The following is a 288358-nucleotide window of genomic DNA, read 5'->3' as shown; positions in this document are numbered from 1 at the left end:
TCCCCGTGGCTTTTTTTAGATTCCATCTTCCCTTTTCTATTTTTAGAGGTGTTTAACACAAAGTCAGTATTAATTTTACTTGGATTAGGACTGGACATCAGATAAAATGTATCTTCACCTTGAATCCTTTGTTTTATTAGGTTTTCTGCATCTTTTCATACCTGTGTTACAGTAAGAGACTGTGACTAAAACATGCAAAGCACTCATTTAGTACAGCCTGAACATTGCAGCCTGCTGCTCACACAAGTTTTCTTTGATTGCCAGATATTGCCAAAGGGGTAAATGAAATTCAACCTTATAATAAAAGAAGAAAAAGGGCGATATAAGAAAAATTCAACATTCTGAATATTTACTATTTGTAATCCAGTCTTGAAGCAAATCAAGGAGGTTGGGTTTTTTTCCAGAGTACAGTAGTTCAATAGTTTTTCCTCACACTATGCTAATTGAAGCATACTTGTAATAGCTGGATGATGTTAGACACCAATTTCAGCCCCGCATGATCACTCTCAGAGAACAGACTGAAGTTTCATTAATGATTCCACATTGCCCTGGAGTCTGTTATGGAATTTATTAAGACTCACACCATTGGCCAAGCTATAATACAAAAAGGCAGGTGGAAAAATAAAATATGATTTTAATTTCCTGCCATAAACTAACCTTTTACTATACCCAAAGCAAGGAAGGATTATAAACAAGATTTCACTTTTTTCTGACATTTGATTGATGAGCTGTTTAAGTAATTCTCACTCAATGTATTTAAAACATATTTTTCCCCTTGCTGCAACACGTTCTTGAATTTCTTCTCTGGGAACTAATATTTACAGAGCTTTGCAAAGCATAACTTCCATAGCTGAGTTAGCAAAATTCCTTGGCTTGCTTGAGTAGGATTGGGCATATAGACAAAATACTAGAGTGACAAACAGTAAGCAGAATAGCACTGTTTGAGTTCCTGCCAGGAGATAGCAGTACTCACTGGAAGGCGATAATGAAATGACGAAATTATCAGTAAGAGAACTTTGTGCCTTACAGACTGTACTGGGGCCTGATAATTATTCCAGCTGGGAAGCATGGAACAGGGTAAATGTGTAACTACAGATGAATTAAGCCAAGCCATTTGGCACTGACTTGGAGAAACTGAACATTTAGATGGAGTTGGTAATTAATTAACTGAGGAGCAAATGCAACACTGAAGTAAATTGCAGTGAGTGAGCATAATGGACTTTCTAAGTTTCTGATTGCACAATACATCTCTATATTTATCTCTGGCCAAAATTCTGCAGTGCCTAATCTAGATAAGCAATACAGTAGTGGGCATTAAAAACAATACAATATATAAGCTGATGGCAGTTTCCAAATTATGAAATGTAAGGCCTTATCCACTATGCACAAGAGCATGCAATCTATACTCACGCTACAAAGTATCTTTGTGAGCAGTTCCACAGAAATCAGTGGAACTCCTTAGAGAGCAAAGGTCATGGATATGTGGATATTTTACCTAAAGTTAATTGATTGCCAATTAATTTAAGGTAGCTAATGCCTTTATAAAAGCCAGTTTGGAAAGACCCATGGACAGATCCAGGAAATGGGGCTATGGAGTAGAGTTGCATCCCACTTTGGCTGTGCAGCAAATGTGCAGTGAGCTCTCTGAGATCACCAAATTGAAAGTGAGCTTCCAGAACTCAGAGCATGAACACCACCACCACTCGCTATTCCACCTCCTTGCCCACCGACAAATTTGGCAGAAGGAGAAAAGCAGGGACCAGCGGCAATGCTATTCACTGCCTGGATTCTAGAGCCATGCTAAAGCAGGAGTTATGACAAGCTGCACTTACAAGCCAGTGAGCTCAGAAGCTCACTGCACATGTGCCCCAGCCAACAAGATGTGCAATTGTATGCCCACACTGCCCTGGGATCCACCCTGGACACACACCAAACATTTGTTCCAGGCTACAAACTTTTGTAGCTCAGCAGTCCCCCACAGATTATCATCCACGGGTGTATCGAATGCAATAAGCCTCTGCCCCTTGTAGTTTAGCTGCAGGATCTCTTGTGGGTCTTTCAGACTCACAGTTTGCTTTATATAATCGGAGGCATAGAAAGCACTGAGACCTGCTCCCTCAGGCTGCCAGTACTACAACTGAGAAAGCTTCATCATTAAAATTGACTTTAATCACTATTGTAGTGATCACTGGATTCAGTAAATAAAGGCATAAATGAATGAGAACTACAGGTTTCCCTTGCATTATGCAGGTTCTGTATGTGCAAATTTGCTCTAATGAGATGACCTTTTTTATACCAAAAATTCATTATATACAAGGTAAATTCACTCTTATGTGATCAGTGTGGTGGAAGCCTGCAGTCAGCTGCTTTGTGTGTTGCATTGTGGGAGTGACATGCACCAAAATAAAGTCTCCTGCGTGGATCTGTGCTCCTCGCTTGTTGTCTGTGACATGTGTTTCTGTAGTTACCATCTCCATTATGATAGTGTCCTATGCTTGCTTTTGTGTACTGTCTGCTGTTGGCGAGTACCAAAATTGTCTTGTTAAAGTGGTAGAAATGGGTCTGTGGGTCAGTACAGTTGAGGTCTTGGAACGTATCCTTATTTGTTACATTATAAAGTGAGGTCCCTTGATGTAAATTTGAGTGATGCACCCTTTTCCAGGAATGCATGTACAGCATAAAGTGAGGGAAACCTATACACAACAATATTTATTCTGAAGCAGTGTATAACTCCTACAGGTCCTGTGGCAGTCTCTGACTGACTAACTAATAACTCGGGGTGGGCAATAGGCCTGTGTGAAGCAGCAAGTATTTGCTTCAGATTTGGATTCAGCCGATCTGGGGGACAGTGATTCAATTCGGTGATTCAAATCACTGTGCTGAATCAATTTGGCCAAATCTGATTTGGAGATTTGGCCGCAGCTGAATTGGTTGAATCTCCAAATCAGCCCCATCCCCTGCCCACTCTCTCAGTCCCAGCAATGGCTGCCCTGACTGGCCCCAGCTCTTTGAAAATAAAGCCCAGTACTCACCGGCTGCTGCCAGGTGGGGGGTGATCCTCACTGCCCGCTATGGCCCCATGCTGTATGGGGGGCTCTGTCTGCCCGCTATGGCCCCATGCTGCATGGGGGGCTCCCCATCCCCCACCCGCTCTCCTGGCTCCAGCTTCCAGCTCTTTAAAAAAAAAAAAGCCCCACTCACAGGCTTCTGCCAGGTGGGGGGGGGGGGGCAATCCCTGCTGCACCCCACTACCCCTGCACTGTGGGCAGAGGTTGAGAGGCTCATGGCAGAGCCCCCATGCAGTGGGGGACAGCGCGGGGCAGCGGGAATCACCCCCACACCTAGCAGCAGCCCGTGAGTGGGAACTTATTTTTATAGAGCCGGGAGCTGGGCTGGGCAGGGCACCATGGTCCCCTCCCCCTTCCTTCAGCACCCACATCCCCTACTTACCAGCACAGACTCCAGGTCCAGCTCCCTGTGGCAGCATGCGAGGACTGCCCAAATCTCCAAAGATCTCCAAATCTTTTCCAAATTGATTCAGAGAGCTTTGAATTGATTTGGACCTTTTAGTTGGTCTCCTGATTTGATTCAGTTTTGGAGATTCGGACACTGAATCAAGCTGAATCTCCTTGGAATCGAATCAGCACCCAAAGCTTTGCACAGCCCTAGTGGGCAATTATTTTTGGGGGGGGGGGCACTTACCGAGTTGTGGCAAGCCATTGAGGTCTGCCTGGGTAGCCCTGCCCCTTGACAGGTGCCCCACCTCCTTGAGACCAGAAGTCCTACGTCTCTATCCCTGACTTTTGCCACTAGAAGTTCCTCCCCTTGCCCCCAGAAGTACTCCTTTCAGCAAGGTGTTTTGCTGAACCAGAAAAATACCAAATTATATTCAAAAAATCTTCATTAATTTCATTTCAAAAAATATTTTTGTCCTGATTTACATGTTTGTGTAGTGTACATAGAGGTGATAGTACAATAGCTTAAAAAGAGGTCTTACTCTTGTATATTGTGGGGACTGTGGGTGGGAGGGTGGGTATAGGATTGTGGGTATGTGGGACATGCGTGTGTGTGTGTGTGTATGTGTGTGTGTGTGTGTGTGATTTGTGGGGGGGGTGGATAGGTGTGGATGTGTGTGAGTGTGTGGGGTGTGGGTGGGTATGGGTTTTGTGGGGAGCTATGTGTGTGGGGGCAGTGTGGCTGGGGAGGGTTGTGGCTTGCATGGAGGGAGGGGTTTGCCCCCCCACAGCAGGCAGAGACCCTGTCAGTGCTCCTGCAAGCCTGGCCTCTGTGCTTCTGCTGCTCTTGGTCCCAGGGCACTGGCATGGGCCGCATGCTCCCACTCACTGCCACTTGCCCCCTGTCTATCACTGCTGCCCTTCTCCTGCCATTTCCCCATCCCCTTCCTCCCCTGCCCACTGCCGCTCCTGCACCACATCCCAGCTGCTCTTGTGGTCCCAGTGCTGCAGCTGGAAACCACATGGCGCCACAGTGCTGTGGACTGGGTGGGAGCAGGGTAATGGCTGTGGCAGGTGGGTGGAAGGGCCTGTGAGCGGGTATGCGGAGTGCAGCAAAAGCCGGGTGGGAGTTCAGGGCCCATGCCAGTGTGCCAGGGCCAGTGCCGGTGTGACCCAGAGTGGGGCAGCAGGAGCATGGGGCCTGGGCTTCCAGGAGCTCTATAGAGCTAGGCTGGTTCCCCCCTCTCTCTGCTTGAGCATTGCAGCCAGCTGCTAACTGAGGAGCCATATTCCAATTCCCAACACCTCAGTCTTCTGTCAGGGAGCATTACTCTAGGGGTGTAACTTCTAGGGGCACTTGTACACGTGATGCCATTACCATGTATATATGACAAAAATTTAACTTTGTATGGCTTAATGGCATTACACTGTACACATGCAAGAGTTTTGGAGGTTTCAAATGGGTTTACATCATTGCAAAGTAAACTACATCCCAATAGCAATTGCAGCTATTAGTCAGCTTGCCCCTCTGGCTGCAGGATAGGTGGGCAGGCTCCAAAGAAAAAAAATAATCGGGCTCCTTACCATTTCTGCCTTCAGCAGATGTCTGATCCAGGCAGAGTAGTCCCTGATTAAACTGTTGCAGCCAAGTGCCTGGCCAACCGGCTCTTGAAAATTTGGAGGGATAAAGATTCCACAACTTCTCTAGGTAACCTGTTCAAATGCTCAACCACCCTCATAGTCAACAAGTTTCTCCTTGTCCCCAAACTACATTTCCTCAGCTGCAGCTTGAGGCCATTGTTCCTAACCCTGTCCCACATGGCCACAGAGAAAAGATAATCTCTATCTTCTGTATAATCTCCATTTGGGTATTTGAAAACTATTATCAAATCCCCACTCAGTTTTCTTTTTTCCAGTTTAAATAACCTTATTTCTTTCAATCTTTCCTCATAATTTATGCTTTCCAGGCCCGTAATCATTTTTGTCACTCTGTGCTTGTCTCTTTTCAAACTGTCCACATCCTTCTAGATGTGTGAGGTCCAAAACTGGACACAGTATTCCAGGGGAAGCCTCACCAGTGCTGAATAGAGCAGAAAAATCATGTGTCTTGATTTGCAACTGATATTCCTGTTAATACAACCTTGTATGCTGTTGGCCTTCCTTGCAACAAGATCATACTGTTGCCTTATATTCAATCATGGTTTCCTGTAGCACCCAGGTCGTTCTCTGCACTACTGCAGCCTAGCCACTCATTCTCCATTCAGTATTTGTTCATGTAATTATTCCTTCCGAAGTGCAAGACTTTGTACTTGTCTATGGTGAAATCATCTGGTTGATTGTGGATCTTTTTTCCACTTGGTCCAGATCATTCTGGATCTTAGCTCTGCCCTCCAGAGCATTTACAGCTTTGCCCAACTTTGTTTCATTCACAGATTTGCTAAACATGATCTCAAGCCCAATCATTAATGACAATATTAAACACTACCAGACCCAGGATAGACCTTTGGGGAACCCCGCTTGACACCTCCTCCAAACTAGACATTAAGCTAGTAATTCCCAACCTTTTCATGGTCAGGTCACTCCACCATCACTATTTGGAATGTGGTGACACCCCTGACTGAGGGACTTGGCTTACCAGAGTGCTTCTCAAGAAGTCCTTCTTTAGGTATGTAGGGAACAGAAGGAAAACAAATGAAAGCATGGGGCCATTGTTCAGGACAGCTGGTTACCAACACTCAAGAGAAAAATAAACTCCTGAATGACTACTTTGCTTCGGTATTTCACTGGACTAAGGGGAAAATCATACTAGGTACGGTTCAGAACAGGCATGGTGGGAATGACTACCTTCCTACTGTTGACATTGAGCTGGTGCATGATCAGTTAGAAAAGTTAGACATTTAGAAGTCAGCAGGACTGAATGAACTTCATCCAAGAGTGCTGAAAAAGCTGGCCGAAGTCATTGCAGGACCTCTGGCAAAACGCTTTCAAAACTCGTGGTACTTGAGGAGGGTCCTGGAATGCTGGAAGAGGGCCATTGTTGTTCCTATCTTCAAGGAGGGAAGGATAGAGGACCTGGGCAACTATATACCAAGTAGCCTAATTTCTATCCCAGGGAAAATCCTGGAAAAATGTACAAAGGAGTCTATACACAATACGCTTACAGAAGGTAGGATTCTGCATGACAGCCAGTATGGCTTCATTGTGGGCAGGTCTCGTCTTACCAATCTCATCTCCTTCTATGACCAGGTAACTCACCACATGAATAAGATAGAGGAGGTCAACATTGCATACCTAGACTTCCAAAAGGCCTTTGATCTGGTATCCCATAATGTTCTCACAGCAAAATTGGAGGATTGCAGGCTTAAATGCTTGACAGTTAGGTGGGTAGGAAGTTGGCTGTGTAATAGAACCCAGAAGCCCCAGTAGAGGCGCCGCAGCTCCTTGGCCCTTGTCCACACACGCAGGCATGTGCACTTGCAGCAGCTCAAATAGGAGCAGCACAAATTTGAGGTGGAATTTTTGCCTCGGTGCAGGTGCCTGCACATGCACTTTGGTCTGGAGCAAGTTGTGTCACTTGGGGCAAAATAACCCTGCCCAGCTCCTCCTGGATCTGCAGCCAGAGGGAGCTAGAGCCCAGGGCCAGCACCTGTGCTGGCCCCAGCAATATAAAAAGCTACCTGGCAAGCAGCTCAGGGCTACTGGCTCTCAGGAGCTTCTAGGGGAGGAGCCTCTGGGAGGAAATTGGCCATGCCTCTTCCTGTCCCAGGCTGCTGATGCTGGTTGCTGTAAGCTTGGTCTCAGGAGCTTCTGGGGAGAAGATGACCAGGCCCTTTCCTGCCTGTGGCTACTGTTAGCTGCTGGGTTAGTCTCAGAGCTTTTGGAGTAAGATGGCCACACCCCTTCCTGCCTTGGGCTGCTGCTGTTGCTGCCTCCCCGACAAGGCGGGGGTCATCTGCACGCTGCTGCCCCACCTCAGCGAGGGGCCCACTTCACCACACCACACCCCAGCAGTGCACCCCAACTTCTACACCCCTGTTCCAGCCTGCTGCGCAGCCCACTACCAAGCCACAGTCGGGGGACAGCCTGGGGAGGAAGCCTGCGCTGCCTGTGGGCCTCTCCCCACCATCACTGCCAGAACCTAAAGGTACCTTGCCTGCCCCAGGCCACCCCCACCTTCACCTCCATTTTCTCCAGAAGTACACCCTGAGTGGCTGAACTGGATGGATCCTACCATTACTACTGGTGTCGCTACTGCTGCCCCCTCTCAGAAGAGAGGGATATTCCCTGATGCACCACCTGACACCACACCTGCACTGGATTACTTCCTAACTGACTGACTGTTCCTACCCTCCGCCACAGCTACCTCACTGCATCTGATCCTGATTTATCTTGCTGCCTACTGCTCTGTTGCTGAGCACCTAGCTGGAGGCCAGAGGGGCTTCTGGACAGATCTTCCACAAACAAAGCCCCTCCACTGCTCCAGCTATCTCTTACATCTGCCTCAGTAGCCTTCCCTGTGTGTTTTTGCCCTTGTGTGGTAAGACCTGTGGTCCACTCCCCCTGCCCTGGTGTTTGTTCTGTGGCTGAGTAAGCCAGCTCGAGTTTCCCCAGTGTGTGTGTGTGTGTGTGTGTGTGTGTGTGTTCCCACTCCACCACATTCTCGAAGCATAGCCCTCATGGGTTTTTTCCCGTGGGGCTGTAGCTCAGTGAGCTTCAGCCCCCTTCCTCCCTATCCCCCTTCTCCCCCACAACACCAGCCTGCCCCTACTAGATTCCCCAACCCCACAGGATATTTTGTTTTTCTTTATTGTCTTCCCTGCCCTCATGTGAAACAATGGCAGGGCAGGAGCTTTCTGGAGGGGCAGATGCCCCCACAGAGTTTCCTGCAGCCCCCACTATGGGGTTGGATCCCAACCAAGCCCCACGGGGATGCATACCCCTGCAGCCTCCGCCCCGGAGGCAGAGTCCAACCAACCTCCTCTGGGGGTGGAGAAGACTGCAACCTCCACAGCAGGGGCAGGTGGGACTTTGGTAGGGATCCAACAGGGCCAGGGGGTCTCCCCTAGCCAGGCCACCCCTGGAGGGATTCCCAAGCCCCCTCTCCCATCATTGGGAACCAAGGGCAAAGCCAGTGAGAAGGACTCCTCTTCAGCCTCCTCCACAGCTGGAGGTGGGAAGGGCAAGGGCCCTGCCCCCAAGCCTAGACCACCAGTGCCTGAGGGGACCAGGTGCACTACACCAGTGAGCACACCCACTCAGCCTGTCCCTGGCCCTAGCCCCAGCCCCACCAACATGGCCCCCCCAGTGGGGGGGGGGAACCACAGCTATGTACAGACAGCTGCAGGGAGACCTGAAATCAGGGGGCCTGGACCCTCCACTGCTGGCCCTTCCAGCTTGGGCAGCAGAACCTCCTTTCCGGCACTCACCCGCAGACACAGGGTGAAGTGCCAACTGCCCAAGTGGGAGAACCTGTATTTTGAGACCTGGGTGCAGGCCCTGTCTTGGGTAGTGGGGGAACCCCCAGATTGTGGTGGCCTCTCGCTTTTATGGCAAGGGGGTCTTTTTCCTTGCCTCAGAGGCTGCTGCACAACAGGTGGTGGAGAGTGGGCTTGTGGAGGAGGGCGAATATGTCCCCCTCGAGCCTCTAGAAGAGCTGGGGACCAGGCTGTTTCTCAGCTCCATCCCTCCCTATATCCCCAGTTGGGCCCTTCTCCCCCAGATCCAAACTCTGGGGAGAGTTATCTCCCTGGTGGTGGCCCTCCCACTGGGGGCCAAGACCCTGCCCTCCACCATGTGCGCTCTTTCTGTCACCAGGTTATGATCCAGCTGGTGGAGAGAGCACAGCTGGAGGCTGAGGGGTGCCTGGCAATTCCTTATTGGAAGGCCCTGGTAAAGATTTTCTATCCACTGGGGGACCTGCAGTGCTTCTGGTGCCATGCGGTGCTTCCGGTACCACTTGCATCATGAGTGCCCCATGGGCCAGGTGGAGAGGGCATCTGCGGGTCCCGCTGGAAAAAGGGGTGCTCCTACCACCAATGCCCCACCCCCTTCAGGCCCCCCTGCCTGCCCAGCCGCAACTCTGAGCCCTCCCCCGTAAGCTCAAGGGACCCTACCCCCCAACCAAGTTCAACGGAGTCCCAGGGAAGGCAGCATCAACTGGGTGGAGAGAGGAAGCAGAGCCCTCCTGCCCCTAGTCATACTCTCATCATGGCTGCCCCACCCCCCCAAACCCTCACTTTCTCTTGCTAGAGCCTGTCCACCTGAGGACCACCCCATGGTTGAGTGGGTGCAGGTCCCCTCTGGGTTTAAAGGAAAGAGAAAGGCCCAGGCACAGCTAGAGCCCTCTGATGTGGAAGACTCCTCTCCTCCTCCCAAGACCACCACATGGGGGGAAGGAGTGGCCTAGCCTCCAGGGGCCTCCCCAGCTGTGCCTGAAACCCACCCCCGCCATGGAAGATCAAATGGGTGATTCCCCATGGAGGTGGTTTTGAGGCTGCTAGATAGTCCCAAATAGGAGCCCATGGAGGAAGCCCCTCATTCTGCTGACCAGGGCCTACACCCTGAAACCACGGGCACCAACGCTGAGGCCTCAGCCTACCCAAAGGAAAGTCTGGCAGCAGAGCCTCCTCCCTCTGATCTGGGGGATACAGAGGCCCTGGGGATCACCCCAATGAGTCCTGAGGGAGGAGGTCCCCTTTCCCAGTACCCTGAAGCAGATGCTCGAGCCACCCCAGTGCCTGGCAGGTCTCTTCCCTCTCCCTCCCAGGAAATGCTCATCTTGAGCCTGCACCAGAGGGGATTGTGGTGGGGTCCCCTAATCAATGGGCCAATCTCACTGGGGACCCTGTACAGACCCCCTAGGGCTCCAGCTCTATCCCACCATTTTGTGAGGGGTGGGGGTACAGGTGGAGGCTCCAGAGGCCCCCACCCTTACCCCCACCTCTGTCCCAGGGGGCTGCAGAGCTCTCCCAATCCCAACCAGAGTCCAGGGTCTTAGTGGACCAGGGAGTTAAGATGGTATCTAAGGAGTCCTCTGAGCCCCAGGACCAGGAGGAGGACACCTGAGAACAGGCAGGCTCCGTGAAGCCTGCAGACCTCTCAGTTCCAGGGGTCCCCAGGGATGAGCTACTTGCATTTCTTGACTGTGACTATACCTGCTGGTCCACCAGCAACGTACAGGTAGCCTTGGACTCCTGGGGAGATTTTGACAGCATCCTTGCCACTGCGAGGGTGCTGGCAGGGGAAGGCAAGGAGCCCAAAAGCTGCAATGCCTGGATCTATAGGCGGGCCCGCAGTTTCATAGGTGCCCTCTATGCATATGGGAGAGCACCACACAAACCAGTGGCCCCCACACCTGGGTCTTAAGATGAGCGAGGTCCCTGCTGAACCATCTACTCCACCCCCCCAACCATGAGGTCATTTAAGATCATGACCTTCAACATCCATGGCTGCAGGAAGGGTCTCAGGAGATGCCGGGTGCTCTCCTTCCTTCAGGAGGGACAGTACCCCATGGTATTCTTGCAGGAGACCCTGATGACTCCAGCCAATAAGCCTAATTGGTGGCTGGAGTGGGGAGGCAGGGTCTTTTTTAGTCACCTCTCAGCCATCTCTTGCAGGGTGGCCACTCTGTTGTCCCACGGCCTACAGCCATAGGTTCTTCAGGACATTGAGGTGGTGCCAGGCTGCCTGCTGCACCTCCGGGTCCAGGTGCAGGGGCTGGTTCTGAACCTTCTGAATGAGTACCCCTGTGAGGGACCCAGAGTTGGCAGATTTGTTCCACCAGGTTTCTACATACATTGGTACCCTCAACCCTTTGAGTGCCTGGTCAAGCTCAAATGGACCCTGATGGGGCCCATCCTGTTCAAGAGAGGGGTGTGTCAAGGCTGCCTGCTGTCAGGCCAGCTGTATTCCTTGGCCCTGGAGCCCTCCCTTGTCTTCCTGTGGAGGCGAGTGGCGGGGTTGATGATCCAGGAGCCAGTGGTGCCACTGATCCTGTCAGCATATGCTGATAATATACAGCACTGGGCCGCTCCAGAGGTCCTGAGCCTCCCCTTGCAGGACAGCAGTCAGGGCCTGGTTTGCCTCTACAGCCAGGTCCTGATGTTCCACCTTCAGGCCCTGCAGCAACTCCTATACGGTATCAGTAGCCAAGCGGCATGGGGCCACCTGAAGCGTGCCTTCCTCTGTGACTTCTGGGGGCTCTGATTATTACTGACAGCTCCTTGGCCTGTGGGAATTCTCCCTGAAGGACCTGTGAAGGTTGCCAGGGTTCTACCATGTCCTCCTCTGGGCCTGGACACTGGTCTCTGCCTCCAGGTCCCCTGCAACACTCACCCAGAGCACCGACATGTTTGCCAAGCTCCTTCTGTGGAGCCCCCAGCTGGCAGTGCTGACAGCAGAGGTGCCCTGGTTGCGACAAAGGTAGATCCTGGCTGGTGTCATCCATGTCGGAGACCTCCTGGATGACAGGAGTGGGTACACCCTGCTGCACTGGCTCAGCACATGGGTCTACTCACAACACATGCAACCTGTCTTGTCCATGAGATGAAATCTGCCCTACCCCACAACACCCTTGCCCTTGTCAACCAGGTCCTGCCTGGTAGCAGTCCCCATTCCCCCTGTGTCTTCCAGCCCACCAGAGTTTGTCATGGGGCCAGCGCCTCACCTGGCCTCACGGCACTCCCCACTCCACCACCTGAGCTGGCTGAGGGACACCAGAGCAGTCCACTTTTTCACTGTCCATCGCTGCCATCTCTACATGCTCATGCACCACACAGTGCATCATGCTGCCCTCACGTTCCCCCCAGACACCAAGTGGTGGGACCTGCTCAGCAATGGTGTGGCTGAGTCACCCCAGTAGCTGAGTCTGTACTCTAACCTCATCCCACAAGCCACTGGGGACCTCAGCTGGTGGCTCCTCCATGGACCCATTGCCATGGGCATGTATGTGGCAAGCTTCACAGACACCCCAGTCTCCTGCCCCTTCTGTGGGCAGAGGGAGACCCTGGTGCACATTGTGCGGGCCAGGAGCAGTCCGAGGCTTTCGGGGGTGCGCAGCGGGCTGTGGCCAGCAGCCCTGGCATGTGGGTCGGGGAATTTGGCACGGCGGACTAGAATTAGGCACGGACGCGTAGAGGTTGATTAAAGATTATTTTACTTACACCGTAGATGGTCGCGGTTCAGGCAGGAAAACTTGCTTGCGTTACAGTTACAGATAGAAAAGAAGAAGAGTGGACAAGAGTTCTAACCACGAACTCTGGTCCAAGGCCAGCTGAGAACTCTAGAACCACGAGCCCATTGAATCAACCAGACGAAATAACCTGAGAAGAGCTCTGGATACCACGATGAGAGTCCAAAAGGTGACTCTCCATGAAAGCGCGCAGGGAAGGGTACGTCGAGGGATCAGGCAGTGACAGGGAGAGGCTAGAGGTTGATCAGGCCCCTGTATCCTTCTTAAGGCACACGCTGGGTTTGTTAAGCTCCACAGTGTGCTTAGAGTTCTTCACGAGATGTGAAGTCCTCCTTCTCCTCCTCCAACTTGGGCGGAAACCGCTCAAGCCTCTTATACGGCTAGCAAGCCAATCGCTAGCTACCACGTGGGAATAATTTAGAAACAGCCAATAGTGGGACACAAATTTACATACGGGTGGCGGGAACTCCTTTGCACCAGGGTTTTCTCTATGCAACTGAGAATTGCACCGTGCAAAGAAAGCTCCTCATGGCAGGAAATAATTCTGCAGTGCCGAAGCACACACAAAATCATACCCTTTGGGTCATGACACACATGACCCTCGAGTGCATCACCTCACCCTTCAGAACCTCCTCCTGAGGTTCTGGTTGAATTTCACCCTTCACCTTTTTGTTTTTGGTCACCCCAGCTGTGGCCCCACCAAGTCCCAGGACCTCCTTGTCAACCTCCCCCTGGCCAAGTGGGCCCTCTACATGACCAGGAAGGAGGATCTGACAGAGAAGGTGCCCAGGAACTGGGGAGCCATGTTCCTCTCACTGGTCCACACACATTTGCATGTGGAGCACCACTGGGCAATGTCCACCACCTCCTTAGACGTCTTTGAGGACTGGTAGGCATAGCCTGGAAGGTTCTGCTCAGTGTCTCCCTCAGGAGCACTCATTTTCATGTTTTGACCCTTTAATCCTCATGTCACTCCTGTCCTGTTTTTTTGCTTTTGTTGCCCCAGGAGTTTTGTTGTGTCATTCATCCATTAGCCGCATACAGTAGGGACTACTAGTTAGCCAGGTGGACCTTAGGGCCCACAGTACTTGGGTGACACAAATAGACAGGAGCTTCTGAGGCCCAGCCATTTGATATCTGGTGGCAGTAGTCCCCTGTGCCAGCTAGACTGCTGAAGCTGCCCTGACTTACAGTGGCCCCTGCGCCCTCTACCCACTGCAGCAGTCTGGCAGCAACCCTGGCTGTGACCTGCTGCCACCTGTGACAGTGTCTGCCACCTTGGACCTGCAGCCTCATGGCTGCACACCTGCCAGATGCCAACAGGGACCACAGGGCCACCTGGGCTCTGGTATGGGCACTGCAGCAGAGCTACCTGAACTTCTAGGCCAGCTGCCAGTGGGCTGTGGCTGCACAACAGTATCACTACATCCAGACAGTCTGGTTTGGACCAGAGTCTGCCATCTAGCTAGGGGCTGTGAGTACCATCTGGCCCTGCAGTGGAGGACCATACCCATGTTGCTAGCCCTTGCTGCTGCCCTCTCCCCACTGCTGCCAGGCTGGACCCAACAGAGGGAAAGTATTGCAATGAAGACCATGTCATCACTCCCTGCATCTGCTGCCATACCTGGGCCTGGGCTACCAGTAAACACTGGTGGAATTGCATAGTCGGCAGTGGGACGATGGATGCTGGGTACAGACCTTCAGGATGTCAAGGGGTGCATTTATGCACCTGATGGCCCAGGTGGCCCCTAACATTGAGCATCAAGAAACTGATGCATCCGGCCCTCACCCTGAAGACACGTGTGGCCATAGCCATCATGAGGCTGGCCACACCTGCCAGCCTCAGGTACGTGGCCCATTCCTTTGGGGAGGGAAAGTTCACTGCTGGCCAGGCTGTTCTGGAAGTATGTGGGGCCATCGGGATATCCTAGCCAACCAGGTTATCTGACTAGCTGACTCTGGAGAGGTGATGGCAGGGTTTGGGGCCCTTGGGTTTGGGGTGTTCGATGGGACCCACATCACCATCTTCTGCTCCCCAGGGGGAGGGTGGCAGTATATCAACTGCCACAGTGCCCACTTGGTGGTGCTTGAAGCAGTTAAAGATCATCATGGCCGCTTCACTGACATTTACACTGGGTGGGCTGGGGGTGCCCATGATGCCCATGTGCTGCACCATTCACCACTCCCAGGACTGAGGGAGGCATGGACCTTCACCCCAGGGATCCAAGACCTGATCATTGAGGACATCAGCATACCACCAGTGATCATGGCAGGTGCTGTATACCGTCTCCTCCCCTGGCTGATGCGCCCTTTCCCAGGACCCCTGGATGCTCAGCAGAAGAGCTACAATGAGGCCCTCACCTGCTGCCAGTGCACTGTTGAGCAGGCATTTGCTTGGCTTAAGGGGCTGATGGAGCCTCACCACCTGCCTGTAGTCAGCGTCACAACACATACCCCTCATTATCACCATAGCAAGTATCCTACACAATGTGTGTGAGTCCGAGGGAGAGATGTTTGAGCCCCAAAGGATGGAGGAGGCCTGCCATGTATCATGGTGCATCCAGCAGCAGCTGCAGCAGAGCCAGCTAGCCAAGCACAGTGCTGCAGATGAGGACCCCCTCCCCTCCAGCAGTGACACATGGGAGCCAGAGTGTGGGACACCATCTCCTCCCACCTACTGGCCCACCCCTCTAAGTTGGGTACCATGCTTCTCATCACCAGCACCAAGCCATCTGCCCAGGAGCCTCCATCCCTGCCCACTACCAGGATGTCAACAGCACAGACAGTGTAGCCATGTTGAAAACAAAGCAGTTTTATTCTCCTTATCTCTCCTCAAAAACTTCTCAAATACCACCATTGCATCAACCCCAACACTAGTCACCCAGGCCTCTCTGTCTCCACTGCATAAACCCAGCCCAACTCTGAAAGCTATTACAACAGTGTAGTTGTGACCCAGGAGAATGAGAGGAACCAGTGGCACAGGGAGGAGGAGCTCAGGGGTTAGCTGCCCTACAACACCACCTGGGCCTCAGGACCTGATCCGACCACCACGTGTGTGAAGGCCATGAGAACATGGCCTAGGGCCCAGCTGCTCTGGGGAGGAGGATGGACACCCCTCCTGAGGGGCAGCTGTTGCAGGCTGGTCTGGGCCTGGGAGAAGGGGCGGCAGGACCCATGCCCCTTGATGGCCATAGTGGGCCTGTGGGGCCTGCTGTGGCACCATACAGCCAACCTGCCCTCAGCTGGGCCCTGTCTCTGGTACCAGGGGCACAGGCTGGCCAGGGGGCCAGATGGCTGTGGTGGGGCTGGTGGAGCCTGGGGGAAAGCAACAGCAGTAGCTGAAGCAGGGATGGAGGCTATGAGCTGCTCAATGACCCTGTGCTTGTGTGCTACTACCACATCAGTGGAGGCCCAGAGTCACTGCATCTCCTCCAAGCTCTCTATGACCAGCTGCCAATCCCCCTCAATCTGGGTAACCAGGTGGTCCAGGGCCACCCTCCCAGCCCAGAACTCCCCAGTGGACACAGCATGGTCAAGGCAAAAGTGGCAAAACTCCTGTAGGACTTAGTTGTGGAACTCCTGAGCCTCCTGGTGGCATGGCAACTCCATCCAAAGTGTCTACTTCTGCCAGCTCTCTCAATGAAACTTCTTCCAGCTCTCATTTTAAATCTGAGGTGGTGGAGGCTGAGAAGCAACATCAGAGGCAGCAGCAGCTGATCCCCCAAAGGTAAGTGGGGCAGGAGCCGGTTCAGCTGCAGATGATCCAGAGGGGAAGCCCCCGGATCCCTCTTTGCTGAGCCAGGCAGGAAACGGTGCTCCTGAGCCGCACACGAACAGAGCGCGCAAACAGGTGCGCTCTGTAAGGGTGCGCCAACATTTGCACCGACGTTCGCACAGGTGGAAGCACGCAGGGCAGCAAGTGAGTCTTCCTCAGGAGGGAGGAGGCTCCACCAGCAAGGAGAGAGGTAAGAACTATCTGTGAGCCATGGTGACAACTTGCAGTGCTGCCAGAGGCCCTGCCCCAGTGCACCCTTCTGGGGCTTCTCTGAGGCTTCCACCCAGATGGAGCCCTTGGGGTGCCTGGTGACCACCTGCCCCCTGAGCTGTGGGGGTGGCTGGGTGGGATCCCCAGGGGAGGGACTGTGGTCTGGTGACTCCCCCACTTGCCCCTCTTGTGAGCGTCTTCAGGCTCTGGAGGGGCAGGTGGCAGAGCTCCAGGCTGAGGTGAGCATGCTGCGGGGGATCTGGGTGGTGGAAGATGAAATTGATATGTATTTCCATTCTCTGCAGGAACAGGAATCCACCAGAGAGACCCCGCGTGCACAACGCCCAACTAATCAGTGGCAGCAGGTTCCTGTCAAGGCCAGGGCAGCTCATACAACTGCTGTGCCTGCTCCCCAGATACCCCTCAGGAACAGGTATGAGGCCCTAGCCCCCCTGGAGGAGGAGGCAGAAGAACAGGTCCCCAGTGAAATTGAAGCCGCTTGACCTACATCACTGGCTCAGAAGAGGCACACCCCGAGAAGAAGGAGACGCAATGTTCTGGTCACTGGGGACTCCATCCTGAGTGGAACCGATGGTCCAATTTGTCGCTCAGATCCCTGGTCATGGCAGGTCTGCTGCATGCCCAGAGCAAAGATTCACAACACCACAGAGACCATCCCTAAAATCATCAAGCCCTCTGACTACTACCCACTTCTTGTGGTCCATGTGGGTACAAATGATGAATGCAAGGGCAAGCTGGATAACATCATGGAGGACTACAAGGCCTTGGGACACCAACTGAAGAAGACGGGAGCCCAGGTGGTATTTTCCTCCATTCTCCCAGTAAGTGGATGGGGTAGGTGTCATGAGGCCTGTATTGATGTGGTTAACCAGTGGCTTCGGAGCTGGTGCCATGAGGCAGGCTTCAGGTTTTTTGACAATGACCCATTTTTTTTATGGAGGGCATGCTGGGGTGGGATGGGCTTCATCTCTCCCCTAAGGGCAGATGTATCATTTCCTCTAGGTTGGCTGATCTCGTACAGCGGGCTTTAAAATAGCTTCACCGGGGAAAGGGGCCACTTTGAGTGGAGAGGATGCTTCACCAGCATGCAGGGTGACAAGAGGAAGGGAATCCCAGGTAAGCATCAACGTCCTGGAAGTAGGAGGCCACAACTGTTCTGGGAGTGGGAGGGAGGCACGGGAACCCTCAGGAGGCCTCAGGTGCCTCTACACTAATGCTCGTAGTATGGGGAGTAAGCAGAAGGAACTGTGCCTCCTGATTGTGAGTAAGAACCCAAACTTAGTAGGGCTCACAGAAACCTGGTGGGACCCCACCTATGACTGGGCAGCGGGCATTCGGGGATACACCCTATATAGAAGAGACAGGACAGAGAGGAAAGGTGGGGGGGTTGTGCTCTATGTCAAAGAGCACCTCACATCATCAAGGATTAGCTTTGGGTTAGAGGAGGGTCAGGCAGAGACACTATGGGTCAAACTACAAGGGGGGCGTGGCAAAAGGGACCTTATGGTGGGTGTCTACTACAGACCACCCAACCAGGGGGAAGAGCTGGACCAGGACTTCTCCAGTCAGCTTATGGAGGTGGTTAGGTCAAGGGATGTTATTGTCATGGGTGACCTAAACTACCCAGACATTTGCTGGGAGGAGCAGACAGCCAGGTCTGACTGCTCTTGTAGGTTCCTGGCTGTATTACAGGACCTTCACCTTATCCAGGAAATGCACAGCCCCACTAGGGGTAACACCTTGCTAGACCTGGTCCTGGCCATGGGGGATGACCTGGTGAGGGGACTGCAGGTCCTTGACCACCTGGGCAATAGCGATCATCACTTGCTGGATTTCACTATCCAACACAGGGTGTCAAGGGCTTACACCAAGGCTAAAGCCCTTGACTTCAGAAGGGCCAACTTCAATGAGCTTAGGAGACTAGTGGGGGAGGCACTGAGGGTCCAGAAGGTAGAGGAGATGGGAGTCCATGAGGGATGGTCATACCTTAAGGGGGTGATCCTCCAGGCCCAAAGGATAACAGTTCCTGACAGAAGCAAGGGGGTTAACAGTGCTCAGAAACTCCCTTGGCTCAGCAAGGGCTTTCAGGAATGCCTGAGGACTAAAAGTGGGGTGTACAACCAGTGGAAGGGAGGAGCTATCACCAAATAGGAGTACTCCTTCTTGGCCCGTGAGTGTAGGAGGGCTATTAGGAAGGCCAAGGCAGAGATGGAACTCAGGCTAGCGTCCAGGATTAAGGACAACAAAAAGTCCTTTTTCAAGTACATTGGGAGCAAGAAGAGGGCACCAGGCAATGTAGGGCCCTTGCAAGATGCAAATGGTAATTTTGTGGCTACACCAGACAAGAAAGCTGATATTTTTAACAGTTTCTTTGCCTCTGTTTTCTTGAACAGGGACCGGGATATCCCACCTACCAGAGGTAGGGATAATCTTGGGGATAGCTCTGTCAGGCCTTCAGTCAGTGCAGATGTAGTTAGGGATCTTCTGGAAGGGCTAGACATTTTTAAATCTGCAGGTCCAGATGCCCTCCACCCAAGGGTGTTGAGGGAGCTGGCAGGGGTCATCGCGGAGCCCTTGGCCCAGCTGTATGAGCATTCATGGTCATCTGGCCAGGTGCTGGGGGATTGGAAACTGGCTAATGTGGTCCCAATTTTCAAGAAAGGGAGGAAAGAGGACCCTAAGTAACTATAGGCCTGTAAGCCTCACCTCGGTGCTTGGGAAGATCTTGGAGAGAATCATCAAGGAGCACGTCTGTGGGGGGCCTGCAGGGGAGATCATGCTCAGGGGCAATTAGCATGAGTTCATCAAAGGCAGGTCCTGCCAGACCAACCTGATTGCCTTTTATGACCAAGTAACTAAATCCTTGGATGATAGTGTCGCCGTGGACCTAGTCTTTCTAGACTTTAAGAAGGCCTTTGACACTGTCTCTCACCCCATCCTCATCAATAAATTAAGTGACTGTGGCATTGATGCCTGCACAGTTGGATGGGTAAAAAATTGGCTGATGGGGCGCACCCAGAGAGCAGTGGTGGATGGGTTGTACTCAACCTGGTGAGATGTGAGCAGTGGGGTACCCCAGGGCTCGGTCCTCAGGCCTGCACTGTTTAACATCTTCATCAACAACTTGGATGAGGGGGTGGAAAGCACATTGTCCAAGTTTGCTGATGACACTAAGATGTGGGGCGAGGTGGACACACTTGAAGGGAGAGAGAGGCTGCAAATAGATTTAGACAGACTACAAACGTAGGCAGATGAGAATAGGATGGGGTCCAACGTAGACAAATGCAGGGTGCTGCACCTTGGGAGAAGGAATCCACAGCATACATACAAGCTGGGGAGTTCCCTTCTTGAAAGCACAGAGGTAGAAAGGGATCTTCGAGTCATTATTGACTCCAAGATGAACATGAGCCGCCAATGCCAGACCGCAGCCAGCAAGGCCAGCCATACCTTGTCATGCACCCAAAGGTGCATCTCAAGCCGGTCCAGAGAGGTGATACTCCCCCTCTATGTGACTTTTGGTCAGGCTGCAGTTGGAGTACTGCATCCAGTTCTGGGCACCACACTTCAAAAGGGATGTGGCCAGTCTGGAGAGGGTTCAGAGGAAGGCCACCCACTTGGTAAGAAGGCAGCAGGACAGGACCTGATCATTGAGGACTGAGGGACCTGGACCTGTTCAGCAAGAGGAGGCTGAGTGGGGACCTGGTGGCTGCCTACAAAATCATACCCCTTGTCTCAGGGGAGATCAACAGAAAATAAGTAGAGCCCTTTTCTCCCCAGCACCACCTGGGCTGACAAGGAAAAATAGTAATAAGCTGATGGAGAATAGGTTTAAGTTAGAGATCAGAAGGCAATTTTTTACAGTTAGGGTGGCCAAAACCTGGAACCAACTTCCCAGGGAAGTGGTCCTCGCCCCTACCTTGGACAAATTCAAGAGGAGGCTGGATGATCACCTGTCTGGGGTCTTGTGAACCCGGCATTCATTCCTGCCTGTGGCAGGGGGTCAGGCTAGATGATCTGTTCAGGTCCCTCCTGACCCTAGCTACTATGATACTATGAATGGGTGCACTGCTTCTGCTGCAGGCAGCACAGCTAGATGGCCCGGGGTGTCTGGGAGACTTGGCAGGCAGCTCCTGGGTGCAGGGCAGCAGCCTCTCCTCTGGCAGATGGGCTGTCTGGAGAAAGAGCAAATGGATGGCCATCTTCAGCTACACCAACATGGCATGGGTCAAGAACAGCCTCACGAGGTTCCCCAAGGATTAGCCTTGCTCTTGGGCACATGGCCAGGCAGGGAGTCTAGGCCAAACCCATGTAGACCCATCCCTCTGACAAGGGATATGGACATCCTGGGATCTGGCCATCCCCTCCCAGTGTGCCTGGGTAGCCTTCTGCCCATGGCCTTCACAGGGCCCTGCCTGGAAGGATCCTCCTGGGGACAAACATCACAGCTAGCTAAGGCTACAGTGCCCAGCTTCTCCCTCTACCAGGGAAGATCAGCGTTCCAAGATGGCCAGACCCTCAGGTAGTGGCCCCAGTGCTGCCCCAGATCTGGGGCCACATGGGCTCTTTGGGTAAGGCCTACACCTCCCCCTACCCTAATAGCCAGGGTGAGCTCCATCCAGCAGGGAGTGCTGGCAAGGTGGGGAGACTGTCCTGGCCCTCCTGGGAAGCAGGCCTCAGTATGGCTGATGAGTGGGGGGTCAGCAGATGAAGAAGGGAGGGAGGTGACAAGGATGCACTTGGGGCACAGGCAGTAGGGGTGTGGGAAGCTTCGGTTGTCGATTCGATTTGGAGAATATTTAGCCCAATTCAGAGGCCAAATCATCAAATTTGAATTGAATCAGGAAGGGAAAAAAAATCTGCAAACCAATTCAGAGCCTCTGAATCAAATGGGGAAAGATTCAGAAAAGATTCAGAGATTTGGAAGGCAGTCTTTCAGGGGAAGAGAAACTGAGAAGAGGGAGGGAGAGCAGGGGGGGATGACTGACATCTGTAGCTGGCCAGTGACTGTGATCTTTCCCTGAGTCCCCTTCTAAACACAGTGCTTTAGGGGAGAGATGTAGAAACAGCATATAAGCCTTTGTCTGCAGACTGTATGTGCCTTTTGTGAGCTGTTTCTGCCTGAGCAACAGCATCTGAAAGGTACTGGACTGGCTTGGCTTCCTACTTAGTCAGTCTCCTGCTAGTTTCTGTTCTTGGAAAGGATTGGATACAGCTTACCAGCTAGAATCCATCTACTTATCCCTATCCAATCCATTTCTTTCAACTTACTCTTCCCCCAAAAACCTCTTATCTGTTTTTGTTTGTTTTTTCCCCACACTGTTAAAAAAGAAATCTGTATTTTCCCTGGCAGTGTGATCCATCACTGTGCAGTAAAGCACATGCATTACACACACATACACAGAGAAGAAGAAGAAGAAGAGATATTATATAGTTACACACAGATACAGACTAAACACAACACAGGAGAAGTCAGACACAGTCATACATTAAAGAAGAAGAGAGATTGTATATAATTATTAGTTACACACACATACAGACTAAACACAACACAGAAGAAGTCAGACACACATACATCATAGAAGAAGAGGTATTATTAAGCACAACACAGAAGTCAGACATCAGAGAAGAAAATATATTACAGCTGCACACACAGAGAGAAACATTTTCCAGCAGAGGAAAGATTAATATGAAGTGTGCTGGAAAGGCAGGTGCCAGGTCTTCTGGCAGAGGAGGGAGAGGGGCTAAAGAGGCTAAAGGGATAACTAGAGCTGCAAGTTCCACCCCCCGCCACACATAGACACATCCTCTTTCCTGGTAGTCATGAGTCTTCTACTGCCATTGGGAGCAAGGTGGTGGGAGCAGTACATGTCCCTGCATCTTCACCACCTCCTTTAACACCAGAAATAGCCACCAGCAGCAGAATGACACCCCCGCTCCCCAATTTCATCTCCCAATGTAAGACTCACAATGCCAGAGGAGGAGCTGGATCTGGAACCAGGGGACCTGAGCATCCTAGCTAAAGAAATTCTGGGAACCAAGGAGGAATCTAAGTTTGTTTCCCACACCACCCAAAGTTCCCCTAGAGCCAGGTCTCCTTTTCAGGAAGCCACATCAGAGAAGCTTGTAGGGCAGGTTGTTCAGCTTCCCCTATTGTTGTGCTTTTGCCTGCTGAGGAGGGGGATAAGGCAGGATCCCCACCATCAACCCAGAAGCAGGGGAGTAGTGTAGTGTGGGATCATTTTGAGGTGGCAGATGATCCCACGTATGCTATCTGCCATCACTGCCAAAGGCAGATCAGCTGGGGCAAGGAGGTGAAACACTTAACCACCACAGTGATGCTGCTGTATCTCAGGAGGCATAACCCTCTTGCCCTTTTTCCTCCTCATCCTGGCACCAGTGGGAGTGTGCCCAAAGGGAAGTCCCCCTCTCACTCCAAAATCCCCATCCCCATGAAGCAGAGGCAGGTCACCTTGGAGAGGTCGGGGACAGCCACAGACAAAGTGGGGCACATTCTGAAGGTGAACAAGGTCACCCAGGGCACTGTGGAGATGCTTGCCATGGATGGTCAGCCCTTCTCCTTAGTTGAGTGGCCAGGATTCAGGTGGCTCATGGCAGTCATGGCCCTATCCTACCAAGTGCCTACATGCACCACCTTTAGCAGGACAGTGGTGCTCTCCCTGTATGTGGCATGCAGAGAGTGCTTGAGGGAGGAGCTGCACAAGGCAGGGTTGCAGGTACCTTTGCACTTCACATTGGACATCTGCAGCAGCTGTGGTGGAAATCACGCCTACCTCTCCTTCACAAGGCACTTGTGCAATCGGTCAGGCTCTCCTTCAAGCTGAAGTGATGGATGAGTCCCACACAGCAAGGGAGATCATGGTGGCCATGAACTGCATGGTGCAGAGGGTGGCTCGTTGGTCAAGGCGAGCTCACCCACGGGTTCAGGGTCACCGACAGTGGGGCCAATATGGTCAAGGTGGTCTATGATGCCAACTTTGTTGGCTTCCACCGTGTGGCAGACAAGTTCCACCTCATAGTCAGGAATGCCTTGGAGGGGGACAGGGCTGCCAGTGATGGCACCGTCACTACCACCCAGCTGATTTCAAAATGCAGGAAGGTGGTGGGCTACTTCCTCCACAGCATCAAGGGGGGGCAAGATGCTATGGGAGAAACAGACAGAGCTGAGCATCCTGAAGCACAAAATCATGCAGGATGTGGAGACTCTGTGAAACTCCACCTACCTGATGCTGGAAAGAGTGGTGGAGCAACAGAAGGCCATCCATGAGATCTCCTTGCTCAGGGAGATTGGGATCAGTGGCCCCCTTAACAAAGTGGTGTGGGACACCATCTCCCACATCTTGGTGGTCCTCAAGCTGTTCCTTGAGGCCACCAAGACCCTCAGCACTGATGATGCCCTCCTTAGCCAGGTGATCCCCATAGTGGGGGAGCTTGAGAACAAACTGGAGAAGTTCCAGGGGATCAGTGTTCCTGGCTGGGGCAGGCCGCTGTCACTAGACAAGCAGGAACTGGTGAAACAGCTAAAGGAGGGCATCAGGAAACGGCTGGATCCATTGCGGTCCAGTATGGTCCATATGCTGGCAGGTATGTGCAACCTGAGGGTGAAGGGGAGCATGTGCACTGGCAGCATCAAAACCCTCGATCACTGGATGGAGGTGCTGGTGAACGAAGTCAGGGAGGCAGAAGGGCAGAGGTGAGGGGATGTGGAAAAGGGGGATCCACTTTCCTGTGCCAGCACTCCCAGCACCAGCCAGTCCCCTCCACACCAGCTGCTGCCAATGTGGGCCAAGGGCCTGGCTTCAATGTTAGGGGCCGGACACACCAGACCCCAGCCTCAGGCACATAGCGCCAAGGCTTCGGTGGCTACCTATCTCACTAAGGATGTGGAGCCACTGGACTGTGACCCCTTGGCCTCTTGGGCAACCTACAGCCAGATGTGGCAAGATTTGGCCACAGTTGCCCGGCAACACCTGTCTTGTCCACCGACCAGTGTTCCAAGCAAGATGGTGCTCAGCATTGCTGGGGATGTTGTGACGCCTCACAGCACCTCCTTGGATCCTGGTTTGGTGGAGCAGCTGGTATTCCTCAAGGTGAACCTCCCGCTGCTGGGGTTCCCCAAGCTTCACCTGTAGATGGAGTGAGTGCCACCCTCCTCACTCTGTGCCTATTTCCATGGTTTTTTTTAAACCAGTTAATGCCTGCTTTCTGAGGCAGGGCATCACCAACCGTCTCACTCACTGCATCACCAGCCATCAGGGGGAGAACATGTCCCTGTTGAGCTCCCATGCTAGGATGAACTTGGAGGTATAGGCTGGGGTTATGGGGAAGGAGGAGGCCCCAGATCCTGGGCATGGCCACTAAGACAGCACTCTTCCAGGGTCAGGAGTCCTGGTGTGACTGCCAGTGGCATGACAACCCCAGGAAATGCCGGTTCCAAGGATCCCCTGGATGAAACATGGGTAAGAGGTGCCATAAACTCCAACCATCACATGCATGCACACAGCCATGGCTGGGAGAAGCCCAGATCTGTCACATCTTTGACAGACGTGAGACTTGCTGGTTGCAGCGGAATTGTAAGGCTCCAGGTGAGCTCAGCTTAGCTGCCTGTGATGCCAGCTTTCAGGTTGAAAAACCCTTTGTCAGGCTGAGGAAGCACCTGCAGTTGGTATGTGTGAGCTCTTCCTGGATGGAAGGAATAATAAAGAAGCCAGAGGCTGGCATGCAATGCAGGCAAAAAAGCCAGTCAGTGAAAATGGAAATGAAAATGAAAATTGAAGTGAAGTTCATAGGCCCATCTGTGAAAAGTGGTTTGTAAATTCAAACAAGCACCGAACCTTGCTAACCTCATCACCAGAAACCAACTTCCTACAACCCAAAACACAAAACCTGCCAGCATATCTCCAGTACCCCCATAAACTGTGCACCAGAATCTATCAAAAACAAGAATACTCAACTACCTGTGGGGGCACATTTCTCACAAAAAAAACCCCACTCTGTCTCCAGTATCTCAGGTCTGATCCTCAAAGGGAATTTACAAAACACTTTTCACAGATGGGCCTATGAACTTCACTTAATCAACTTCTTAGGTACAGGAACTCATGGACTCAATAGACATTGGATTTATGATACATTACAACCTGCTGGACATCTGACTCCCCATGTACCTCTCCACTTTTATCTGTTACATCCCTCTTTCCCCCTACCCCAGCCTCTCTCTCTCACCCCTTGACTCCTCCATTTCCGTTTTCACTTACTGGCTTTCTTGCCTGCATTGCATGCCAGCCTCTGACTTCTTTACTATTCCTTCCATCCAGGAACAACACACACACCAACTGCAGGCGCTTCCTTAGCCTGATGAAGAGTTTTTTCAACCTGAAAGCTGGAATCCCAGGCAGCTAAGCTGAGCTTACCTGGAGCCTCACAACTCCACTACAACCAGCAAGCCTCAGGCCTGTCAAAGATATGACCTTGCTAAGATATATTTCTCTAACTATTCAGTTGGTCCACTAAAAGATACCAGATTGACCTAAAGAACCTTGTCTGCCAGTGCCATATCCTTAGACCAACACCCCTAGCACCTGTCCCCAGTCAGCTGACAGGAAGGACACAGGGCCCTGGGCACACCTGAGCCCTAGGGATGGGACTGGCAGGGATAGTTTTCTGACAGCTGCTGGAGAAGAAGCTCCTGCAGGAAAGGAAAGAAAGGCTCTGTAACAGTTTGGCTGCCTTAGATGCTAGTGTTACTGTGCTGCTTACTTACCTGTTGTTATTTAAAGTGGTGGACGAGGATGAGGCTGTAGGGGAGAAGAAGACCTCATTGGTCACACTACCGTGTTGTGTAGAGTCTGCATCACCAGTATGGGAGCGTCTTAACACATACACAGTCACACGTCATGAGTTTTGCTTGTCACATCCAAATCTGCCTTAACACACACACAACATGAGTTTATCTTTCAGCAGTTTAAGGTGCAGTTTCCCAGAAACCCCTGCACCTATCTCCTTGAAGCTTGGATAGCTTCATGCCCTGAGAAGGGGCAATCATCTCTGCAATTTGTATCCAAATCATCCAAAAAATGACCAAGTTATAGGTATTTCAGTGATTCCCCATTATAGTCTATGGTCGAATCTCCGAATCTCTCCGAATCAGTGCTGAATCTTCTGAAGCCAATCTGGCCAAATAGATTTGGAACGGTGATCCAAATCTCAGAAAAATCACTGTCCTCTGAATTGGCTGAATCTGAATCCTAATCAAATACTTCCCTATTTGCACAAGCCTAACAGGCAGGCCTTGAGGAGGAGTGGGCCAGGAAAGAAGCTTCCAATTCCCCATGCCATGTGTAGGACTTACCAGATCTTGGTGACAGGTGGCTGGTTTGAGTGGCAGAGCTGGACCAAGCCTCTGGTGGGGATGAGGCCTGGTGACAAGGCTGCCAGGGTATGCCTTCCACCAATCTAGGTGACACTCCGGGCCACTCCTCCCCACTCCTACTGTCCTGGAAAAGGCAGGGGTCCTCTAGCTCAGGGCCTCTCTTAGGTGTGGTGGTGGCACTGGCTGAGGCCTGCAGTGTCTGCCCCTCAACGCTGTTGCTCTCGACACTCACAGATGGTAGGAGGCCAAAAGGCCTAGCAGATAGCCATGCCTCTGGGGACTCCAGCTGGGTCCCCGAGCTGGCTGTCCCTGCCTCCGCTCCTACCCCAATGGCAAAGGAGTAGTAGGGGGGCTCAGCGGGACTGGCTGTGGGACCCAGGATGTGGCCCAGCTCCTCGTAGTGGGGCATGCTGGTGTGCTCTGCCTCTGATTGCCAGTTAGCACCATGGAGAGCAGTAAATTGCCACTACAGCACCTTAGCCTTTGTGCAGTACTGCTGCCACGTCTTCCAGTGCCCCTGCTCTGCCATCTGGGCAGCTATTGCCCAGTAGATATGTTCATTGTGGGGACCCACTCTGAATTGTTGAAGTTTGTCCTCCTGGCCCCAAATGGCCAGGAGGTCAGCCACCTCATCTGCCCTCTAGCTGAGTCCCTGTTGCCGGCCCTGGTCAAGCTCCTGTGCCAAGGTCCCACCACTTGCCTCACTGGCAGGGATGTTCCATGCTTGTCAGGGATGTTCCTGATGTTCCATATTTACAAATTTCAGAATCTCTGATAAAAAATCCCAAATGCACACATTTAAAGCAAAACCCCAAGTATATGTGTACTTACATAGTTAAAATGAAATACCACTATATACTTGTACAAGTATGAATATCAATATGAATGTGTGTGTGTGTGTGTGTGTGTGTGTGTGTGTGTGTGTGTGTGTGTGTGAAAGAGATAAGGAGAGGAAGAAGAGAAAAGAAAGAGAGAGAAGAGATAGGAAGAGAGAAATAAAGGGAAAGAAAAAGAGAGAGAGCTGGGCAATGCTGTATTGATATAGCTACCTTTCTAAATGGTTCTTGGGTGTCTGTATGGGTGTGTGTGTGTGGTGGGGGACAACCACATGCATGCCCCTGCCCCATCCCTCTCCCCAACCCCTGCGGCTGCTGGCATCAGGCAGCAGTGGGACCATGAGCGAGACATTGTCCAGCTGCAGACAGAAACACCCAGCAGCTCATGGTGCTGCTTGATCTGCATGTGGTGCAAGGCACCAGGGCCCAGCCTCCACTACGTGTGAGGTCTGGGGGTGTTCCTGGGTGGGTGTTGGGGGGCGCCACACTGACTAGCACCATGACTGAAAGGGACCTAGGGGTAATAATAGACCACAATCTGAACATGAGCTAGCAGTGCGATTCTGTAGCCAGCAGGGCAAACAATACTCTGGCATGCAATAAACTGATGCATCTCAAACAAAATCAAGGAAGCGATTCTTCCACTTCCACTCGGCATTGGTGAGACTGCAGTTGGAGTACTGCATACAGTTATGGGGATCACGCTTCAACAATGACATGGAAAAGCTTGAGAGAGTCCAGAGAAGAGCCACCTGTATGATCAGAGACTTGCAAAGCAAGCCATATGAGGAAAGCCTGATGGACTTGGGACTCTTCAGCCTAAGAAAAAGAAGGCTGAGAGGGGACTTGGTAGCAGCTTCCAGCTACATCAGGGGAATACATCAAGGGCTTGGTGAACAATTGTTCACCAGGGCACCCTTGGGAAAACCAGGAGTAATGGTCACAAACTCCTGGAAGACGATTTCAGACTTAACACTAGGAAAAACTCCTTCAGGGTGTCCAGACTGGGAAATAAACTCCCTCCAGAGGTGATGCAATCACCTACCATGGAAATTTTCAAAAGAAGACTGGAAGGTCACCTCGCTAGGGTCACCTGATCTTTCCTGCCTAGTGCAGGGGGGGCTGGACCCAATGATCTTGCAAGGTCCCTTCCACCCCTTTACAATCTATGAATCTATGGTCCCGAGGCTCAGAGAGGCCAGGGGCCTTGGGCTCTTTTTTTTTTAATCCCTGAAGCCATTCTGTCCAATCAGGGGGATGGACCAAGGTGGTCAAGGGCCCTAAGGACCACTGCACCAAGGCCTCTGCCCCACCAGAGCTTAGCAACAGGTACAAACCTCTTGCAGCCCCAGCAGAGGCTGCTGTGTTGCCAGCTCCCGCAGGCAACATAGGCTCAACTGCAGCTACCGCCCCCGCTCTCTCCAAGACAAAAGGTCAAGTGTTTGTTGTGGGAGACTCCATCCTGAGGGGGACTGAGGGGGTAATCTAACGCCCCAACCCCTTAGCCCGGGAAGTCTGCTGCTTCCCAGGGGCCTGCATCTTGCGATATTGCAGAGAAGATCCCTAAGCTCCTCCAGCCCACAAACCACTATCCCATGCTCCTTATTCATGTGGGCACCAATGACATGGCTCAGAGTGCTCCCAGCCAGGTCATGAGGCACTACAGGGATTTGGGAGCAGGGCTCAAGGGTCTAGGGGCACAGGTGGTGTTTTCTTTGATCCTTCCAGTCTCAGGGTATGGGCTGAGGAGGGAGAGGAGGATCCAGGTAGTTAACCAAAGACTGTGGCACTGGTGTCATCAGGAAGGCTTTGGCTTCCATGACCACAGCCCACTCTTTGGTGAGAGAGGCAGTGAGCTGCTGGGAAGAGATGGCCTCCACCTCTCTCCACTGGGGAGGTGGCTCTTCTCAGCCAGACTGGCTGACCTGCTCCACCGGGCTTTAAACTAAGTCCGCTAGGGGACGGGGGGACCACCAACACTGCTGGCCCACTGAGCAACCCTGGCAAAGCCAGCAGGCCAAGGCACTTAAGGGAACCCACCCCTGCCCCAGCCCTGGTACAATCTGTGGGCAAGGCAAGAGCACCCAAGGGGACACTTGCCTGCCTGTACACAAATGCCAGGATCTTGGGGAATAAGCAGGAGGAACTTGTCCTCCTGCATAACACAAACAATGATGACGTCATAGAGATAATGGAGACCTGGTGGGACTCCACCCATGACTGGACCATGGTATAGATGGCTATACCCTGTACAGGAGAGATCAAGTAGATAAAAGGGGCAGGGGTGTAGCTCTCTATGTTAAGGAAAACTGTGTGTCCCTGCAAGCTGATGTTGACAACCAGGGTGGATGACTGGAGACCTTCTGGGTTAAACTCAGTGGGGAACACGGCACAGGGGACACAACAGTGGGAGTCTACTACAGCCCTCCCACCCAAAGTCAAGAGCTTGACCAGGAGTTCACCCGGGAACTGCCTGAGGCTGCATGCTCCAGGACCATGGTTGTCATGGGTGATTTCAACAACCCAGACATCTCGTGGGAGGATCACTCAACAAAATATTTGAACACTCATGGTGCATGGGCCAGGTCCCCGAGGAGTGGAAAAGGGCCAATATGGTCCCCATTTTCAAGAAGGGGAGGAAGGAGGACCCGGGCAACTATAGGCCAGTCAGTCTCACCTCCATCCTTGGCAAAGTCTTTGAAAAAATTATCAAGGCTCACATTTGCAAGACCGTGGCAGGAAAAATTATGCTGAGGGGAAACCAGCACGGGTTCATAGCAGGTAGATCATGCCTGACTAATCTAGACTCTTTTTATGACCAGGTTACAAAACACCTGGACGCAGGAGAAGGGGTTGACATCGTTTACTTAGACTTCAGGAAGGCCTTCGATACGGTATCCCACACCATACCAGTGAACAAGTTAAGAGGCTGTGACATGGATGACTACACAGTCCGGTGGGTGGCGAATTGGGTAGAGGGTCATACCCAGAGAGTCGTAGTGGATGGGTCGGTATCGACCTGGAAGGGTGTGGGCAGTGGGGTCCCGCAGGGCTCGGTCCTTCGACCAATACTCTTCAATGTCTTCATCAGCGACTTGGACGAGGGAGTGAAGTGTACTCTGTCCAAGTTTGCAGATGACACAAAACTGTGGGGAGAAGTGGACACGTCGGAGGGCAGGGAACAACTACAAGCAGACCTGGACAGTTTGGACATATGGGCAGAAAACAACAGAATGCAATTCAACAAGGAGAAATGCAAAGTGCTGCACCTAGGGAGGAGAAATGTCCAGCATACCTACTGCCTAGGAAATGACCTGCTTGGAGGCACGGAAGTGGAAAGGGATCTTGGAGTCCATTAGGACTCCAAGTTGAACATGAGTCGGCAGTGTGACAAAGTCATCAGAAAAGCTAATGGCACTTTATCATGCATCAGCAGATGTATGACAAACAGAACCAAGGAGGTGATACTTCCCCTCTATCGGGCGCTGGTCAGACCGCAGTTGGAATACTGTGTGCAATTTTGGGCACCGCACTTCAAGAGGGATGTGGATAACCTGGAGGGGATCCAGAGAAGGGCCACTCGTATGGTTAAGGGCTTGCAGGCCAAGCCCTATGAGGAGAGACTAGGGCACCTGGACCTCTTCAGCCTCCTCAAGAGAAGGTTGAGAGGCGACCTTGTGGCTGCCTATAAATTCATCACGGGGGCACAGAAGGGAATTGGTGAGGCTTTATTCACCAAGGCGCCCCTGGGGGTTACAAGAAATAATGGTCATAAGCTAGCAGAGAGTAGATTTAGACTAGACGTTAGGAAGAATTTCTTCACAGTTAGAGTGGCCAAGATTGTCTTCAAGAGGAGGTTAGATAGGCATCTAGCTGGGGTCATCTAAACCCAGCACTCTTTCCTGCCTATGCAGGGGGTCGGACTCGATGATCTATTGAGATCCCTTCCGACCCTAACATCTATGAATCTATGAAAAATCCGAATGGTTGCAAAGCTTCCTATCATGCATGGATGACCTCTACCTGACTCAAGAAGTCAATGGGCCAACGAGTGGCAAAGCGCTGCTCGACCTGGTACTGGCTACTGGGGATGACCTAATCGGTGACCTAGTGATTGATGGGAAGCTGGGTGACAGTGACCACAAGCTGATCACCTTCACCATCCACCGTAAATCTGGCAAGTCAGTCAGCAACACTGAAGTCCTTGACTTCAGGAAAGCCAACTTTGACAAGCTCAGGAGGCTTCTCAGTGAGGCCCTAAGGGACCACAACTCCAGGGGGACTGGAGTTCAGGAAGAGTTGTTGCTCCTCAAGGGAGCGATCCTCAATGCACAAGCTAATTCTATTCCATCTCAGAGAAAAGGCAGCAAGAGGGCACAGCAGCCCCCTTGGCTCTCCAGGGATCTAGCAGACCTCCTGAGGCTAAAAAGAAAGGCCTACAAAGGATGGAGGATGGGATTCACCTCCATAGAGGAATATTCTGCACTGGTCCGGTCCTGTAGGGAGCAAACCAGCAAAGCCAAGGCTGCAACTGAACTCCAACTAGCTTCGAGTATCAAGGACAATAAAAAGTCCTTTTTCAGATATGTGGGGAGCAGGAGAAAAAGCAAAGGTGACATTGGACCCCTGCTAAACCAGATGGGACAATGGACAACTGACACCCAGGAAAAAACCAATCTATTAAATGGGTACTTTGCGTCAGTCTTCCATCAGTCCCATGGGACGCCCATGCCCACTACAGGAGAGGGAGGTCTGGGTGAGTGAGATCCCCTGCCCTCCATCTATGCTGACCTCATAAAGGAACACCTTGGGAGGCTGGATACCTTCAAATCAGCTGGCCCTGACAATCTACAACCCAGGGTACTCAAGGTGCTGGTGAGCATCATAGCCCAGCCTCTGGCATGGAGCTTTGAGAACTCCTGGCACTCTGGTGTAGTGCCCGAAGACTGGAAGAAGGCCACTGTGGTGCCTATCTTCAGGAAAGGGAGGAAAGTGGATCCAGCAAACTACAGGCCCATCAGCCTGACTTCTATCCCAGGGAAGGTCTTAGAAAAGTTTATTAAAGAGGCCATCCTTAATGGACTGGCCGATGGCAACATCCTAAGGGATAGCCAGAATGGGTTTGTTGCGGGTAGGTCTTGCTTGACCAATCTCATTTCCTTCTATGACCAAGTGACCTATCACTTGGACAAGGGAGATGAGATTGATGTCATATATCTTGACTTCAAAAAAGCCTTCGATCTGGTATCCCATGATCACCTCTTGGCAAAACTGACCAATTGTGGCCTTGGGTCCACCACAATCTGCTGGCTGGGGAATTGGCTCTGTGGTCAGACCCAGAGGGTGGTAATTGATGGAAGTCAATCATAGTGCCCTGTGACCAGTGGAGTCTCCCAAGGCTCTGTCCTTGGACCCATGCTGTTCAACATCTTCATTAATGATGTGGACATTGGAGTCAGAAGCAGACTGGCCAAGTTTGCCGATGACACCAAACTTTGGGGCAAATCATCCACACCTGAAGACAGGAGGGTAGTCCAGGCTGACCTGGACAGGCTCATGAAATGAGCAGACAAGAACCTGATGGTGTTTAACACTGAAAAATGCAAGGTTTCTACCTTGGGAGGAAAAACCTGCAATATCCTTATAGGCTCAGCAGTGCTACACTAACTAGCACTATGGAAGAAAGAGACTTTGGGGTCATCATTGACCACAAGATGAACATGAGCCTTCAATGCGATGCTGCAGCTAGTAAAGTGACCAAAACACTGGCTTGCATCCATAGATGCTTCTCAAGCAAATCCCGGGACATCATTCTCCCCTTGTACTCGGCCTTGGTGAGGCCACAGCTGGAGTACTGCATCCAGTTTTGGGCTCCACAATTCAAAAAGGATGTGGAGGAGCTTGAGAGAGTCCAGAGAAGAGCCACACACATGATCAGAGGTCAGGAAAACAGACCTTACATTGACAGGCTGAGAGCTATGGGACTCTTCAGCCTGGAAAAGCTCAGGCTCAGGGTTGATCTGATGGCCACCTATAAGTTTATCAGGGGTGATCACTAGGATCTGGGGGAACGTTTGTTCACCAGAACGCCCCAAGAGATGACAAGGTTGAACGATTATAAACTACTGCAAGACCGTTTCAGACTGGACATAAGGAAGAATTTCTTTACTGTCTGAGCTCTCAAGGTCTGGAATAGCCTGTCATCGGAGGTGGTTCAAGCACCTACATTGAACACCTTCAAGAGTAAATTGGATGCTTATCTTGCCAGGATCCTATGACCCCAGCTGACTTCCTGCCTTCAGGTGGGGGGCTGGACTCAATGATCTTCCAAGGTCCCTTCCAGCCCTAATGTCTATGAAATTAGGTTAGTCAGGTATGACTTGCTCTTGGTGAATCCATGCTGAGTGTTCCTGATCACCTTGGTCTCCTCTAGGTGCTTAACACTAGATTCTTTAAGGACCTATTCCATGCTCATCTGACCCCAGCACTCTTTCCTGCCCAGGGCAGGGTGTCAGACTCAATGACCTACTGAGGTCCCTTCCAACCCTAACATCTATGAATCTATGATCTTCTCGGGTATTGAGATCAGACTGACTGATCCTTAATTCCCCAGATCCTCCTTCTTCCCCTTCTTAAAGATGGACACTGTACTGGGGACTGTATTTCCCCAATCATCTGGTACCTCACACAACCTCCACATGTTCTCAAAGAGCATAGCTAATGGCCCTGAAATTATCTCAGGCAATTCCTTCGTTACCCTAGGACGTGTCCCATCTGGCCCTGCCAACATGGAAGCATCTAGTTTCTCTAAATAATCCCTAACCTGTTCTGCTACTGTTTTAGGCTGTTTTGACTCCTTCCTAATATTTGTTGCCCTATTTGTGAAGCCTGAAGTAAAAAAGCATTAAATACTTCAGCCTTCTCTGCATCATCTGTAACTAGATTGTCTTCCCTATTCTGTAAGAAATCTATGGTTTCTTCAGTCTTCCTCTTACTCTTGATGTACTTGTAGCATCTTTTTATTGCCTTTTACGGTCCTTGCCAATTGCATCTCAAACTATGCCTTGGCTTTCCTAATTTTCTCCCAGCATGCCCATGCAATATTCTTGTACTTTGCCCCAGTACTATGACCAAGTTTCCACTTTTTGTAGGATTCCTTTGTGAGTACCAACTTCTTGAAGAGATTGCTGTCTAGCCAGACTGGTCTCGTGTACTTCTCATTCTTCCATCACATTGGGCTAACTTCTGCACCTTTAAAAGGGCCTCCTTAAAGTACAGCCAGCTATCCTGGACTCCTTTTCCCCTCAGACTTGCCACCCAAGGGATCCTGATCACCAGTTTCCTGAGTTTGTTAAAGTCTGATTTTCTGAAGTCCAGGGACTTTATTTTGTTGCCGTCCTTCCTTTCTCCCTTAAAAATTTTGAATGCTATCATTCTGTGGTCACTGAGCACATCTCATGAGATGCACTACTGCACAGTAGCTTAGTTTACTGCACAGTAAGCACATGCATCTACATATGCACGTGCTGACCACACAGTAAAAACCCTTAATCATGCTTAAATTTGCTACCTGCAAATACAAATGCAGGTAGAAAATTTAAGCATGAATAGTTACTGCACAGTAACATATGTTTTCTCCCAAGTCTTCCCAGCCACTAGGGGCCTGACCTGAGGCCAGCCCCAGGGCTGAAGGCTAGCAGCCTCTCCTGTTCCAGGGCTGGGATACCTCTATGGCAGCCCCTGTTTGCAGGCTATAAAAGCCTGCAGACATTTTGTGCCTTGGGGCACACAAACCAGAGAGCCAGAGGTCACTACAGGCCTTGTGTGTCCCCCTATACAAACCACAGAAAACTTGTGCCTGCCTGGCAGCACCCCAGTGGTGCTGCTAGCCACTGATCCACCACACAGCAGTCAGAACAGTGCCATCAGGCCAGCAGCCTACTGAAGGCTGCTGCAGCCTGCTGCAACCTCTGCCCAGGCCTGCCAACCCCCTAGGCTCACCTGCAGGGAGTTTTTGTGCACCAGGTCCAGGGCCACCTGCCTGCTCCACACCCACAGATGCCTGCCCTGAGCCTGCATGTGCCACAGGGCATATCCCCTGCCATGCAGCTGCCAGTCCCATTCTGTGCCCCTGTGCTGGGCACTGCTGGCAGCTGCCCAGGGCTGGCAACAACTGGACAGTCACATAGAGACCCAGAGATCTGGCGCAGGATCCAGCATGGCCTTGCTTTCCCCATCCAGGGCCAGGACCAGATGTGTGAGCACACCCATGCCCTCCACCCAGGGCCCCAACTGGAGCCAGGAGGAGACTGGTGACCTCGTGGCACTCTGGGGTGACATGGAGGTGCTACGCCAGTTTGAGCAGGGTAGGTACTGCAATGCCCACATCTATGAGGTCCTGGTGGGATGCAGGAACGAAGACATGAGCAGTTGGCACTGCAGTGACACGTAAAGTTCAAGGCCTTGTGGGCACAATAGATCACCATGACTGACCACAGTTGTTGGTCCAGCTGTGCCTGGAAGACCATGCCCTTTATGCAGCTGCTTACCAGTATTCTGGTGTCCTTGGATCCAGGCCACAACTGAGTGGCCACAATCTCCCTCACCTGGGCATCCCTGACCCACACTGGGAAGGGGTGTCTCATGGGATTGGTGAAAAACTGACACAAAGTACCCATTTAGCAAGTTAGCTTTTTCATGGGCATCAGTTGTCAGTTATCCCATCTGGTTTAGCAGGGGTCCAGTGTTGCCCTTGCTTTTCCTTCAGCTCACCACTTATCTAAAAAAGGACTTTTTATTGTCCTTGATATTTGTAGCTAGCTAGAGTTCCATCACAGCCTTGGCTTTCCTGGTTTGCTCCCTGCAGGTCCGGGCTAGTGCAGAGTATTCTTCCTTGGAGTGGATCCAGTCCTCCATCCTTTGTAGGTCTTTCTTTTAAGACACAGGAGGTTCACTAGTTCCCTGCAGAGCCAAGGGGGCTGCTGTGCCCTTTTCCTGCCTTTCCTCCGAGATGGGATAGACTTTGCTTGTGCATCCAGGACTGCTCCCTTGAGGAGCAACCACCGATCCTGAACTCCCCTCCCCTTTAGGTTGTGGCCCTTTAGGGCCTCACTGACAAGCATCCTTAGCTTGTGAAAGTCAACTTTCCTGAAGTCAAGGACTTCTGTATTACTGACTGACTTGCCAGCTTTACGGTGGATGGTGAAGATGATCAGCTCATGGTCACTGTCATCCAGCTTCCTTTCGATCATTAGGTCGCTGATTAGGTTGTCCCCAGTTGCCAGTACCAGGTTGAGCAGTGCTTTACCTCGCATTAGCCCATAAACTTCCTGCATCAGATAGAGGTCATCCATGCATGAGAGAAAGGTTTGCAACCACTCAGATTTGGCTGAGCATTCCTCCCGTGAGATGTCTGGGTAGTTAAAGTCTCCCATGACAACCATACACCAGGAGCACGTGGCCTCAGCCAATTCCCTGGCAAACTCCTGATCAAGATCTTGACCCTGGATAGGGTGTGTGTAGGAGACTCCCACCATAGTATCCCCTGTGCCATGTTCCCCATGGATTTTAACCCAGAGGGTCTCAAGTCTTCCACTGTGGGTGCCAATGTCAGCTTGCAGGGATGTGTAGCTTTCCTTGACATAGAGAGCTACACCCCAGACCCTTTTGTCTGCTCAATCCCCCCTATATGGCGTATAGACATCTATACCTGTGGCCCAGTCATGGGTGGAGTCCCATCAGATCTCTGTTATCCCTATGACATCATATTTATTTGCATTTAGCAGGAGAACAAGTTCCTCCTGTTTATTCCCCAAGCTCCTTACATTTTTGTATAGGCAGGCAAGTGTCATCTTGGGGGCCCTGGTCTTCCCTACAGTTCATTCCAGGGCTGGGGCAGGGTGGGTTCCCTTAAGTTCCTTGGCCTGCTGGCTTTGCAAGGGTTGCTGAGTGGGCCAGCAGTGGCAGTAGTCCCCCCATCCTCCGGCGGGCTTAGTTTAAAGCCCGGTGGAGCAGGTCATCCAGTCTGGCTGAGAAGAGCCTCCTCCCCAGCGGAGAAAGGTGGAGGCCATCCCTTCCCTGATGAGCAGGGACGGGACCACAGCGGCACCCAGCTACATGTCCGGCACCCCTGGTGTGAAGCAGCCACTCTCCATGAGTCCCACCAGGCCAGAGTTGCAAAACACACAGGCATCATGATGTTCAATACCAAAAAACGCAAGGTACTCCATCCACCTCAGGGAAAAAAACCCCGCAGCACGCTTATAGGCTTGGCTGTGCTATGCTCGCTAGCACCACGGCTGAAAGAGACTTGGGGGTCATGATTGACTGCAAGATGAACATGAGCCACCAGTGTGATGTCACAGCTGGTAAAGCAAACAAAACTCTCACTTGCATCCATAGATGCTTCTCAAGTAAATCTCAGGTCATCCTCCCACTGTACTCAGCCTTGGTGAGGCTGCAGCTGGAGTACTGCATCCAATTCTGGGCTCCACAATTCAAGAAGGATGTCAAGAAGCTTGAAAGAGTCCAGAGGAGATCCACATGAATGATCAGAGGGCAAGAGAATAGGCCTTATGATGAGAGGCTGAGAGCCATGTGACTCTTCAACCTGGAAAAGCACAGGCTCAGGGGTGACCTGGTGGCTGCCTATAAGTATGTAAGTGGTGTGCATCAGGATCTGGGGGAATGTCTGTTCACCAGAGCACCCCAAGGGATAACAAGGACCAACGGTCATAAACTCCTCCATGACTGTTTTAGGCTGGAGATAAGGAAAAAACTTCTTTACTGTCTGAGCCCCCCAGGCCTGGAATAGACTCCCTCCAGAAGTGGTGCAGGCACCTACTTTGGACTCATTCAAGAAACATTTGGATGCTTATCTTGCTGGGATCCTTTGACCCTAGCTGACTCTTGCCCCTGGGGCAGGGGACTGGACTTGATGATCTTCAAGGTCCCTTCCAGCCCTAATGTCTAGGAAATCTATGAATCATGGGCACTGCTCACCCAGCCAGCACTCACATAGGTGAAGGCCCCATGGTGGTCCACAACAGCCTACATGACCATGGAGTGAAATCTCCTGCGGCTGTAATAGGGATTGTCTGCATGGGGTGGGCAGATGATGGAGATGTGGGTCCTGTTCAGGGCCCCGATGCACTGGGGGAACCCTGTAACCACCACTAGGGGGTCATGGATATGGAGCATGGTGTGCTCCAGCACATCCTGGAGGACTCCACACACTTCCAGGACAGTCTTCCTGGCAGTGGCCTTGCCCACACTGAACAGGTGCTTGATGTACCAGAGGCTGGCAGGCATGGCCAGCTGCACCAGTGGGAGGGCCAGTCAAGTGTTGGCAGGGAGAGCCAGGTGTATGCCAGTGTCCTGCTGCTCCAGGTGGGGCTGGAGCTGCTGGAGCAGGTCCCAGAAGGTGGCCTGGGTCATGCAGAAGCCATCCAGCCACTGCTTATTGTCCCAGGTTTGCTAGATGACATGCAGCCACAGGTGTTGGCTGGCACGGTGGGCCCAGAGGTGGTGGGTCTAGAGGCCCAGGAGGGTGATGGTGGCTCCAGCGGTGGCATCATAGAGCCCCTCATCAGTGTCCTTGGTGCTGCACTGCAGTGGCAGCAGCCCAGAAACAGTACACTGTGGCCAGGCATACAGTCACTGGTCATGAGGGAGCCAGGCAGGGTGAGACAGCCATGGGCCAGGTGGCAGTTGGCACAGCAGGCCAGCAGGGCAATTGTGGTGGCCAGCAGGAGTGCAAGGCACTGGTCATCGCTTCCAGGGCCAGGGGTTGGTGCAACCATAGCATGGGGAGGCAGTGGCCAAGGAGAAAGATGCCACATGCTGCCTTAAGAAAGGGGCTGGCCAGAAAGCAGAGAACAGGGCTGGCTTTTAAAGAGGGCTGACTGGTGCTGGCAACTGCAGCCAGAGCCTAGAGCTCCCCCAAGTGGCTTCAGGGGTGCACTGCAGGGCTGCAGGGAACTGGGAGCAAATCTGCTCCCTAATCCTGCATGTGTAGACACCTATGCAAAAATCCTTACTGTGCAATAGCTTACTCCACAGTAAATATAGTCTGGAGTAAATGCATGCGTAGATGCATCCACTGTCACTCAAGTTACCTTTCACCTTCATATTCTTGACCAATTCCTCTCTGTTTGTGAACAGAAAGTCAATAAGAGCTTTCCCCCTACTTGGCCTCCTTACCATCTGTACCAAAAAGTTATCCCCAATACACTCCAAGAATTTGCTGGACTGCTTGTGTTTCCCTCCCAGCAGATGTCCTGATAATTAAAGTCCCCCATGAGAACCAGGTCCTGTGATTTGGAAGCTTCTATCATTCCTTTTCTGAGTTTCATCCAAATTCCCTGGTTGTGACTGGTCACAAGTCCTATGGTGTTTTTTCTGCCTCTCAGTGGCTTCAGCTTTTAGCAGAAGCCATTTTGACTTGCTTATAGTGACTAAATATTAAGTATTCTGTCTCTAAACAAGTCAGAAGGGAAAATTGCTGTCAGAAGCAAGATCCTGCCTGTTCCCACTGTGTTGTATGGGTAGGAGGTATTTTTCACACCTTGTTTCTTTACACATCAATCATTCATTACTTTTATGGGGCTGGAGTCCTGTTTGATTGCTCTCTGAATACAATAAAGGAAAGAGCTGTCTGCCATTAGAGGAGGGGTACTAGGCAAATAGTGCACATCTGAAGGGTGATATACCAACTGTCAGTGGGAGCTGGTTGGGAAGAGCAATAATGTTGGTCCAGAAGAGCCAACTCTCTGAAAGACAGGGCTGCTAAGTGAGGGACACTGCTATCTTTTCGTTTCTGTACTCCTGGCAAGTCAGGACTAGAGACTTTTAAAAATAGAGTGTAAATGGTAGATGCATACAAATATTGGTCTCTATGAGGGCTTGGTGTATTGATCTAGCCTTCTTTATGACAATGTTTTATGGCTGTATCAGATTGCGATGTGCCTCTCCAGCTAGTAAAAACTGAGTACAGTTGATCTACTGGCTTCTACAACACTGTTGCTGGAAATTAACACTGTAACTCATTTCAGGAAATATTTGCTACCTTCCCCCATGTAGCAAAGTCCTCATTCATTTGGCACTGTTCATGTGATCCCTGGCCACTTCAAGACAGAAGCCTTTCCCATGACTGCTGCTCAGTCATTAGGTATGGTGGTTCAGTGACCTTAGAAACCCTCCCCTCAACCGTTGACCTTTTCATTTAGCCACCTATTGGTGAGCTCATGACTATCTCTCACTGCAGCCGAGGCATCAGAATGTATTTTCAGTATGGTCTACTGGGAAAATTTTGTATAAATCCCAGTAAAATAGTTAGGGACTGTACTCCTCAGTCCCTGTACTATATACAGAAAGTGAACGTCTTCTGCAAAGTAACATCTCTGGGTATCTAATGAATGGGCTTCATTATAGTCTCTGAATGCATGGCCTCACAATCATGCAATAATTCAGGATATTAAACAAGTCAAATGTTGTTTATAATATTTTTACATAAAATGTAAGTATGAACAATGTCCCATGTAATCTTTTTTCTTCTAGCACATTCTTCCACAGGTAATATCTGAAAAAAACCCCTGTCATCCTGCTAAGGTTTTGTTTTCTTTAGTGTTGATCAAAGGAGTCATGTCTGGAGGCTGGTGCCTGTTTGGCTGTAGGGTATGTACCATTTTTCCAGCCAGACTGCATGTTTCAGTCTAGAAAATCACCAATAACCCCTACCCCTCCACTTCTAGGGGTGGGTAAAAATGTAGTGCCATTCAGTCATGATTACTCTGCTGAGACCTTTAGTAGGGGGTTCTGCTTAGTGCCTCTTGTGAGCTGGACTAAAGCAGGACAGAGACCAATATATTCCTTGTAGGCCACTGGACATTGATAAGGGCCTCCACTTAACTGCCTTGGGGCTATTGAGTTATCTTGTCAATGTATGCAGAGGTTTGCTGTGCCCTGTTAAATATAAAGTATTTTTCAAGATTATATTACACTTGTGTAATACAAAAACATAAATAATGCCAGATTCATGAGGCAGTGTTCAGTAGGGTTGGTTCAACAGTGTTTTGTTTTGCAGATTAAAATTGTTCTTGAAATATTGTGATTTAGCACAGGGCAATTTGATGGATCAAATTCAGCTTTGGGGTAAAAAGCACAACTGCTATTGATTTGAATTTGCCCATCAGACTGTGATGGATTTTGTACCTATTTGTGCTAAGTCTACATTTTGCCTCTGTAGTTATGTGTAATAGAAGCCATGGGTAGTAACAGCAATTAGCATGTAAACTGGAGTTGACCTCAGGTAATTAGATATTATGCCAGTTATTTTTCTGGAAATGTTCAATATTTCACAAGAAGAGAAATGGAATAATTTGCTTGTTTGAGCAAACAGCTATTGGTATGCAGCTGTCTGAAGGGCAGTTTTGCAGCCAAGTGAAGTAGCTTGAACCCAATCTGAGATATGTAGCAATGTGTGTTGATGGCAGAGCACTAATTTCATAAAAAATAATTGAGAAACCTAAATAATAAGTCTCTATCATTTACCTTTCACCCAGAGATTTTAAGTAGAACAGACTATGATAGGGAAGACATAATTCCTGCTAAAAGACGTATACTGGATGCTGACCCCAACATCATGCTGGGTTTATAATCTCTCATATGTAATTGAAAATGGCAATAAGAAAGTCTTTGAAAAGCATTGCTGTGTGTCAAACCTGTATTATGGAACTGGCTAATTCTGCTAAAAATGAGAAGAGACTTGCCACCATGTTGATGGTGCTGCATAATGTCATCTTGTGTCATTCATAAACAGAAAATGAATGAGAACGGATTTGAGAGGAGTTGATGTCCATAAGAAGCCCCATTTTCTGTCAAGGCTAAAGTGTTTGTCTGTAAAGAGGTTGTAGAGGAACCATCCTGGTTCTTTCAATACCTTTTCTCTCAGTGTCCTCAATTAGTCTTCACTAGCAGTAGCATAACTAGGGGTGTGGAGAGCAGAGCACAAGCCGCAGGCACTGACTATGAAGGGGCACCAGAATCCCTACCCCAGTCTGCATCTGGGGTGCACAATGATGCTCCCCTGGCTGTCTTTCCCAAATCAGGTACAGGCCTACGTATGTGGGGAAACAGAGCACCAGGTGCGGCTTCCATGGAGCCAGGCCACAGGGCTGCTGCTATTGAAGCCAACCCTCCTACAGCAGTAGCAGTAGCACCAATAGCCACTGCTTTCAGTGTGCAGAGTCCTGGCAGATCAGGCTTCTCTTCCCCTAGCTCCCACCCCTCCCTCATCTACAGTGCTCAGCATACCATCACCCCCTGCCACCCCAGGCACTGAATGAGCTCACTATGCCTCTGTTCACTAGGAAGGAAAATCTCATACTGATGCAAAGATGAATAAAAAATGGGAGTTTCAGAGTGGTTATCCCTAGAAAATTCAGAAATCCTAATGACATTTTAGAAGACTGTGATTGAAGGGAGTTTGCGTGAATGCACACCTTATGTAGTACTTATTTCTCTTTCTTCTGAGTGGCAAGAAGGAGTAGGGGTATCCTTCCTGTGCCCCCTGGAAGGAGTGAGGAAGCTGGAGAGGAACAGAGAATTGTTGCAGAGGAGAGGAGGTGAATAGGTTACTCCTGGTTGGCATGGTTCTCCAGGTTCTCCAGGCAGAAGCAGCTCCAGAAAGCTAAGTTCCAGCTTCTCCGCTGTTTCAACTTCACAGCCTCATTCTTGATGAGTCACAATCTCATCAGCTAAAAGGAGGATGCTCCCAGGATATACCCAGGCTACAGAGAGGTTTGTGCCAGTTTGTGACTGTAGTTTAATCCCTGATTTACAGGATGCATGGGCTGTTCATGACCATGAAGAAACCCCTAATACATACACATCTCTTCACGAGAATTACATTATTCCCACAGTGATCAGCTTGTCATATAACTTACATATACACTACAAAGTCATGAAGGATTAATAATAGCTACTGGAATATAATACTTACCCACATTCCCACCCATCCACAGTCCACAAATCCCACTGGTAATTAAAATATGAAGATTATGGGTTGTTTTCTTGAGGTCAGTAGAAAGCTGGAGACAGATGTTTCAGACCCTCTTGCTGCTAACAGTGCTCCTGCCCTTTTAGACCCAGACAAAAAAAATATAAGCTATGGGCCAAGTTGTTTTTATTATTTATTTTATTATGTTTTGAAACTTAATGTTGAGGCAATATGACCTTGAAGTGCTGCAACAGGGCTGAAATTGAAAATGTCAACAGAAGTCTAACCTCATCTCGTTGCCAGACCAGCCATACAGAGCTCATTGATAACAGATTGGCAAAATTCCAATCAGGGGTTACCTGCTTGTAGGGTAATTGCCCTAGATATCCCAGAAGTTGCTTTCCAGAAATAGGGAGTGAAGTAGGATTGCTAGGTAGATCAGAAAAAGGTGTTTATTCTTGATGACTCTGCTGAGTAAAGGACATAATTTATAGATTTTTGGAAGTATAGGGACTAATATTAGGAAAGGGAAAAAATGGTTAAAACCAGGGAAGACTGAAAGGTTGTGGCCCATGACTAAGTAAAGTCTCATTTGAAACTTTTCTGAAGTTACATTTTAAAAATACATAGAAAGCCTATTGTGGGGAACAGTTCTTCATATATTAGATTAGATATTAGATGTTCCTCGTGGTCTTTTCCAACTCATTCTACAAGCCTAAGAACCGTGCACTGTGCTGCCAGCTCTTGGGTTAGATGTAAAACAGAAGCTCTGGCCATTCTTCGGAAAGAACTCCTGGCACTATTTACAAGAATAGGGGCGTTGACCCAGTGCATCAACTAAGTTCAGGGTGTAATGATATTCAGCATACTTAAATATTCTATTTCAACTGGTGAAACTACGCTTCCCTTTACCCTGGAAAATTTGTTGTGTAGGGCTGTACTGTGTATTGATTGATAGAGAAAGATACCCTGCCAAAAACTGACTGCAAATTAAATAGTGAATTACAGATCACATTGACTTCCCTGAAGTTACATAGGAATAAATGGGGAAATAATTTGACTATATAATTATATTACCATAATATGATAAATCACAGTAACTGACATTGTATCCTTTTGTTCAATGGCATAGGGCAGATAGCAGTGGAAAGAACTAGTGCTTGGACATCCCCTCTATTTTGGCTATGAAGTGATAAGATATAGCAGACTGCTGCTTTTCTTACAATATATGTCTGCATCCATTACCTCCTTTCTTTTATGGAACATCTAAATGAAAATGCTAAGTCTCATAAAAATGCAAGACAGGTCAAAAGTCCCTATAATCACATTTAGCTTTTTGAATTGTAGGTGTCAGGTAGTACAAATAGTGAGTTATTGTGCATCTCAGGGTATGTACATTTAAATCAGTTAACATTGGTATAACAAGACAAAGACTAAACAATTGAGCTTGCCTTGAATTTGAGAGATACAGAATAAACACTGGTGAGATTATCAAAATGGATATTCTAGGCAGGAGTCTAAATTACTGTGATTAGCTCTGGATTCCTCCAGTTCATGAAGCTCACCTTGAAAACATGGCATGAGAATAAGTGATAAGAAATCTGTTTCACAAGTGTCACTTTCAAGCAGCTTTCATCATATTTGTATATAAGTGGTGATCCTGAAAACCTCCTTAAAGCAGTGATTCTTGACCAGTGTGTCACAGTACCCTGTGTGGTATAAGGTGCCACAGACACATCTGCAATGCCACATACCGCACATTCAGATGTTCTCTGCACTAGAGGGGAGTGCTGCCCGTGCGTGCAGGGTCAAAAAAAAAATGTGCATAAAAAAAAGCAGAGCAGCACATGCACAGGCAGTGCATGCCACTCAAAAGCAGAGCAAGGCCACCCTGAGCAGCACTGTGACTGCTGACCAGGCTCTACATGACAGAATCACTGCTGGTGTAGCCCCAGGAGGCCCCTAGGCATAGGCAGAAGGAGAAAAAATTTGGGGGCGGGGCTGAGCATGCGTGTGCATGCATGTGCACGCCCCTTCAGGTGGGAAAGTCTGCAGGGGAAGGGGCGGAGGAAGGGGGAAGGGCTGGGTGCAGGAGGAGAGGGAGTGGGGCTGGGGCTGGGATTGGACACAGATTGGGAGGGAGAGGAGCAAAGATGGGTCCAGGATTGGGATTGGGGCCAGGGTCTGCTGTGGCCATGTGGCCATCCCTTCCCCTATGCCTGGAGTCATTGCACAGCAACGGCACCCTCTGCGCCAAGGAAGCTGCCTCCCCCCAGCCCCACACTGGCCCCAGCCCTACACAGCCCAGGGTGGTCTGGAGTCAGAGGCCAGAGTAGGGTCAGCCTTGGCTGCACTGCAAGACCAGAGGAGACAGAGTCCCCAGGACTTCTGCACCCACCCCACCAGGCCCTGCACAGCCAGGAGGGGTGGGGTGGGGTGGGGTGGGGCATGGGATGAAGCCCTGGCTCATCCAGGGGGTGTAGGGAGGGGTGGCAGCTCCCACTGCTGCACATGTCCCAGAAGGCATGGGGGCCGGGTGCGCCCACAGATCTGTGCGGGGCAAGGTGGGCTGCCACTGTGGGCTGGGGCCGAGGCAGCACCTGGTTGTTCCTGGCAGTGGGGAGCTGGGCTGTGCTTGGGGTGGATGGTGGCAGCACTGGGACTGGCCCACCTTGCTGCCTGGCCCGCCCAGAGGCAAGAAGCACATAGCACCGCGCCGCACCACTTTTGAACCAATGGCAGTGAGGCACAAAGCCAGGGAGCAGATCCTGGCTCACAGCTGCAGCCTGCCCTTGCCCCGTGCACAGATCAGGGGACCACATGCCCCCCCCCCCCCCTTGGCTCCCTCACACTGCACCTCCGGACAAGCCGCCAGACATGATTGTCCCATGACCTGGCCTAGCCAGACCCTTTCACAGTGAATGGGCCTGGGCTGGGTCATGTACAGAAAGGACAGGGTGGGGAAGATTGTACAGAAAGGACAGGGTGGGGAAGAAAGGGGGGGGGGTTGCACTTTATGTCAGTGAGCAATGTACATCAACCCTCATCAAGACGGAATCCAAGGATGAGGAAGTAGAAGGATTGTGGGTTAGGCTACATGGGGGGCAAGGAGAAAGGGATTTGGTGGTAGGGGTCTGCTACAGACCCCCACACCAAGGAGAAGAAAGAGATTCGGGGCTCCTGAGGCAACTCTCGGAGACCATAAAAGCTAAAGAGGAGGTAGTCATGGGGGACCTAAACTACCCGGACATCTGCTGGGAGTCACAGACAGCAAAGTCCCACCGCTCACGCAGGTTTCTAACCTGTGTACAGGACCTCCACCTGACTCAGGAGGTACACGGTCCCACTAGGGGGAATGCCATACTGGATCTGGTATTGGCAATGGGAGATGACGTGGTAGCGGACCTCCAGATCGGTAGCCATCTGGGGGACAGTGATCACCTAATAATAGAATTCACCATAAGACGGCAAGTGGGTAAGGTAACTAGTAGGGTGAAAGTGCTAGACTTTAGGAAAGCTGATTTCAATGCACTCAGGTGATTAGTCAAGGAAGCACTGCAGAGTAGGAGATCTGAAGAGATGGAAGCCCAAGAAGGGTGGCTGTGCCTTAAGGAAACAATCCTTCGGGCACAAAGCAAGACGATCCCCGAGTGAGGGAAAAAAGGGAAAGGGGCCAGGAGGCTTCCCTGGCTGACCAGAGAAATCCAGGGCAGCCTAAGGGACAAAAGGGGAGCACATAAAAAGTGGAAACAGGGAGAGATCACCAAAGATGAATATACCTCCTCTGCCTGTGCTTGTAGGGAGGCAGTTAGACGGGCCAAAGCTACCATGGAGCTGAGGATGGCAACCCAAGTAAAAGACAACAAGAAATTGTTTTTCAGATATATAGGGAGTAAAAGGAAGGCCCAGGGAGGAATAGGACCCCTGCTAAATGGGCAGAAACAATTGGTGACGGACAGGGGGGACAAGGCTGAACTCCTCAATGAGTTCTTTGCCTCAATGTTCCTAAGTGAGGGGCACGACAAGTCTCTCACTGGGGTTGTAGAGAAGCAGCAGCAAGGTGCCAGACTTCCATGCGTAGACCCTGTAATGGTGCAGAGTCATTTGGAAGAACTGGATGACTTTAAGTCAGCAGGCCCGGATGAGCTCCATCCAAGGGTGCTGAAGGCACTGGCCGACATCATTGCAGAGCCACTGGCGGGAATATTTGAAAGCTCGTGGCACACGGGCCAAGTCCCGGAGGACTGGAAAAGGGGCAACGTGGTCCCCATTTTCAAAAAGGGGAGGAAGGAGGACCCGGGCAACTATAGACCTGTCAGTCTCACCTCCATCCTTGGTAAAGTCTTTGAAAAAATTATCAAGGCTCACATTTGTGAGAGCCTGGCAGGACAAATTATGCTGAGGGGAAATCAGCACGGGTTCGTGGCAGGCAGATTGTGCCTGACCAATCTAGTTTCTTTTTATGACCAGGTTACGAAACGCCTGGACACAGGAGGAGGGGTGGATGTCGTATACTTAGACTTCAGGAAGGCCTTCGATACGATATCCCACCCCCTACTGGTGAACAAGTTAAGAGGCTGTGACTTGGATGACTACACAGTCCGGTGGGTGGTGAATTGGCTAGAGGGTCACACCCAGAGAGTCGTGGTGGATGGGTCGGTTTCGACCTGGAAGGGTGTGGGCAGTGGGGTCCCGCAGGGCTCGGTCCTTGGACCGATACTCTTTAATGTCTTCATCAGTGACTTGGACGAGGGAGTCAAATGTACTCTGTCCAAGTCTGCAGATGACACAAAGCTATGGGGAGAAGTGGACACACCGGAGGGCAGGGAAAAGCTTCAGGCAGATCTGGACAGGTTAGACAAGTGGGCAGAAAACAACAGAATGCAGTTCAACAAAGAGAAATGCAAAGTGCTGCACCTAGGGAGGAAGAATGTCCAGCACACCTACAGCCTAGGGAATGACCTGCTGAGTAGCACGGAAGTGGAAAGGGATCTTGGAGTCCTAGTGGACTCCAAGATGAACATGGGTTGGCAGTGTGACGAAGCCATCAAAAAAGCCAATGGCACTTTATCGTGCATCACTAGATGCATGACGAATAAGTCCAAGGAGGTGATACTTCCCCTCTATCGGGCGCTGGTCAGACCACAGTTGGAGTACTGCGTGCAATTCTGGGCGCCGCAATTCAAGAGGGATGCGGATAACCTGAAGAGGGTCCAGAGAAGGGCCACTCGTATGGTTAAGGGCCTGCAGGAGAGACTAGAGAAACTGGACCTTTTCAGCCTCCGCAAGAGAAGGTTGAGAGGCGACCTTGTGGCTGCCTATAAGTTCATCACGGGGGCACAGAAGAGAATTGGTGATTATTTATTCACCAAGGCGCCCCTGGGGGTTACAAGAAATAATGGCCATAAGCTAGCAGAGAGCAGATTTAGACTGGACATTAGGAAAAACTTCTTCACAGTTCGAGTGGCCAAGGTCTGGAACGGGCTCCCAAGGGAGGTGGTGCTCTCCCCTACCCTGGGGGTCTTCAAGAGGAGGTTAGATGAGCATCTAGCTGGGGTCATCTAGACCCAGCACTTTTTCCTGCTTATGCAGGGGGTCGGACTCGATGATCTGTTGAGGTCCCTTCCGACCCTAACATCTATGAATCTATGAATCTATGGGACAATCCCCTCAGTGCAGGAGGGAGTGGGGCAGTTGTGAATGATTTGCCCCTGCCCCAGTCCTTCCTGCACTGTGGCGGGGGGGGGGGGTCCTCAATCTGCTCCTCCCCCTCCCAAGCCCAGGTAGTCATAAAGAAAGTAGAGTGAAAAAAACTTACCTGCCTGCTGGGCTAGCTGCAATCCTGGATGTGCAGGGTATCTGAGTGTGCACACCCCTCCCCCCTGCTGCAGCAGCCCATGGCTGGGCTGCCCTGGAGTGCCCAACCCAGTGCTGGCCTCAGCTTCCCCTACAGTAGCATGTGGCATGGGCATTCCCCAGGTACAAGTAGCAGTGGCACAAGGTCCCTGGGGAACCAAACGTCCATGTTCATCTGGAAGTGGCTCTGGAGTTTCCATGAGATCCTTTTAAGAGTGACACAATGTGCTGTGCAATATTAGCATTGTTGGGTGTGCAAACATCTACACATGATTCATAAGATAAATCCAGAGATTTCAAATAGGAATCCATAATATTAAAAACATTCTGAAGTGTTGTGGTCTTTCTGATCTCTTTGCAGCAGAAGAGTTCCTCTATTATTTTTCTGTAGTCAAAAACAAGTGAAAGATAAGAGCTGGCATTTTGTAAAGGGTGCCTTGAGTCTGAAAAGGTTGAGAACTACTGTTTTAAAGGCTGAGTGCATTTAACTGTGGGGAAGCAGAGGAGCAAGTTTGGGACTGATGGATTTATGACTGTAAATCCAGTGTACATCCTTCTTTACATGCAGGCAACACACTCACCTAAAGCTACTGCAGCACTGCAACAGAGGCTACAAAATAGGTCAAAGTGTAGAGATGCCTCTTGTGGATCTAATAGATATCCCAAACACACAGCCTTGCCACTCAAGCTGTGTGCTGTGATAAGGAGTAATTCCTTGAGAGTGAAATCCTAGGTCCCCTCTCAACACACACACATATTTTATCCTTTCACTAGTAGGACAGTTTTTGGAGCACCTTATGTTCTTATGCCTTCCCAAGAAGCAGCTGGGACTGGCTTCTGCAGAAGAGAAAGTGCTGAATTAGACAGATCCTAGGTCCAATGGAGTCTAATTTTATGCTTCATTTGCACATTGGTGGGTATTTACATTTTAATACAGCATGCATGGAATATAATTTACAGATTTTATGAGGAAAATGTTAATTGACAGAATGTCTGTGTCATTCATCTTTTCACTGATTTTAATGTGGCTCAATACCCATTCAGCATTTAAGGTCAGCCGCGTTGGCAAATAGAGGATAGAAGCAAGGGATTTATCTTGATTGAACACCTGGCATATTTTGGTTGCTATGATAATTATCCAGATGTGTAAACAAGCAAAGGTCAATAGACAATCTAGGGCTGATGTACAGTAGCAGATGTATTTGTATTCTTTTGACAAACACAAGGACCTTGTCTGATCATCTGTTGCAGGATACATTTTTCTACAGCTCAATATTCTTGCTGGTATAGGGTTGGGAAGGGGAGTGAACAATTAATTTCTACTCTTACAAACAGCTGTACTTTTACACTTCCTGCCTTTTTCAGTTTATTGTAACCTGCACCTTGAGGTATGAGTATGTTTTAAGAAATAAAAGAAAAATAAACTTTTACATACATTTCTAAAAGGCAAATAATTTACCAAAAAGACTACATCAGCTCTCTCATAGAGCTGTGAGCCAGGGAAGGTATAATTATAATTTTTTTTCACATTTCCATCATTTACCTATGAGACCAGAATATTCCTTATAGAATAAAAAGAGCCTTATGATCAGGGTTGCCAGCTGCCCATAAAGAAAAGACTAGAAAGGCCTGTCCATCAAAAATGAACTGTCCATCAAAATATTAATCAACAGCAAACTTGATTCATAGATTCATAGATGTAGGGGCAGAAGGGACCTAAGTAGATCATCAAGTTCGACCCCCTGCCCTGGGCAGGAGAGAATATTGGGCTCATATGACCCCAGCTAGGTAATTGTCAAGCCTCCTCTTAAAGACCCCCAAGGTAGGAGCCAGCACCACTTCCCTTGGAAGTTGATTCCAGATCCTAGCAGCCCTAACTATGAAATAGTGTCTTCTAATGTCCAGCCTGAACCTACTCTCAAACAACTTATGGCCATTATTCCTTGTTACTCCGGGAGGTGCTCAGGTGAACAGGGTCTCTCCCATTGCCTGTTGGATCCTCCTGGTAAGTTTATAGACGGCCACCAGGTCCCCGCTCAGCCTTCTGTTGAATCTGTGTCATCCAGAAGAGGCTGGAAACAAGTGTTGATGGACAGATGGAGCAGAGCAGTACCACCTGGTGTCTGAGAGAAGTGCAGCAAGTTGCAGGAAGTATTCTTTCAAGGCTTTGTACCACAGAGGAGCTTCCATAGCCCCTTTCCCCCTCCACCAGCCATGTGCTGCTTCTGCTGTGTCCTGTCACCTGCTTCACCTTGTAGATAGGCAGACAGTACTCTTTTGGGGGTTCATGACAAGATGAGGGAGCAGGGCCAGTGGGAGTCAGTTTGGGAAGGGGGGTGGGGGTCATTGGAATAATATAGCTATATCTATATCTATTTTTCAGATTCATAAAACAGAATCTAGTCTTCTTGAGGATCTTGACAGTGCATCTAGTGCTTCACTGAAAGTTATTTCCACATGTGAGTTAGTGTTTTTAGCTAGAGTTAAAACCAGTCTGCAGAGAGTAGATAACAAACAGAGAACTGCAGAAGGTACTTCCCTTGGATCTGCCTCTGGAAGGGTTACATTTATATTTTGTAAAATATGGACAGGTCTATACAAGACACTTTACTGCACAGTAAACTAAACTACTGCACAGTAAAGTGTCACTGTCTACGTGTGTGTAGTGTTTACTATGCAGTAAATTAATCTACTACCTATAGATACAGGTAGTAGATTTACTGCACAGTAGCACACGTGTAAACAGCTAACTAGGAGCAAATTTTTCCCAGTCAGTCCAGGAAGCAGGGGGTGGGGGAACAATCCCCTGCCTCGGGCAGCTGCCTGCCTTCCAGCCCCTGCCCCAGTCAGCAGATCAGGGCAGAGACTGGGAAACAGTCGCCTGCCCTGGGAAGCTCTGTCTCCCAACTCTGTGTCCCAATTTGCCAGGGCACGGGGCTGGAAAGCAGGCAGCTTCCTGGGGCAAGGGACAGTACATAGGTGCAGGGTTGGGAGGCATTGCCTGCACCAATCAAGGTGCAGGTCTGGGAGGCAGCTGCCCCAGAAGCAGGATGGCTTCCCACCCCCACCAAACCCCAGAGCCCAAGCCTGACCCCAGTGCCCACTGCCAGTCTGGCTGCTGTGGGTGCAGGGCAGGAGTAGCCCTGCACTGAATTACTCCTGTTGGGAGCAAATTTGTTCCCAATGGGCACACATGTAGATGCATTCTTGGGGAAAGTTTACTTTGCCTTATTTTACTGTTCTCAGTAAGCTTAAAGTATAGCTTAAAAATAGCACGTGTAGATGTGCCCTGTACGTCCATAAAAAACTTATTTCAGTTGTAACAAGGTGCTTAACCTGGGAGGTGATCTGCCCTTGCCTGGTTTATCCTACTTGGTCACTGTCCCCTTTGTTTACCCACCATACCTTCATTTTATAGTCCTTTAAAGAAACTGAGGCTGCCTCAGGGCTTCCCAAGCCCAGTCTCACTCTCTGGCTCCCAGAGCTAATCATGTGTTTTGGGGCACTTGGCCCAAACCTGAAACCAGGTCACCTCAGGTCTTTACATCCTTGTCGGGACTCAGTCTTCCAAGCCTTAGCCCCCTTTTCCTCTCATTGGTTTCCATAGCCTATGCCCACTGCACCAGACCTGGCTTCTAAGTCCAAGCCCTGTTCCAGCATGCCTTGGGTATTAAGCCTGCTTTGGCTCTTGTTAGGCCCATGGGCCTGGTCTCCTCCTATCTCTGGGCATCTTGGCCCCACTCACTGCCCTGCTCCATGTTTGGCCCTTTCTCAGCATGCCTTGAGCCTGTCCTCAGCAGGGCTCAAAGTGATCACATAACCCTAGGGCACTAATGGGACCTCCAACCCACTCCTCACAGTCTTGTCTGCAAACCATCACTTAAAATGCAAACTATAATGCCCACTGACTCCAACTTAACTCCCAAGTACACTGGCTGTCTGAAATTCCCCATCTGAGCTGAGTTTCCTTCTCCACCAGTTCTCGGCTCCTTACTGGTCTCTCCCCAGGATAGCAGGACCTCTCTCTGGCTTTCCTCAGCAGGCAGTCAGCTGTACAACTCCTTCCTCTTTGGCCTCCAGACCTCAGGGTCTTTTTTTCTGCCGTTCCCTGGCCCTGCACTCTGCTGGTCACCTGCCTCCCTCAGCTGTAGGTGCTTTTCTATTTGGCTTGCTGGAAGCCTCAGGGTGGTCCTTTGCTGCTTGGCTCTGTTTCTATGCAAGCCTCCAGCCCCTGCTGCTGCTGCTACCACTGGCTCTGTGGTAAGTGTTTACTCAAGTCTTTATCACCCTTAAGTCTATACCTGGGTGCTTGGGTGGCCAGTGGGCCCTGGGGTTTTCTCTCCCTTCTCAGTAACGGGGCAAGGGCCCCAATACATGGTAAAAAAAAAATGTGATTCTTAGTAAAAAATAAATTGCCTTGGCTTGGCAATCCTAATTATAATATGCATTATAAATATTTAACAAGCTAGTACTCTAAGGTACTTTTGCCTTTAGAAGGATTTTATTATTATTATTATAATACAAGTCCATCAAAGTTTTTAAAAACACATTACAAAATCATAATATTTAAATGACAGTGATTTTCCTCCAGTGATCCCTTTATGAAGAAGGGTAAGTAACTCTGTCCCCAATCTTATAAATACATGTTTTTTACTAAAGGTCAGACCGGCAGTGAATGGCAGAATCAGGACTAATACTCACGTGTTTTTATTCCCAGTCTAACACCTTGCCTCCTAGATCATGCTACCTATAAATAGTATGCTGGAAATGTGTGAGACATGTGGCATCTTTGTGAAAGTCCATGGGAGGAAAGGGTATTGACCTTGCACAACAGCCAATTGCTGCTTTACTTGCTCCAAGTATTCAAATATAACCACAACTGATTTTTAAGTTAACAGTGGTGACTCAAGGGAATAATATCCCCAGTGCAAGAACTGATGCAATTCTGTTACTATCTCACAATGGGATGAGTCAATAGCTTGTAATCTCAAGACTTTCCCCTAATATATATTACTGGCATCAAGCTATCGTGTGATAACCATGCCACTTATATGTGGGGTAACAGCTCATTCTAAAACTCTAAGATCTGTCAGTCAGGTACTGAGTAGTTTACAGTATGCTACCAAGCTACCAATTCCAATATTAAAACAGGAATGAATATTTCTTTTGGGTGGTATTTTCTTTTAGTCCCACATGATTTATAATATCTTTCTCAATGGTCTGTTACAGGGGTGCTCAACCTCTGGCCCATGGGCTAAATGCAGCCCACAGAGCCATTGCATCTGTCACGTGGGACTCTCCACAGGCCAGGACATTTGTTGGAGGGGAACTAGTGGCACTATATATGGCCACCCTCCACCCTGCCAAATTCCCAAACCTCAAACCCCAAGTGGCAAATAGGAACCCAGCTGTGTCCCCTTTCCCTGATGGGGCCAAGCCATGCCTCCACCCCTACCACAGATGGATTGGGGCCAGGCCATGCCCCACCGCCTCCCACTCTCCCTCCCCTTCTGGGGCTGGGTTGGGGCCAAGTCAAGACCCCCTACCCTGCAGCATCAGGTTGGGGCCAGGCTGCCCCCTGCTTCTGTCTTTGTGCCACTGGATAGGGCCCACTGTGCCTACCCCAGGTTCTAGATCAGGACCACCAGCCAGATTCTTCCCATTGTTGACCAGGCACTGCCCATTTGAAAAAAGTTGATTACCATTGATCTAGATCAATGGTTCTCAACATTTTTAAAACTCAAGGTGCTCCTTGATAGACTTGAAGTACCCCTTGAAAAATGCCAGCTCTTAGTTTTCACTCTTTGTTTGACTACAGAAAAATAATAGAGCAATTATTTTGTTGCAAAGAACTCAAAAGACCACAACAGGTCAGAATGGTTTTAATACAATAGATTTCTATTTGAAATCTCTGGGTTTATCTTGTGAATCATGTTTGCACATAGTATTAATGTTGCATGGCACCCCACAGCACCCTTGAAAGGATCTAAAGGCACCCCAAGATGTCACAGCACCCTGGTTGAGAATGTCTTGTCTATTTTGTTCAATAGTTAAATCATAATTTAATAAATTAATTTCAATACCTCAAGCTTAGAACACCTCAGTTTTCAGATCATACTTTTATTAACTGATCATAATTAGGAGGCATTCCTCTGCTCCAAAAAGTTCCTGAAATCTTTATATATATATGTATATATATATCTATATATAAATATTTTCTTTGGTGTCATCACCATTAGAAATTGTGTTCTCTAAAGACAGAATCCTATTTCACTTTACATGTCCAAATGGCACTTACGCAAAGTTTAAAATCCTACTCCATGAAGTTACTCCTATGTACTCCACAGCTATTGACCATATATGGCAGACTGTATCCTAACTAGCCCAGAACATGGCTTTTTTGTGTGTACCTGAATCTAAGTCCTGAAAATGTAGCCTAGCAACAAAAGGGAGAAAACTTAGCCTAGCAGTTAGGGCATTCACCACGTAAGCAGGAGATTTGGGTTGTAGACTCTCCCCACCCAGAGAGCATTTGAATCTGGATCTCCAGAAGCCTCTCCAGCTTTTTGATGAAGCTGAGCAACTTCACCTTACATGTAATAATCATGGATAAAATGAATAATGATGAGTCCAGAAGTTTTTGTCACATTGGAAAACAGGGTGCAGACAAGAATTGGGTCTGCTTCCTTCCAGAGGGACCTCCACCTGATTGAAACACAAAACTCATAGCTTCCTATCTTCTGCCTAGCTCCACATATCTTCCACTCTTGGCTACCCAGGGAGCCAGCTTCAAAAAGAAGGCTGGAGAAGGGGTTGAATAATGCCTAACCTGTGGCCTGCTAGCTAGAACACTGAACTGGGAAGTCAGAGATAGAGGTTCAGCTTTCCTCTGGGCTGGTGGGGGGCTAGAACCTGGGTTTCCTATTTCTTGAATGAGAGCAATAGCTTTTAGCCACAAGCATCTGTATCCACACTGTATGTATAATAGGATTGCAAACTGTGTAAGTGCCAAAAAGGACAGTTATATAGCTGAGTAACTGCCATTTGGGCATGTGAAGTAAAATAGGATCCTGCCCTAAAATTCTATGCCTAATGTGTTCACGTCATGAATAAAGCAACAGCAGTTACAAAGTACATTAATGAAGATATAGTCTGCAACTTCTTATGAAATAAACAACATATTGAATAGTAACATTTCTAGTTGGATGTACAACTCATTATTTGACCTAGCTACACCTTGATCTGCCTCATTGCCAGCCATATTTGGGGTGTTATAGCATCCATTTGAGAAAATCAAAGTTGTTCTTTTTATGGTCTTAATTATGTTTTAGTGGCATATATAATTTATACATTCCACTTATATTACCCTTTTTTATCCTTAAGCATATATCTGCCCAGTGACTGTTGCAGATTTTCTGTATTCAGCATATATCTCAAATTTTGAAGAACAGTATATAGTACTTCATAGACATCTCTTCTTTCTGCCTGTATTAGACTTTGTAGGAATTAAAGAATGAAAGTCTATAACTATGTATGCATAGTTTTAACATTTGCATTAAAAATGGGTGACTATTGAAAATATGAAACTGAAGCTTCCTTTCAGTTATTCTGGTACAGCACCACTACTGGGGCAAAATATGACCCAAAAGGAGAATTTGACCCAATGGCCACAGAAGGCTTGTACTAAATAAGATGCGTCACATCCTCTAGCTATGAATCTGGCCTTTTCTGTTTAAACAGAATTTTCTAAGGTAATTTAATCTTCCCAAATGAGGCATTTCAGCTCTTCCTGTATTTGCATACTGTCAAACAAGGTACAAACTGCTATTTAAGCATCAAAGCCTTGGTCCCTGATTTGATTTGGTGGAGATTTGGCCTGATTCGGTGGCTGAATCTCTGAATCTGAATCAAATCAAAGGACCCTTTAATGTCTCTGAATAGATTCAGCGAGATTCAGAAAGATTCAGCAATTCAGACATAGACACAGCTTTAAATGTTTTTTCTATATGCCTCTAGGTAGCAGGCAGCTTGTGAACACTGCAGTGCTGGGGTGCATGGAGTGTCCCACAGAAGTGCAGGGGACTCCCCAGCACGCTTTGCAGCAGACCTGGAAGTGGACCAGAAGCACTTCTGGTCCACTTCTGGGTCTGCCAGGGAGCGCACAGCCCCCGCCCCCCCTCCCCCAATACCCCCCGGCTCAACGACTGGTGCCTCCTGGATCTGGGGGGGCACCCAGGATCTCCCCATAGCCGATCACTAAGCCGGGGAGGTGTGGGGGGGCCCAAGCATGTGGAGGCCCCCCCCCCCACACTCCTGTGGGATGCTTCATGCACCCCAGCATCGCAGCGTTCACAAGTCGCACTGGTACCTCGAGGTATGTAGAAAAAACATTTAAAGCTGTCTCTATGTCTGAATCACTGATTCTCTGAATCACCATCAAATCTTCAGATTCGGATTTAGCCGAGTCGAATCAGGGACAGTGATCTGAATCAATGAATCAAATCACTGTCCCTGATTCGGGCTGAATCCAAATCCAAATCAAATATGGCCTGCTTTGCACACTTCGATTAAGCATGCATTTCACCTAATTTTGTTGTTTACCATAACGAAAAGAAAGAACATATGATATATGATATTTTTATAGATATTGACAATGCTGAGAGCCGAAGTGTAACGATGTAATGACATAGGCAATTTTATAAAGAAGAAATATGTAACAGGAATACTTAACTTTAACTCTTTGACACTGCACAAGAGTAAGTACTTAATAATTATGTTAATTCAAATATATTCTAACACACTTGTTCATGCTATTTCAGATTTCATAGAAATTACTTGCACTAAACCCTTGTACTTCACAGTTTGTTTTTGGCCATTAAACTATTTTCAGTAAAAGTCTGCAAGAGGATGTAAACAATAATCTCTAGATGCTGTGTATCCCTAAACATCAATGGATTGTCCACATAAGAATGAGTCAGTCTCCAAAATGTGTATGGCTGCACTTTACTTTAATTGTAATTAATTTGTACTTAGAAAAATGATTAAGTAAGACTGGCATCATAGAGGCTCCTGCCTCTTTTCTCTGAGGGCTGTCCATAGTGAGAGACTGACACTGCAAGCCTAATCATTCACAGCTCTGCACAGCAAACAGAGTGAAAAAACAACCTGTTGAGAAAAACTAGGTTGATATAGGTACATACTGGGATTTCAGAAAAAACTAGTCCTACCTAGGTTAGTACCAGGGAAGGGTAAGCCTTAAGTAAGGGAGACATGAATGCATGTGTTCATTGTTTTCAATTCCATTTTTTCCTCTTATGCTTAGTCCTTACAGTGCAAATAAAGAATACTTTGGTTTAAAGAAAATGTAGAGTCACCATACACACCTTTGGTTACAGACTCCCAAAGACAAGCTCTGGAGTTGCTGAACCCAGTCCCGTTTGCTGGGCAGGCACAGTTGATACTTATGGTGCCATACCTAGGGACCACTCTAAGACTGGAATAATTCCACCCAAAAAGAGGGGAGTAAAATCTGTACTCCCTAAGTTATCAAGCTTCACTGAGAGAGACCAACAAGTGAGCTTTGCAAGTAGCAATTAGGTTCATTTTGATGTACAAGTAAACTGAGTGAATGGGGAATTTTTCCCAAGGATTCAAAGCCAGTAGGAGGCACTCAGATTAGCAGGCAAACATCCTGCCTTTTTTTATCCTCCAATGTCTGCAAATACATTTATGACCACTATAACTAAACTAATGTACTGATTTTGGGGGTCTTGATTAAATCAAGACCCCCAAAATCAGTGCATTAGTTTGAAAAATAAAATTTTAGCTGCAGCTGTCCATAAGGCATGTAACCAGCAAACAAAAATCCCTTTAAATCCTCATTATATTTAGTCTTCTCTCCTGCGGAGCTATCTTATTTAAACCTTAGTTATTTGAGTCCCAGCAAATATGAACAGAAACAGCTTTAGAATAGCATAGGGCTGTCAAACAATTTAAATTTTATCACAATTAGTTGCATTATTTAAAAAATAGTCACAATTAATTGTGATTTCAAATGCACAGCTAAAAACTAAAAATTATGCACAAAAAATTCAAAATTATGCAAAATTATACAGGTACTTTGTATGGTTGGGGGTGTTGTGGGGGGGGGATTTGTGTAGGTGTGAGGGCTGTGGGTATGTGTGTGAGGTTTGGAGTCTGGGAAGGGGGGCCCTGGCAGGATGTGGGGTACTGTGGGTAAGAAGTGAGGGGCAGGGGTAGGGCATGGGCATATCACTGTCCCCCACCACAATCATGTTAACCTCTCCCACCCTCATAGGCAGAGCTGTCCCTGGGGAGAGGGGGTGGTGAATCAAGGTAACTGCCCTGGGCCTTGTGCTTTGGGGGGCCCTGCAGAGCTGGGCAGAGTGGCCATGGTGACTCCATGCTACTACTGGTTTCACATCCAGCTGCTCAGCATCCCCCCCCACTGATTCTGCCACCTCTGTCCGCTTGGCACCCTGCCCCCCACTGCCAAATCTGCCACTGGCTTCCTCGCATCCAGGGGCAGGGCCCCGCACAGCCTGATTTGGCCTGGTCCCCGCACCCTGCTTGGGTCACCTCTGGCCATGAGTGTCCTCTTTTTTTGAACAAAATATGGTAACCCTACAGAAATGCAGCCTGGCAGTATATAGAGCAATGCCTGGCAGGTAAGTCTGTGGAGGGGAAGGGGCAAGAGGAGAGGGAAGGGACAGGGGCAGTTCAAGGCCCCCACAGTGAGGGAGGGAGTGGGGCAGGAGCAGGGGCTGGGGCAAATAGGGCCCTGGGGCTAGGGTGGATTGTGGCAGGCAGCTCGTCCAGGGATGAAGGCGGGACGTTGCTCCCCACTGCTGTGCACACCCCTGAGGGAAGCATGGGGGCATGTGGCCCCATGGATTTGTGCACAGGGCAGAAATGGGCTGCCTGCTGCAGGCTAGGACTCTGTGCCTTGCTGCCTTTGCCCCAGGTGCACTGGCCATGCTGTGCATCCCCCTGTCTGCCTGGTGGCAGGAGGCACAACATGGCATTGCATGGCTCCCAGGGCAAAGACAGCAGGGTGCAGAGCCCCAGCCTGCAGCAGACAGCATGCCTCTTTCCTGCACACAAATCTGGGGGGCCCATGCCCCATGCCTCCCTCGGGCGTGTGTGCCTCGACAGGGAGCCTTTCCCCTGGACAAGCCACCTGCATCTCCATCCTACAACTTGTCCCAGCCCCAGGGTCTCATTCACTACAGCTCCTGCCTCTGTCCCTGCCCCACTCCCTCCCTCACCATGGGGGCCTTGATCTGCCCACTCCTACCCCTTCCCCTCCACAGACTTACCTGCTGGGTGCTGCCCTACAAGCTGCCAGGCTGTATTCCTCACTCTGTGTGTGTGTGTGTGCTTGCATTTATCTGTGTCTATGTATGCATGCCTCCCACTTTCCTGCTGCAGCAGCCTGGAGCCCATGCCTGGGCTGCCCTACAGTCCCTGTTGGGCAGTCTGGAGGTGGTGGTGATGGTGGCGGAGCAGAGCCCAAGTGCAGGCTCCAAAACCACATGCACGATTAACGTGTTAAAAAAATAATGCAAGAATCAATTAACGTGTTAATTGCTCACGTTAACAGTGATTAATTGACCACCCTAGAATAATATATACTCATATTTACTGTGTCACATCATGTATATAAAAACAAGTTTAACGTGTAACTATTTAACTCTTCTCAGCAAGGCAAATTCATAGTGACAGTGATATTTTGTAAATAAATTCTAATTTAGCATGAGAGTCAGAACAGATTATAAAAAAGGGCATGTGAAATAAACATTTTTAATTACAGTAGAGTATTCTAAACATGAGTAGATTTTAATTCCCCAAAGCTTTTCACTTTAATTTAGTTCTGAGTCTTCTACAGAAACAGATGACACATGCATGCCTTGTATTTCCGTAGGTGTTTGTGAGGTCATCAGTTGTCACATGGAGGAAATGAGTCAGCAAAGGAGTAAAGATTTCAACACTTTTGTTATATATTGCATAGATTTGTAACAGAAATCTACAATTGTACTGTTAATTTTGGATGCCTGATCGTTTCTACCATGTAGGTCCATCTTCTAATTAAGTGATATTTACACTGCTATGGTATTATTCATTATTTCCATTACAGTAATTGCCAAAGAATCAATCCAAGACTAATTTTGACACTGCACAGCCTTATCTAACCTACACTAAGGAATGAGGGCAACAGTAAGAAGACTTTTTGCCAATTTGCATATTTTAAGTGAAAATGGTTTTTTTAATATACAAGTAAACCAGAAATAGCTATTCCCATAAACCTTGCTGGTGACCTGCTTCACCTTGCATTGTTTACTTCAACTATCAAGTAAATAGGTTTTATTTGCCATGAACGAAGGAGCTAAGTATCCCATAGCATGAAGTCCTAGCTCTTAACTTCCCCCTCCCTCCTATTTCTAGTTTCCAAATGCAATGCTTCATGTGCTGCTCTTGTCGGGCAGAAGAGAAGAGCAGGAGCCTGCAAGACATTTGCCTGATGCCACTTCCATCTCCAGAAAAAATGCTGCCATGTTACTGCCAGGTTCCTATTTGATACTCAATATCCTTTTAGACTCATTACTCATCCCTCACCATTACCCTCTCTTTGTCATGATGTAGAAAAGTCCTCATATTGTGTCAAAACATCAGAAACTAAGTTTGCATTTTAAATAATCACTTTAGAATTTTAAAATGAATATTTCTGTTTTATATATGAATAGCCCAGTATTTAACAATGACTTTTTTTTTGTCTTTGTTTTGCCCTTATTTCCAGCCTTCCCTGCTCCTCCTGCTGATCCTCAGTGGCCCAGCCTAACAGTGTGCAAAATTTAAAAATGCTGAAAACTTACAAATGGTCAAGCTAGTCCAAGCAACTACTTAGTGAAATATGCTTAATTAGCTCTTTTCAAGGATCAAGTACGTAATGCTTCTTTTTCTTTGTTGGTCTTTGTTCATGTAGCCCCAGGTTTTTTTTACCTTACTTGTGTACTCTCCATCCACATACGCTCCCACCTGCTCTCTCCCTGAGTCTTTCCTGAGGCATGGTGGCTTTTTAGATTGAACCCACAGTTTTTTGGAGACGTCTTGATAAAACCAGCCAGTCCTGTTGATGTAGAAGTTCAAGCTGGGCAGCTTGTTGGCTGTGGTAAAATTCTGCCCTGCTGAGGCTTCTCGGGGGAAATACTCTTTTCACACACCTTCCCCCAATGTCTAGGGGGCTTCTCAGGCAAAATAGTCTTTCCACACCCCTTCCCTGCCCCATGGCTGGGGGGCTTCTGGTGCAAAATAGTCTTTCCCCCACCTTTCCTGCAAACAAGGGGCTTCAGGTTTTAGTATTACAACATTAATTATTTCATTTTTCATTGCGTCTAGAACATTTTCTGCCCTAATCAAAATATACTTAAGTCTTCCTCCTGCAAAATCTGAAAATACCTTTTTAAGGTTTCTTACTGTTTTTTATATCTAAAATAGTCCTTCCACACACCTTCCCCCATGTCTAGGGGGTGCTTCATGGGGAAAAAAGTCTTTCTACACACCTTCCCTGCCCCACAGCTGGTGCCTACTGCTCAAAAATACTATTCCTGTCCACAATCCTGTCCACAATCTTGGGAGAAGCCCCATTTCCTAGGAGGATGAGGACAGTCAGTCTCTGACCACAGCATTTCACTGGCAAGATGCAGAGGGGTTTTGCAAAATGTACAGGTCCTGGTGGGGTAGCAGTCATTTCTCTGAATTTCCTGCACTGCAGAAAATGCTTTCTTGCGCTGCAGAAAATGCCTCCTACCGCACACACGCACATGCACACACTTGCGCACGCGCGCACACACACACATACACACTCAATCACTTGGTGTGCTCTACTTCCTTCCATGCCCTCCTTTCTCACTCTTGCTACAGTGTAGTTTTTCCAAGAACTTGCTGTATAGCCACTCCCCCTCCCCCCCACACACACACGCTCAATCACCTGGGGTGCTCTGCTTCCCTCCATACCTCCTAGCACCCTGCTTGGTGTTGGGAAAAAATGGTTTCTAATAACCCTCACTTCTCTCAGTGCAGAGAGCAGGCTTTTTCGTGTGTGGTACATACAAAGAAAAAATTGTATAAAAAATTTAATTGTCACTGCTTGGACTTATGAAAATGTAACTCATTAATGTTTTATGAATGCATAAATTTGTATGTAAAACAGAATGAATCCTGTGTCATCTCTCATTTCTATCATGTCAAAAAAAAGGAAGGAAGTTTTGCAAAGCTGAGAACCAGCATGGGTGGATGGGATTGGTTAGGGGTTGTTATGAGGATCATCAAGATTCCTTGGGTACCGGGGATCCCCTTGCCCAGGACAGCTGCCCCCCAAAGCCATTACATGATCAACCTACTCCAAGTCCCCCTTCCCTAGCGATCACCAGTGTCCAGCCAGCATGAGCTAACACTCCTATCAAGGTGAAGAAAGCAAACTGCCCAGGCTTTATTTTCCCCCTCTCCCACCAATCACCACTTACAGCAGGCAGAAAATGACAGGCTTCACTGTGGGCAAAGTGGGGGTGATGTATGACAGACCAGGCTATTGTCTAATCAATTAGTCTATTTGCATGTGAATCTTACTACAGCTATCAGAGCACATTATTGCCTCCATTCACCTCACCAAACCAGTTTGGGACCCGCTTGTCTTCTCAGGTCACCTGCCACAACAAAAAACCAGAGAAGAATGACCCCTGCCCCCATGCAACACAGCCCCCTCCCCTCCATCCTACATCCTATATGCAGAGACCTCCCTGAGGCCCCATTACAAACCCATTATACAAGACAACTTTTTATAAGACAGACTTTATTCAATGACAAATTAATATGAAATGGAACATTACTGATAAAAAGGATCAATTCATACAATTACAGAGCACATTCCCCCTGCAAAGTGGCAGCAATGTGTGCAGTGAGACAATTTTTGGTCACAGCACCCCTCCCACTATATGCCTGTATCTGTAGCCCACCATGCTGAACTGGTTGAGTCAAGGTCGCAGCTTCTATCAATTCTCTTAACTGTTCTTTCCAAGAGTCACTGAAAACTTCCCCCCTAGTTTCACAGCTATTATGCAGGACTCATGCTGCCACTATGTAAGGGGTAATACCATCAGCATCAACTTCCGGCCTGTAGTTAAGTCATCTCCAATGGCCTTTCAAGTGCCCAAATACATGCGCTACACACATGCGGCACTTGCTTAGCTGCTTGTTGAACTGCAATTTCTGTGGGTCACTCACTTGCCTCACATAGGGCTTCATGAGCCAGGGCAGGAGTGGGTAAGCCGTGTCAGCTAATATTGAGGGGAGGGGCACCGAAACACCCCAGATGACAACTTACTGCATTTCTGTAGCATATTGGTCCTTGTCCATCATTTCAGGGAGCTGTAAGTTTCAAAACACAAGAGCATTAGAAGCGCTTCCTGCCCATCCCATGTAAATGTTTGTAAATCTGCCTTGGTGGTCCACAGCAGCTTGCAGAATCACAAAAGGAAACCATTTTCTATTTATGAATGAAAGGTTGTCCTGGGACCAGTTTAGGATGGAAATGTGCATGCTGTCAAGGGCTCCCATACAGTTAGGGAAGCGCATTTTATGGAACCCTTCCACCACCTCGCGGGGGTTACTTAGGCATATGAATTGGTTTGCTGCCAGCTTCTGCAGCAGTTGGCAAACCTTGCTGATGGCCCTCCCAACAGTGCAGGGAGCCATGCCAAACTGATTTGTCATGTGGTGCAGGCTGTTTGTTGTGATACGAGAACACCTTCGCCAATTCAATTGACAGCATCCTCTTCACGGCAACCTTGCGGAGTTGGGTTTTCAGGAGTTTTTAAAAAGCAGAGCAGAGGTACATCAAGTGGCTTAAGCCCATCAGTACAATCATACTTCTGTGATGTGAATGTTTGACGGTCTTCAGGATTAACCTCCACTTTCTCCTCAATCCCTCAGGATTCAAGGAAAACATTGTCTTTAGCAAGCAGGACTGTTATGTCTCAGCTCTGTGTTCTTGGGCAACCCTGGCACAGGATGCAGTCTGTCTGACTCACAAAGGACTCACCCCCCGCCCCCTCCCTCCCCTCCTCTACCTAAATGAAACTGATTAAGATGCAGTGAGAGACGCACCTAAGACCCTCACCAGATAAGGGTGATAAGAGTGAAACAACTGCTCTAGGTCTCATTTACATCCAAGATGGAACCAGATGACCATTCATTTACATGAGAGATGGAGAACAGAAAGCCTGAAGCAGAGACTGCAGTGAATTCTGGGACCAGAGAAGCAGGGGAGCACTGCATGATGGGGAATCTGTGCTTCAAATGTTAATCAACCCATGTTCACACACACCCAGCTCAGCATTTATCAGACCAGTTCTAATCTGGATTTGCTAAGGACTTTCCCCCCCCCAGACACACACACACAGCTCTAAGTTAATAGGCATCTCGGGCCGTACATTCCCCGGTCCCACTATGGGAGGCCTATTTAAACTTGACTAAAACTCGGTTGCTGGTTTAGGGAATGCTGAGGCAAGAGACCGAGTCAGAGGGGGTATGGGCAATATTTGAATAATGGTTAAGGGTTCATCACAGCATCCAGCCTGCTGGAGTCCTAATTCCAGGTGTTGTCATATCTTTCCTGAGACGACTGGTGGGAGTCCTCTCCACAAAAGGTTATGAGCACCCCAATAATTGCTTTAAATCTGGAAAAGTCATGCTAAGCTGAGGCTTGTGCACAACAAGTACAAATCCAAAATCCTGATGCTGCAAGCTATCTATTGTTCCTGAAGAAACCATGAGATATCCCATCAGTATATCTGCCATCCATAGGAATTTCAAGCTGGCTCCCAAGTATTTGGGTTACTCCCTAATCTTAAGTGTTTCCTGATTATCAATCAGTTTCCTGAGATGGTCCAAACCAGATAACCCCTTGTCAATAGAAAAGACAATGATTTACACTACTGAGGGTGCTTCAAAGCAGCTGAACTGAGGGTATAAAAATCTGTAAGTGTGTGTGCTGCAAAGAAAAGAAAAAGAAGTAGAAGCAGGAGGAAAGAAGGAGAAGAAGAAAGAAGAAAAAAACCCATGTGCTGACACCCACCATCCCCTGTCGTTCTTGGGACGCTGGAAGAACAGATAGTCTCTCTCTTCAAGGATTGTGCTATGGATTGTGCCTGTCAGTTTTGCAGCTTGAGTATCGTGGACTAGGTGAGACCCCAGCGCTCGCTCTCTCTCTCTCTCTCTCTCTCTCTCTCTCTCCCTCTCTTCTCTCCAGACATAGACTTCTGAACCTGAGCTGTATTAGTTAAGCTTGAGCTAAGTTTCCCCAAATACTTAGTGAAACCAGGGTAGTATTGTCATTGTTTGTGTTTGTTTTTCTTTTGCATGTCTATCACTACTAGTACTATTATATATTTCATATGCTTAGCAATAAATAACTTTTATAGGCAAACTGGTAGTAATTGGGTATATTTTTCCTTCTCTGCTTCTCTTTCCTCCCGTGCTCTGCAGCAAAGCTTCTTTTACCTAAGCTAAAGATCCCTGTGAAGCCCAAAAATACTGTGGGGTCTGCTCATCAAGAGGCCAAAGATTGGGACGTGCTGAGTTTGAAACACATAAGGGGATCAGCTTGTACAGGCTGATTGACCCAGTTTGACTCAGACGTGCCCTTATGAACTGAATGCTGGCCCATGAGGGTGTCAGCTGGACACCCAGCCGGATTCAGAGGGATTCTGTTTACCTGTGTGCTTATGTTTGACTGCATTTTATTGTTGCTCTGATGAACTGATTCTTGGCATATGAGGGTGTCAGCCTGTCCATGCTGATCAGCCCGGCCAGGTCAGGCGTGTCACGTTAATTTGTGTGTGTTTGTGTGTATGACTGATTTGGTGACTGGAGGAACCCAGTCCCATTGAGATTGAATCCTGCAAGATAGCTCCACTGGGGGTGAGGGCTTGCAGAAGAGAGAGATACAGCTCCATATAGTAACACAAGCAGCACATTGACAGAATCACCAAGACCCTAGAAACTATCCCTAATAAATGAGCACACGCCAAAGTAATGGGCAAATTTGGTAACAGGACACACAAAGATTTTGGCCTGTTGAGTTACCTCTTGCTCAAATCTCTGCAGAAATCACTCTCCTAGATTAACTTGAGAACACTCCCCTCATTTAAACGTCAATAGCTACTGAAACCAGGTGCTCCCTGCAACCACAGATTGCCTGTATTTTTTTAAAAGAGCTGAAAAGTTACCACAATCCAAAAATGGTAGTCTGTGTGCTTGAACACTCTAAACCAAACCATTCATGAAAGAGACCTTCTGACCCACCACCCCCATTCCACCCCAACCCTCAACCACTCCCTCCAGCAAAGTAAAGACCCTGCTCAGAAAGGATTTCTTTTTGCCCGCATATCTAAAAGAAATGAGTTTCATTGATCCATTCTAAAACAGTTTTGTGCTTTCTTGCCTGAAGTGATCACCCAACATTTTCAAGAATTTCCAGCACAACAGTTGTCTAAGTATGCTTCTGAATGCCATGGGTTAGACTATCAAAAGTCAAGAACGGTCTCAAATGTCTGGTGATTTCACAAATGGCACTTATTTTATGCCTCTCTTGATAAAAGGTTCACATGTCCCAGGTCCTCAGACAAATCCGAGAACAGGTCCTAGCACCAGGCTGTAGAGTGTATCATCTGCTCTGCGCTTTAGGTTCGGTTGGCCGTGGAGGGGAGCAAGAAAAGTCCCATTGTAGAAGATGTGATGGATCCTTTGCAAGGACAGGGACCAAACTGGACTTATGCAGAAGTTGAGGCACTGATTTAAATTTGGGGTGAAGGGAAGGTGTTGACACAACTGGGAAATGGTAGGAATAAGCCAGTTTACTGAAGAATTGTTGAACAATTAGAGCAATTTGGCATCAAACGTGACTGGGAACAGTGTCACAGTAAGATGAAGGCCTTATAGTGTGCCTTCAATCATGTAAAGGACAATAGTTCTCAGTCCAGTGCTGCATGTAGAACCATTCCATTTTACAACAAGCTGTCTATCATCTTTAAAAGAGATACTGCAGAGGCTTGCATGACCAAGTTTGGGACAAAAGGGTTACATCATGAGGAACCAGAAACTCCCCAGTGCCAAAGTACTTCCCAAGTCATAGCTAGTTTGCAAGTTCCATGCAATCAACCTCCTCCTCAAGACCAGAATCAATCACAGACCAGTGACCTCACTTGGGACTGCTCAAGGGACATTGAGCTCACCCTTTACTCTGGTTGACCCATGCTTTTTGGTACCAGAAACCCAGAAGGTTCAAGAGATGCTGGACAGAAATAACTCTACTGTTCATGATGATGAAGATGACTCAGACTCAACTGTCATGGTGTCGCAGGACTCGGCAGGTTGCAAAGGGAGTACTGTCTTGGGGAGCCAACAGCAGAGTCCTGAGATAGAGACCCAGCAACCCTCGCGACTGCTGACTTGTAAGTAACAGCAGTGGTGTTAGTAGTGTTCTGCATTTTCAATTTTTACAGTTACACTCACTGAAAAATTGGGGGGCGGGGAGCAGCTGGGAGAACGTAGTGCTGCTCCCTGCGGCACTCAGCATGGGCCTGTGGGGCTAGAGCCACTTCCCATGGGCGCCGAGCTCCAGGCTGTTACCCCCAGCAGGGGCTGCTGAAGCCAGCTGTGGAGGGAACTGAATTTTGGTGTGGGGCAGTTGCAATGTTCTTTAGCAAGAAATGTTTAATAGTAGCCAGAGATTTATTTTTATCTGTGGACAGGCGCTCCTTCATCTTCAAGAGCAGCTGCTAATGCTGAACATCAACGCAAATATCGAAAAAATCAATGAGAAGCTAAGGGAAATATTCTTCAGCTACTAACAGAAGCACCTGAAAACATAGCTATGTTGACTGCAGAATTGACATGCAAATTTAAAGTTGTGTCCAATTTATTAAAGCAAAGTGAGGAAGTCAATTTGGAGGTTATGAAAAACGGTACTAATGATATGGTAGAATGTTTTATGGAACTCAGTAAGAAGATTGATCTCATTTTGCGGGAGAATCAAATGTTCAGATAGGAGTTGGTAACTGAGTTTTCTGATTGCTGAGGTACTGTGAGCAGCACTGAGAATAGGCCACCCCAAAAAATCTGTCTAAACTCTTCCAAAGGAGAGCCATGCCTCCTCTACCTGCAAGAGGAGAGCCCTAAGGCACTTATGGGATGAGGAGGAGGAAGAGAAGGAGGAGGATGCAGATGTGACCAGAGAAGGGTGCAAGAGGGGGGCATCTCATGGGCGAGCAGATGCTCATGAATAAAGAAACAGTGTATACAAGAGGGGTGATGGGATGCTTTTTGACCCACTCCATATTGGTGTGCTTCTCCCTCATGTACTGTCCCCTCAGTATTCTCAAAGCAGATTGCATTATACAGTCTAACTGGTGGTGGGTGCGTGGGTGGGGGGGATGGGCGCTATGTGCTGTCTTTTCTCTGTATCTACTTTAGGAATTTTTTAGAAAACTGTGATAGAAATAAAGTATCACAAAAGGACTGTGGAAAGTATCCTGTAATTTTATTTTCCATACAATTAAAAGTTGAAATGTCTCTTTAAAATAAACTGTGTTCCAGGCTCCAATGAGCACAAAACTCACAGTAGTGGTCCAACTCCACTGCTTGAACACCAGAAATGCCTGTGTGTTCTCCCGCCAAGACAACCCCTACAAGTCCCCAAATTGGGCATGCCAGGGATAGGCAGCGTGACAGCTACACCATGACAGGGCAAGCCCAGCACAGTGTGCTTGACAAGGCTACCTGGTTAACGCCTGACCTACCATTATTGAAGAAAGAGAACCACAGATGGAGGAGGAAAGAGATTGTGTGAAAATCTTTTGTGATGCTGGGTAGGGTGATACAGGGAGGAACCCCATACTTTGAATCAAAAAGCTAGTGACAGCCAGTTTGGGGCCAGCATGACCAAGGCTAGTAGATCACTAGCCATTAGCACTTTACAAAGGCATTAGAGGAAACACCCTACATTATGTAGCATAAATTAGGTACGGGGCACACCGGGAAAACAGCTACAAGATGCCTTTGCACTGCTCGGTGTGCCAACAGACTCATCAGGCACGGGCTCCCACTTGGGGTCCTTCCCTACCCACTCCATGGGTAGTATGGATAATCTACCTGCAACCCCCCCAAATTGTGGCACACACTACTGTGTACATGCTGCAACAGAACCACCTTCCCAGCACGGCACTGGTGGGAATGCAGAGGAGACCTGTGCTTCGGGGAGTCCAGGGCAGTGATACATTGTTGGATGGTGGGGTAGCTTTCAGAAAAGTCCACAATTTTTTTAGGTGAATTTTTGAATGGGCTGACTCCTCATTGTCATATCCCTATTAGAAGGCCTGACAGCAGAGATGCAGGGACACAGACAGAGGAGAAATTGTATCAGTGGGAATACAGGTTCATTAATGAAGCATGTATGTAATTGAAAGACTTTTTAAAATAATACAGTTATGTCATATGAAAAGAAAGTCCAAGTACTTGGATTCTCACATTTACCAGCTGGAGACACTACACACTGTACACATTTTAATTTTTTTTTTGACAGGAGTGAAATCTGGTGGAGGAGCCTGATGAGGATGAAGAAAATTATGTTTGTTCATTTCCTCTTTGCTACTTTTTTTCCTTCCTTCGTTATTTATTCGTTTGTAAAAGTTAAAGTATTTGATTTAAAAAAAGTATCCTTTTTTAAAATTTAAAAGTTAACTTATGCTATTAAAACTGTTTTGGAGTCAATACTCCTTTCTGTGTGCTTGCTGGAACTGTAAAAATGTGAAGAGGGATGGAAGTGGACTCTAGGCAGTAGCAGTTTAAATGTTGGGGGGCCAGGTTGAGTGCCAGAGGCTGAGGATGCCTGGCCAGCTTTGATAAGCGGGAGCAGAAGCAGCAGGGGGGAAACCCAGGGGTGGGGGTCCCCACAACTCTGGGGAGTAGCAGCATAAAAGTTGCAGGGCTGGGATGAGTGTCCAGAGGCTGAGGCTGCATGGCAAGCTGTGATAAGTGGGGAAAAAGAGCCAGAAGAGAAGGCGGAACATTTTTTGGACATTTTGTTTTTCATTAATCTGAAATAACCAGTAAAATAACCTGTAAAAATTTACAAGATTAGCACCTGGCATCCAGCTGAATCATTGCAAGAGAAATTCGATGGATTTCCGTGGATTTCTGAGTGAACCCAAGTGGCACCTGGTGGGGAAATTGTTGCAAAGCAGGGAAAATCCCATTTTCAGGTGTAAGTCTAGTACACATTGAAAACTTTAAAAACCCACATGGAAGAAATTCTGAAGCTAAAAATAAAACATGTCAGAGATGAATTAAAGTACTACAAAAAACAAACAAACCCTAAAACGATAAAATGAGGTGACAACATGTATCTGCAGACGCAATTTCGCTAGCTTAATGGCCATTTCTGTAACATCCAAACAGGTAAAATGTAACATGTAAACAGGAAACCTGTAACATGTACAAGGGCCCTTTGTATCTAAGAAGTAGTTACCCTGCTTCTAGTTAGTATTAGATAGTGATTCAGCTCAGGGTGCAATATGGACATGGAAGCCTCCACAGACCCACTGAACATCCTCAGTAGGGCTGTGCATCCTCAGGCAGGTATGTGGCACTGTATGCTTGCCCAAGCCAGGCCAAAACTCAGGACTCAGATGTTTGATGCCACAGAAGGTGGCAATTGACCCTCCTATGTTTTAGCACAATAGTGTAATGGTTAGAGTACTCACTGAGGAAGCAGGAGACCCTGTGACCTAAAGGACCTACAGTTGCTGCTTTTTAGTACAGTACTCCAACCACCAGGTCACAAGTTACGCACTATTCTGTGGCTAGCTTTGAATCTGGGTAGCAAAGAGAAGGAGCTTGTGGCCAAGAGCAAAACAACAAGGTAATTTCAGGGAGCTGGATGGGAGGGAACCCTTACTCCCAGTGTGGTGGAACCTTCTCCACTCCTTTCCACTTTATCCAATGAATATTAAATGTAAGATACTGTAGCTCAGTTTGCTGGATGGGTCCCCTAACCAATAGGTTACTGAGCTACAACATGAGAAAAGTCTCTTCCTCCTGCACTTTGTTTCTGAGAAGGCAAACATGGTGATTCAGTTTCTTCAGAAGGCAGAACAGAATCCACAACTGTGTGAAAGTCCCCAAAATAGCATTTACATGCCTGGGTACCTGATATTTTATCACACAAAGTGACCTAGGATTCTGCCTTTAATGCCTGGTCAGTGGAGAAGGAGAAGTGGGGGCACTTGGGATTCCTTGGCTTCATTGGCAACGTGTAGGGGGTGCACGCGGGTGCGCATACAACACCTGAGATTGGTGGTGCACCCCCATGACAGAAGCACCGCTGATGCTGCTGGCAGCACCTACGGGTGGTTGTCACTCGCCACCGCGCCCCCCTCCCTCCCCCCCCGCTCGCCACTGACACCGGCTAGCTGCTGCCAACACTGTCAGCAACATCTGCAGGTGGTCACCAACTGCTGTTTGGCGCTTGCCACCCCACTCCCCTGCTGACACCAACAACGCTGCAGCTGCCTGTGGGAACTCCCCACTCACCACTGCCATGACCTCACCACCGCCACCCCAGCCTCCAGGGGCACGCATCGTTCATGACTGGCTTAGTTAGGTTTTGATTGAAATCAAGGTTGACAAGATGAGTATCAGGAAGGCCAAGGAGAGGGTTGATGGAAAGATCAAGACCACAGATGATACATGATTGCGATCCATTAATCCTCATGGAAACCCCCTACATGACAATGGAAGCTGGCTATTGGATCAAAATGATGCCCTAACACACATGCACAGGCACCTAAAAGTGAAATAAATATGCCCTGAAGACTCTGCCCAAAATTATTGATCTGCCGGGATACTGTCATCCCCATACTATTGATTAGGTTATGTGCAGAGCTAATGATGATTATGTGCTTCCAAAAACTGAGCATAGTTTGACAAAAGAGGAAATCTTAGACCATTGTTTCAGTTATTACAATATATTTGTCTGAAAAAGTATATCTGGAGTAAATTTAATGAGTGTAACTTGTTCCAGACCTTCACTGTAATAAACAGCATGTTAGTTAGACTCCTTAGAGGTAGCTTGAGGGAGCTACAAGTGATTCTACCAACATAAGATCCAAATACATAATCCAGTACACCAAGGCATTTTGGAGAGTTCTGTTCCTCCTTGCAGAACCTTGTATGCATGAATCAATGAATGGAGCATATTCATGAACAAAAGTGGTTCTTCCATCTATGATAGGTTGTGGGTAATAAACAATCCAAATATCCCTCATTTCACTTAAATGCTTAAGAACAGAATAGAAATTGGTTATACAAAATACGATAAATGTTGAAAAATAATACATTTTAAATCAATAAATTATCTGATCAGGGAAGGCTGCATGTAATTTTCACTTGGTACTGTCAGGGAAAGGTATGAGAAATGGGAAGGAGAACAAGTATTACATGCTATATGAATATGTATAATCTTGTAGGAATATGCTGAATATCCTGTTTGTATTTGATTTGCACATTTGTCTTTACTATTAGTTCTGAAAATCAGTACAAGTAACCAGCAGTCACGTGGCTGTTAATCACATCCTTTCTTTGTGTGTGACACCCAATCAGATCATTAAATCAGCACAGTACTTTTTATAACAGTGTTCCATGGTGACAAGTCTGTCAGCATTCAAATGCAGCCACCCATACTGTTTGGTTGCATGCCTCTGTTTTGAATTTATTCAAGAAGTTTCTGGGCAAGAAAATTTTAACTTGGTGTAAATTCTACCATGTGTGAGAATAACTTTGCAAACACTAAGAGCTTAACTTTGCTACTAAAAAAGCTGTACTTTTTACTTCACGGTAATTAATATGAGTAAGATACCCTGAGGTAAAAACTAGTGAAGACAAGGCACTTTAATTTTATCATAAGGTAAACTCCCTGAGATTGACCCCAGTAGCAGGTGCGGTGCTGATCTCAGGGAGTTTACCTAACAATAAGGCTAGGAACAGACATTCAAAAAGCCCGAGCCTGAATTGATTCAAACTTCGCAGGTTAGTCTAACCTGCAGAGATTGAACTGATGTGCAAGTGGTGTACCTGGAGGGGAAAGGGAAGGGGGAAGCAAGCTCCCCTCTTGCTGCTGAAGGAGCGTGAGTGTTGCCAGACCCTGGCTAGCACTCTGAGGCAAAGTGGGGGAGGTGAGGGGGAGGACTGCTTATTTGGAGGGCATGCATCTGTTGATGATACTGAGTTTTTCAATCTCCCTGTCCCTGCTTCTTCATACTGTCTGCAGCAAACTGATGGCACTCACAGGTCTCAGGCATTGCAAATCAGATCATTTTTCACACCTCTCTCTGTCCCCTCTTGAACACTCAGATTGTGGTCTTTGAAGCAAGCCAGAAGCCAGCAGGGAGCTTATCAGAACACAAAATTTATCAGCCTATCTAGAAAAGAAAAGCCTCTCTTATTAGTTCAAGCTCTTCTTAAATAGCTTTTTTCAAGACGTTTGTAAGGGGGGGGGGGCAGGGGGCAGAGAAGGGGGAAGCTAGGCAGATGCTACTGTGCCTGCAGTCTCCTTCTCAGCTAGCTAGAGCTCCGGCTAGGGAGGAAAACGGTGAGGCCAGCTCTGTTCTCTGGAGCAGACAGCCCAGCTCAGCCCATCCCAGGACTGAAAAGCAATCTGGGATGCTGGGGTACTCTGATTTCACTTAAACCAGGAAGGGGTCTGGGACACAATTTCCATAAACCAGTTTGACCCAAATCAGTTAAGTCTAAGACTACACTCAACCAGGTTCATCTTAAAGCAGTTTCAGACATTTTGAAACTGGTTTATGTGCACTGAACTTATGTTCTATTACAGGTTTAAACCAGTTTCTGATCACTTAAACCAGCTTATATATAACTTCTATCCCTATCCTAAAGCTAACGTGCCTGGTTTTTCCTTTGTTATTCCAGTGGAATACCAGTAGTTTGTCAAGATAAAAATGTGTTTCATTTTGAGTATTTAAGACTTGCCATCAAAATAACACATCCTTCAGGAATACAATAGGAATTCATCCATTTACATGTCCACTTTCATGGTCAATACATCCATCCAGTCAATGGTTAATATCTTGTCAAGTTGTTATTTCCAAATTTAAAAGCATTCTTTATTTTCTTAACTATCTTTGAACAGGTGTGTTGCTCAGAAAATCTGTGGATCGTAGATATACACAATGCCACCAGGCCCTTATCCTCTTTACAGACTATAGGACTGTACAGATTCTAGTGCAAGGGTCATTTCCATGGCCCCATAATGAGTGCAGGTTTTGCCCCATACTTCAGAGATAAGTATTTTCTTTTATGAGTTATTTGCTTATTTAAATTCAGAGCATGGAATCTAAATATTTCTACAGTCTACCCTGCACTACAGTGGGTGCATCTACAGGTGCATTTTAATGCACTGTAGCCTATTTTTACTGCACATTAAAGCGTCACATCAAAAACTGTGCTAATATGCTAATGCGCAGTAAAAATAGGCTACTGTACATTAAGAGTCACTAAAAAAGCATGCAGTTGCACTACTGTGCATTAGGGCATTTTAATGTGCATTTTAGTACCTTACATTAGAGGTACTGTACTAAATTTAATGTGCAGTAGCAAAAGCACATTAATGAATGTGTAGACACACCCAATTAAATAATATAGGAACTCAGATACCAACTAGTTGTGTCTGACATTTAAATAAGCCCTAATCATGCCAAGGGGGGCACGTTACTTAACATAATTTGGTCTGACCTAGAGGGGCAAAACATTCTTCTTTAATGTGATTAGGACAACACTGTGCCATAAATCGATCCTTTAAAGTGGCTGTAAGAACTATAAACTCCTTGAAAACTGCCTGCCTTTCTTCCTGCAGGCCCAGAGAACTAATACAGTTGACCAGAAAAGCTAGCCCCTCCTCCAAGTTTCACCACTCTACTCTTGCGACAAGGCCTTGTTACACCTTATGCTGTAAACTGCACAAATGTTGATTTGTGTAGTGCTAGATTGCAGTTTGGAATGGTCACACCTTCAATTTGAGCAGCACATCTGTAGGGAATGGCCACACCTTAATGGAAGAGAATGGGTTGTGCAAATCAAGAGATAATCCTGCCCTGGAGTGGCGTAACTTCAAGCTGCATAACAAGTGCTTTAAACCACTTCAAGGTGTTAATGTGTGGACAATCCAGGAGTTAAGAGCTGAAGGAGCCACCCAAAATTATAAAGTAACAAGGCCCTGACATTCAGCTTGGTGCCTTTTCCTCTATACCTATCAACTGACAGTTCCCATACATAGCAACATTTAACTTTCTGTCACATAGGGCAAAGCCACCAGGGGACGAAAGTGTCCAGCATGTAAAGGTGGAGGGGGGATACAAAAAGATATAAAACATCCAAATCTGAGTTTCAAAGTGACCAGATATAATGAACAAAACACAGGAAAAAGAGTGGTGGAGGAACCAGGAGGAACAATATAAAGGACTGCAGAGATTAGGAGACCCAGTCTATAATCCATGATAAGTGTACTTCCACTGCTTTATGAGCAGTTGTTTACTCATAAATGCATTTTAAAAAAGCAGAACATTTCCTAGTATAGGACATGGCATGGGTATTTTTTCCTGATAAAATAAAAAGACTCTAGGACTATTAAGCTGCTGACCCGTACAACTCAACAAAGGAGCTGCAAGCCTTTTCCTGTTATTACCATAAATAAATGGAATGTAAATATTAAAAATTGGGACATTTCATATAAGAGGATGTGGATTTTTTTTTATTTTAGGAAAAAAAGCAACATATTTTGGCAGGCAGCAAATTAATTTCTTTTCTTTATTTGAGTTAAAAAAATGTGATGATGAAGGGCTTTATCCTGATCTAATTATTCTGTCTTTGGTAGCTAGGACACTTCAACCTTGCACAGCATTTTGTAATAGCCTTAAGGCACATTTCAGACAATATATGAATCTCACTAGGATTTTTAAGTACTTAAAGTCAGGTACGTATTTAACTTGGTTCAACTAGGCTGTAATTAGGTATATTGAGTAATGCTTTTCATCCTGCATGGTGAAAAGGACCCAATTTTGTCCCAGAAGCTCAGTCTTACAATGCTTTTGTACACATCATTTTCTATTGTGTGTTCTACCTTTACATTTAATAAAATAGCAAATGCCTGGGAATAATGATGGAATATGGAGTTCTTCAATTCTAGATGATTCCTATCACTCCTGTCCAGGATGGATTATGATCTGAAATCATTCCTTCACTTCAGCCCTTTGGAACTGTCTGGTATTAAATTGTTGGTCTTGTCCGCTTCTTAATGAATAACAAAATCCCCACAGAGGGATTGGTACCCTTGTAGGCAGTGTCATCAGATGCTCCTAGGATTAAATAAACATATTATTACATTGTCAAACCAAAGTTGCTCTCTGGATTTTTGATGATGCAAATCACAAGGATGGTTCTGAATATGCATTACTGCCAGGGAGATAGCTGTTCTTCAAATAAATAGAAGATTTTTGGTCCTCAGGGTTTCAGTCTTGTACTCTGATGAGTACTAAATTTACTGTGTTGGCAGGAAAAGGGAACACACTTAAAAGGGAGGGTAAATGTTGTAGTTTATACTCACCATAAGCTCTCTTACACTGCCAGAACAATGAAAAGGGGCCTCAGCATAAATGAGTATCAGACTCAAAAGCATGTGTGCATGCAGGCCCAGTTTTTAGGGCTTGCATGAATACAAAAGTATGTGTGCTTAATTATCATGATTACATGCATGCAAGCATAATTGTGATCCCCATCACAAATCAGACAAACAAATGACCAGCCAACATGGTAAGACACGTTAGTAAGACACCAACATGAGAACATATAATAGAAGTGATGAGTGTAGTAACTGCTTAATAATAGTGCCTAGGCTACAGTTGTTAGAACTGACACTTAAAAAATGCAAACAGAACTGTACATAAACAAATTAGAAGCTAAACTAAAGTTGTTTTGAAAATTTACCATCAACACTTTAATTTACACCGTTAGAACTTTTTTCCCTGCTATTCTTTTCTTGACCTTAAATATGATTCCTCTATCCATTTGAAAGAGTAGCAATTGGCTAAGAAATACATTTATAACCACAGTTAGTAGTAAGTACTTGCAGAGCCTCTCAAGCAAAATAACTTTTCCATTGAGATTGTTTTACAACTTTAATTAAAATGGTGGTTTTGGTGGTTTCGTGGCCTATTTAATTCCACTTGATATCAAAAAGCCCAACAAACCTATTCATTAGTAAATACGTCAATTGCTAGATTTGGGTATGTTTACTTTTTTCAATGAACCACAGGATTTTTGCTTGTTACTTCTGCAACGTGTTTTTTGAAGACGATATGGCTGAAATTTGCTTAAATATGGACATCTAGTGGATGCAACTAATTATTACAGTTTCTCTTAATCATTGTTTTAGTAGAAATTTTAAAAAAATGATGGGTTCCCTTGGTAGGGACCTTGATTTGATTGCTGACCTTGATCGGTGAATCAGCAGCAAGCCTGATGAAGTGATGGTAACATAGTCAAAACTTGAGGAAAGAGAAGTTTCATGTTATTTAACAATAACTCTGTCCAGGTGATTAACAAACAAGAAATACTCATGATCTATAAAGAAATAAATATGCTCCTTAGTCAAAAAATGAGTACATCAGACACCCCAAGATAGTGAGTAGGTGCTAAATGCATATTTGTTAAGTAATGCCAATAGAAGCTAATGGTCCTTTAAGAGTTCTTCATTTATGTGCTTGAAATCTCCAGGAACACAAAGCTATTTCCCAAGTCCAAAGTACATTCTGATAACAGTATATATATTGTTGATATACCCACACTCATACTACTCATTTTACATTCCTTCATTTTTCTGCTCCCTATAATTTCTGATATTGTGGGATTTCTTACAGGGCTGACATTTGGCCAATATTTGACTGTTCTCATTTCTTTCTCCTGTGAAATCTAGTTGAAACTAATCAGAAACTAACTTTGATTTATTTCTTTAATAAACAAAATTAAGATACTGCAGATTAATAAAAGTGAAATGTATTCCCTAGATGTTTGTAAAGTTTCCGAAAACAGTCCCATATCTCAGTCAGAGTTAATGTAACCAGAATTTCCATGGGAATTTCTTTCAGTTCAGAGTACTCGGAACTGGCTAATATAAATAACAGCCGCCCAGCTTCCAACGTCTTACTATATTGCCTTCTTATAGAGAGTTGGGTTTGTTTCGAAGGCGTCTTCAAGGTATGACACTTTTGGTGTGGATTACAACTACTATATGCCAATTAGGCCAGGTACAGAAGTTACACTTATTGTGTGGTAGGTGTTCAGAAAGTGCTCTACAGCCATAACTGAACAGATGATCAGGGCACATAGAGCACTGTAAAAATGGCAGATCCCACTCTAGCATAGCCCTGGATGGATGTGGTATCAGACTCTAGTGCTGTAGGTTAGAGCGCCGTAATGAACATCTGTACCAGATCCCATCATGACACAGAGTAGGTCACATTCTGCTGACATCCCTTGGAGGATTGTAGCACCTGCTCACTCCCCATCATGGGGCGGCTGTCTAGCCTGGGTCAGAGCTCATCTCTTCTGCCCAAGTGCCAGGCCAGCCCCACCCAGAGAATGTCACTGGCAAGAGTCAGCAAAACCCCTGTTTCCAATCCCCCTGCCCCTTTGCTCCCTCCAGCCACTTTTGAGCCACTGTCTGGTATTATTGCTCAGTGTATAGATTCTACCTACCCTGTCTGGGCATTTGTAAAGACTGCAGTTTTGGGAGCAGACAGAGTGATAATGTTCACCTGGTCTGGCCACACAAAGTAGTTTATAGCTGTGACCAAACACAAACGCACAGCTGCAAAGAGCTTAAAATGGCTGATTGGATGAAAATCTCACCCCTCATTGCATGAGGTATTAGATAAAGATGTTTCAAACTGTAGCATATTTTGTAACTTGTGTCTGGGAGCTCCCAGCCTGTCCCTGTTTTCAGAATGTGAGGGAGGAAAAGAAGCAGAGGGAGTTCAGTTGAGGGGTTTTTGTGCCTCCCCCCACCCCCAGAAGGTGGGACAGGTGTATTGCAGCCCCTCCCTCTGCTGTCTTTCCCCCCTCCCATTCAGAAAATGGTGAGCACTGGCAGAGAGACCTAGCCATTGCTAAGGGAACCTGGCTGCAGCCTCCCAGCCAGCAGCTAGATTCCCCTCCCCCCCTGGAACCAAAAGTGAACTTTTGTTTGGTCTGGGGTAACATTGTAACTCAGAATGCTTTGCAAAAAATCGGTACAACTGAAAGTACAGCTGGCAGCTGCACTTCTTTCTGCATCCAAATGTGCTGTGCTGTTTCATAGATTCATAGATTCATAGATGTTAGGGTCGGAAGGGACCTCAATAGATCATCGAGTCTGACCCCCTGCACAGGTAGGAAAGAGTGCTGGGTCTAGATGACCCCAGCTAGATGCTCATCTAACCTCCTCTTGAAGACCCCCAGGGTAGGGGAGAGCACCACCTCCCTTAGGAGCCCATTCTAGACCTTGGCCACTCTAACTGTGAAGAAGTTCTTCCTAAAGTCCAATCTAAATCTGCTCTCTGCTAGCTTGTGGCCATTATTTCTTGTAACCCCCGGGGGCGCCTTGGTGAATAAAACCTCACCAATTCCCTTCTGTGCCCCCGTGATGAACTTATAGGCAGCCACAAGGTCGCCTCTCAACCTTCTCTTGCGGAGGCTGAAAAGGTAGTCTCTCCTCATAGGGCTTGGTCTGCAAGCCCTTAACCATACGAGTGGCCCTTCTCTGGACTCTCTCCAGGTTATCCGCATCCCTCTTGAAGTGCGGCGCCCAGAATTGCACGCAGTACTCCAACTGCGGTCTGACCAGCGCCTGATAGAGGGGAAGTATCACCTCCTTGGATCTATTCGTCATGCATCTGCTGATGCACGATAAAGTGCCATTGGCTTTTCTGATGGCTTCGTCACACTGCCGGCTCATGTTCATCTTGGACTCCAAGATCCCTTTCCACTTCCATGCCACCAAGCAGGTCATTCCCTAGGCTGTAGGTGTGCTGGACATTTTTTCTCCCTAGGTGCAGCACTTTGCATTTCTCCTTGTTGAATTGCATTCTGTTGTTTTCTGCCCACTTGTGCAACCTATCCAGGTCTGCTTGCAGCTGTTCCCTGCCCTCCGGCGCGTCCACTTCTCCCCATAGCTTTGTGTCATCCACAAACTTGGACAGAGTACATTTCACTCCCTCGTCCAAGTCGCTGATGAAGACATTAAAAAGTATCGGTCCAAGGACCAAGCCCTGTGGGACCCCACTGCCCACACCCTTCCAGGTCGAAACTGACCCATCCACCATGACTCTCTGTGTGCGACCCTCTAGCCAATTCGCCACCCACCGGACTGTGTAGTCATCCAAGTCACAGCCTCTTAACTTGTTCACCAGTATGGGGTGGGATACCGTATCGAAGGCCTTCCTGAAGTCTAAGTATATGACATCCACCCCTCCTCCTGTGTCCAGGCGTTTCGTAACCTGGTCATAAAAAGAGACTAGTCAGGCATGACTAACCCATGCTGATTTCCCCTCAGCATAATTTGTCCTGCCGGGCTCTCGCAAATGTGAGCCTTGATAATTTTTTCAAAGATTTTGCCAAGGATGGAAGTGAGACTGACTGGCCTATAGTTGCCTGGGTCCTCCTTCCTCCCCTTCTTGAAAATGGGGATCACGTTGGCCCTTTTCCAGTCCTTTTTCCAGTTTGCTAGATACCACTTTCACACAGCAGACTGTGGCAGGCCAGTAGGGGGTGCTCCTGCATTAAGCCACCCACCTCACTGCGCCCAACCACCTTCCAGGCTCTGAGTGCCTCTGTGGGGGGCACCTCACATTCAGCCAACCTCCTTCCTGGAGCACACCTGCAAGCCTGGGGGGTAACGCTGCCACCACCCAGAGTCTGGACTGATCTGGCACCTGTGCCCTCTGGGAAACACAGGACTAGTAGTCATTGAGGGTACTTGACCCACTGCAAGAATCTGGGGTGCTTCCCTCAGTCTGAAGCACAAATAGTGGTCTTCCTTAGTCAGCCAAACCAAGGGGACCTCAAGGCATAATCTAGACCTTCTCCCAATAAGTCTCCCATGCTAGGTACAATGGAGAACTTTATTGGTTACAAGGAGTAGGTTTGGAATAGGGTACAGGGTAGAGCAATATCAGAGAAATACCTTAGAACAAACAGTAGCATGGTAGCCTTTGATCACACATCTGAGTTACTGCAAGCTATATATCTAGTTAGATCTCAAGTAGCTTACTCACAAGTATCATCCAGAGGCAGGTGGAGTTTCTCTCTGAGGCAAGCAGTTCATTGATCATGAGTTTCAAGAGAGAGAGTGAGTTTTGGATGGTCCAGTTTCTCTCTGTGAGTTTTCATCATGGCTACTGCCCCTCCTCCTGGGCAGTCCTTCACTTATATAGCCCTTATGACCTGATTTACCTGATCCAATGAAGGCCAGCAACTGTTGGCTGCCAGTCAATCAATTTGAAATGCATCACTGGTTGCTGGGTAGACTGACAGGGTCTTTAGCCCCCTCCCAGTCATGTTGGCATTGCTTCGAACAATAGGGAGCTTAAGCCCCCCACCCAGATATGTGATGCCAGTCATGTAGACAGAGGGAGCAGGTTTCTCCCCCTCCCTCAGAAATGTATCCAGCTCAGGTTACAACTCAGGGTTACCACTAGCAAGGATATATGAGCACTCATGGTGCTTGGGTCAGGTCCCAAAGGATTGGAAGAGGGCCAATGTTGTCCCAATCTTTAAGAAGGGGGGAAAGAGGATCTGGGGAACTATAGACCGGTCAGTCTTATCCCAGGGAAAACCCTAGACAAAATTATCAAGGAACACATCTGTGTGAGCCCACTGGCTAATGTGATGTGGAGGGGCAACCAACATGGGTTTATAGTGGACAGGTCCTGCCTGAGTAACCTAGTTTCTTTTTACGACAAGGCCACCAAATGTTTAGATGCAGGAGTTGAGGTGGATGTTCAAGAAGGCCTTTGACATGGTATCCCATACCATCCTTATTAGTAAACTGAGGAGATTTGCCATGGATGATTATATGGTAGAATGGTTAGCAATGACCCCCTGGCTCAGGGGTCGCACTTAGAGGGTGGTGGTGGATGGGTCAGTGTCAACCTGGAAAGATGTGTGCAGTAGAGTCCCTCAGGGCTCAGTTCTGGGGCCGGTGCTCTTCAACATTTTCATCAGTGATCTGGACGAGGGGGTGGGAAGCACCCTGTCCAAATTCACGGATGACACTAAAATATTGGTGTGAAGCTAACAACGTGGAAAGGAGGAACCAGATCCAGGCTGACCTCGACAGGTTGGGGAAGTGGGAAGAGAACAACAGGTGGCAATTCAATAAGGACAAATGCAAGGTGCTGCACCTAGGGAGGAAAAACTGCCATCATACCTATAGGCTGTGGGGAGACCTTCTCAGCTCCACTGAGGCAGAAAGAGATCTTGGAGTCATTGTTGACTCCAGGATGAACATGAGTCATCAATGTGATGAAGTAATCAGCAGAGCCAATCGCACCTTGTCGTGCATCCATAGGTGCTTCACAAACAGGTCCAGGGAGGTGATTTTCCCTCTCTACGCAGCACTGGTCAGACTGCAGCTAGAGTACTGTGTCCAGTTCTGGATGCCGCAGTTCAAATGAGATGTGGACAACCTGGAGAGGGTCCAAAGAAGAGCCACTCGTCTGATTGGAGGCCTGCAGGGAAGGCCTTACAAGGAAAGGCTAAGAGACCTTAACCTTTTCAGCCTCTCCAGGAAAAGGTTAAGAGGGGACCTTGTGGCGGCATACAAATTCATAAGCGGGGAGCAGCACGAAGTAGGCGATGATCTGTTTACCAGGGCACCCCCTGGAATAACAAGGAACAATGACCATAAGCTATTGGAGAGTAGGTTTAGACTGGACATTAGAAAAAAGTTCTTTACGGTCAGGGTTGCCAAGTTCTGGAATGGGCTCCCAAGGGAGATGGTGCTCACCTCATTCTTGGGGGGCTTCAAGAGGAGACTGGACAGGCACCTGGCTGGGATCACATGATCCCAGGTTTGGTGACCCTTTTCTTGCCTGCCAGGGGCAGGGGGTCAGACTAGATGGCCCACTGAGGTCCCTTCTAACCCTGGAATCTATGAATCTATGAAGCAGATGGGACCAGAGCAGTCTGCCCTCTGCAGTGACCATGGTAACCAAATTGTCAGATAGCAGAGTTCGGGGAGAGACAGAGATGGTATTCTGCCACAGAAGCTATCCAAGATGTTCAGTTTATCCAGTGTTGTTTTGAAGCATCCATATCCAGATCTCAATCTATTTAGCTTGACCCAAACTTCCATCAGATCATGCCCAATGGGCGATTCATTTGTTGTTGATATAAAATGCTGTGGAAATAGATTTCAGACCAAATTACTTTGAACAATCATTTCATTTCCATCCACCCTACCCTTTACCTAAATGTAGTGCAACCCACAAGACCACAGTACCCAGCCTGCCAGGTTCTCCGCAGGCTCAGAAACCTGACAGCAGGGGAGTGGTTCGGGTTTGTCTCCTTGTGTCACTTGGTCTAATGCCTGAGAGTGCAGGGAATACATCTGTGTGTGTGCAAGTTGCATGGCCTGTTATGAGTCTGTGCACTGTTAAGTCCAGTGTTGAGCTTTTAGTGCGATAACTTCTGGAGATACAGGAGCACAGTAATCTGCTGGGGCGTATACCATTGCGAGAGCAGTGGTTCTGTTCACTTTGAAATTGGCACCCCATGTCATGCTGGCTAAACATCTTAAAGCAGATACCTGTGCAGAGACTTTACTGCTGATCTTCCGAATGTGATGTTTATAGGTGAGGGAATGGTTTAATGTGACTCCCTAGTAAATTGGGATATGCTCATGGGGAAGGCTGGGGTTGCCTACTCTGATATTTAGCATGCTCTTAGCTTGACAATTGTCCACGTGGAAGATTGATGATACTGATTTATTGATGCTCCCCACTGACCTTGTGCCTCTCAACCTCCTCCCCCCCAACCCCAGTGCCACTGGTGTGGAATGAAGCAGGGATGCCAGGATTGGTACCCCCTACTGTTGTTGGGTCTTATCAGTCTGCATTACACTGAGTGGGACCAGGAATCTGAGTAATTGACAACTGGCTGCCCCATCCCTCAAGGTTGCATTGCTTTCTTGAGAGAGGTCAGTGTGTTTATCTGGATCCAGAAGATACAAAACCTAACCCAAACAGACCCCAATATACACTGAAATCTTTTTTCAAGCCCCACAGCTGAGGTGGGGGTTTTTCAAGCCCCACACTGGAGCTGAGAGTTGCAGTGCCAGAATAAGTTTATGAACAGGGTCAAAGACCACTTGGGATTCAACTACAACACCCCTCAGTAATATCAGCACCACCTTCTGCAGCGAGACTCTTGCCCTTCCAGGCTGGAGTGGTGAGGCAGGCTACTGCCCACCCTCCCATTCTATGGAAAGCCTCACTCCAGGGACTCTTTCCTGGGATGACAGCCAAAGTGTCTCATGGCAGGGGGATGGATGGTGGCTGTGCAGGAACACTCCACACTGTGCATTGATTGGGAGATGCTGGAGGGCAGGGGCTGAGCCTGGAACAGCAGATATGGTGCATGGAAGCTGCTGACCTTTGGTCCAAGGAGCCAGGAAGGCATCTGATGAAGCCCGCTCCAGGGAGCAGCACTAGGGGAGAGAAGGGGAACCAGGCTGCCTGAGACCCAATGCTAGGGCAAGCATTGACTCAGCACACCTTCCAGGGCCAATTCACTATCCCTGGCTGCTGGTGGTTGCTGGTGTAGTCTAAGGGCCCCAAAGAGAAGGCTGCGGGGTGGAGGGGCACCAGGCCAGGGCCCCATCGTTGGGGAGGGACACAGCCTCTGCAAGGATAGACAGCCCCCTGGACTCTGGTTCAAGTTCTGGAGTGGGCAATATTCCACAGGTTTTCTTTATTATGCATATGAAAAGTTTGGTAGCTGCAACATTTAATTAAGCCGAGGGGTAGCAGTCCCACATGCAGCATTCCCCCTGTCGCGTCAAGGTTTTGTGTTTGTTGAGCCCCTACAGCTGCCCACTCCCGTCCTCCCCTCAACATCATAACTGCCCAGTGCAGCCAGGGTCTTTCCCCACTCTCTCAATGTTAACTGAGAAGAAGGTTCCAAGTTCCGGAATGGGCAAAGTTGCAGTTTGTGTTTAATAAATAAACTAAAAGTTTGGCAGCTTTAACATTTGATTAAAATGAGGCAAGTCTCTTCCTCCCATTGCATTCCCCCGGAAGAAGGGGGGTGGGGCTCGGGATAGAGAGGGGAAAGGGGACAGTGTGGGTTGTGGGCAGCAGTGCCCAGGACGCAGGGCTAGAGGAGCCTGGTGCCAGAAACCCATGGCCAGGTGCCAGGGCATGTGCAGCCAAAGACCTACAGCCCCAGTCCACGTGTGTGAGGAGAAGGATCCCAGTCCACATGTGTGAGGTGCTACTTGGCCAGGGCTTCATGGATCCAAAGAGCCTGCCACTGTGTGGGGCCTGGGCTACCAATATCGGTAGTCGGGGGGGGGGAGGGGGATGGGATACAGGCATCCAGGACATGTACACACACACAGAACCCAGCTGTCTCCCCCCCCCCCCCCCACACACACACACAAATTCACACATACCAACATACAGAACCCAGGTATCTGGGGGGGACACATACATATACACACTCACAGAACACAAATATTTGGACAGACACACATATACATGGCTGGCACAGGGTGCACTGGGTGAACATGCGTGGGACAGCCGGATCATGGCTCATGGCCATGACAAGCCACTGCTGCATCAGGTCCATGTGGATGGCCATGATGTTCAGTCAATCAGGGGTAGCTTGCTCTTTCAGCTCCACATGGTAATCTTTTGCAGCCTTGGGAGCCTGCGGGGCATGCTGGGAGGTGTGCGAGAGTCCCCACTGCCTGCCAGGCTCGGGTCAGGCAGGCAGGCTTTGAGGACTCCTCCCCCAAGTGCTAATGTGTTCTGCTTCCTCCCGACCTAGCCAAAGGCACTTAGAGTAAAGCTCAAAAGTTAGAGTGTTTCTGCCGTGGGCTTCTTGAACACCTGTATTTAGCCTTAAATTTTATGGGATGACTTTGTAGAAGTAATGGACAAAAAGCAAACTAGTAACAAATGATAATCTAAATTTTGTGGAATTTTAAACAAAGGCATTTTTTGTTTTGTCTTGTGTGAAATCCAATATCACTTGTTGGCTCCAATGGAATAATGTACTGTATTATCTTATCATTTTATCATTAATGTCCTTGAGAAAAAACAAAAACAAAAAATGCCATGCATACAAATAGTTCCACAGAACTGTATACAGACAGCTTTCATTTTTTGTAACAAGCCCTAAGAATTATAGAATAACAGAAGTATAGGCTTGAAAGGGACCTCTAGCTCAAGTCAGGAGTAAATTAACACTCCTCAGAAAAATATGTAAAGTAGATATTTCAAGAAGGAAGTAATTGTATAACAAATGTAATTGCTTGGGGGTTTTGCTTAGTCATTTTTACCAGTATTTTTTTTTTAATAAACAACTGGTCAATACATCCTTCATGAACTTTTAGAAAGCATGAAACACATTTTTTCCTTTCAGAAGAATGTGTTAGGTCAGAAATTGTGTTTCTGAATTTAAAAAAAAAATCAATTTTTTGATTCTCCGATTCTGTCCAGTCAAGGGGATGGACCAAGGTGGTCAAGGGCCCTAAAGCCCACTGCACCAAGGCCTCTGCCCCGCTGGAGCTCAGCAACAGGTACAAACCTCTTGCAGCCCAGCAGAGCCTGCTAAGTTGCCAGCTCCTGCAGGCAACACAGGCTCAACTGTAGCTACCGCCCCTGCTCTCCCCAAGATAAAACGCAAAGTGTTTGTCATGGGAAACTCCATCCTGAGGGGGACGGAGGGGGCAATCCAGGGGCCCGCATCTGAGACATTGCAAAGATACCTAAGCTTCTCCAGCCCACAGACCACTATCCCATGCTCCTTATTCATGTGGGCACCAATGACACAGCTCAGAGGCTCCCAGCCAGGTCATGAGGCGCTACATGGATTTGGGAGCGGGGCTCAAGGGTCTGGGGGCACAGGTGGTGTTTTCTTTGGTCCTCCTAGTCTCAGGGTATGGGCTGAGGAGGGAGAGGAGGATCCAGGTAGTTAACCAAAGACTATGGCACTGGTGTCATCGGGAAGGATTTGGCTTCCATGACCAGAGCCCACTCTTTGGTAAGAGGCAGCGAGCTGCTGGGAAAAGACGGCCTCTACCTCTCTCCGCTGGGGAGGTGGCTCTTCTCAGCCAGACTGGCTGACCTGCTCCACCGGGTTTTAAACTAAGCCTGCTGGGGGACAGGGGACTACCGCCACTGCTCAGCAACCCATGCAAAGCCAGCAGGCCAAGGCACTTAAGGGAGCCCACCCCTGCCCCAGCCCTGGTACAATTTGTGGGCAAGGCAAGAGCCCCCAAGGGGACACTTGCCTGCCTGTACACAAATGCCGGGATCTTGGGGAATAAGCAGGAGGAACTTGTCCTCCTGCTTAAACACAAATAATTATGATGTCATAGGGATAACAGAGACCTGGTGGGACTCCACCCATGACTGGACCACAGGTATAGATGGCTATACCCCCTACAGGAGAGACTGAGTAGATAGAGAGCTACATCCCCACCCCTTTTATGTTAAGGAAAGCTACACATCCCTGCAAGTTGATGTTGGCGACCAGGGTGGACGACTGGAGACCCTCTAGGTTAAACTCAGTGGGGAACATGGCACAGGGGACACAACAGCGGGAGTCTACTACAGACCTTCCACCCAAAGTCAAGAGCTTGACCAGGAGTTCACCCAGGAACTGGCTGAGGCCACATGCTCCGGGACCATTGTTGTCTTCAACTACTCAGACATCTGGTGCGAGGATCACTCAGTAAAATCCGAGCGGTTGCAAAGCTTCCTATCATGCGTGGATGACCTCTGCCTGACTCAAGAAGTCTACGGACCAAGAGGAAAAGTGCTGCTCGACCTAGTACTGGCAACGGGGGATGACATAATCATCGATGGGAAGCTGGGTGACAGCAACCATAAGCTGATCACCTTCATCATCCACCGTAAAGCTGGCAAGTCAGTCAGCAACACTGAAGTCCTTGACTTCTGGAAAGCCGACTCTGACAAGCTCAGGAGTCTTCTCAGTGAGACCCTAAGGGACCACAACCCCAGGGGGAGGGGAGTTCAGGAAGAGTGGTTGCTCCTCAAGGGAGCGATCCTCAATGCACAAGCTAATTCTATTCCATCTCGGAGGAAAGGCAGCAAGAGGGCACAGCAGTCCCCTTGGCTCTCCAGGGATCTAGCAGACCTCGTGAGGCTAAAAAGAAAGGCCTACAAAGAATGGAGGATAGGATTCACCTCCAAAGAGGAATATTCTACACTGGTCCGGTTCTGCAAGGAGCAAACCAGGAAAGCCAAGGCTACAACTGAACTCCAACTAGCTTCGAGTATCAAGGACAATAAAAAGTCCTTTTTCAGATATGTGGGGAGCCGAAGGAAAAGCAAGGGCAACATTGGACCCTTGCTAAACCAGATGGGACAACGGACAACTGACACCCAGGAAAAAGCCAATCTATTAAATGGGTACTTTGCGTCGGTCTTCCATCAGTCCCATAGGACGCCCATGCCCTCTACAGGAGAGGGAGGTCCGGGTGAGAGAGATTCCCTGCCCTCCATCAATGCTGACCTCGTGAAGGAACACCTTGAGAGGCTGGATACCTTCAAGTCAGCTGGCCCTGACAATCTATACCCCAGGGTATTCAAGGTGCTGGCGAGCATCATAGCCCAGCCCCTGGCACGAATCTTTGAGAACTCCTGGCTCTTTGGTGTAGTGCCCGAAGACTGGAAGAAGACCGTTGTGGCTCCTATTTTCAAGAAAGGGAGGAAAGTGATCCAGCAAACTACAGGCCCATCAGTCTGACCTCTAACCCAGGAAAGGTCTCAGAAAAAGAGGCCATCCTTAAAGGCCTGGCCGACACCAACATCCTGAGGGATAGCCAGCATGGCTTTTTGCAGGTAGGTCTTGCTTGACCAATCTCATTTCCTTTTATGACCAGGTGACCTACCACCTGGACAAGGGAGAAGAGATTGATGTCGTATATCTTGACTTCAGAAAAGTCTTCAATCTGGTATCCCATGATCACCTCTTGGCGAAACTGGCCAACTGTGGCCTTGGGTTCACCACGATTCGACGGCTGAGAAATTGGCTCCGTAGTCAGACCCAGAGGGTGGTAATTGACGGAAGTCAATTGTCATGTTGCCCTGTGACCAGTGGGGTCCCCCAAGGCTCTGTCCTTGGACCCATATTGTTCAACATCTTCATTAATGATGTGGACATTGGAGTCAGAAGCAGACTGGCTAAGTTCGCCAATGACACCAAACTTTGGGGCAAAGCATCCACACCAGAAGATAGGAGGGCGATCCAGGCTGACCTGGACAGGCTCAGCAAATGGGCAGATGAGAACCTGATGGTGTTTAACACCAAAAAATGCAAGGTTCTCCACCTTGGGAGGAAAAACCTGCAGCATCCTTATAGGTTCGGCAGTGCTACACTAGCTAGTGTCATAACCCAATGACTTTTAGTGCCTCGGCACATTGGAATTTTCCCGCCACATGGAGCTTTCTTTGCACGGTGGATTTCTCAGCTGCAGAGAGAAAACCCCAGTGCAAAAGAGTTCCTGCCACACGTATGCAAATTAGTGTCCCACTATTGGTCAATTCTAAATTATTCCTACGTGGCGGCTAGCAATTGGCTCGCTAGCCGTATAAAAGGTTAGAGCAGTTTCCGCCCAAGTTGGAGGACTCCACAACCATCTCGTGGGGAACTCTAAGCATGCCGTGGAGCCTAGCAAACTCCACGTGTGTCTTGGAGGAGGACATAGGGGCCTGATCAGCTTCTAGCCACTCCCCGTCATAGTGGAAAATTTGACGTATCCCCCGTGCTGAGCGTACAGAGTCGTACATCGACGACTCATCTCGGTTCGGTTCGGAAGAGATCTCACTTTTGTTTGTTTGTGTGCAACTGTAACTCAAGCAAGTTTCCTTCCTGCACTGTGACCATCGGTAGTGTAAGTAAAGCTTTCTTTGTACAACCAATACGCTTCCGTGCCTAACACTACTCCGTCGTGGAAAAACCCCACCTGACGGTCCGGGCTACTGGCCATAGCCTTAGACCGCCCTCGGCTCCGACAGCTAGCACTATGGAAGAAAGAGACTTGGGGTCATCACTGACCACAAGATGAACATGAGCCTTCAATGCGATGCTGCGACTAGTAAAGCAAGCACAACACTGGCTTGCATCCATAGATGCTTCTCAAGCAAATCCCAGGATGTCATTCTCCCCTTGTACTCGGCCTTGGTGTACTGGAGCTGGAGTACTGCATCCAGTTTTAGGCCCCACAATTCAAAAAGGATGTGGAGAAGCTTGTGAGAGTGCAGAGAAGAGCCATGCACATGATCAGAGGTCCGGAAAACAGACCTTATGATGAGAGGCTGAGAGCTATGGGACTCTTCAGCCTGGAAAAGCTCAGGCTCAGGGGTGATCTGGTGGCCACTTATAAGTTTATCAGGGATGTTCACCAGGATCTGGGGGAATGTCTGTTCACCACAGCAACCTAAGGGATGACAAGATCGAATGGTCACAAACTCTTCTATGACCGTTTCAGACTGTACATAAGGAAGAATTTCTTTACTGTCCGAGCCCCCAAGATCTGGATTAGCCTGCTATCGGAGGTGGTTCAAGCACCTACATTGAGCACCTTCAAGAGGAATTTGGATGCTTATCTTGCTGGGATCCTGTGACCCCACTTGACTTCCTGCCCCTTGGGTGGGGGGCTGGACTGGATGATCTTCCAAGGTCCCTTCCAGCCCGAATGTCTATGAAATCTATGAAATCAAAAAAGAAAATAATTTTTTGCTTCTGAAATGTGCTTATTTGACTGACTAATTCAGGGGTTGGCAACCCCCAGGACATGTGCCAGAGCATGACACACACGGACATTTTGCTTGGCACGCATGCCTCAAGGCTGATGGTAGGGAAGGGGTCGGGGCTGCACTGCCACAAGGAATCAGGCCCCTTACAGCTCCCCTGAGGCATATGTGCACCCACCCGCCACCAGCTACGAGCCAGGCCAGGGCTCCATAGACCAAGGTGCTGCTGCTTGCAGCTTCCCCACTGTCTGCTGTGAGCAGCCTGGGCTCCGTGGAGGGCAGCAGGGGCCTGGCCAGAGCCCAGGCGGGCTGTTGCAGGTAGCTGGGAGGTTGCAAGCTCCTGCACCGAGGTCTGCAGAGCCTTGACCCAGCCTGTTGCTGGCAGGAAAGTGCACATGAACCTCCAGGCCAATCATGGGGAAGGGACCAGGGCTGCACTGCCACCAGGGTGTGAGTTAAGGGGGAGTTTGGGGGATGGGCTGAGATGGTGGGTCTATTTAGGGCACTGACGTAGGCGTTAGGAAACTTTGTTTCAGTTCCCTGCTCTGGCATCAACTTCCTCTAAGAAGTTGACACATCATATGCAGAAGGCTTTGTCACTCATAACCCTACCAATAATATGGGGATGGTACTTGTGAACTGCTTAGATCAGTGGTTACCAGCCAGTTGATTGCAAGCCCCCCACATGGCCCCAGATGACCCGATCGGCTCAGCACTCAGCTCAGGAGTGGTCCAGTGCCACGTGTGCCCCGCCGCCAGGCAGGCAGGGGCATGAATGGCGCCAGGCTGCTCTCAGGCCGGGTGCTGGGACAATCTGCTCATCTGGGACTGCATGGCGGGGCTTCCACTGCTAGAACCTTCCCACCCTGCCGCACAGCCCTGGATGAGCTGATTGGCTCAGCACTGCATGCACCCCACCACTGGGAAGGCAGGGGATGAGGTGGGGGAGGAGAAGGGGGTGTGATAGATGGGGAAGGGGCAGTGATGGAGGGGCCTGTGCCCTGCCCCTGCCCCTCACGTGCAAGCCCTTGCCTGCCCCCCCAGCGCTGCCAGTGCCCCTCACTCTGGACTCGCAGCCCCTGCCCCCAGCCCTTCCCGTGTCTGCCCCACACTCCAGACCCACAGCCCCCTCCTGCCCCAGCCCTGCCAGTGGCCCATGCTCTTGACCCGCAGCTGCCTTCGCCCCGTGCACAAATAGGAGGGCGCATGACCTCCGCTGGGGTATGTGCAGCAGTGGGAGCCACCCTGCATGCCTGGGTGAGTTGTCTGGGCTCCAACCCTCCCACCAGCCCCACTCCCTCCCTCACCTAGGGGGCCCTTAATTGCCCCCTCCTGTCCCTTCCCTCTCCCACGAAGTGGCCTGCTGGGCAAGGGAGGGTGATAGATCCTGGATTGCCCCTTTACTTCAAAAAGTGATCTTCACCTTAAAAAGGTTGGAGACCACTGGCTTAGATACTACAATGAAGTGGGGAGGTGCTATAAAAGTACACAAGGCTGCAGTTTTCTAGAAACTCCTCCACCAATGCTGTCCAGGTGGTGTAAAAAGCAACTTTGTTTTTTAAATGTTCAGTTAGTGCCCTGACAAGACACTTGTTTCCTCCCATTTTTCATCTGTGGCATACTGCAGTTTCTATCCCTATGCATGATGGCGACAGTCAATTCTTCCAGCTCATGATGAGTGTCTGGGAGGTCACCCAGCCCCTTACGCACGCCTAAGCAGGAGTAAGGAGGAGCTGAGGCTGCCCAGACCTCCACCCCGCTTTATGCCACTGAGCCAGAACCCAAAGGCCAGACGGTCCCGCAGACACTCACTCGGTGCCTCCAGGCTACAGTTGCACAACCCCCGGGGACCAGCTCGGGGCTGTGCAGCGCGCACGGGTTCTACCGCAGGGGCCTTCTCCCCCGGGCATCTCCCGCCGCTCGGGCTACAGCGCCCCGCGCGTTTTGCCAAGGCCGCTCCTGCCCTCCCTGGGGACTTCGTCCCCCGCTGGCCGAGCGCGTGCGGTACAGGCCACTGCCCAGCCTCCGGGCCCAGCTCACGGCTGCGACAGGGAAGCCTGCAGCGCAGCCCAGGGGAGTTGCATGCCGCCTGATCGGGAAGGGGCAGGGCCTATCCCGGCTCCTGGGAGTCCCCTGCACAGGCGCACGCCCCTCCCCCCCCGACGCCACAGCGAAGCTACGGCACCACGCGCGCGCCCTCGCTGCTTTACGGCCCTGCGGTTGCTGTGGTCACGAGAGACGGCTGCGGGCCGGAGGGGGGCCATCGAGAGCGGGGCTGCAGTCAACCGTTCCTCCCCGGGCCCAGCGCGCTCCCGCTTCCCCCCGCCCCGGGAGCCCGGCTGGGCTGGCAGTGGCGCAGGCCGAGGGCGCAGCCGCAGGACCTGGGCTTTCCGGGAGCCGCGCTCGGACCGGATTTCTGCCTTCGGCCTCAGGGAGAGCCGAGATATGGCCGAAGCAGGTTTCCGGGCCCCGCGGAGGAAGAGGAGAGTGTACGAGCCGCACCGGCCGCCCTTTCCCCTGCCTGCTTCCCGGCACTTCGGGCCCTGCCGGGCGGAAATGCTGAACAACCACGTGCTGGTCCGGAGCCCGGAGGACATGGAGCAGCTGTACAGCCAGGTGCCGCCGCCGGGTCTGCCCGGGGAGCTGCTGTCTTAATGTTCCGAGTCAGACTGAAGCCCTGTTTTCTTCCTAGCTGAGCGGGGAGGCGCTGGGCACCTGCTCCTGCCCCTCCAACCACAGCCGGAGCAGGCTCCAGTCATTGATGAGACCGCTCGAGCGCTCGTCACTTTCGTGTGTATTCACCTTCCCGCCTTTCAGCCTCCCGCATATCAAAATCAAATTAGCTTCAGTTAAACGCCCTCGCGGCCATTTTGAAGCACTGGATGTTGAATACATTGATAGTGTGGCATTTTATTTAGAGCTGCTGTCCAGGAACTGCTCTAATTAATATGCTACCCCCTAAGCACATGTAGAGACACCCTAAATGTTTTAGTGCCATGGTGCTCAGCTGGTTTGCCCCCTGGGCAGAATGAGTGGTGTGGGGCCAGCTTCCTTCATGGGGTGAGTGTGTAGGGTTGGGTCCCACGCTGTCTGGATCAGGCTGAGCCTAATTTAACACACAGGACCATGCTGTCTGGCCTGCCATGTTCCCCATGGGTCCAGATACTTGGCAGCAGGGGAGCAGCATTAAGGCACCACCAGTCTCCTGCAGCCAAATTTCTAGACCCCTGGGGAGCCCAGTGGGCTGGATAACAAAGCTCCATTGGCTGGATCTGGCCTGTGGGCCAGGGGCTGAGGACCCCTGTTTTAGTGCAGATATCATACAGGTTGCAGGTATATTGTCTGGCCCACTGGGCTCCCAAAGGGGCTGGGATTTTGACAGCAGGGTGAGCAGAGGTGGCATTACATTCTGCAGTTCTTTGAGCTGAATAGTGACTCAGGCAACCTCAGGTGTTAACACTGCCACTGCTTGCCCCACCACTGGAGGTGGGTCCCAGTCTGGCCCATGAGGAACCCTGCAGCCCCGAGTCAGCTGGTGGGGCCAAATGAGCTGGTTACGTTTGTTTTAGTTTAAAATAGATCATGAGAAGGTATGAAATGTAATAGATAGCGTTTGGTTTTATGCTTAATGCTTAAGGATGCACTTGAGAAACAGTGAGTTCACAACATATAGCTCTGTCTCCTTCGGTTAAGAATATGCTGAATTTTGGAACGTCACTTAAAGCATCATAAATAAAAAGGGTAAAAATAACAGTCTAAAAATTGTATAAAATGTTAATAACACTTTGATTTAACAAAAATTAAATCATTAAAAAAGTGTGTTCATCCATTTGTCCTTTTTACATTTTATGTATGTATGTATGTATGTAACTAGCATCCTCTTATTTTTTATTAAGGTCAGAGACATACAGCATCTACCTGGCTAGGTTTTATGTACTTTAGGTACACACAGGCAGGTCCTTTCACTTCAGAAGGACTTTTTCTTGAGTGATATAGGCCCTCTTTAGGCCATTGTGGTTTTGGGTATTGTTTTATGATCTGTTCTCTTATTGGATGGCTCTATCCCTATATTTATTTCCAATACTGAGATCAAACAGGACTACTACTTAGTATTTGCTTTCATGGCAGTTCTAATTAAAATAGAATGCTACAAATGTTTATGGTTAATGAAGGAAGCAAGCCTAAATCTCTAAACCAGGGGTGGGCAGTATTTTGGTTGGAGGGCCATTTAATGGGGTTTGGAGACCTTTCATCCATCCCTCTCTCTCTTCTTGCACCTCCCCCCCCTTCCAGAACTAGGCCAGAGCTATAGTATGCCAGAAGCCCTGAAGCTCAGCTGTGGACCCAGATAGGGACTTTGGCAGTGGGCAGGCGGTAGCCTCAGCTGCGGGCTTAACCAGCAGGTTCTAAAGCCCCGATGTGGAACCTGCCAGTGGTGTCCACAGCTCATGCTGATGCCTGCCTGGCGCGGCAGAAGCTCCAGGTAGGACCTGGGTCCCTAGCTGATGCTGCTGGCAGGCTCTGGGCAGGACTGCCACGCTGTGAGGGTGGTGCTGTCTAGAAACCACCAGCAGGTTCTGCGCCTGGGCTCCTGACCTTGCCAGTGGCATCCACAGCTGATTCCACCACCTGCCTGGTGTGGCGGAAGCCCCATGTGGGTCCGCAGCTGATGCTGCTGCATCAAGGGCTGATGCTGCTGGGCACAAGCAGTCCTGCCTGGCACCATGTGGCTGCCATGCATGGGCTAGATCCAGTGAATTGGCAGCTGTCTACCTGTGGGCTAGATTTGGCTGACAGACTGTATTTTGCCCATCCCTCCTCTAAACTCCAACCAGTCTTATATTCCAGCTATCTATTGAATTTTGAATGGAATTCTGATTTTACTTTATTTAAGCTTTAATTCATTTGGGGCCCTGCTATAATTAACTTTCAGGGAGACACTAAAGCTGGCTTCCTCACTATATAGGAGAGAGGACTATTGTAGAAGAGCATTCATTGTTAGCAACCCTAACCTCTGGAATAGGCTTGCAATCCCTATTTAAAGTAGCCCAGAGCATTGTAAGATATGTCTGTATAGGTGGATTTTTATGAAGTTGAGGCTTTGTGAGAGTTCAGATATTTTGGATGATCTCCTTATAGTTTAGTTATATATGGGAGGGGTACCTAGCTCATGAATAACATTTGATCAGATAACCATTTTATTTCTTCCCATGTAGGGCTATTTTGGAAAAGGTATTCTTTCAAGAAGCCGACCAGAATACAGTATTTCAGACCCTTTACTGGTTGGTAAGTGGCGAGGTAAGTCACACCACTTTTTATTTTCTTGACTGTTTTTATAAGTGTTTGGTATTTTTCATAACAAAAAACCCATATAAATCTTTTTTTTTCTCTTAATGCAGATGCCCAGATAAATATGCCCATTCTAACATCAAAAAAGTAAGTACAACTGTAGTACTGTATCTTGTATTTGTGAAACAAGATTAAATTCTCCATTCTGTTCTTTTGCTCAGCCATTTCCAAACTGGGCCTTCAGATAGGTTGATGATTCACAGAATTTGGTTTTTCTTCCTTGTTTTAAGTTGCTAAAACACAGTAAAAACAGCTAAAAATAGGATAGGTAATAGGGCTGTGCAAAATTTTTCTGGCTGTTTCGTTTCAACACTGTTTCGACTCATTTTGAGGTCGAAACAGCAAAATCAAAGCAAAAAAAAAAAAAAAAGACGTTGAAATAGCCTTGAAACAAAACAAGGCTAGTTGAAACGTTTCAACCATAGCACTGGGGTTGGGAACTCAGCCCACCTGGGCTGAGTTCCTTTCCCTAGCCCTATGGTTGGGTGAAATGTCAAAACATTGTCAAAACGGTCTCACTGTTTCCACGAAGCGAAACAGTGAGGCTGTTTCAACTTGAAATTAAATTCAGTACAAAACACTGTTCTGTCCAGACCTTGAAACTGAAGTCAGAATGGAACAGTGCGATTTTGCACAGCCCTAAGGTAATTGTCCTTGGGGTTGTGAGGTTTTTTCCTCATGTGAGCAATTGACAGGATTTATTTTTAATTAAGCAGCTGGAGTGAGAGCAAAGAGGATTAGCTGTGCTGTACATAACTGATGATGTTATTGATTATAAAGCTTTTGCATTTCAGCAACAGGAGAGGTGGAATATTTTATGGCTTAGCTATTAAAATAAAAAGTCTTGTTTGTTTATTAGCATCATTCAGAATGGGCTAACATAGTCAGTGGTGTTTAGAAAATATTAACATTTTATTATAAGATTTACATTTTACATAATTTAATTATCTTTTTGTTTTTCCAGAGTATGCCTGCATGATGGCATAGCACTTAATATTCTGTAATAAGTAAGTTAGGGGCCTTTTTTTATATAGTTCAACTAACAAGTTTATGGAAAACCACTCCAGGCATTGTCATACTGTTTTTCATAACTATAAGACTGCAAAGTACAGTCGCTTAAAGTTAAGTGTATTTTTATTAAAGAGACATGTGCCAAATGACATTCGTATTACTGCTGGATGTAGTGTGATTCATAGTGTTCCATTTGGATGAATAGTGTACAAAATAGGTGTGGATCGTGAGTGTGTCTTGTATGGTACAATACAAATTTAAGTCTGTTTTGTTCCGTGATTAGGATAAGAAATGCATTATACAGTCTTATGATTTTTAAGGTAATGTTTTGAAGGTCCTGTTTATATACTGTTCTGTTCTTACAATACTTTGCTTTTACTTATAATTGCTGTCTCTAAACTTCATTGTGAGAAGTAAAAAATATTTTCCAATGATGTCACAGTTTAAATGATATAAAATTATAAAATATATCATTGCAATGGTCTTCATTATTATGGCAGAATTAAGACTTGCGTCTTAAATTAGGTACTGAAATTAGCTTCTAATAGGAAATGCCATTTGAGGGAATACTGACTGTGTACACATTTTCATATGATCTGGAAGAATTCTGATGGGTTTGTTTTTCTGGTAGAAAAAAAAAAAAACTGACAAGGAGATGCCTGAACAGACATTCAAATGCTGATCTCCTGAAGAGTAGAGAGCTTGCAGTGCTGACTGCATAGCCAAGGGTGCACAGATCTTAAGAGTGCTCTGTAGCCCTCTGTCTGCTTAAAGACAGAATGGCAGCAGTGAGGGGGAGGGAGGGAGGTAAAGGAGGAGGGCCTGCAAAGCACCCTGGGATGTTAGAGGACTGTGCTGTGACTTCTCTTTTAAAAAGGTAATGTGTACAGACCTTCACTTTGCCAGGAGAAACCCTCCCAGGAGTGATTTAACTCTGGTTGTTCCTGTTTGTTTGATTTTTTTTTTTTCCTACTGGAGTTGCCATTTTTGCTCTCAGAGAAAAATGCTGAATATATGTACACTTGTAGTTTCTCCTGGCAGAGCAAACACTCTCCCAGGAGAAACTCAATATCTTTACTTGGCCACAGTCAATTAAAAAAAGCCACACTTTTCTGAAAATTCGGTACCTAGTATTTTTATAAGTAATTCTTAGCATTTCAATAACTGAAAGTTAAGAGACTATTTTGAACATAGTTTTGACATTTGCCCTTTACAGTCAGTCATTTCCTTCCTGCTTTTATGAATGTTTCCAACAAAAGAGAAAACAGATGTGAAAAATAGAGAAATGTGATTTTTTTTTTTTTTTTTTTTTGCCATCACATCTTTAGCACAGAGACTTGGATGGCTGAAACCATCCTTTATATCTATATCCAAATAAGGTATCTTTTTAAAATAATAGTCCCACCTTCACTTCCTGTACCTTTGGTTCATATTTGTATTGACATCTGTGTAGAGGATATCATAAAGTTTAAATAGTCATCTTTAGCTAATGATGAACTGTATCCTCTGCAAAATCCAGGCTGCTAAGTGTTAAAGAGAAAGAAAGGAACAGAAATCGTTCCTAGAGTTGCCAAAAGCTTGGTAGGAAAGCTCCAATTCCTTTGCTCTTGGAGGATTTCTTGGCTGATTTTGGAATATGTACTCTAGGTTTCCTCACCCCTTTGTGAAGAACTGGGGAACGGCTTTTATCTAAAGTGGTCTGGCTTTTTGCAAATAATAATCTAAATAAAGTTTCCATGCGATATCTTTGATGTTATAGTCTTCTACCTTTTATTTTGAAATGATACAGGCTTCTAAGGCTCTTTTTATATCACAGAAGAGAGAGATGGTAAAAACAAGCCCAGTATTTTTGCTTGCTGCAGGAAATATTAAGATACACTACTTGGTGGCCTTTATAAAAGTACCTTCAAGCCTAAATTTTTTCAGTTTGAAATGTAAAGGCTGTATGCCACAGTCCTGTGGGATGTAAGTGTATAGAGTTAAAAACATTCCAGAAGGGATTAAGTACCTTGTCTATCATGATGTTAAAAAAGTCTAAAATGAACACATTTTTCTGAATGCTTTAACTTGGGAAGATGCATTTAGGTCTTCATCATGTGGTAAGTTACTTCTGAAAAAGTGTCAGTCACATTTACAAGACATCTCTTCAACTGAGACCCAGTTACAATAGTATTTTAATTATGTTAGAAGTGCCATTGGAAAGGTCATTCAAAATAAGATGTAATCATAGATGTTTACATATAAACATATCCAAGGCCCAGTGCCTTCAGATTTTCAAGGTTTAGATAGAAATGACATTTTTATCAATATCAAAGTGTACTGATACAAACTGTTACAATGCAGCTGTTATATTTGCATGATCCTGTAGGGATAAGTCTAGGAGGATCAAAGGTAGGGCAGTTTGGCTACTTTGTATAACTACAGGGTGTGCTGGTGGAACAGTTGCAGTGTAACAGCAGATGGGCATTCCCAGGAAGAATTTCGTCCTCCCTTTTTTAAGGTGGCTAAAATACAGATTTGTCCCACCCTCAGGGAATTATTTGATCTGGGGAATTCTGCAAAGATCCTGAGCCCTGTTTCTAGCTGAAAATCATTCTGGTCAGAATTTGACATTGGTGGTCTTTGTCTCATCATTCCCTGGCTGCTACTTAAATCAAGATCCTTAAATCCCATTTTCAGCTATTAGTATAAACTATAAATAACATGAATGCTGTTTCTAGAGGGCTTTCACAGGAGTAGCTGATAATCATGTAAAACTTAATCCTGAAGTCTTTTCATGACAATACTTATGTTATGCTAGTACTGTGCGTATTCACACTTTTACCCTGTCATAAATTAAAGCTGTGGTAATGGTAATTTACCCTTTAATAAAAGAGAGGTAGTGATATTGTAACGATGGCTGACTTCAATAAAACAGAAGTCAGCCATCACAGATCAGCTGTCATTTACTGTGGTGTAGAATTGTGCAAAGTTGCAATTCCCATGTAGCTGATATACTGTATATCACAGCCCTTCCTTACCTTGTTTATGTGTTCATGCCTGTCACGGCGGGGTCCTACAGGAGGGCCATGATCTCCTTAAGGCCCCCTCTGTCCGTGCCAAGTCGGCCCAAGGGCACCTTCTAATTCTCGCCCGCCACATCTTTGCTGTTTAAATAAGTTTGGGAGGCTGCCTTATGTCTTCTTGGACACAGTTCGTTGTGACTTCTGTCCTTGTGGACTCCTGGGCCCCTCATGGGTCCCACTGTATGATGGGTGCTTCCCGGGCACCCTAGCCTTATGGGCTGTGTGTGGCTCCAACCACCCCTTATACCATGCCCCAAGCCTCACAGATGGAATGGACGTTGGTCTGTCAAATACACTCGCCCTCTCTCTGGGGCCTCCTCTGCACTGCTGCTCTCTCTCTGGAGCCCTCCGTGGCCACGCTGGGCCTTCTCAGGAATGCCGCCCGTCTCTCAGGCCTTCTTGGTAAAGCTGCCCTGCCTCTCAGGCCTACCGCACTGCTACCCCCTTTCTCCGGGGCTCACCACACTGCCGTCCCCTTCGGGGTTCACCGCCGTGCTACGCCCTTCCTCACAGGGGCCTTCCGCAGTGCTACGCCCTTCCTCAAAGGCTCACCACGCCCGCACTGGGGCTTCTCAATAGTGCCCCCCTCTCTGGGGCTGAGGTCTATGCACCCCGTATGCAGTGCCCTTACTGGCGCTGGGGTCCCCACGCTGCTGTGGGTCCCCTATGAGGCCTCCTTCAACCCCTAATAGCCTCACCCAAACCACCGGTGATACAACAACAAAGCAAAACACAAGCCCCTAGGCTACAACATAACTTAAAGCTGCCTGGCTAAATCACATGGCTCAGACATCCTAGAGCTGCCATCCTTTACCTGGCTTGAGCTGTACCTGAGGTCAGGCTTCTCCTCACATCATTGTTCCAGGAGTTCCTTTCTCTCTGGCTGCTGGCAGAGAACTGCCCTGGCCTCAGCTCCTGGGCTTTAAGGGCCAGGCCCTGCCCCTTGCAATCAGCTGACTTCCTGGTTGCCCTGGCAACCCACAGATGGGCTCCTTATTCCCTGCTAGGGCTCTTTCCCTGGCAGTTTCCCCTCTCTAGGAGCAGGGCACCTCAGTGCTCTGCGACAGTGCCCTTAAAAGGTGGATTAGTTCAACCTGATTTTTTTTAGGCTTTGTATTTAAGTAAGTTTGTGTTATTGAGATGTATGTTAAAGGGGCTATCTGTTTTTCACTCTGTCCTCGGCATCCTCTTTTGGAGCCAATTGTGTACCTAGCAGTAAATATGCAGTTACTTATAACAGTCTTAAAAATGTAATGCCATGATAATTGTAGGTTGTTTTCTCTGTTCACTATCAGAGCATTATAACATAAGAGTCTAAAAACAAGGCAGACTCATTCAGAAACTAGAAAATGATCAATTAGTGTAAGAACATGTTTTAATGCCATAATTAATCTTTGCTTATTACCGAATAATTAACATTTATTTCTATGCTGTGTGTTGTCTTGTTTTTAAGACATCACATGAAGGATGTTGGATCCTAGAATCTTCCATTTGTATTTACGTTATCTAGGTACCATTGTCATGTAGAATGGGCTAAAAGCCTTATGCAAGAACAAGGACTTGATGACAACTTAGGTAAAATTCTTGAAAATTACATTAAGCCAGTTCCCCTGCCTTTTATGAAAGAGGAAGGAGAGGCTGACCAATGCAGCAAAAAAATGGCTCCAGAAATAGAAAATAAAGAAGACAAAGTGGAACTTTCAAAAGATTCTTCCATAATTAATGGAGATGTGGTAGCACCAAATGTTGAATGTCATAAGGAGAGTCTAGACTGCAGGAAACCCTATTTGGAAGGGGATCTACTTCACGATCCATTGGCTGAGTATGGCTCTAAGGAACTGGATACAATGGATTCTACAGCCATGCTTATAGAACATTGCCAAAAACACAATTACTTTACTGTATACTCTGGTTGCAAGGCAGAAGACAACACTGAACAACAAGTATCTTCCAAGTTGGCCAGTTCTACAGAATATGTTCAAGAATATGTTCTGGTACAAGAAGAAGAAAGTAGCTTTTGTCATGATGAAGCTGCAAATGAGCAATCAAATGTAAGCCAAATATGTCCCTTTCTCTTGGAGAATTTATTTAGCTAAACACAGATTATTTTCACCATAGTTTTTTTGCCTACTTTAATTGTTAATAATATCCAAGATGTTTAAAAAGTTTTGTTTGAACGAAAAATATGTGGATTACCTTTAACATTTGTTTGCTTCTTTATAATTTATTTTGATACTGCTTTTCTTTTAGTCCATCAAAAAGGAAAAATTAGTATGCAGAAGAAATCCATTTAGGATTTTTGAATATTTGCAACTTAGCCTGGAAGAGGTATGTATATGTTTTAAATACTTTGCAACTTTTTAACTTCAAAACATTAATGTATACTATAATGTATTCTAGTTCCTTTTCCCTAAATGAAGAGCAATCTTTTGTATTTACAATCTTATAAAGTTTTGTTAAGTTTACTTATTTTTAAATAATCCATAGATTGCATGGATATGGTGAAAGGAGTTAAAGAGCTTAATCCAATAGACTTTAGACATGTAAAAAGTCCCAGTGAATTCAGAGGGACTAATCACATGAGTAAATGACTGCAGATCTGGGCAAATAGCATTTCAGCCTGTTTCTCCAGAAATACATATCTTGTTTTAATTAGAACACGATGTCTTTGTCTGCTCCAGTCCTCAGTAAATTACAGTTTGGAAGGGGATCCAGTTTATGATCCATTAGCCAAGTAGAGCTCTAAAGAATTGGATACAAAGGATTCTAGCCAAAGTACATTGTCAGAAATATGATGATGGCAATGCAGTTTTAATGGTTAGATTTAAGACTACAGTGAAGTTTCAAAAGGTGATTATCTGGCAACTTGTTGCTCTGCTAGTGACTTTCATATTGTTCTTATGCTACATGCAAGATAATTTTATACCGAGAAATCTCCATGCAATATAAATACAGTAATGTAATTTGCTGTTCTTTTTCAGGCTTTTTTTTTGGTGTATGCCCTAGGATGTTTAAGTATTTATTATGGTGAGGTAAGATGCTATGTTTTGTCACATGACATGTGTCCGAACAATGTGTTGTTGATCTGGGTATAGTTCGCTGACTTAAACTGCCAACTACTGTGGTAACATCGTGTGCTACTAAGCCCAAGGCAGCAATTGGGCATGATGAGGGAAGTTTTTTCCCCTCAAATATTATGCATCTGGTAGTTGTGTGGATATAAGAATATTGTCGAGAAATTCTCATTCTTGTTATTAAGAACACCCAGGCAGATGAGTAGATTCATTCTAGAAAAGAAAAGTGTTGGTGGGGAAAAAAAGTAGAGAAAAATGGGTTTTAAAAGAGGTGTGTCACAGTGCTCCAGGGATGGCTGTGATGCCCCTAGGGCTCCATGACTGTGCCAAGTCTTGTTGATAAAAATAATAAGTAGGGAGACTGCCCACCAGTTTCTGTGCAGCCATGGTCCTGTTGAACCCCACTAGACCCTGCAGGTTCTTGGACCCCTTGCTGGGTCCTGCTCCAAGTTGGCATCTCATGGGACACCTTAAGCCTTATGGGATAGATGCATGGCTCCAAAACCTCCTTCTTACCACACCCCATGCCTTGCAGGTGTTATACGACTATTCCCTCTGTTGGGGTCTCAGCCAACTTGGCCTCTGCCCCTTTTATGCAGCTAGACTTTCTAGCCTAGACCCACTGTGTTGGGCCTGGCTTTGAGATTCTAGCTCTAAGAAACTTCCTCTTGTTGCTGGGCTCTCTGGCCCCTGTAGCTGCGCCCCTCTGGCACTGAGCTTTACACAATTGTGTGTGCTCCTCTGGGCACTAATGAGGCCTACACCTCCCTTTATAGCCTCATTCCAAAACCACTGGTGCCGATGACAATGCAAACATAAGCCCCTGGGCTATAAGATAATAATAACTGGAGGCCACACTCTGCTCCTTTAAGAAGACAGACTTCTCCCCTAGTATTGCGTACCTCCTAGTCCTGGGTACCTTGTGAGGTCCTGGAGCCCTAGTAGTCTTGCAGGCAGCAGATCAGAAACCAAACATCTCTGGGTAGCTCTTTCCTGCAGGATCTCTTTTTCCTGCTGGCTGCCAGAGAACCAACCCCTTCCAGCCTCAGCCCTGGGGCTTATATGTGCCCAGGGCCCTGCCTCCATTCAGTCAGCTGACTGTGCAGGTGCCAGCTAATTCCCTCATTAGCCTGCTGCCCAGGCAACCTGTAGCTGTGGAGTTCTACCTCACTCACAGGGCTCTGTGGCTAGGCTGCTTCTGCCCTTAAAGGAGCAGGTATGCCTTAGTGCCCTGTGACAAGGGGCACGTCCAGATGAGGGACCTCCTGAGGCTGGAGACAAGCAGGAGAAGGAGCAGGAGGCTGGAGGCAAGCCCCTGGAGATAAGCTGGAGACTTCCCCTGCTCCCTCCAGCTTTCTCCTTGTTCTCTGTTACTGCTGGTGAGTGTGGGGTGGGGGCTGGGAGAGCAAGCGGGCAGCTGGGGGAATGAACGGAGGGCGGGGGGAGCTAGGGAATGAATGGGGGATGGGGAAATGAATGGGGAGCTGGGTAATGAACCGGGGGGGGGGGGGGAAGGGGGAACGAGCCTCCTGCTCGTTCTCCTATTCCCTCCAGCCTCCTACTTGTTCTCCTGCTTTTCTCCAGCCTCTGGAGACCCACCCCTCCTAAGCAGCCTCCACACCCACAGTCCCCCCACACCTACCCACATACCCCTCCAGTCTTCCACAGTCCTCCACATACTCCTCCACAGTCCTCCACATACCCCTCCACAGTCACACACCCACCCACATTCTCCCTACTCCCCTTCCCACTTCCTCCTTCAAACCCCACATCCCCCCATCACACACCCACCATGTGATAAAGAAACCAAATCAAGCATTAAAACATATAGATATGTAGGATTTATTTTATTATGATTCTAAAGACACTGGTAGGCTTCCAAATTTCTTTAGCATTGTAAATATAGCAATAAAACATTGCCCATCTGACCAATCCCTCTCTCTCTCTTTTCTGTTTTAATTGTGGAAGAATGTGGATTTTGGGGTATTTTAAAAAGTGAATCTGGGATGCTGCTTCAGCAGTCTAGCTGACACAAGGGCCTAGTGTCCCCAGCTACTAAGTGGCTGGGCCTCAGAAGCTCCTGAGGGCAAGTAGCCCTGAGCTATTGGCCCGGGCAGGATTTTATACTGCTGGGGCCAGCACGGGTGCTGACCCCAGGCTCTACCTCCCCCTGGTTGCAGATCCGGGAGGAGATAGGCAGTTATTTTCCCCCAAGTGGCACAATTTGCTCCACAACAAAGTGCATGTCTGGGCACATGCGCTCAGGCAAAAAGCCCTGGCTCAAATTTGCTTGCATGTGTGAATGTGCCCAAGGTATTTAAAGGAATGTCCTTCCCTTTCGTCCCCACAAAAAATGTTTGAGTTTTAAGTGTTTTGTTTTCATGTAAAATATGTTTTTATTTCCTTTGATGTATGTGTTCTTATTCTTGAGTCCTAAGCTACCAGCCATAAAACTTAGCAAAACACTCCTACCTCAACAGTTAGTTTTTAAGTTTTTGTTGGGTTTTGGTTTTTTTTCTTTAAACCACACTTGCTTCCTCAAACTGTGTGGACTTCTGTAGCATTTGCCTCAGGCAAAGTCAGACTATAATGTTTGTTATTTGACTAGAATCATTCAGTAAACACGCTATTTTATGTGTAGTTTTCTAGGTCTTTCTCAGTTTGTAAGAGCAGCAGGCTGTTATGTTAGTGTAATAATAATATTAGCCATTGGTTAATAATATTTCTGGTTGTGATTTCAGGAGCCTTTAACTATCTTGGAACTATGGAAAATGTTTAGTGATGTGCAGCCCAGTTTTAGAACAACATACATGACCTATCACTACTTTCGCAGTAAGGGATGGGTCCCCAAAGTAGGACTGAAGTATGGAACTGACTTCTGTGAGTACGCTTTAAAAACAGAATAGTTACAACTGACTTTTAGGCGTGAAAGCCAGTGCAAGGTTTTTCACACCACTTAAACTTCCTGTTGGAGCTTCATGAGCAGAGCAGGCTTTCCCATCTCCTGTATATAGTAAAAGACATCTATGGGCTTGATTTTATGCTACCACAAATGACAGACCATGTTGCCCCTGTACAGATTGAGTGGTGCCAATACATCATTCAAGCAGTTGAAATACTTGCTTTTCTGGCTTGTAGGCATGATATTGGTGTGGGACTACACTGGAATTCACTTCCCAGACCCTTACATTGGACTCCCCTTCCTTTGCTCTTAAAACCGGATATAGCTCCCCCTGCTGTTTCTGCTGTTCTTTCCCCTAACTTCAGTAGAAGTTGGATTGGACCCTAGAGAACATACTGAAGTTGTAGTTAATATTAGGGGTGCATGATAAAGAAGTTGTGGGCCAATACTGATGGCCAGTTATTAATGAACCATACCAGTCTATACCGATCCGATTGCCAATAAGCAGCCCGGCATCTTGGAGAGTGGCATCCAGCTGGTATATCTGTTCATGGGGAAGGGGCATGGAGTGGGGGGCCCTGTGGTGAGGGAGTGGGGATGGGGCAGGACTGGGCACGGGACAGAGTCCTGAGATTCTTGTCTGGGGGGCATGGGGAGGGGGGAGGTGTGGATTCCACCCCTGCGCACACCCCTGGGGCAGGTATAGGGGGTGTGTGCCCTCAGATGTGTGCGAGGGGCGAGGGCAGGCTGCTGCTGCAGGGTGGGGCTGGGGGCAGTGCCAGGCTCTTCCCAGCAAGAGGTTGGGCTAGGACTAGACCTGGGGGAGGCAGCAGTGACACTTGGGTGAAGGAGGGTTACTGGGGCTACAGCCACCCCAAAATTCATCATAGTCCACCCCCCATAGACTCCCCTCCCAGTGCTGCTGCCACCTGCCCCGAGCATAGCCCCAGTGCCACCCCTGGCAGCTCACTCTCGCCCCACACACAGATCAAGGGGTACACGTCTCCCATGACTTCCCCAGGGGTGTGCATAGCAAAGTTCCCTCTAAGGTGTAGAGATCTATGAGTATGCCAGGAACGCGCCACTTCAGTCCATTCCCAGATTGGTCCTGCCTTCCCTGTCAGCGTGTGCTGCTTTGATCCAAAGCCTTCATCAGTTGCTCTAGTGTCTTGAGCCTCTTGGAGAAAAAAGTGTTTTCGCTCCCTTTATCTCAGTGGTAATGGGAAACATTTTACCTTCATTTTCCCATTTGTGCATGCCATTATCACCTGTGTGTCCATGGTCATTTCTTTCTTCCACTGTTTCCCAGCTGCTGTCAGGACCTTGGACTGGAAATCTGAGTCGCTCCATGCTGCCCGCTTTTAAATCACATGCTCTTCTCTGTGGTTTCAGCCACTGCCCCTCACAGAGCCCTGTGATAAGAAAGCCTCTGTTTGGGCTGTAGCAACTTGGATCTTTATTTTAAGTGCTGTGGGCTCAGTGCTGCTCTTCTCAACTGCTCAGTGTTGTTGCAAAGTTTCCCAAGCACCTGGCGTTTGCCGGTGTCACCTTCCAAATCATCCCTCCACCCAACCCTGCAACTCGTGTTCCAACCTGCAGAGAACCTGCAGGGTTGTTACACAAAGGAGCTACTGGGGGGAAGCCAGCACCAGGCTGCCTGTGCAGAAGGGTCTGATGGTAGCACCAAGTGGACTGCACCTTGATCCTGCCCGCCCTTGCCCCGTGCAAAGATTGGGGGCTGGACTGGGCCATGTGCCCTCACTTGGCTGCCTGCGCCACATGTGTGAAGAGGCTGCTTGTCTCTGGGCTGGGTTGTGGGGCAATCAGAGCCCAGCAGCTCATTCAGGGGCATGGTGTGGGGAGCCAGAGAGGGGTGGAATGTGCTCCCCCTATCCCGTGGTGCATGCAGCTGCGGGAGCTGCATCTGCCCGCCCACCCCCCTGGCCAAACTGCCAGGCTCCGTTTGCCCCAAACCGTCCAGGGCCCCATTCATGGTGAACTGGCCCCTGGCCAGGCCAGGTCGTGGGACAATCCCCACAGTGCAGGAGGGAGTGGGGCAGCACCCTGCCCCTTCCGCACTCCCTCCTCCCCTGTGGGGGTCTCAATCTGCTTCCCCCTGCCCCCCCAAGCCCAGTGAAACTTACCTGCCTGCATCTGCGATCCTGGCTGGGAGTGTGCGCCCCTCCCCTCTCCTGCAGCTGCCTGTGGTAGGGTTGGGGCAGGTGTGTGGCATTAAAAAGTTACTGCGCGCAAGATTTTTTCTTGCGCACAGCCGCGCATGCATGCAGCTTAGAGGGAACTTTTTCACGTAGCAGTGGGATCTGCCCCCCCTCCCCGCGGCCCCCCTACCCTGCCCCAGCTGGTCAGTGCCTGCCTCAGACCCAGCCCCAACCGTACTCCCTCTCCCTTTCTTACCACGGTGGCCTCAGTCTGCCCCTACCACACCCCTTCCCTCCCCCCAACAGACTTACCAGCTGCTAGGCTGGCTGTGTATACTGTGGCTGCGCAAATGTACATGGCATTTATCAGCAACATTATAGGCCACATCAGCCAAAATAAGCCAATTGCCAATAATGTCTATTTTCCTTTCATTGGTGCCGATATGATATGGACCAATGTATTGGTGCATCTCTAGTTAACATTACCTATTTTTGGTTTAGTTTAAGATAGCTTTTTATCTCTTACAAATTCCAATATTCAGTAGTATCCCCAGACGTGAGGCTGCGTAGCTCAGTTGGGTGTGGTGCTAATAACACCAAGATTGGAAGTTTGATCCCTGGTTGGACTAAATGATCTCTTGAAGTCCTTTCCAACCTTCTCCATGATTTCTGTGTTCCCATAGTAAATAACTTGACTATTATGTTAATTTTTAATTTCTTGGTTACAACATTTTTATGCAATCAGAAAGAACTGATGATATGATGATGCATGCTTTATGACAAAAAATAGAGAGGTCTGTATAAATAGCAAAAGCTTCTCTTCATGACATTACTGTATGACTCTTAAAGACATGGTTTGATTGCATGCTAAAAGTATACAGAATCTGTGACAGTACAGAAGCTGCCCCAGAATTCAGTTTCTTCACTAAAATATCCCAAGTAGTAGATGAGAGATTGGCATAGGATTTATCTACTGGTCTAAATGTTTCGGTTTTTGTGGCACTGAATCTTGATGTGTGCCGCCCAGTTAATATCATTAGCTGAATACTTGTTAGACCTGTTCATCCTTGCTCCTCTGTTTCTGAAGTAGCTTGTTTAAATAACAAGCTGGTATGTTTGTTAATTGTTTATGACTAATTTACAGGCCATTATTATAATGAGAGTGAGATTGTCTACTCTCTCCCAAAGGCTGGTTAAGCAGGTTGTACACAGAAGACTCCATAGTGGTTGGGGACCAGACATCTCTCACTCCCTTAAGCCTGTAGCCAGAATGGAGAGATACTGTGCAGTCAGCCTCTGGAATTTACCTCAACCCAGTTGTGGCTTTATTAAGTGGACCTTTTTTATCAGTGAAATGAAGAGAATGAGGCTGATAGAACCACCAGTCTCTGCTCTTTACCTTTGTCATTTGCCCTCCAGGGTGGAACTGCAGTAGTTCCATGGCATTTGGGCTTTCTAAGAAACAGAAAGTGTTTCCCTTACAGACAGGAAAAGTAAAGTAGTTAGACAACACTTGGTTAGTTCTGTGTGTAATACTCCAGTGGCTCAAACAATTTTGTCAATTACAGCAGTTTCCATCTGTTTTGCTGTTCTTGTCTTCCTCTTACTGTAATACCCTTTTTCTCTGCTCTGCCACCTTTAGGACAGCTTCGCTGTAAGTGGAGTTAAAAGTTTTGAAGTTTAGTAATGTGATCAAGATTTATGAAACGTTTCATTTATAAAAACGTGAACCCTGGTACTGAGACAGAATTGGGGACCCCATGATCCTTTGACTAATAATATATTTCTTTTTTTATTGCAGTGCTGTATCGAAAAGGCCCTCCCTTTTACCATGCAAGGTTTGGAGCTCCACAGTTTTTAATATAAAACATGTATCTCCCATTTCACTGATGTGCATTAATTTTTCTTTGTTCCAATGAATTAATCTTCCCTATTTCATGTTGATGTACTTACCCAGTGCAGATATTATTCTCCTGGCTTGCTTCTTCTAACCCCAGCTCTGTCGTCTCCCACTCTTCACCCCCACAAAAATCTTGCCAGGCATGTTTGCTTAGAATGCATGGTAAACATTTTTAATAAGCATGTCATTTTAATTTGAGTTCATAGAAAATTATATAGAATTTAAATGAAGGAAACAAATAACCATCATGTATACCAAATGCAATCAAGAGAAGTAATTTGATCTTGATAACATTGTCCCTTTTATTAGGGATTTTCCATGTGATTTGGGGAAGAAAGCCCACAGCTGATAAGTGGTCTCTCTAATACATCCTGCTTGTCTGATAGAAAGAGCCCATTGGTTTCATGACTTGTCTATGTCCCACTCATTTACTGTTGGTAAATGTAACCTATAACCACATATTAAAGTGATCATAATTTCCTTTAGTTAGCTATCCATTGGGTTTATTTTTCAGTTATTCTGTCATGGCTGAATTAGTTAATGATGACTTCAAAGGGTCACTGCGCAGACCATTTAGCTGGAAGTCTTTGTCTGGCTTGAATAGAACAACTACCAATGTGTCTAAGGTAACGTGGGATATTTATTCTGTTTCTGGCAATAGTTTTCAATGATAAATGTAATAATTTAAAATCTAGTATGGAAGAGTGGTATTAGATGAGTAGAGTTTGGATCTTCAGCATGAGTCTTCCGTAGGCTGAGAAGCAGAGGACAGTGCTGCTGTCAGGTGAACATACCCTTCCCTGTCAGGAATAATGTTGACACATTTTGGAAGGGGCTACTCCAAATTCATCTTGGAGGGATATTCCTAGTCACCATTCCCAAGCCTTATTCCAGCCCATGTGCCCAAAAAGAAAAATATTTTGGACACTCAGGCTTCCAGAAGTTCATGATTAGCTATGTAAGAAATGTTACTTTGCCAATCATCAACCAAATCTGAATCGAAAGGGAAGGCCCCAAAACATCGCCGAAATGAAACAAAGCATCCAAAACGTTTCGGAAATGTTTCAGAAAAATTTGGAGTTTTGGAACTGGGCTTGTAGGGAAACAGCTGTACGCTGCTGCCCTGCCACGTGACTTGGCTCTGCAGGGAGCAGAAATCCATGCTGAGGGTCTCCTCGTGGCTGCTGCCCACCCCATACTGCCCTGGAGATGCAGGGCTGCACAGGGCGGGCAGCGGCAGTGAGGAGACCCCCAGCACAGATCTCTGCTCCCTGTGGAGCCAGGTCACATGGCAGGGCAGTGCTGGTCCCTGCCACGTGACCTGGCTCCACAGGGAGCAGAGATCTGGGGCAGGCAGCAGCAGCGAGGAGACCTCCAGCATGGATCTGCTCCCTGCAGAGCCAGGTCGCACAGCAGGGCAGTGCTGGTTCCTGTTGCATGACTTGGCTCCACAGGGAGCAGAGATCCATGCTGGGGTCTCCTCGCCACTGCTGTCCACCCCACACAGCTCCATGTCACTGGGGCAGCATGGGGCGGGCAGTGGCAGCAAGGAGACCCCCAGCACGGATCTCTGCTCCCTGTGGAGCTGAGTCACGCGGCAAGGACCAGCAGGCTTGCTCGCTGCTCTGCACTGCTTCCCTGCCCCATGACCCGGCATGACAGGGATCAGAGATCCATGCCAGGGTCTCCTCGCCTGCACGGAGGGCAGCGACCCTCCCCCTCCTCCGAATGAGCCGCTCACAGCCCTATCCTGCTCCCTGCTGGGACCCTGCAGCCCCCAGCCCCAAGCCCTGCCTGGCTGAACAGTAGGGCTGTGCAAAACTTGCAGCCCATTCAAAATAGATTCGGAGGAGATTTGGCTGAAATGAAACGAGATGGTTATCCGAAACAAAAAAATGAATCACTGTCCTCCGAAATGGCCGAATCTGAAACCGAATCGAAACACTGCCATTTCACATAGCCCTAATGTCTACCTCATGGCAGCAAACTCCAGATATATTAGTGGATGTATTTTCTCTTCTTAAGCATATCTACTGTATTTCCTGAAATTTAAGATGAGGTATTTTTCCCCCATCAGCGTGGAGAAAAAAGCCCCTCATCTTAAATTTGCATAGCAAGCAGAAGGGGCAGGTGGCAGATAACTGCTTTGGCTCTGGCTGACCCTGAGCCCCAGTCAGGGTCAGAGTCAGACCCACAGTAGCTGCCTACCTTCTGCCCTCTGCAGCTTCCGTGCCTCCTCTGCCCCCATCTCCCTGCTTACTGTTAAGTGTGCTTTGGCTCTAGCTTGGGCTAGATCCCCTGTCAGGCATGGAGCACATGGAAACTCTGTCCCCTGCCTGGCCATTCAGCAGTGCTGATGCTGCTGTGTGGTCAGCATGGGCTGTTCTTCTATGTGCTGTGGTCCAGGAGGGAACAAACCCAAGCAATGTTTGACAGAAAGGGGAGGGGAGAGAGGCAGACACTGTGTGGAATGAGGTGAGGGGTAAGAGGCAGAGACTGCAGGCAGAAGTGGGGAGGGGCAGATTGTAGGGGGAGGGGCAGAGATTGTGGGGAATGGAAAGTGAGGGGCAGAGGTTATGGGAAGCTGAGGTTGTGGGAGTAGGGGTGGCAGGAAGGCTGCAGGGGAAAAAAAATTGGGGGGCTACCTGCCCCCCCCAACCACGTCATCCCCCTGCTCCACAGCCACTGCTTTTCCTACTATAGCAATGGGAGGAGCATAAATTTAAGACAGCCTTCTAGTAATTTGATTCTATAGCTGGCAAATTATGTTTATACATTTCCCATATATAGAATCTAATTGTTGGGGGGGGGGTCATCTTGAGTAAGTATGGTACTCCCTATCAACAAGGCTTATGCAGGCATATTTATCTCTTAAATTGACTAAGTTACCATCTCCTGTTCAAACTAATTAAATGATTTTCTAATTAACGTAGACTCTTTCTCAGAAAAATCATTTGAAACGTTTATATTTGTGTCTCAGAGATAGACATATTTATCTACCAACAGGAGCTTATATTATGCTATTTGATTAGACCATCTGATATGACTGAAAAAGAAATGTCATCACCAGAATGTATGAAAAGAATTAAAGTTCAGGTAAGTAAACTTTCTTCCAAATGTGATTATTTATTCATGTATGCTAACTGAGCTGTCCCCGACGGGGTGAGAGTGCCATCTCTCTATCATAACAGCACCCTTAAATTGTTGCTCATTCTCTGGCATGCTTTATGTTCTGGAGAGCACAAAACTGTGTTATGGATTTTGGAGCATTGTAGATTCTTTTGCACCCTGGGGTTTGCAGAAGTTCATGGGAGGTCACAGATGCAGCTGCTCCCAGAATTAACCTTTAGCGCTAGGTTGAAGGCATGAGGAGTAATAGTGGGCCTAAAGGAAGGTATGAGAACAGGGAGGCCAGAAAGCTAGTGGGTATAAATATGTGAAGAGAGAAAATTGGTTGCAAGTAAGTCCTCTGCAGTGCCAAAGATCCCTGCCTCAGTTCCCTCTGTAGGAGACAGTACATGTTTCCTTTAGATAGCGACCTGGCCACTGGGAGATGGCTTCAGTTGTTATCAATTGTTTTTGTAATAATGTATGTTGTTTTATTTCAGGAATTAATTGTAAATCGCTGGGTCTCTTCTCGAGAGCGCAATGAGCAAGACGAACTATAATGAAATAAGAAATAGTGTTAAAGGAACAAATTATTGTAATCAAATTAGAGTATAACCTTATCATGGTAGACCTGTTCCACAGAACAGTGACCTTTCCCTGCTAAAATGCGATGCATGCTTGTATCAATGCAATTTAAAATTATACTGAGCAAAGAGTATCTTGTGTACTATTACACATAATTGGTAATATTTTTTGTCCATGTGGAAAAAATTAAAGCTTCCTCCCCTCCAATTCACTGTGCACTACTATTGCTATAGTGCTTCAAAATACATTCTTCTTTCTAGTGGCTACACTTCATTCACTTCTTCAGTATAAAACTAAATATTGAGGCAGGGTAGATTTGCATCTTTATAAATTAAATCACAGATATATAGCATAAGCTTTTGTAAGCGGAGGGCTTACTTCATCAGATGCCGTCTAGCCTGCCTTCTGCCTGACTTCTAACTAGCACAGATAACCTCCCTCTATGGCATTGGATATCTTTGCTGTGAAAGCACGGGCCATTGCCACTTGTCTTACCAGTGTTATCCAAGAGAGGAAGAATTATGGCTGATTGTGGCACAGGCTTAGGAGTTGAAAGAATGGGTTCAGGTTCCTCTTCTGTCATCAGTTTTCTATGTAACCTTGTAGATCCAGATCAGGAAAGGGACTGGTGCACTAAAACACCTAATGCCTAGGTTCTTGGGCCCCAGAGTGGAATCCAGAGCCCTGACTTGGACATCTAGGTTCCCCATGCAGTGTATGGCAGGAGTTAGGTGCTTCAGGATGGGATCCACAAAGACCAGTGAACGGACTAGGAGCTGCTTAATGCTGGCTGGTAGGAAATGCTGAGGAGACGGATATTTTTAAATCCCATCTTTCTGTAGGACTTAAGTACCAAACTCTGCTTCAGATTCACAGCCAAGAACCCTCCCTTGAAAGTATATGCTTAAGCTATTTCTTGTGAAAATTGAGAAGGAACCACTCTTGAAATGTGGCTAAGGGTAGTTCCTGCCTCTTGTCATAAAAGAATTTGGTGATTAGAGCATCCATCCAGAAAGTGGGAGACCTGGATTCAGTTTCAAGTCCGTATCTCCCACCTCCAGCATGAAATGCTGAGCATCTGGGTATAGACTAAAGGGAGTTACTCTTCAGAACTCTTGTGAAGCTGTGCCACTGTGCAGAAAAGAATGAACGATTAGTAGGGCCAGAGAGATGGGGTGGAGGAGTCCTGAGTCCTGGAGCAAGGCTGGAACAGCTTTTGCACTTTAATGACAGTTAAAGTTAAAAAAGCAAACACATGTAAAATATATATATTTTATTTATATATAATGAAAATAACACTGATAACAGCACTACCCTACTTTATAAAGATGTGAGGATGAATACATGGAATACTGTGAGATGCTCCCTACTGCAATAACAGGCATTATATGTACCTTAGATTGTAGGAGCTTGTGATGCGTAGGTTGGTAGTTCTGGTTACTTGTGGCAGAGGAGGGTACGTTGTTCCCAAACTATATTAAATTCAGCCTCTTAAGGTTACTAGCCTAGGCACAGTGTTTCAGTAATGTGACTATACTAGTTTGAGTTCCAGAGCTGGCATGCAGTGTTAACTCAAAGGTCCTTGTACCTTGCTGCCTTGTACCATATAGCAATACCCTGATTGCTTTTAACTTATTCAAAATTATGGAAAGAAATTAACAAAGGAAATGTCCTTTCCCAGTTGTATAAATCATGGTGCGTTCAGTAAAGCTAAAAGAACGTGTGGAATTACTCATTCTTTATGGTTTTTACAATGACTTGCAATTAATATAATTTTTCCCAAAGGTATCAAGTTGTCCATGGTCAAGTTGTCCTTGGTGGCACTATGCATATTGTAAGCTGTGGACAATAAGTTGGCTAGGCAGTTTACCCTCGTTTTAGGGGATAATGCATTCTCTTTGCACTGTTTCTGCTCAGCATTGCAGAGGGGAAGTTCCTTGCTTTTATGGCTGGTTCTTCCATGTTGTTGGCAGATTTCTAAAACTGCTTTAAATTGTGCCAGTTGGTAACAGAGGCCTCCTTTGGAAACTGTCTGCTGGAAAGTGTTAGATGCAGTATGCTTCTACTATGTCTCCTCTTGGTTTAGCAGCTTTGCAGTAAAGGCACCATGTCATTACTGTAGATTATATTATACATGAAATTGCAAGAAAGGAAAAACATTCTATTGTTTGTGTTTTCTATCAGAAGTGTTTCTTATTAGAAGTGAAAATGTGGCTGGATAATGGTCTCTTCAAGCTGAATGTGAAGGTATTTATAGAAAATAGACATCAAAAGATTTATTTCCCTAGCGGCAAACTACACTTAATATTTTCACTACTTTGACTTCACATTTTTTCCTTCAGAAATGTATAACTAGGGACACCACATATTTACTCTTTTATTTATAAAGTGTACTCTGGTTCGTAGAAACACAGAAGGTTCTTGTGATCAAATCAGAAATATCTTGGGGTACAGTTCACCCATGCAGGGCTTTTGCTCCACTTACATTCTACTTATGCCTTCAGATAGGATATAAGTGGTACAGATGGTTTTTGCTGACTTGTAGCATACGATGAATTTCACTCTAGAGAGAACTGATCTTTCTGTATTGTGATGTCATAAATACCTCCCAAAATGATGATAGGAATGAAATGCATAGGCTAAACTATTAAAAGAAAGTTGTGTTTATGTAAATGGCATACCAAGTACAAAGGTACACATTAGAAGCATTTATCAGAACAGCTGAACCTTGGAAAAGCTAATCTTAGCTGAGTGTTTTTTATTTTTGGTTTTGTTTTGTTTGTTTGTTTGTTTGTTTTTAAACTGGGAAATAAAGCCAAATTCTGTTCTGTTATACTGTTGCATATCTGAATTAATACCGATGAAGTTTTACAGGATATAACACCAGAATAGTGACAGCAATTAGAAGTTGGCCCACAGTATATGTCAGTCTGTTTCTGCAGTAGTGCATATATTGGGATCATTTTTAATATTTTAACTTCTTGTTTGGGGGAAATTTTGATGAGTGTTTCTGGTTCTGGGCTGCAAAATCCTCTGGCTAACATACAGTACCCTAGCGTTTTAGCTAAAGCAGTATATCCTTCCAGATTCTTTAAGAAAGACAGAGAGAGATCCAGCAAGGAGCCTGGTTTCACTTCAGCCATTTATTTTTGCAACAATCAATTACAAACAACCTGAGTAACAACATATGTAGGTACAATAAAGTTATGAGACAGACCATATTTTCTTGCATACCACACCTTTTTCTTCAAAAAATCAGCCTCCCCAGATTGGTGTGCCTCTTAAGCAGGAAGCTAATTTTTCTGCTTAAGCTAGAACCATCCTGCTTTAGCACCTGTTCCAAATACAACTGCCCTGCAGCAGCAGTGGCTTTCTTTTCAGGCAGCTGAGGGAAATCAGTTGACTTAATGACCCATTGTTCTTCACTCTACAAGTATTAACAATAGTCTTTCATTTTTAATGGTCTAGATCAGGGGTTCCCAAAGTTTTTATGCCACAGCCCAGCAGTCACAGCTGACCACAGCCAGAATTTCTGGCGGAAAGACAGATAAGAATACTTCCACCCCCTGAGCAGGGGGGTGGACCAAACCCTGCACTGCCGCAGGCCATGCAAAAGGAGCCACGGCCTCTCTGTCCAGCTCGGGGGGGGGGCACAGTTTGCTGGTCTGCGGCCATTTCTGGTCTGGCAGCTGACTCACCACGGCCCAGTGCCAGGCCACAGATTGAGAACCCCTGATCTAGATGTTATACTGATCAAGTTAACCTTCCTTCTAGCAGTTTTGCTGTCTGGTAGCTATTGCCAGTCTCTTTCCTATTTCACAGCCTTGCAGACTCTTTAGCTCTGCCTCTGCTCTCTGCATACGTAACTCTGGAAAAATCTTTTTTTTCCCCTTACATTCTTCCTTCCCAACAACAAGTTATGTATCTTACTCGGGCTACACTGTATATGCAAGAAAATACAATGTTTTATCAAAAGGAAGTGAAGAAATACTGCTGCCTATTGGTAACTTCAAAACGTTCTTCATAATCTGGTATCCCATATGGTTCCATTTTTAAATGTTTTACCCTTGAGAAACTACATGTTGCAACCAATGTAGAAGATAATGAGCATGTGACCAGTAATCCCAGTGCTGTCTTAATGTTGTTTTTAATCACACATTAATGCACAAGTGCAACTGTAGTTATACTAGGGGTCAGCCATATTTTTGGGCAGAATGCCAAAAACACCCACAACCTTGACTTGTAAGATGTTGGCATGCCAGGGTAAGACAGCATGGGGGCTGTGAGGAGCCCAAGCCATGTTGTGGCAGCACAGCCCCGGTCCCCTCCCCATCATCCACCCCAAGGTGCACATGCCAAGCAAAATGCCTTTTCATACTGTGCCAGGGGCTACCATACTATAACATTTATTTTGAGTAAAGTTATAAGTTTAAATTTGCTACTTTAAGTTACTATACTTATGATCTTTTGCCTGAAAAAACAAAGTACTGTATGGTGAATGCACACAGGAATATATTTGCTTTTCCATGTGCTCCAGAAAATTAAGCAGTTGCAGAGTTTAAAATGTTGTGACACCCAGAGCATCTTCATTACACACCTTAGCATCATTAAAATAATACAAATTAATCTTTTTCATGCATGCAGCAGGACATAGCTGTTTTCAAGCATGCCATGAATATATATTTTGGCTTTGTTTGTATTTAAGGCTGTGGTGGTTTTTAATTTAACAGTTTGTCCTCCTCCCAAGCATTCTTTTCCTGATCAGAAATGTCAACAGTGTAGAAACAGTTTTCTGCTATCGCCTGGTAAAGAGTTATGTACTTGGAAGCTTTCCTTGTCTGTGGGATCACAAATCTTTCTGTGAATTCATTTTTGTCCATTTGTTGCTTTCCCTGTGCAGCCAATAGGCAGTTAATAAATGCCAGTGCATAGGTGTAACAATTGTGGTGATGTTCATCATACCTATGAAAAAGATACTGGGTTATTTAAATGATAATTGCATGTGTAAGGCAGGTAATCATTTATTAGCTGAGAGGAAGAAGCACATACCCTTCAAAAGCTGTAAAATTCCCTTCATGTTGGCACTTAAGTGTGTGATGCCTGAAATAATTAGCTTCCCTATCTACGCTGAGACATTGCACACTGTGGGTATCAAGATACAGGTACCAAAATGCCAAACCACACAATGACAAATTCTGATTTTAAAAAAGAATCAACTTTGTAAACCAATGTCTTCTTAATTTGATAACCGTCAAGGGTATCCTGTTCAGCCACAATGGTATCTCCTACAGCTGTGATGAAAAATTATGTGCCACCGACATATCTTGAATGCAGTGCTAATTCAACTGCTGAACTAAAAATCATATTTTTTTACCTGTGAAACTTCAGGTAATAAATTCTACATGTGGCCAACCAGCAGAAATGCTCTTATGTAAATAATAATATGGAGGTGGGGCACTATGCAGATTTCGTGTGTGTGTGTGTAATACAGCCCAAGCGGAAGTGAGCTACCTGTTTTCATCTTGTAAGGTTTTCCACATTCTCCTATGTTTCACAATAATTGTGCGTTTTAATAACTTACTCTTTCACACACAGCACCACCTAGCTTTTCCCATCCCGTCCCAGACTTCCACCATTTTGTCTTAATATATCACTGCACAGACCTCTATAACCACCTCCCACCATGTTACTTGTACAGAAATCTACTCATCCTAACCTTGTGGCTGCTCTCCTTCCCTATGCATAGCTGACAGCTCTATGTTGTATGCTGCTCTACCTATATCTTAGCAAAGAGATTTGTGAATGTGCAGGAGTTCCGTGTAAATGCTGGGGATTTACAAAATACTTTTGCAATGTCCAGTCTTCAGCAGACCAGTAACATGGAACACCAACTCTTGTTCAGTCTTCCACTATTCTCTTCAAAGCTCTTCTGCATTGATGCTCATTATGTTTATAATGACCTATGACTTTTGATTTGCTAAGCATGCTATTGCCAGAGTGTACTTCATTTATCACAGCTAACTGTTTTTATAAAGTGATTGTAAACATATGCCAGGGTAACTGTCGTCACTGCATTGCAAAACAACTGGAAAATCTCTTACAGTTTCTCACTGGAGACTTGCACCAATGCTAAAATGTTTGAATCGTCATGGTTCACGTGCCTAAGCACCAGTTCAGCAAAGCGTGCGCTTAAATGCTTTGGCAAATCAGGACCATCATAGAGCTAACAAGAATTAATTAAAAAAAAAGGATTTCCTTATTGCTTGAGCATAATTTTATAGACTTTAGTCTGCCGTTACTCTATTTAGTTACAGGGTCATCTGTATAATATCTCCTCATTATTATATGTTGTCAAATTACCTTCGCCAAGTATGAAGCATGGCTCGGTATTCAAGTGTATGGGTAAAAAGACAGAGCTGCCAATAATTTAAGGTGCCACTGCAAGGTCTCATTGATCCAACTCAGCTGCCACAGACTGTAGCTGCACTTATTTTTTTTTTTAATTTAGCAGGATGCATTTACTTAATCCATTGCATCTAATTTTACATTCTTCATAACTATGAAGATAAAATTCAGTGCACCCATGCACAAAACTTAATGTAGATTAAATAAAAATAGAGAATTAGAGTAAGTATTTTTACTTCTCTTCTACGTTCTCAGACAATAAAATAACTATATGGACTTTACTAAAACACTACACAAGAGATTCTCCACCACACTTTTATGGTCTTTAGATGCAGAGCTGAGAAATCATGGCTTATTTAAAAAAACTGGCTCAGAGCCAGTGGGTTGATTCTTAAATTAGTTAGTGGAAGACATTTTTCACTTTTCCCTTGCTGCCCAACTAACAATGAGGCCAGCAGCAATGATTCCTGGGACCTTTGTATCTGATTTTCAGTTTAGAAGTATAACTGATTTCATTTCAGGTCTTAGAAAAGGATGCCTGAAATCAGATTTTTTTTATGTTGAAGTCCAAGATCCTTTATGACTGATATCTTAACATACTGTAGCCCTTAAACTGGGCCTGTTTATGAAAGAGAACTAAGCTGTCAGGTTATAAAACATGGCTACAGAATGACATGCTGTCTTTGGAATCAGGAAGATAAATCACAAACATTATCTATCTTAAACAAAACCAGCTGCTTATAGTTATTGCAGCAGTCAGCACAGAATTTGGCTGAGCAGCAAAATACACATCACAGCTGATTCAAATAATGACAAGGTAGAACAACCATCAGAGCTACTTTCACAATCCACCCCAGATGTTACAGAGGTTTTACACACCAGTCTTAACAGCTTGAATTTGGCCAGGAACAATAACATTTGGGTCAGCAGATGAATATATCTGCTTCAACTCCAGGTAAGCCTTTGATTGTACACTTCTGAAAACTGGGCAGCAAAAGAAAGAACTAGAACAGACTTGGCCTGATCTCTTATGAGGATCAGAATGCAGAATTAAAACTGGTTCACTATATGCCTGGTTTTTTTTTCTTGGTTTTTTTTTTTTTAAATCTACAGAATCCAGCTAAATGATCCTGAATAGCTGAAAGGTTCCAACTGCTACTCTTAATTTGGATGTGCATTCACCGTAGGTGCAAACATGTTTTGGGCAAGCTGATTGCTTGCTTTCATTAATAGGGTATCTTGGAATTAAATATTCTTGAAGTATACAGGGAAAGCTATGAAGTAGTTTTCTGGGGGAAAAAATGTAAACACCTAACCCTCTTTCCTCCATTATTCTGTTTGACATCAAATTATTTTCTAGAAGTAAGGGTGGAAACTTAACAAGTTCCAAAGTTATTAAACATCAGTGGAAATTGTGCTCCTCAGGCAGGCACTTTCTGAGAATTCCATCATAAATCAAGTCCTTTTGGCTTCAGTCAAAACATGGGGAAAACTATGCATGTTGAAATACATGGCTATATCAGCCGGAAACAGTGATTCAAGTTGGGCTTAAAACTAACTCCCGTTCACTTCAGCACTCCACATGATTGGACCCAAGCAAGCCATTTCATAAATTCACTTTATACAAGGCATGTGTAAAGCACTGGTCTTCTCAGTGAGTTTGTTTATTAATAAACTTGGTGATGTGGTGGTGTATATTCCAGCCTGGCCACATCTCTTGTTATGTCTACATCTGACAGCCTCAATGGAAGCTAAAAAGAAATGACCCCACAATGATGACCATGCCAGATTTGCTCAAAATGTTTTAAGGCTTTCTGCATTTACCTGGCAGAAAAAAGTATGGCACTGCAAGCCAGCTGGAACTGGATACAAGTCACATTGAGCATTTTTTCCATTCCTCATCATTGACATGGAATAAATCATCAAGATGTATTCTGTATACAAAACTCTTAGATTTCAGCATGATCAGGATTTTAGCCTGTAGAGCCAGAAGTACCCAAGAGAAATGAATCCCACCAGCTGTAGATTTGCCTAAAATTGTGAAGAATCAGGGCTTCCACAGTTAACCACAGGTACCTCTAGAGCCCTGACTTAAGAGGATCTTATTGTTTCTGCACAAAAATTTTTCTGTTGTTGGAGCAACTGGCTCTAATATAAAGGCTCTGTGTTCCAGCAGGCATATCTATTACTTTGGCCACTCCCTCAAAACACATTACCATTTAACAAAGCTGTAGATTTTCAAGCTGCTAGTTGTCTGAAAGGACCTTACAAACTGTTGCTATGTGATTCAAGTATATGAAACCAGCGGTGAACCACAAACTTAGTACAATTCAATCCTGAATTAACTCTTTTCTGTTAAATTTATCTGCTGAACTTACATACCTGTGAGGAAGCCAGGCCTCTCCAGCAGAGAACTCTTCTAGGTACTTATCCCACTGTTGAAGCAGCCCATACATGCCTGGCTGTACTAGTGGGATACTAATGCATTGTTCCCACCCAAATTCAACTCTGTGAATGCCCGTTTCATTGTAATTGTATACGAGTCCTGGAAATACAAACAGCAACGTTATTAGCAAGAGCTGGAGAATTAGAAATAAAGTTACAGTTCTGCTAACAGGATGAAGCAGCTGCTTTCTATAATGGTACTCCTTGCTGCAATACAGCAGTTACCGAAGCCTGTAAAACTGTCCTCTCACTCCCTCCCCTACCAAAAACATCATATTCTGTCCCACAAGCAAAATTTATTTAAAAAAAAAAAAAACACAACTCCCACAGAACATGCTGAATAGTTTTTAATTTCAAAATAAACAATCCACTGTCATACCTGCAACACAAGTGTTGCCCCATTCTGTTAGTGCAAAATAATTCAGTGAAAATGGGTTGGAAAGTAAAACTGATAATCTACTTTCATTGAGAAAAATGCAAAAGATGAACACCACATTAAATTCCATTTTTAAAATTCTATCAGATATCAAAAAGGCTGTTATAATCTGACAACGTCCTGTTAAGGAAAATGTATTTAAAGTGGCAGTACAAATAACTGTAAAGCAAACATTTTCTAGTATGTCTTTCAAAGGCTGCCTACCTTGTTAGCATTTTGTCCTGAGAATAGATAAATAGGGCTGGGTTTGGTTTCCAACATGAGTTCCATTTTATAGGAATCTTAAAAGTTTGGGATTATAATGATAGGTGGTTTTCTTTTGGGGCTCTCTGGTCAGTGCTGAGATGTTAAAACAGAATCCCACATTTAAACTGTCAACCTCAATTTCCTTTGACATTAGCAGAGCCCAGATTTTACTGTAGCTCTCTAGTAGTAGAGCCAACAGGTTTGGAGATGTTTTTCAACAGCAAATCTCACTCACCATGCATGTATCCAATTAGTGAATGCAACTGGCTGGCTCTGAAATGAGTGCTATTCAATCCTAACCCCTAAAGCACTGGTTCTTATCCCATTTTGTACCAGGACCCATTTGTAAACATCGATGGCCAGTCCCAACCCAGTGCCCCTCACTCCCAACCTGCTGCCCCATCCGCAGCGTGAGAGGTGGAGGGGCCCAAGCAGCCCCTTGCAGGCTGGAGCTCTGCCAGCCTGCAAGGGAAAAGCCATGGTTTCTCATGTTTTTCTCCTTTAAAGGGAGAATCCATTTTTGAAGTATGTGGATCCATTTTTAGAGTTTGTTCACAACCCTTTCATATATTCTTGTGACCCACTTTTGGGTCATGACCCACGGGTTGAGAAATACTGTTCTCAAGGAAGATCAGGAAGATAGGAGTGAAATCAAACTTGTATATATAGTTTAAATCCCAGAAATGTACTGGAGATACACAAAGATGTTGCATATTTAAGAAGAGATTAATTACAAAGCTCTTGTTACCATTAGTACTGGTTATTCCAACATGAAGATCAGATTTCCCATCATACTCTCTGAAAGAAAAATGGTATAAAGTTTTTACGACTGAAAATAGCTTCATGCAGGGGCTGCTTGGTCACGTTAAAAATACTCTGAAAGGTCTCCTTCCCTAATTGCTGGTACTTTTGACTCCAGCTGAGACTAGAATGTGAGGGAGCATGGATGCAGACATCATTACACACCTCATGAAATTTTTCATTTCCAGAAATGGCTGTTTAGATTTTGTACAAGTGTCATTTTCTGTTCACCCCAAACACCCCCCTACTGGACCACAACAACAGCACAGCAGGGCACAGGGCAACAGTAGAGGGAGACCACAAAGGGCTCGGAAGGACAGGTCACGCTCCATGGGGGCTCCAAAGATGAAAAATGAAGGCCCAGATTTCCCCTTACCACAAACCCACAGGATAAGAACTTCAATGAAAACTCAGCTTTTAACAGCAGTCCGTGCACACACACAGTATGGGCTCGCACTTCTCGTCCACTAAGGAGACAAACGGGCCAGGTACACAGGTCGCTACACACCCCGCACCCATTCTGTCAGATCAGGGGCTTAGTGCCCAAGCAACATTTCGCACCAACTGTTTTGCAGACGACAAAGTGCAGCAAGACCCGAACTGGGGACGGGGCAGGACACGCGCGCCTACCCCCGCGTCTGAGAAAGGCCCGGGGCCGGAGCCGGCGGGGAAGGCCGAGCGGCGGACGGCGGCCGTACCCCAGGAAGGCGCCGGCCGTGGGCCGCAGCAGGAAGGCGCAGAGCCGCGCGTGCCCGTTGACGAAGGGGCTGGGGACGCTGACGGGCGCCTGCTCCAGCCCGCGGTAGAGGAGGCGGCGGCCGCAGGCGGGGCAGCGCGCGGGCACACGCGGGCCGAAGATGAACTTCCCGCAGTGGCGGAACCGGACGACGCCGCCCGCCGGCTCCCACGGCTGCATGGCGCCAGCCGTCTCGCGCTGGGATCCGGCTCGCAGAGGGGGCGGGTGACGTCACACAGGCTGGCAGCCCATCCGGCCAATAGCTCCGGGAACGCGCGGTGACGAGCACTGGTGTTCGGGTGCCAGCGCCCCGCTGCAGGCCAGGCGAGAGCAGCTGCTTGCAGCTTGCGAGTCCCCTGGGTCGCACGCCCCGCCCCCACCAAGAGCGGCGCTCTGCCCCCGGCCGCTTTGTCTCGATGGCTCCCGCCCGCTCTCCCTGGCCCCGCCCCCCGCGCGGGGCGGCTCCGGTCCGGCGGGGAATAGGGTCCCCCCGCGCCCATTCCCGCCGCGGCACCGTTCCGCACAGCTCTGTCCCTCCCCCCGCGCGCGGCGGAACCGAGGGCTCGGGCTGGGGCTCGGGCGGGTCGGAGAGCAGGAGCGAGGCCGGCCATGAGCACCAAGCAGGTGACCTGCAGGTGAGGCCGCGCCGCGAGGGCCGCGCCGGGGCCGGGGGTTGTGCGAGGGGCTCCCGCGGCCCAGGCTGGGGGCGGCCGGCGTGTGACGGCGCCCGTTTCCCGCCCGCAGGTACTACGTGCATGGCGTGTGCCGCCAGGGCAGCCGCTGCCTGTTCTCCCACGACCTGTCCGCGAGCCGCGCAGCCGCCGTCTGCCGCTTCTACCAGAAGGGACAGTGCGCCTACGGCGCGCGCTGCAGGTGAGCGCCCGCGGGTCCCGGCCCGGCCCGGCCCGGCCCGGCGGAGCTGGGCGGGAGCAGTCAGCGAGGGCTGGGCCGAGCCGAGCTGTGTTCCGCGCTGCAGGGATTTCCGGCCTTGCCGCCTGCCCCCTTGTGCCCTTTCTGCGCCGGGGGGGGCTAAGCCTCCCTCAGAGGCGCTGGTGTTAGCTGCAGCCCAGGCTCTGGTTTTTGGCAGGGCTGTGCCAGTACTCCTGCTGGGACCAAAGCCGGGGGTTCCTGGCCTTGAGCGGAGGGACAAGACCTGCTAGCCAGAGTGATGCCATATTTGGGATCAGGAAGGAATTTTACCCTGTGGTCGGATTGGCCAGAGCTGTGGGGGCTTTTGCCTTCCTCTGTAGCAGGGGCGCAGCCTCTGCCCAGGGCCTCTTGAGTATATATTCACAGTATTTCATAGTTGCAGGATGTTGGCTGCCATCGTTCCCCTGCTTTACCTACACCAAATCAGGGTGTTAGGTGTGTTGTGTCAGGATTGAGGGTAGTTTTACATAGAGTTTAGATTACGGTTTGTATGGGATGGTTTGGATAGGAATGATCCTGCCTCAAGTGGGGGTTGAACTAGGTGCCTCTGGAGGTCCCTTCAAGCCCTGCTTTTCTATGATTTGATGACTTGCCGTCTTAACTAATATTGACAGAAGCAAAGAGGAACTGGAGCAAATGATACACAGGTACATCACTGGGGGAATGCAGCCCCCATCTCGTCTGAGCAGGTGCTATGAGACGGGACCTCGTACAGGATGTTGGCAGGATTTTCGGTTCCCCTGCCTTGGGAGGAATGGTTTCCCTGACTACTGTCTAGACTAGTGTGGGGGACTGTTGCTACACCTGCGCTTAAAGCTTCATTGGCAGAATGTATGGGCAGGGGGATATGAGAGCGATCCAGTCTGGACTGTCTATGTGGAGTCCAGTAGTTTCCCAAGCAATCCCAATTATGCCTTCAACCAGAGTTTAGTCCTTGTAGCACAAACTTTTACTTTGCTTTTTCTTTTTAGATATGATCATACCAGGCTTCCTGCTCCGAGTGGTACAGTGGGCATTGCACCACCCAGCCTCTCTTTACCAGTGCTCCACAGCCCAAACCCTCCATCAGAGCATAGCACACCTGTAATCAAGAGCAAAACATGTGAACCTGGCAAGCGTGAAAAGAAAACACTAGTGCTGAGGGACAGAAGTGAGTTGGAACAGTTACCATGCTTATTGCTGCTGGTAGTTTTATTACTTCCCTTCTTCTCCTTGTCTCTTCCATTTACAGATGCCCAAGCAGATGCAGTTACCTTTGTAACATAATTCTGCAAATGCTTACACCTGTTAACTTTTCCAGGGGAAAGCTTTCCTTCTGCTCCATGCATTCCCCCAAATGATTCTTCTGTGTCTCCATGTGGTCCTTTCTTGCCATCTTCCAAGAGCAGGGCATGAGCAGAGATTTGTGTAGTGAAGGGGGATTTGGGGTGGTGCCAGGGGATTAGCACTTGGAGGACTGACCCAGTATACTTGAGCACAAGTACTGGGGGAGTCCTGCATTGCCTAATGCTGTAGAATGGGGGTCAAGCTCCCGCTCTCAGCAGTCCTCTATTTCTACGTGCATACCCACCATGGTCTCCCCAGGTCCACCATAAATAAACCCTTTCCTTCTCAATATTGCTTTCACTATCCTTTGTGAGGCTGCAATGCTGGGTTATCTTCCTTCTTCCTCTCTCAGCCCTGTACAATTGCCCTACCCTATCAGTGCCCCAGGCCCCTTGCTGCTCTTGGCAGGGTCTCTGGGCTGAACCTTGATGGATGCTGAAGAAGCTGGGTGGCAGCTTTGGAACAGTGTGTGAGACCAGAACATGATCTGTCCGTCTCCTTTTCCTTTCAGCAATAAAACTCCAGTAACATTCCTTTTGGGAGTTCATGGTGAAAGAGTGACATAATGGCTGCTGACAGACATGGAAAAAAACCCAAAAAACCAGCACTTGACCAGAAGAAGAAGTGCGTTAGTTGAACTCAGCTCCCCAGTGTCTGTATAGACTGCACACTTCAGTGGGACTTTTTGGCACTTTTATCTAATTAATGGCTGATTTAATCAGATATTAGATAAAAGCACCAAAAAGCCCTGCTGAAGCACACAATCTACACAGACATTGGGCAAGCTGGGTCAAATTAATGCAATGTTTCTTCTGGGCATGTACTGCCAAGCTGGGGGGGGGGGGGGGGAGGGGGGTTTCCATGTCTTAAACAGTCAATCTGTATGTACTGCATTTGAGATGTTATGCAAAATCAGAAGTTTCTAGTAATACCAGGTCTTTTATTTACAAAATGTTATTCAGAGGAGAAATTTCCAAACAGTGTCAGGGAAATCTGTTTTGGAGCAATTCTTTGTGGTCACATGAATGCAGTTGGCTCCTGAATTGCCAAGAGAGGGAATTGTGGAGAACAAATTTATTCATTCATTCATTTAGTTGAGAACCAGGAGGATTTTAGCCTTGCTTCAAGTGCAAATATGAAAGCAGTTCAAAATGTGTATGTACCTGGTATTTTCAGGCTTTGCAGTATATAATTTTGATTGTAAAATGCTGCTGAGTTTAGGTATAGAAGGAGCTATATATGTGGATTCAGCTGGTGAGAGGGCCGTGGTTAAACAACCCTTTAGTTCATCAGGTAGCCTTTGTATTCAAGACAGGTTCCTTTGTGGCTTTTATGCTTTCATGATCATTCAATATATATTGTGCTTTTTTTCTTTTAAGATTTACGTAGTTTGAATGAAGAAAAGACGAGACTCAGTGCAGCAAGTGACCTGGCTTGTTGCAGTGACAGAACTGATGATCTGGAAATGAAGCCTCATTCATATCTAGAAGCTATTTGCACTGGGCTGGAAGATCCAATGCCTGGAAGTTCCTCTGCTGATGGACAGCAGCTGTGTCCCTATGCAGCTGCTGGGGCGTGCCAGTTCGGTGACCAGTGCCCTTACCTCCATGGAGAGGTGTGTGAGATCTGTGGATTGCAAGTGCTTCATCCCTTCGACCAGGAGCAAAGGAAGGCTCATGAGACGGTAAAGGTTAACAGTATTTTAAAATGACTCTGAAACACCATAAAATTCTTGTTCTAAAAGCCACAACCATTCATGTATTTACAAGGAAACCATGGGGCATTTGAACTCAGGTTTCAAATTTGCTAAGGCAGTGCTAGAGTTACAGCTGTTATAGTCCTGCCACCTGTTCAGCTTTGCCTGTATTGTGTGGCTTCTGTCATATAAGTATAATCTTTCTGCACACTTTTTCCATGGCTTTAACTACTAAGTACAGTGTGAATTTTGAAAATTTAATTGAACAAGAATCATGAAACATAAGTTAAATTGTTTGTAGTCTTATTAAGAAAGTAAAACTGGTGATTTCCTGTTTATATTGTTAAATATATTTTGTTTTTACTGCATTTCAGCAGGGGGATTTCATTGCCATCATACTGGAAACCCTGAACATTGAAATCCCAATTGCAGCATGTACTAGCATAAATTTCTGTTGCTCTTTTAATTTAATTCTTTATAAAAGTTGGACTGTCTTTCCTGTTTGATGCTTACAGTCACCTCTGGAAGCTGCTAAATTATTTCTCCCAGATCATGCTCACCCGAGACAACCAGCTGTTTGCCCACAGCCACTGAAATGCTGCTGGATGGGTAACTTCCCATCATTGCCAGTCTTGACTGTATTTAAGGGATGTTGGTCCATTTTGCGGCTGCTTGTTTGAGCTATCCAGTCTTAATTTAGCTAAAACTGTAGGCTGTGGTCAGTTTACTTCTGTGTAGACCTCTGTAATTGCTGCTGTCTAATTATGGTGGCACAATAGGTTTTTATCCCCTTGGGTATATGTATTTACATCAGCGTTAAAGATGAGGACTGGGGTGTGGAATAGAGATGAAGGCAAGTAAGTGATGGGCACTGTGGGGGTGGGCAGGGGAAGAGGATAAAAAAGGAGGACACCTAGGACCGGCAAAGGCTGGAGGGAGAAGGGTTAAGAGTGTAAGCAGTGAAATACAGGCCTCTCTGGAACCTGGAATCAAACTTGAGGTTCTTGGGTCTCGTAATTGCTCTGCCGATCTCAAATATTGTCAAATGCATTAGCATCTTTCCCCCACTCTGCTGCTGGTCCATAACAGCCATCTTCTGTCAAGTTTTGGATGAACATATACTTGCAGCAGCTTCAAAAGGGAAGCATAAGGCATCAGGTGTTACTCTGCAACTGTTATGTATGCATGATCCTCTAGTGATACAAGTGGATGAATTGGGGTCAAAGCTGGAGCAGGTTTGCTACACTTGTATTGCCCCAGGTTAATACAGGGGTAACTGCTACAGGGTGCATCCACACAAGACGCTTACTGCAGATCTGACCAATTAGCTCCACACTAAAGCACACATGTGGTGCTATTAGGCTGGAGTAAACTAATTAACTCTGCCCTAGGATAGTACTGCCCAACACAAGTACTGTCTTACAGCGGAGTTATTTACTTCACCACAACGCATGTGTAGATGCTGATCGGGGTTGGCTGTGGCATGAGAGTGCTACAGCCTGGGGCTGCCTGCTGGCTAGCCATGCACTGTAGCACCCTTGTGCCCCAGCCAGCCCTTAGCTGCACTGGAGCAGTCCCAGGTTGGCAGGCTGCCCCCCACACCGGGCTCCCTGCCAGCCAGGGCTGCTCCACCGTTCCAACATGCTGTGATTTTGGGTGCACATGTAAACATTGTGCCTGAGAACAATAAACTCTGGTGTGAATTGTACCAGTTTGTGTCAAATTAATTTCATGTGTAAATGTGCTCACAGTGTAACAGCAGCTGCATCTCCCAAGTAGCTGGTCTTCCTTCCCTTTTTAAGTTGCTGTCAGTGTACACCCTACCCTCAGTTAACTTGGGTGGCGGAGGCTTGTGTGTTGCTCTGAAGGTTCTGTTCTGCTGGTGAATCATGGGTGTCATTTAGTAAGTGTTACGGAATTTAGGTTTATAGTGTTTGACTTAAAAAAAAGTTGAATCCCAAAACCACATTAAAATCCATGGTAAAATCCTGTGTTCTCTTGAGGGCTAGAATAGTTAACAAATGTTGTTTTCTGGCTATTACATAGAAGTGTATGGACTAAGCCCTCTACAGAAATAGATGTACTCATTTCTTTCTCCTCACAAGCCGGTTTCTAGTTCTCATTTGTACAGGGCTGGTATCTTGTAGAGTGATTTTTCTTTTTCTGTCCTGTTTTTGACAGATGTGCATGGCCGCTTTTGAACACGAGATGGAGAAGGCTTTTGCCTTCCAGGCAAGTCAGGATAAGGTATGCAGCATTTGCATGGAGGTGATATATGAGAAACCATCAGCCTCTGAACGGAGGTTTGGAATCCTTTCCAACTGCAGTCATACGTACTGTCTATCCTGCATTCGACAGTGGAGGTGTGCCAAACAGTTTGAGAATCCAATCATAAAGTAAGTGAATTTCTAACTGGTCACTCTGTTCACTTCTGCAAGTCACGTGGTCCCTTCAGTAATCCTTTGAGAGAATAAATTTTATGATCCTACATTTAAAGGTAGCCTTATTTAGATTTGATTCTAGAAAATTCATATTCCAAGGGCAGGGAATTACAGAACCTTAGATTCAGATGTTATTAGAGAAAATATGATTGGACTGAACTGGCTTTCTTCAGTGGAAACGATATACTTTATTTGCATTTGAAATGTGTACTGTTTTGGTCTGAAGTAGCTGTTTATGGCTAGGAAGTGAGCTATGTCAGTTGTTAATGTGGCACGTACTTTTGTTTCAATTCATTTAAGATCCTGCCCAGAGTGCCGAGTTATATCGGAGTTTGTAATTCCCAGTGTATACTGGGTAGAAGACCAGAATAAGAAAAATGAGCTGATTGAAGCATTTAAGCAAGGAATGGGGTAAGTTTGCAAAATATAAATTTTACATATTTCTTAGATTAAAATGCTGCTGTAAACCAGGATCTTTGATAGTCTCTCAACTATCTTTCTTGTATACTATACAGATAAAACTGGAAAAATATAAACCAATATTCATAGGTAATGAGAGTTGAGAGAACTTATATCTGACTCCAGTCCTCTCTGGGATAGTACCTATAATTTCAGTGGTAATTAGATAGACTCAATGAAAAAAAAATCTTCTTCAAGACTGCAGTCTAGACATTTCTCTAGCTTCCATTGGATCATTAATTCTTCAACTTTCAAAATGGGCTGTTGAGGCTATTTAGACTCAGTGGCTAAAACTGCACCCAACTGCCCTTTCCTATTGGATCGTTACTGCTGTCTGGAATATTGCAGTCTTCTGTCATGGGGGACATTGCATTGCTGATCTGAACTTCAGGTTTCTCCTTTCTATTCTCTCTTCTGTAAAATGGAGCAAAATGTTACAGGATGGTTATAATTAGTTATTGTGTCATGTTTTGAAAATGTAATGGTTTTTACTTATATTGTGATCTTGAACAATAAGACATGACTGGTGATCAAAACTACTGAGGTGTGTGATGAACAGGGATCTGGGTTTTCCATTTCCCATGAGAAAATGGAGTAAACGTCAGATTTTTGTCTTTTACCAGAGGCAAACGTGGATTTCTCATTTTACCAGAGAAAACCGTAGATTTTGCTGTGTTGCAATGAGCTCCCTGCAGGCTGGCAGAGTTCCAGGCTGCAGGGAGCTTGGAGGGAGCGGGAGGAAGGTGGAAAGACAGGGGGGGCACCATGTGCGTAGGCATGCATGAGGCCCCAAGCAGCCTGCAGAGCAGCTCCAGCAGGTAAGGGGGGGGGGGGGGGCAGAGGGCCCTGTAGGGAGGAAGCTGGGCAGGTCTGAGGTTGCTGCCCAGGTAGGTGGGGCTTGGGGCCCAGGGCTGCAATGTGTGACTGCAGGGCCCCAGCGGGGAGCAGGATGGGGCCGTGGGTCGCTCATCCAGGGGAGGGGGAAGGCCAGTTCCCTGCTGCTGTGCACACTCCCAGGGGGCAGGGGAGATCCACATCCCCCAGATCTGTACCTGTGGCAGGCACAGACTGCAGGCTTGAGCTCCTGTCCTGCTTCCTTCCCCTGGGGCCTCTGGAGCTGGTGGGCACAACTCAGTGCAGCTGGGGATAGCGGGGAGCACCCCCCTGCTGCCCCGGTGACATGCCTTCAGCACCTGCAGCTGCTTTGAGGGGGGAAGTGGGGGCAGGGGGCTGCGGATCCGGTTCCATACCCCTGGCGGCTGGGAGTCCCCTCTGGCAGGGCTGGGGGAGCCGGGGTTGTGGGTGGGGGGCAAGGGGCACCAGCAAGTCTGTGGGGACTATGGGTGGGGAGTGAGGAGCACCAGCAGGACCAGAGGGGGGCTGTGGAAGGGCCTTTAATTTTAATCCCGGTTTTGGGGGCTTTTAACAGAGAATTTGTGATTTCTTTATCTGGAGAAACCAGGATCCCTGGTGATAAAGGATAAATACTGTTACAGCGGTCTTCCAAAGCCCTCTTTGCCTGGGATGTGTTAATTTCTGCACCCCCCCTCAACTCCCAGTGGGAGAGTTGAAACATTGATGTTTTCATCATTTTCCTTGTAAAGGGCGAGGGTAGGGGGAGAGGGATTCGTTTGGTGGTGGGGGTGGAGTTTTTTTGTGTGTGAGCTGGCAAGTTCTCCTGGCCATTCTGGAAAGCTGTGCTGTTACTGCTTGAAATGCTTGAATTTCCTGGACTGGGTGAGCCCCATTAAGGAATGCATATGTTTACTTGGCACCATCAGCAAACCTATGACATCACTCAGCATTTTAGAAAGCACCTGGTCTCTGCAGCCATGTTATGTAGCAGAAAGGATAGCTAAAAATAGATACTGCTCCCTTGCTGTTAAGAGCTGAGTCATCCATTTGCGTTCTTCATATTTTGTTTTGTTTTCAGAGAAAAATCATTCAAATGGTTACAATTAAACATTTTAGAACTAAAATACTCTTGCTACTTTAATATAACTCTTATACCCTCTCTTTGTGTCCTCAGTGCCCTGCTGCTGTAAACCCTTTTGAGTTTAAGCTGACTTTGTGTTCCACATTGAAGCCATACAATTTTAAAATAGCCACAATCTAAACAAAAGGCTGAGGTTATTATGAAGACAATTGGGGAGGCTTAATTAGGATGGTGCAGCCAGGGGGCTCTCTTGGCATTCCACATTTAGAAATACCTTGCAGAGAAGAATTAGAAAACAAAAAGAGGCTTCTATTAAGCACTCGGCTCAAATTAATGTGCTGTATATAGAACTTGTGCCAAAAAGTTTTCTATGACTAGAACTACCATCAGTGTGTTGAATTTGCTGATGTGGCACTTCATAGAATGAAAGAACTCCTTCATGAAGTGTTCATTAAAGAACCAGAGTTTAAGAGAACCCAGTGTAACATGCTTGGACTACCTGTGCCAACTCTATGGGCTTCCTTTTTTCAAATGTATGTTTAAGGTGTCAGAATAAAAGGAAAGCAAAAACTGAACTGAGCTTCAGAATCCCAAAAATCTGATACAGGCATCCTGCATCTTACGCTCATTTAACTTGCGCGAATTCAACTATACGCGGGTGGGGAGGGGGGGCGGCGGCGCTTGAGTCTGCATGCGGCGCCGCCACTTACCTGGAGGCCCGACCACCACCACGCTGCCAGCGGTGACTGCCTCTGCCTCCAAAACCTCCCGCCACCACCATAGAGCCATGCCCGGAGCTGTGTGGCTGGCCGCCGGGCGTGGTGGTGGCCGGGTGGCACGCAGCCATCCCCCCACCACCCTGCGCTGCGCTGCTGCCACTGGCTGTACAGCTCTAAGCGCGGCTCCGCAGTGGCGGCGGGAGGTTTTGGAGGCAGAGGCAGTCACCACTGGTATGGTAATATGCGATTTCACTGTGCGCGATTTTTGCCTTTACGCGCTGCCTTTAGAACGTAACCCCCGCGTAAGATGCGGGATGCCTCTACTTACAAATGCCATAAAACTAAGATCAGAAAATGTAAGAGAATTCCTTAACAGAAAGCATTTGGATTTATCCTCTTAGAAACTATTTTCTACAAAAATATTTAGTTAAAGACTTGCAGTAAGCTTGGTATAGTAATAAAGGTTTGTTTTAGATTTGGATGAAAGCACCATTACTGCAACTCTGCCAACTTGATCTTGAATATCAGGCTGATATTCAACTTTGATATATTATATACAGATACTTGGGTATATGAAGTAATTGAAGCCTTAATTTAGGAAGCATTTTACATCCAGTGTTTGGTTTTAAAGCGCATGATTTTGTCATTCTTTTATTGAGTTCTAGATGGTAGCTCCTGTGTTTGCTTCAGCAAAATGCCTCACTTTGGATTCTGACTTGCATTTTCAAAGCACTGATCACCTTAGCACTGGAATATCAAACACACCAGTTGCCCATGGTATACAAACAACAGGTTGGCCACTACTGATATAAATGTTACATTGAACAGTTTGGAGTAAGAAATCTGTGCCATGGAAATCGCATTAGTAGACTTCCTATAGATGACCAGTAAGTTTCTGATTTTGACTCACAACCTTTTTTACAGGGAAGTAATTCTTTTTTCCAGAAAATACATTCAGTAAGCAAAAGTAGAAAGCTTTTTAGAACTTGAATCAGCAAAGCTGACAGAAATATTTCCTTTGACAAATATACGTGTAGTTTCACAGAACTGTCCAGAAAGGACAGACTGGAATCCCTCTCTCTGTCTATGGTGGAGCTGAGGGGGTGAGAATGGGCCTCCAGACAGGCAGAGTTAAGGCTGGGGCTGATTGTTCATGATGTGTGATTATTTTGCTGATTTGTTTCAAGGTGAGGGATGTCCTGTTGCTAGCCCTAGCAAAGGGGTGGGCAAAATAAGGCTTGTGGCGGGTCTTTGTCTGACCCATGGCAGGTCCCTTGGTTCCGCCTGGCCCAGGCACCATCGAGCCATGTTGCATCCTGGTGCCCTGTGGGCACACAGCAGGGCTGGGGCAGCTCTGCAGCTGGACTGCCTTTCTAGGCAGCCCAAGTGGCAGTGTCTCCTGGCTGCCACTGGTGGCCTCAGCCCCGCAGTACCAGTGGAGACCCAAGCTGCATAGCTCCCATCCCGCATGCCCTGCACCTGCTCCAGGCTCACCTGTCCAGGCTGAGCAGCGATGGCACAGTATAGAAGCTGTTACTCAGCATGGGGGGGAAAAGTGGCCCCAACCCCTCACTGTTGCTGGCCATTCCTTCTGTACTTGCCAGGAGCCTGCACCCAGGCTGTTCTGCACTGCCACCGCTGTACGACTGGGCAGCTCAGAGGTGGCAGTGACAGTGGCATAGATGCAGAGCAGTCCAATGCAGCATGGACTCCAAGCGGCTGTAGCAGGAACGGCAGGCATCAGCAAGGGGGAGGGGCCACTTTTCCTCCGCACTGAGCAACAGCATCTGTTCCATGCCGCTGCTGCTCAGCCTGGACAGGCGAGTCTGGAGCAGGAGCAGGGCCGGAGCTGCGCACCATGGGTTCCCGCTGGTTCCGTAGAGGTGGGGCCAGTGGTGTCGGCAGCTGGAAGGAGCTGCTGCCACCAGGGTTGCCTAGGAAGGCAGTCCAGCTGCAGAGCTGCCCAGCCCTGCTGTGTGGGTGGGCAGCACAAAGCAGCCACAGGGCAGGTCAGGTCGGGGCTGTGCCCAGGTTCCAGCTGATCCGCTCCAGTAGTGGTGGATCCAGAGTGAGCGGGGGGGGGGGGGGGGGGGGGGGGGGGCTGGGGTTGCATTCTGTTGGTGGTGACAAGGGGGTGCAGCAAGGCACATGGGCTCCAGGCTGTTGTGAAGAGGGGACAGGTGCTGACCTGCACAGGGGGCTCCCATGTACACCCCACTGTACCTGCAAACCACACCCTTCCCCACGTGCAATCACACACCCCACAAACACTACCCTCCACACACCCCCACATGCCCCCCCCTCCACACACCTGTGCACTTCTGGGGGGAGCCCCACTCACTGCTATGCATGCACATCCTGCCACACACACACACCCACCCCCCCACATCTCCACAAATCCACAGGCCCCCCCACAAACTCCATACCCACCCACCCATACCCGCTCCCCCTCAACACACACACACACCCTTCCCCACAATATAAAAGAGTAAGACTTCTTTTGAGCTATTATGTGATCACCTCTATAGACACCACACAAATCGGGATAAATTTTTTTTTAATAAAATTAAAATATGTTATTGTCAGTGTTTGATTTTTAGCATATAATTTGGTTTTTTTCTAGTTCCAAGTTGGCAAACCTCCTTTCCAAAAGGAGTACTTCTGGGGGCAAGGGGAGGGACTTCCAGTGGCAAAGGTCAGGGGTTAGAGGGTAGGACTTCCAGCCCCAAATTGGCAACCAGGGGCTGGGACACCTGTCAAGGGGCAGAACTACCCTTGCAGCCCTTGACAGCTCACCAAAAGAAATTAAGCAGCCCTTCATCTAAAATAATTGCCTGTCCCTGCCCTAGCACTTAATCTTTTTGGCTTTTTTTAGCCTACAGCATAGTATTAGCATCACAGTTAGGTATCCATTTAGTAACTTGTGGTATCTGTCCTTTTCATTAAATGGCTTTGCTTGGAGATCAGCATTAAGTTAGGGAAGAAGGCTGTAGTGAGATGTTTCTAAACTTGCAGACCTCCCAACTTGGGAAAATATCTTTTTCCATCTGTGCCTTGAAAGTTCTGACCTTGCAGTTTTCTGTACTCCTAGGAGCATAAAAAGACTATTCCTCACAAATGGCGTGCACCTTGCATTTAAGCAGGAAAGCATGATGTCCTAGAGCAGTGTGGAATGGTAGCTTTTGTTGTCTGGCATTTTTGTCAGTGTTGTTGTTTCTGTTGTCTTTGTCAAGTGTTATTGATTTGTTGTCAGTGTTGATGTCTCAGGAACTGTAGTGTCTACAAAGTCAGTCAGGAGATCCCAACACTAGTCTTGCTTTAAAGAACAGCCACACCAAAGACATGGTTTGGTGGCAGAGATTCAGCCAGGCTTATTGTCTACAAGCACAGCCTGTTACCTAGATTGCAGGTAACCTTGTGGGAAGGCTACTGATAAAAGAGGCAGAAACAACTTTTTATTTACTTGCACCTTAAAACACAAGAGCAAACATTTATCTTGAAGTCTCTCTGGCTACCTTTAACAGCACAACATAGATTCTCACCTATTCCAGCTGGAGAGATTTGCAAGGTGGGAGAAGGGTGACACACAGATTGGCAGCAGGTCTTCTTGGATTTGCTGAGTTCTCCAAATTTCCCTCCAGCCTATAGCCAATATTTATAGGTGGCAGGTTTTAATATTCTAATAAATGATTTCTGATTGGTTTTATTTAAATTTATCTGGTTCACTGAAACTTTTGGAACTGGACTGAACCAGATCTCTTATGGACTTGGATATCTTTGGGGGACAGGGAGGGTTTCTTATCTCCTTTCCTTTTCCATTGTAGAATGGTATTTCTGTTTCTTCTTTACCTTACTTTATGGTCTTCTCTAACAGGCTGCTTTTTACAAATTATCTAAGCATTTTAACAAAAAGATATCTATTATAGCAAAATAACACGTAATACATTTGGTTACATAAATCACTACTACTAGTAGTACTTTAAGATAAAGCTATGATATAGCGTATATGAATTATTTAATATATGGTCTTCCCTTATCGCCTTGTAGGCCTTGTGCGTTGTTTAATTTTTGTTTGATGGTTTCGTTTTACTTTCTGACCAAGGTATTTGTCACATCTTCAAAGGTTCACACTGTGGTTACTCAGAAACAGGTTCTGGACCTTCTGTTTAGCAGCCCTTCTGCAACTTGGCCTAGCCCCTTGAAAATGACCAAGGGTCACAACAAGCCCTAACGTGTTTTGGCCTAACAAGTACATTTGTGCTTGTGACAAGGCAGTTGGCACAACACCATACAGGTTCCCCTAGGCTGCTACAAAGTTCCCATGTTTTTTAGCCCTCCTTTTATACAATGGTCAAAACAAATTATGTATTGCATTCCATCTATATCTTAAATGTCTCAAACTGTCCTGCACCATGGGTTTGTTTCACATCTTGACCTGGGTGTTTCTGTTCTAGTCTGGTCTTATGCAGGCATAGGACTATCCTACAACTTGTACGGTCATCTTTCCCTCCCATCTTCTGGCAGGAGTGCTAGTCTGGCCCACATGACAAGTTTTGCTTGTGTAAGGAGCTCATGCGTCAATCAGGCTTGCTGGTGAGGACTGCTCTGGCCAATGCTTTAGCAAGCCTTTGTGTTAGCAGTATATGGATTGATCATTGCTCCAGCAAGGCCTATAGCTTCCATTCCAGCAGCATAGAAAGCAGCAATTTCATGACTGGAGAGTTATTTTAGAGCCAAATCTTCAGTTACTTTGTTGGATATCTGGGAAAGTCTCTGCTTCAAGTGTAAGTGCAGGAAAAGGAGGAGAGCTGTGTTTAAATCCACTGTAAGACTCACAAGGCCAGTAGTTTTACTTTTGTCTGAGCTGACTGTGAATCCATATTTGTCAGAAGTCACTAATCTAGTCCTATAACAAACACATGATCAAATACTAAAGTCTCTTGTTGATGTTTTGGTGATGATCAATCTTCACTTTTTGATTTAAACTTTTTGTTTCAGAGAATGCCACAGTCTCATTGTTTACAGTGCTTCCCTTATCAGTCACATTGGGGTCTGTTCTATTAAAATTACAGGAGCTGGAACATACAGCTGCTGATAGTTATAGCTAGCTCCATGTTTCTGCCCTACTCTGTATATTCAATCTGATTTTCTGCAGGCTTAATCGTTTCTTATTCGTGTGAAATATTGAAATGTGACAGTTAGGGCTGTCAATTAATCATCATTAACATGTGTGATTTAACGCATTAATTGGTTCTTGAGTTAGTTTTTTTGTGTTAATTGTGCACATGGTTTTGGAGCCCATGCCTGGGCTCTACTCTGCCACTGTTACCACCAGCTCTGAGGTGCCCAGCAGGGCAGTAGTGGCAGTGCAGAAGAGCTGCAGGGCAGTCCAGGTGTGGGCTCTGGACTCCTGCAGCAGGAAGGCTGGGTGGGAGTGGGGTGGGGGCAAGAAGGATGCGTGTGTGTGCGCGCGCGCGCGCGCACACACACACACACACACACACACACACTAGAGGTGTACTGATATATCAGGACGCTGCGTGCAGCCCTGCAGCATATAGAGCAGTACCCAGCAGGTAAGTCTATGGAGGGAAAGAGGCAGGGTGCAAATTGAGGCCCCTGTGGTGAAGGAGGGAGTGGGGCAGGGCAGGGGCTGGAGTGAATGGGACCCTGGGGCTGGGGCAGGTCATGGGATGGAGCTGCAGGTGGCTGGTCCAGGGGCACGGGGATGGGGACTGCTTTCTGGTGCTATGCACACTCCTGGTAGAGGCATGGGGAGCATGTGCCCCCTGGATTTGTGCATAGTACAGAGGCAGGCTGTCCACTGCAGGTTGGGGCTCTACACCCTGTTGCCTTTGCCCTGGGACCCACGCAACACCATGACATGCCTCCCACCACAGGGCGGGCAGGGGACACATAGCCAGCACACAGCTCTCAGGGAAGAGGCAGCAGCAGGGCACAGAGCCCCAGCCCTCAGCGGGCAGCCTGCCTCTGCTTTATGCACAAATTCAAGGGCACATGCCTCCTCTGGGGGTCTGCACAGCAGTGGGGAGCTGTACCCCCACCCATGCCCCTAAACAAAGCTCCTGCAGCTCTGTACCACAACTGGCCCCAGACATGGAGCTAGTTCACCCCAGCCCCTGCCCCACACCCTCCTTCACCATGAGGGCCTCCATCTGTGTGTCGTGTCTCCTTCCCCCCCCCACCCCCCCCAACCTACCTGCTGGGGGCTGCTCTACATGCCGCTAGGCTGTATTGCTGTAGGGTTACCATATTTCCAGTTTCAAAAAAGAGGACACCTGTGGCAGGAGGTAATATGATTTGATTGTGGGGTGGGGAGGGGCAGTGATATTCCTGTGCCCCTCACTCAAGCCACAGGCCCCCACTCTGACATACAGTACTCCATATCCTCCCAGGGTGTGTGGGGGGGGGCCCTGACTGGGCTTCAACCCCCACACACACACCCATAGCCCCCCACACCTTCACAAATTCCCCACACACATACACACATCCCCACATCCACCCCCCCAACCATACAAAGTACCTGCATAATTTTCAGTTTTTAGCTGTGTGATTAAAATCACAATAAATTACAACTAACTTTTTAAATCACGCAACTAATCGTGATCAAGTTTTTTAATCACTTGACAGTTCCAGTGACAATATGAGAATGTTGTTTGGGAAGTATAAGCAAAGGAGTAAGCCAGTTTGGCAACAGTCCTCCTAACCTCTGGTTCTGTGTAAGCATGGATGTTTGAAAAAATAAATGCTTCCAGGCGTGCATGTCTGCCCCACAAATTTCTGGATAAAGTCAAACTTGCATTTACCTTTCATACATGTTCCTTCATACAGCTCTGTGCTGAAAAGTGTCTTTTTTACTGTCTCAGGGTCAATTCCTGTTGAAATTTCATAGATTTCATCATAGACATTAGGGCTGGAAGGGACCTCGGAAGATCATCAAGTCCAGCCCCCTGCCCCAAGGGCAGGAAGTCAGCTGGGGTCATAGGATCCCAGCAAGAAATGGTTGGAGTCAAAGTGCTTAAGGGGCATGTAGTTCTGGAGGGATCACTTATTGTTCCATTAATGAAAATGTATTTTTGGACTGGATTATGGCAGGTTTTTGCTTTAGTCTCTGTGTTCCTGTTATCTGAGTTCTCATCTTCTCTTAGCTTTGAAATGATTGCTTCCATCCAGGCAGAAGGATCTCAGATAGGGGAGTAACGGAAGTGACGGCATCTTCTAATTTATATGGGGAAATGCTCATCTACAGAATGCTTCTGTAATCCAGATAGGAATTTATTGATTGCTACTTCTGCCCTGGAATAAAGTCTGTACCAGAAGGGGTTAGCTGAAAGCATCACTCTGCCAGGTTCTGCCTGGTTTCACTTGGCTAAAATCAAAACACAGGTGAAAGTTACTCCTGTGTGATACAGCAGTGACCTCTGAGTTAAGTGATGTGCCTGCATGTACTACATATATCCTAAGGACTTGTGATTACACTAACATGAGAAGTTAGAGGTTAGATTAGGAGGATTTTCCACTTGAAAATGTTTCCTCTTTGAGACAGTTCTCCCCTTCTTGACCATGCTCCTAAGAAGAGTGGAGCCACTCTCCCACTTCATTCTATCTTCTGTTGGAGGTCTGGATCTTCAAAGACAACACTATGCTGGTTTATGTTCCATTTGTTTGAGAACTGTTTGTCCTTGACACTTGTGAAAAAAAGCACTCTGATTGATAGTTTATGTTCCTGAACATAGTTCTCATTAGAAGAGGTGGTTGCTTCTCTCCATTTCCAAGACATAGAACAAAACTGCAGGTTTTTAGAATACCTGGTTATGTCCTTCTAGCTTACAGTGTGCTCAGGCAAAAAGAAAACGTCCTCCCTATCTAGCCCGTGTGGGATGAGTTCCCAAAGCAGGAAGCATTTAGTCATAAGCTGAGAGGGACCCATGGTTGGTTAGTACTCTTATTACCTAGGTTCCACACAACTTCTACACTTGATGTTAGCATGCATCTCACCTGAGGTTCACCCAGTCAGTCCTGCAATTAGAAGTCAAATGCCACATCTTTCTACAAAAGGAAGAAAAAATAATCAAAAGCTTGTCCTCAGTTGGGTGTTCTTGTTTTAATTTTAAGTGAAAGATTAAATAGTGCTTTGAATTCCTTCCTCCCCAAGGTGCTCACTAGGCCTGTGCGAGTCAGATCAGATTGCTGCTGGCTTCAGATCTGGCCGCTTTGGATGGCAGTGATCTGATCCAGAGCTCCGGACTGGGTTTCTGCTTCGATTTGGCCAAAGCAGCTTCGAAGCTTCAGAGCCGCCTCGGAGATCCGGCCATAGGGTATAATGGGGAATCAATGCAATATCTATAACTTTGTTGTTTTTTGTCTGATTTGGATGAAACTTGCAGGGGTGGGAGATTCTGCTGAGAGCATGAAGTCAGCCAAGTTTCAAGATTGGTTCAGGGGTTTGGGGGGAACTGTACCTCAAGCTGCGGACAAGCAAAACTTGTGACATGGGTGACCCTGTATGTGTTAAGGCACAGCAGGGTGAAAGCTGCAGGGATGGTAACCCCTGCTGCAGCCACAAAGCCTGCCAGCTGTCAAGGAGATAGATGTAGGGGGGTTCTGGGGCCGTGCACCACTAACTGCTGATGGACATAACTCATGACATGGGTGCTTGTGCAACTGACTGTCTCTGTCTTTCATAGATTCATAGATTGTAGAGTCGGAAGGGACCACAATAGATCATCGTGTCCGACCCCTGCCCCTGGCAGGAAAGAGGACCGAGGTCAGATGACCCCAGCCAGGTGACTATCTAGCCTCCTCTTGAAGACCTCCAAGCTAGGTGATAGCACCACCTCTCTTGGAAGCCCATTCCAGATCCTGGCCACCCTTACTGTGAAAAATTTCTTCCTAATATCTAACCTAAATCCACTCTCAACTAGTTTACACCTGTTATTCCTAGTCACTCCCTGGGGTGCCTTAGTAAACAGCACTTCCTCTCTTCCCCATTGACCTCCCCTAATAAATTTATAGGTGGCCACAAGAGCTCCCCTCAGCTGTCTCTTGTGAAGGCTGAAGAGATTCAGCTTTCTCAACCTCCCCCCGTAGCGTCTATCACGAAGGCCACTAATCATGCAAGTGGCCCTCCTCTGGACCCTCTCTCCAGATTCCCCACATCCCTCTTGAGTGCGGCGCCCAAAACTGGACACAATACTCCAACTGCGGCCTGACCAGTGCCGCATAGAGGGGGAGCATCACCTCCTTTGTTCTATTAGTCATGCACCTGCTAATGCACAACAAGGTGTGATTGGCCTTGTTGATGGCCTCGTTACACTGCTGGCTCATGTTCATCTTGGAGTCAGTTATGACTCCAAGATCCCTCTCTGCCTCCAAGCTGCTGAGAAGGACACTCCCAAACCTATAGGTGTGCTGGGGATTCCTCCTTCCCAGGTGGAGTACCTTACATTTATCTTTATTAAATTGTATCCTATTTCTCTCTGCCCATTGATCCAACCTGTCCAGGTCAGCCTGAATCTGCTCCCTGCCCTCCGGTGTACTAACTTTGCCCCACAACTTTGTATCATCAGCAAACTTGGAGAGGGTGCTCTCCATGCCCTCGTCCAAATCGCTGATGAAGATATTGAATAATATCGGTCCTAGGACCGAACCCTGCGGGACCCCGCTGCCCACCTCCCTCCAGGCCGAGAAGGAACCATCCACCACCACTCTCTGGGTGCGGTCCCTGAGCCAGTTGGCCACCCACCTGACCGTGTAGGCATCCACTCCACAGTCTGCTAGCTTCCCAATGAGGATAGGGTACGAAACTCTGTCGAAGGGGTAGTTGATTGTATTGATTGTTTCCTCTCCTTAGTCTCTGCTTTTGTAGGTGCTAATTGATGGTAATTAACTGGCTACATTAGCTAGGTACTGTGTATTGAGCTGGTCCCTGAGTGAATCATGATTGATTGGTAACTGGTAACACAGTAGCTTAGCAGCCAGGCCTGCAGTAGCCTCTCCCACACCCCAAGACAAGAGACAGTCAGTTGCACAAGCACCCATGTCACGAGTTTTGCCTGTCAGCAGCTAGAGGTGCAGGACCGCAGAACCCAGAAGCCCTGCACCAATCTCCATGACAGCTGGCAGGCTTGTGTCTGCAGCAGGGGCTACCATCCCTGCAGCACCTTAACACACACAGTCTCACCCATGTCATGAGTTTTGCCTGTCTGCAGTGTGAGGTACAGTTCCCCCCAAACCTCTACACCTATCTCCTTGAAACTTGGCAAGCTTTGTGACCCACCAGGGACCATCACCCCTGCAGTTTTCACCCCCCTGTGGTGTAACACGTAGACATGACATGAGTTTTGCTTTCAAGAACTTGGGGTGCAATTCTCCCTGAACCCCTGCACTGATCTTCTTGAAACGTGGCAGACTTCATGCTCTCAGCAGAGACTACAATCCCTGCAAATGTCATCCAAATCAGACAAAAACCGACCAAGTTAGATATTTCATTGTTTCCCCATTATACCCTATGGCCGGATCTCCGAAGCAACTCTAATCTATTTGAATTTAAAAGGCCATGGATCCAGCCCACTAAGAATTGGGGGCTGCCACTGGTTGGGCGGCCAGAGCCTTGAAAAATTCAACTGATTACAGGGGCCAAATAATAAGAAAACGGGGTGTGCACAGGCAGGGTTAAAGGGCCAAAACAAGTGCTCCCTGGGGGGACACTGAGCAGAGTGCACCAGACAGTGCCCACCAGCCCTCGAACTCAGCTAGAGTGCTGGTAGTGACCGCCCAGTGATGCTCCACTCGGAGTCGTTCACTCAGGACACCGAGGAAAAATGCTCCAAGCTCCCCAGGAGCCTTCCCAGCCAGAGCGTCCCCCCTGGATAGCAAAATAGTGAGCTTGGCCAGAGCCAGGAGGAGGTTGACCATGAGGTCCCAGGCCTTAGTGGGGTGACATATGGGGAGTGCGTAAACACAAAGGTGCGGGGAGTATTGCAGCCAGAACTTGAGGAGCAAGTTCTGGAGGAGGAGGTACAGGGGCTGCAGCCTGGCACACTCTAGGAACATGTGCGCCAGGGTCTCCTTCCGATGACAGAAGTGGTACCGGTCGGAGGCCGCTTTGAAGTGTGCCAGATGCACGCCCGTTGGGACAGCTCTGTGCAGGAGTCGCCAACCTAGGGCCCCGGTGGCTCTGGGGATGAGGGTGGAATACAGGCTCAGCCACCGGGGCCCGTCGGCATCATCCTTGCCTAAGATGTCCTGCCATTTGGTATCCTGGCAAGACAAGGGAGAAATGATGGACAATCGTGTGGACGAGCGCGTAGAGCTGGTGCTGGTGGGTGGTTGAGAAACGGACCAGACGTACGTCCCCCAGCAGACTGAGATGGTGTCGTGGGGAGTGCTCTGGAGCCCGCCGATTGGCTGCAGGCTCAATGAGCAGCTCCACCAGGCTGGGGGACTCGGGAGGGTGGGGACCACCCTCTTGCAGGATCTGCTCCAGGTAGGTGAGGGCTTCTGCGGGCAGTGCGGCTTTCACCTCCTGGATTAGGCACAAGTAGGTTGCGCGGCCTATGGTCAGGCCCGGGCACCAAGCCAGTGTCGTGGGGCCTAGCCATCCCTGCTTGTCATAGTCTAGGAGGTCTCTGAGCCAGGTGATTCCCACCTGGGCCATCCCCTGGCAAGCCTTGGATGATGCTGCCGCCAGGACCGCTAACTGTGGATTGTAGAATAGAGGCTCAGCCAGCAGGTCGCCATCCTTGGCCCCGGAACGGCTCTGAAGTGCTTCAGAAGCTCCAAACCGCTTCGGAAAGCCTAACAAAGGCAGCGCTTTGATCCAGACATGCTGCTTCGGATGCCGAAGCGTCCAAAGCTTCTCCGGATCTGAAGCTCTGTCTGAAGCCTCGCACAGCCCCAGTGCTCACACCTGGCAGCTCATGAATAGACAGCAAAGTAACATTTTGGGGAAGGCAAGCTTAACCCTTCCTGTGAAAGTTACACTAGAGAGCACAGCAGAGCTAAGTTACTGCCTCAGTTCAGTTCTGTACCTGTGTGTGTGCTGTCAGGAGTGCAGTTGAGGCTAGTAAAATCTAAGCAACAGAAGAGGTGGTGACAGATGGAGAACTGTTGCTTGTAGACAAGGTAGTGGCTGCATTCTCTGGCAACTGCCAACTAATGTGTGCTCTTTCTTGACTGAGATGAGTCAGTCCTGGTGCAGGGTTTTTCTGCAAGAATAAAAGAAAAATGTGGGTGGGTAGCACAAGAAAGGGGGGGGGGTGTATGCATGCACACAAGGACAGTGGGGGTTTTTTCTACTTTTATTGATGGTATTTACTTCTCTCTTAGGAAAAAAGCCTGCAAATACTTTGAACAAGGGAAAGGAACCTGCCCATTTGGAGGGAAATGCCTTTATCTTCATGCCTACCCAGATGGGACGAGAGCTGAACCTGAAAAACCACGGAAGCAGCTCAGCTCTGAGGGCACTGTGCGGGTGAGGGGACTCTTCTTTCTCTTCAGAGTCTTGCTTCTGAGTAAGCTGCTGCTTCAGAGCCAGGCACAGTTTCTCTGCTTGGAGGCATGTTTAGAACAGACCAAGATTAAAAACCGAGCAGAAAATGAGTCCTTGACATCTCAATCACATTTTAACTTTGCTGTATGGTAATGGGGCAGATTTGCATGTTGTGTGGGATGCAGCTCTCCCAGTTAGGAGCCCACAACATACAGCTAAATGGGAGTTCACACAAATAGTTGTGGGACCAGGGCTTTGATTAGTGCTGTGAAGTGACTTCAGCTCTCTAACGTCTCGCTACCAAAGCTGTTGTGCAGCTGACATTAAGACCAGCCCTTAGACAAGACTCAGCAGGATGAGCTGGCCAGAGAAGATTAGGGGAGTACACTGGCTCATAAGTTTTGATTTTTCTAGTGGGTTTACAGTTCATCTTAACTGGAGCCAATTAGCCCAAAGAATATCGGCTAACACTGAAACCTTCAGTGGTGGGGGCAAGAGACATTCTCTTAGCTCTCCCAGGGGGAATTGTTCCTTTAACACTTAAGAATGGTCCTGTTTGTCCTAGAAGCAGGACATCTGTAGTCTGTTACTCAAGTCACATGGATAACAGTGGCACTGTTTTGCTGTAGTCACACATTCCCTTCCAGAGTTGCTCTGTACTGTAGTAAGAAAGTGCCTTTTAGTTTCATACTTTTGCCTGGGGAAAAGTTGTTACCGTAGTGTCGAAGCTGCAAGAACATCATGCTTCTCCAGCAATCAGCAAGGTGTTCACTTGTGCTCTTTTCTCTTACAGTTCTTCAACTCTGTTCGGCTCTGGGATTTCATTGAAGATAGAGAAAGTCGGACTATGCCCAGTGCTGCTGATGATGTGGCAGAGCTTGGGGAGCTTTTCATGCACCTCTCAGGGGCAGATGAAGAGTCTGCTACTTCTCAATGAGAAGACCTGAAGATGTTTTTTCTGTACCCATCTAGCTATTTATTTAGCAGTTTTACTTTTTACTGTAAACAGAATGTGTGGCTTGCTGAGGTTCTAGCACGGTTTTAGTATAAGTCTTTGTACTACAACAAAAATACTTAAGGCTAATAAAGGAAATTAAGTGACATGCATGGAAAAAAACTTAGTGATCCATAAGTCCTGTAGGGGGAGGAGGTCACTTTGTAAGCACATCTTGCTTTTCTTTTCCATTTCAGAAGCCTGCCTACAACTAGCCAAATCATGGATTTAGGGCAGTCTTATCCAGCCCTCTAGGCTTCCTAAGGACCTGGAAATTTGGTGGTGAGGGAAGCTTTGGCAGCTTTAACTGCCTCTCCCTGATGCCAAACCTCTGGATCTGCAGGGAACCCTGCATGCCATATCTGGGCACGCATGGCTTCACCCATGGATCAAATCTGCACCACTTATCTATCCCACAGAAACAGACAGTGCCACACTCTTAGGAAGGCTAGCTCTTCATTTAGAGAGGGACTGCCTGGTAGATGTGTGTTGGAGCCACTGCTGTTGCAGGGGTGGTGTTAGTTTGCTGTGTAGGTAAAAATCTCACTACAGGTTAACCAATGAGGCATCTTAATACAAAGCACAACAATTCAGAACAAGTACAGGAATTGTATGTTACTGCATAATTCAAGCTGTAATATCATCCCTTCACTGTAGCTAAATACTGGGGATTTTGAACTGTGGAGCCAGTGTGACATTTCATGTAAAGATGCACCTCCTGTATCTGCTCTCCATCTTGGGGCACTAGCCAAGGGAATTCTAACTAGATGCCACTGGTCTTGGCCAGCTGTGCAAGGTGCTATGGTTGCATTGTGCGATTTATTGCTGTAATTCCTAACTGACAGTGCAGAATCATCTAGATTGCAAGGTGAAATGAGGGAAAGCAAATGGAGGAAAAGAACACTTTTGCACCTTAGACTCCGATTCAGAGCAGCGTACCTGCTGCAGCTGAAAAGTCTCAGCCTAGTTCCAAACTGCAGCAGTGAATGCCAAATTTATTCAGACTACTAGAGCATTAAGTTCAAGGTAAGTCTTTATCAAAACATTCTGAAGAACAAGCTTTGATTAACCCAGTACAGTATGTCTCTAGGCCTCTTGTTATTACCTGGTTCAGGTACCAATTGCAAGATCACAGTAATAGATGTTATACTTAAAATCAAGTGCAACTTCTACTTAATGCCTTTAAGACAAAAGTTAATGATAATGTAAAGCTCTCCCCACTTTACTTTCAGCATATTTAAGATGTAAAACATGTTGCCCCCACCCCCTTCCTGCAAAGGGAATGTGTTTCTCCACCCCAGCAACCTGGAGCCTGGGATAGTACACTGTACCTTGCTGATAAAGAGGGTAGAGAAACTGCCATGCTATAAATAATCTCCTTGGCATGGTTGTAACTGAGACCTTTGCTCCCACCACTGCACTTATTATACAACCTATCCCCCAGCAGTTCAGATCTGTTTCCTTGTTCGGTTTCAGATCATATTTCTAGCATTGGCATCTAGCTTTGCATAAAAGAACTTCTGAGTCTCTTAGGAGGACTTTTAATTACTTGCACAAAGCCTCTGGCCCCGTAGTACAGATTAAAGGCTTTCTGTAACATTCTCAGAGCTGTAGGAGGTATTAAAATGGAGTGCATTTCTTCCTCACTCCAGGTTACTAAATTGCTTCTCCATTAGTCATTGCTGTTGTGCTCCAGGTCTCTTAGTTTCCTTTTAAATCTTTGGCTTCTGTTCTAGCTTGAAAGGAAGGGTACCCATGCCTGGGTGCTGGGCTATTTGCTATCCCTTATTCCAACATACTCTCTTTCTCTCAACTTGGTTGTTTGGGGGGGGGGGGGGGTGTGTGTGTACAATTGAATGTAGGGGGGAGGCTATCAACAAAATGTATTACAGGATGAGGAAGATGCAGTGGTGCCTCTCCTTTTCTTTCCAGGATACTCTGGGTCACTGGAGATAGCCGTCTAGATTTAAGGCTTTCCTTACTAGAAAACTTGTCTTAAGTGTTAGATACTTGGAAGGTGTCTGGGCTGAATCTGTCTCCTTATACTAAGCATTATACATCCATAGAATAACATGATACCTGTGGTAATCACAATCTAAACTACAGAAAATAGGTGGACAATGGGAGAGAGGATGAAGGAAAGAGCTATACTACATTCAGCAAGATGGTCAAGAGTTTTTTAAAGTGTAAGGTTAACAATGTATTCAGAGACCCAGACAATTGCCAACCTTTTCAGCAGGCATGCCACAAGTTAGCACCACACCCTCCTCAAGTGCCACTCTGATCCCCTTCCCCTGCTTAGTCAGGTGTTGTTTTCTGTTCCCTGCCCTATCTGCCACTGTGCTGCCTGTCCCCTCCCCAACTGTGCCACTTGTGATATAAGCAACTAGACATCCGCTTTAAAACACAAGCAGCAACTGTATTACTAATTCTCCCTGTGGCTTATTTCCAACACTGCTGCACTGCATTTCTTTTGAGAAAGGACACTCATGTCACTTCCAAATATTAAAGAATAGAAGCACAGAACTAATAGCTGAGCTTCGGCATTGTCCTGCTTTTGTCTGCCTTTAATTTTGAACCCTCTCATGTAAGGCAATTTTACAGTTCCTATTGTCAGTAAGGAGCGAGTCCCCTTATCATACTGGTACTTTAAAAACAAGATGATTCCGGTTAAGATTTTTCAACATTCCCTTTTAGGGTAAAGATTTATTTAAGTTGCAAGTAAAACCAGGTCAATAGCTTACTCATTTTGGAAACAGGTCAAGCAGATAATACATGATTCTAGTCCTCTTACAAGCCAACTGAACAAAGAATTATTCTTAAATTCAAACATTTTATTAGCATATGAGTGATAGTTATAGTTAAAGTGATCAACCCGAGTTCAAAATGTGTGTTAATCACAAGTGTGAACAGTAAGTTCATTTCCCTGCTTATTCAGTTTTAATGCATAGACTTTATAGTAAAGCTGGATTCAAGGGTCATAAATTATATCAACCTTAAGATGGTGATGTTGCCGTGATGGTCCAGAGCTGAGAGGTAAAAATGCTTGTGGGTGATCTCTCTTATTGGACCAACTTTATGCCTTGAGGCCTGAGAGAGGATACAGGTAGTCCTTGATTTACAACATGTCGAGTTACAATGTTTTGCACTTACAATGTTTATAAATTGACATCCTGTTTCAACTTTCTGATGTTGGTTTTAACTTTACAATGCTTGATCGGATGTGAGGCCATGCTAGGGAACAAGTTCGCTGCGTCACCCATCTCCCTGGAGAACATCTGTCCAAACATCCTTGGACACTTTCATTAAGAAGGAAGACAAGATGTCAGAAAAGCCTGCAGCCAAGACTCCTGAGAAGACTCCAGCCAAAAACCCTTCAAGAAGTCCAACCAAGAGCCTTTCAAAAAGTCCAGCAAAGTCACCTCAAAGAAGTCCTTCCAAATCAATATGATAGCTATGTACAACATAAAAATATTAATTTAGCTATATTACTCCTCTATAATTGATCCGAGTACAAAATTCTGGGGTATTTTTGGTGAAAACAGGGTATCGGGCCTTGATTCAGGAACCAGTTCATTTATAACATTGTTTCTTATGAGAAATTTGGTTCAGAGTTACAACGTTTCAACTTAAGACATGGTTTTCAGGAACCTATTGTGTCGTAAGTCTGAGGACTGCCTGTACTGTGATACCCAAAGGCTTACTTATGTCTATGCCAACCATACAGTTGGTCTAATAAGAGATATCCTTTACAAGAATTCTTGCCTCTGGCACAACCACTTTAATGATCAGCTAATGTGTATTTTGTGGCGAAATATTTATTCTGAGGAAAAGAACTTTGCTGGTCTTTAATTTTTTTTTATTATTTAAATACCTTTTCTTCTGATAGGCTTCTTTGCTTTGTGCTTCAGTAAGTTCTTACCTGTAGCCTTTTCATAGGTAACAGAGGAAGGAGTCTTTGGGCAGAGACACAGACATACCAGCATCCTTTGGTACTATAAGCTCTTACAATTGTCACATCCTCCATGATTCTACGGTGATGCAAGTGTAGAAAAAAACATTTCAAATTTAACCTCATTTAATTCAGGTCAAAGTTAGAGCAATTTAGTCAAATTGTTCCAGTATAGGATCATGTGAATGCAATAGTTAAAGGGTAACGATGGATTCCAACACCCATAATACCCTAGGCCCTACACTTTTAGAAAAGCATTTTTTATGTATATTTACTCATAGTCTTTGTCTGTCAACAATTTGTTGAATACAGTTTTGAACAACTCACAGCAGTATAGCCACCACTTCAGCGCTTGCCAGGCTGAATAATTTTAGCTAAACTGTAGCACAGACATCCACTATCACACAAAGAACTGATCTGGTTTACTGTCTTCAAGTTAAATTATAGCTATTCCTCTGGACTGAATGAGGTAGTACATTTTGGAACAGCTGACAGTCAAGGTAGGAGAAAAGATGGGAGCTGTATAAAATACACACAGGCAGCTCCTGCCACTTTATTTCTATTCTTCCTTAACGAAAATGCTTAAACAGGAGAGAAATAACAAATGACCTATGGTTTGAGATTGGGTTCTTTTGCCATTCCTAATCGTTGCCATCTTGAGTTTACTGGCCACACTGTGCATCTGCTTTCCAAGAGAAGACAGACTGATGGAAGAGCAGAAATGGGCCAGCTGATGCTTCTTGAAAGTAGATGAGAAAGAGCAGGGTAAAATACATTCCATGGACTTATATTTTTAAGCAATGCTGTACTTATCATCAGAGGGATAGTATGGAAGTAGAAGTCAACAAGAGGGAACTTTTAGGCTATCTTGCCATCAAAGGTCAAAAGTACCGCTTTACAGGGAGCTCCACGTTGCTAAATGTTTAATGACAACACAGTATAATACAGACATGCATGATATATGAAGAACATGCAAATGTTTGGAAACTTATGGCAACTCTTGTTCGTGCTAGGTAAAGGGTATCTGATGTAATGGAGAATTGCTGTAGTGTCTTTATACCGCCTATATGGACAAGTGAACAATTTTCTTGGATGTATCCATCTAAATAGACTTCTTGGAACTGTAAGATGCTGCACTAAAGAACGACTCTGAACTTAAAAGCCTAAATTTAATTTATTTTATTAAAATAAGATAATCAGAGGAACCTGGACTTACAATAAATGCATTTTTGTGGAGCAATAAAAACAATTAAAACCCAAATCAGCAAGAAAAACTGTATACCCTCAGTTTCTGCCTTATAGTGCATCTCTCGGAAGACAGCTTCGGGTGGGTTGAAGACCATGCTTCTTTTGCAGAAATTCACTGATTTGTTACTTAGCCACTTCTCTTCAACAGAAGTCTGTCATCCTGCACTTGATACCTCACTGGGCTGCAAGAAGCAAGTCCATAGTACCAATATAAGCTGCTTAAGTTACTAAAGATGACCATAGCGAGACTGTGCTAGCTTCCTTCTCTGAGCAGCACTGTTCAGAATGCATTCCATCCCACTGCAGGAGTTTTTTTCTTCAACGTGCAAAATCAGATGACCAGACTTTTGATCGATTTCATCTGCTTGATGAAATGTTCTTCACAGGAATCAATTCCAGGCTTTTCTTTGTCTGCTTCCCTCAGGCCAGTTTGAAGATGCCCATTTTAGTCAAAATTTACTCACTGTGAAGTAGCACATGGCTTGGGACACTCAAAGAACAGCATCAAGTCGGCATTATTCCTCAAATGGTGAGCTATCCTTGCTATAAAATACCAATTTATTCAACAGAATCAAATCAAGACAGGAACACTTCCACAGAAATGTCCCTCTTCCGCTTATGAGAAAGTAAGGCTCAAGTGCATCTATTAAAAAAATAGTAATAGATTTTCTTGATTATAGTCTCAGTTAACTCTATCCCAGTAAAAGACATTGTAGAAAAAGGCAACATGGAGCCATGTCCCTGCAGGACTAGAACCGGAGCAATCCTTAAGCAGCTGGTTCTAAAACCTGGGATGCAGAGAATCCCACTTGCACTGCGATCCTGTACACTGAGGCATTAAAAAACACAACTGCTATGACTTTCTCATTATTGGGGAGAGCAAGGGCAGCAGTGTGGAAATCCTAAAACACAGGTAGCCTTGTGGATGTTAACGTGCATGAATTGATGTCCTCTGCGTGGGCTGCGCGATGCAGAGAAGGTTCAGAAGCACTCCGGTTAATTTTGGGTAAAGAATGCTGCAGCAATTCAATGGAAGACAGAATCTGGAAGGCAGAGCAGATATATGTTGAAATCAGACACTTACAACAGCCTACCTGCATTTTTTTTTAATGCTTAATTTCTGAATCAGAGCAGTTGCCTGACTTACTGCAGTGCTGGTTAGGAACCACCTTGTTCTAGTGAAATGCCAGAAAGGAAATCAGAATTGAGCATGAGGTTGCAAGGGCTGTACCTTTAAGGCAGACAGTTTTTATCTTAATTAAAGTGGAGAGCTGGAGAGGGCAGTGGGGTTCATCTTGGTTATGATCAGCCAGTTTTTCCAGAAGATGCCAAAAGGGCAGGACTGCACACTGCACCTGCAATCTTGTAAATAAGGAAGCTGCATTTAGAGAGGAAAGCTCTCTAAAACTTTTCTTCTGAGCAGAAAAATGGCCTGTTTCTAACAGACAAGGAAAGGATATGGAACTCCTCATGCCTCAGGCTGGACAGCATTTCTGTCAACATGTGGCTACATGAACAGTGCAGGCTTCCTCAGATGTTGGGGTTTTTTTTTGCTTTTTCATTTTGAATATCACCTCTAAAAAGTAAACTAGAAATGGAAGCAGTAGAGCCCATCAATTCTACATCAGCCAGTCATTAAAAAATGAGTAACTGTGTGAAGACAGGTTTTTATGTCATTCACAAAATGTTTGTGCAGCTCTAGCAATCAGTTCTCCAACATACAGGGAAACTGGCTTATGGCAGGACACCTGCCTCATGAATGTGTCGCTGAAAAAGGCAGATAAGCAGTATCTTCCTATCTCATTCACTTCTCCTTGGCTTACAGTGGACTTGTTTTCCGTCTTTCTTGACTACTAATTTGATATTTTTAATATTCCCTGGAAACTGAAGCACAGAATGCAAGAACTGTTTCTAGGATTTAATAACAAAAAGAACACTTACCTGTGGAAACAGAGGTCTTTCTTCCCTAACTTTCTTGACACAGTCTGCTACAAGCCTCTTCATAGCTTTGGGACAGCTCTTGTACAGTTTACTGAGGTCTGGAGATGCGTAACCTCGACCAACCATAAAAATGATCTAAGCAAAGAAGTACAAACAGTTTGAATACCAGCGTTAGATATTATTTCACTGGCTGACATTGCAGTCATCTTTAACATTGAAGTAATGAAGGCAAAGTATCTACTGTTCTTTCAAGATTTGACAAAAATCAGTAAGCTGGAACAGGCCCACTGTTCTGATCTGTGACACTATCTGTCCAACTGTTACGTGACACTGCAGTTATTCCATAATTTACTCATTTATTATCTTGCATATAATTTATCATAGCAACAAGCCCTCCAAGGCATTTCCTGACTGATAAACTTGCTGGAGTTACAGGATGCAAGTGCTAAAGAACCCTTAAAACAAGGTGATCGTTAGCAGCCAGAAGTGCTAAACCCATTTGACTGATGCTTAAGTTACCACCATATTGACTGACCAGTCCCAAATTGCACTTATATGGTTTGATCAAAATCCCTCACCAGAACACATGTCCATTTATCATCTGTGTGCATAAAGGGAAAGGCGGTTTCTTATGCCATTCAAGTGCATCTTTGAGTTTGCAGTTTCCTTATATTGCCAGCTAATGAGGAAAAAAACCTTGTAGACTGACTCCCCCCACCATCTCAGTTAAGAGAAAATGTACTACTAAGATTTTAGCAAACTACCACTATGGTTTGCTGAAGGCTTTCAGGAATATTACTGAAATAATTAAGATGGCTAATGGACTAGTGAGATCTTGACTATGCTTAAGCTAATGTTTTAATTACAAACTATGTCTGTATATGCATTAATAAAAATATTACAACTATGCTACATTTATTTTGTAACTTCTGAAAGCCCCACAGACAGCCAATTGCCTAACAGTAAATAAAGCTGCTGAAATAAATTGCCAACAGCACATATGGAAGTGTACCAACTCATCTCAGAAATATATATTTAGTTGACAGCCAGATTCCTTGTAAATCAATGTTTTGCCTTAACAGGAATGGCTGTTCAAAGCACAGGCTTCCAGCATTATGGAGAAGAATGCTGAGAATGTTATGCATTTTTTTTTTTTTTAAATCCACTTCCCAGTTCTCCGCTTTGAATCTTACCTAAAATGGCAAAATCATTTAAAAGAAACTAATAAAACTGGTTTGACTACAGACTATGAGGTATTATGGGTCTTTTGCCAATAAACTGACCAGCTTTTCCCACTGATCATTACTAAAAAAATGAGCAAACAGTGAAATTAAGTTAATGAACTGCCTTGGAGGTACAGCATAGAGGAAAACACGTTTAAGAAAAGTAATACTACACTTTATTGAAGAATTCAAGGAAAGAGGATTTCCCCCTTTTTAAATTTGTTCAACTAAAAATAGTTCCAAAAGTTGTAGGTGTTCATGTCAAAATTTTTAACTTGTGACAACTACAATTACTTTTAGTAAGATGCACCAAACAGATCCATATCAGACCAAAAGTCCCATATTTGATTTCTCTTATAATGTTGCTTTAAGTTCTTTAGACCACCACACTTGGCAGAGTGCTGTCATACTAAGAAACATTCTTTCTGCAGAAGAGATACTTGGTTGCTTCCAGGTGTTTATATTTGTCTCCAAAAATACACAAAGATGGCATCAAATACAGAACCAAGCAGTAACCTATTCAGGAAGAGTGATGCTCTTAATACGTATAATTTACAAGCATGCAATATAAACCACTTCTTTAGGAAAACCGAACGGATTTTTCTCAGAAGCCACGAATAACATGATACTGGAATTTGTGTTTCTCACCTGATCTCGGTCGTTAATGTGAGAGTATGGCAGCTCCCCTGTCATTAGTTCATATAACACTATTCCGTAGGAGTAAACATCTGATTGAAAGCTAAATGGGTTACTATCCTGCATCCGGATCACTTCTGGTGCCTTTAAAAATAAAAACAAAAGAAAAAATCCTACAGATTATGAACTAAATGATCTGTAAGGAGAGTAAAAGACATACAAGATAGATAAAATGATGTGCCTTTACAGCTATAACAAGTTTTGGTAACTTTGCCCTTTTCACCCAAACCCATTACATTGATAGCAACTAATACAGAAATAACATTTGTACTTTAGCCTTAGGTAAAATGTAATAATTCTTGCATACATCATTATACTATGACTAAGTGGTACAAAAGTGGTTTGGTTTCATCACTATGAATTGAAATTGTGCGGGCCGGGAGCGGTCCCAGGTTCTCGGGGGCGCGCAGCGCAGGCTGTGGCCAGCAGCCCTGGCACGCGGGTCGGGGAATGCAGGCCGGCGGGCTAGAATTAGACACGGACGCTTAGCGGTTGATTAAAGATTATTTTACTTACACCAAAGATGGTCGCAGTGCAGGTAGGAAAACGTGCTTCAGTTGTGGTTACAGACAGAAAAGAAGAGAGGCGGACAAGAGTTCCTTCCACGCGAACCTCTAGCCCAATCCGGGGGAAGGCTCTAAACACGCGAGCCCGTCGTGTCAACCGAAGAAAACAACTAAAAGCAGAGAGCTCTGGATACACTCACACGAAGTTTGCTAGGCTCCGTGGAACTTGCGCGCAGGGAAGGGGTTCGTCGAGGGATCGTTCGGTGATGGGGAGAGGCCAGAGGTTGATCAGACCCCTGTAGCCTTCTTAAGACATGCACTGGGTTCGATAGGCTCCGCAGCGCTTAGAGATCTTCACGAGATGTGAAGTTCTCCTCCTCCAGATGGTTGTGGAGTCCTCCCTTGCGGGGTTCTCCTCGGAGTTCTCCAACTTGGGCGGAAACCGCTCAAGCCTCTTATACGGCTAGCAAGCCAATCGCTAGCCGCCACGTGGGAATAATTTAGAACTGGCCAACAGTGGGACACAAATCTGCATGCGAATGGCGGGAACTCCTTTGCACCGTGCATTTCTCCTTTTGCAACTAAGAAATGCACCCTGCAAAGAAAGCTCCGAGTGGCGGGAAATAATTTAGCAGTGCCGAAGCGCGCACAAACAAAAATCACACCCTTGGGTTGTGACAGAAATAACCAGTAAAATAGAATAAATAATCTGCCTAGCTGAAAATAATGTGTTACAGCCTAGGACCAGGAAGATGTATGAGGCAAAGTAAATCTCTTATATTGGACCAATTTGCATAGGAAATGGGAGACAATCTTTTGGACTGCAGAAACACTCCATCAGCAGTCACAGTACAAACTAAGTACAAGTTGGAACTTTCCAAGAACTGACAAGGGCACTTGCAGCCTGAAAGCTTGTTCCTCTTCCTCAGTTATGCATGTTGGTCTAATGAAAGATATTCTCTCCCCTCACAAAACCTGTTCCTCATACTGCTGTGCCAGCATAACTACCACACTACTAAAGTCCAGACAGGCATGTGAACATGTATCAATTACATCCTTGTATAAATTACATCTTCGAAGCGTTTCTACCTTTTCCAATATCTCTCATCAATATTAAAACAATATACATGAATTGGGTAGACCTGGAATCAGAAAAGAATTTGCACACAGGTTCACATCAGAACCCTGCATGGGACTTGGGTGGCTAGATAAATATTACATACTGGCCAGGGGCCTAAACTCCACAGGCACTTAAGTTTTTGCCAGTAAGTTCCACAACTGCCTAAGGATTTGCTTCTGCATTTGCCCAGACAGGGATAAGTAGCTTAAAATAAACCTGCATGGAATCTTTAAAGCAGATTAGCAACACCTAAATCCCCTCAGGAACCCCATCTAATCAACATACTTAGAGCTGACTGAATACACTCTGACAGAAGGAAACTCCATACCACCCCCCAGGCCATTTTTACTCAAAGCCCTGCTGGGGATGGTGATAGGTGACGACGGTGACAGCAACAGTGATGGTAACCCTTTATTATCCAATAGATGAGTGGCGAGTGGTCATGGGAGACCAGCATTCAATGCCAACCACAGCCTAAGAAAGTTCATACCCAAAGTTTCTCACCAAGCCAATGCCCCACCTGCCAGGCTACTGGCTGCGCTAGAGTGGAATTACTGCAGAGGGACTCTGCCTAAGTTGAGAAGGGAGGTCATTTAACACAGGTCTCCTACATTCTAGGTGTGCATGTCACCAAGCTGTTTTATAAAGAAAAGCAACACCATTATTTTTAAAAACATCTACAACACAGCCCTTCCATTTTTTTTTTTAAAGGAATAATATAGGAGTCTAGCTCCAACCAAAGCTTCAACCTGTGAATCTTGATCTCTCACAAGCAACTGAACTCCCAGAGGTGAGGGATGAAAGAATATTAAGGCATCCCCTCTCCTTAGCATTTTATACTTGCTAGTTCAGGCAGTCCTCTGCCCTCATTCATGCCCCCAGCTCAAGGTACTGGCTGTTTTGAATATCTGTAAGCACCTAACTCTCTCTTAGGTGCCTAGCTCAGGCACTCCCTTCCAGGAGCCCAAGGCCTGAAAGTTTGGTGCCACCAAGCTAAACACCATGATGCCCAGGTTGTCTGTGGATCTAGGCATGCTTTCGTACAGGTGTCTATTATACTTTGGAGTAGGATCATGTAATGCATCCAAAGCAGTGAATGCATGCAGAAGATTCACAAATAAAAAAAAAAAAATTTAATGGTCAGGCTGGCTGTCCCCATCTTCATTCTCAGAATTCAAATAGTCTTCAAGAAATGGCTTTTCTACCCTCCAGTCCACAAAATCACATATCAGAAGTTAGTAAAAGTTGCATCACCTATTTTAAAAAGAAAAAGGCTGAGAGAGTCTGGATAGCTTGCTATTCTAAAAAGCACTGCTGTTCCCTGGCAGACTGCAGGCTGCAAATAATTAAACAAAGCAATAATGTATGTAAAATACTACAAACTCCAGGTTGAAAGATAAGAGGGTGTTCTAGGATCACTATAAAAACAAAAGAAAAAAATCAGCTTGTATTTCAACAAAAGCAGAGACCGGGGAAACTTAAATGATTCTCCTCTTGTAAATCCAGATCTAAAACTATCAAAATAACTGTTCTTGATCTATTTCTTCAGAACTCTTATACCAAGAAATGTTTGAGACAGTTTCTTTCCCTCTCTTCCCTACTTCAAATCCAACCCACACACACACACAGAGGAAACTCATAATGGGGTACTAACAGGCATAACAAGCAACAGTGTAGAGAAAGAGCACCATAAATGAATATCTGAGACAGAGGTGGTTTTGATTACTGGAAGAGTTCCTATTCCTTATGCAAAACATTTTTCTATCTGCTGTCCTATACAGCTATCCCACCCTAAAACTGTATTGAAACAATTCAGTATTAGGGTGGGGATCAATGTATTCCTATCCTAATACTTTACTGGTACCCTAATTGTTGGACCTGTATTGTAAAGACCACTCTACATGAGTTCAGGTCCAGCTTAGCAAAGACATCTTTCCCCCTAATCAGTATCCTTTTTTAGATATGTGGGGAGCCAGAGGAAAAGCAAGGGCAACAATAGACCCTGCTAAACCAGATGGGACAACTTACAACCAACGCCCAGGAAAAAGCTAACTTGCTAAATGGGTACTTTGCGTCAGTTTTTCACCAGTCCCATGGGACACCCATGCCCATTACGGGACAGAAAGGCCCGGGTGAGGAAGATTCCTTACCCTCCATCAATGCTGACCTTGTGAAGGAACACCTTGATAGGCTGGACACCTTCAAGTCAGCTGGTCCTGACAGTTTACACCCCAGGGTACTCAAGGAGCTGGCAAGCATCATAGCTCAGCCCCTGGCATGGATCTTAGAGAACTCCTGGTGCTCTGGTGAAGTGCCCGAAGATTGGAAGAAGGCCAATGTGGTGCCTATCTTCAAGAAAGGGAAGAAAGTGGATTTGACAAACTACAGGCCCATCAGCCTGACCTCTATCCTGGGGAAGGTCTTAGAAAAAGATTATCAAAGAGGCCATTCTTAACAGACTGGCCAATGGCAACATCTTGAGGGATAGCCAGCACTGGTTTGTTGCGAGTAGGTCTTGCTTGACCAATCTCATTTCCTTTTACGACCAGGTGACCTATCACCTGGACAAGGGAGAGGAGATTGACATCATATCTTGACTTCAAAAAAGCCTTTGATCTGGTATCCCATGATCATCTCTTAGGAAAACTGGCTAACTGCAGCCTCAGCCTCACCACAATCTGCTGGTCAGGGAATTGGCTCCATGGTAGGACCCAGAGGGTGGTGGTGGATGGAAGTCAATTGTCATGGTGCCCTGTGACCAGTGGGGTCCCTCAAGGCTCTGTCCTTGGGCCAACACTATTCAACTTCTTCATTAATGATGTGGACATTGGTATCAGAAACAGACTGGCCAAGTTCACCAACGACCCCCAACTTTGGGGTAAAGCATCCACACCTGAGGAGAGGAGGGTGATCTAGGCTGTCCTTGACAGGCTCAGGAAATGGGCGGACGAGAACCTGATGGTGTTTAACACCAAAAAATGCAAAGTTCTCCACCTTGGGAAGAAAACCTGCAGCATGCTTATAGGCTCGGCAGTGCTACGCTGGCTAGTGCTATGGACGAAAGGGACTTGGGGGTCATGACTGACCACGAGAGGAACATGAGCCAGTGTGATGCTGCAGCTAGTAAAGCGAGCAAAATGCTGGCTTGCATCCATAGATGCTTCTTAAGCAAATCCCAGGGTGTCATTCTCCTGTTGTATTCGGCCGTGGTGAGGCCACAGCTGGAGTCCTGCGTCCAGTTTTGGGCTCCGCAATTCAAAGAAGAAGCTTGAGAGAGTCCAGAGAAGAACCATGCACATGATCAGAGGTCAGGAAAACAGACCTTATGATGAGAGGCTGAGAGCTATGGGACTCTTCAGCCTGGAAAAGCTCAGGCTCAGGGGCGATCTGGCGGCCACCTATAAAAGTTTATCAGGGGTGTTCACCAGGATCTGGGGGAACACCTGTTCACCATAGCAACCTAAGGGATGACAAGATCGAACGGTCACAAACTGCTCTATGACCGTTTCAGGCTGGACATAAGGAAGAACTTCTTTACTGTCCGAGCCACCAAGGTTTGGAATAGACTGCTGCCAGAGGTGGTTCAAGCGCCTACATTGAACACCTTCAAGAGACATTTGGACATTTATCTTGCTGAGAACCTATGACCCCTGCTGACTTCCTGCCCCTGGGGCAGGGGTCTGGACTCAATCATCTTCCAAGGTCCCTTCCAGCCCTAATGTCTATGAAAAATCAACCACTACTCTGGTGGGATTTTGTCAGAGCTAGAGGAATACCTGGGCACTGCTGCACCCTCAGCAGTGGTGCACAAGGCAGCATCAGTGGCTCAGCTGAGCTGCAGGTAACCACAATGGTTGGGCCAGGCACTGAAGCAGCTACTGTTTTTGCACACCTGTCCCAGCTGTCCCTCCTTAGCTATGCTACTGCTACTTCAAATGTCAAGGAAAGGCCCCAGGTGTTAAATCAATTAAAAACTATACTGAAAAAAATTCTGAGTTGGTGTTTGTATGGCGTGTGCAAAATATTGTAAGTATAAAAGTCTACACCATCAAGGGCCCAATTATAAGCGAACTCTCTGTATGTCAAATACAATTCTTATGGTTCTTTTGGATGAGAAAAGCCTAACTTATAATTGTAACAATACAGTACATTTCCTTCAGGTTTGCGTTGACATCTCAGGGTGTCACAGAATCCAGTGCCAGAGGGCACTGAGATCCAAGAAGTTCTGCTGTAATGGTTAGGATCCTGTGGTGCAGAACATGCTGGGAAGTCTAATGGGCACCATTCATTTAACTTCATTTTAGTTTGTTAAAGCTAGCTACTGATATTAAATAAATTCAAGTGAAGACTGGTAACAAAAGCCCCTGTACTCTAATGAAGTCTAAATTCTATAGGGCTGTCCTGGAACTTTGCAGCACTTTTGGACAGGGAAATTCTATGATAATATTTAATTATTTTAATTAGATATGAAGATTATATTTAGTTTGGGAGACAGCCTTCATGTTTTTTAATATTACATAATTGTTTCACTTTTCTCTACATTTACACTTTTCAATATCTTAGGAATTTTGGTAAATTTCACTGAGAATATTTTAACAATGTATGACAATACTGACAACGTATTGCTCATCTTACAGAATTTAGCAGCTATACTGGTAGTTTTTCACACCTGAAGAGGGGTGGGAAACAATTAGGAATTGTAGCAAATACCAGTCGTGCCTCTCCTACATCAGTCAACAGTTAAACAGTTAATTTTCACATTTAAATTGTTAAAAGTTTGAGTTAACTCATTTGTAACAAATGAGACCAAAACAAAATTCTCAAGACTGTTTCCAAGCAATCTGCAACAAGGCAAGAAAAAGTATTGATTTATTCACATTTTCTGTTCTTTCCTTCACAGCTATGACATCTAAAAATGTATGTTGGTGAGATTTTTTTTTTTAAACCCCTCAGATTCTGTGGCAGAATTTTGTGGCAAATTAATATGCATTTTATGTGAAACTGAACATATTAAAATATTTTCCAAAAGTTAAATCTGCATTTCTGAAGGATGTAAAATCAGCTGATCTGCAGGGTTTATGCCCTCCACAAACTCACATGACAACAAAGAATTATTCTAGTTTCACACTACTGCACAGAGTTGCAAAATGAGTATTCCCTTACACAGATGAAGCTCAGTTACTTGCATACAGAAATACCAGCTGCTACAAAGGCCAGTGTAGCAGCGAATAGAAACAATGTTTCTCAAAGCAAGGCCTGGTCTCACCTAATCTAATTGAAGGAGGAATCTGGCAAATTAAGAGTGCTGACCTAACTGAAGAATGCTCAGTGAATCTTGACAATAAGGATTGCCAAACTGAGGCAAACAACTGTCCGTACCTTTTACACAAGGTGTTGCTCATAAGGTTACCAATCCCAGCATACAATGCTCCATATTGATGAAAATAAGCCCCTACTTGGTGGGAAACATTCTACCATCACTTTTCTGTCAATACTATAAAATCATTCATTAGTAAGTCCAGACAAATTATAAAAGTCTACATATCCATTAACAAAAGTTCTTCCAAGGAGTTAATGAGTGCTGCTGCACTTTGTATCAAAACGAGAACACCATCATATACATCTGTATAACTCGTCTTTTCAACACTGCTTGATAGATTCATTTGATGAGGGCAAAACATGAACCTATTCCTGGCTAATGAGAATTTACCTGAAGGTGGTACATCATCTAACCCTGTTTCTAATAAATTGTTGCTAGTCCTTATGGTTTCAAGTATAAATCCAGTAAGCCCATATAGTGCTGTCTTCCTCAGTAGGTAGAAATGTCAAGTAAGAACCATATGTAGTTCTGATCCTGGGCTCATTCCTTTAGGCCAAGTACAGACAGTCAAAGAGCCTGAGGCTGAATTGATTCAGTCTTTTCAGGTTAGTCCAAGATGAAAAGATTGAAACAATAAGCAAATGAAAAGACATTCACTCTTGATTCAGGAAATTCAGCCACAGTGGCTCAGGCCAGAAGCCAAGGGTGCTAGACCACAGCTCTCTGGCACTTAGCCAACATGGGCTGTGTGTTTGCTGCTTCTTCCTGCTGCCCCTGAGGTTTCTGGGATTTGCAGTCCATACTTACTGTAGCAGGACTCTGCAGAGTTGCTCATCACTTCCTCTTCCTGCTTCCAGGTGCCTCTGGGATTTGTAGTCCAAAGCTGCAGCCAGCACTAAGCAAACAGGGCAGGGCAGGGCAGGGCAGGGCAGGGCAGGGCAGGGCAGGGCAGGGCAGCTTTGTACTCAGGGGAAAGGCAGTTTAACTCCCTCCCCTCCCCCCCCCCAGACCCCAGCTGGGTTTCGCCTGGGGGGGGGGGGAGGACCAGTGAGCCAGTCCTCACTGCTCCAGCCAGGAAGCAGAGGGGTGGGGTCAGCCCTGCTCTCTGGAGCAGACAGCACAGCCCAGTCCAGGGCTCCAAATGCTAGGATGCTGGGAAACTCTAGATTTAACTTGAACCAGGAAGGGGTCTGGGGCAGAAGTTCCATAAACTGGTTTGACCTAAATCAATTACGTCTTATACTACATTCAACCACGTTTATCTTAAACAAGTTTCAGCCATTTTGAACCTGGTTTATGTGCACTGAGCTTCTATTCTGGTTTAAACCAGTTTCTGGTCATTTAAAGCAGTTTACGTGCAACTTCTGTCCCTAACCCCAAAGTCTGAAATGTCAGACTCATGCTTGGGAGTTCCTCTATGGCTGCAAACAGAAACCCCCCTCCCCCCCAGCTTTCTGAATCAAGAGTCTCCTTTCCTGCTGTTCCAGTTTCTAAGCACTTGTGGTATATGTGAGCATGTAAACAGCAAACAAAGCATTTGTTCTTTAGCACTCAAAACAGTCAGATATTTCCTGTCCTAAAAATTCTTTCAGAATTAAATGAACAAAACAGATTGATTACAGAGAAAATGGACTACAAAAGCAACAACATTTTAAAACGGGAAAAGCTTATGGGAAACCCTTTTCCGTTTCCACAGAAGTTTTAAAAAATTATTTGGTGTGAATTTGCTAGCATGGCTCTGAGATAAACATCAGAGTTACAAATATTGGACATGCTAATTTAAATTCTACTGGAAAGAATAAGGAATCGGCTTCACTAGTGTTGCTGTAAAGTCTTACTTTGATTTAAAGAAAAATTTTCAACAGCTTTTAAATTCCACTTATGCAAGGGTTAGAAATTCAGTCCTATACACTTCCTTCATAAAAGAAAAATTAGTAAAATAATTGAAGACTAACAACCATGTTCAAAAACAAACTTTGTCATTTAATAATGAAAGCTCATTATTGAACAATGCAGATTAGTCAGTTCACTCAACACCTTTCTATACTGGTTTTAAATGCATTTTACAAGAGTAGCTCACTTATTTTTATTTTTCTGCACTTCATTCAGTTTCATTGCTGAGGACAGGTAAGTCAGTATCATCTTCTAGTTCTTGTACTAAGTGACTGCTACCATCATTATGTTGCGTACATTAGAGGAATATTTTTTATTCTAAGTGCTTTCTAAAATTTTTTAAATGAATTAAACATTAACAGCCGCTGGTTTGAGTATAGACAATCTGCAAGTTCTGCTTTAATAGAAAGCCAGCAATTTTTGTACTTACAATACAGTTGTATTGTAAGAAAAAATAATAATCAGGAAGTATTTAATACAAGAGTGCTTGGCCAAGATAAGCTTATGAGAGAAAAATGCAGAAGTAAATCTTACGCAAAGTTTCAAGCTAGAAATTGTAATAAAAATGTAAAGCTTTATAAAAGCTTCTCTCTCTCGCACATAATAAAATTATTTCCTAAAACTAATTGATTTAAAGAACAAAAATGTTCATGGCATCAGCTGGTACACAGGTCTTAAACTTTCTTACTGTATTTACTCTTTAACCGTTACAACTGAAAATGCATTGTCAAAGTTTGGTCATCTCAAGTGACCAGATGCATTCTATTTGTTTTCCAAAGTGACGGTTCCTTTATTTCTTTGGAGCCACTTGGTCAACTTCTTAAATGGACAAATACTTGTGTAACACTATAGTTAATACGACAAACCAGGAAATAACTAAATATGGAATAAAAAGTTATCTGTAATTTTAGAGTAACTGTCAGAGCATTATAACAGAGGAAAGTGTTAACATTCTGAGAGGAAAAACCCTAAAATGTAATCAAGCCACAAAGCTACTGGACTGAACCGAACTATAGTCAGAGTAGGCACAAGCCCCCATGTAGATATAAGCCATCATTCAATCTGAATAAACCATGCCACATACACATAAGAGATTTTCCAGAGTCCCTTAACTATAAGGTCGTAACTGTCTAGCTACTTTATAAAATATTTGTATATTATTTGTAAATATAATATGCAATACAGCACTTCATACATTTAAAAAAGCAAAAAGTATCTTTACAACATTAGCATTTTGGTTGGATGAGAAATAAGGTAAGAGAAAGCAAAGGCTAAGATAAATTAAGAAAAACTTGGGTGCGTGTCTTAATTTTAAGGAAATACAGAATCAAGCAAACATTAGATTGTAGAGGGACCAATGCTGTAAAATATTACTCACTAATGAGTCCTTAAAAAAGTCATGTCACCAAACTATTTATGTAAGTGCCAATGAATTAGAGACTGCCTGAATGAGTAGTTTTTTGAACAAAAGTGGGTCCCTGGGCTTTTAGAAAATGAAACAGTTGGTCTAAATTGAAATGAATTGAATTTGCATCCCTTTTGTTTGTATGAACATGACCTGTGTGATAACACAGGCAATCTTCAAACAGTCTGAATTCATCTGTTCTCATATAATATGTTCAATCATTAGCCAAGAAGAAAGTTATATAAAACTTAAGCAAACTTAAATCAATCTTTAACAGGAGTCCAATTTTTCAGGTCTACTGCAAGCAGTTACCATGCTGCAAGCACAAGTAACATTTAGCATATGATGCAATGCCCAATCAAGGGTAGGGAGATAACTTGGTGGTGAAATTCCTATGCACAACAAGGAGGTGAAAAGGACAGAGGAGGCCTTAATGTCCATTCACTTGAGGGTTTGACTACTACTTTAACATCTTTGCCTGTTTTTCCTTAGAAATGAATGTAATGATAGAAAAGCACCCAAAGTGCTGTGTTACTTTTGTTTCTGTAACAGTGTAACAGAAGGGACATTCATCTGTAGGGGATGTCTCATGGTGAGCCAAGACCAGGCTAAGCCTGGGAGATTTTTTGTCCCGCTGAGGACACCAGAACAAAAGGCCTGGAGCAATCTTGCCTGCAGACCCTGGAAACAAGGTCCCTCTCAGAGCCCCAGAGTTCCCCAGCCAGGATGAGCGGCTGCCAGGGTCTGTGGCAGCAGGCTGACAGTTGGGAGCTGAGGGAGGGACACACCACTGTGAGGCGACTACAAGGATCTCTGGAGGACCAGAGCCATGAATGAGGGAAGCGAGCAGAGCCCAGAGGTGAGCCTGGCTCTGAGTCCAGGGGATGCACCTGGGGCCTAGAGTTTGCAAACAGGCATAGCCCTCATCTGGTAGTGGATCCTCACGTGGGGGGCTCTGGTCCTGGTTGCTCACTCCCTCATAGACCCACCAACCCTCTCTGAGGGGCAGAAACTATTATAAATAGTTACCTATTCTGTCAGAGTGCGTTTACAGGAGGTATCCCCGTACTGGGATCCTGAGATTCCTCGTTAGCTCAAAGGAACCAAAAGGACGGTCTAGCTGGTACCCCACGGTTCCACAAATTGCCACGGGCAGTGGTTAGCACCCCACAGCAGGGTGTTACAAAAGAAAAAAACTCTACGCTTTGATCCAACTACTGCTTTTATAGACATGAATCGTAACTGAAACAAGATTCTTAAATAGAATTAACCATGGCCCCTTCTGTTAATGGCACGTGTAGCTAGTGACACATGGACAGTTACAGTCCAGAGCACAAATAACAATTTTACAAAGAGAAAGCTGAACTAAGCCAGGACCAGACAACAGAGAGGCTATGTTAATAAGGAATTTTATACTTGGACATATTTGAAAGAGAACACCATATTTTCTCACATAACACACATCTTAATGTCCATTAAGATGTACATTCTTCACTCTGCCAACCTAAAAAAAAGATTTTTCCAGAGTCACTGCCACCTAGAGCAGGAACGGAGCCCCATCTTCAGCTCCCCTTTCTGCTCAGGCAAAAGCTTGTTTTAACCCTTTCACAGCAAAACTGTCAGCAGCTCTGGGTTGTTCAGCCAAAAACTGAAACTGTAGCTGCTGCTGAGGACTGACCTCCATAGAATCTAGGATTTTGAAAAAAAAACTAAAAACAGTCTGGAGGACTGTGAAATCACAGACCAGAAGCCACGAGTAGCTAACAAACAGAAAATTTGTCAAAGAAATTAAGCATATCACAGCAACGTCCATTTAAAGGTTTCCTTTGTCATATTATTAGGATAATTATTCCATACTACTGTCAGCATATATTTCAAAGTATTTTAAGTTGCATTCACTGACAAAGTAAATGAATTTACAACAAAAAGTTGGGAAATGCCTGATCTTTTAAAATATTTTTCTTACCATCCACAAGATTGAACCTGTAGGCTGCTCAACCTGCTGTGATCCACTCCATCTGGATTTTACTGTTGCCAGACCGAAATCTCCTATTTTAACTGTACGGTCCTCATGAAGAAATATGTCTGAAATGTCCATTAAGGAATTTCTATTCAAAGTTCATGTAAGTCAGCCTGGTCCAATACATTTCATGCAGTGTCTGATTAGGACAGCAAAAAACATTTGAAACACCTTCCCTGAAACACCTTCAAATAAGTCTGCCTCTTTAATCTTTAATAATCTTTAATTATACACACAGAGAACATCTAACACTCGGGAGAAACTCTGATATTCAAATAGAGAGGACAGAACAATAGGACTAGCCAGTTCCAAGTTATTATTTAATGCACTAAACTTAAACACCATGGAGCTGACCAATAAAAATATTCTTTGAGGAGGTTGCTGGAGAGGGGGAGAAGTGAAAGGAAATGAACATCCAAATTTAGTTTGAGAACTAGAACACTTCAATTCCAAAAGATGCTACAGATATGCAAGAGGCAGATATCCCTCACTTTAAGTCATCTAGTAGACCTTAATGAGAAGAACAGACTAAATTAGGTTACTGAAAAATAGTTGCACTGTAAATGTCCACAGCAACTCTCTTGTCTTACACTGAAAATGAGAAGCCCTCTTTGCTCAGAGAACTGAGGTTGGCAGGTGTTCTATAATGGCCTTCAATAAAAAAAGCTTCATTTTCCTTTTTATAATGGCAGAAAGTTGCCAGAAGTAGACGATATTCAGTAAATAGAACATTTATTCTGTACGTATTTGGTTGGTATCTCTGATAGGAACTTACTAGTGAAACCCTACCACTTTTGTTCATCAAGTTTATAACAAAAGAAAATTCGTGGCTTAGTTACTGCCAAAAATCACCCCACTTTTTAAAGTCATCTAGTCATATATGGAAAATATAAATAAGTAGATTATGATTCCCCTTTAAAACATTTTTGGAAGATGGTGATATCCTGTGAAAGACAAGTGAATTAATAACCGGTAACTTCTGGAGCATCATTTTTGCATTCCAAAGGTGTCTATGCACATGGGTAGCAAAGAATGAGCATTTAAACTCCAAGCCTCTACCTGCCTCAGAGATTATTTGTTCTTTTAAAAAATTACGGTAAAAAAGCTGGCAGGGAGAGGGAGGGAGGGAGGGGAGCAGGAGGGAGAAGGGGGGGCAAGGTGGTGGCACACTACTGCTGCCGGGCCCTGCCAACAGCTGGGAGGGAAGGGAATGGGGAGGGGAGGCAGGTGAATGCAGACCAGACACACCCAAAGCGTGGGAGTAAGGGGGAGCAGCACAGGACCCGAAGCGGGGGGGAGGAGGGGAGCAGGGACCTCTATCCTGCCCCCTCACCCCCCTTCATTTCTGTCAAAACCATTCTGCCCTGTTGTGGTCTTTCTGAGTTCTTTACAACAGAAAAATTGCTCTATTATATTTTTCTGTAGGCAAAAAAACAAAGTGAAAACCAAGAGCTGGCATTTTCTGAGGGATGCCTAGAGTCCAATGAGGGGTGCTGAGTCAAAAATGTTTGAGAACCATTGCTCTAAGACAGAGGATGTATAAAATTTAACCTCAAGTCTTACAATTGTTTCTCTGGCATGTGAGCAACACCTCAGTCTTTTATGGGTTAAGAGACAACATGTTATCTGTATTACTCATATTCTATTTTACACCCATCTTTGCATTTCAAATTGTAATACATAACTTTGGATACAATGGTATGATTTTGATTAAATAAATTATGTCGCCTATTTTTTAGGCATTTCAAATGCACTGCATAGCATATGTGTTTACATACCTTTTAGATACACATTCATGTTTAAATTATTTTCAAGTTTATAAGAAGTTTAACACATTTTTAAAGCTGCATTTTTAAAGCTCTCATTTTTCTCCTTTACTACTTCACAATGGTTTAAGAGATTATAATCAAGATTTAAAAAAAGTAAATCAATTTTCTGTCTACTGTACAGGGTGATGAAGAAGTCAAGACCCATGGGCATTATAACATTTATTCTAGTAAATGTTCAAACTGACTACCATTAACTTCAACACATTTCTCAATTCTCTTTTGAAATGATGCTAGGGCTTTTCTTTCATTAATTTGTGGTATTTTTCACCTAAAAAATTACAAAAGAAAAACAATTAATAAATATGTTATAATATCTATGGGTCCTGGCTTTTGGGCCGTCATGTACATCAGAGCCTGCAAAACAAATTTTTGTTAAAATAATAATTCATGATGGGATTAGAGGAAAGCAAATACAAAGAATATTTTGTTTAAAAATGTGTTTTAAAATCTGCTTTTTAACCTATTATCCAATTGCTAATCTACAGCCCCGAAGGAGGGGGTTGGTGGGGGAAAGGAACGGGCCTGGCCCCGAAGCAGCAGGGGTGAGAGGGGAGAGAGCAGGCCCGTTTGCCTCCTCCCCCGACTGGATGAGAAGCAGGGGTGGGGACGGGACCAGACATGGGACTCTGTCCCCGCCCGACGGCAGGGAGCGCACCACTGCCACCACTGGCCCCCGACAAAAGCCAGGAGGGAGGGAGGGCACAGCGATGGCATCCCACTGCCGATGCTGGGCCCTGCCAACAGCTGGGAGGAAGGGGAGGGGGGAGGAGGCAGGTGAACGTGGGTCAGGTAGACACAGAGCACAGGGGCAGGGGGAATGGGCCCGGACCAGAAGCAGTGGGGGAGAGGAGGGGAGGGGAATGGGCCCGGACCCCAAGGTGGGGGATGGGGGAGCAGGGCCAGACACAAAGCATGGCGGGGGAGCCAGAAACAGGCCTCTCTCCCAGCCACCCCCTCAATCATTCTTGATAGGTAATTGGCTAGCGAGCATATAAACTCTAAGCCTCTATCTGCCTGAGAGATTATTTGTTCTTTTAAAAAATGATGATAAGTATAACTGGGAAGTTTCAATTTCACAGAAGATCTTTACAGCAATTGTAGTCAGTTATGCTGATGCAAGTTAAAACGGTTGAAAACAACATTAAATGAAGAAAAGGATACTATTTGATTTCATGTCTCTGTGGATGATATTCTTTGCATGTAAATAGCTGTGAAAATAAAAAGTACTTTTAAAATTTCTAAAGTGGAACATATATTCATATTATATAGGCAAGCCAAAATTATTATAAATAAAAGCACAAAAATTATAAAATTACCCTGAATTAATTATAAAATAACAATGGCAAATATTTCAAGGTCATAATTCTATTTGTGTTAAAAATCAAAAACTAGATGCTGTACACCCTTAATAATGTACGTTAGTTTTAATTTCACCTGTCCATAATTAAGATTAAAGTGACAGAATACCTATTATTTCTGTAGATTTTTCATAAAGAGTTTTATGCTTATCTTCCATTTTGCTGTTTAGACAGTACCAGTGAAAACTTTTCCTCCAATAGGAAGAAAAATTATAGGGATTGTCATTACCCTTCCCTATGGGTCTTTTTATCCTGAAACAGTCACAAAAAGTAAAGGCAACCCATCATGAAAGTAAAATCAGTGCTGCCTATTATTGTATTAATCTATGTTTAATTATGATTAGATTCATTATGAATTTATACCTGCAAAACTTAAATGAATTTAAACTTGCTTTGACAAATTAAGATCAAAATTGTATCTTCCATCTTCTCCTTCGGAAAGCAAATCAAACAGTTGTGTACTTCTAATTCCAAGCTAACTAGAAGTCTGCAAACTGACATCCTCTAAAAGGGCATCTTGCCACTACCCTCCCATCTCATATTAAGAGCAAGAGCAAAGCACTAGACTCTGCAGAATTTTTTTCTGCATAACATTTTTAACTTACTTAAACAAAGGTATTATATCATCCACAACGTCATTTGAAAGCCCCTTGATAACATTATCTTTTTTAATGATTTATAACAGATGGTGGAGTATGAACATCATTTTCAAACCCCACGAGTTTTAGGGCAGTGATTCTCCACATTCGTTTTTCCTAAAGATGATCAAGGGATCAGAATAGATCAAACTGCCAATCCTACTCACTCCATTCCTTGTGCTGTCTGTCGGGCAATTTCAATACGCTGGAACATTTCGAATTTGGCCTCTTGAACATGAATACGTTTATACAGACTGCTTCCTTCACACCACTGCGTAACAATAGCCAGATTATCTTTCGTCATGTAGCCCATGAATAACAAAATATTTACATGCCGCGTTTTCCTAATGGAAAGAACAAAGAAAGAATGACTATCTTCTATTTTTTTTTTTTTTTTTAATTCCCTGAAGTAGGTATTCTTGGTCATGGGGACACTGTCAAAGTTCCCAATCAAAAATATAACCTCTTCCCTCAAAACTATTTATGAAATATACACATATGTTAAAGAGTTCTTTTAAATTGTTAACAAACATACCATAATTACCTGTTACTAATTAGGAGAATAAGCATGTCTTCTAAACTTTGTGGGTTTTTTCCACTTAGTTTTACATTTGATGCAAGAACATTTTCAGAGCCCAAATAAATACAATTATTACTTAATATAATCATTCCCTTGCCTTACGTGGTTTCTGTATGTGCCAATTTTCTCTTATGCGATGACCCTTTTAATACCAAAATACTGTTATATGCGAGGTAAATTCACTCTTATGCTATCAGTGTGGTGGAAGCCCAGTCAGCTGCTTTGTGCAGGGCATTGTGGGAGTGGCACGCACCAAAATCTCGTCTCCCATGTGGATCTGAGCTCCTCGCTTGTTGTCTGTGACGCGTGTTTCTGTAGTTGCTATCCCCGTTATGATAGTATATCCTGTGTGTACTGTCTGCTGTTGGCGAGTACCAAAATTGTCTTGTGAAAGTGGTAGAAATGGGTCTGGGGGTCAGTACAGTGGAGGTCTTGGAACATATCCTTATTTGTTACATCGCAAAGTAGGTTCCCTTATGCAAATGTGAGTTATGCATTGTTTTCCAGGAATGCATGTACATCATAAAGCAAGGGAAAACTATACTAAGAAATGTATTACTCCAATATGTTTAATTTACGACTTAAAATAATTCACAAAGCTGATAACAGCTGTTCTCTCATGCACTAACTGGCTCTTAATTGTAGGACTCAACTTCATTACAATGGACTGTTCAAAGATATGGGGCAGGAAACAGACAGTAATTAAAAGCAAAGAGGTTCAGAAGTACACTAAAACAGTTAAAAACACATAAATCATGTTTAAGCAGAGAAGTAACACACCTTAAGCTTAATGCATTCTTTCTAACATTGATGATGATCTTATTGAAAGAAAGTATTATCGAAATGCTCCAGAGCAAGGTAAAATTAAAGTATGTCAGTCATGACTACAGAGCAGGGATGGGCACTCTATGACCCACAATCCAGCCGATGGATACGGGGCTTTAGCAGCATTCAGCAGTGGGACAAGTGGCAATGGCAGGGGGTGCTCTCACCCTGCTGCTGCATGGACAGACTACCACACAGGGTGTTCTACCTGGGCCACCATGGGGACAGGGGCAGCAGCAGGCAGGTTTTAATGCCCCAGCCACCCACTTCTGGCTCAGGATGGGTCATTCTGGTCCATGGACAGAAAAGGTTGCCTACCCTATCAAACAATAGCAATTTTTCCCAATAAAAAGTGAGATGGCATAGTGCTGCAAAATGTTATCTATCAGCTCACCTTAATACAGCCACTTCATTTCTGAAGGCCTGAAACTGTTCTGGGGTTGGATCTACAACCTTTAATATCTTCACTGCTACATCCCCTGCAAATATATTTACCACGAGTTACCAACAATGAAACAGTCCTTAAAAAAAAAATAATAAAAATCAATTCATCTACATTGACATGTTCTGAAATTTTTGGACAACACCACATCTTTAATAACTTCTATAGAAGAAAACATTTCTGGAGACTAAATAAATTCTTGAGCTGTCAGTAATTCATTTGGTTGAGATGGGGCCATAAAACCCAAACTAGAAGAGTTAATCTTTCAAATAGTTAAAGAATGTGTTCTATTCACTTACTGACTAGCTAGCAAATGGCCCAAAAAGGCACGTGCATGCTATTTTATAGAAGTTGCAGAACAAGTAACCGAAATCTAAAAGGTAGGGGTGCACGGACAAAGATTTTTTTTGGCTGATACCAATGGGCAATTATTAACCAGCCATATCGGCCAATACCAACCCACTAGCTGATATGCAGCCTGGCAGCTTAGAGAACAGCTCCCTGCTGGTAAGTCTGTGGAAGGGAAAGGGTGTTGGGGTGCCAGAGGAGGAGCTGGATCTGGAATCAGGGGATTCTAGGTGCTCAGCCCTAGAAAAAAATTCTGGGTAACGAGGGGGAATCTGAGTTTGTGCTCCACACTCCTCAAAGTTTCCCTAGAGTCAGGTCTCCTTCTCCAGAAAGCATCTTGGAAGAGGTTGAGGTTGTGGAGGCAAGTGGCTCAGCTGAGTCAGCTCCTTCTGTTGTTGTGCCTCAGCAGGCTGAGAAAGGGGATAAGACAGGATCCCCACCCTCAACCCAGAAGCAGGGGAGTAGTGTAGTGTGGGATCATTTTGAAGTGGCAGATGATCCCAAGTATGCTATCTGCCATCACTGCCAAAGGCAGATCAGCTGGGCCAAGGAGGTGAAACACTTCAGCTCCATGGTGATGCTACTGCATCTCAGGAGGCAGCAGCCCCTTGCCTTTGCTCCTCCTCAGCCTGGCACCAGCAAGAAGAAGTCCCCTTCTTTTTTCCCCTTTTCTTTTTTCTTGCTCAAAAAGAAATCCCCCTCTCGCTCCAAAGCCCCCATTCCCATGAAGCAGAGGCAGGCCACCCTGGACCGGTGGGGGAAGCCACAGACAAAGAGAGGCATGTTGCAAGGGCGAGTGAGGCCACACAGAACATTGGGGAGATGCTTGCTCTGGATGACCAGCCCTTCTCCTTAGTTGAGTGGCCAGGGTTCAAGTGGCTCATGGCCCCAACATACCAACTGCCTGCATGCACCACCTTTAGCAGGACGGTGATGCCCTCCCTGTATGAAGCATGCAGCAAGTACTTGAGGAAGGAGCTGAGCAAGGCAGGGCCTCAGGTAGCCTTCCACTTCACCTCTGACATCTGGAGCAGCTGGGGTGGAGATCATGCCTACCTCTCCCTCACAGGGCACTGGTGTGATCAGTCAGGCTGTCAGTGGGCTCCCCTACAAGTGGAGGTGATGGAGGAATCCTACATGGCCATGGAGATCATGGTGGCCATGAACCACATGGTGCAGGGGTGGCTTGTTGGGCAGGGAGAGCTCATCCGTGGGTTCATGGCCACCAACAATGGGCCCAATATGGTCAAGCCAGTCCATGATGCCAACTTTGTTGGCATCCGCTGCATGGCACACAAGCTGCACCTCATAGTCAGGGATGCCTGGGAGGGGGACAGGGTTGCTGGTGATGGCACTGTCACTACCACCCAGCTAATTTCAAAATGCAGGAAGGTGGCAGGCTACTTCCACCAGAGCATCAAGGAGGGCAAGATACTGCAGGACAAACAGACAGAGCTAAGCATCCCACAGCATAAAATCATGCAGGATGTGGAGACTTGGTGGAACTCCACCGACCTGATGCTGGAAAAGCTGGTGGAACAACAGAAGGCCACCCATGAAATGGCCTTGCTTGGGGAGATTGGGATCAGCAGCCCCCTTAACAGAGCTGAGTGGGACATCATCTCCCAGATCTTCGTAGTCCTCAAGCCATTCCTCGAGGCCACCAAGACCCTCAGCACTGGCAAAGTCCTCTTTAGCCAGGTAGTCAAGGAGCTTGAGAACCCAATGGAGAATTTCCAGGGGTTCAATGTTCCTGGCTGGGACAAGCTGCTTTCACCAGAGGTGCAGGCACTGGTGAAGCGGCTGAACGAGGGCATCAAAAAATGGCTGGATCCCTTGCGGTCAAGTACAGCCCATGTGCTGGTGAGCATGTGCAACCTGAGGATGAAGGGGAGCATGGGCAGCACCAAAACCCTCGATCGTTGGACGGAGGTGCTGGTGAAATAGTCAGGGAGGCAGAAGGGCAGAGGCAAGGGGACGCGGAAGAGGGGGATCCACTTTCCTGTGCCAGCACTCCCAGCTCCAGCACCAGCCAGTCTCCTCCATGCCAGCCACTGCCAATGTGGGCCAAAGGCATGGCTTCAATGTTGGGGTCCAGACGCAAAAGACCCCAGCCTTGGGCAGATAGCTCCAAGGCTTCAGTGGCTTCCTATCTCACCGAGGATGTAGAGCCACTGGACTGCGACCCCTTGGCCTATTGGGCACCCTGCAGCCAGGTGTGGCAGGATCTGGCCAGGGTTGCCTGGGAACACCTGTCCTGTCCACCAACTAGTGTTCCCCACCATTTGCGCACGTCACGGCAAATTTTGGGGTGGCTGTAGCCCACCTCATGGCCCCACCCTCCCAGTGCTGCTGCACCCCCACCCACCTCAAGCACAGCCCCGGCACAGCCGCCCCACCAGGAAAATGCCACACACACCCTGGCTGAGCCCACAGTGGGCAGCCAGCCTTCACCCAACACACAAATCCAGGGGACGCATGCCATCCATGCCTCCCCCAGGGTGTCCACAGAGGCTCCGTCCTGTGTCCTGCCCCACCCCACCTGGGCAGCACCTGCCCCTGTCCCACTCCCTCCCTGACAGTGGGGGCCTGAATCTGGTCCCCACAATGCCCCTTTCCCTCCCCACCACAGACTTAGACACTGCTCTCAACCTGCTGGGCTGCATAGCAGCTATCAGATCTGTATCAGCCAATATGGCTGGTTAATAATTAGCCATCAGTATAGTCTACAAAATCTTTATCAGTGCACCCCTATTAGTGACACCCCAAAAGTAAGACAAAAATCAACTAAACCACTTTTGACTCAACAAACACATGACAGATAATGGCCAAAATAGGATAGCATCCAAATGGAAAACTTCAAGTACATCTGATTTCACCTTTAATTACAAAAAAAGACTCTTCTCTTCAGCTGTTACTTCAATAGTCATATGGGGCATGTCTACACGTGCGCTTTAATGCACATTAAAGCATTTTAATGTGCATTAAAGCATCACAAAAAAGTGCTCTTTGGGAAATGTGCAAGAAGTTTAAAAATGATACACCTTTTTGCCCAGTATTTCATTTACTTTCTATATTTCACTTCCCTTGGACAATGAGAAAATAGTTTAATTGCTTAATTAAATGACATGGCTCATGTGGTTTGGCTATATTTACAAACTGAGGTGTAAAATAAGCAGGAAATATTTTCTTTTAAAATTAAATATTTGTGTCCATTGATTTTGGGGAGTCCACTGCGACTCCAAGTGACCAGCGAGTGAGCAACCATGGAAGCAGTTTGCAAGCAGTTCACAAGTCAGTTTGCCCAGCCCACCCCTCCCCCATCCACCTTTGAAGGGGAGCCTTTAATCTTGGTAAGAGGAAGCAGGGAAAAAGAAACTTTTCAGGGCCAAGGAGCAGTAAACAGGCCAGCTTACAGATGAATTTGCTAGGGAAGGTCTGCTTGGAAGAAAGACAGCAAGAGAGAGGCAGCAGATTAACAGTCTCAGAAAAATGACTGGAAGATGTTGCAATGCCAGAGCCACTGCTTGCACCTGTAGGGTGTCTGTCCAGGCAGGGCCACTCACTGTCAAGGTTTCCACCCAGGTTCTGGTTTGGTGCCGTGGAGACTGTGGCTTGCAGGTTTCTTCCAGTGACTGCCAAGTGGGGACTGCCTGCAATGTGAGCGGTGCCTCCTTGTGGTGTCACTCAGGGAGCAGGCAAGAGAGCTACAGGAGAAAGTGGCTATGCTCCAAAGCACTCTCCGCCATAAGGACTTCACTGATTCAGTGCTGAAGGACAGCTCTAGGACTGTGGAGGAAAGACTGCCAAAGGCAGTGCTGGAGCAGAGAGAGGACATGGACTCCCAGGAAGGTGGAAGCTTGTGACCTCTCGCAGCAAGCAGAAATCTTCATTTCCACCTGTAAATGCTTGTCTGGAGAACAGATATAGAGTCCTAGCAACAGAGAAGGAGGAACACATTCCACTGGTGAAGGAGGAAAGGCCAGGCCTCCCCAATGTTGGAAGAATCAAGACCACTGCCACCAAGCAGCACTGGGTGGTGGTGGCTGGAGACTCCCTTTTGAGGGGGACAGAAGCATCTATCAGCCAGCCTGACCTGTTGTCTTGGGAGGTCTGCTGCTTGCCTGAAGCCCAGATCCGAGATGTCACAGACAAATTACCAAGACTCATCTGGCCCTCTGACTACTACTCCAAGCTGCTCATCCATGTGGGCACCAATGATACTGCTAGCAGAGACCCTGAGCAGATCAAAGGTGACTACGGGGCTCTTGAGTGTAAGGGTGAAAAGGACCGGGGGGGGGGGGAGGGGGGGGGAAGCGCGCGCCACGGTGGTGCGCGCTCAGGTGGTATTCTCTTCAATCCTTCCAGTCAAGGGGAAGGGCCCAAGCAGGAGCAGATGCATTCTGCACATCAATGCATGGCTGTGCAGATGGTGTTGCCAGAAGGGGTTTGGCTTCTCTGACCACAGGATGTTGTTCCAAGACTAAGGATTGCTAAGAAGAGACAGGATCCACCTCATAGAGAGAGGGAAGAGGGCAGGCACACTAATCTAGTGAAGAGAGCTTTAAACTAAGTTTACCAAGGGATGGAAACCAGAGCCCTTAGGTAAGTGAGGAACTGGGCGACCAGAAGGAAGTGCAAGCAGGAAGGGGCAACAGGGGAGACCCTCTCATTCTCCCTAAGGAAATCAGCTAGTTATCTTCACAAATGCACAGAGCCTGGGAAACAAGTAGGAAGAATTGGAAGCCTTCACACAGACATGTAACTATGATGTGACTGGAAGAGACTTGGTGGGATAGCTTGCTTGACTGAAGCACTGTTAAGGCTGGGTACAAACTGTACAGGAAAGACAGGCAGGAGAGAAGAAGATGAGTTACACTTTTTATAAAGGAGCCATATGATTGCTCAGAGCTCCAGTAGAAAATTGGAGATATGCCTATTGAAAGTCTATGGTCAGAGGGCAGAGCAACAAGGGTGATGTTGGGGTGGGAGCCTGCTATAGACCACCAGACCAGAACTATGTGGTGAATGAAGCTTTCTTCAAACAGTTAGTGGAAGTTTCCGGGCCACAGGCCCTGGTTCTCATGGGGGACTTCAAATCACCCTGACATCTGCTTGGAGGGCAAAATACAGCAGTTCGCAGGAAATACAGGAAGTTTTTGGAGAGTGTTGGGAACAACTTTGTGGTATAAATACTGGAGTGGCCAACTAGGGGCCATGCTTTTCTAGACTTGCTGCTCACAAGCAGGGAAGAATTGAAGTAGTAGATGGCAACTTGGGAAGCAGCAACCATGAAATGATTGAGTCCAGGATCCGAAAGGAGGGAAGGAAGGAGAATAGAGTATGGACCCTGGACTTCAGAAAAGCAGACCGACTCCCTCAGGGAACTGATGCACAGAATCCCCTGGGAGGCCAGTCTAAGGGGGAAAGGAATCCACGAATTAGCTGTATTTTTAAGAAACCTTACTGAAGGCACAGGAACAAACCATCCCAATGCGCAGGAAGACTAGCAAGTATGGCAGAAGACTAGCTTGGCTTAGCAGCGAACTCTTCAATGAGCTAAAACACAAAAAGGAAGCTTACAAGTGGAACCTTGGACAAATGACTAGGAAGGAGTATAAAAATATTGCTCGGGTATACAGGGATGAAATCAGGAAGGCAAAGCACAATTGAAGTTGCAGCTAGAAAAGAATGTGAAGGGTAATAACAAAGGTTTCTATAAGTATGTCAGCAACAAGAGGAAAATCGGGGAAGGTGTGGGTCTCTTACTGAATGGGGGAGGCAACCTACTGACAGAGGATGCAGAAAAGACTGAAGTGTTCAATGCCTTTTTCACTTCAGTCTTCACAGGCAAGACCATGCGTCTCACTACTACACCTGGCAGGAGTTTGGGGAGGAGGTGAGCAGCCAGCAGTGGCAAATGAACAGGTTAGGGACTATTTAGAAAAGCTGGATGTGTAAAAGTTTATGGGACCAGACAGGATGCACCCAAGGGTGCTGAGGGAGTTGGCTGATATGACTGCAGAGCCACTGGCCATTATCTCTGAAAACTTGTGGTGATCCGGAGAGTCCCCAAATGATTGGAAAAGGGCAAATATAGTGCCCATCTTTAAGAAAGGGAAGGAAGAGGATCCAGGGAACTACAGATCAGTCAGCCTCACCTCAGTCCCTGGAAAAATCATGGAGCAGATCCTAAAGAAATCCATTTCTAAGCACTTGGAGGAAAAGGTGATCAGGAACAGTCAGTATGGATTCACCAAGGGCAAGTTTTGCCTGACCAATATGAGTGCCTTCTATGATGAGATGACTGGCTCTGTGGATGCAGGAAGAGTAGTGGACATGATATACATCGACTTTGGCAAGGCTTTTGATACAGTTTCCCACAACATTCTTGCAAGCAAGGAAGTTCATGTTGGATGAATGGACTGTAAGGTGGACAGAAAACCTGCTGGATCATTGTGCTCAGAGGGTAATAGTCAATGGCTTGATGTCTAATTGGCAGCCGGTATCAAGTGGAGGTGCCCCAGATGTTGGTCCTGGGGCTGGTTTTGTTCAACATTTTCATCAATGACCTGGAAGATGGGATGGAGTGCACATTCAGCAAATTTACAGATAATACCAAGCGTGGGAGAGTAGTAGATATCCTGGAGAGTAGATTAGGCTCAGAGAGACCTCAACAAATTGGAGGATTGAACCAAAAGAAATCTCATGAGGTTCAGCAAGGACAAGTGAAAAGTGCTGCACTTAAGACGGAACAATCCCAGGCACCCCTACAGCCTGGGAGCCAACTGCAGAAAGCAGCAGCTCTACAGAAAAGGATCTGGGGGTTATAGCAAACAGTAAGATGAATAGCCAAAAGTGTGCCCCTGTTGCCAAAAAGGCTAATGGCATACTGGGCTGCATTAAGCGTGTTGCCAGCAGATTGAGGGAAGTGATTATTCCCCTCTATTTGGCACTGGTGAGGCCACATCTGGAGTGTGTGGATAAATTGGAAAGAGTCCAGCAGAGGGCAATGAATATGGTAAGGGGGCTGGGGCACATGACTTAAAAGAAAAGGCTGAAGGAACTGAGCTTATTTAGTCTGGAGGAGAGAAGACCAAGGTGGGATTTAACAGTAGTCCTCAACTACCTGATGGCTGGTTCCAAAGAGGATGGAGCTAGTTAGTGTAACCCCTGGCAGCTGATCAAGAAGCAGGGAGTCCCACAGCCGGTTGAGGAGTGGGGAAGGGGGAAGAGGGGAAACCCCTGCACACAACAGCAAAACCAGAAGCAAAAACCTGGAAGTGCCCCTGCTTCTCCACACTGCTGCCGTATACCCCCTGGGGCCTTCCCAAGTACCCCCCAGGAGTACACATACCCATGGTTGACAACCCCTAAGCTAGACTGTTCTCAGTGGTGACAGATGACAGAACAAGGAGCAATAGTCTCAAGTTGCAGCAAGGGAAGTTTAGGTTAGATATTGGGAAAAACTTTCATTAGGAGGGTAATAAAATACTGGAACAGGTTACTCAGAGAGCTTGCGGACACTTCATCCTTGGAGGTTTAAGACTCAGCTAGACAAAGCCTTGGCTGGGATGATCTAGTTGGGGATAGTCCTGCTTTGAGCAGGGCTTTGGACTAGATAAGTTCCTGAGGTACATTCCAACCCTAATTTTCTATAATTCTATGATTTTTTTTTTAAGCTATGGAAACAGTGCTACTGATTTTAGGTCTTCATATTTAAGCACATGCCCTAAATCTGGGACAAACCAAACTTAATAGGGTGCTTAAAGAAGTTACAGTGCTGCAACCAATTTTCTACAAGTATACAATTGTATACAATTCTGGCTCATATCAACTGCTCCCCCCATATCTATATAAAAACATTCCATTGCAAAGTGCATTTATGTTTGCTTCCTATCACAGCAACCAGAGCAAGATGACTACACTAATTAAATCTCAGAATACAGAAATTGTCCCGCATTTAGTTTTAACACCAGAATTTGAGTTTCTTAGCACAAATTCCATTATTGGTAACTGGACATCCTTTTCAGAAAGTGAAGCTGTTGTACAATTCATAGATTGTAAGGCTGAAAGGGACCTGGGAAGATCATTGGGTCCAGCCCCCTGCACCAAGCAGAAAAGACAACTCAGATCATCAGGTAACCCTAGTTGTGAAGCAGTTTTTCCTAATGTTGAGCCTGAAGCACTCTTCCAGGAGTTCGTAACCATTACTCCTAGTTTTCCCCAACGGTGCCCTGGTGAACTGTTGTTCACCAAGCCCTTGATGTATGCCTCTGATGTAGTGGTAAGCTGTTACCAAGTCCCCTCTCAGCCTTCTTTTTTCAGGCTGAAGAGTCCCAGATCCCTCAGCCTTTACTCATATGGCTTGCCATGCAAATCTCTGATCATATGGGTGGCCCTTCTCTGAACTCTCTCAAGCTTTACCACATCCTTGTTAAAATGCGATACCCAGAACTGGACATAGCACTCCAGCTGCGGTTTCACCAATACCTAGCAGAGTGGAAGAATCACTTCTTTGGTTTTGCTGGAGATGCATCGATTAATGCATGCCAGGGTAATGTTAGTCCTGCTGGCTACAGCATCGCACTGATGGCTCATGTTCATACTGTGGTCTGTTAGGACCCCCAGGTCCCTACAATTCATAGTGCTGGTCAGGTTGGTGTTGCCAAGCCTGTAGATGTGCAGGGGATTGTTCATCCCCAGGTGGAGCACTTTACATTTCTCAACATTGAACTTCATCTGGTTCTGGTCCACCCAATTTGCCAGCCTGTCTTGGTCAGCCTGTATCTGCAGCCTATCTTCAAGCGTGACCACGCTTCCCCATAACTTGGTGTCATCCACAACAATATTAGACTGAAGAATACAATATATATTTGCTTTATTGAAGCAGAGAACTGCAAATTGTGAAATTTAGTTTTTATCATCTGCTCTCTCATTAGTGTGACAAAGAAAAGTAATTTGTGTGCCACAGTTTGTCCATCTATAATTAAAAAAATAAATCAACATTTAGCACTCATTTAAAGGTCAAAATTACTAAATAAGTGTTGGGTTAATAACTTGTTTTCAGGGCAGCTGACTTACTAAGTTGTCAGCATTTTCAAAAGAACATAGAATCGTGTTCAGTACTTACCATGCCATTTGCCTTTGTAAACAGTCCCAAAAGAACCCGACCCTATTCTGGTAGAAAGCATAACTTCACTTGCTTCTATTTCCCAATAATAACTTGAATCTCTTTGTTCACGAGACCTCTGAAATGCAAATAAATATTTAAGGGACAAGTATGTCATATATTATGACAGCTCTCAAGTTCTAGTCTACTAGCCATGTTAAATGCTTATCTTACAAGTTGTACCTCATATGAATCCAATTTCTGTTAAATTTAAAAGGTGAACTGCAAAAATTTGAGATATTTGTATAGATAACAGATACTTATTAATACAGACAATTTATTCTAAAATACATTCCTTCTGTTCATTTCCTTGTTAAGACCCCATTTCCAGATTCTACTTTTCTCCTACAATAGTTGCTTACAATAACTCCCAAAACATTTTTTTGGATTTTTTTTTTTTAGCAGCTTATGATATTATCCACTATTGAAAGGGAAATGCAAGAACCCTGACCTTAAATTTTCAAGTGCATATCTATAATATTTTTAAATGAAGCATTTGAAGACATTTTTAATGTTTTAAGAACCCTATCAACATGTTTTAAATTATAAAGAGCATTTACTTATTAGAAACACCTCTTGAACAGTTAGTATAACTGTATATGTCAAAAGCTGGTTACCCCTATTTATGGTAACCATCAAGACCCTAGGGTGTAAGGGTATGATTTTCAGAATAGTTTAATTCCTATTTAAAAAATGCGTAATAAAAGTCTCGTATCCAGGTTGTAACTAAAGAATTTTTTTTGCAAATCTTGTTGGTCTAATAAAAGATATCATCTCTACTACAAGTCCTGATTGCCTTAATAAAAGTCTTGACTTTCAAACACCCGTGTTCCCAGATCACTTTGCAAGCTTTTGAAAATCCCATACTTCTATTAATATTCTGCTGAAGCCAGTTAAAATAGGTATCTAACTGTTGCCTTCTTTTTAGTTCTCTTATAAAATGTGCAATTAAGCATTTGGATTTGTAACAGATGCCTTTAAAAAGATATTAAGAGTATTTAAAATGTCTCCAGCAATTTTTAGGGCAAAATGACCTAAATCTCCAAGAACACAGACATCGTAACTAGAAAAGCATTTACTAGAAAGTTTGGGGAACAAATACAACGTGCATTCATATAGACAAGACCATGACGGAAGCAACCTTACTGATTTTCACCACCCTTACTGAATTTACTTTTAGCACCTCCGAGATTACAATGCAGACAGCATGGAAGGACGGGGGGAGGTAGAGAGGTAAGGATTGGAAACAGGACAAAAAGAGAGAGAGAGTGGTTTTATGGTTTGCTGTATCTCCTAGGTCCCAGCCTAAAATCTTATCCACAGAATGATTTTCCCTCCTGATTCAGAATAACTGAAATTGGCTTTTTATGTTAAATGCCTCTACCTCTACCCCCACCCCAAGATAAGCCACTGGGCACAGGGCTACACCTCCTGTAGTGAAGTTTCTGGGGAATGATTCTGCGGTGCCCTCAATCAACCCCTGGGGGCTAGTGCCTCACTTGCCCCCAGAGTTATGCTACTAATCACAATGAAAACAGTGAAACTGACCATGAGAGTCCTGAAAAAGTATTCTCTCTGATCTCTTACTACTGCAGTAATTGCAGGTAACATCAGAATAGATTATACACAAGAAAATGTAACATCAAATTGACGTCATTCCTGCAATTACTTAGCGTCACATTGATTTATTTTAGAAAAGGAAATGTAGACAGCACAGCAATGCCACAATTTGTAACCTAAACAGCTAGGCCATGATTGAGAAAGGATACTTGTATTTTTTTAAATTTAACTTACATGAAAAATTAAATTTTGCTACTGTAGTGAAACAGAAATCAAGATCAGCTTTCAATAAAAAGCCATAATAGCAAGTTTCAAATGAAGATATAAATGAGAACAATCTTTTTTAAAAAAACTAGTAACTTAAAAAAAAAGCCCCACAGAAAAACATATAAAAATATATCCTTAAGTTTTCACAAAAAAGCTTTAACACAGAATCTGAAATTCATGTTATACACACAGCCTGTTGGTATGCTGTTCCAATATACAGGTAGCTAACAGTAGCTCTTAAATTAAATTAGTGCAAATTATTTAATGAGTACAGAAGTGAACAAATTCCCAATAGTTTATAAGCAGCTTTTCTATCCTTGATAAAGGAGAAAATTTGTCCAAGAAATTAATTCTCTTTTTGCTCCCATTCCATTTAATTTGAAAACATACATTGTAATACTTACAATTTTGTTCTTTTCTTGTGTATTGGATCCAGCAGCTCTCTCTCTTTGGACTGGGACTGGAGTTTTGGGCTGAGACCACCCAGTTGGACTCATATTGTTGGGGCTCCCTGCCAGAGCTGAGGGTGATGCTTAACATAAAGGAAAACAGGAAAATTATAAACAAGGGAAAAAAAGTTACTAAGATGGCAATTCTTTTATATTCTGAAAGCTTACCTGATTCACTGTGATTCCGAACTGCATCCTACAAGTAGAGAAAATTAAAACAAAAAGAAAAGTCAACATTTCAGAGCATGGGGAAAGGAAAGTAAACTGGAACATGCAGAACACCAGCAGGGAATGGAGCTGGTGCCAATTCAGGCCCAGCAAATGAATGATCAGTTATCTTCCAAAAGAACACTAATAATGTAATTAATGTAATTATCCATTATTATTAAGGGTTATAGCTAAATCCATGCTCCCCAAAACAATATAAACACAAATACAACATAATATAAATAAGTTTGAATGAAGTAACCGAACTACAAATATTATACTAAAAACAGATCCCACCGACATAAAAACATTATTAATATAAATATAGTAGAAAAATCAGGACAAATCTACAATATTGTTGTACAGAGATCCATAATTGAGACAATACATTTTAACATTAGATTTGATTTTATCACTCATATCAGTAATAAAGGATATTCAACTCTAATCACCTCAGAGGCCTTGTAAGCAAAAATTGCGAGATGGTTTACTACATTTGGATCTGTTTGCTGAAGAAGCCAGATTAATTTCTCTCTATTTGAGAAATGTATCAAGTTCTGCAAGTACAGCAATAAATAGGTTCTCCTTATGTAATTATATAAAGAACATTCTAATACATAGTGGATAGTATCTTCCAAAGTTCCTAGACAGACTGGGCAATATCTTTTAGCCCTTGAAATGGAAAATCTACGTCCAGCCAGAACAGCTGTGGGCATCTGTTCAGTCCTGAGCCTAGTCAAAGAGGATCACCATTTACTATTGAGATCCAACTGTAAATACTTTTCTCTCCCACCCCAACCTAATTTCCAAAGAGTATACAAAAGGGGAAATGCAAGTACACCTAGCCACTGCAAAATCATTCTGCCTGGCAATATAACTCATAACCTCTGGAAAACCCAAACCTTTTCAATGGGGGAGAAAGATCTTTCATTATCTTTGAGATAGTTATCCCATCCCAGAAACTGCAAAAGTGCGGAAAAGAAAAGCTAACCAGGGTGATTGGAGGGGAGGGGGATTATTAATATCTTCTATGTAGCATAATTTAAGCAGGCCAGATGGTAAATGGGGCAGGATTTTAAACCAAAATCCCACCATTCGAATAATAATATTAGTTAAAATAAAATCCATTCCCACCTCTAATCTCAGAAAAGATATAGAAGTTGAGGGAGGAAGAGCCAGAAGAGCCTTAAGAAACTTTTTCTGAGGTATGTCTACATCATTACTACCAGCATAAACCTATACTTCAGCACCATATACAATCCAAGCGGTAACTTTGGTTTAGTATGCTGATATAGGAGCTTGGACTGATCGTCCAGCTGTGGTTACATAAAATTTCTTTATAGCCACAGCCAATGAGCTGCCTTAGTTTTAACTGACTGAATATGATGTTTCCATGATGGAGAAGCTGTGAAGAAGACACCCAAATATCTATAGGTTTTGACAATTTCAAGTTTGGTTCCCCCCACATTCCAAGGATATTTTATCAAACGACTTCCCCAATACATTATTTTGGATTTATCATAATTTATCTTTAAGTTATTTGGTCCACAAAGATGCTCAAAAGTTCTGAAAGAACATTATAGATATCCTATTGTTATTTGTTAAAAACATGTAGTTCACCCCTTCTCCAAGGAGACCCCCATCCTAGGTTGCCCAGTCAATTTTACAGAACTGACTTGAGAAGGATAAACTATAACTATACATCTTCTTATCAAAAGCAGCACCTTTTGATAGGTGCTTTTGATAAACTCAGACATGTACTCTGGCATTTCAGATTTGCACACAACTCCTATCAGTGTTTTGCCTACTGTGGGTATATTTAGAAAACCATTTATTATTTTGGCAGATTGCACTGAATTGAGAGAAATTTCTTCTATGTAGAAAAGGAAATGCCATTAGACCTTACAGAACTTTCCAAATAAGCAGAAATTTCTAAAGTATACCTACCTGTCACATTTGAACCTACAAAATGTTGAGATCTATACTCTAATACAAAAGCAACAGTTCTCATAAGATTTATACCGACTAAAATACTACCCCCTTCAAATATGTGAAAGTGTTCCACCATGTCAGCTCTACTGCAGTATAACCTACTTCTCCTCTTGCCACACACACTTCACAAAACTTAATTCTCCAGTCATGCACAAGGTCAGCTCAGCTCGACAGAAGAATTTTAAAATGTGTTCCAACTGTTAAAACATTGTTCCCAAAAAAGTAAGTACAGCACAAAACAAGAACATGCATTTCAAAAATATCAAATACTGAAAGAGTTAATAGGAATAAATTCAAAACTTCCAGCCAACTAACAGCAGAAAATAATTTAAATCATAGCAGGACAGAATAGTCTACAGAAACACCATGTGATGGTTCTTGAATCAGCCATTCTAACTGGATTAAGATCTTGTAAAACTGACTGCTTCACCTACCATTTATAAAGACTTATTTAAAAAGGTATGACTAGCAAGCTACATTTTGACCTACCATCTGTGCTTTGAATCAAAACATATCCCTGCTGTGCTTCTTTATTCCTATCTAGTTAAAATGCACATAAATCTGATTCTGAAGCATTTGTGCAAATTACATTATACTGTTCAAGAAGGAGGGGAGAGGGAAGAATACTTAGAAATCCTTTAGAAGCATTTAGAAATGTTTTATAAGAATACACAATAAAACAGTAATTGATTTTGACATAGCTGCCAAAGAGTGCAATTTTCAAGCAAACAAGTTGTAACACACCATATTCAAAAAATCTATTTTAAAAGAATTTATAGTCTCACACTTATGCATTTATGTTCCTCCTGGATTCCTCATAAAATAAATCACTTATTTCAGTTCAAAAGTTTTGCTGTGTTTGAAGGAAAAAACAGTATACCGTTCTGCATGCAAGTCTTGACAGCAAAAACAATGTACCTCAATTTTATTATTAACATACAACTCGATGCTGTACCTTGCCACTATCTTTACGTGAAGCAGAAATAAGCACTATATACCATTTAATTTGGTTTTCTGTATGGCTATACTATGAGTAGCCATGCTATAATTCACCAAAACAAACCACAAAAAGGCCATGCAGTGTTCCAAAAACATTTGAAACAGATTTTAAGTGCAAGGGGACCAAATGCATCTCTAATGAACCTACTGATCAGGTTTACACCACGAACAAAACTTCATGCTGTTTAACAGAATTATCAAAATAATCCACAAGACAGACTATCTAAACTAGCCATGACCTTCAACAGCTATATTCAGAATTTAGAACAGCTAAGAAAACAAACATGCCATACCATTATTTTTATTAAATCAACATTAGATTAATAGATTCACTTAGGAGTTACAACAACTTACTGTTTAAACAATCCTGTTAATTACAAGAAAGCAAATTATCAGGAAAAATACCTACTCTTCCCCTCAAACAAAATCGCCTGCACCAGGAACTGGGAGAATCATTCAGGGTATTATTCTATTCCAAAGCAATATGAAATAAGAGAAAAGAATAAAGATAGTAGTTAAAATTTCAGCTGTTGGGAAAAATAAGAACAGGAAATATCAGAAACCTGAAAGAAAAAGTAGCTTGATATGCTAACTATGTGCAGGTTACATTTCCTTCTCTATTAAGGGTAATTTTAGCCTACAGTAAGAATATTTAATACCTATGCTTCTTTATCAAGCTGTTTTTCCCATTTAATACCAAAAAGGTGTTAAACATCTTCCAGTGATTTTTTAGTAAAAAGTTAATTGGTTATTTAAGAGGTACTTCTTTTGTTCACACAATGGTGATAAAGAGGGCACTGTATCCTCTAAGGCCTTATATGCTACACAATTATTTGGTTATACAGATAGCTGTAAAATTCAATCTCCCATTTGAAAAAAAAGTGCTCCATAAATATTGTCAGCCAAGTGGCTTGGTACATAAGTTAGAAACCAAATGGTAGTTTGCTTTACAAGGCCAAGCTGGAAGCATCTTCCCCTGAAACAAGAGTTTAGCAGTTCTGCTGTACAAGCTCCTTTTTCCAACTGTAGAGCAGACAGCCTACCACCTAACCGAGTGCAGCCAAACCAGGCTACCCTTTTCTATGTAGCTAGAAAGCTCTGCAGCTAGGGATATGAAACTCTGAAAAGTTTCTATCTTTTCCCAGGGTAAAGATTATGCCCTGGTATGAGTCTTGAAGATCAGGCTCCTCCCCCTAAAAGCCTTCCTTTGCACCACACCTCACTTCACTTTTACATTAACAACACTGAACTGGAGCTTCTACATATAAAGCCTGAATCATGAAAGTCACCCTCTCTCTCCAGTGCCAGTCTATGGAAAAAAATATTTTGAAAGGAGGCACCAGAAAAAAACCCTCACCAGTGAGGGGTCTTGCCCCATAAGTCCAGGATCCTTGCTACCTTAACACATATCTAGCATGCTGCATAATACAAGTCCTTGATTTAACACTGACTTTGCAAATGACATCCGGTTATGCACTCCTCCAGAATAATTTATACATTTGGATATGGATTTATGGTTCTTAAAATTGCCAATAACATATTCCAAATGAAAGACCAATAATGTTGTGTAAACAAAATGGGTCTTGCTCTCCTTCAACAAGAGATAAGTCAAACTTCTGAGCATTAAGCTCTACCAATTCTTGGTGAAGAAAGGGGCAAACTACTAATGGAAACAGATATGCCCTAGGAAATAATGTCCACAAAAATTCAAAATTATGCAAAAATTTATTTATTTTACATTTCATCTTATAACCTTAATATCTGTACCAAAAACCCACCTAGGCGAGTGCAGAGTTTCTGGGTCGGTGTGTTGCCCTCCCGACGTACATCCACCGCCCCAACCCCATGGTGCAAAGCAGCATGGCATGGCAGCAGCAGAAGGCCCTCAGGTGCTTATAGCTGTGGTAGGCAGAACCCCCTCAGAAGCGTGCAGCTCTGGCTGAGCTGCAGGTGCATGTGGCGGCATGAAGCCAGCCTGACCCAATGGCATGCACCTTTAGACCAGACCAGGCTGGCTCTGTGCCAGCATGTGGGGCTCACAGCACTGCAGGCAGAAGCCACGCACCATCAGACCAGGCAGGCTCCATGCGGCCACATGGAGCTTCCAGCACACATAAAGTCATGGAAGTCACCCTCTCTCTCCAGTGCCAGTCTATGGCCTGGCAGCGTGTGGATCCCACATGCAGTGCTGCAAGCCCCATGTGCTGGCACAAAGCCAGCCCAGTTTGGTTCAAAGGTACATACCAGCAGGCTGGGCTGGGCAGGCTTCATGCTGCCATGTGCAGCCCCCAGGACCCAACTGGAGCCACTCTCCCTGCCGCCACAAGCTCCCCTGAGGGCCCACTGCCGCCTCCTGCTGCCAACAGCCTGGGCTGTGCACCATGGACAGGGAGGGGATAGATGTGTGGCAGGGGGGCCCATACACACCCACAAACAACACACCGACCCCTACCTCCTGCAGGCAGGAGCTCCCCCCTTCCTACTCACCAGCTGTCTAGTCACGCACCACTTCGCTCAGTGCCTCCACATGGGACTCCCACAGCCAGGGGGCCAGGCACCCCGCAGAGGTGGAGGCGCAGAGCCCACCTGGGTTAAATTATGCAAAATTATGCAGGTCATACATCTTATGCACAAAATTACACAGGTGCATAATTGTGTAATTCTTCATGCTACAGATAGAGGCTGTATTAAAGACAAGATGCTCAAGCCTCAAAGCAGACACTAGTCACCCAGACATTTAATCATTTATCAACCAAACAGAAGATATTAAGTGGGAGGAAGAAAAAAATTACTACTAGTTATATATCTAGTTCTTTTAGCCAAGTACATACTGTTTCTTATTCAGAGTATTACCTCAATTATCCTGCTGTCTACCGGCACAGTAGTGCTGACCATGTGAACATTTGGGGTGGATGTAGATCTCTGCCTTTGGGAAAGGGAGCCCTCAGACGAAGGATTTGATGCGTTGAATGTGAAGGCATGAGGTGTAGAATATCTGTGCTGAGAACTATAGAGTAGAGAAGACAGTTAAGTCATAGTTCATGTTTTCCACTAATATTAGTTGTGAATTTTAGTTTTCAGTAAAGATATACTAAAATGCACAGAGTCCTCTGTTAGAGGAAGGGTTAATACTATTTGATAACTAAACTATTTAGCCAGCTGGATCTTGCCCAGCATAGTTCAGGAGCTAAATTAAAGGGTTTTAAGCAACATTTGGACAGCTGGCATACCTGCCTAGCACATCCATCAGCAGTCTATGCTATTTGTCAGACTTTTAAGCAAGATCCACTCAGCTGAGCAAGTTAGTTCATGGGGTTTAAAGACATCTCCATTATTTACTGTGAAGATTCAAATTTGTGAAAGGAGGAACAAGTTGATGCAACAATTCAACAGCTCTCAAGGCAACAGTGAAACCCAAGACTATCTGAACAGAACTCAATATAGCTCTACTCATATAGTTCTATGAAATATTAAACAGGAATACAATTATTTTAATACATGGCTCAATAGTAAATTATACCTGACAAAGAATTACCAATCATGGGTAATGACACAAAATCCTATTAGTCTTAAATCACATGACTAGCCATACTGGAGTCAATTAGTTCTCAACCTTTTTTGTACCAGGACCCATTTGTAAGCAGCAATGGCCAGTCCCAAGCCAGTAAATAGTTTAAGTAGAAAACAGTCCCCTAGCCATGCCAGTGCCCCTCACTCCCACCCCACCCCTGCCCCCCAGGCCCCATTAAATGGCCTCTGCTGAAGCTAACCTGGAAAGATGGGTGTTGGTAGAAACAAACCAGAGAAGTACCAACAGATGAGGGCCCAAGAAATGCAAATTAATGATACTGAAGGTGGCCCAAGCTGGTGCAATAAATTTATGAGGCACAAGTCATTACCCATGTATAATTATACAAACTTGCATCAGCAGCTGTTCCACTGGCAGAGAAAAAGTTAAGCTCAAAAGACAATGTATCATATTTAAAAATGGACATGAAATTGCCAAAAGACTTCTGTGTCTATTAATAAAAGAGGATGGTTTAACAATGAATTAATGATAAATTGAACCAAAAAACCTGTTGGTATAAGTAGCCAGGAAGATTTAAATAAATCCACAAAGCTGTTTTGTGCTGCAGTCTATTTGTGCTCAAATCCAAATGGCAAAGAAAAATTTCAGAGTTGGTCTTGGTTTCAGGAAGCTTGCCCAAATTGCTACAGTAATTTGGCATTGCATGAATCAGTTTTAAAAAACCATTGTCAATGAAAAACAACTGCATTCAATTATACTTATTTTATTAGTAAGCATGATAAAATGTTGGGCAGGTAATCTGAGGATGAGGGCTTTCCTAATATCAATTTCCCAGAAACACTACTTTTAAAAGGGTGTGAAGCATCTGGGAAGTGGAATATACACATGAAAATATGGTAATTCCTGCTACAGCTCTCTAGATCACATGCAAAGCAGCTTCTTTGTACCCTATACCACTCTTGAGAAGACAGAGAAATACACTTTGTCCTGGCCTGGCCTAGTCTAGCCTCTACATGATAAGAAAGACCAACTGGTTAAGAACCTATCCCTCCATTCATCCATTATATTCATTGTAGGCTTCAGAATTTATTATTTCAGAAGCAACAACATTTTTTTAATAATAATTTTATACTTTGCTTCCTTTATTCCAACCTTGAATCCCTCAGCATAGGCTTCACAGTAAGAGCAAGTAATAGTGACAAAATAGTGTTATTTTAAAAACATATGAGAGTCCTGTAATAACAAATATCATACATCCTCAAATGTTTACTACATAACAGGCTGCAAGTCAAATAGGACAATATTTGAAGAAATCTCAAATCCATATTATTTTTTATTAATTTCCCTTCCCCTTTCTTCTCAAACAGGAAAACACAGAAGTCACCAAAAAAACCAAATTAAAACACATGTCATGCATCCACAGATACATCTCGAGCAGGTCGAAGGAGGTGATCCTCCCCCTCTATGCAGCACTGGTCAGGCCGCAGTTAGAGTACTGTGTCCAGTTCTGTGCACCGCACTTCAGGAGGGATGTGGACAACTTGGAGAGGGTCCAGAGGAGGGCCACCTGCATGATCAGGGGGCAGCAGGGCAGGCCCTACGAGGAGAGGCTAAGGGACCTGAACCTGTTCAGCCTCCACAACAGAAGGCTGAGGGAGAATCTAGTGGACATTTACAAACTAGTCAGAGGGGACCAGCAGGCATTGGGGGAGTCCGTGTTCCCCTGAGCACTACCAGGAGTGACTAGAAATAACGGTCACAAGCTGGCAGAGGGTAGATTCAGACTAGACATCAGGAGGTGCTACTTCAGTCAGGGCGGCTAGGACCTGGAACCAACTTCCAAGCAAAGTGGTGCTGGCTCCTACCCTGGGGGTCTTTTTGAGGAGGTTAGACAAACACCTTGCTGGGATCGTTTGACCCCAGAACATTTTTCTGCCGTGGCAGAGGGTCGGACTTGATGATCTGCTCAGGTCCCTTCTGACCCTACCAACTATGAAACTATGAAAACCGCAAGATTATGAGTTCAGTTTCAAATACCAACCCAAAACTGCTCTTAAAAAGTTAAGAAAAATTAAAAAAAGGTGGCTAGTTTGCACTTGATTAGCTACTTACACTTATACTGAAACAGGTATTAATATTTCTGCTTTAAAAACTATGGTTATATTTACTGCATACTGTTAACCACCATTTATTACTTGATCATTCCAGGTTTTTTCCCTTAAATCTGTATTATTTCTCAAAACAAGTCATAGGAAATACCTACTTACCTAACAGGTAATCGGGAAACAGACTCCCGCATCCGCCGCATTGTCAACGAAGGTAATGTAGGAACACCACTGTCACTGACATTTGAATTTGGGAACAACCTGAAATATAAACAAATAATTTGTTTTCTGTTTCAACTTCAAGCTTGTTTATTACTCTGTCTTGAAAAAAAGTGTGTTTTTTTTTCAAGCATGCACTCCCTCACTAAAAATTCTAAAATCATTAGCTGTAAAAAGATATCAAGTACTACTTCTAAATTAAACTTTAGATACAATTTTTTAAAAACACATTAGACATTACATTTTCCTAGCAAAATATTCAACACTGTTAGTACAAAGTTATTGGGGGAGTTCTATTAAACCAACTTGGCAACAAATCTTATATAATTTATTCCATACTCTTAGAACTATATACATTAGAAAATTTATATCTACATGATTAAGTTTATTTCCACAGATGCCACCCTTAAATTTAACTTAAATTAAATAGGTTTCAGAATATCTGCATAAGGGTTTCTATGAGTAACTAGATTTAGCTACACTGATGCTGTTTTTCTACTATTGACCCTGAATAAAATTTTCCAAAGCCCCATATTACTAATGGTATTTTGAATCTGAGTTAGGAGTGCACCAAGACAGATTTTTGGGGCCAATACCAATAGCCAATTTTTAAGGAGGCATATCAATCAATACCAATCCAATTTCTGATACGCAGCTTTTCACCGGGGGGGGGAGGGGGGGGGAAGGGGGTGGCAGATCAAAGGCCCCTGCGGTGAGAAAGGGAATGGGGCTGGAGCAGGCTCTGACCAGTCAGGGCAGGGAGCGGTGCAGGACAGAGCTGTAAGCAGGTCACTGGGGGGAGATGGGAAGCATGTGCCCCCTGGATCTGCTTGGTGCAGGGAGGGCTGCAGCTGCAAGCTGGGGCTGGGGCAGGCATGGGATGGAAGATTCCACCGCTCGTCCAGGAGGGCATGGGGGGGCTTGTGCCCCTGGTTCTGACTGGCCGGGAAGAGCCCAGCCCCAAACCACCCCACCCTGGACAGATCCAGGGCACACGCCCTCCCAGCCCTCAAGCCCTCCCAGACGAGTGGCGGGAGCTGCCAGACAAGCACCAGATGAGCCATACACAGCAGCAGGAGCCATCCCCTCACCCCCTTCCTGCACTCCCCAATGAGCCACGCCTCCATCCCGCCCTGGCCCTGGCTAGGCAGCCCCTACCCTAGCCCCAGCCGCAACCCCACATCCTTCCTCACCACGGAGGCCAAGGCCCCTTCCATGCTCCTTCCCCCTCCCACCTCCCCTTCCACACCAGACTTACCAGCTGCACACAGCACTCCATGCTGCCGGCTCTACTTCTCACCGCCTACATGCAGTGCACATGCATGGCCATTTATTGGACAAATTAATTGGCCACATCAGGCTGATTTCCAATACAGAAAATTTTCTTTATATCAGTGCCGATCCAAAATCAGACCGATGTATCAGTGCACCTCTAATCTGAGTGTTTCTTTTGTTTAAATAGTTTATTTATAAAAGGAACTTCTGAACCCTTCCATGTTCAGTGAACCTCGACATGACTTTATAGCTAGGAGGTGAACCCATCTTAGGCCCCATTGCAATATCCCCAAGGTCAGCTGGGAACAACTTCCTACAAGTACCATCAGTATGCCAAGTCTGCTTTGTAAAAACACACGCAAATTATTCCACAGCCTCAAACTCTAGATCTCGCAAGGCCTGCCAGAGCTCAAGCCTGAACATCTTTTCAGAAGTATTGCAAGACCTTTCTGTTTGACTTGATATTTAGCATAACAAAGCTAGGCCAATAAATCATTTAGTCAGATCTCAGCTTTATTTTGTTATTGTGTTTTATTTATGCTATCTGCCTTGTTAATTGTTCTATTTCTATTACTGTAAGCTGCCCAGAGCCTTTGCTGGGAAGGGTAGGATACAGAATTGAAATAAATGAATGTTTTCATTTACGTATCCCAGAATATCAGTCTACAATGAAAATCTAATATTCTCCAGAAGTCTATTTTGCTGATAATACAAAATAACCTGGGACAGACACTGCACGCTAGTTTCACCAGGGCAAGACATACGTTTTCACAGACTATATTATTTCACTGCTCAGGCAATCCATCAAACTACAAAGATATTCATAGATGTTAGATGTTAGGGTTGGAAGGGACCTCAATAGATCATCGAGTCCGACCCCCTGCATAGGCAGGAAAGAGTGCTGGGTCTAGATGACCCCAGCTAGATGCCTATCTAACCTCCTCTTGAAGACCCCCAGGGTAGGGGAGAGCACCACCTCCCTTGGGAGCCCGTTCCAGACCTTGGCCACTCGAACTGTGAAGAAGTTTTTCCTAATGTCCAGTCTAAATCTGCTCTCTGCTAGCTTATGGCCATTATTTCTTGTAACCCCCAGGGGCGCCTTGGTGAGTAAAGCCTCACCAATTCCCTTCTGTGCCCCCATGATGAACTTATAGGCAGCCACAAGGTTGCCTCTCAGCCTTCTCTTGCGGAGGCTGAAGAGGTCCAGGTGCCCTAGTCTCTCCTCATAGGGCTTGGCCTGCAAGTCCTTAACCATATGAGTGGCCCTTTTCTGGACCCTCTCCAGATTATCCACATCTCTCTTGAAGTGCGGCACCCAAAATTGCACGCAGTATTCCAACTGCAGTCTGACAAGCACCCAATAGAGGGGAAGTATCACCTCCTTGATTCTGTTCGTCATGCATCTGCTGATGCACGATAAAGTGCCATTAGCTTTCCTGGATGACTTCGTCACACTGACGACTCATGTTCATCTTGGAGTCCACTAGGACTCCAAGATCCCTTTCCACTTCCGTGCCTCCAAGCAGGTCATTTCCTAGGCAGTAGGTATGCTGGACATTTTTCCTCCCTAGCTGCAGCACTTTGCATTTCTCCTTGTTGAATTGCATTCTGTTGTTTTCTGCCCATATGTCCAACCTGTCCAGGTCTGCTTGTAGTTGTTCCCTGCCTTCTGGTGTGTCCACTTCTCCCCACAGTTTTGTGTCATCTGCAAGCTTGGACAGAGTACACTTCACTCCCTCGTCCAAGTCGCTGATGAAGACATTGAAGAGTATTGGTCTAAGAACCGAGCCCTGTGGGACCCCACTGCCCACACCCTTCCAGGCTGATACCAACCTATCCACTACGACTCTCTGGGTACGACCCTTTAGCCAATTCGCCACCCACCAGACTGTGTAGTCATCTAAGTCACAGCCTCTTAACTTGTTCACCAGTATGGGGTGGGATACCATATCGAAGGCCTTCCTGAAGTCTAAGTAAATGACATCAACCCCTACTCCTGCATCCATGTGTTTTGTAACCTGGTCAAAGAAGGAGACTAGATTAGTCAGGCATGATCTACCTGCTACGAACCCGTGCTGGTTTCCCCTCAGCATAATTTGTCCTGCCGGGCTCTCGCAAATGTGAGCCTTGATAATTTTTTCAAAGACTTTGCCTAGGATGGAGGTGAGACTGACTGGCCTATAGTTGCCCGGGTCCTCTTCCTCCCCTTCTTGAAAATGGGGACCACATTGGCCCTTTTCCAGTCCTCTGGGACCTGGCAATGACATCAGACAGTGCCTTCAGTACCCTCGGATGGAGCTCATCCGGGCCTGCCAACTTGGAACGCATCCAGTTCCTCCAAGTGCCTCTGCACCATCTCAGGGTCTACGCTTGGTAGTCTGGCATCTTGCTGCTGCCTCTCTACAATCTCAGTGAGAGCCTTGTCTTGCCCCTCGCTTAGGAACACTGAGGCAAAGATTTCATTGAGGAGTTCAGCCTTGTCCCCCCCTGTCCATCACCAATTGATTATGCCCATCTAGTAGGGGTCCTATTCCACCCTAGGCCTTCCTTTTACTTCCTATATATCTAAAAAACAATTTTTTGTTATCCTTAACTTGGAGAGTTAAGGATATGAGTTAATAGTAGAGTTAATATGGAGATGAGCCAAGGCTCTGCAGTCACACAGAATCATTACTAGTATTAAAAGTCCTTACAGGAGTTGCCTTATATTGCTCCAGTCCACACACATGGTTGGAACTTTCGTGCTGCAATGCTCATGGAATTTGTAGCCACATGTCTGACACCGGAATCCATTTAGCAAGAACTTCTGGCAGATGTCACAGAAAGCAAGTTTTAGAAAGGTTTTCCGAGCCTAGGAAAAAAGTTAACAGTTACTTTTAATCAGTATTTACAGTGCTAGTTCTGTTGAGGACTCAGATGAACACTTTTGGGGTTTGACAAACAATGGCAAAATCTTCAGTAAAACACCAGAGCTGTAATTCTGATCTAAGCTACATATTGATCTTAATACTACAAATAACAAAGCTTATATGTTTTTCCTGTCATTACTGTCAAACCTTTACAAACATTTAAGGATATCTTTACTTAGCTGCACAGCCCTGAAATTTAAATGAACCTTAATCAGATTCATAGCACCATTCTGTTCCTAAAGAAGTGTCATTCTGTCATTTAGTAATGTTTAAAGCAAGTTCCTTCAAACAAGCTTTGATTTTTAAACAACTTGCCCTATGTTTTACAAGACTGAGTTAGGGAAAATGAAAGCAGGGAATAGAAGACTTCACAACATGCTACAAAAGGCAGACTCCAAATCTAGATCCCCACTGGCTCAAGAAAAACATTTTGCATTTTATTCTGCGTAGTCATAAACAAGACCATCTGTTGTCAACACCAACAAGAAAAAAAAATGTGGCTTACAGCTTTTACACAATTCCTAACTTTAACAGTCTACTAAACATTCTTTAGCCCTACTAAATGGATGAAACAATGAAACCCATTCTGCTCTAACATTCCCACCAAAAAAGTCAGCTGGACAAACAAGAAACTGAAGTTCCCCATGCATTTTGTCAGGGGTGTCAAATATGGCCTGCAGGCTGCACCCAGCCTGCAGAGGTGTTCTATCCAGACCACTGGCAGGCAACCAAATGTTGGAGGGAAATGGGGGGAGGGGGCCGCATGGCCAGGAAGGAATAGCCTGCCACAGAATCTAGGGCCCTTGGACCCTGGTGATCATGGCCATCAGCAGCAAGAAAGCGAGCAAGGACTGATGTAGCTCCAGTTGCTCTGTCACCACTCTGGGCCTACCTCCCTGGCCACCTGGACTCCTGCCCCATGCTCCCTACTGAAGCCAGAGATGCCTTCACCAAATGGCTCAGTCCCCAAGCAAAAAAGTCACAGACATGCACAGCAGGAGCCAGAGCTGCTACTGCCTCCAGGTGCTCCAAGCTGGAGCTGCTTCATGCTGCTGCTGCCGCCACCACATACCCTCAGCTGGATCCACAAAGGGCCCTCAACTCCAGATCTGGCACGAGGCAAGTTTGACACCCCTAGTTTAGGTAGTAGTAATACATGGCCATACTGTAAGAAAACAGGACTAGATTTCATCTTAGCAGGGGAAATAAATGTCTTGAGAACTACATGTATTACTTCCAAATCCAACAGATTTTAAAAGTATAATCCCTGCTTCTCTTCCCTCCTAAAAAGATGATGAACTCCAGCCCATCTCTTGTCTGAGCAAAGGGAACCTATAACATGCTTTGAGAGGGAAACTAGATTAATCTCCCAAGGACACAACTCTGTTAAACTGTGCACATAATCTTCTACACAACCTGGTAAAGGTATGTCATAAATCTGCAGAAATACGGACATGCTGAGCATTCTAAAAAAAAAAATTACAATCTGAATAGGCTTATATTAGAGAATCTGCCAAGGCACTAAACCTAGTGCGTAACTTAATCAGTAATTTATCAAAACGGAAAGTCCTATTCTGTATTTGAACTATCCCTTGATAAGACTGCATTCTAAGAAGTCAGTTCATTATTTGGGTCCATCTGTATGTATATATCCACAGAAGATGGACAGTCATCAGTGCTTGGACTGAAACTTTGTAGAGATATGCATATTTTTCTAGTAATGACTACTGCCTAGCTGGTCATTATGGACCAAAGAAATTAAATCTTTCCTCTAAATCCACAAGATGCATAAATAGTTTTACAGAGCATTAAAAGGAATCTATTCAGTTTCTCAGTGTGGAGACTAGGATGAAAACTTCTATTCTATTTTGGTATTAAAGAATATTGTCAACAAGTATGCAAAGAACATTACTTAAAGATCATAGTAGCTAAGGTCAGGAGGGACCTGAACAAATCATCTAGCCTGACCCCCTACCACAGGCAGAAATGAATGCTGGGTTCACAAGATCCCAGACAGGTAATCATCCAACCTCCTCTTGAATTTGCCCAAGGTAGGGGCAAGGACCACTTCCCTGGGAAGTTGGTTCCAGATTTTGGCCACCCTAACTGTAAAAAATTGCCTTCTCATCTCTAACTTAAACCTATTCTCCATCAGCTTATGGCCATTGTTCCTTGTCACCCCAGGTGGTGCTGGGGAGAAAAGGGCTCTACCTATTTGCTGTTGATCGCCCCTAACGAGTTTGTAGGCAGCCACCAGGTCCCCCCCTCAGCCTCCTCTATCTGAGGCTGAACAGGTTCAGGTCCTTCAGTCTCTCCTCATAGGGCCTGTCCTGCTGCCCTCTCACCAAGCGGGTGGCCCTCCTCTGAACCTGCTCCAGGCTGGCCACATCCCTTTTGAAGTGCGGCACCCATGACTGGACACAGTACTCCAACTGCAGCCTGACCAAAGTCGCATAGAGGGGGAGTATCACCTCTCTGGACTGGCTTGAGATGCACCTTTGGATACATGACAAGGTATGGCTGGCCTTGCTGGCTGCGGTCCGGCATTGGTGGCTCATATTCATCTTAGAGTCAATAATGACTCTGAGATCCCTTTCCGCCTCTGTGCTTTCAAGAAGGGAACTCCCCAGCCTGTATGTATGCTGTGGATTCCTTCTCCCAAGGTGTAGCACCCTGCATTTGTCTACGTTGAACCCCATCCTAAGATCTGACAGTGCCTATCTTTTTTTTTTATTATTGCAACTAAATTAAGTAGGGCATTGCTACATGTTCTTGATAAGCTACACTGACTTGTAGGGGCAAAAGCCTGTTAACAATTACTGCCTTAATTACTGTATTTTATTGGGACAGATGCACTGTAGCATCATGATCTAAAGCTTCTCCTTGTGCTTAGAAAGCTGATTATACTGATGACCTAAGATGGAACATCTGCTTCAACTGAAAGCATAAACAAAAAAAAATAAGAAAGAAAAATACACTTACAAAGTTGTGTGTTGTGAGTGGAACATGATCAAGGAAATCTACTTGCAGTTCCTCTCCAATCAAACTGGCAGCATCTGTACTCCAATCCAAACGTGCTTTTTTACTAAAAAGGAAAACACATACTTAGGAGAACTGAGAAAAAACTGGTATGTTCAAAAACATAAATAGTGCACATGTCCCGTAACAGGAAAACAAAATACAACTAAATTTTTAGAGTAAGTCATATTTCAGTTATTTTTACAGAGTTCAAACTACCAATTTTGCCACAATATCAGATCAACTTAAGTGGTTTAGATTATTGTTTCTAAACCAGGGGAGGGCAAAATACGTCCCACAGGCCAAATACGGCCTGCCAAGCCATTCTATCTAGCCCGTGGGGCCCATAAAAAATTTAGAAAATTAATATTTATCTGCCCCTGGCTACCAGTCAAAGATGACAGGAGTCAGGGACAGTAGGACTCAGGGGAAGCCATGGCAGGATCCTGCAAGGATCCTGCATGCCTGCAAGGCCCACCCGGAAGCCCCTGCCTAACGGAAGCTTCTGACCTGGGACCATGGGGCTGTTCATGCCTCTCTGCACCAGAGCAGGAAATTCAGGTAAGAAGGGGGGGAGCAGGGAGGCACAGAAAAACCATGGGCAATTGCCCCAGTTCCCAGGACTACTAGGCCAGCTCTTGCCGAGTCCTACAGTCCAGCCATGCAGCTGGGAGCCACATGGTGCAGAAGTGGCGGGCAGGACGGGTGAGCCTGGAGCCAGCACGGGGCGTGCAGGGTTACAGCTGCATGCGCTGGTCCCTGCCACTACCGCTACATGCCCAAGGGTGGTAGGACACACCACGGATGGGCAGTGCAGAGCAGGTATGGGGTTCACTAGGGCTGCACGCTGCTGACGGTAGTGGGAAGGCGCCGCTGGGTGCTTGAGCTCTGGGCTGTTGCGGGGTGGGGGCAGGTGCTGACCAGCTCAGGAGGGCTGCGTGCAGGGGTCTCCCATGCACACCCCACATACCCTCAAACCCTTCCTGCAAACCCCACAGCCATACCCTCCCCCCCCACACAATCACACCCCACAAATATTACACACACACACACACACACACACACACACACAAACCCCCCCATATCCACTCACACCTCCCTGATACCCCACACACTACACAAGAGTAAGACTGCATTTTGAGCTACTATGCAATCATTTCTACATATACAGCACAAACAGACAAGTCAGGACAAAAATATATATTTTTAATTAAGTTAAAAATACATTATTATGGGTGTTCGACTTTTAGTATAATTTATTTTTCCCCCCATTCTAAGATGGCAAACCCTGTTCTCCAAAGGCGTACTTCCAGGGGCAAGGGGAGGGACTCCTGGTGGCAAAGGTCCCAAGATGGCAACCAGGGGATGAGGCACCTGACAACCCTAACGCCCTCCCCACCCCCGGAGTGGCTCCTTCCCACACCCACTTTTCCCCAACTGGGCAGTGCCTGCCCCTGCCCCAGCCCCACTCCCTCCCTCACTGTGGGGCCCTCAATCTGCCCCCCCATTCCCCTCCCCCCCCCCCAAACAGAATTACCAGCCAGATGCTGCTCTCCAAAGCTGCCAGGCTTGCATATCGGGAATCAGATCATATTGGCCGATATGACTCGTTAATAATCAGCCCAAAAAAAACTGGCCCAAAAAAAATCTTTATCAGTGCACTCCTACTGCTTAGGATTTAAACGATCCTAGGTAAATTTAAAATATTCCGAGTCATGAGACTTACCCTTTTTGTTCATTAAAAAGCCGAAAAACTGCACAGCATTCTGACTGCAAGCCTCTTACTTTGAGGGCCTTCATAAGACAATCGTGGAGAGTCGTTCCATTTCGCACATTCACCTGTGAATTAAAGAAAATGTTATACAGGAAACCCTCGCTATTCACGGGTTTGGCATTCGCCGTTTCAAATATTCATGAATGCCGAACCCACACTTTAAATACGCTTTATATGCTTACAGGAGCTCCTTGGATACTATGTGCTTGCTGTCGTCAGGCTCCTGCCAGAGCCACCGCACCCATCCCCCCCACTCCCAGCCGCCGGGGGCACTGCGTTCATGAACGCAGTGCCTTATTTGTGGATTTCGCCATTCGCAGGGGATATAAGAATGTATCCCCCCAAGAATAGTGAGGGTCACCTGTAGTTTAAAACGGAGAAGAATATCAAAGGGCTACAAATTCAGATCCTCATGTTCTGCATAAAGAGACACACCACATACCATATACCACTACCATAAAGGATTACTTTATTAATTCAGTGACCCAAAGATTAATAGAATTGTGGCTGCCCAGTGGTAACTCATGTTCTTCTCTAAGTTTGCTGTGGGAAGGAAAAGGGGAAAAAATGCACACGTTTCTGAAAAGTCAAGAAGAGTTAAGATACATACTTATTATGATATTAAATTCTTTCCCCTTCCCTAAGGTGGAACTGGCCAATAGGAATTATCTGCATGCAACTTGAGCCGAGTTCCCTGTGTGTTAGATGCAGCTGAACCAGGGGTGGGCAAAATGAGACCCGCGGGCCAGATGCGGCCCACCAGGCCATTTCATCTGGCCTGCAGAGCCCATAAAAAATTAGAAAATTAATATTAATCTGCCCCTGGCTGCCTGTCATGCAGTCCTTGATGGCTTGTCAAAACTCAGTAAGCAGCCCTCCACCCAAAATAATTGCCCGCCCCTAGGCTGAACAATAAGTGGTTTCTGTGGCAGGGCACCTTTGGTGCCTGCCACTTTAAGAGCAGCAAACAGGTGCCTGATGAGGGTAGCCATTCTGGCCCAGGGATATAAACTGGGCTGCAGTTTGCTGCAGGAAGGAAGGAGACAACCGGTGCCTCCTCACCTGGGGCGGGAGGGCACATACCCCCCACCCATGGCCAATCGCGCTGACCAGGGAGGGTCCCCTCGCAGCCGATCCCACTCCCACTCCCCAGCTGGCACTCACAGGGTGGGCACCGGCACCCCTGCCTGCCCCCCCGCCCACTGCCTAAGCGGCAAGCACAGCTTGTCAGGGTGTGCACTGGCGCTCTCAGGGGGTGCATGTGCACCCGTGTGCACCCCCTACGTGTTGCCATTGGCAGGGGCTATGGGGAGGAGGTGACTCCTTGTCCTGGGTAAGATGTAAAACTGCACCCGTTAGGGAAGGATGGTCTGGTGGGGCTCCTAGTGGAATGGGAGCTGCCAGGAAATGCCAGGCCAGTTACCTCCCAGGTGAAAGGCAGGTCGCGGCACCTTAATAACCCCAGCCCCACATTCCTGGTGGCATTCTAGCGAGCAGGGGGAGCCCAGGGCTCAGTTCAGGAGCCCTGAGGCAGAGCTCAGGCTGGAGGAGGGACCCTGTGTGAGGGTGAGTGAGGAGGCCCAGTGGGGGTATAGTGGCCCAGCGAGGGGCAAGGAGCAAAATAGGCCTACAGTCATACAATCGCTCAGTCAATGATCAGGTTAGGCTAGCGGGAGATATCCAAAAGACTGCGCCAGGGCTGACCGAGGCAAGGAGAGCTAAGCCTGAAGCCAGGTGAGGCCGGGCGGCATGAGTGTGGCCCCTGAGAGAGGGCAGTATGAAAGAGGCTGGATGAGAGCCAGTGGAGCGAGCAGGACCCTGGTGAGAGAGGGGTAGCGTGCGAGTGGCCCTCCGGGGCTGTGGAAAGAGCTATAACTGTGTGCCCAGTTTGCTCTGGCCATAGGCCGAAGAAGTAATACCAGAGAAACATCTGCAAGGCATGGGACCCGTGGAGGGCAGGTCAGAGCAGGTATTAGGCCCTTGTCAGCAGGGTGAGTAATGGGTAGCCTCCCGCCTTTGTAACAACTCTCATTTTTCCATCAAGGTGTGGCAGGTGAGCAAAGCAGTTGGTTACCCCAGGAGCAGCACAGCTGGCGAAGACCTGATGAGGAGGCCACCCTGTTACAGTTTCACTGAAGCAGTCTAACAGACTCCCTTTCTTTGACTCCTATCTCCTCAAAAGAAATAGCTCAAACCTTAAATCTATTTCCTTTGCTTTAACTGTCTTCTGTATATTGTGTCAGCAGCCAACTGCAGGGTATTCTTGCCTGTGCAATTACAGCAGTGAATTGTGAGATAAGGTAGCTTAAGACAGCGATCGTGGTCCACGGGCCAGATGCCCAGAGATTGGAAACTAGCTAATGTGGTCCCTATCTATAAGAACAGGAGAAAGGAGGACCCAGGAAACTATAGGCCCATAAGGGTCACATCGGTCTTGGGGAAAATCCTTGAAAAAATCATTAAGGAGCACATCTGTGAGGGGCCAGCAGGGGAGATCATGCCCAGGGGAAATCAACATGGGTTCATCAAAAGCAGGTCCTGCCAGACCAACCTGATGGCCTTTTGTGACCAGGTAACTAAATCCCTGGATGATGGCGTCACCGTGGACGTAGTCTTTCTGGACTTTAAGAAGGCCTTTGACACCGTCTCTCACCCCATTCTCATCAATAAACCGAGCAACTGTGGCAGTGATGCCTACACAGTTGGATGGGTCAAAAATTGGCTCATGGGGCATACTCAAAGAGTGGTGGTGGACGGGTCGTACTTGACCTGGCGGGATGTGAACAGTGGGGTCCCCCAGGGCTCGGTCCTGGGTCCTACACTGTTCAACATCTTCATCAACGACTTGGACGAGGGGGTGGAAAACATGTTGTCCAAGTTCGCCAATGACACCAAGATGTGGGGAGAGGTAGGCACGTTTGAAGGGAAAGAGAGGCTGCAATTAGAATTGGACAGACTACAGAAGTGGGCAGATGGTAATGGGATGGGGTTCAATGTAGATAAATGCAGGGTGCTGCAACTTGGGGGAAGGAATCCACAGCATACAAACAAGCTGGGGAGCTCCCCGCTTGTGAGCACAGAGGTGGAAAGGGATCTTGGAGTCATTACTGACTCAAAGATGAGCATGAGCCGCCAATGCCAGACCTCAGCCAGCGAAGCCAACCACACCTTGTCCAGCCAGCGAAGCCAACCACACCTGCATCCAAAGATGCATCTCAAGCCGGTCCAGAGAGGTGATACTCCTCCTCTACGTGACACTGGTCCGGCCTCAACTGGAGTACTGCGTCCAGTTCTGGGCATCGTACTTTAAGAAGGATGTGGCCTGCCTTGAGAGGGTTCAGAGGAGGGCCACCCACTTGGTTGGAGGGCAAAAGGGCAGGCCCTATGAGGAGAGGTTGAGGGACTTGAACCTGTTCAGCCTCAGCAAGCGGAGGCTGAGGGGGGATTTGGTGGCTGCCTACCAACTTGTTCGGGGAGATCAGCACCAAATAGGAAGAGCCCTATTCTCCCCAGCAGCACCTGGGGTGACGAGGAACAATGGCCAGAAGCTGCTAGAGAGTAGGTTCAGGTTAGAGATTAGAAGGCACTATTTCACGGTCAGGGTAGCTAGGATCTGGAACCAACTTCCTAGGGCAGTGGTCCTCGCTCCTACCTTGGGTAAATTCAAAAAGAGGTTGGATGAACACCTGTCTGGGGTCATGTGATTCCAGCGTGTGCTCCAACCAGTGACGGGGGGGGGGTTAGACTAGATGATCTATTCAGGTCCCTTCTGACCCCTAACTACTATGAAGCTATGAAGACGTAAGTGGGAAGTATGGAGTTAGATTGGGGTGGACAAACTACGGTCTGCAGGCCAGATCCAGCCTGCCAGCTGACTGGATCCGGCCTGCGGGCAAGCACTCACCAATTGATTGTATCCAGCCTCACCAGTGGCTGCCCCTGCTGTGCTACGCATGGGGTCAAGTCCCACCCATGATCATCTGGGGCAGCATGTGCTATGTTCCCAGCCTCCCCTGCCAGGGTCACCAACCCCAGCTAGTAGACACAGCTTCAGGGCAGGGCTGTTGCTGCCACTACCACAGCTGCCCAGGGAACTGCTGGGGGCTCCTTCAGCCTCCAGCAACTCCTCCGCCTGTCCCTGCCTCAGTGTTCTGGGCAGCAGGTGAGGGGGGAAGCTGCAGCACTGACAGGAGTGGGGTGGGCTCTGCCTGCAGCTCACTTCGGTTCTGCTCATGCATGGCTGGGCAAGGGAGTGTGTGGGTGGAGTGGGGGCATGAAGGAGCTAGGCTGCTGACAAAGCCCCACCAGGCAGGCATGGGACAGGCAGGTGGGGTGTGAGCAGCAGCAAAAGCCAGCATGCATTTGGTGTGGCCCCACTAGGCAGGCACATGGGATGGACACAGCAGCAGGAGCCAGTGTAGGCTCAGCTGCAGCCCCACCGGGCAGGTATGGGACAGACCAAGAGAGCCAGCAGCACCAGGCTCACCTCCCTGCCCCTCTCCCCTGTCCTAGGGGCTTCTCTTGCTGCCTGTCTGCAGAAGCTGCTGTCCTGCCCTTTGCAGTCTGCTGCGAACCAAGCTGGCAACACTGATCCCCCTCCCCGTCCCTACAGAAGGGCTTGGCTCAGCCATGTCAAAGAGCAGGCGGGGAGGAAGCCCCACATGTGCACACCCTACCTACCCACACCTTACACATGCACCCCCCACCATACCCACACACTCCCCCAAGCACCTCATCACTCTACCATACCCACACACATCCAACACTGTCCCATATACCCTAGCCATACATCCCGCACCCCTCCACACTCACATCAACCATGCACTCCCCCAACCCTCCACACAATATACAAGCAACCCTCCCCTCACTGCCACCTCCTAAAAGGCATACTTCCTGGGCAAGGGGAGAGACTTCCAGTGGCAAAGGCCAGAGGGTGGGACTTCCAGTCATAAGATGGTGACCAGGGGGTGGGGTACCTGTCAAGGGGCGGGGCTACCCTTGTGGCCCTTGACACCTCACCAAAACTTAAGTGGCCCTCCAACTGAAATAAGTGCGCACCCCTGAGTTACATAGTATTGCATGCTTAAGAGAAAAGAAGTCATGAGATTTAGCAGATATGAAGTTCCTTCTGGGAAGGCAGGTCACATGTCTGACTTTAGGACAGGTCTACAAAGCTCTCATCCAATACAAGTTAAAGGCAGAGTCAGACTGTAAGATATGGACATATCTGGCCACTGATCTGCAGATGCATTTGGTTAATGTCTTTATAAGACACAACACCCCATCAGGCAATCTTAACACTGTATTAACAATGCTTTTTGGTCACTGCATTTCTAATTTTAATCAGGAAAAAATTCTATTTGTGGGAGTTAATTATGTAACTTACACCTAGGGAAAGGAAATTGTGCAGCTGCCAAGTACCACTGTACTAATCCTGTACTTTGTTACAGAGAATGAAGATTAGGGTCATGCTAACTCTACCAACAAGGTTGATAAAAGAAGTCACAGGTAAGAGCCCTGGACAGAGCAACAGTTGCCACAGCACTTTAAATTGCTGCTGTGAACAGGCTGGAGTACTAGACAGGCTTTTAGGGGCATGCTTTCCAGCCAGAGAACAATAACTATGCTGCTCAGCCCTGCAACTCTTTACCTCCTCCGCTCATGGGAGAGGCACCTGTCAGTAAGTCTACGCAATGACAGCCTATCACCACCCCTACAGGGGCACAAGCATGTACAGATCCCCAGGGCTCAATGACTGCAAACACAGCTGCCTGCCTTCCTGACCCCCAACTCATACCCCACCAGCACTTTCCCCTATACTCCCCTTCTCGGGGCTGGGGTGGGGGGGGGGGGGGGGGTACATGACACAGAGCACTGTGGGAGGCTGGGCAACAGAGACCCTCCCATAGCATTATGGTGCAATGTACATGTGACGTGTAGCACTATAAAATGTAGTGCTACAGAGAAGTTCCTGCCTAGCTCAAATGCCCCCAAATTTGGATTAACAACATTACATTTATCTTCATGAGGCACACCAAATTTCAAAGTAAACAATCAACCTGTGGGTATTCGGGCACTTGGAAGAGATGACTTTTAAAGAGAAAAGGGTTTTCAAGGAGGTGTGAAATAGCACACCATGACACTCCTAGCTACATGAAAATGCCCCATTGCTTTCATCAGAGCCAGAAACAATTGCTGTGCTCAAATTCTTCATACACATCTCTCTGCCCCAATGTCAACAAACAAAAGCTTGTCAAGTGCATCAAGCATGTTTGTTCCCAAATCTTCATACCTCTCAGTACTTGGTGGGTATGTGCACAAAGGGGCAAGAGTTTCCTAAATACTGGATGAAAGAGACATCATAGGAGTGATAAATACCCAGAAGCTGCAGTATATGCATGAGGAAAGCTGGAGGAGATCACACCCACTGCACACATGGTAAAACTTCTCCCCCCATCCCAGTTACCACATGGGGTGTCGGTACAGTGGTTCAAAGACCCTCAAATCCCATTTCCACAGAGACAGAAGAAACAGGCTCAGATGCACCCAGAGGTACCACCCACCACCTTCATCCTATCATTTATTCTAACACTTAACCCCCTTTCCAGCATCCCTCACTCAGTCACAAGCCTCCTCCCTTTTTCATCTCCATTTATAATTTTATTTTGCTTTTAAAATGGTTTGGGATCTTTCTGTGTTTTCTGATATACTGAGATTATAAAAGAATACAGCCCCTTTGATATAGGCAGATTATAAATAGCAGGATGCTTTATTCTCCATTATCAACCTACCAAATGACTACTCAGGATCAGTTTAAAAAACAAAACAAAGGCTGGTTGTAAGTCTGATTCAATAGTGACTGCATGTCCTTGAACCACCCAGCTCCTGTGAAAACTGGCAGACTAAAACAGTGCTTTTCAACCTTTTTCAATTCAAGAAACCCCTCAAAATGCCAGCTCTTAGCTTTTGCTCTTTTTTTACTATGGAGAAATAGGGCCATTATTTTGTTACAAAGAACTCATAACAGATTGGAATGTTTATGACATTGTTAGATGTTCAAACACCTACATGTGATTCACAAGATAAACCTGGAGACTTCAGATAGGAATCCACAGTGTTAATATTGTGCCACGCCCTTAAAATGATCTTGGGGTACCCCAAGTGAGAATAACCAGAGTAGATGTTCTTTTGACTACTCCCCCAACCTCCTCATCAACACCCTATACTGAGCACCATACTATTTACTGGGTATCGTTTTCAATTTTGCTTCCCCAACAGGTTGCAAATGCCATGGACCATATGGAGTTTTCAGCAATTGAAACATACACAAATGTTTTAAAGTGTCTCCCTATCTTCTGAAAACTGAATAGAAACAAAGAAACTGCAGTGGCAGAGTACAATCATCACTTCCCCAAAAAGGCTGCATATTCTGCTCCTCAAAGGACGCAGGACTTATATAGACAGTCTTTAAACCTATCAACCTGGGCCATAAGCAAAAAGAACTTTTAAATTGTGGTATTTGAGTAGAAAGGCTGAATTAAAAATGTCGTCTTTATGTGTGAATCACGTAAGTCAAAAATAGCAGATGACTGTTGGACAGTTCAGCCCCTACACTACATGAGCAGTCAGAGGCTCAGAAATTATGTCTCTCTGACCTTTAAGCTCAATATGCCTCTTGAGCTTGGCCCAAAGGGAAGGTAAGAGGAAGACTGAATGATATATAGACTTTATAGGCAGTATTCTAAATTTAGCAAGTGTCATTTTATTCTTTTGTTTTGAGATGACTTAATCAGGTGTAGAAATTGTCTGATGAGTGCAACAACAATCCACAGTCACATTTGGATAGCGTGTGGGGTTTCCTCCACCCCTCCCCTTTAAAAAAAATCTCCAAAGATTACTAGATACTCCTTAATTATAAATAAAAGACAGTTCTATATTTAAGTAAATCAAGCATTTAGACCCAAAACAGGTTTGGGGCTGTATGTTCTATTTGGTGGTTCTCAGATTAAAAACTCAACATTTAGGTTGCTATTCTCCTAGCAATGTAGAAGCAAAAAAATATTCTCAGAGAAAATTTGAAGCAACTTAATACATTAGAAGGACTGTTGAGGGTGGGTGGGGTTGAGCTATATTACAACTCACTTGTAAGGACTGGCGTAGAAGTGCAGTATGCAACAACAGGTTTACTAAATCGCCACATAGTTCGTTCATGGCATGTTAAGCAACTCTGTCAGACCAGAATATTTCATCATGCCTACATCAGCAAGTGCATGTGCAAGGAACTTCTGACCCACTTAATTATTTATTTTCTTTAAATGTACTATTTTTCCTGTTGAACAGGATTTGTTTTTTACTTGACCTACATAAGAAGACCACTCACTGGTAGCACTGTAGACTAGCAGTGCTCAAGGCTTTGACCCTCCAGACCAAATGGATGGTGCTTTCTGGCCCTGGCACACAGGAATCAGGCCCTGCACCCCATAATGTGCCCAACCTAATGCGCAGGTTCACAACTTGTGGGGCTTCCCATGACCCACAGCAAGCCCTGCAAGGTGGATAATAGTACTGGTGGCTAGATCTGACCCCTAGGCCAGGGATTCAACACTTCTATTGTAATTAGCATTACCCTGAAGGAAGGAAAGCTGCAAATTAGGATTTCAAGCAGCCTTGTTAAAAGTTTTGACAATATTTTTTCTTACAGCTTCCAAGGAAAGACCCTGAGAAATTCCAGGTTAGCCCCTTATCAGTGTATTACATTGCAGACATCAATACAGATCAAACCTATATTAAAATCACACTATATTCTAGATTTCACAGAGGAACGGATACCTGCATGAATGAAGCGTGCCCCCAGAGGCTGGCGGGGGGGCATGGCAACTGCCCACAGGTGGCGGCAGCAGCAGCAGCAGCAGCAGCAGCAGTGGGGGGAGCTGGCGAGTGCTAACTGGCAGTCAGTGACCACCCGCAGACACCACCAGCAGTGTTAGTGGCAAGAGGGGGAGGCAAGGTGGCAAGCAGCAACCTCCCACAGGTGCTGCAGGCAATGTCAGGGGCGCTTCTTTCAGGGGGTGCACCGTCAGTCTCAGGAGATGCACATGCATCGTCTACGCATCACCAATAGATACCCGTATTGCAGGTTAGGTTAGCCTATTCCTGAAATGTCTTTATCCTTACGTATTTGATTGTAAACGGCCCATGTTAGAACCTTTTATTTTTCAAATAGTATTACTACATTCTACATTACAGTAAAAGCTGTAGTATCTGACACTTTACCATCCGGAATGCTCCATTAACTGGCATCTGTCATAGACGGCATCTGTTGTTACGATCATGGGTCTTCCAGTTTTGCCAAGTCCCACTTCCTCCTTGAGGACCACGGCCCAGGCCAAAGCAGCCTGCATGGGCCCCCCCTCAGTCCCCCGGCACACTGATGCCAGGGAGTGAAAGCCCTGGTGCACCGGCAAAGATGCCTCCAACCTACTAGAGATAAACTCTCAGATAACTGGCATATTTGATTAACCAGCACCCCCCATTCCCCATGGATGCCAGATAGTAGTACAGTAAAAGCTCTGTTATTTTAAAAATAGTATTACTACAGCCTTTAGCATTAAACACAGGGTGACTTATCTAGGCATGGAAAAACTTTTCAGTGTTATTTAGCATAAGTCAAACTTACCACCGTGCGTTGCTTGTTAGGCAAAAAAACCCGAATAGTACTGCTAGTCTTGGAGGTGTCTGAGAGTTTGCCATCATCAGATGCTCGGCGCTGATAACCAAACTGCTGAACAATAGTGGGCGAAATACAATTCGATCCATCAAAGACAGAATCCTTGAATCCAAAACCATTACTGATGGTCTTCCAAGCTCCCTGAATATGCTCCATTGATACCGTCTAAGCAGTAACAAAATCTGCAATAAAACACGGGAAAAAAAAGTTACATCTTCAGTGTCAGTTTTTTAAACAATGGGTATGGACAACAGGGATGAGAATGTTAAATGATTAATTGTTTAACCCAGGGGTAGGCAACGTTTTTGGCCGGAGTACAGAAAAAACCTCAACGTCTAGCTTGTAAGGTGCCGGAATGCCAGAGAAACAGAACTGGGGCAGGGGGTACATGACAGAACACACTACATATTAATATCGTTAATAATCATAAATAGTTTTAGTAAATACCAGATTTTCTAAAAATTGTAAACCTGGTGACAATAAATAAAACTTAATATACTACACGTGCGCACAAAACTAGACACGCATGCAGACACAGGGCTGGCCTGCTGGGCCGCAGGACAAAGTCAAATCCAATAATGCCCTGGGCCTGTCGCAGCCGCTGTGCTTCCTTAGGAAGCTAGCGCTCAGGCTGCAACGCGGCTCACTCTGAGGCCCTGGCCCAGAGCCCACCCATCAGTCAGCTGCAGGGGCTGGGCAGCACTGGAAGTGTGGCTATGCGGGGGTGGAGGGAGTATCAAGGCAAATTTTGGGGTGGCCCCCTGGGGCTGCCCTGCCGACTGCCTGTGCTGGGCGCTGCATCCTGTTCCCGCCCCACGGCCGCCGAACCCAGCGGGTCCTGGGAGCAGGCGGGACGCCGAGGGCAAGGGACCAAGCCGGAGACAAAAGCGGGTGCTGTCCTCAGCTCATCCTGTCAGGCGCAGCCAAGGCAGCCGCACGCCATGCAGCCCTTGGGGTGGCAGCGGGACTCAGCTCACGTGACATGGGAGGTCATGCAAGCCCAGTCCTGCGGGGTTGAGCAGCTCCCCTCCCCTTCTCCACCTGCCTGTCCCAAGCAAGGGACCTCAGGCCACAGAAAATGGCTTCGCAGGCCGCATGTTGGACAAGCCTGCACTATACTATAATGTCTTTATGATCCTGTGGGTATACAAATTAGCTAAAACCTGAACTCTGTCCCCACATGAAGCAGGTTTTAAAGTTGAATCAGCATTACTATATATTTGTATTATTAGAGAATCAGGTACAAGGTAACCTAGGGGATAGTGACCATCAGTTGACAGGATTCACTATCTGGCATAAGGTGAAAAAGACCATTAGTAGGGCAGTAGTGCTAGACTTCCAGAAGGCCAACTTCAATGAGCTGAGGAGATTAGTTAGGGTGAGACTGAAGGGTAATCACTTCTGTGAGTTAGGAGTCCAAGAAGAGTGGGAGTTCCTCAAGGGACTGATCCTACAGGCGCAGAGGGGTACCAACCCAGTATACACAAAGGGAGGCAAGAGAACCAAAAAACCTTCTTAGCTGAGCAGGGAAATCCAGGAGAGCCTACAGAGGAAAAAAAAGAGGACAACAGGCTGTGGAAGGAGGGGGCAGCCACCAAGGAGGAGTATACCTGCTTGGCTCAAACTTGCAGGGAAGCAGTGAGGAAGGCCAAAGCAGTTACAGAACTCAAGTTGGCAACAAAGATTAAAGATAATGAAAAGTTCTTCTTTAAGTACATAGGGAGCAGGAAGAAAGCGCAGGGTAACATAGGGCTGCTACAGAATGGACTAGGGCAACTCATAACTGATAGGATGGACAAAGCAGAGCTCTTAAATAATTTCTTTGCTTCTGTTTTCCTGGACATGGGTACAAGTACTCCCAGTGAGTCTTTAGTCTAGAGTGAGAGTAATAGCAATCCACCAATGGTTAGCACTGACCTAGTGAAAGAGCACTTGGAAGGGCTGAACCTATTTAAGTTGGCGGGCTCTGACGATCTTTACCCAAGGGTACTAAAGCAATTGACTGATGTCATAGCAAAACCACTGGTGCAACTGTTCGAGCACTCGGGACAGGTGCTAGAGGACTGAAAAAGTGCCAATGTGGTCCCTATTTTCAAGCAGAGGAGGAAGGAGGACCCAGGTAATTATAGGCCAGTTATCCTCACCTCTGTTTTTGGCAAGACCTTGGGGTGGCGGGGTAGGGGGGTGGAAATCAAAGGATCACATTTGCAGGGGGCCAGCGAGCCACATTATGGTAAGGGGCAACCAGCATGGGTTTATAGCAGGCCAATCTTGCCTGACTAACCTGGTCTCTTTTTATGACAAGGTCACAAAGTGCTTAGATGCAGGAGTAGAAGTAGATATTATTTACCTGGATTTTAAAAAAGTATTTTGACACAGTGTTGCACCCAATTCTTATGAGCAAACTGAGTAGCTGTAATGTGGATTTTTTTCACAGTAAGGTGGGTGAAAAGTTGGCTCACGGGACGCACCCAAAGAGTGGTGGTGTATGGGTCAGTTTCTACCTAGAGGGATGTGGGCAGTGGTGTCCCCCAAGGCTTTGTCCTTGGACCAATACCGTTTAATATCTTCATCAGTGATTTGGATGAAGGTGTTGAAAGCACCTTGTCCAAATTTGCAGATGACACTAAACTATTGGGTACAGTTAACACACTGGAGGGCAGGGAGCAAATTCAGGCAGATCTGTACAAACTGGTGAAGTGGGCGGATAAGAATAGGATGCAATTTAACAAGGATAAATGCAAGGTGCTGCGCCTGGGGAGAAAGAATCTCCAACACCTATAGACTGGGAGGTACCATTCTGAGCACCACAACAGTGGAAAGAGATCTCAGAGTCCTGGTTGACACAAAAATGAACACGAGCTGCCAGTGTAACAAGGTAATAAGCAAGGCTAACTGCACTCTTTCTTGCATCAGCAGGTGCATCATTAGCAAGTCTTGGGAAGTGATAATTCCCCTCTATGTGGCATTGGTGAGGCCTCAGATGGAGTACTGCATCCAGTTTTGGGCACCACACTTCAAGAGGGATGTGGATAACCTCGAGAGGGTCCAGGAGGGCTACTCGTATGGTTGAGGGCCTGCACGTAAGACCCTATGAAGACAGACTGAGGGACCTGAATCTCTTCAACCTCTGCAACAGAAGGCTGAAGCGATCTTGTGGCTGTCTACAAACTAATTGGGGGGGCCAACAGGGAATAGGGGGCACTCTGTTTACCAGGGTGCCCCTCAGTGTTACCAGAAATAATGGCCACAAACTGAAGGAGAACAGATTTAGATTGGACATAAGGAAGAAATTCTTTACGGTGGGGGCTGCTAAAATATGGAATGGGATTTCAAGGGAGATGGTGCTTTCCCCTGCCTTGGAGGTGTTCAAGAGATTGGATGGGCATCTGGCTGGGGTCACTTAACCCCAGCGCTCTTTCCTGCCCAGAGCAGGTGGTCAGACCCAATGATCTGCCAGGTCCCTTCCGACCCTAGAATCCTAGAAATCTATGAATCATGCAGATGTTAACAGTTACACGTAACAGTTTTTTTTTAAATACCCCTGATATTTACTGGTCTTTAAAACAGAATGCCACCTAGAAACAGTACAATAAACTTGTGTAATTCCTTATCAGTTGACCTGAAGCACTGTCACATGATGTCAAGTATAAACTACTTATACTATCAAATATACTTAACGTTTAGACAGCATCACAACACATTTGCTGCCAATACATAACAAAAGTTCTCAACAATAAGAGCAAACTTGGTTACGTTTCTTCCACTGCCTGGACAGCCATTTGGACGCATCTCTGTATCTGTTTAAACCAGTATATTGCATGCACTAAAAAAAAAGTGCATATAATGGTATATGTTTTTCCAAGAACTGCATTTCTGATGTAATTTCTGCCCAAAACTAAAACATGCACTTCATTCAGAACTAAGCCAATGCAAAGTCTGAAACCAAATATTAAGTGTACAGGCAGTCCTTGGACTTACAACACAACTGCTTCCTGAAAGCCATGTCTTAAGTCTAAATGTAACTCGGAACCAACTTTCTCATAAGAAACAATGTTAACAAAGTGATAGACAGCACTACCCATCCACATTTAACAAAAAGTAGCAGCAAAAGTGAGTCTTAAAAGTAGAAATATGCAGTTATTTGTATATAGTATACATCTTATACCTGCTTTTAGATTAGATGCAGGCAAGGATGAACTATACAAACAAGCTGTGACATACATTCCAGTTTGTGGATAAACAAACTATTAATCCATAATCCAACTTTTCATCTGCAGTTTTGCAGTGGCAGTCCATTTATAATAGCTGAAATGGGAGCTTTCGTATTTCATCTTCCCTTTGAATTGAACATTCTGGTGCTCAGAGTCAAAAGGTACCACACACAAACGCCAGTCCTAAAAAAAACAGTTCTACTTGTAACAATTGAAAGTGTGGAACGCATGTTAGGTTCTAATTTCAATTTTTCAAAGTGAAAAAGCATCACAGAAAGAGATGCATCATAATACATCAGCTACAAAGATAATGGAAAGGTCCATTTTGTGATAGCAGGACCAACAGTGTAGTTGGGAAAAATGAGGAAGGGCAATTGATGGCTTACAGCTTGTTCAACACCTCTCCCAACTATATAGTTAGTACAACAAAAGATAACAAAAACACCCCCTTTTGTCTCGTACACTTCCTGTACCATCACGGTTACACCACAACTAAATGTACTACAATACAGTTATTTTTTATGCAGTTTTCTGAATGGTAAGTAGTGTATGCATTTTTCTTGGCCCACTCCTCCATGTATAGTTCTCTCTAAAAAAAAAAACAATTTGAAAAAGCATGATTCTTCATTCTCAGTCTTTGCATCATTGGTTCTTTGGAACCTCTTTCCTGTAATTACTGGAAATCTATTGTGTTCTGCAACCATGAGACACTGAGATGACTAGATTTCATAATTCAACAGCATCGGAACTCGGAGAAAAGAGCCAAGATTCCAGAAAAAAAAAGGGATGTGAGGGATTCTGTACTGCACATGATACTTTTCCTTTGATTCACTAATGAAACGATCCCTGGGCTTGAGGCCCTCAATTAACAAGTGCCTTTCCATCTAATCTGAAGATCCTACAGCGTTTCATACGTTTTTGTTAATTGTGTTTTATTTCAATTAGGGTAACTATAAGGTTTGTTGCTCCTGTAAGCCACGCTCAATGCACACAATAAGGGCTCCTTGAATTCCTCCACTTCTTGCCCCCCCTAAAATCCCCATGTGCCACCACCCTGTGTATACCCTTCTACTTCAGAGACTCTTATATTTCTCCTGAGCCTATAACAAAGTTCCCCATGCTCCCCATCCATATCAAGATCTCTGTATACTCTTTCCCTGTACAATATCAGGGTCCCCCATTCCTTCCCATGAGGGGTTCTATGTGACCAGTTTTCTCACTGTTTTTATCTGCACTGTGTCAGTACAACAGAACACAGACTATCAGAAATCAATTACCTGGAACATCAACATGGGAAATGATGGATTTCCCCATGCAGGCTAGCAGTGTTCCAGCCTGCTACTTGGGGCTGTGGGGACCCATCAAGCAGGAGGAACCACATGCATGGTGGATGCCCATGCATGTGGCAGCCAGACAGCAGTGGAAAGCAGCTCCCTCTAGGTAAGTCTGTGGGGGTGGGGGTGCTGCACTGCCAAGATGAGATTCCCCCTGTTCACCCAGCAGCAGCAAAGGGGGGGGGGAGGAGAGAGGGGAAGGACACAGTCACAGCTGGACCAGTGTGCTGGTGAGCAAAGGGGGCAGGGGCAGCTCTTATTTTCCATGATAACTCAAATCAAATGTCAAAATTTACAGTTATTTAGAATTTATTTTATTATAATGATTGAGGCACTGGCAGGCTTCCAAATTGCTTTAAAACTGTAAATATATCAATAAAACACTGTTTTCAACTAATACATATATAATATTGGGGCGTTTCAATTTAATTGCAGAAAAATGCAGATTTTGACAGGTTTTATCAGGAAATTTGCTGTTTTAAAAACAGAGAAAACTAGGATCTCTGGATCAACTAGCAATTCCAGAGGTGATTGAACCTGTTAACTATCGTCTCCCACATTTTCTCCTTTAAGGTTTCCTGTTTTTCACTAAAATTGTATAATGTAGATTCCCTCGTTCGCACAGCACATTAATCTTGACGTGCCAAAGGGGCACCTTTTTAAAAAAAAAATCTATATACAGATACAAAGAACAGATCTAACTCTCCAACTTATTTTGAAGCAGACAATACACATCAGCTCAGATGCTGGTCCTGTGACTACCCATATGAAAGCAGTTACCCAACGTTTAGGAATTTTAGACACGTTAAAGATGTATTGTGTATTGTGGAGATATGCTAACTACTTATTCACCATCAAAGAGACATGGCCTTTTAAGCCTTGTTTCTAACAAGCAAACAAACAACACATCTGACAATCAAGGCCTTGTTACACCTTACGCTGTAAGCCAAAACAAATGTTAATTGGCTTGGTGTTGTTTGGCTTATAAGTGCAGTCGCACATTAAGGTGAAAAACCATCTCTGGCTGTCCTTTATCTGCACAGCTGTGACTTGCCACTGGAGGCTTGGTAAGCAGGAAAGGACTAGGCACTAGATGCAGGACTGGCTCATTGCTTGAGCTCTGAGAGGCCTGATTCTTTTTTTCTCTGGAGCCTGCCCCCCCGCTGTGCCACCCCTGCCTGGGTTGTCAGCCAGTTGGACACTGCCTGAGCTCTGAGAAAAGATCGGGCCCCATGGAGCTCAGGTGGTGCCTGGACAGTGGCAGCACAATAGGGAAGCGGGGGGTGGGGAAAGGAATGGGCAAACAGCCTGGGAAAATAGAGTCTGCTACTGGAGAAGTAACAGAAGTCCTAGGAAACTGTAAATAGTCCAAGATACTTTTGTATGCAATTGGTGGGATTAAACTTTGTATAAATTGCATTTTTAATTGCAAAGACTTAATTTAGAATCTTCCTTTTCAGCAATATATCTGTGGTCCTGGAATGTGGACAGGTTGGGAAAAAACACCAGTATTAAGATAAAAATACACTACACACCAACCTGAATTTCTAAGGAAAGAAAGGGGAAGACCTCAACAATTTTTAGAAGGACTGAGCTCTTCTTTTCTTAAGTGCACTGCCTCAGGTGCTGGAAAATCTGTTAACTCATTTTGACAATTCTAAATGTGAAGTCATTCAAATGTTACAAGTCACTTGCAACAGCATTCTCCCATTTGTCCTTTTTTCCTACTTGTAATTGCTCTTGCATTTAAACTAAATTTAAATAAGAGTCTCGAATCTGTGCTCTCTCAGTAAAGGTTTCAGATGCACCTAAATCCCAGTAACTTTCATTGGCACCTGAACTCCTGTCTAAGATGGGTACTTTTGAAAGTGTTTGAATCTTTTCATACTGCAGTGACTGGAACCAACTGTTCTTGTGCTTAATGAAAAGGTAGAACCAGGTTAGTGCTGATGGTTCACGGAGAATTCCAACTACGAGTGTATTCTGTTTGTATTCTATAAATTGCGCTTTAAACAGGAAATGTGGCGAACGTTAAAACGCATTTGTAATGCGTGCTTTTTGTTTTTAAAGGGGCAAATCTAAACAAATTACAGGCACATCTACACATGCAAACACGTACGCTTGCAGCAGCTCAAACAGAAGTGGTGCAAATTTGAGCTGGGGCTTTTCCCCCTCAATCCATGTGCATATGCCTGGCTCCTCCCGGATCTGCAGCCAGGAGGAGCCACCTGTGCTAGCCCCAGCAGTATAAAAACCTGCCCTGACTGGCAGTGCAGGGCTACCTGCCCTCAGCAGTTTGAGGCCCAGCCACTTGGTGGCTGGGGATGCTAGCTCCTTGTGTCAGCTACACTGCTGAAGCAGCATCCCAAATTCACTTTTTAAAATACCCCCAAATCCAGAGAGAGACACAAAGACACAGACGGAGAGGGAGGGATCAGATGGGCAGTGGAGTAGCATCATATGCGCATTTAACTTACGCAAGTTCAATTATGCCGGGGGGGGGGGGCGGCCCGCTTGAGTTTGCACTTGGCGCTGCCGCTTACCTGGAGGCCCATTATGCCGGTGACGGCCACTGCCTCCAAAACCTCCCGCTGCCACCATGGAGCTGTGCCCAGAGCTGTGTGTCCAGCCACCGGGCAGCAGCGGCAGTGTGATGGTGGCTGGGTGGCACGCAGCCATCCCCACCACCACCCTGAGCTGCGCTGCTGCCACCAGCCGCACAGCTCTAAGCACGGCTCCACGGCAGCGGCAGAAGGTTTTGGAAGCAGAGGCAGTCACCGCTGGCACGGTAATTTTGACTATATGCGATTTTTGCTTTACACACTGACTTTAGAACCTAACCTCCGCGTAAGATGCAACTCCACTGTATTTACAATGTTAAAGCAATTTAGAAGCCTACCAGTGTCTCTGTCACCATAATAAAATAAATCCTAAGTATCTATGTTTGCTTTTGGTTTCCTTATCACATGGGGTGATGGGGGGGATGTGGGGTTTGCAGGAGGGGGGTGAGAAAGAGGGTGGGTGTGTAGGTGTGGGGAGAATGTGGGTGTAGGGGCTGCTTATAAGGGGTGCATCCCTCTGCTCCCCCCCCCCCCCCCAAGCACATGAACTACCCTGGCCTGCAGGGTCCCAGTTCCCCCCCCCCCCCGCCCCCCGCCCTGGGCCTACAGCTTCCTTCCCAGCACCCCCGCTAGTCTCCAGCCCCCTGCTCATCTCCAGCGTTGGGAGGCTGGAGATGAGCAGGAGAATGAGCAGGAGGCTGGAGATGAGCAGGGGAACGAGCGGGAGGGTGGAGACAAGCCCATGGAGACGAGCTGGAGACATTCCTATCTCCAGTCTCCTACTCATTCCCCTGCTCATCTCCAGCCTCAGAGCTTGCTGCTACTGCCGGTGAGCATGGGGGGGGGGGAAGGGGGGGGGGGCTGGAAGAGCAAGCAGGGAGCTGAAGGAACCAGCAGGGGGCATGGGAAACAAGGGGGGCTGGGGCCGGGGGGGGTCTCCCCATTGTCCGTCCCCCAGCCCCACAACCCCCTACTTACCCGTAGGGAGCCAGGTCCAGGTCCCTGCAGCTTGCACCGCTGCCTGCCCTGCAGGGGCAGACAGCTTGCTTCAGCACCAGGGAAAGAGCCAACCACAGAGATGCTCTAGCTGGCTACCAGAGTGTTGCTGTGGAAGACCAAGCTTCTGGTTGCCTCGGATCATGGTCTGGGATCGTGCCCTGCCCTGCTTTTTTCTCCTGGGGTATTGTTTGACCCCTATATCCAGGGATCTAATTTTGCCCCCCCGTGCTGCAAGTCTGCAGTGCAGGGAACATTTTTTTGTTCCCCCACATGCCTCTTGCAGCATCTCAAAGGGGCTTGAGAAGCTTCAAGAGGCACGCACGCACTCATCTAGACGCACCCTACTAATGTAACCTTTACCCAGGCTATAGCTATATAAACTTTTTTTTTTTTTTGGAATCTTTAGACCACCTCTTGCTGCATTACTCAAGACTTCTAGTCTAGACTAAGATAGCAATAAATTTTTTTGTCCCACTTCCATCTTTTAGTTTTTAAATCATTCCCTTTTGATGCTATGCATGCTTTCTGGACACAACCTCCCGTAGAACACCAGCTGAAATGAATGGTTTGTTAAACATACTGGGTACCCTTGATTGTCCTTCTGTCTTTATTATGTTCTGTATTTAAGTAATCATAATTTAAGCATCTATATTAAGATGAATAGAAGAGTGCTATATCAGTCTGGCTAGCTTCAGTTATAACTGATATCCTACTATCCTTTGAAGAAGGCATGTTTTACATAAAAGCTGTCATTGTAAAGAGCACAAAAATAGACAGAAAAAAATGTAAATTCAAGAATTTGGACTGCATACAAAAGATAATTTTAAAACTAATGATCTTAACAGTTTTTAAGAAATGTTTGTAATAAATGTTGACAGTCATTTAGTATTCACAAAATTGGTATATTTGGTTTAACATTGATTTATGAGACAGCATTCAATGCATCTTTTCTGTATACCTGCTACTACCTTTACCATTTAACCCTGCTTCACCTGCATAGTAGGGTTGGCTGCACATTAACACCTTTTTAAATGGCTTAAAGCACCCGTTATTTGGCTTAAAGTTATGCCACTCCAAGGTAGGATTTACCTCTAGTGAAGTCCATCAAATTTGCTCCTGTTCCATTAAGGTGTGGCTGGCCACTCTCCATGCTGAACAAGGAAGGTTGAGGAATTAACTTATTCTGGGATTGAAAACACACCTCACACACTGCCCTGATCAGAGATATCATAAATAAAACCTGCTATCCACTGCAAAAATGTTACAGTATATAGCAAATGAGGCAGAGTTCTGCTGGAAAGGAAAAATAAATAGTCTTGTGATTAAGGCACTCAGTTCTAAAGATGTGCTCTGCTCTACCCTGCCCTGCCCTCTTTTGCATGCTCATTTAGACTTAATTCAGCATAACACTTAATATGTGCTTACTGTAAGCATGGGACAAGTTCCAGTTTGATAGAATGACTCATACATTTCAATTTAAGCATGATTTCACCAGCTTTGTTGAATTAGAGCCTTACTTAGTATTGCGGTTTACCATCTGTAAAATGGTAGTAATACCATGCTTCCTGGCCATACTGAGGATTAGTGAGTCTAAGGATAGGTCAGTCTGTCCAAAGCCAGTCTGAGGATAAGTCAATCAAGATATCCTATTACAAGAGTAGATCAGATGCAAAAGTCTAGGAAATCTATGACAGAACTAGGAATCCTTTCCAGTAATTTATTCATACTATGTGATGATCTGGTTATTAAAATTAATTTAGGGGTCTGTAAAGAAGGACAGACAGGAAGGAAGGAAGGAAGGAAACTAATGGCTCAAGATGACCTTTTCCTATCCCGGTGTTAACACAAGCTGTTTCACTGCAAATGCATAAAGGTTCACACATGCTGCACACCAGTAGGACATGATGGCAGAGTAATTCAGGTATCTTGCCATAGCTTCAGGGGCTGAGTTTATCAAGCTTTGCTTTATCCTCATGCTAAAGACTGCCACCAAATCAACCCAAAGGTGGGGCAGATCAAGGCTCCCATTGTGAGGGAGGGAGCAGGGCTGGGGCAGGCACTGCCCAGCCAGTGTGAGCTGGGGTGCAGGATGGAGCTGTGGCCAGCTCATCCAGAAGGTACAGGGGGGACAGCCCCCTGCTGCTGCAGGCACCCGCGGGAGAGGCATGGGGGTCATGTGCCCCCTGGATTTGTGCACAGGGCAAGGGTGGGCTGCCTGCTGCAGGCTCGGGGCCAGGGGCTATGTCAACCTCTTCCCGGTGGGCGGGCAGGGTGATTGGTGGTGGCACTGGAGGGGAGGCTATAGGAAAGTTTTGGGGTGGCTACAGCCCACCCCATAGCCCACCACTCCCATCGACTGCTCCCCCCTCCACCTGCCCTGAGCTCAGCCATGGCCCAAGTTCTCCCCCACCAGGAAGAGACTCATGCAGCCCCTGACCCCGAGCATGCCTCTGTCCCATGCACAAATCGGGGGGGGGGGGGGGGGGGGGGGGGGCATATGCTCCCCATGCCTCCCCCGAAGTGCATGCAGCTGTGGGGAACCACCAACCTCCCCTGCACCCTCTGGATGAGTCACCTGTGGCTTCATCCGACACCCCACCCCATCCCAGCTCAGCAGTGCCTGCCCCTGCCCCAGCCCCATTCCCTCACCGCAGAGGCCTCCATCTACCCCAGCCACAGTCCTTCCTCCTCCATCACCACCCCCCACAGACTTACTGGCTGGATGCTGCTCTCCAAGCTGCCCGTCAGCTATCGGACTGGTATCGGCCGATATGCCTGGTTAATAATTGGCCATCGGTATAGGCCAAAAAAATTCTTTATTGGTGCACCCTTAATGCCAACTGGATTCTAATAAGATTATATCAGTTATGTCAACTGGATTTCAATTAGACCTCACCCAAAAAAGCTAAACTTTCAAGAGTAGACAGAAATCTTAGACTCGCACAAAACAAGTGATTTAGAATACTTTTCAGTGGTTCTACTTAAGAAATCAAAGATGTTCTATACTATTTAGATTCTCTCCCAATTTTTCAAGAACTATACAAATTCAGTCAAGGGAAAATAGTCTAATGGACCACAATCAGAAGTACATTTGTATAATAATTGGTAGGAGAAAGAAAAAGCTTTTATAATTATGCCATCACAAGCATATCTAGTTTATCCTCAATCCTGAATCAGTAAATTTTCTCCTTATTTGCAACGACAGTTGCTAAAATATTTTTAAATGAAATCATTCCCTTGTGACAACTGCCACATAAATGTCAAACTCCAGTGATTTCTCCCCATTTTAGTGTCCTTATATACACTGCTATAAATGATTGATTTGTTTATAGATGTATCTTTTATTTGAACTTTTTTAAAAATGACCTTTTTATGTAGAAATAGAAGTAACTGCTGATTTGGGTACATGTTACTAGAAGGTAATAACAGCATCAGATCTAAGTAGCCTAAAAAAACAATGACATGAACACAGCAAACCTGAGCTAGAGGCTGGTATGGTCTGTAGGCAGCTATACAGGATTTTCCTCAGATGGAAACAAGCCTGAATCAGGAGGAAACGCCCTCATATTTCATTGCTGTTTATGCTATTCTTTTCTGCCTTCTTCAGAATCATGTTTAAAAAGTTAAAATTATGTTTCAGATTTTTAAAAACTGAACTATCCATTACATACTCATGTTTCTATAGCTTAGTGTACTTGAAAAAGCTAATGTTTGTGGAAAATTGGTCATTTATATGGGCACTTAAACTGAATACACAAAAGAGGTAACTATTTGGCATACCCTTCTTGGTTAGTCACCAGTTCCTGGAAGAGATTATTTAATGAGCAGTTCTGGGATTCCCTCTTCAAAGCTAGTTCAGGGGAATGTCAAGTCTAACTCTACGCAGCCTCTGCCTGATAACAAAGAGACTAAGTGGATGCACTTTAATGCTCCCCCATCATCAGAGGATAACCAGACAAGTGTAGTACTGTACAACTGTGGCACTAGCATGCTTTGCAAATAAGCAAGGCAACTGAACAGAGTTGTAATTTGCCCAATAAAAAATTAACACTGAACCAACAAGTCTTTCATATTGATATGAAAAGGTTATAAAGCAAGATACTTCTCATAAATATTTGTTCACAACAAAAAACATGTTAAAGCAGCATTATTTAAAGTTTAGAGACATCTGTAATCATCAACTCCTACAGGCTTTACCAATCATTAGTTTGGCTTAGATTTACTTTATTATATTCCCTGCAGTGAGTTCCCCCTGATAAATAAGGTGTGGACAAACAAAAGTCTTGCATTGCTTCTTGAAACTTGAAAGATGAACCAACTATGAACAATCCTAAATTATTAAAAAATGGGTCTGTACATTTACTTTGTTGTATTTGCATTACCTACTTGTTTTTTTTTTTACCTTGGGGTATGTCTATATTTAAAAAATTCTACCAGCCTAATTACATATCCATAAAAGGTACGATTTATTTTTGCTGACAAAGCTAAACTGATTAAAACCCTAGCATGGCTGCAGTTATACTAGCATGAATTACTCTAGAATAATACAGCATATTTCAGTTCCTGAACATGAATAAACTATATCAGTATACGTACACATGGGGGAGGTCTTTCCTTCTTCATTCAGACATAGTTAAAGCAAGAAAAAAAACAAAAACAAAAAAACCAGGCTTTTAAACATAGTCAGTACTCCAGAAATACTGCATTTACTCGCACACATTTCCCACCCACCCCAAAAAAAGTTAGTCATGCAGAAATCAGGTTGTATTTGAAGTGAGGAAGCTGTTTTTAACACTAGAATGGAGGCACAGGTATTCTGTAATGGCCACAAGCAGCTGTGCTGCCCTTCCCTTTCTTTCCCAGTTGCATGGAGGAGAGATGGATGCTCAGGTCATTCCCTCTCACCTTGAAAGCTTCACCGCTCAAGCTTTAACCCCGACACAGTGGCTGCAGAACTGGCAGCCACTGACAGGGCTAAAGCTTGAGCTGCAGAGCTTGCAAGATGAGAGGGAATGATGCTGTCACATTGCTCCAAGCAGCCTCATTCAGTCATGACACTAGAGAAACTTTTTTCATTCTGCCTTCTTAAACCAAGGTGTCTTATTTGGAGGTATACTGTATATGAGAAAATAAGGTCCTAACTTTGGTCTTCCTTTATTTGACCTTTTGGAGATCTTAGAGATGGTATTATGAATTAGTTCATGCATTTTAATTAAAAGGGGCAATGGTAGAAGTCAGAAATTGCTCTCGTTGAGCAAAACCAAAAATCTTCTAAATGTGTCATTATTGTGACTTTCACTTGGTTTCCAGTCCTCTTTATCCTTCAAGCTAAGTAGGACCTCCATTTCTAATGTGATTAGCAGGCAAAAAGGGGGTGAAGGAATCTGGCAGAAGTCTTCAGGATCCTTTATACATCATAAAAAAAGAACCACAAGCCCAATCTTTATCCTTTGCCATTTAATTCTAGAATATCACTGAAGTCTTAAGTGCTTTCAGTCCTGGTTCAAGTTAAACAAAGTTTACTTATTTCATGGTCCTCTGAATTAGATATTCTTCTTCATTAAAAAAAGATTAAATTTCATGTCTTTTTAATTTAAAGAGGGAATTTTATTTACTAGAAATAGAATGAAATAGTTTTTAGGCATAATATACAAAAGATGGAAGAACAGAAAAGGAAAGCAGAAAAGCACCTCAAGAGTAGAAAGAATAAAGCAAACAATCAAACTAAAATGGGTCTTACATGACATGCAAAAAAATAAATCATCATCAATTCCCTGCTGTTCTTCAGGAGATAATTCAAGGGATATTCTGTTACCCTGGAATTACTTTAACCCAGGAATACCCTGTATCTTCTTTTTCCTGACTTAGAGTAAATGTTTAGTCTGAACATCTAAAAAATGTCAGACTACCTCACAAAGGAGCATTTAAACTGGTAATCAAGAAGTCTGAAAGCTCCAATAATATAAATTAGCATTAACTTTAAGTGAAGTCTGTAAAATGCCTTTCCTTTCTAGCTAAAAAACGAGATATTGTTTAAAAATTTGAAGAAAACTCCCCCCCCCCCAAACCAGTTATTTCCACCTGGCTGGTCAACTGATAGTCACCTAGTTCTTAATCAGACAAAGGCAAAACATTATAGAAAATGAACATTAAAACAGAATTTATGAACAAGTAAAATTATTCTGTGGGATAACAGCTTTAAAAATTGTTGAAAACAATGCATCACTGTCTCTGAGTCACAAAGATCAAAGGATCCACCAACATTTTCAACAGTTTGATTAAAATGTGTGGTCTTTTTGATAATACAGTTCTTGTTTCTCCAGTATACTAGCTATGAATTGGAGGTCAGCAGTTCTCCCCCTTTCTGTTTGTTTTTTTTTAAACAGAAAGGCTTTGTGAGCCCTTACACATTGTAGACTAAGAAAAAGAAATTAAAGTAATACATGCATATCTTAACACTAAGACTAAAGCTATGCTCCACAGGGAAACGCTTTGAGTGTACTACAAGAGTTCTATATCCAATGGTAATTAGTACAAACCTAAAAAATGTTCATCTCTCAAATAACGCTGCAAGATTAAAATCTTGATAGGTTCTGTTTGTAGAGATCATGCCAAGAAAAGAACTGGTAATGCACACACACGCACACTCTCTCCCCTCCAAATCAGTCAGACATTTGTTTTCATTGCTGGCAACAGCATTAGTTTTAAGAATGAGTGACAGGTGAGCATTTAATTTGTACATATTTAAGATTGTCGCAGGGCACCTTAGTGCTCCTGCTCCTAGAGAGGGGAAAGCTGCCAGAGGAGAAGCTCTGACAGTACATAAGAAGCCCCAGCGGAGATAAAGAGCACAGCTGCAGGGTGCCAGGGCAACTGATAAGAGTCAGCTGCCTGTAGGAGGCTGGGCCTGGCCCTTATAAAGCCCAGGGCTGAAGCCAGGCTGGCAGTTCCCTGCCAGCAGCCAGAGAGGCAGGAGTTCACGGGGCTAAGATATGAGTACTGCTCGAGCAGGCCGAAGGATGGTGGCTCTGCGGCGCAAGAGCTATGTTGTTGCAGCCAGGCGGCCTTAAGTTAAGTTACAGCCAGGAGGCTTGTGTTTTGTTTGGTATTAAGTGTTTGTATTACACCGGAGGCTTGGGTGAGGCTGTAGGGGTTGGAGGAGGCCTCATAGGGACCCCATAGGGGTGGGGTGCCCTAGCATCAAGAGGGCGCGTTATCCTCATCAAGGACTCACAAGGGAGTGAGGCCTCAACGCCAGTGAGGGCGCGCTAGGCCCTGAGAGTTACAGGGCAGAGTCGTGAGTTCAGTTAAGCTCAGAGAGGAGCAGCTGAGCCTCATAGGGACCCCAGAGGGTGGTGGGGTGCCCTGGCGCCAGGAAGGGCGCATTATCCTGCTCAACCAGTGGGTTGCGGGCACAACCAGTGGGTTGCAGACAGGGGGCACAGACCCCGGGGTGTGTGCGGGGTATGTAGACCCCAGCCCCAGAGCGGGGCAGAATTGAGAAGCCCAAGGTGGGCACAGCAAGCCCCAAAGAGGGGGAGTGCCATACTGATCTATTGAGGAGCCCGAGGTGGGCACGGCAAGCCCCAAAGAGGGGGAGCGCCATATTAGGGAGCCCAGGACGGGCACAGCAGATGCCAGCAAGGGCATCACTTGCGGGGTGCATAGACCCCAGCCCCAGGGAGGGGTGATTACTGAGGAGCCCTAGAGAGGGGCCATACTGAGGAGCCCAAGAGGAACGATATTAAGAAGCCCAGAACGGGCGGGGCGGACCCGGTAATAGGCCTGCACTGCAGGGAAACCCAGGACAGGGGCAGGGTGCCGCGGTGAACCCCGACGGAAGGGGTTAGTGGCACAGCGTCCCAGAGAAGGGCAAGGTGCTATGGTTGCCCCCGAGAGGTCGGGGAATAGCAGCGCGGTGAGCCCGAATCAGAAAGGGTGGTAGTGCGGTGGGCCCAAAAGACCGGTGGCCAGAGAGGACGTCCCAGAGGGGACTAGCCGAGTATAGAGAAGGCCCAGAGTGGGCTGGATGAGAGTCCCAGTGAGAGGCTGGGTACTAGAGAGAGCCCAGAGGGGGCTAGACTATAGAGGAGGCCTGGGAAGCAGGCATGCAGACATACCAACATCTATTACATCTGCGAGGCTTGGGGCGTGGTATTAGGGGCTGGTAGGAGCCACGCGCAGCCCATAAGGCTAGGGTGCCTGGGGAGCACCCATTACACCGGGAGACCCCAGGTGGGGTCCAGGAACATACGGGGGCAGAGGTCCTGAGTAGCCGTGCCCAGGGAGTCATAGGCAGCCTCCCAACTATATATACAAACATCAAAGATGTGGCGGGCGAGAATAAGAGGGTGCCTTGGGCCGGCCTTGACACGGAGCGAGGGACCTCGAGGAGATCACGGCCCTCCTAGAGGACTCCACCGTGACAAAGATAATGTAGTTTCAACAATCTTGTCATCCCTTGGGACACACTGGTGAACAGATGTTCCCCCAGATCCTGGTGAACACCCCTGATAAACTTACAGGTGGCCACAAGATCACCCCTAAGCCTGCGCTTTTCCAGGCTGAAGAGTCCCATGGCTCTCAGTCAAGATCGAACGGTCACAAACTCCGCCGCAACCGATTCAGGCAGGACATAAGGAAGAATTTCTTTACTGTCCGAGCCCCCAGGTTTGGAATAGACTGCCACCGGAAGTGGTTCAAGCACCTACTTTGAACACCTTCAAAGCACGTCTGGATTTTTTTTATCTTGCTGGGATCCTACGATCCCTGCTGACTTTCTCCCCTTGGGGCAGGAGGCTGGACTCGATGATCCTCTGGGGTCCCTTCCAGCCTGAATGTCTAAGAAATCTATGAATATATGTTAATCTACTTGTTCGGTTAAAAAAAAAATATGCATATGCACATCCATACACTCACTCTCTCAATTTTTACTGTTGAAACTACATTTTTTAACTTTATCAAGTTGGAGGGTTTTTTTGAGATTGTGCCCGCCTGGCCTCAAGCATCTTGTTCCGCACAGCTTTGATCCGGGTGCACACCGGTATCCGCCCTGCTGTCGCAGGTGGTCCTTCGAGGAGGTGTTTACTCGCAATGCAGTCCGCCCCTTTCTCGCCTGCCATGACTTTGAATTTTCTTCAGTGATGGGGGGTTCAGTACTGCTCGGGCTCCCTCGCTGGCCACTTGTTCCTCTGGCAGTCTTCCACGAGATTCCACCTCCCCTCTACCTCGCCTTATACCCAGCCTGGTCAGTCACTGCTGGTCCTGCAGCCTCTCTCTTACACGATGGATGTCTCATCTTCAAGCGCACCTCTCCCCTCGGTTCTCCTCTCTCCCCTCTACCTCAACCCCTCCTGACTTGGGGAAACACAAAATACATTATACAAGGAAAAAAAACCCTCCACCAACACCGTGTGTTCCGACCGTGCCCAAGATACACCTCAGTGCTCATATCTGACCACCAGGGCCCACTCCTGTCCACCCAGCCCCCTTTCCCGCTTAGGGGCTATCTAAAGCTCCCCTCCATGGTTGCGAGACCTCAGGGTCACCCCAGGTCTCTCTCATCTTGGCCCCTTCAGCCCTACATAACGTTGCCTTCTCTCTGGGCCTTCTCCGTGGCGCTGCCCTCTCTCTGGGCCTTCTCCGTATCATGGCTCTCCCTGGGGCATACCCTCGGGTCCCACCGGTCCCCCCACCATCCCTCCTGTTTGGAAGCTAGAGGGAGGGTCAGTGCCTCCCCCTTCTCTGCAGAGGCTGCCGGGCTCGGGGTCTCTCCAGCCTCTGTCTTCCTCCCCCTCCTTTCTCCGCACCGGAGCTCCTGCCCCGAGCGCGGGTTTACCTTCACTGCCGTCGGCAGCTCTGCCCTCGCCGCATGAGGTGTCAGATCCTCCTCTGTTGGGGGATCACTGTCTCTCGCTCCGCTCCGAGCCTCCGGCAGACCTCTCCAGCTGGGGTTTCTCCCAGCGTCTGTTCCTCCACCTCCTTGGGGGCTGCTCTCTTTAACCCCGCCAACCGATAATTGCCGCTGACATCACCAGCCGGCCACAGTTGTATGAAAGTGCGGCTGATGGCTCTCATGGGTTCATCTTGGTGCGCCTGCCTCACCACAGGTTTCACTGCAGGTGAGTACTCCTTCTTAAATTTTACTTTTTTCCCCTCAGTTTGTCTCCTGACCTCTGCTCCCGGGGTTCCCCCCTTGACCTCTTGGGTCCCCCCGTTTGCCTTTCCCTGCGACAAGAGATTTTTAGTATCTTCATTCACATTTTTGTCTCTCTGCTTTTGAACCACTTTCTTCTTAATGATTACTACAGCCATCAAGCGGCTACTAGAACTTTAAAATATCTCTGTTTTTACAATTAAGCCACTTCATTCACCTGCTTGCTGCCTTCTACCAGAAATACAAGTGAGAGGGGCAGGTGTACAGCCTTGGATCTAGAACACTTCAGATGTGATGGACCTAAAAATAGGTATCAAGATGAATGTAAACCAGGAAATACACTTCAGTTTTACGGTGCAAAGATGACAAATTTAAATATATACTTATTCTGGAAAATATGAAAACTGTGAAGGAGCTTAAGCTGAAAAGGATGTTGATATTTCTATTAGAGCATTTTGAATATTGAGGGGTATACAAAATCTTAGCCAACACATTAAGCCAAAATCAAATATAAAATGGGAGGGCAAGTGAAGCGTATTTTCCAGGTAACAGCAGGATCTTGAGGCAAGGAAATGGCTTCTTTTCCCCAGTTCCAGTCTGGGGAAGTGCAAGGAGCCCTGTCACTTCTTTACTCCCATTCTGGACAAGATCTGGAGGAGAGAATACAAGCATTCACTCTTGCAAGAGAAACTCTCAAAGGAGAACTTCCAAGTTGGGTGAATGCTTGTTGTTTCTAGTGGGAGAATGGGAATTTTCCTGGTAGAAAAGTGACACCTGTACATAGCTTACACAAATTCTCAAGTGCATTTCATTTTGCTACTGTTAAAAGACATTTAAAGTGTCTGCCCACAGATTCATGAAGTAGTGTGTTGCAGCTGACTGGTATACTTTTTTGAAGTTTACCACATTTATAAGATAAACAAGGTATTTTTAAATTAAAATTAAAATATGCAGAACTTTTCCATTGTGTTTCCATCTTTACATTGGCTTTCCCTTAAGACAAAAAGTAGAAGTGGGCTTTGGAGGAATCACTAAGTCATCCCAACCACAAAACAAAAAAGTTGTGAATGATAAAAAAAAAAAACAAAAAACAAATAATTGCGCAATAATTTTTTTTATCATCAAAGTATTATATCTGAGTATATATTATATTTCCCGTTAAATAATTACAAAATTGATCTTTCAAATAATACCTGGAAAGAAGCAAAGATAAGCAAAGGCTACCTGCAGTTTGTTATTTCATCTTACATTTTGACAGCAATTCATTTTACAGTTATATAAAAATCAGCTGATAAGGGAAGGAAAAGGACTTTTCACTTGACTTATTTCAGTATATTCTATGGCATATTGAAACTGACCTTGGTATATCTGAACATACCCATTACCGATCTTCTTGGGATTCAGAATATCGGTATTGTGAAAACAGTGAATGTAGTTCACTGATAAAAACACAACCCTGTGCAATGTTCAGACTATTCACATGCCCAGCATCTTCCACTGCATTTCTGAAATACAAGTTTTCCCAAGCTGACAACTGACTGCACAAGAATCCTAGATCATCTTAGAAGTCATAAATGGGATGTGCTCCTGATTTGCACACAGGCAAGTGCAGAGATGAGAGATAATAAACCAGATAGTAGCAGTGTACCAATAGAGGTTTTTGAGGCCGATACCGATAGCTAATTTTTAAGGAGGCATATCAGCCGATACCAATCCGATTTCCATTACCAGCCCAGCAACTTGGACAGCTGTATGCAGCTGGTAAGTCTAGTGTGGTGGAAGGAGAGGGGGGAGGGCAGATCAAGGCCCCCATGGTGAGGAAGGAGGGGGGCTGGGGCAAATGCTGCCCAGCCTGGGCAGGACAGGCACAGGACGGAGCTAAGGCTGATCCAGGGGTTGTGCTGCTCATGCAGGAGCCACTGGTCCAGCACTCACCCACTTGTCTGGCAGCTCCCGCCATTGCTCCCTCCGCTCGTCCGGGAGAGTATGGGGGGTGGAGAGCATGTACTCCTGGATCTGGGCAGGGTGGGCCAGGAAGAGCCCCGGCCCTGGCCCCAGCCCATCCTGCCCCATCCTGTGCAAATCCAGAGGCACATGCCACCCGCCTCCTCCACACCCTCCCAGCAGAAGCAGCAGCAAGAGCTGCCAAACAAGCAGGCAAATGCCAGACCAGCAGTTCCCAGACATGCAGTGCACAGCGGCGGGAGTCACCTGTGACACCTGAGAGTTGTGTCTGTGTGGTGAAGGCGCTTTCTGAACACTCTGTGATGATTAGACCAGGTGTTTCTTGTTGTTTGTTCATACATTGCGAGCTGTATGTTGCCACTAAGAGTTAAATTTAAAGTAAAAGATTAGTGAGGCCTTGAAAGTAGTAAGGCCTTGCATGTAGTGACGCAGTTAAAATTAACCTCATCAGAAACAGTCATAAGGAAAGTTCATAATGCAAGAGTGTGAGGGGCTGCGAGTCAACAGCATACCTCAGAAGTTATAAATTGGCTAGCACATCCAAAACAATCAGCAGAAGGAAGATGCAGCATCGTGAGAGAAGCTACTAATTTAAAGATTAGCTGCTGACCTGGATTTGGTGGGCCAGTGGATCTCGAGGAGCCAGAGGACTGAATACCAGGGTCCTTCCTGGTACCCCTCGGAGAGCGCAGATTAGGAGCGCCTAACTTTTCTGAGCTTTATAGAAGAGGAACTTGTCATACATCAGGCATCAGAGGGAACTGCCAATAAGTTGCCGACGCAGATTGTTATTGTCTGTCATTGTTGATTGTTATACTACGCATAGTTGTGTTTGTTAAGTCAATAAACTGGTCTTACCTTTTTACTCCCGACCACTCTCTCAATTCCAAACCCTCCCGTTGGCAGCTGGGACAGTCACCCCTCGCATGAGTCACAGCTCCGTCCCGCACCCGCCCCACCCAGGCAGTGCTTGCCCCAGCCCCAGCCCCACTCCTCCCTCCCCATGGGGGCCTTGATCTGCCCCCCACAATGCCCCTTCCCTTCCCCTCCCCTCCCCTTCTACCACAACAGACTTACCAGCTGCACACAGCTTTCCAAGCTGCCAGGCTATGCTCCTCACTACCTACACGCTGTGCTGCAGCTACATGCACACCCAGGCATTTACTGGACAAATTATCTGCCACATCAGGCCGATTTCCAATACGATAAAGTTTCTTTATATATGTGCCGATCTGATAACGGACCAATGTATCAGTGCACCTCTAGCAGATAGTATTCCCACAGCAAAGTCCTCCTGTCTAGACTAGGCCAACTCAAATACTCAAAACAAGATGCCAATCAGATGAACTAACTATAATATGGAGATAAACTACACTTACAACTTGATGCTTAAAAATTACCAAACAGAGTATATCATTGTCTATGTAGCTACGCACAATAGGATTCAATAAACTACAGGGATGTGGGACGGAAAATTTTCTAGAACAGAACATTTTCCAGTGCCTTGTTTTTCTGTGGGAAATTTTCCATTTCTAAAAGTTCATTGTTTCATAAAATTCATTACTAACAATGAATGGATGCCAATACAATATTAGACAAGCTTGGCAGTTTCAAAGTTGTAATTTATGTTTTTCAGGTGATTATCCCTGAAAAGCGTGAGAGAGAGTACATGCATGTTTTATTGATTTGTAAACAGGAGGGTAAATACACTTGCGTAATAATCCAAACCAAAATCAAGTAACGAATTCACCTAATTGGCTGTGCAGATCAAATCAAAACCAAAGCTAAAATTTTTATTTCATCTCAGACTGCAAGTGAAAGCAAAACCAAAACTAAAACTGACTGATTTTTTTTTGTTTCACTTGCAGTTCCGCAAATACACAGAGCAGCATCTCATTTCTTTTCTTGAGTTGGGGAAGTTGGAAGTGTTTGCATAAGATCGGTTAGTTTTCTAGTGCTTTTGCTTTGAAGTAGTCATAACAATGCCTAATGAGAAAAAAACAACAACTAGTGTGTGGCATCATTATAGTCAAGTTCAAGCCACTGAAGGAAGGAAGAAAGTTGGTAGATGTAAATATTGCAGGCAGGAGCATGCTATCAATGCAACAAGAATGAAGAAACATTTAACAACATGTAAAACTGTCCTGAAGGTGTACAAGCCATATACAGAAAGCTAATACAACCAAGTGGTGAAACAACATTATCTGAGACAAGTCTACTTCAGAAATCCTATATAAGTAAACAAATTAATATGTTAGACAACACACGGTATAGGCTAGCATCTATATAGTTTTAAAACATTATAATTTTAAAAGTTGTTAATGCAACTCTGGACTATTATTTATTTATTTAAAATATTTGTATCCTGCTTTTCTGCTAGCACTTATCACCCAAAGTGGCTTAGGCTTAACAATTTTTTTAAAATTACATAAGAGATCAATAGTTAACTATTTCAACCCAGCAGAGCGAGCTTATTCCTCTGGCCGATGGCAGAGGCCAGACCATACTTCCCTTTGGCTTTGCAGTCCCAGCAACTGAGCAGCAAATTGAGCAGCAGAGTGTTTTTTCTGGCAGGGAAGGGAACGCAAGATCCCTGCTGCTACTTCTTCTGATGGATGAGGCCAGACTAGGCTAGGCTAAAATAAATGTTTTCCCCCTTTTGTTGCAGGAACTTGGTACCTCAGGTGAAATAGCAGATTTGCAAAAAATGGAAAAAGAAAGCATTGAGCTGCCAGGTCTAGGGTGAAGAAGAAGCAGGATCCTTGCTTTCCAGATCACTGCCACCAGATATGCAATCCACCATGGAGTAGCTGTTCAAGACAGTCAAGCTTTTTATCAAGCTTTGTGGACAAAATGTCAAAAGAAGATGAAGAAAAAGCAGATGCAAATATAGCTCGGGCTAATATCTCAAGCAGTACACCTCTTTTCATTACTGAAAAATCAATACTGAAAAGAACATTAAAAACTAATTCACCCATCATAAAAGTTACTGCACAGCGCAGCCCAGCAGCTACAGGGAGCTAGCATCGGCCACTCTTGGGACAGCTACAGCAGGAGCTGGGGTGAGTGGGGACAGGCAGAGCCCCAGAGGTTTGGAGCACGGTGTAGCACAGTGGGTGCAGGCAGCTGGTGCCGGCAGCTCCTGGGGCAACGGCAGCCGGAGCTGGGGTGAGTGCCACGCCCCGCACCACCCAGGGCTCCGCTTGTCCACACTCACCCCAGCCCATGCTAGAGTGGCCCCGCGAGCAGCCAACACAGGAACCTATCCCTATTTCTTACATTATAAAATAGGCTCACTTTATGTGAATTCAATGTATGCAGCATTCTCCAGGAATGCATGTACCACATAAAATAGAGGGAAACCTGTAGTAAGTGTGAATACAATTAAGACAATATTGGCAAACTGCAAAGCAATTGGGAAGGTATTCAACAATCATCATGTTGCTAATTAGGCTTTGAAAAAAAATACAGAAAGAGAAGCAAGGGAAGGAAAGTGCACTTTTATTGCCAGGAGAAACTAGATGGGGCTCCGCTACAAAGTGTTTACATAGTTTGCTGCGCACAAAGAACTGTTTGCAACGTGCTTCAATAGATGACAGTATCCCAGATTATTCCCGTGAATATTTGGAAGCAAATTCTCAACAATGATGTGTTCTGGGTCTGAGTTTCTGGAGCGTTCAATTTGCTACTACCAGTTTCAATGGCCATCTGGAAACTTGAAGGAGATGCACCAAGCCTTTCAAATATTCCAGAGATATTCAGACAACTGAATGAAAACTTAATTAAGCTTTTGCCTTCTTCACCTCTATCCAAAAAAGAAGTAGTAGTAGTAAAACAAATGTTTACTAAGAGATCTGAGTTTTGCTCTCATCCAGTTCATCTGGCAGCAAACCTTCCGGATCCTCAACACAGAGGACAACATTTATCAAAAGATGAATTATCTACTGCTCTCGATACAATTATGGAAGTAGCTAAGAATGTCCCCAACATCGATGAAATAGCCTTGATGACAGACATTGCTGAGGATCATGCAAGAAAAACCCCAAACTTTGGAGACAAGACATCATTTGGTGGGCAGCAGAGAATATGTCTCCTCACATGGTGAAAGGGATACTGCAACACCTGACTGTTCTCCAAGATTGCTCTAAGGATCCTAAGCATTCCACCAACAGCAGCTTATGAATGGAACTGGAAGGCTTTCAGCTAAAATCAAGACAAAAAAAAGAGGAATAGACTAACAAATGAACGCACCGCTAAGCTTGTTTCTATTTCTCAAAATCTCTTGCTTCTAGAGAATCAGTCAGAAGCACAATTAGTGAAGAAGATCCAGTGCGATAAGTTGCCCTTGCCCATAGACTCATTGGTAAAACCATCCTTCAGCAAAAGAGAATGTGGTTCAAGTAGTTCTGAATCCGATTTGCTTCAATCAGATTCTGAAATGGAACTAATAAGTAGTGCAAGTAATTCTGCAGATAGTGACCATGAAACTGCAGGTGCCGCAGTGACCTCAGTGGAAGAGTTAAACTCAATTGAAGTAGATGAGTGGACAACCATGGCATATCAAGTACAGTTCTTTGGGTGTGCTAAAATTAGTGTGTCAACAGTTTTCAATGCCTTCAGTTTTTTTCTTAAATTGAAATAAACAATGTAAGGGAAGTGCATGCTATTGTGTATTGTCTTTACATTTTTACAAGTATTCCAATAAAAATAATTTCTTTCCACATAAAGCTTTGAATTTGTTTGACTATAACATTTAAACCACATTAAGTGTGCTGTATTTAATTTTTCTCCTAATCAAAATATTTCAGTTCAAATACTTGTGGCTTTTGGGACACAAAATTAACATGGGGGTACTTTTTTAGTTTTGTGTACTAAATACAAGTCAAATAAAGATCAGATAACGCTCTATTTAGAGCGCTGAAAAATGTTCCACAAAATTTTCCTATTCAGAATTTTCCGGAAAACCCACGTCTCTGACGAACCAACTAATTCGCAATCAATTATTCTCCCGAGATAAAAGAGAAAGAACAAGATAGCTTTCCACAATTACCTGCATTCATTGCTTTTAAAATACATCTGGCAAAGGGTCAGGGTATGTTTCTACAATCTCAGCCAAACATGTTACTCTTGAGGTTTTTTAGCTCTAAACTGTTTGGACAGCTCTAACTACTTTTTTTTTTTTTTTAGCGCTTACCATAATACTTGCAAAGCGGCCTGTACAAAATGGTGCACAAGAACTTGATTTAATTAAACATTTCAGATCTTGGGGACAGTTGTCTGCTGTACCATCAACCATTTGTTACTTTCTAGATCTTTGTAAAAGTAGCCGATGTTCTAGATAGTGCTTTCCAATTTCCCTATTCTGGCTTCTTCACAAACTACAAAAATTTATTTTGTACAAATTCTCATATGTTGGCCTCAAGTTTTATTAATCTAATTCTGAATCTCTTGGTTCAAAAGACATGGCCTTAGGATAAGGAACAACAAATTTATATGAAATTGCTACAACCAGGATTTACGTCAAATCCAGGTGATTTGTGATAGATCCACAGTTGTGTGGAAGTGAATTACTATCCAGAGGGAGAAAATGCACAAATAAAAAAGCAAAAACTAAAAATCTGTGAACCAATCTGCACACAAAGCATCTTCTATACCATGGGTGGGCAAAATCCAGCCCAGGGGCTGGACCCAGCCCACCAAAGGATTTTGTCTGGCCTGCAGTGGGTCCCTTGGCCCAGCCTGGCCCAGGTGCAGGTGGCAGCCTAGACTGCAGTATGTGCAGCCAGTCCCACTGCCCTCAAGTGGTAGTGGAACCGAGGCGATGTGGCAACTGGCCATGCTTCCTGGCAGCCCCCGCAGCAGCGGCTCTTTCCAGCTGGTGCTACCAGTCTCCATAGCTGCTGGCAGACCCAGCCCCGCTGCCCAGGCATACCAGCCTGTCCACCCTATACCCACCATTGGAGTGTGGACAGAGTGGGTGGGCAGGGTCTCCATGAAGACTGGCCCAGGACCCATGCGGGCACGGCACATGGCTGGGCAGATGGGATGGCAGCAGCATCTAGGAGCAGAATAGGCAGCCGGGGCCAGCAACAGGATCTTGAAGCGGTGACAGCATAACACCAGGGGGCAAAGCCACAATCTAATGCCCACATCCCTGGGACAGGCTGGAGTTTGTGGGAAACTGATTGTGGTTCTGCCCCAGGCTCCAGCCCCATGCTGTTACCACCTCAGGATCCTAGTCCATGCCCATGCCCTGCCTACCCTTCCCACTTCCGGAAGCCGCTCCCCACCTGCCCATAGCCCCATCCTATCCTCCCAGCTGAGGGCTCTGCCTGTGCAGGTCCCAGGCCATTCTCCATGGAGACCCCAAGATTGCCAGGTGGTGACAGCGTGGGGCTGGGTTGGGCCCCAGGACAGAGGCACTTAGGGAGTTTTGGTGAGCTGTTGCAGGATGGGGGAAGGGGAGGTGCTGACCCAGCCTGAAACAGCTCACCAAAACTCCCTAAGTGACCCTCCAGCCCAAAAAATTGCCCACCCCTATTATATACTATCAGAGCTAATTTTCAGGGCCTTGGATAGTTTTCAATCACTGCAAACAACAAAAGTACAAAGATAGTGAACTGTCAGGGCTATATTCCAAAATATGAGGAAACCAACGGAAGATATCAAAATTATAATATCATGATCCCAAACTCAGTTTGATACCTAAATTCTTGAATTATTACATCCCTGCAGCACTAAAAATCATGTTCAAGTCCCAATAAGAGTTAAAAAAAAAAGTTAAGAATATGCTAAATGCTCAATTTACAGATAGGATTACATGTATTTAAAGTTAGGTAGAGTTTAAGCACCCTACTAAATCCAGACTGTTGTTGCCACATACTGGATTGAGAGTGAAGTTGCAAGTTAAAACTCTGAAGACTAATAGCGATTAACACTTACACAAAACTCGAGAATTATTTTTTAGGGAACTTGCACTGGCCTTAATTAAGATATGAAATTCCAATTAGGCAAAGGAAATAGTGTAAAGCAAATATTAATTCAGAAAAAACTTAAAATATTTAACACTGCCAGAAAGCCAATATAAAAAAAAAAAAAGGTGCTGCTCAACCCCACAACTATTATCTTAATTAATAGACATTTCCTAAAACAATACAAACAGCAATTTTAAAAAGCCAAAGAAGGCCCCTGAAGTAAAGGATCCTAGAATGCAATACTGTAACCTCTGAATGTTTCAGGCAGAGATGAGCCAGCCCTCTTAGGACAGGCTATGAAAAATGAAAGCCACAATAATCTACGTGTAAGAAACCTGCACCCCAAAGAGTGACAAAAATGTATATGGAGCAGCTATTATTTTGTCTGTATGACAGATCATATGATAGATCAGTCCTCTAGACACCCCAGAATGCAACACTCACCTCACCTTCTACCCCCAAGCTCCACCTCTGTCAGCACTGGAGGACTCTGCTGCCTGAAGCAGCAAACTCCAAACACAGAATTAGAAGATTTGAGTGAGGGAGGGACACACAGATGAAAGCATTCACATTTGAAGCTGAAGTGAATTACCTACCTACCCCTTTACATTTTACTACTTTCATACTACACACCTTACCTACAAGATAAATATTCAAGGACCGACTCAAAGCAGTTTTTACTATAAAGAATATAATACAAAAAAGCAATTAAATACTTGGTCAGCAGCGAATGGTCTCAACAGAACAGCTATAGTTAATTTTGTTGTAAGCCTCATTACAAAGGACATATTTAGGGAGGGATATGAAGCCCCACGATGTAGATTTGTATACATTTATGAGAGCTCTTTCCATGGCAGCAAGGTAAGAGAACACCAAAGATGCCTACTTGTACATTCAGTAAGTGGACACTGGAGACTGGCATCATAGGCTGTTCAGAAGCTGAAGTCAATGTCTAAATACTGTACTTAGAAATGACAGGTAGGGGGATGTAACCTAATCTGCACTATTTACACTAATTAACTACAATTTAACATGCAGTATTACTGCAGTGAGTTGTTCTGTGTGGTTCAGGGTGTTCCACCTAAAATACCTCTATTAATAAGCCTGAAGAAGACACCACAAAAGACACCACAACTACAATTACACAAAGAAGAAAAGCAATAAAGAACAACTGCCATTCACAACTGGGAAGTAGGCAAAACAGGACACTGCTCTGTAGATTAGCAGAAAATCCTCCCAGCATGGAACTCTTCCCCACCATTACTATGCCAGAGAAGCACTATTCATATTGTGTTACACTATTGCCCTGTTGACTGATTTACAGTGGCAACACTTCCTCTTTATCTTACACTTTTGCACCTTACTTTCTTAGTGTCTCCAATTTATTATTTAAGTTTTCCATATCCCAAACCAAATTAGCCAAAACAAATTCCAAATTCATGAATCAGTCCTGAACCATAAGGGGCCCTATTACCAGCAAACATCCTCCACCCCCATCTGGGGCTTCAGTGTTCTCAAATCCTCTGGCAGGCATCCTACTTGCAGGTCCAAGCCCAGAGGCTTGGGGTCTGGATGCCCTCAAGTTTTGCTTGCTTTTAGCCATAAGGCCCCAGGAGCAAGCTAGGGAGGAATCCCCCATTTCTACAAAATGAGCATAAAGGCAAGGTTAACTGTGCATTACCTATGCAGGTACTATCCCATGCCAGCAGAGAGGTCTTCCCCGGGTGCAACTAGGAAGCCTTAGGGGCTCCAATTCTGTTATTTGTGCTTAACCAGACTTTAGCACCTTACTTTTTTAATATGGCTGTACTAGCCACCTCTGCAAGTTATTTTGTCTTTTAGTGTAAGCCACTGAACATTTTTGGGTGAGGGCTGCATATAAAACTAATAAATAAATTTGTTACTAAGTTGTGATGGCATTCTGCAGTTATTCTTCTGTATTTGATACCTTAAAATATCCAAATTTGTGGTTTCTTGGCTTTACACTAAGTGTAGACAGACATAACATACAAAGTTTCAAAGGGATAGCCTCCAGGTGGGATAAAGTTTCCCTCTTTAGAGTGACAAAAGGTACATGGATGGAGCAGCTACTATTTTGTCCGTATAACAGATCAGTCCTCCAGGCCTTCTGTAAAGCAGTACTCGCTCCACTCCCATGATTCTCTAAATCCCCCCTACCACAACTGGAAGACTTTATACACCCTGCCCTCAACCCTGAACCAGAAACCATGCCTCCTAGTCCCCAATCCCTGCAATTGGTCTCCCAGCTGTACAGCTGAGCCACAAGTTGCCACAGCCCCCTGGCATGCCCTGAGATGAATTCAAAATATACTGACGCTGTCATTGCAATTTTGAAGCACTCCAACCAGGAGGCATGACAGGGGATATGTCTGTCCATGGCTGAAACACACTGTTCTTTACACATTTCAGACTCCATTACACTTTGAAATATTTCAAAATGTTGTGTCTATCTGTAGCCTTTGATACCTTTTTACCATTTACATCTTAAATGTATTTAGGCATTTGCCTTTCCACTCAGGCCAAGTCTACCAACAGCACAGGTGTAGGGTAACTGCACTTAAGTACTTGTATTACAGCAGAAACTACACCTTAACTACTATCTGAGATGTCATGCACAACCTACAGAGGTATGAAAACTGTGAAGTCGCAAAGGAGTATCTTATATTTGATGCAAATAAGCAAACAGCAGCTATAATAGTAGCTTATAACTGATGCAGCTAAGTAGAGGAATGCAAAGAGATGGTTAAAATGATGGGCTAGGAAACAAGCTTTGCAACAGCATTCTGAATAAGTACTACCAGGCAAAACTGCATTTGTCCATGGGAGAGATGTTGCAGTAACTCAAGATACAAAATGACAAGAGTTCTAGATAGTAAAGGTGTGGATGGGAAAAGGAGAACAGTTTGAAGAAAGAGTTAAAAGTAGCAGCTGGCTTTGCAGAGGTGGAATTTAATTTAGCTGGAGTGGATAGGTAGGGAAAGCCCCATCTCCAATGTTATGCAGAAAAAATCTGCAAAGCTGCACAGAAGAACATGAAAACAAATCAGGTAAAAAACAATTACCTAAAATAATGAATTGTCCACAAAGAACAAGAAAAGATGTCAGAAGGGTTTGGCAGGAAAGATTAACTGCTCTATTTCAGTTATGCCGAGCTAGACGCATACAAGATTTCAGAGAGGCTGAGACTTTTGACTGGACACCTGGATACAGACCAGGAGAAGCAAGGTAGGCTTGGAAGTCATTCACAGAGATGACAGCAGTTGAATTCAAGTTTATGGATGACATTACCTACCAATAAGGTATAAAAGGAGGGAAGAAAACGAGGAGAGATTCCTGTGAATGCACCAGAAATCCATGGAGAATCTTCTGAAGAAGATAATGGCAGGCTGACTGGAGAGAGAAGAAAACAAGAAAACTTCCATAACTCTCTTCTGCTCCCCAAATCACAAACAAAAATGAAACTATAAAGGGGAGCAGAAGACAGGGAAAGGTTACATATTTTTCAATTTTCTGGCTGAAGAAAATCAGCAAGATTCTGTGCCAAAAGATGGGGAGATGTGAAGGGTTTGAGGAATAAGTCAAAGGTGGCAGCTGGGACTGCAAAGGTGTGACTCAATTTACTTGGAGAAGTAAGATTTGCTTACCTAGAATGAAGGGGTCAAACTGGTTTGTTCCTTGACTTGGATAAGAACCACAGGACTCGTCACAACCAGATCCGAACCCACCTCCAACAGTGGGACAAGTCACCTTAAGAAACCGCAGGGGTTAAAAACGCAGTCATCACTTATCTTCCATCACATGGCCCAAATGTAGCTCTCTACCATGGATTTTGCCAGCAGTCTCCTATCCCAAATTCCTATTCCCTCTGCAAACACTGCAGGCAAGATTGCATGCATGACTTTGTGGGCTAGATTTAGATCTACTGCCATATAGGACATCCCTTACATAGAACTATGGCAAAAAACAAACAAACCCACTTTAGAGTAGCCTGCTTCCCATGGACCAGATTCAGCCCATGGAGCTATTTGGGGCTACCTATGGACATAAGGCTTCATCAACTGCATTAACCCAGTTAGGGTCAGAGGCAAGAGCGCATGGAGTGCAGGGGCGTATGCTAGGACCCAGCTGTTGCTTTTCCTAGTGGCTGTGTAGGGAAAGTGCCTGAAGATCTAGGGGAGAACAGCATCAGCACGGAAAAAAAAGTGTCCACAGCTCTCACTTTTCTTTGTGGCAGCAAGGGACTTTGGCAGCAGTCACTGGGCTCATGCTGCCAGGGAAAAAGTGGTGGCAGAGGATGCTTTACCTGTATCACTTCTTGGAAAGAATAACAGCTGGGTCCTAGTGCCTGCCTCGAACACTGGCCCACCCCTGACCCAAACTAGGTCAATCAGCCCCACAGCCTGGAAAGATTGCCAGTCCCAGCTTCAAAACAAGAGAAAAAGGTAGAAGAGAATGATAAAGAAAGCTTAAAAAAAATATTAAAGGAAGGGCAGGAGGGGGGTGCAAGCGAGATCAGGAGATGGGATAAGGAAGCATTACTAAAAAACACACAAGTAGGGCATGTCCAGGCGAGCCCGCACGTGCCTCTTGCAGCGTCTCAAACCCCTTTGAGATGCTGCAAGAGGCATGTGCAGGAACAAAAAAAACGTTCCTCATACTGCAAATTTGCAGCAGAGGAGCAAAATTAGACCCCTGGATATCCAGGGGTCAAATAATACCCCAGGGGGGAAAAAAAAGGGTCAGGCAACCAGAGGCTCACTGCTCCACAGTGACACTCTGGCAACCTACCAGAGCATCTCTGTGGTTGGCCCTTTCCATGCGGGGCAGGCAGCAGTGCAAGCTGCAGGGACGTGGACTGGCTTCATGCCAGGTAAGTAGGGGGTTGGGGGGCTGAAGGAAGGGGGACGGGACCTTCCCCAACTCCCTGTTGGTTCCTCCCGCCACCCCGTACTCACCAGCAATAGCAGAGAATGAGCAGGGGGCTGGAGACAGCAGAGAAATATCTCCAGGGGCTGTCTCCAGCGTTCCCCTGCTTGTCTCCAGCCTCAGTAGGCTGGAGACAAGCAGGCAAACAAGTAGAGGGCTGGAGAGAGCAGGAGGCGGAAGACAAGCCCCTGGAGACTTCCCCTGCTCTCTCCAGCCTCCTGCTCATTCTCTGCTACTGCTGGTGTGTGAGGAGGCTGGGAGAGCAAGTGGTGAGCTAGGGGAATGAACATAGGGCAAGGAGGAACCAACAGGGAGCATGGGATGCTTGTTCTCCTGCTCACCTCCAGCCTCCGGAGGCTGGAGAAGAGCAGGGGAATGAGCAGGGGGCTGGACACCAGCAGGGGGACCGGCGGTGGGGGGAAAGCTGTAGCCCCTAGGGGGGCCTGGGACCCTTCAGGCAGGGGAGTCCATATGCTGGGGGGGTGGCTCTGTCCTGCAGGGGGGTGGGGGCAGGGAACCATTGGCAATGCCGGCGGTGTCTGCGGGTGGTCACCGCTTGCCACCCCTCCTCCCACTGCTGACAGCACCTGCAGGAGCTCCCCGCTTACAACTGCCGCCATGCTCCCACGGCTACCAGTGCCACCATGCCCCACCAGCCACCGGGGGCACGTGGCGTTCATTCAGGGGGCCCACCCCTCCCAAGCAGCCCCCGCACCTACCCACAGTGACTCATATCCCACCAGGTCCCTCCACACCCACCCACATTCCCCCCGTCCTCTTCCCACTCCCTCCAGCAAACCCCATATCCCCCACCCACCATATGATAAGGAAACCAAAAGCAAACATTAAAACACAGATATTTAGGATTTATTTTATTATGATGCTAGAGACACTGATAAGCTTCCAAATGTCTTTAACATTGTAAATATAGCAATAAAACATTGCCCATCTAATCAACCCCCCTTTCTCTCTCTTTTGTTCTAATTGTGTAAGAATGTGGATTTTGGGGTATTTTAAAAGTGAATTTGGGATGCTGCTTCAGCAGTCAAGCTGACACAAGGGGCTAGTGTCCCCAGATACCAATTGGCTGGGCCCCAGAAGCTTCTGAGGGCAGTAACCCTTAGCTGTTGGCCCAGGCAGGTTTTTATACTGCTGAGGCCAGGACAGGTGCTGGCCCCAGGCACTAGCTCCCCCTGGCTGCAGATCCGGGAGGAGCCAGGCACAATTTGCTCCACAACAAAGTGCATATCCGAGCATGTGTGCCGAAGCAAAAAGCCCCAGCTCAAATTTGCACCACTTCTATTTGAGCTGCTGCAAGCACATGTGCTTGCGTGTGTGGACGTGCCCGTAGAGTTTTTGAAGTCTGCTTACTTGTAGGATTTCTACCAGAGATGTCCCAAACCTCAAAAACCAGCAGGGAAAGCAAACGGTCCAAGGATAATATAAATCAAGTGCACCAAATACCCGTTTTTTATTTCAGAACATTCACTTAGAACTTAAAATCATTTGATCTGACCTGCTTTTAAAATTGTTTACCATAAATAAGCATTTCTGAATTCTATAAAGAGCCTATCCAACACTTTGAAGCCAAAGTTTCACATCACAGTATACCTGGCAACAATGACAGGAAAGAAGCAGGCCTTTTCAAAATAAGGGTGGTATTTAAAATACTGTATTAAAAACACCCATTCATTCTTAGAATGAATGCTGAAAAATTCAAAGTTACCCATTCATATAGCAATTATAAAAATCCCACCCACAATTCTATTATAGTGTTCCAGGTGTGCCACTCCAACAACAAAATTGGAGTTCTTCTGAAGACTGGAACATGCCATCTCCCAGGAAAAGCATGAAATTTACAGCAGAACTTGAAATTACCTACGAACACATACACTTGAAGTTTGCCTTGAAGAAACTTAACTATATATTTGTAAAAAAAAAATTAATAAAAACAAAATCTGTCAAGTCACAATCTCTTGTTTATAAAAGTTAAATGCTTGCTAACACTGCACCTGTACCTGGGCCACAATACTGACTTTTGTACATTCATAACCTCATTGCTGGTTTGTTTGTCCATCTTGGCTTCTCCCTCCACAGTTTCCATACAAGGAACTGACCCATAAGGGGGGAAACATTCAACGGACAAAGGAAGAAATGACAAAATTCTGTCAAATCCTACATGAAAAATGAACAAAACAAAAAGAAAAATATATCTTTCCTCTACTAGTGCTATTTCACATGTGGCAACTCTAGCTGAATTATGTTCAGATAAACAAATTTTAGCTTGACAACAATTTTTAATGATTTTTCAATTTTCCTTAAGCCTTCATAGCATGCTAATAAGCAAATGAAGCAAAGTAATTAGTTCTAAGTACTGTATTGCACTGCTGTTTACAATCACAAGGGCACATCTTACTGGAATAAGTAAAAATAGCACTAGTAAACATGCCAAAGGAGAATCTTTCCACTATATGGCTATTGCTCAGATTGCAATGTCAGCTGGCTCTTTTTATAACCTCTTGAGTGCATGTGTATGTGCTACACAGTGAACAAAGTCAACTTAAAATATTTAAGAACCAGAAAAAATAGCTTTAGGACTCACTTTCAGTTAAGATTAAAGCCACTACATTATTTCCCACATACCTAATTTCAGCATAATATTACTGCACATTAGGAAGTCACACATTAAAGAAATCGTTTGACAGGAATAACCCATAAGCCTCACAAGTTACATGCTTTACTACTTCTGGAGCCCACGTTCATTATACATACCATGGACTTCCTTCTGTCCATGCACTCCCTGTCTCAGAAGATCCTTATGTGCCATCCTCTCAGCCCTACTTATTTCAGTCACTTCTTCCAGTTTCCCCACCTCCTCACTAGCATGAGGAGTGCTGGATGCAGTCGATTCCAGCCTTCTTCACATTTCAAGGGTCTTGAAACCACCATTCCCCTTTCCTCTGATAAATGCCTTTCATCATTCTTATTTTTGTCTACAAGCTAAATCATTTAGGATTTATTCATTTTAACATGTCTTTGGAAAATAAGCAAACCCAAGATGGAGGGTATTGTTATGGCTGAAAGGAGTTTAATTATTTAATATCTTCATCAGAGATTTGGACGAGGGTGTGTTGAGCACCCTCTCCAAGTTCACAGATGATACCACATTATGGGGCAAAGTTAATACACCAGAGGGTGGGGAGCAGTTACAGGCCGACCTGGACAGGTTAGTTCAATGGGCAGAACATAATAGGATGCAGTTCAACAAAGGTAAATGTAAGGTACTCCACCTAGGAAGGAGGAATCCCCAGCACACCTACAGGTTGGGGGATGCCCTCCTCAACAACTCAGAGGCTGAGAGAGATCATGAAGTCATAGTTGACTCCAAGATGAACATGAGCCGGCAGTGCTATGAGGCCATCAACAAAGCTAATCGCACCTTGTCATGTATTAGCAGATGCATGACCAACAGATCGAGGGAAGTGATGCTACCCTCTATGCAGCATTAGTCAGGCTGCAGTTAGAGTACTGTGTCCAGTTTTGGGTGCCACACTTCAAGAGGGACACGGAGGATCTGGAAAGGGTTCAGAGGATGGCCACATGCATGATTAGTGGTCTCCCTGAAAAACCCTATGAGGAAAGGTTGAGAAATCTGGATCTCTTCAGCCTATACAAAAGATGGCTGAGGTGTGACCTTGTGGCCGCCTATAAATTTATCAGGGGAGGACAGCATGGAATTGGGAATGCGCTGTTTACCAGAGCGCCCCAGGGAGTAACTAGGAATAATGGGTGCAAACTAGTGGAGAGCAGATTTAGGTTAGACATTAGGAAGACTTTTTTTACAATAAGGGTGACCAGAGTCTGGAATGGGCTTCCAAGAGAGGTGGTGCTGTCACCTAACTTGGAGGTCTTCAAGAGGAGGCTTGACAGTCACCTGGCTGGGGTCGTCTGACCTCAGTCCTCTTTCCTGCCACGGGCAGGGGGTCGGACACAACGATCCATTGGGTCCCTTCTGACTCTATGAATCTATGAGTTACTGGGTACATCTACACATACATTAATGTGCCATAATTGCAGTGCATTAAGTTTAGTACCTGTAACAACAGGCACTAACTTAATGCACCATAACTGGCGCAACTGCACAGTAGAGCCAGTGCATGTTTTTCATGTGACATTTATGTGCAATAGACCAATTCTACTGTGCATTAATACATCTTTCACTGTACCATGCTAACGAGCAGTGGTATTAGTCTACTCTGCTTCTAGCATCTTGTATAGATACATCCAGTGATTGCTATCAACTAGTAGTCTGATGCACAGACAAGTATGGAGGTGGGCTGAAGCTGCTGAGAATGCTAACCACATGCAAAATTCATGTCTCCCTTACCTCCTCCCTCCAATTCTCAACAAAATAAATAAAGTTCTGCCCAGTGATGCCTGAAATTTTGGAACCGATTGGAAGCTACATCCAGTTACTCAGGGGGGGAAAAAAAAAACATCAAAAAGCAAAACACAGACAAATGCTAATGAACAGAAGACATTCCTATACTTGGCCAATCAACTAATAAACTTCTGGTCTTCTCTCTCAGATAAACAGGGCATGACAATTTATGTTTGCTTAAAATCAATGACTAACGCTGCTTTTTTAAATATTTATCTGTATTCCAGTTGCAAACAAAGGACCAACTGTACAGTAAAACACGCTACTTCAAAGTTTAAACTAACATTAAAATGTATATAAAAAGAGATTAACCATTAAAAGTCCATGTGATCAAAAAACTTAACTATATGGATAAAGAATTACTAACAAAACTGAGTGAATGAAAGAGATTCGGTCTGAAAACTGTGATTCCATTAGCAGCTAGTGAAAGATCCATTTTGAAGCTGTTTTCAGGTTATTAGTTTACAATTTTTCAAATTCTGTTCCAGGGAAACCTGCAGTTCCATAATAGGTCATTAGAGGTTTCACAAAGAGGGGTAACAGTGAGGTGCTGCACTGCTATTGCTAGGCTGAGTTGCCAGGCTCCACATCAGGACTCAGCCTGCAAAGTCAGAGGTAGGGGTTCCAGGACAGAAAGTTACATGAAAGGGTTCCATGATTTTAGGATGTCTGAAAACGACTAGTTTACAACCCCAAAGTAAGTTTTATGAAACTATAAAGCTGAATGGAAATAAGGTGTTGGTCTGATATTAGACCCAAGCCCTATGTCACAAAATGAGGTCAACTTCCAGGAAAACTTTAACCACTAAGTTAAAAAAGTCAAACAGGTAATATGCCAAAATACATTTTTCAACTAGAAGCCAGCTTAAATGCAAGACAATCTCCTTCCCCTCCAAGCAAATCTTTTCTGCATTTATATTAGCCTATGGAAGTATCTGTCTGTACTCTTCCACATAAAATAGGCATGACAGCTCAATACAACTGAAGAGAACTATTTTTCCTCATCTGTTTCAAGCCAGTGTAACCAAAAAAAGCATTATGTGAAACAGCATAGACAAGTTCTCTTTAACATGAAATGGGTAAAAGGGAGACAGTCAAACAAGCGGAAGAAATACAAATCAGACCATTCATCTGATCCGTCCAGTAGATACTGTAGGTATTATGAAGGCACTCACATGGAAGAAGGGAACAAGACAGAGAATGGAAGAGGTAAGAAAAGAAAAAAGTGCCTTTTGTAGTTCTCTGAAAGGACCGTTCTACAGAAAGCAGAAGGAACAATGCCTAGACTCAGAGCAAAGGAAGTGTTCTTAATTCAAGGTATTTAGGAAGGAGAGAGTAAAATGCCAAAAGAGTCTCAAATTAAAACCATAAAAGATGCACATAAAGAGGAAGAGAATGATTAGCAGAATATTATAGAAAAGTGAACAGACAAATGAATAATAGGTTACAGTGCTTAAACTTAGAATGATTTAGTTTAGCCATAGAGTGAAATAAGTTCTGAACCTTAGAGATGTCCCAGAGGTCAGGTGCTACCTTTGTCCCATCAGTTTCTCTACCAAATCTGGCTCCCGTAGTTTGTTCAGATTCTCTAATATATACATTTCAAATTCTAGTTTGAACTCCCATTAAAGAGCAAGAGGAAGGAATGGGGGCTCAAAGACACTTTTAAGAGTTTAAAGCTCTGAGCCAACATAAATTAACATGGTTAAGCCACACCACACCCAACTGCAACTTAGTGAAGCAATTTCCCTCAGTTTGGGATCTATAAATATACAAGACGTTCCAACTGTTCTTAAGTAGTATTACATACATCAGTTGGAATGCAATATTAATTAACACCCTTTTCTTAGAAGTTTGCCAAAATTCAAACAGTTTGGGCTCAAAATATCACAGGTACGCAACAAAACACGCTGCTCACTTCAAGCTATGAATTGAAACAGGCTAACACAGCAGAAAGAGAAGTTAAGAAGCATTTAAGTACACACTGGAAATCTGCAGATAGCCAGTTTCACAATGTAGCCAGTGAAACAACTGCAGAATTGAAGCAAAGCTGTCCAGCTTCTGAGTGGCAGGGGCCCCAGGCCCAATGGCCAAATGCCGCACTACACTACACTGAACCATGCCGTATGGGCCCCCTTCCCACACTGCATAGCAAGCAGCCTCCCAGCACATGAAGTACTGCACCCCACACATTGTGCCATGTATGCCTCCCTCCATCATCCCTTGCCAGCACTCCAAGCCCATGAAGGATTCCCAGGCCCCCTGGCTATGGGCTCTCCCTGGCCAGAGACAGACAAGTGAAAGCTGGAAGAGGGAGGGGCAGCCCAGAAATGCAAAGGAAAGCAGCTGGAGTAATAGAGCACCAGGGGCTACACTACAGGTTAATCCATTGGGGGCTATATGCAGCCTACAGGCCACCAGCTGGACAGCCCCAATATCAGAATAGTTTCAAGATATCAAAGCATATTTGGCATGGCTGATCCTTTTATCTACTTTTTAAGTTAAGTACAAAGGAAACAAACCAAGATTACAAAGAACATTCACACATTATTTGAAAGGGCCATTACCAACGCTGTTTTATACAAAATTAAATCAAATCAGAGGTGATTAGTTTCAAGTCTTTCACTGCTCCATTAATGCAAATAGGTAAGATATCTGTTTTTGAAGCAGATATTAGACAGGAATAGCAGAACAGACACACCTGCAACTGCAAACAAACCCAATGGCCTTGATTTTTCGTTGTATGGCTCTTATAAGAACCTGTCGGGGAGGGCAGCATTGCAATTTTTAGAAGGCTAAATTTTAGTTTCCCAGACTCAAGCAAAATTTTCAGAAAAAGGTTTAGAGTCCACCTTGATTCTATTCCTTATAAATATTAAACCAATATCTACTATATAGAGCAAATATGCTTATTGTTACATCATTACAGCTCTTAGCTCTGGTCTATCCAGAGATCAGGGTTATTATACCCAGTAAAAAGTTACTCACAGTAAGTTCTCCACAGTATTTAATTGATCATGAACTAATACATGCACTGGAGCATTTTAATAAACAACAAGTTCACATTCTATTAAACTGTTAAATGTCAGTATAGAGTCACTATAAAAAACAGCTTTGTATGGAGTAGATGACATTTATAGTACAAACACAATATTTCAGTCACTAAAAAACAAACACATGCAGCAGCAAAAACTTATTTACAAAAAAGATAGCGTGCAAGTAGCAAGCACCAGTCAACTGACAAGTAACTGTTTGGAAAATATAATCTGCCTAAATTCAATTCATCCTTTTGGAACTATTAGAACAAGAACACAACAGAATACACATCAAGATTACCAATGTTTTCTACTATCCAAAGAATAACATCATAATTTAAGCTTATAACAAAACTGCAAAATCAATTAATTTATGGATATTCCTAAAGCATCCTTTTCATTTTTAAAGCCAGAAAAAGCATCACTTTTTGCATAACTCCATTGCTACATTTTAAATCAGCAACATGAATTATATTATCATTCATAGATTGACAAAGCCAGATGACATTTTCCATATTTTTTACTCATCTGTTTCAAGTTGCAATTTGAAATGAAAAGTTTTAATTAATAAAGAGTAAAATAAATTAAGTGCAATGAATGTATAAGCCAGTTTATTAAAACATATTTTAATTATAAAACTAAGCAGCTTATTAAACAAAGACAGTATTATATATAATTTGTGACCTGAACTAATTTTAGAAGTACTAGAACTCTCATGTTTTATTTTTAATCATAGGTTAGAAGGGGAGGAATTTTCCTGCTTTTTCAACTCCCAATCACTTTTCTCAATATCTAACAAAATAGTGGAATAAGCTAAAAAGAAAATATTCTTTCTGCATCTGCCAAAAATGCTATTGCTATCAAAGCATGACTTTGCATTTCAATAGCTCCTAGAAAACATTTCTGATCAGGCACAAGGCCTATATAAAACTTATGTCATTTTAACAGATTACAGCATATTAGAGGTGCACTGATATATTGGTTGCCCATCGGACCAGCACCAATAAGAGGGGAAATGACATTATCAGCAATCAGCTTTTTTTGCCCAATGTAACTGATAATGTTTACTGATAATTATGCCTTCTGACCAGGGCTCTATACACCTGGGTTCCCTGTCCCCCACGGGGCTGAGGCCCCCAGATGCCTGGGTTCCCTTGGGAAACTGTGGGTTTCCTCTTACAGGCAGGCAGCATTCTAGACTTCCAGGGGTCCTGCTTCGGGCTGCCAGGAGTGAGATGCAGGCATCTGTGCAGCCACACACATGCACGTGGCCAGGAATATAGCCAGGGAGTGTGGAGAGCAGTTCCCTGCCAGTAAATCTACAGGGAAGGGCAGATCAAGGCCCCCATAATGAGGGGGAGTGGGGCAGGAGCAGGGAGAACTGCCCAGCCAGGACAGTGCATGGAACCCAGGGCCAGGGCAGGGACAGAGCCAAGGGTGACTTGTCCAGGGGGCATAGGGGCAGGGGGCAGCTCCCCACCTCTACATGCACCCCCAGGGGAGGCAAGGGGGACATGTGCCCCCCCTCCCCAGATTCATGCACATGGTGGATGCAGGCTGCTGGCTATGGGTTCGTTGCTCTCTACTCTGTTGCCTTTCCCTCAGGAGCCCCACACTGGCCATGCGCCCCAGCCTGCCCAGCAGCAGTGAGGGCAGAAACTTGTGCACCATGATGGAGGGTGGGCAGGGTGACACACGACCAGCACAGAGCTCCTGCAGCAAAGGCAGCAGGGCAGAAAGCCCCAAGCCTACAGCAGGCACCCTGCATCCAGCTTTGCCATGCTTGGTTCTGCTCCAATTAAAAGTGCCCCCACGCTTAAAAATGGTGGTGGCAGTACTTTAAAGCTCATTCAACGAGCTTTAATTCAAGTGCCCCCACTGCCATTTTTAAGTAGGGGTGCACTGATAAAGATTTTTTGGGCCAATACTGACAGCTAAGTATTAACAAGCCATATTGCCTGATACCAATCTGATTGTCGATATGCAGCCCGGCAGCTTGGAGAGCAGTGTCAGGCTGGTAAGGGGCATGGGATGGTATAGATCAAGACTCCTGCGCTGAGGGAATGGGGCAGGGGCAGGTGCTGCCCAGCCGGAGTGGGGTGGGGGACGGAGTCGTGACAGACTCATCCGGGGAGCGAGGGTTGGGGAATTGAGCTGCTACAGGCACCCCTGGAGGAGCCATGGGGGGCACGTGCCCCCCCCCCCCCGTGCGTGGGGGTAAGGGCAGGCTGCTGCGGTGGGCTGGGGCCAGCATCAGACTCTTCCTGGGGATGGGTTGCCCCCCCCCCCCAACTTTTCCCTCCCCAACAGACTTATCAGCAAGATGCTACTCTGCACGCTTCCTGTGGCAAGGCACTGTTGGTGCCTGCCACTTTAAAGGCTAAGCCAAACAGCCAGCAGGTGCTTGATTTCAGCAGCCATTTTGAGACACTGGCTGCTTATATAAACTGAGCAGATTGCTGCTGGCAGCCCAGGCAGAAATGTTGCTTGGCTGAGCTGCTGTATGAGAATATCTGCAGAAGGCTCTTGGTCCTGGCCATGACCTAAAACTGCACCCTGCTGAGAATGAGTGGCCTGGTGGGGCTCCCAGCAGTGTGGGAGCCTCCACAAAAATACCAGACCAGATACCACCCCAGTAGAAAGTAGGCTGGGGTGCCTCAATAACTCTAGCCCCCACATCACTGTGGGTAGCAGCTGGGGCCATGCATGGCTATAGCCACCTGAGCTCCCACCAAGGAGGGAAGCCCCAGTGAGGGGGTAGAAGATGTGGAGCCCGGTGTGTGTGATGTCTGCCACCCAAGGTGTGTGCTAGATAAAACCTATGGCCAAATGCACCCGCTCTAAAAGGGAGCAAGGCAGTATAAGTTCTTGATGCGTGAAAGAGACCCTGACAGGGGGTGGAGCATGAAAGGCCCTAAGTGAGATGAGGTATGGGCGCATGTATGAGGCCTGACAATGAGGGCTAAGCTTGGTCTGGCTGTAGACTGGGAGTATGTCACCTGGATGCCATCTGCAAGGTTTGGGCTGCAGTGTAGGGAAGGATCAGAGCTGCAGAGAGCACTCCCTGGCATCAGGGCAAGAATGGGCAGCTTTCCACCTGATAAGAACCAATTATAAAACAACAAGGCATGGCAGGAAAGTGTGGCAGGTGGTTAGCCCCAAACAGGTGGGCAGACTGATGGGGGACCGGGCCAGAGAGAGCCCTTTGTTACACTGCCGAGCTGGCTGAGCGCGTGCTGCAGCTGCGCATATGCACATGGCATTTATCAGTGACATTATCTGCCATATCAGCCCCCCCAAAAAATTGGCAATAATGTCAATTTTACCTCTTATTGGTGCCAATACAATATGGATTGATGCATCAGCGCACCACTATTTTTAAGCACCAGGACATTAATGCATGTGATGCTGGAACATGCCAAAAAAAATTGTGTCAGTACGTCAAAATGTGTTGCATCTTAAAGTGAATCAGTTATCGGAGCGGCCGACACAGTTGGTTAATAATAGACTACCAGTATCAGCCAAGAAAACCTTTATCAGTGCGCCACTACGGCATATGTAGACTTTAAGATAGAATGCCATAGTTTCTAAATTTAAACTCAACAGGCTCATTTTTCAAAAGAGAAAAAAAAAGCATATAATAAATAGATAAATAAAAGGTGGATAAAAAGGAATGCGTTTTTAGGTGGAAAAAAACAGTGCACATTTTCTTCCCAGTACTTTCAGCATTTCCTCTTTCAGTTGGGTCAATTACTTCTCCTGCACAATAAAGTGTCTAGTGCTGAAGACATCAACTGCATGAATTGTGTACTTCAGATGTAGCCAGCATCACTGTCCCAATTTGAGCAAGACATGACAACAGTCTTAGCTATTCCATGTAACCACCACAAACTGTACAACAGTTCAGGTTTGTTCATGAAACAGTTGAAGAATTTACAAATGTGTCAGTTTAAGGACAAACAGTATCTTCTATGGCCTGCTTACACAAAGACACTGAATTTGTTAAGATAAACTACATTCACTTCAGTTCTGAAGGAGAGGTAGAGACTTAACCAACATAACCAAGCAACTTGAAAAGTCATACCAATAATTAATTCGTATATACTTTTTTCTGCCATCAAGCCCTAAGTGAGCATATTTATCTCTCTAGCAATTATTCAACTGGTATCTGTTCAGTTCTATGAATCCATTAGACATTTGCAGGCTTTCCAAAATAAAGGAATTAAAATAGCCTTTTACAAAGGTTCTCTCAAGACATTTTTTAGCCATCAGACCATGCAAGGAGGAGAGCAAAGTACATTCTTCTTCTCTGCACGCTTCTGAGTGCCTCCAAGACACACGCTCGGGCAACTTGAACTGGGGGACCCTTACACTGTTTGGGTACTGCTCAAAAGCTACTGAGGAAGAAGGTGGGACCAGGCAGGAGTCCCTGAGAACTTGATGGGCGACAGACGTTAGGCAAGAGAATGCTTTAACTCAGTGGTTCTCAACCTTGTTTGTATGAGGACTCATTTGTAAACATCATGGCCAGTCACCACCCAGTAAATGGTTCAAGTAGCGAGCCCCCTGCCAGCCTGCAAGGAGATAGCTGCGGTTTCCCACATTTTTCTCCTTTAAACGAAGAAGATCTGTGATTTTCTATGTTCTTCCATGATTATTTGCGACCCTTTCATGTATTCCTGCGACCCACTTTTGGGTTGCAACCCTTGCGAAACGCTGCTTTAACTAGAGGCATATCAAACTTGTGGACAGCGGGCCCTTGAGTCGGCAGGGCTCTGCGCAACGGCACGACCCACGGTCCTGCTCCACAGACAGCCTCGCTCCGTGGCGCAGAGCTAAGCTGACGGCAAGAGCCCGGCCAAGGACAACGGGCCGGCCAAGCCGAGGCGAGCCGAGCCGAGCCGCCGGCTTCAGCGAGAGGCAACCACGCTAGCGAGACGCTCCAGACAGAGGCGCCCGGCCCCGCGGCTAGGCGAGGTCCGGCCCGCTGCCGTCCCCACCCGAGCCGGGCCCCCTCCCGCCCCGCGGCCGTGCCCGGCAGGGACCCGCCGCCAGGGGCTCCGGCCGCGCCCCGCGCGCATACGCACACGCACCTCCGGGGGCTCCGGCCAGCGGGGGCTGGGGGATCCCGCCAGCCGGGGGCAGGGAGCTCCCCACCCCCGGCCGCGCTCACTGCCCCCGGCCGCAGCCGCCGCCGCCGCCGCTCCTCCGCCCGCTCCTCACTCGGCGCCCGCCCCGGTCTCCATCTAAAATGGCGACCTCAATCCGAGCCAGACATTTATCGGGGCCCATCGATGCGCTCCGCGCTCCGCAGGGCTCCTCTCCCCCTCCCCCCGCGGAACGCCGAGCCATCGATGGCGCGCACCCGCCAGCCCTGCCCAGTTGCGCGGCCGCCTTTCGGGAGCTGGGCAGGCGCGGGACTGGAGCCGGCGGGGGTTTGGGCACCTCCGCCCCGGGGACCTCCCCACTTCCCTTCCAGTCATCCTTCACCCCCAGGCTAGAGGAGGGAGGAGTGAAGGCAGCGCCGAGCTCAGGGCGCCCCGCAGGGTCCCGTGCTACCCGGCAGGGGCGCCCGTCCGTGGCCGCACCCCCTCGCGTCTCTCCTGGATCCACCCTGGGGAAGGAGCAGTGGGTTGTATCCACCTCTGCAGCATCTGCCACCCCACTTCTCAAAATCCTAGCTGTGCCTATGGGTGGGGCAACCTCTACTAAGTTAATTGGTAGCTGGTTGACGCTAGGGTATCTGGGAGATTTTTTTCCCCGGACTCATTTTGGGCACATCTACGCCTGAAGCTTACAGCAATACAAGCTAAAGCGTGTTTAAATTCTGCTTGCACGTCTGTGTGTGAACTCGTTTCTGTCAGCATAAGGCCTTTTCTTAGTTTAGCTCACATCGGTTTGGAAAAGGTTTAAATCAGACCAAAAAAGGATCTCTTGCTGGAACAAAATTGTCCATCCAGTGTTATAGTGTACCTGAATAACTGGCAAAGCTTTCACATTTAGACAAGTACAATTCTCCCTTTACAATTGCCACAGTCCTAGTTCTATAAAAGAAAAGACAAACTACAAATTAAACCAATGTGGTGTCACCAGCTGCAAGATGCTGACAAACACACGGAAAATTTGGCAGTCAGATATGCACAGTCAGCTTCCCTAAGCCCTTGTGACTTGTAGATGTGCATTTGAAGCCAAAACTGAGGCCATTAGGTGTAAACACACAATTTTACCAAAAGTTACATTTAATAGACCTGAAGAACAGTTCACATTTATAAACAACATCATTATAAACAACAACAAAAACTGATATTTATAAATGTGAGTTGTACTCCAAAGTTTTTAATCAGTATTTTTTGTTAAAATGCTGTTTTTAAACCAAATGGGTCCAGTTCTGGATTCAGATCCATGTATACAAGCCATATGGCCTTAAGAGGAGCTATACGCACATATCTGACTGTAAAATGCGGCCCAGAGAAACAAACATTATATAATGAATGCTTAAACAACTTAAAACTAGGTATGTCTGTATAACACTAGCTGCAATTCTGTCTGTGAGGAAGGTTTTGCCAGAGTATATACAGTTCACTTTAAATAAGGAAATGTAAAATGCAAGTAAAATTATGACAACATGGAAAAAAAAAAAAGAAGAAAGGGTAAGTGATTTCAGGGAAGGAGAATACTATTGGTGTCAGACTGCTAATTCATTTTTAAATTTCCAACAAAGAGAAGATTAAAGCTATGAAAGTGAGATGAAACCATAGTGATTGAACAAATTAATAGAGTTAGGGAAGAAAGTAAATCAAATTTTAGGCTGCTAAACAGTGAAATAATACTGTAAAGAAATAGAGCCTTTTCAAGACATAAGAAACAAGGAACAAGGAAATAGAACAAAGTAACTTTCTGAGATAAATCAATCCAGAATGAATGCTAGTAACTTCTAGTTTATTTCATGTTCGTGTTTGCTTGGGTTTACAGTACAATACAGAATTTCTCATCTGATACGTGCATAACTCATACTGTTATTAGTTCAGATATATGTCAAGATTGTGTGATGTCTGTCTGAAACATTCTGTGCTGCTATGAGAAACAGTGTGGTCAGTAATTAGAATGAAACTAAGGGTAGCTGGGTTATTCCTGTCTCTGCCACTGATCTGTTAAGTAATCCTGGGCAAGTCACTTCATCTTTTGGTATGTCAGCTTCCCCATCTGTTAAAAGGGAATAAGATATACTGACCACTTTCATAAAATGCTTTGAGATCTATTGTCTATAAGAGCTTGGTATTATACTTCTCCATGCCTCAGTTCATTTGATTAGCATTGCAAGACTTAGTTTGTAAATTGCTTTGAGCTCCCCACATGGAAAGTATTACTTGCAAAACATTGTTCTTAACAAATTATGTAACTTTTATTTATAATTTTTCTACATAAAATCAATTAACAGGCCTAAGAATGAACAAGGAATACATAAGGCAAAAACAAAAGGTACCACTAGTAACAAATATTAAACATGCATTATCTGCTATTTAGCTGTGCTGTCTGCTTTTTTCTTAGAGACCTGAGGAATGGTACATAGTACCCAAAAGCTTGTCTGTGTCCCTCCTGACTACATAGTTAGTCCAATGAAAGATACTACCCACAAAGACCTTTGCCTCTCACAAAGCTTCCATGAAACTTAGTACTTAAGTCAAAATTATCTTACTACTTAGTTTAAAAATAGATTACCTTTACAGAGGTGTGCCTCACCTCTGCCATGTTTAATATACAGTATCTGTGAAACTAGGTACAAAAAACTCCAAGGTAAAGAGGGTTGCAAGGACAACTTGAACAAATCAAAATATTAAAACCAAGCAGCTATTCAAGAGAACTATTACTGAATAAGAAAAATTGCACTAGCATGGCTATTTGTACCCTTTTTATATTCTTTTTGTATTAACAAATCCAAAGGGGGGCATCTAAAAGGTGGAAATGGGGAGAGATTACTAAACAGGAGCATACCTCCTCTGCTCGCGCTTGTAGGGAGGCAGTTAGACAGGCCAAAGCTACCATGGAGCTGAGGATGGCATCCCAAGTTAAGGATAACAAAAAATTGTTCTTTAGATATATAGGGAGTAAAAGGAAGGCCCAGGGTGGAATAGGACCTCTACTAAATGGGCATAAGCAATTAATGATGGACAGGGGGGACAAGGCTGAACTCCTCAATGAGTTCTTTGCCTCAGTGTTCCTAAGCGAGGGGCAAGACAAGGCTCTCACTGGGATTGTAGAGAGGCAGCAGCAGGATGCCAGACTACCAAGCATAGACCCTGAGATGGTGCAGAGGCACTTGGAGGAACTGGATGCGTTCAAGTCGTCAGGGCCCGATAAGCTCCATCCGAGGGTACTGAAGGCAGTGGCTGACATCATTGCGCAGCCACTGGCGGGAATATTTGAACACTCGTGGCGCACGGGCCAGGTTCCAGAGGACTGGAAAAGGGCCAATGTGGTCCCCATTTTCAAGAAGGGGAGGAATGAGGACCCAGGCAACTATAGGCCAGTCAATCTCACCTCCATCCTAGGCAAAGTCTTTGAAAAAATTATCAAGGCTCACATTTGCAAGAGCCCGGCAGGAAAAATTATGCTGAGGGGAAACCAGCATGGGTTCGTAGCAGGTAGATCATGCCTGACTAATCTAGTCTCGTTTTATGACCAGGTTACAAAACACCTGGATGCAGGAGTAGGGGTTGACATCGTTTACTTAGACTTCAGGAAGGCCTTCGATACGGTATCCCACCCCATACTGGTGAACAAGTTAAGAGGCTGTGACTTGGATGACTACACAGTCCGGTGGGTGGCGAATTGGCTAGAGGGTCATACCCAGAGAGTCATAGTGGATGGGTTGGTATCGACCTGGAAGGGTGTGGGCAGTGGGGTCCCGCAGGGCTCGGTTCTTGGACCGATACTCTTCAACGTCTTCATCAGCGACTTGGACGAGGGAGTGAAATGTACTCTGTCCAAGTTTGCAGATGACACAAAACTGTGGGGGGAAGTGGACACGCTGGAGGGCAGGGAATAGCTACAAGCAGACCTGGACAGGTTGGACATATGGGCGGAAAACAACAGAATGCAATTCAACAAGGAGAAATGCAAAGTGCTGCACCTAGGGAGGAGAAATGTCCAGCATACCTACTGCCTAGGAAATGACCTGCTTGGAGGCACGGAAGCGGAAAGGGATCTTGGGGTCCTAGTGGATTCCAAGATGAACATGAGTCGTCAGTGTGACGAAGTCATCAGGAAAGCTAATGGCACTTTATCGTGTATCAGCAGATGCATGACGAACAGAACCAAGGAAGTGATACTTCCCCTCTATCGGGCTCTGGTCAGACCGCAGTTGGAATACTGCGTGCAGTTTTGGGCGCCGCGCTTCAGGAGGGATGTGGATAACCTGGAGAGGGTCCAGAGAAGGGCCACTCGTATGGTTAAGGGCTTGCAGGCCAAGCCCTATGAGGAGAGACGAGGGCACCTGGGCTCCTTCAGCCTCCGCAAGAGAAGGTTGAGAGGCGACCTTGTGGCTGCCTATAAGTTCATCATGGGGGCACAGAAGGGAATTGGTGAGGCTTTATCTTTTATTATTCCCAGTTATGTGCAACATCTTTACAATCAAATACTGTAGATAGATCTTAGGCTTTCACTATTTTATTAAATAGAGTGTAACTGTTTAGATACAACATAGAGGAGGGCAGTTTATTTTCCTAAGGATCCTACAATCTAAAAATCAGCCATTGAAATGCATGGGTTGTTCTAACATGCCAGAGGCTGTTCACCTTGGAGACCTGCTGTGGATATGGGTACGGCTCAGTGCGAGATTTACACCTTCTCCCCCCGATTTTCAAGGACCAGCGAGGGCTCATTGGACACTGCCAGAACCACGACACTTTCCAAGGCTTGGGCCCCTCTCTCGGGGCGAACCCATTCCAGGGTGCCCTGCCTTTCACAAAGAAATGGGAACTCTCCCTGGGGCTCCTGACAGCTTCTCCATGATCAGTTGCATTACTGCACTGAAAAATCAGCCCAGCCCTGCTCCAGGTGTGCACTAACAGAAGTTAATGAAGGCACTCTATGTCACATGATCAGGCACTTTTAAAGTGCTTTGCAGCCATGCAGTTCTGTCAGGGCATGGCTGTAGAGCACTTTCAGGCAGCCAATCACACAACAAAACATAATTTCTGTCAGTGTCCCTACAGTCATTCTTCCCAGAATCTCATTGACTTTAATAAAGGCTGGATCCTAGCAGTGGATTCATATGGGTATACCTCAGCATTGGCATCAATCATGTTCTTTGTGAATTGGGCTACCCACAGAGGCAACTAGACAGATTCATTTTTAAGATCTAACCCTGTGAGATTTTTTATACTAAATATTTAATTCAGAATGTGAAGTTACATGTGTAGAATAACGTGCTCACTGTGACAAGCTTAAGTTGAATATTAGTCAGAGCACTGAATATTCTCACTGTTTACACTGCACTCCACTCTAGTATCTATTTTTTAATTCATTTTTGTTCATTTATTTTCTCTGTCAAACTAACTTGGTAAGTACTTTATTTACTTATTAAGAGACTTAGCAAACAACACTCTTTCTACATAGGAACTTTTACTACATATGTATTATTGTATATACTTTTTTATCCATTTAACTTCTGCTGGGGATGCTTGTTTTCACTGAATTCATGATACCTTGTGTCTGGTCCTTGGACACACTATGTTGCAATTATTACCAAATGTTGCAAACAATTTTTATCTTAATTTTTCAGTCTTTATATCATTTTTAGACAAACGCACATTATTTCTCCCATTGCTTGTTAATATTTTTGCTTGGGAAGCACATTTTTCAATACCCTTGCAACTGTACACAACATTCTTTGTCATGTTTAGTATATTCCTGTGCAGTCTTATTTGGACTTGTCAGGTCTACCAAAACAGTATGACCTCCAGTTTTACAATCCATCTATTAAGTATCCATGTTCATGTATCTACACACAAACTTGCACTAAACTATGTAACAAAAATGTCTTTATTATAACAGATTTTCACTGCTGTTTCTGGATACATTGCAGAACAGCAATATTGTTTCAGTTTTGTTAAGTTGATATGACACTTATACAGACTTTCACAGAAGGTGTGAATTAAAACTGATTCAGTTATTTGGGTGTGACAGTGACCATATAACATACGAGTCAGCCTGATGAAATGAACTACAAAAAAAAGAGAAAATTATTTATCAACATTGTTTACCCAGACAAATCCAGCTTAGGAAAAAAAAGATCTTGTGAGGCAGGGAAAGGGGGGGCACTCGCCTGTCCCCCTTCTCAAGAGCAGCATGGTGCCAGCAGGCCCTACTGTGCATGTGCAGAGTTTAAAAGGGCCCACCAACGGCAGAAGCCGCACTTGGCCCCCAGTTCCAGAGCGAGACGCACGGCAGAAGCCCATTGTGCCCCCATGAGCCCTGGGACCCCCAGGACCCCCAATGACCCCCCAGCCTAACTGGAGGTAAGTTGGGGCCCATGGTGGGAGGGACTTAGCCCAGCTGCGGGGAGGCAGCTGAGAAGAGCCAAGGAGGGTCATGCCCCCCTCCCCAGCTCCTACTTCACCCAGCCCCACAGGGAGCCACGCGCCTGGAGCCTTGCAAACAAAACACATAAACAGGCGCACTTCTAGGCTCGGCATGCGAGTTAGTGCAGGAGTTTGCGCAAGAGGGTGCACAGAAGGGGCATGAGGTTCTAGACAGAGCCTCAAGGGAGTGGTTGGCACAGTAGTAGCGAAACTATTACAGGTGCAATGGTGGGTGGGACATAGCCCCTGAGGCTGGATCCCTCCCCTCTGGTACTTCTGAGGTCTCCACCCAGGCAGAACCCATGGTTCCAGCCTCCATTCAGACAGAGCCCCTAGCTCTCGTCTGTGGGATGCTGCCTGGCATGACTCCAGGCACATGGGATCAGGAGCATTACAACCTCCCCTTGTGAGGTTTGCTCTGTATTGGAGTCTCTGGAATCCCAGATAGTGGAACTCCAGATCGCAGTGCAGAGGCTGTCTGTCATCTGGGATGGCAAACAGGGGATTGACTCCTACTGCCAGGTCCTTCACCCCAGGACTGAAGAGCAACGTAGGTCACCTACCAGGACCAGGGAGGGCAAGAGGCACTCCCATACTGTCCAGTCAGGGGGTTGGACAAAGCTTGTCTCTAATCCCAAGGCTCATTGTACCAGGATCACCACCTCACTGGATCCCTGCAACAGGTATGAACTGCTTGCAGCACCAGTAGAGCCTGCAGAGCTGCCAGCTACCACAAGTGAGGAAGTAACACAACCAGCTATCATCCCTAAGATGAAATGCAGAGTGGTTGTTGTGGATGACTCCTTCCTGAGGGGGACAAAGGAAGTGATCTGTCATCCTGACCCCTTAGCCTGGGACGTCTGCTGCCTCCTGAGAGCCCATATCTGGGATGTGGCTGAGAGGATTCCAAAATGTATCCCACCCTCCGACCACTACCCTATGCTCCTTATCTATTTGGGTGCAAATGACACAGCTCGGAGCAATCCCAACCAGGTCATGAGTGCCTACTGGGCTCTGGGGTTGGGGGCACAGGTGGTTTTTTTCTTGATCCTTCCAGTTACGGGTCATGGGCAGAGGAGGGAGAGATGAATCAAGTCAGTAAACAGAAGGCTGTGGCGCTGGTGCCACTGTGAAGGCTTTCACTTCTACAACCACAGTCTGCTCTTTGGAGAGAGAGGCAGCTGTCTGTTGGGAAGAGATGGCCTCCACCTCACTCCACTGGGGAAGAAGCTCTTCTCAGCCAGAATGGCTGACTTGCTCAACCGGGCTTTAAACTAAGCTTGCCAGGGGATGGGCAGACAACCACCAGAGCAAGCTCACCAAGCATCAACTGCAAAACCAGCAGGTTAGGATGCTCAAAGGAACCCACTCCTACCCCAGCCCAAGAACAAAGCTTCTCCATGAGTGCAAGGAAGCCTAGGGCCTCCAACGGCACACTTACATGCCTGTGCACTAATGCTAGGAGTTTGGGGAATAAACAGAAGGAACTGGTCCTTCTGCTAAACAAAAATGACTGCAATCTTATAGGGATCACGGAGAGCTGGTGGTACTCCTCCTATGATTGGACTACTGGTATAAATGGCTATACCCTGTACAGGAGAAATTGGACTGAAAAAAAGGGTAGGGGTGTAGCTCTCTATGTGAAGAAAAACTACATCTCCCTACAAGCCAGGGTAGATAAAAATCAATTACTTTTTTTTTTTTAATCAAAACAATCGATTTTTTTAATTTAAATTGGATTTTTTAAATTTTAAATCATCAATAAAACACTAAATTTCTCTCTCATTTGAAAAATAACAGTTACAATTACAACTCATCACAAACATGCTACACCTACACTTACAGTCTCATAAAAATTAATTCATGGCTCTGTCACACACACACATTGAGTTACCTACCAATCAAACATGGGCATTCATTTCAGTTTTTCATCTCATGAAAGTGGCTCTAGTCTGTCTGTCCAGCCTAACTACCAGCTCTTGCCCCTTGAAAGTTCTGGGCTTTCAGTTTCTATTTCTCAGCAGACTAAAGTCACATGTGCAAAGTCCCAGGCTGGATAAGATTGTTGTTCTGTGCTTCTGTGGTGGTGGAGCTGGGCCAAGCAAGGCAGAGGAGTTAGTTAAGACACTGTCTTAAAGACAGAGAGACAATATAGGAAAGGACAGAGACAGAGTAAAGAGGAACAGTGGAGTGGACTGGAAAGAAAAAGAGAAGACATTATTCAATAGTATTCACACAGCTTCCTATATTCCCCCACACTTTTGCCACAGAAAAACTGCCATGGCTTCTGGGTGTAAGAGAGACCCTATCTAGGAATATTTTGTAGAAATCCCTTCCGTGGGTTAAAAAAGGAAAATGTGTAAGCAGTGTAAGAAGGAGATGCAAGGCCTAGTTGCAAGAATGAAACATCATAAAGAAAAACTGCTTATTGGGTGGAAATGATGTAGATGAAGACATGGATATGTCTGAAGAACAATGTGAATCAACTGATTAGTAAATTAAATAATTCACTTTGCAATGCATCATTCTTCAAGACTCTCTCTATGCCTTTTAGTATAAGTGTGATTTAACAAGTAAATTCCCAAGGTGTTTGCTACATTGGATGTTGCTAGAAAAAAAAAGTTTATTTTAGCTAATCTTTATGGCTTGTTTAATTAGTTAACTAGGTTTAGAATCTATCACACAAGTTTATGGTACAGAAAGCTGCAGTAAGAGAAATCTAGAGTTGCCGGTTGCTGCTGGGTGTCATTTTTGTATTTTATATCACACAATACATGCCCCTTATTTCGGAACATCATGGCCCCAGGCCATAATGGTGATGCCATAAGTCTATTCCCTATTTTACTTTAGCATAACTCAGCTTTCCTAAGGGAACCTCATCCTATACTTGTTTTCTCAAAAAATAAAAGTGCAAGTGAGTTCAATGGGGCTTACTCCACAGTTAAGTGCACTCTAAGTGCAGTCAGGCTTAGTTTTTTTGGTAATTTGGAATCGGATCTGCATCCTTGCTGAAAAAATGTAAATGATTAACTGAATAATAGTGTGAAAAGAACTGAGAAGAATGACTATTCAAAATCATTTTTGTTTCAGGATCCCATTTAAGCATAAGAGACTTTGGCTGTCTATCTGCAACAAATTCAGTCATCTGTTGGTACTTTTAGCAGCAGTGCTGCAACTAAATGTATTTCAGACAACAAAGTATCAGTAGCAAGCAAAAGATTTCAATCATCCAGTAAAACCACCACCATGGATGGGTTTGTAGTAAGGACCAGCAAATACCAACAAGACACCACAGATGAAAAGACTGCTCAGTTTATTTATGACACAAATTATACTTTTCACATTGTTAACAATAAACACTTCATTGACATGGTTGAGTCCTTACCACCAGGCTACACTCCACTCCAGCTTCACTGAAGAGAAAAGGAGGATCCAAACTAATTCTCCCTTAAGATGTTCAATGGAATTCTGTGGTTGATTGTTTTGAACAATTTATTAAGAACTGGCCTAGACTCATAAAAATTTGTAAAGAAAACCATGATAAAATAGATGGAAGTATCTCATCCAAAGTATCTAACATTGGATTAAAGAGGAACATAGAGGATATGCTCAGTATACTGAAACCTATATCCACAGCTGGAGTGCTGCACCCAATTCTGGGCTCCACAATTTAGGAAGGATGTGGAGAAGCTTGAAAGAGTCCAGAGGAAAGCCACACGCATGATCAGATGGCAAGAGACCAGGCCTTATAAAGAGAGGCTGCGAGCTATGGGACTCTTCAGCCTGGAGAAGTGTAAGCTCTGGGGTGACTTGGTGGCAGCCTATAAGTACAGAGGGGGTGTGCATCAGGACAAACACCTGTTCACCAGAGCACCCCAGGGGATGACAAGGTCCAACAGTCACAAACTCCTGCAAGACCATTTTAGGCAGGACATAAGGAAAAACTTCTCTACTGTCCAAGCCCCCAAGGCCTGGAACAAACTCCCCCCAGAGATGGTGCAAGCACCTACTCTAGACACTTTCAAAAAACATTTGGACGTTTATCTTTCTGGGATCCTTTGACCCTAGCTGACTTCCTGCCCCTTGGGCAGGGGGCTGGATTCAATGATCTTACGAGGTCCCTTCCAGCCTTAATGTCTATGAAATCTATGAATTTGCCTCCACAATAATTTGCTTGTACATTATTTTAAGATTTAGTGAGTAGGTCTATAAACTATAACCAATGGCCAACTGTTGCAGATGTATTTTTAGGAAGTGCATCATTTCCAAATGATGTTCTTGTATGGGTCATAGAATTGAAGTTTTCAAATAACTATCTACCAGTCCACAGTCCTCCATATGCTCCTGATGTAATGCATGGTATGGTAGACATCCAGTGTCTCTGGGTTTGTTATATGTAATAGCATGGAGATTTTCATCTTCTCCAATTTCAATGCAATGCAACTTGCTTCTAGGAAAATTTGGAAGCACTGCAACTACTTCTGTCAGGCTGCCTCCCAGACTACAGGATTCAGATACCTTAGTATTCATTTGCCTGCTTTCTTCCCAAGATTTAGTTTTCTTCTAACATCATGTAGTGAAATTGTGACATACAAGAAGGCTGGTAAGAACTTTGAGGCCCTGGTATTTGGACATGAGTCATGATTACAAGAGTCTGATTGACTCAACCATCTGACTGGGTTAGTATCTATTATATGCATTAGCTACCAGTTGGTTTACAAATGTGGTTCAAGTTAATAAGATACTAAAACCACATGTGATCTAGGACACAACTGTCTGCAAAATCTCTCATCTCTATATCAATACCTGTATTGATACAGGTATATTCTATTGGATCACTGTTTTGTCTCTGTAGTTAAGCTTTTCTTTGCTGCTGCCAAGGTTATCAGCAGGGATCCAGGTTTTCTGTTTCCCACAGAAAAACAGAGGAAAACACAGATTTTCTCCTTTACAGGAGGACAACACAGATTTCTCATTTTAACACAGAAACCCATGACTTTTGTGGTTTTGCCAAGAGCTCTCTGCAGGATGGCAGAGTTCCAGCCTGTAGGGGGCTGGGAAGGAGCAGGAGGAGGGTGGTCAGGCAGGGGGTGCCATGTGCATGTATATGTGCACTTACCACAGGTAAGGGCAGGGGGAAAATTGAGGCCCCCATGGGGAGGGAGGGAGGGAGTTGGTCAGGGCTGAGGCTGGGGCTGGGAATGGTGCCCAGCTGGGCACTGCATGGGGCTTGGGGCCTGGGGCTGCAATGCACAGCTGCAGGGCCCCAGTGGGAAGTGGGATAGGGCCACTGGTGGCTCATCTGGGGGGTGAGGTGGGTGGGACCATCCCCCCACTGCTGCGCACAGTCCCGGATGGACGGGGGGACCCGTGCCCCCAGATCTGTGTGCAAGGCGCGGGTGTGCATAGGCTGCCCACTGTGGGCTCCCACCCTGTTGTCCTCCCCTGGGGCATCCGCAGCCTGGCAGGTGCAACCTGGCATGGCAGGGAATAGCAGGGCCATGTGGGGAGGCCGTTTGCTACTGCAAGCTCTGTGCTGCCCTGGCAACACATCCCATACGCGTATGGCGGCAGCAGCAGGGACAGCGGCACAGGGTTGTGCCCCTCACTGCTTCTGGGTGAACAGGGAATACTTTGCCAGGGCAACGCAGAGCTTGCAGAAGAAAGGAGATCCCCATGTGGCCCCGCTGTTCCCTGCAGCACTGGGTCATGCCTGCCGGGCTGTGTAGGCCCCAGAGGAGGGCAGCAGAGCAGGAGCCCAAGTTTGCAGTGGGGAGCCTGTGCCAACCCCGACCCTGCACACACATGTGGGGGGCATGGGTCCCCCCTGCCCTCCCAGGAGTGCATGCAGTGGTGGGGAGCTGGCCCCCCACCCAAGCCTGCAGCAGGCAGGCAGCAGGGGGAGAGCCAGGCTCAGCACCACTGCAGCAGCTGCCGCCTCCTGCCAGGGGCAGGGGGCTGTGGACCCAGGTCTCTAGCCCTGTAACTCTGGCAGCTGGGAGCCCCCTCCAGTAGGGTTGGGGAGGCAGGGGGCTGTGGGTAGGGGGTGAGGGGCACCAGCAGATCTGAAGCAGTTGCAGACGGGAAGAGAGGGGCACGAGCATGGCCAGGGAACTGTGCGGGGAGTGAGGGGCACCAGCAGGGCCAGGAGGGTTGTGGGGGGGAAGTGAGGGGCCTTTCGTTTTAATCACAGATTTTGGGGGGTTTATTGGAGAATTTGCAATTTTTTAATCAGGAAAAACCAGGATCCCTGGTTATCAGTGAGGACCTGAGATCTGAGTCATGAGTTTCCTGGAATTATATCACAATTCAACTTTGGCAAACTTCTAGGAATAATAATATACGACATGTCTATAAAGTTGCCTTATATACTGTATTGTGGGCAGAAGATGCATACTTAAAAGTTTTTCTAAAATCATATTGCATGAATTTAATATGGTAGTACTGATCTAATCTGATGGGTGCTATTTATAAACCATTAAGTAAATATGAAATCTGAACAAATAGTATATTAATTTAAATGGAAAAAAATGAGACAATAAAGCATTCTGGCTTTTGTGTTGTTATTTGTGAAGCCAACCCAATTTCATGCACAATAAATATAGTGCTTAATGATTTATATATGTGCTCTATTTTTGAAACCTAACCAAACTGGCTTATTGGGTTTATTTTTACTTTGTGAAAAAGTTTAACCACAATAAAATTTAGTATCCAGAACAAGGTACTAAAGTTAGTTTAAAAATAACAATGCGTAAATAGCTTTTTCTTGAAAAACTCTTTAAGAACCTAGCCTTAATATATAATTGTTCAGGTACAGAGGATATTTTGTTCATTTCCACTACATTCATTTGTTGGCCAGTTCAGAGCTGCATAAAGATAAAAATGATCTGATGGGAAGTGACCTTGGTTTTGTTGTTTTTTTTTCCCTTCTAATTATGGCTTTTTGGCTGAGCTATGCTACAGTACCTAGTTTCTATAGAAACAATTCAAGGCAGTTATTTATATAGTAGTATACAACAGTCTATAAAAGGTTTGTATGGGAAAAAAGTGTGTTAACACCAGTCAGTACTATTGTCATAATACAAAAGTATATAATAATAATACAAAAAGATAAAATGCATGATTTCTATACATTTGAAGTGGTTTGGTAACCAGCATTACTAAACTTCTGGGACACAGGCAGTGAAAGAGGATCAGAATCCTCAAGGTCATCCAAAATATTCAGATAAATGGACTGAGAGCAAGGTACTTAACTGCATATCCTGAGGAAATGTTCCCACATTTTTGTTGGCTTGTTTGAGACTACTCATGACATTGACATATATAGCACACTGTAATTAATATGAGCTAGAGTCCATTTTTAAATCACACGCTATAAATTAGTAATTTTGTTACTAAACATCCTAATCTTTGATTGCACTGGAAGGTGTTTACTAGAGCATTTCTGCAGGCTGTGGTTGTACCAGTGCATAGCAGAGTATATGCCACACATAGCATAGACACCACACAGTCGCATGTTTGACCCTGGTTTCAAACTAGAGTAAGCTGCATCAGTACCAGTCATGCTGTATACTGTTACAGCACATCTATGCTGTAGGAGAAATGCTGATCCTACTGAAGTTAATGGCAGATTCCCATGGACTTGTTTAGGGATAGGATTTCACCCCACAGATTTGTACCGGTCTAGCTATATCAGTGTAGTTATACCATGCAAAAAAAAATTAAGTGTAGACCTTAGAGATATACAAAACAGACACAATTCAATTAATTTATCACCTGTGCTCTGTTTGCATTGATTGTCAATGAAAGAAATTAAGTCAATTTAACTTTCAGGCCAACCAATTGCAATGGTGGGAGTTAAAACTAGGGGAAATAATTATGTTTATTAGAAGGTTGTTAAAATTTAAAATGTTTCTTTTGGTCTTAAGTATTAAGAGATTACTATTTATTTTTTTGCAAGATAATACAAAAACAATGCAATGAGCAAAACATCTAAATTAATGCAACAGCAATTACAGATATCAGGAACAAGGAATGCAAACTTTCAAGTCTATTGCTCTGCCTCACTCCAAACTGCTGTATGTTGAAATTAGTAAATTAATTCAATATTTTAGCAGATGCTAAGAAATTAGTATTGACATGTCTGTCTTTTGCCCTATCTTTAATACTTAGATGATGACAACCTAACAATCCAGTTTATTCAAAATAGTTTAAGAGCTTTCAAACATGCCTTTGAGAGAGAAAGTAACACACTAATGGCAAATACAGAGAAAAACAGTCTGGGCATGTCTACACGTGAATTAAAGCACAACTAAATTAATGTGCATTAAGCTAATGTGCATTAAGTGATTTTTGGCAGGTGTCTACAGGTGCAGAGACTTGGTACTAAATCTAATCTAAAGTTAGTGCCAAGTCCCTGCAGCTCTGCCATGTGGCTCTGTGGCCACCAGGGGGAGCTCCGGCCTATGGCCACATGTCTGTCAGCATTTGGCAGCCATGTTGAAGCCAGAGCCAGTTACCAGAAATTGCCAGCCATCTTGGAAACTCTAATCCCTAGCCAGCCACTTCTCTGCATCCCTGCCCAGTGCAGGGGCATCATATGGCAGCTCTCTCCTTACCCACCCTGCCTCCCCATGCCAGGGCTGCTCCTGCCCCTGCCAGTGACACCCAGCGCCCCACTGTTCCAGTCCTGACCCTGTCAGTGACACCCAGTGCCCTGTGCTCCTGCTGGCCATGGTGCTGGCCCCAGCAGGCCCCTTCCCTCCCCTCCCCTCCCCTCCCCCTGTGCCCAGGCACCAGGAGAGCCACAGGGGCAAGGGCACCGGCTGCAGGAGGCCCTGGTCAATGCCCTCCTCCTGCACTCCTTACTCCAGCCCAGCATACACACACAAGTGGGGCCAGGGCTCAACGAGAAGCATGATGAGGATGACAATCTCATCCCATGCCGGTTCTCTGCCCCCCCCCCCCCCCCCCCCCAATGGCTGTCCCTGTGTTTCTGGCCCCGGACAGAGCTGAGGAGCATTCAGCAGCGGGGCATAGCCAGGGACTAGGAGCCATGTGGCAGGGGCACTTAACCACAGCACCTGCAAAGAGACACTGCTGGGGGTGAGTAGCAGCAGGAAGCAGATGCTGGCTCTGCTGTCAGAGACAGCCAGGCAGCAGCCCTGGGGGGATATCAGTGTTAGACAACGGGTGCAGCAAGCTGCAGCTCTCTGCAACACTCATCTGTGGCCAAGCAGCAGCTCTGCAGAGGAAACAGGCCAGGCAGAGGCATCCTGTGGCCTGCCCAGGGGGCACACGGGGCCTGCTGGGTTCCTGGACAATGAAAAGGCTCCCTCAGGCTCCCTAATGTGTATGTCCCAAGGCACAAAATGGTTGCTGGCTTTTATACCCTGCAGCTAGGGATTGCCCAACCATGGAACAGGAGAGGCAGGCAGCCAAGAGCCCTGGGGCTGGGCTCAGGCCAGCTCCCTAGTGGCTGGGCAGACCCAGCACTAAAGTTAGCGCTGGGTCAGAACTACATGTGCATTACTGCACATTGACAAAATCACAACTAAATTTTCAGGCATCAAATTTAGTCACGATTAGCTGAAGTCACTGTGCAATAAGGGTGCTCATGTGTAAATGCCTGCCACATTGCACAGTAACTTAGGCCAAGGTGCATTAACATATCTTGTGTAGATGTGCCCTAAGATGTACAGATGCAATTGTTATGTAAAACAGTCCTAACGTGATTTCATTACTAGAATACACTCATAGACTTGGTTCAAAAATAGGAGATGGTTTGCAAAAAAAGTTTCATTTATCATTAAAAAAAATGTTTTTCTATACCAGCTTCAGTAGTAGTGTATGTTGATTCTATGCTCAAGTGATGAATAAAAAGTTAAAGTTTGTTTTTGTAGAATCATAGAATATTAGGACCGGAAGGGACCTGTAAGATCATCAAGTCTGGTCCCCTGCCATGGGCAGGAGGTAGTTGGGCTCAAATGAGCTCAACAAGGTGCTTATCCAGCCTCCTCTTAAACACGTCCAGCTGCACCACCTCTGCTAGGAGTGTGTCCCAGATTCTAGATACCCTTATGGAAATAAGTTTTTCCTTATGTCCATCCTAAATTTTTCCTCAACTAGCTTGTGCCCATTGGACCCAAGGTTCCCTCTAAACTGTGCGCATGCACGGCCATGCACAATAAAAAGTCTTGCCACACAGTAACTTTTTAATGTTGTGCACCCACCCAGAGAGGAGCTGGGCTGAAGCTTCCTGTAAACTTTGGGCGCAGAGCACAGCAAAGGCACTGGGGCTGGTGTGAGACACTTACAGGTGGTAAGCTCCTCACTCCTCTGGTCCCGCAAGCTTCACCCTGAGCCCAACGCCATGTGCCTCCTTGCTCCCCCAAGCGAGGTGGGGGTGGGGACAAGGGCTGGGGCTGGGGCAAAGCCAGGCACCACCATCTCTGGGGAACTGTTCCACTCCCCTGCCCCTTCTGGCGAGCTTCACCCTGAGCCTGGCACCATGTGCCTCCTTGCTCCCTGAAGTGAGGCAGGGGCGGGGGCTGTCGTTGGGCAGAGTCGGGCATTGTGTAAGCTCCTCTGGCTCCGGGGAACTGCTTCGCTCCCCAGCCCCTTCTGGTGAGCTTCGCCCTGAGCCCAGTGCCATGTGCCTTCTCACTCCCCAAGGCGAGGTGGGGGTGGGCACTGCCATCTCCAGGGAACTTCTCCACTCCCCAGCCCCTTCCAGCAAGCTTCACCTCAAGCCCAGCACCATGTGCCTCCTCACTCCCCAAGGCGAGGTCAGGGGCTGGGACAGGGGCAGAGCTGGGTACCACATAGGCTCCATCAGCTCCAGAGAACTAACTGCTCCACTCCCCAGCCCTTTCTGGCAAGCTCCTATATAAAGTGGAGTCCTTTATGAGAAGTGTGTGCAAATTCTTACTAAGGACAGATAGCAAGTTAAGAAGGAGTTTACAGTGTATCCTGGCAGCAGGCTAGTCATGCTGGGATACAATGTGTCTTCTCTGTATAAGCTAGCTATTGAGCTTTAGTTAGTTACCTGCTTTAGTGATGTTTTGGTTGTACAACACTGCTTGGTCTCCCTGCAGTTTATGGGCATGTACAGAGAAAAGCACCAAATTGGCTAAATTGCATCCAGTTTGTGCACTAGCTTGGTTAAAGTGGGCATGATTCTACCCTTCACTATATAGTGTTGCTTTTTCTATCATTCTGAGAAGGCCAATATCTTTCTTGCAGCCTGTGTAAAGGATCATCTTTATATTCATTGCACACAGACCCACCTCCTTAGTAAGGGCCCTTACTGCATCTTTTAAGTTAAATCCTCAAATTTTACAATGTTGAAGCATAAGTGTGAAGACGGTGAATGCAGTGGACAAGCTAAGAAGAAGAGCTGCTCAAAATTCAAAGACTGGTTGAAACCGACATGCCACAGCATCCAGCACATAAGTCTTGGAGATATTTTCCAGTATCGTGAAAGCGGGGATGTCCTGTGTACCATCTGCACGCATGCAGGTGCCAATAACAAATGAACAAGCAGAAAAAAAAGGGTTGACTACAGGAAATTAGACTACATGAAACATCATTTGACCCACAAGATTCACACAGATTCTGTGATGAAACTATGCAACCAAAGCAGAGAAATCCTGAAAGTTTATTTTCTGAAACATGCGAGACATGGGGAAAATAGAACTGTTTGAAAGGAAGTGATCAAACACTGACAAAGTTAAAATCTTAATTGATAATGTTCTCCTTGCAGTGAAATTAAACTCATCAATGCTATCAGTGCAGGAAATCCACAGTCACATTGGCAAATATTTTAAAATTCCTGAAAGCTGGAGAAATAAGAATTATACATTTGAATTTATTGACTGCATAAATTCTGTAATTCATCAAGAAGTACTGAATGAAATGCGTACATCACCATTCCACACTTTGATAGTTGACAAGAGCACAGATATTTCTGTTAGCAAAATGATAATTCTGTATATAAAATTCCAAACTATGGACGATTTCACTCATCGGACCAGGTTTGCTGGGATTTTAAAACTGACAGCTTGTGATAGCTGTGCTATTATAGCAGCAATTAGACAATTTTATGTTGACAGCAACTTATCTATGCAAAAGATGGTACAGGTAGTCCTCAGACTTACAACACAATTGGTTCCTGAAAACTGCGTCTTAAGTCGAACGTTGTAACTTGGAATCGATTTTCCCCATAGGAAACAATGTTATAAATGGGAGATTGGTTCCTGAACCAAGGCCTGATACCATACTTTCACCCAAAATACCCCAGAATTTTGTACTCAATCAGTTATAGATGAGTAATATAGCTACATTAGTGTATTTATATTGTAAATAGCAATCATATTGATCTGGAAGAACTTCTTTGAGGTGACTTTGCTGGACTTTTTGAAGGGCTCTTGGCTTCTCAGGAGTCTTGGCTGCAGGTTTTTCTGGCATCTTGTCTGCCTTCTTAATGAAAGTGTCCAAGGATGTTGGACAGATGTTCTCCAGGGAGATGGGTGACGCAGCGAACTTGTTCGCTGGCACGGCCTCGCATCAGATCAAGCATTGTAAAGTCAAAACCAACATCAGGAAGTTGAAACAGGATGTCAGTTTATAAACACTGTGTGAAACATTGCAACTCAAAACGTTGTAAGTCGAGGACTGCCTGTAATGTTTACCTCCGATGGTGCTTCAGTAATGCTTGGAAAGCACAATGGTGTGGCTGCAGTACTTCAGCAGTCTATTCCATATCTGTTCGAGCAGCACTGCATGGCACACCAGGAAGACTTGGGGATTGATGATGCTTGGAAAGATTAATCTTTGATGAGGTGCACTGAAACTCTACTACGGACCACATACACACTTTTTAGTAGGTGTTCTGTAAAAAAAATAAAAAAATCTAAGTTTGAAGAACTATCTAAGGGCTGCTGAATGTTAAACAATTTCATTTAGGCCACTGAATGAGGTCAGATGACTCTCTAGATATTTTGCTGTTAGTGCCATGATGAAGAATTATACTGTGTTGATGGACTACTGTGCAAAACAAGTGGCTGAAGACAACGACCCAATTCACAAATACTGCTTGGACAAACTGTGAAAACCAAAGCATCATGTTGCACTGGCCATGCTAAATGATGTCTTAGGTGAACTGACTGAGTTCCGCAGAATGCTTCAATGAAGTTCACTAACAATGGCAAAAGCATTTCAATTTGCCAAAGCTAGAACTGCCAAACTCCATTTGCAGTATCTTGGTGAGACTACATTTTTCTGAAGATGTTCAAACCTTGCTGTCATTTGAATTGCCTGTGGACACTACATCAGTTACTCAATTCATTGAGCATCCGTGTGACCACATGAACAACAGATTTCCAGAAGGCAAGTTGAAAGAATGGTCAGTTTTCAATAAGGATTCTTTTTCCCCTTTATTAAACAGGAATGATTTTTTGTTTGGGCATGAGGAGGTGAAAACATTGGCAACAAGATATAGCATCTTGTTAAACAAATCCATAGAAACTTTTAAAGACCTATGCAAACAATACGTGGACTTTAAATTAACTGTTAGTGAGAAAATGAATACTGAGGCAATACAGATCTTTGAAGACATGGTCACCTACATACTACAACAGGAACAATTTAGTGAACTGTTGTTACTTGTTGACATCTGTGCCATTTTTTCTGGCATCTAGTGCAGATTCTGAGAGAGGGTTTTGCCTCATGAATGAAATAAAAACAAAGTTCAGAAATCATTTAGAAGTTGATAATCTGGGCAAGCTGATGAGAATTAAACTTCATTTAGCCTCAGGAAAGACTGTTAACCTGGACACTGTTTAGAAAACAGAAAAAGGTAGACAAGAGTCATTCTGGTAAATAAAAAGCTATAGTATCATCTTTTGTTATCATACTGTGTTATACTGTGGGGCAGACTGAAATGGCAAGCACTGAAAGGGGGAGATGGGACCAATTCTGGAACGAACCAAAGCGGAGCACTCACTAACCGAAATGGTGCGCTTACGGATCACTACACCTTAGAAGGAAAAATGATTGGACCTTATCCTCCCAGGGGTGCCTTTCTGGAGATTTGCTTCCCTAGATCTTGGTATTCATCCCCGACATACTTGTAGGTGGCTATCAAGTCACCTCTCGGTCTTCTCTTACTCAGACTGAACAAACGCAGTTCCTAGAGTCTCTCCTCATAGTGCCTATCCTCTAGGCCCCTGATCATATGGGTGGCCCTTCTCTGTACCCTTCCAAGCTTATCCGCATCCTTCCTGAAGTGCAGTGCCCAAAACTGGACACAGTACTCCAGCTGTGGTCTCACCAACGCCAAATAAAGGGGGAGGAGCAACTCTCTGGATCTATTGGCAATGCATTGGCTGATGCATGCCAAAGTTCTATTTGACCTGCTGGCGAGTTCATCGCACTGATCGCTCATATTCATCCACTGGTTGATTGTCACCCCCAGGTCCCTTTCACATGCAGTGTCAGCCAGGGGACCACCACTTATTGTATAGTTATGATGAGGGTTCTTCCTACTCAGATGAAGGACCCAGCACTTGTCCCCATTGAACCTCATCTGATTGCATTGAGCCCATAGGACCAGCCTCTCAAAGTCATTCCTGATCCTTACACTTGCAATCAGTGACTGGATGCCAACCCACCTCACTGTAGACCAGTCTAGGCCAGTACTCTCCAGCTGAATTGAGAGAATCTCATGGGAAACAGTATCAAAGGCCTTGCTGAAGTCTAGGTAGATGATGTTAGTTACTACCAGGTCTGTTAGACCTCCCTTTGACTAAGCCATGCTGGTTGTTTCTTAATACCCTGCCAGTTATGAGCTTGTAGTTGATGGCCTCCTTGACAATTTTTTTGAATATTTTTCCCAGGACCAAAGTCAGACTGACCAGTCTATAGTTGGCAGGGTCATCTCTCTTCCCTTTCTTAAAGATGGGTACCACGTTAGTGCTCTTCCAGTCATTCAGGACCATTCTTAAGTTCCATGACTCTTCAAACAGCCTTGCCAGAGGCACTGCTATGAGGTCGGCCAGTTCTTTCAGGACCCTTGGATGCAAGTCATCTGGCCGAGCAGACTTGAAAATGCCCAAATGTTCCAAGAGTATTTTCACCCATTCAGAACTGATTTTATGTGGACTGCTGTCTTCCCCGTATTCTCTGGGCCTCTGGACAGGTGATGAGTTCCCGTCTGACTTAAAAAATACTGATGCAAAGTATTTAGGAGCTCTACCTTTTCACGGGGATCAACTGTAGGCTGCCCCTCTGTATTCAGTACAGGTCTGACAGCGGAGCTTGATTTTTTTCTTGCTCCCTATGTACCTATAGAAGGACTTTTTGTTGTCTTTTAATTCGGTTGCCAGCTTGATCTCTATGCATACCTTGGCTTTCCTTGTCTTGTACCTGCAGACCCTGGCCGTATGAGTGTACTCTCTCTGGATGCAGCACCATTTTTCCATTTCATGTATGCTTTTTTTTTCCTTTTTGGGAAGTTATCCAATGTCCCTGTTGAGTCAAGTGGGTCTCTTGACCCCTTTCCCTCTTTTTGACCGTGTGGGGATGGTCTCTTTTTGAGCAATAAGAATTGCCTCCTTAAGGAAGCGCCACCATTCCTGAACTCCTAAATCATCCAGTCACTGATTGCAAAGTGCCTTTCTAACTAGACTCCTGAGTTTACCAAATTCAGCCCTTCTGAAGTCTAGGACTTCTGTTCTGTTGGCAGAAATCCCAGCCTTTCGGTGGATAGTGAATCTGATCACTGTCACTCAGAATACTTCCAATCTTCAGGTCACCTACCACGTCTTCCCCTGTGGCCAGCACCAAGTCTAGAGTGGCTTTACCCCTAGTCAGTCCCTCCACAGCCTGTCAAGAATAGGTCATCTATAGCTGCCAAGAAGCTGGTTGACCTGCTGGAGCTGGCTGAATGGCCTTCCCAACAGATGTCAGGGTAGTTAAAGTCACTCATGACTATCAAGTCTTCAGTGCTGGCTGCCTCACTCAGTTCCTTGGAGAATGCCTGGTCATTCTCCTCTTCTTGGTAGGAAGACCTATAGTAGACTCCCACCATCAGGTCCCTTTTCTCCTGAGCCCCCTTGTATCTTGACCCAGAGAGTCTCAAGGGGCCTCCCCGTACAATCCGATGTGACCTGCAGGGTTGGGTATTGCTCTTTCACATAGAGGGCCACCCCTCCACCTTTCTTCCCAACCTGATCCTTCCTGTAGAGTCTATAGCCCTCAATATTCACTGCCCAATCATATGCATCATCCCACCAGGTCTCCATCAGCCCAATGAGGTCAAATTCCTCGTCTGCCAGGAGTGTCAGTTCATCCTATTTATTGCCCATGCTTCAGGTGTTCCCATAAAGACAGCTGAATTCATCCCTAGTCTTCTCAGGTTTTCTGTCCCTCTGCAGTTGTCTCCGGGCATTGGTACTCATCTGGATGTCCCCTACATTAATACTTTCCCCTGGGTCTTCTCCCACTCTCCTGGGCTTGTCCAGTTGCAAATTAGGTGCAAATTAAAAGTTGATAGTATATGATTTTAAATAGCTCATTATTCTAACTTGGGGGTTCTGATGCTAAGAACACATCACTAATCTAATTATGTAGATCATACAAACTATTACGGTTTCTTGTCCTGCCCGCTACAGCCACAGAGGAAAATCTATCTCCATCATCTCTACTATTGCCCTTCAGCTATTGGAAAACTGTTATCAAATCCACCCCCTGCCCCAGTTGTCTCTTCCAAATCAAATAACCTTAGCTTTCTCAGCCTTTCCTCATAAGTCATGCTTTCCAGGCCTCTAATCATTTTTGTTCCTCTCCACTGGACTCTCTCCATTTTGTCCACATCTTTCTTGAAGTTTGGAACCCAAAACTGGACACAGTACTCTAGGCAAGGCCACACCAGTGTTGAACACAGTGGAACAGTCTTTTCCCTTGATTTGTAAGTGACATTTATTCTGTTAATACAACCCAGGATGCTGTTGTTTTTTGTTTATAACAGGAGCACAATGTTGGCTCATATTTAGCTTATGGTCCACCATAACCCCAAGGTCCTTCTCTGCAGTACTGCAGCCTCGCCAGTCATTCCAGTCTGTATTTGTGCATGCAGTTATTCTGCCCCAAGTGCAGAACTCTGTACTTGTCCTTGTTGAATTTCATCTGATTAATTGCATACCATCTCTCCAGTCTACCCAGGTCATTCTGGATCCTAGCCCTATTCTCTGGAATGTCTGCAATTCCACCCAATTGGTGTCATCTGCAAATTTGTTAAGTGTGCACTCGATCCCATCATCCAAATCATTAATGAAGATATTAAACAATACTAGACCCAGGATAGACCCTGGAGAAACCCCACTTGATACCTCTTCCCAACTAGACATTGAGCCAGACACAGTGCCCTGGCTGCCACTGCTGGGGGCAGGGTGAGGAGCATTCATGGTGCACTGGCCACTGGCTCCCAGGAGATCATCCCCTGCCACCCTGAGGCTGCCCCCAAACCCCCTGCCAGCTTGAGGCTGCCCCCAAGCTGCTGCGGTCAGAGCCCAGAGCTCTCCCTGGCTGTTGCAGGGGAGCAGAGCAAGGCAGGAGCAGCCCAGGACCTGACTTCTCTGATTGGATGCAAATCTGTGCCTGATAGGGCACACATGTAGATGCATTCCTGGCCAAAGCTTAATGAAACTGAATTTACTGCACAGTAACATTCAGACACATTAATTGCACATGTAGACACACCCTGTAGGGTCTAGTCTAAAGGATCCTGTTAACACCTTTTCACCCTGACTTCACAGCTCTCCTGCATTCCTCCAAGCAAACTATTTGTATTTGCATGGAGGCTTTTCTCTGGTATGTCACTCAGCCTACATCTGCTTTTCTCTGGGCACATCTACACATGAATATTAATGCAATACAATAAACGATGGCACAGTTTGCACTGGAGTTTAACTCCCCTGGGTGCACACAGGACCAAAGCACATTGAGCCAGAGTGGCACAGTTCTGGCTGGCAGGGGACTTTAGGGGGTCAGCCTGCTAACCCAGGGCTGCTCTGCCCCAGCCCAACATGCTGCAGAGGGGCTGACTGGGGCATGAGAGTGCTACAGCATGGGTAACCCAGCAGGCAGCCCCTCACTATAGCACCCTCATGCCTCAGCCAGCCCTGGTCACTGTCTACACATGTGTTGTGGCACAGTAAATAACATCACCATAGAATAGCACTTGTGTTGGGCAGTGCTATCTTATGGCAGAGTTAATTATTTTACTCTGGCCTAACAGTACCGCACGTGTAGACCAGTGATGCCTTACTACAAAGCTAATTAGGCAACTGCAGTAAACATCTCATGTAGATGCGCCCTTGCAGATCTAAGGAAGGAGCTTTTGATGTCCCAAAGCTTGTCCAACAGCTCTCCCAACTAAATAGTTGATCCTCCCCACCTCAAAAATCACAAAATATCCTTGCCCCTCAGATAGATCTATTCCATCACTAGTTTCTACTGGCAGATTATACAACCATCTTTAATTTGAAGCCAGGGATAGCTTTGTACAAGAGACAAGAATTAATTCTGATATTTTTAAATGGACCAATGCTACAGTTGGAAGAGCTATTGGAAATGTTTTCAGGTATCAAGTGCCCTTCCTCAACTTTGTACAATCTAGAAATAATTTAAACATAGATTCTGCTTTGTTACAAAAAGGTGGAATGAGGAAACACAGTATTTCAAATTATATACAACAATGCTTGCCCTTGAAAGTGTAGCAAATCACATGAGAATGTGGGCTCTTATTGAAGAAGTAAAATATTCCAAATGTTGATTCTGGTCCAGACTGGGTGGATTTTACCAACCTCTGCCAGGTACTCAGATGTCCTTGTATTTCACACTGACATACCAAACAGAAGGCTTTCCTGTCCAAGTCTAGGCCAGCTGCCAGATCTTTTAATCTCGAAATCCATTATGGTTACCCATAGTGATAAACTAATGGTAGATACTGTAACCCTATCTTTTTGAGTTACCAAATGCCAGTGGTGGGGGTAGCCTGTTCTAATGCTACAGTACTCGCATAGCCAAAAAATTCCACCTAATCTCCAACCTAAATGTCTTCTGCTGCAGCTTGATACCATTGCTCCTAGTCTGTCCCCTACAGCCACAGAGAAAAACCCATCTCCATCCTCTCTATAATTGCCCTTCCCCTATTGGAAGTCTTATCAAATGCTGCCCCCGTTCCACACCCCCCCCCCCAACCAGCATCCCAGCCTTTTCTTTTCCAGACCAAATAACTCCAGTTCTTTCCACCTTTCCTCATTTTTTTTGCTCTTCACTGGACTCGTTCCATTCTGTCCACATCCTTCTTGAAGTGTGGGACCCAGAACTGGACACAGGACACCAGGTGAGGCCTTACTGCCGTTGAATATAGCAAAAGAATCAC

At 45.9% G+C, this 288358-nt stretch overlaps 4 protein-coding genes and 1 long non-coding RNA gene across 9 annotated transcripts in view; 2 read left to right on the top strand and 3 right to left on the bottom strand.

Annotated features, from left to right (window-relative positions):
* Window positions 1–95069: 95069 nt before the first annotated feature.
* TSEN2 (tRNA splicing endonuclease subunit 2) lies at window positions 95070–118906 on the top strand. 3 transcript variants are annotated; one of them, XR_001372123.3, is made up of 11 exons: window positions 95070–95536; window positions 98137–98218; window positions 98320–98356; window positions 103856–104396; window positions 104596–104673; window positions 105327–105377; window positions 108161–108299; window positions 112282–112318; window positions 112895–113006; window positions 115413–115476; window positions 115989–116004. XR_001372123.3 is itself a non-coding variant. In XM_014597697.3 (11 exons), exons 1-11 carry the CDS (start codon window positions 95366–95368, stop codon window positions 116046–116048), a joined length of 1398 nt encoding a protein of 465 aa, XP_014453183.1. In that variant the 5' UTR covers window positions 95072–95365; the 3' UTR covers window positions 116049–118906. The 3 variants fall into 3 exon arrangements, 2 of the variants coding, with proteins under 2 accessions (XP_014453183.1, XP_019352291.1); XM_014597697.3 differs by having other exon boundaries at window positions 95072–95536; window positions 115387–115476; window positions 115989–118906; XM_019496746.2 differs by having other exon boundaries at window positions 95074–95710; window positions 115387–115476; window positions 115989–118906.
* A 291-nt stretch (window positions 118907–119197) lies between these two features.
* Window positions 119198–127388, bottom strand: MKRN2OS (MKRN2 opposite strand). The gene is made up of 4 exons (XM_006262557.4): window positions 127105–127388; window positions 126354–126403; window positions 124861–125023; window positions 119198–121035 (listed from the first exon to the last, which is right to left on the bottom strand). Exons 1-4 carry the CDS (start codon window positions 127320–127322, stop codon window positions 120792–120794), a joined length of 675 nt encoding a protein of 224 aa, XP_006262619.1. The 5' UTR covers window positions 127323–127388; the 3' UTR covers window positions 119198–120791.
* Window positions 127389–127656: 268 nt separating this feature from the next.
* On the top strand, window positions 127657–150266 carry MKRN2 (makorin ring finger protein 2). Of its 3 annotated transcripts, XM_006262556.4 has the most exons (8): window positions 127657–127777; window positions 127887–128015; window positions 129044–129222; window positions 130778–131082; window positions 133276–133490; window positions 133836–133946; window positions 149001–149145; window positions 149957–150266. In XM_006262556.4, the coding sequence occupies exons 1-8, from the start codon at window positions 127752–127754 to the stop codon at window positions 150098–150100; spliced, it is 1254 nt and encodes a 417-aa protein (XP_006262618.1). In that variant the 5' UTR covers window positions 127657–127751; the 3' UTR covers window positions 150101–150266. The 3 variants fall into 3 exon arrangements, with proteins under 3 accessions (XP_006262618.1, XP_019352346.1, XP_019352387.1); XM_019496801.2 differs by lacking the exon at window positions 127887–128015; XM_019496842.2 differs by lacking the exons at window positions 127657–127777; window positions 127887–128015 and adding an exon at window positions 128387–128719.
* A 5007-nt stretch (window positions 150267–155273) lies between these two features.
* Window positions 155274–262577, bottom strand: RAF1 (Raf-1 proto-oncogene, serine/threonine kinase). Its single transcript, XM_059715868.1, has 17 exons — window positions 262423–262577; window positions 216653–216885; window positions 206929–207041; window positions 205167–205269; window positions 201969–202126; window positions 197944–198042; window positions 195001–195154; window positions 189118–189145; window positions 188905–189032; window positions 186635–186752; window positions 177106–177190; window positions 175474–175650; window positions 174472–174518; window positions 171428–171546; window positions 159170–159301; window positions 157299–157433; window positions 155274–156400 (listed from the first exon to the last, which is right to left on the bottom strand). Exons 2-17 carry the CDS (start codon window positions 216857–216859, stop codon window positions 156260–156262), a joined length of 1944 nt encoding a protein of 647 aa, XP_059571851.1. The 5' UTR covers window positions 216860–216885; window positions 262423–262577; the 3' UTR covers window positions 155274–156259.
* A 17975-nt stretch (window positions 262578–280552) lies between these two features.
* The window catches only part of LOC132244517 (uncharacterized), a 15905-nt gene continuing 8099 nt past the window's right edge, over window positions 280553–288358 (bottom strand). Inside the window, exon 2 of the long non-coding RNA XR_009456073.1 lies at window positions 280553–281803. This is a non-coding gene — a long non-coding RNA (uncharacterized LOC132244517). The remainder of the gene's footprint in view (window positions 281804–288358) is intronic.

Source organism: Alligator mississippiensis, chromosome 12, assembly GCF_030867095.1.
Source record: "Alligator mississippiensis isolate rAllMis1 chromosome 12, rAllMis1, whole genome shotgun sequence".
Taxonomy (NCBI): Eukaryota; Metazoa; Chordata; order Crocodylia; family Alligatoridae; genus Alligator; species Alligator mississippiensis.
This window is presented reverse-complemented; position numbering and strand designations above follow the sequence as displayed.

Coding starts and splice junctions, on each gene's coding strand:
- TSEN2 (XM_014597697.3), top strand. CDS start 95,366: ATGGCCGAAGCAGGTTTCCGGGCCCCGCGGAGGAAGAGGAGAGTGTAC. Junction 104,674..105,326: donor TGCAACTTAGCCTGGAAGAG/GTATGTATATGT, acceptor GTTCTTTTTCAG/GCTTTTTTTTTGGTGTATGC. Junction 112,319..112,894: donor CCTCCCTTTTACCATGCAAG/GTTTGGAGCTCC, acceptor TTTATTTTTCAG/TTATTCTGTCATGGCTGAAT.
- MKRN2OS (XM_006262557.4), bottom strand. CDS start 127,322: ATGCAGCCGTGGGAGCCGGCGGGCGGCGTCGTCCGGTTCCGCCACTGC. Junction 126,404..127,104: donor ACGGCCGGCGCCTTCCTGGG/GTACGGCCGCCG, acceptor TTTTTCTTTCAG/AGAGTATGATGGGAAATCTG. Junction 125,024..126,353: donor TGGAATAACCAGTACTAATG/GTAACAAGAGCT, acceptor TTGTATTTCCAG/GACTCGTATACAATTACAAT.
- MKRN2 (XM_006262556.4), top strand. CDS start 127,752: ATGAGCACCAAGCAGGTGACCTGCAG. Junction 127,778..127,886: donor ACCAAGCAGGTGACCTGCAG/GTGAGGCCGCGC, acceptor TCCCGCCCGCAG/GTACTACGTGCATGGCGTGT. Junction 131,083..133,275: donor AAAGGAAGGCTCATGAGACG/GTAAAGGTTAAC, acceptor TGTTTTTGACAG/ATGTGCATGGCCGCTTTTGA.
- RAF1 (XM_059715868.1), bottom strand. CDS start 216,859: ATGGAGCATATTCAGGGAGCTTGGAAGACCATCAGTAATGGTTTTGGA. Junction 171,547..174,471: donor CAGAGACATGAAATCAAATA/GTATCCTTTTCT, acceptor TGGACATTTCAG/ACATATTTCTTCATGAGGAC. Junction 157,434..159,169: donor ACATTAACGACCGAGATCAG/GTGAGAAACACA, acceptor TTCTTTGCTTAG/ATCATTTTTATGGTTGGTCG.